At 38.5% G+C, this 288,358-nt stretch overlaps 3 protein-coding genes, 1 long non-coding RNA gene and 1 other non-coding gene across 11 annotated transcripts; 2 read left to right on the top strand and 3 right to left on the bottom strand.

Annotated features, from left to right (window-relative positions):
• The first annotated feature begins 15,031 nt into the window (after positions 1-15,031).
• Positions 15,032-172,274, top strand: adcy2a (adenylate cyclase 2a). Of its 3 annotated transcripts, XM_026284118.1 has the most exons (25): positions 15,032-15,483; positions 44,170-44,367; positions 85,358-85,519; positions 116,644-116,793; positions 131,411-131,559; positions 132,254-132,365; positions 132,683-132,810; positions 134,451-134,609; positions 134,763-134,895; positions 135,103-135,279; positions 135,678-135,721; positions 138,935-139,015; positions 139,115-139,184; positions 139,389-139,486; positions 139,809-139,893; positions 150,870-151,007; positions 156,440-156,559; positions 160,527-160,711; positions 162,740-162,824; positions 164,086-164,244; positions 167,665-167,811; positions 168,062-168,169; positions 168,313-168,427; positions 169,119-169,243; positions 171,340-172,274. In XM_026284118.1, exons 1-25 carry the CDS (start codon positions 15,097-15,099, stop codon positions 171,490-171,492), a joined length of 3,468 nt encoding a protein of 1,155 aa, XP_026139903.1. In that variant the 5' UTR covers positions 15,032-15,096; the 3' UTR covers positions 171,493-172,274. The 3 variants fall into 3 exon arrangements, with proteins under 3 accessions (XP_026139903.1, XP_026139904.1, XP_026139905.1); XM_026284119.1 differs by lacking the exon at positions 150,870-151,007; XM_026284120.1 differs by lacking the exon at positions 116,644-116,793.
• Positions 59,412-59,483, bottom strand: trnae-cuc (transfer RNA glutamic acid (anticodon CUC)). The gene has a single exon. It is a non-coding gene; the product is annotated as a tRNA-Glu (tRNA).
• Positions 172,275-200,707: 28,433 nt separating the features above from the next.
• Positions 200,708-205,019, top strand: LOC113116167 (uncharacterized). Of its 5 annotated transcripts, none has more exons than XM_026284125.1 (12): positions 200,708-200,995; positions 201,967-202,024; positions 202,157-202,241; positions 202,458-202,598; positions 202,685-202,833; positions 202,982-203,094; positions 203,210-203,303; positions 203,420-203,519; positions 203,694-203,941; positions 204,101-204,287; positions 204,476-204,603; positions 204,694-205,019. In XM_026284125.1, exons 3-12 carry the CDS (start codon positions 202,160-202,162, stop codon positions 205,009-205,011), a joined length of 1,560 nt encoding a protein of 519 aa, XP_026139910.1. In that variant the 5' UTR covers positions 200,708-200,995; positions 201,967-202,024; positions 202,157-202,159; the 3' UTR covers positions 205,012-205,019. The 5 variants fall into 5 exon arrangements, with proteins under 5 accessions (XP_026139910.1, XP_026139906.1, XP_026139909.1 ...); XM_026284121.1 differs by having other exon boundaries at positions 200,709-200,995; positions 202,958-203,094; XM_026284123.1 differs by lacking the exon at positions 200,708-200,995 and adding an exon at positions 201,022-201,850 and having other exon boundaries at positions 202,958-203,094.
• A 19,063-nt stretch (positions 205,020-224,082) lies between these two features.
• On the bottom strand, positions 224,083-225,580 carry LOC113116169 (uncharacterized). The gene is made up of 3 exons (XR_003293983.1): positions 225,465-225,580; positions 224,980-225,043; positions 224,083-224,374 (listed from the first exon to the last, which is right to left on the bottom strand). It is a non-coding gene; the product is annotated as an uncharacterized LOC113116169 (long non-coding RNA).
• A 27,495-nt stretch (positions 225,581-253,075) lies between these two features.
• On the bottom strand, positions 253,076-256,026 carry LOC113116774 (uncharacterized). Its single transcript, XM_026285102.1, has 6 exons — positions 255,855-256,026; positions 254,691-254,805; positions 254,199-254,572; positions 253,985-254,051; positions 253,669-253,834; positions 253,076-253,190 (listed from the first exon to the last, which is right to left on the bottom strand). The coding sequence occupies exons 2-6, from the start codon at positions 254,710-254,712 to the stop codon at positions 253,076-253,078; spliced, it is 744 nt and encodes a 247-aa protein (XP_026140887.1). The 5' UTR covers positions 254,713-254,805; positions 255,855-256,026.
• Positions 256,027-288,358: the final 32,332 nt, after the last annotated feature.

Here is a 288,358-nt window from a genome sequence, read left to right on the forward strand (position 1 = left end):
AAGAACTACTCCAAGAAATTTTATGACATCAACATTTTATTTTGGTCAGTCTAATCTAAAGGTCTTTGCAATGTTAAATTGTTAAATAAGACTCCTAGCCTGAACACATCTGGAGGCCAATATTCCATTATAATGATAGCGCCACCTATTGGCAACAGGAAAATTGTCACATATAAATGACTTTGACATATTCCACTTATATTAATGATTTGAAATGCATATTTCTCACCTTCACCTTTTTACTAAAGCCACACGATTGCGGTGAGCCCGGGTGCGAGGGCCCGTTCATCGCTGCTTGCAGCTTTAATTATTAGGGCCCGAGCACCGATGGTGCGAGGACCCTCTTGGAATTGCTCCGTTTATTATTAGGGCCCGAGCACCGATGGTGTGAGGACCCTATTGTATCTGCTCTGTTTATTATTAGGACCCGAGCCAATGGGCGCAGGGCCCTATTGTTCCCCTAAGGATTATTCTTCTTATTATTATTAGGGCCCGAGCCAATGGGCACAGGGCCCTATTGTTCCCCTAAGGATTATTCTTATTATTTTTATTTTTTATGAACCTTCCGGGGGTTTTTGGGGGCCTTAACATAGTCAAATGTTAATCTTGGTTAATCTATAGGAAGAGAAGTTGTTGTAACTCGGGCATAAAATATTCGATCTTCCCCAAACTTCAAATGTTCGATAAGAGTCTTGGCCTGAACACATCTGAAGGAAAATTTTCCATTATAATGATAGCGCCACCTGCTGGCAAAAGGAAGATTGGCACATATAAATGACTATAAATGGCATATTCCGCTTATATTTACGACTTTAAATGCATATTTCTCGCTGTTCACCTTTTTTACTAAAGCCGCTTGCTGGTGGTGAGCCCGGGGGCGAGGGCCAGATCATCGCTGCTTGCAGCTTTAATTATTATTATTTTAATTTTTTATGAACCTTCCGGGGGGTTTTGGGGGCCTTAACATACTCAAAAACTCTTGAAAATTGGCACACACATTGGAACCTGAGGCCATCAGGACGCCACAGAGGCTGGGACCCGGGCGTGGCACAGGGGCTCTACAGCGCCCCCTGGAACACAGTCAGAAACCTTGAACCATAGCTCACACATACTTGCATGTATTTATATGAAACTCAGTACACTTATAGATCTCATTGAGCTGAACAACTTTTGCACTCTATGTCATAGGCTCCGCCCAACAGGAAGTCAGCTATTCAGGGCTGTTTTAAAAAAAAGCATGCTATGGAATTTGATATACTCCTCTGAGGATTTCCACATGTTCACCACAAAACTTGGTGAACATGATCTCAAGACATTGAGGATGAAAAATTGCGAGGGGATTTTTGATATCTCGAACTGTTTGCCCGTGGCGAGGCGTGGAAATTATGGCGAGAAATGAGAAACAGGAAATGTCTAATAACATCCACATACATTTCCTGAATTTGATCAAACTTCATTGGTTTGTTCGTTGTATGATACAGACCATATATATGTGACTGTTAAGAGTCAATATTATAGCGCCACCAACTGGCAGCAGAAAGTGTGTCATTTTCCAAATGCTTTGAATTCAGCATCTTCTTTTTACTCTATTTGCTTCAAACTTCATCAGAATAATGACAAAACACGGCAGATGAAAATCTGTTGTTGGGGATATTGATATCTAATATAGTGTTGCCATGCCAACGTGTCAAACTTGAATATTCTGTTATGGTGATTTTGAGGCAGACAACAAGCTCAGATTTACATGAAACTCAGAACACATATCAGTATTAATGATATCTAGACAATGGCAAAAGCTTTTAAAAGGGTGTGAAGGAGGCACTCTATAGCGCCACCTTTTGTCAAAAATGGGGGGGTTAGTTTTAGCTACAGACACCAAACTTGGTACATAAATTGTTCTTATTAAGACGGACAATTTTCTATTTCACAGTCATAAGCTACGACAAACAGGAAGTCAGCTATTTTGATTTGTATTTTTATTTTTGGGCAAATTCGGCTGTGAATTAATGCATACTCCTCACAGGGGACGTGCACTATACACACCAAACTTTGTCTACATGTTGAAAAAACATTGAGGAACTTAAATTGCAGATGGATTTTGGATAGCTTGAACGGTTTTGCCGTGGGGATTTTTTTAAATAATATTAAAAAGGGAAACATTAATTGTCTTGTATTTTTAAATTGCAGCTTCCAAACATTTCAAAACCATTTTTCATTTAGAGAACATGCGATTCTGAAGAAATATACATAGTTGCACGACTTTACAACACTGTATGATTAAAAGAAAATTATAAAACTGCCAGACATCTGATCTCACTCTGAGGCATTCTCTCTGTGTGAGGGAAAGGAGGGGGAGGGGTGCTTGAGGGCCTGCATAACAGAGAGAGAGAGAGAGAGAGAGAGTTAACAACTCTTTAATCACCAGGAAAAAAAAAACTGTAATTGTGTGTTGTTGATTTTTTTCATCATTACAGCTTAAGAAATCTCTCTATCATTTTCTGTCAGTTTTAGGGATGAAAAAAACCTAGTACAATTTGTAGGGTTCAAACAAAATGATTTTATATAATTAGGTTGAGAATTATGTTATTTGCAAAATAAAAAAAAGATTTTAAAATACATACACGTTGACTTGTATATATTTTTTTATTCTGATAATAATTTTAAACTTATTTGATACTGATCTATGACAGACATTCTGTGACATGACATGACATGACCTGAATTTACACAAAACAGTTAAGCTTTTTAAAACAGTTCAGCTCACAGATAATGACTAAGCTGTAATGCAGGCAAAATATTTTACAAATGCTTATAGATCAATAAAATTGTTAAAAATGGTTTTTCACAAAGTGCATAATAATAAGGCACGTTGATATTCTGATGACATTTTTTTCCAAGCACATTTTACCCATTTCAAATCACATCAATCTTAATAAATACTCTATATTTGGTATTTCATGATTTATGAGTGATATATATAATTGTCCTCGAAGGCTGGAAGTGAAAAGCTCATATTCAGGAGTGCTGAATTTTTAGGCATGTCTTCTTGTCATGCATTGGTCATAGAGCTCATTGTAGCAATGTCTCAGGTGTTGAAATAGATTTGTTATACATTATACAGGTTAACTGTTTGCAGAGTGTATACAGTATGTGTATGTCGTGCAGATGCAGCAGCGAGAGCATGTTATTGTAACGCAAAAACACATTAAAATAATGCGCGAGCATGAATCTCTCCGCTTGCATGCACATTTCCTTTACTTTGTCACAAAACGCGTCCTCTGCTCAAACTGTGTCCTGTGCACTCACAACTCTCTCTATGCTCATGCGATAGATATTCATTCTTTTCACACCTTTCTACTTCTAACCTTTTCTGTTCACATCTTTTACCATGTGCAGTGTGAATGCTCTGAAACATTAACATGGGCTCTGAAAAAAATATGCATTACGGACAGAGCTTGTGAACCTGGCCTTGCATAGGCGTATGCACAGTCTGTCCTGTTCTCGTGCTCCATTTAGGAATGCTTCATTCGGACTGGTTCAGAAAGCAACGGCAAACGTGCAGTGTGTAATACCTATCATGGTCACCACCAGATGGAGCTATAGGATTACTTTTAAATAATTGTTTTAAAAACGTGTATACAGCATTTAAATCATTTATAAGAATCTTTCAAAGTAAAATAATATGTATTTTAAAAATCTAATGAATTTTAATGGTAATATAGTTTAATATAATAATTTCAGAAATGTTTATAGATCAATAAAAGTATTTTTAAAAATGGTTATAGATCATGAAAAGTGTTTTGCAACAATTTATAATAAGCTCTCGTTGGTTTACATTAACTAACAATGAACAATCTATTTTTCAGATCATTTATTAATCTTTTTTTACGTTAGTTATTCCTATCATTAAAAATATTATTGTTTATGTTATTTCACAGTACATAAACTAATCTTAAAATAAAAATGTAATTAAAAACAATATTATTAATAATGTATTAAAATATTTTAACTAAGCTTTAATTAACATTTATATAAACACTTATATTGAAAGAGACTGAAATGGAAGTAATTTTTACTTTTAAAAAACGCTTATAAGACACAGTTAACGAATGCAACTGTGTAGGAAACCCAAAATGCGAAACCCAACAGGAAGTCGGTTATGTCTAATATTATGAGCAAATTTTGTGTCATTTTTGTCATTTCCATGCGTTGTATTTTAACGAACTCTTCCTAGAGATTCATTCAGATCAACACCAAATTTGGTATGCCTAATCTGAAGGCCTTTGCGATTAAATTACGAAGCTTTTGAGTTTTCGTTAATGGGCGTGTCCGTGGCGGCCTGGCGAATTTTGATGATTCGCCATGAAACAGGAAGTTGCTATAACTCAGACATACAATGACCAATCTGCCCCAAACTTCACATGTTTGATGAGACTCCTGACCTGAACAGATTGACATGCCCATATTCAGTTATAGTCATAGCGCCACCTATTGGCAACAGGACGTGACATATTTTACACTGCGATGAACTACTCCTAGAAATTTTATGACATCAATGTATTTTTTTGTGGTCAGTCTAATCTAAAGGCCTGTGCAATGTTAAGTTGTGAAGATCTTGAGTTTTCGTTAAAAGGCGTGTCCATGGCGCCGTCACGAAGTTCGATGTCTCGCCATGGGAATAAAAGATGTTATAACTCAGGCATAAAATGTCCGATCTTCCCCAAACTGCACATGTGTGATAAGAGTCCTGGCCTGAACACATCTGAAGGCCAAAATTCCATCAGGTGTGGCAAAATGGCTCGATAGCGCCACCTATACACTTTCAACAGAGTGCGCCTCGAGCTATGTTTCACGTACATGTACAAAAATCGGTATACACGTGTAACACACCAATACCTACAAAAAAGTCTCTTGATACGAAATCTGAATCCCAACAGGAAGTCGGATATTTACAATTTTCTCTGCAAAATTGGCGTTGTTTTTGCCATTTTCAGGGGTTGTACTTTAACAAACTCCTCCTAGAGATTCATTCAGATCAACACCAAACCTGGTCAGTGTAATCTTAAGCCCTTGGCGATGTTAAATTGCAAAGATCTTTAGATTTCGTTAAAGGGCGTGTCCATGGCGGCCTGACAAATTTCGATGTTTCGCCATGAAAAAGGAAGTTGCTGTAACTCAGACATACAATGTCCAATCTGCCCCAAACTTCACATGTTAGATAAGTCTTTGGCCCTTAACAGATCTACATGCCCACATTCAGTTATAGTCATAGCGCCACCTATTGGCAACAGGAAGTGACATGTTTTACGCTGCGACAAACTACTCCTAGAAATCTTTTGACATTAATGTATTTTTTGTGGTCAGTCTAATCTAAAGGCCTGTGCAATGTTAAATTGTGGAGATCTTGAGTTTATGTTAAAGGGCGTGTCCATAATGCCAAGACAAAATTTGATGTCTCGCCACAGCAAGAGAAGTTGTGGGAACTCAGGCATAAAATGTTCAATCTTCCCCAAACTTCAAATGTTCGATAAGAGTCCTGCCCTGAAGACATATGAAGGCCAATAATCCATTATAATGATAGCGCCACCTGCTGGCAACACAAAGATTGGCACATATATGGAATAAACATTGATATATTCTACATATATTTAAGAGTTTAAACGCATATTTCTCACCATTCACCTATTTACTAAAGCCACTCGTTGCCGGTGAGCCCGGGTGCGAGGGCCCGTTCATCGCTGCTTGCAGCTTTAATTATTATTATCCTTTTTCTTCTGCTTTTCCAAAATGAATAGCATTTTTGAGGGCTTAAACATGCTCAAAAAATCATGAAACTTTGCACACGCGTCAAACCTGGTGAAAATTTTCGTCTGATATAGGAGTCAGAAGAGGGTGTGGCAAAATGGCTCGACAGCGCCACCTATACTAAGAAAATCAATAGCCTTCCGGCTATGTTTCACGTACATGCACGAAAATTGGCACACATATGTAACACACCAATACCTACAAAAAAGACTCTAAAGCAAAATTCTAAACCCAACATGAAGTCGGTCATTTTTAATATTATGAGCAAATTTTGTGTAATTTTGGTCATTTCCATGCGTTGTATTTTAACGAACTCCTCCTAGAGATTTCTTCAAATCAACACCAAATTTGGTATGCCTAATCTAAAGGCCTTTGCGATGTTAAATTGCGAAAATCTTGAGTTTTCGTTTAAGGGCATGTCTATGGCGGCCTGGCGAATTTCGATGGTTCGCCATGAAAAATTAAGTTGCTATAACTCAGACATACAATGTCCAATCTGCCCCAAACTTCACTTGTTTGATGAGACTCCGAACCTGAACAGATTGACATGCCCATATTCAGTTATAGTCATAGCGCCACCTATTGGCAACAGGAAGTGACATATTTTACGCTGCGACAGACCACTCCTTGAAATTTTTTGACATCAATGTCTTTTTTATGGTCAGTCTAATCTAAAGGCCTGTGCAATGTTAAATTATGAAGATCTTGGGTTTTCTTGAAAAGGCGTGTCCATGGCGCCATGACAAAGTTCAAAGTCTCGCCATGGGAATAAAACTTGTTGTAACTCAGGCATTAAATGTCCGATCTTGCCCAAACTTTACATGTTTGATAAGAGTCCTGGCCTAAACGCATCTAAAGGCCAATAGTCCATCGGGTATGGCAAAATGGCTCTATAGCGCCACCTATACAAATTCAACGGAGTGCAAAATTTGGTACACACATGTAACACACCAATACCTACAAAAAAGTCTCTTGGTACGAAATCCGAATCCCAACAGGAAGTCGGTTATTTTGAATTTTCCCTGTAAAATTGGTGTTGTTTTTGTCATTTTCAGGAGTTGTACTTTAACAAACTCCTCCTAGAAATGTATTCAGATCAACACCAAACTTGGTCAGTGTAATCTAAAGCCCTTTGCGATGTTAAATTGTGAAGGAATTGAGGTTTCGTTAAAGGGCGTGTCCATGACGGCCTGATAAATTTTGAAGTTTCACTATGAAAAAGGAAGTTGCTGTAACTCAGACATACAATGTCCAGTCTGCCCCAAACTTCACATGTTAGATAAGACTTTTGTCCTTAACAGATCTACATGCACATATTCAGTTATAGTCATAGTGCCACCCTGCTGGCAACAGGAACTGACATGTTTTATGCTGCGACAAACTAATGTATTATAATGTTGACATTAATATATTTTTTGTGGTCAGTCTAATCTAAAGGCCTGTGCAATGTTAAATTGGGGAGATCTTGAGTTTTTGTTAATGGGCGTGTCCATAAGGCCATGACAAAATTTTATGTCTCACCACAGCAAGAGAAGTTGTTATTACTCAGGCATAAAATGTTGGATCTTCCCCAAACTTCACATGTTCGATAAGAGTCCTGGTCTGAACACATCTGAAGGACAATTTTCCATTATACTGGTAGCGCCACCTGCTAGCAACAGGAAGATTGGCACATATAAGGAATAAACATTTATATATTCTACTTATATTTATGAGTTTAAACGCATATTTCTCACCATTCACCTATTTATTAAAGCCACTCGCTGCCAGTGAGCGAGGGTGCGAGGGCCCGTTCATTGCTGCTTGCAGCTTTAATTTGTATTTTTAATAGATTTAAAAGTGAAACTAAAAGAGAGTCTCCTCCCTTTTTCAGTCCAGGAATTGCACCTGTGGTATTTCTCTCAGACAATGGAAGTCTAAGCACATATAGTCAAACAGAGGGAGATGAGATGTCTGAAAGTTTTTTTTTTTAATTTTCTGTTATCCATACAGTGTTGTACAGTCGTGAAACTATGCATATTTCCTCAGAATGACTTTTCACCTCGCACCATCGGTGCTCGGGCCCTAATAAACATTTACATTTACATTTACATTTATTCATTTAGCAGACGCTTTTATCCAAAGCGACTTACAGATGAAGACAGTGGAAGCAATCAAAAACAACAAAAAGAGCAATGATATATATGAGTGCTATAACAAGTCTCAGTTAGGTTAACACAGTACACGTAGGATGGGTTTTTAACTAATATAATAAATAAAAAGAAAACAGATAGAATAATAAAATAAAAGAATAGAGCAAGCTAGTTAGAGGTCTTTACACATACACACACACATACATATACAATTGCATAATAAATGAAAAGAAAATACAATACAAAAAGATTAGAAAGGTAGTTAGATTTTTTAAAGAATAAAATTAGAATAGTGAGTGTTAAAGTTAGAGGGTCAAATAAAGATGGAAGAGATGTGTTTTAAGCCGATTCTTGAAGATGGCTAAGGACTCAGCTGCTCGGATTGAGTTGGGGAGTTCATTCCACCAGAAGGGAACATTTAATTTAAAAGTCCGTAAAAGTGACTTTGTGCTTCTTTGGGATGGCACAATCAAGCGACATTCACTTGCAAAACGCAAGCTTCTAGAAGTCTGAAGTAACGAATTTAGGTAAATGGGTGCAGAGCCAGTGGTAGTTTTGTAGGCAAACATCAATGCCTTGAATTTTATGCGAGCAGCTATTGGAAGCCAGTGCAAATTGATAAACAGAGGTGTGACGTGTATTCTTTTTGGCTCATTAAAAATTAATCTTGCTGCCGCGTTCTGAATTAATTGTAAAGGTTTGATAGAATTGGCTGGAAGACCTGCCAAGAGGGCATTGCAATAGTCCAGCCTGGACAGAACAAGAGCTTGAACAAGGAGTTGTGCAGCATGTTCCGAAAGAAAGGGCTTGATCTTCTTGATGTTGAATAAAGCAAATCTGCAGGATCGGACAGTTTTATCAATTAGGTCTGAGAAAGTCAGCTGATCATCAATCATAACTCCAAGGCTTCTAGCTGTTTTTGAAGGAGTTATGGTTGATGTGCCTAACTTGATGGTGAAATTGTGATGGAACGATGGGTTTGCTGGAATCACAAGCAGTTCTGTCTTGGCAAGGTTGAGTTGAAGGTGATGGTCCATCATCCAGGAAGAAATTTCAGTTTGACAAGCTGAGATGCGAATAGCTACCGTCGGATCATCAGGATGGAATGAGAGGTAGAGTTGAGTGTCATCAGCATAGCAGTGGTATGAAAAGCCATGTTTTTGAATGACAGAACCTAATGATGCCATGTAGACAGAGAAGAGAAGTGGTCCAAGAACTGAGCCCTGAGGCACCCCAGTAGTTAGATGTTGAGACTTGGACACCTCACCTTTCCAAGGTACTTTGAAGGACCTATCTGATAGGTAAGACTCAAACCATTGAAGTGTTGTTCCTGAGATGCCTTTCGCCAGTAGCGTTGATAGGAGGATCTGGTGGTTAACCGTGTCAAAAGCAGTGCACAGATCAAGCAAGATAAGTACTGAAGATTTGGATTCTGCTTTTGCCAGTCTTACAGCTTCAACAACTGAGAGCATGGCCGTCTCAGTTGAATGTCCACTTCTGAAGCCAGATTGGTTGCTGTCAAGGAGAATGTTGTGTGTGAGAAATGTAGAGACTTGTTTGAACACAGCTCGTTCAAGTGTTTTTGCAATAAAAGGAAGAAGGGAAACTGGTCTGTAGTTCTCTAAAAGAGATGGGTTGAGGTTGGGTTTCTTAAGTAGTGGAGTTATACGTGCCTGTCTAAATGATGAGGGAAAAACACCAGTGTTGAGGGAAGTGTTGATGATGTGAGTGAGTGCAGGTACAACTTCAGGAGAAATGGCTTGAAGGAGATGAGATGGAATTGGATCAAGTGGGCAAGTTGTAGGGTGATTAGAAAGGATGAGTTTTGACACTTCTGCCTCAGAGAGTGAAGAGAAGGATGTAAATGAGTGTAAGTTTGCTGGTGATATGAGCTAGACTAATTGTGGTGTGGAAAATTGTGCACTAATGTGTTTAATTTTATTAATGAAAAACATTTCAAAGTCGTCAGCTATTAGAGATGAAGCAGGAGGAGGAGGAATTAATAAATAATTAATAAATAATTAATTAATAATTAATTAATAATATATAAACTGAGCAATTCCAAGAGGGTCCTCTCACCATCGGTGCTCGGGCCCTAATAAATGGAGCAATTCCAATAGGGTCCTCGCATTGCAGTACTCGGGCCCTAAATATAGACAGTTGTGATTTACAGGTATTATGTGTGCAAATTTGAAATGTAAACAATAATGGTGTTAAATAGGTAATGTATATATTGTATATAGTCTTCTCAGGTCAGATTTGGTAGATGAGCTGAGCTAGAAAGTTATAGAAGTACAGAGGACATATTCAGTGATGGTGGAGTTTCAGCAGCTCCTGTGGCAGATTGTTGGTGGGAGGAGCGTGGCCCAGATCAGTCCAGTGACATGTGGCCCAAATCAGGCTAAGATCTGAAGGCATATTACATGACCCATGATAAACAAGATAAATACAATATTACATGATAATGGTTAAATGATCATATACATTTTGATGAAATGTGACACAAGCATTAAATAAAATGATCATGAAAGTAGCTTATGTTTTATTTAAATCCTCTGTATCGATGTGATGCTTGGTGTGAGAAACAGATCCAAATTCAACCATTCATCGGCGATACTGTATGTGTCTCCTTCCTCTGTAGCTATAGTAACAATGAAAAAGTTTTACCGCAGCGATATCAAACGCTCATTGGCTCTTGTCAGTTCTTCAGTGATAGATTGCGACATGCCGTGTTTCTGGTGATGCCTATTTTTAATAAGAAATGTGCGCCTTGACGGAGTGAATCGGGATTATGCAATTGCATTTGGATTATGCCACAATTTATGCGTCCACATTTTGAAAATGCAAATTAAAATACAATTTGCAATTCCATTTGAAAAAAGACCAGAAAATACTTCCATACGGGATAGTTTTTTCAGCATTCAACAACTTAAATTATTCCCTGCTCCTTGCACTACTATTATATTCTGCTAGAGAGGACTAAAACTGCAATGCTCTTTGACATAATAAATTATAATTAATATTATAATTACATTACATGTGTCTATCTGTTACGTTTCTCTTATAGACTGTATACTTTAAACACTCACTCTTTACTTGTTGATTTTTTCTTTATAAAAATAAATAGAAAAATCAATGCAATAATTTTATTTTATTGCACAGTTACATGATTTCTTTTCAGTTTAATGTACTTTATTGGCATAGTTTGTGTGTACACTAAGACAGCAAGCAGTTTTGGCCCAGAACCGGCCCACATCTGGCTCAAATGGATTTTACGCTGGCCAGATGTGTGCCAGATCTGGGGCAACACTATGTTGCTGTCTGGGTTAAAGCATGTCACAAAGTGAATAATGGTGATTATTGTAATACACAATGCTATTATATTAAATATTAAGATTCTGTTATTGGGTCTGGGCTATATAAGGCTCAGGTGTGGCTCAGATTTGGGGATTCTGGTTTACTTTAGGCTAAAAATTGGCCCCAATAATAACACCTGTTTTGGCCCAGTTCAGGACCAGGTGATTAACTGTCTGAGATTCAGGCCAGTTTAGGGCCCATGTTTGGCCCTTGTCTTCAATCCAGTTCTTGGCCAATACAGGGCTGTCATGTTGTGCGGCACTTGGGCTGAAGGAAAAGTGATTGTTTGGCCTGGATCTGGGCCAGAAGACATTTGCTATGCGGGATGTAATGCAGTCCCATGTTGACTGTCATCCACAGACCTGTTTGCTCTGTAGGCAAACTGCAGGGGGTCCAGTAATGGTCCAGTGATGTCCTTCAGATAAGCCAAAACTAGTCTTTCAAATGACTTCATGACAAGTCCTTCCTGTAAGCATCGTCTTTGGCCTGATGGTGCTTGCTTAGTTTTGCAGTGAACCATGGTTTGTAATTGTTGTCAGTTAAATAAGTCCTGGTATGAAGTCACATATCTTAAAAGAAACTGATATATAATGTTACAGTCTCTGTGAGCTTGTTCAGAACGGTGGCAGCAGCTTCAAAAACACTCCAATCAGTGAGGTCAAAACAGGCTTGTAAATCCTGCTCTGCTTCATTAGTCTATCTTTTTACAGTCCTTAATACAGGTTTAGCTGATTTCAGTTTCTGCACGGTGGGTAAGTATAAGACGGTAAGTATCAGATTTCCCCAAAGCTGCGTGTGGAACAGAGTGATATGAATACTTTATTTTGTTGTAACAGTGATACAATATATTATTGTCTCTGGTGGAACATGTGTTGTGCTGTCTGTATTTTGATAGTTCACAGGAGAGATTGGCTTTATCAAAATTCCCGAAGAATGATTAAAACAGAGTCTGGGTGGTGTTGTTCTGTGTCTGTGATTTGATCAGCTAGTTTTTGTAAAGCTGAGTTTCACATGTGCTTGCGGAGGAATGTAAAAACTCACGGAACGAGCAAAAGTCTCGCAGTGAATAGAATGGTTTCAGCACATTCACACACAGCACATCTTCTTTAATACTGTTACATCTATACACCACCTTTTGTTGATGTAAAAACATGTCCCGTCGCAGTGCAATTTCCATGTTGATTCTGCGTTGCAATCTGCTCTAACCTGCTTGTCATTCAGCCAGGTTTCCGTGAAACACAGAGCAGCAGAGTTTGAAAAATTCTTGTTAGTCCTAGAAAGCAGAATACATTTATCTGTTTCATTGAGTAGAGAGCGAAGATTCACCCGATGGACGCTAGGCAACGGTGTTTGAAATCCGGGCTTCCTGAACTTGATGAGCACGCTGGCTCTTTTCCTGTCTGCACGTGCAGAAGTGCTTGATCAGTGCAGCTGCTCCGCCAACAACAACATTCAGTAAAATGTCTGAAAATCTTGGGAGACTGAAGATTTTGTGGTGTGTTCTGGCGAATGTTCAGCAGTTCGTCCCTGGTAAAACTGATTGTGTTTAATAAACAAAAAACAGGAAAAACTAACAAAACAGTACAAACACTGGAGAGCCAAGCACTGAGGCTGTCGTGTGCATCGCCATTGCAATCATTTTCATATTTTCATGAAAATAATCACTGGGTGTAGAAAAGGGTGGATACATTAAAAAAAGAATCCAGAAACATCAATTCAAAGAGACTATTTACTTGTGCCATCTAACCTTTAAGTTCTCATTAAGACATTGCTGCATTTAAAAAAAAAAAATGGATTTGTTAGTCAGTCAGTATGGTCCGCTGTATTAAAGTGGTAATTAAAATACAGCTTCATGCTTTAAGTCATTTATATAGACTGAAAATCCACAGAACAAGACAGCATTTGAACAATTTAGGAAATATCTATGTTGACTGTAATTTTTCTCCAAATTCATTTTTTCTACAAAAAGCATATTTTCAGCTCATGAAGACATTATATTTACCAGCTCTTAAACTGATTATGGGCTTCAGTACTTCAACAGTGGACATGAAAGCTGATAATTTGAAAAAAATTTTTTTTTTGTCCCCAGCAGAGTTAATTTGTAAGTTCTCAGACTCTTTTTTTTTTAGATTATATTTATATATGACAGGTTGTCTTTGAAGAAGAAAAATGGTTTCTGACTGTGACTTCTGTGTGGTATATTTCTCTTGTAATTGTTGCAAAGCTCACCAGTATCTGCCAGCCACCTTAACAACCAAACAAAGAAGCCGGGTGAGGGAAGAAATCTATCCTGACATTTGGAAGAAAGCTGAATCTAGAAGCTGTCTAGTGAGATGGGGGTGGAGGTAATACAGAGGAAGGAGAAGGGGAAGTACTGCATGGAAAAGACAAGAGCGTTTAATCTAAGCCTGTAATGTAAAAAAGCTCATAGCTGTGGTCAGTTTTATTCTGGTGAACAGAACAAAACACAAAACAGACATGGATCATCCAGGTAACAACACCGTATTAGGAATCAAGCTTACACTATGTAAACTTTTGAATAGGGTACACACTATATATCAATTTTTATTAAGTCACAAGGATTTTCCTACCACTCCCAAGAAAGTCAGACTTTTACTATCTGAACAGACTGTTTATGTAGAAGCTTATATATACTAGATTACAGTATGCTCATTCCTTAATGAATGCTGGAAGAAAATCTCTGCAAATGATCCAGAATGGTGTTGGTAAGTCCTTTAACTAACCCAAGAGTGCTTATTACATCTCTCTTTGTGTTGCTTCACTGGCTGGTGGTACCCCAAGTTCAAGTCTTAGATGCTTGTGTACAGACCATCGACTGGCTCTGTACCCTCATACCTCCTCTCACTTGCAAATCTACATTGTCTCCTGAAATATGCACCCATTGAGTGAGTTGTGCCTCATGGTATCAAAACAACTTGGCACAAAATTACTCTCCCAAATTTTCATATTCAGTGTATTTATTTATTTATTTTTTATTCCAGCTCCTGCAAGTCTACACGTAGCCACAGTTTGCTGTGTCATTGTCCTAATGGACCACTTGCTCTTTGTCTTATTTGATGCACATCTACTGTGTGCATGGCAGTGTGCTTTATAATAATACTGTATACTGTGTGCGTATGTGTGTTGTTTTTAAATGTGTACATGTTTCCTGCCTACAAATCAAAGAAGTACTGCCCATTGCCATTTACATCTCAAAATGAATCCTTCACCATAAGAAATTAATTAGGTCCCATGAGAAAGCATGAAATATAAATCTCATTGTGGTTTTGTTCAATTAAAATCCCCCCAAAATGTATCTTTAGACATAACGTTTCAGGTGTGACATTACCAATTTGTGTGCTACGTGACACAAATTAGATTTGAAATTTACAGCACAAGGGAAGGAAAGATGTTGATGTTTGTGATACTAATGTAGTGTTCTATTGAGAATGGTGATATTAACTACAAAACTGGAAAATGAATGCTTCAACCTTTAACAGAGGAAATAAAATAATGCAAGGCTGAAACATCTTAAGGATCAGTATATGATGGCAATTTTTTTGATGAACCAACAAAACCTGGCACATCATCTTGACAGGAAACGCTTTCCACCCCTACATCCCTTTCTGTCTGGCCTTTCTCTCTGTCTTTCTCACTCACATTTGCTTTCTCCCTCGCTGCTTGCCTCAATCCAGAACCTCCCCCCCCCCTCTCTCTCCCTTGCACATACATACTCACACACATACACTGCTTCCTTTCACTCTCACTCTGACAGTCTGCAGTTCAATATGTTGCCTGAGCAATGCTGCGCACCGCAGTGGAAGCCATCCTGCCGGTGTACCGGCCACACACCACAGCCCGAGCATCAGTGCTCCATTTGAAGGACCTGTGTGAAGAGGAGCGTGACCCTCACAAACCCCAGCCACCGCCCAACAGAGAGGAACACAACGGCAGCTCCATGTGGAGGGAGGCCATGCGTAAGAGGAGATACTTGCTGGAGAGGGGCTCCCGGACAGGAGGAGATGTAACAGGAGGAGGAGGTGTGCGTGGCCGGAGACAGAGGTCCCCAGACTGGCTGTATGATTCATACTATCGTATGAGCCAACAGCATCCACTTATTGTTTTTCTGCTCCTCATTGTGATGGGTGCCTGCCTGGCTCTGTTGACTGTTTTCTTCGCCTCTGGGCTGGTGAGTATTTGGAAACTGGGGGGAAGGTAACTGGGGAAAAAGCAGAAAGGGATGGGAAACAATGTTTGGGTTAGAAGAGGGAGAAGCTCTGTTACTATACTGTGCAAGTGACACAGGAAAATGTAAATGTAACTTATTTCTTAATGATTATTTATTTAAGGGTCTCAAAAACAGTTAACAAGCTATACAAGCCAACACCTGGATTTTTCTTGCACTACAGTATATGTATTAGAAAACAATTTCTGTGTCCAAAACCCTAACACTTTAGAGGAAGTTTCTGCCAGTTGGCACTGTTTGTATTGATTGCAGCAACGATATGTCTTTGTTAACCTTATGCAGTATGTAATCACTCTCTTCAAAGCATCATTTTTGTGATTCATGTTAAAGTGATAAAGAAGCAGCAGAGAATAATCGAGGCACGGAAGGAAAGGGAGTGCATTTGGAAAAACAACAGAAATCGTCATGGGTAATTAAGCATAACGGATTAAAAAGTAGAAACTATTAACCTGCCAGCAGTTACTTTTATTTTTGACTCCTATTAAATTTTGCTCGGCTGGAGCAAAATGAAAATCCTTGTGAATTTAAACTTATTGTTAATAAGATTGTGTATTGTCCATTAGCTGTGGAATTTGTATTATATGAAAAAAAAAAATAGTTCTAATAAACTCTGTACATTTAAGTACAGAGCATAGTTTATGTATGTTTTATTTATTTATATTGCTGACTTCCATTTCAAAATGAACATCCTGGTAATCACATGTTCAGGTTTTGTGCTGATACTTCATAATATGGTACCACAGATTCAAAAGTTTGAAATTCTACAAGATTCTATATGTGCCATTTGTAAATGAAGCTTAAGGAGAGACAGAATCTGTAGCGTTGTCATGATGTCTGAATTAATATATTGCTGGCTCACATGTTGACACATTTTACACTTTGCCAGAAGTTGAGGTATTTTCATCAGCATTTGCGTAAAATGCAGAAGTCACATTGACAGGATACATAAGCAGGTTGCTGCCATGCTATTTGAAATTTGTTTTCTTTTTCCCTTACATTTAAAGCCATGTAAAACATATCTGGAATATACAGGGAAATGTACTGTAAGTGTTTTTCACCTGATTAATTTAGCTCTAATGCATTAGGGAAATCCGGGAGTGAATAAGTAAGTGATATTTCACAGTATGACATCAACCCCATGTGTAGATACACACTCTCAATGCATGCACTACTTTCTTTCTTGTCTTTTGACTGCCTGACCTAAATCTCACATCACAGTGGCTGTTGAGCCTGCCTTGAATTGGTGCAATGCTCTCTGTGACTACCATGGTTGCACACATCACATTGATTGTGAAAAAGCCTTGGAGCAAGATTGCACTCTCAGGGCATATTTTTTTAATCTATTTTATTTTATGATCATACTCTGAATCCCTGACGATTTTCTCCCCCTATGACCTGTTTTCACTCAGCCTCACACATGCGATAAGTGGCTGCAGGACTAACGTTCCCCCTACATGCTTTGTTGAATTTAGTAGAAGATTGTGCTTGTGGGTTTTGCCAGTTGCAGGCTTGCTCTGTGTTCTCTGTGACAAAATAGATAGAAAAGCATTACCATAACATCTTGATGTTGTAATAGTCTTTGGTAGTTTTCCCATGCTATTAGTGGTTTTGTGTGTTCCAGCAATTAATTCTTCAATGTTGAATTTGGCGGCAACAGTGGGGATTACAGAAAAGAGAAGCAAATGTTATGTCTGTGAAATAGCCAGATAAGATGCCATCAAAATATGACACCATGACTTTTAACAAAGCATTTTGTAGCACTTTTTAGAAGAGTGTGGATAGAGAGGTGACAGCAGAGGTTTAGTGTTGCTCTTAAGTGAGAAAATAATTGCACAAAATGTAGCTGATAATCAGGCTGTGTCTTGTTGTCTTACTTTGTGGCTGTAATTATAGTGCTATGGGGTGACAAGGGTTTTCACAGGCATCCTGGGCTCTTTAAACACTGAAACCATAAGAGACACCTTCTTATTGGAGCTTGAATCCATTTAGATGTCCAGTCTTGTGTGTATTGTGGGCTCAGTTTTAGAATGCTGAGTTACTGTTTGTTACACTTATCTATAGCTCTTTTCCAAAACCTGAGCTTTCTAAAGAAAAAATATTGTATGGCATCACACTTGAACTACGTAGTACAAAGTTTGTTACAAAAGGTAGACAAGTTAATTATGTTGCCGCCTAAGATACCTTATTTTAGTTAAATAGAAATATATGAAGATAGATGATAGAATGCAGTAAGCTAGGTTTAAAATAATAACTGTACACTGCATTTGATCATGATCCAGACATTGAACGTCTGTTTATTCACCAAGCCATTTCGTGTGTGTTTTCACAGTCTTGTTTTTGTTTATAGTTTTCATAGTCTTGTTTCAGTGTCTAGTTTTCATAGTCTTATCTTAGTTTATAGTTTTTATAGTTTAGTCTTTTTCTTGCCTTGCCCTGTTACTTGTGTTTTGACCCTTTGCTCTGGATTCTTGATTACCCCTCTTGCTTAGCCTTCTGGATATTGTTCGTTCAATGAAAACCCATGCTTGCCCTAGGAATATTCTTTATCTTACTCTCTATATACCTGTTTGCCAGTGTTTGACCCATGCCTGTTATGACCATATCTCTGTGTAATAAAAGCTTGCACATGGATCTGCCCGTCCCACGACTCGTCAGCCCCGTTACACATTTAATAATGAAAAATCATTAATTCATAATGTAACGTAACTGTATTTTAAATTATAATTGTAAAATAACTGTACAATCCTTCAAGCATTCTTTCAGATTATGGAAAATAAGTGAACAATGCAACCATCACTAATCTATGTAAAAGTCAAAAAGTCAATGGAGCATTGCTGGTCTCACTTTTTTGATTTCGATATCATAATTCTATATCATAATTCAAAAAGATTGATGGACTCCTGGCAAAACAGTTACTGTAGAGGTCATAGGCTATAGGCAATTTACTGAACGCAATAAATGCTTTAACTGTAGTTCTGTTCTATGTGCTTTATAGATAACTATCTAAAACGTTGGTCATCAAATCCAGGGTTGTGAAGTCAATGAAGTCAACTCAATGAATCGAGTGTAAGGATGATAGGTCAGCTACATTAAAAAAATGAATTTATTTTATTTTACTTTACAATGTTTCCTGAGGTGCACTTATGTCAGAATTTTAATACGTAAAAAAAAAAAAAAAGAAAAAAGAAAAATCACTCTATTTAAATGAGCGATTCTCTCTCAATTCTTTGTCATGGCTAGTGTATATGACCATTGCATTGATTGGCTAACATCTTTTTTGTACTATTACAACATTTGTACTATTACAGCTGCCAAAATAAACTAATTTAGAAAATATTGATTACAACACTATATGGGTAGATCTACTTCCTTTGCATAAAACTAATCACAGTCATGCATCTTACATTTCTATTTCTTTAAAGTCACAAATGCTTTCATCGTATAGAGTGCAAACACAATGTAAATAAACGTGGCCTATAAATATTGTGGTGGCACTTTATTTTAAAGTATGTGTTCTTCACTGATACATACATGGCAAATATCTTGTACATGCAAGCAAATGAGTAGTAACACAGGGTACTTACCAGAAGTGTATGTACATGGTAACAAGTAAGAAACATGGCTGTACTGAATATAGTAATACATGCCTGGTAATTAGAGACCTGCGTGGGACTGTTTTTTTAAACCCACACAATTATTAACACACTGAACATATAACCAGGCCCGTCCACTCCTGCAACCTACATGTTCCACTTAGTGATGGGAAGTTTGGATCATTTTACTGACTCAGACTTAAAAAAGTCTTCGGGTTCAAGTCATTCTTTAATCACGTGACAGCCCCGTACACTACCAATGCAGTCCGAGCCGGAAAGAGAATTGATTAGTTCATCTCATGAGTCTTCGGGTCGAGTCGTTCCTTAATTACTGACAGACCCATACGCGATTTCTGACATTTCTGTCAGTGTGTTTTGTTACTGTTTCTTCAGGATCTGTGGTGTGTTATTATTTTATAAATAAATAAAGCCCCGTTATAAATAAAATATTTATGAATTTTTCTTTTTGACTGTCTATCAGTAAATAAACACTAGGCTATATAATAATTGAGTGTCAGCGTCAGTTCTGGCAGGCTGGATCCGGGTGACTGCAGTGACCCTCTGATCTGGATACAGACTGGATCTGGTGGCCACGGTGACCTCGGAACAAGAGAGAAACAGACAAATATTAGCGTAGATCCCATTCTTCTAATGATGTAGAAGGTACATAGGGTGTTATGTGAAGTGTTTCCGGTTCCGGTTTTGGATATTAAAAAGCATATTAGTATGTTATGTGTATGCCAGGTTAAAGAGATGGGTGTTTAATCTAGATTTAAACTGCAAGAGTGTGTCTGCCTCCCAAACAATGTTAGGTAGGTTATTCCAGAGTTTAGGCGCCAAATAGGAAAAGGACCTGCCGCCCGCAGTTGATTTTGATATTCTAGGTATTATCAAATTGCCTGAGTTTTGAGAACGTAGCGGATGTAGAGGAGTATAATGTAAAAGGATCTCATTCAAATACTGAGGTGCTAAACTATTCAGGGCTTTATAAGTAATAAGCAATATTTTAAAATCTATACGATGTTTGATAGGGAGCCAGTGCAGCGATGACAGGACCGCCCTTATGAAAATAATATGGTCATACTTCCTGGTTCTAGGAAGAACTCTTGCTGCTGCATTTTGGACTAGCTGTAGTTTGTTTACTAAGCGTGCAGAACAACCACCCAATAAAGCATTACAATAGTCTAACCTTGAAGTCATAAATGCATGGATTAACATTTCTGCATTTGACATTGAGAGCATAGGTCGTAATTTAGATATATTTTTGAGATGGAAAAATGCAGTTTTACAAATGCTAGAAACGTGGCTTTCTAAGGAAAGATTGCGATCAAAAAGCACACCTAGGTTCCTAACTGATGACGAAGAATTGACAGAGCAACCATCAAGTCTTAGACAGTGTTCTAGGTTATTACAAGCAGAGTTTTTAGGTCCTATAATTAACACCTCTGTTATTTCTGAATTTAGCAGTAAGAAATTACTCGTCATCCAATTTTTTATATCGACTATGCATTCCATTAGTTTATCAAATTGGTGTGTTTCACCGGGCCGTGAAGAAATATAGAACAGTAAAAGCTAACACCATGTTTCCTGATGATATCTCCCAAGGGTAACATATAAAGCATGAAGAGTAGCGGCCTTAGTACTAAGCCTTGAGGTACTCCATACTGCACTTGTGATCAATATGATAAATCTTGATGGCGGTCATATAAGTACGATTTAAACCATGCTAATGCACTTCCACTGATGCCAACAAAGTGTTCAAGTCTTTGCAAAAGAATGCTGTGGTCAATTGTGTCAAACGCAGCACTAATATCCAATAAAACTAATAGAGAGATACACCCACGATCAGATGATAAGAGCAGATCATTTGTAACTCTAAGGAGAGCAGTCTCAGTACTATGATACGGTCTAAATCCTGACTGGAAATCCTCACATATACCATTTTTCTCTAAGAAGGAATATAATTGTGAGGATACCACCTTTTCTAGTATCTTGGACAGAAAAGGGAGATTCAAGATTGGTCTATAATTAACTAGTTCTTTGGGGTCAAGTTGTGTTTTTTTTTTTTTATGAGAGGCTTAATAACAGCCAGTTTGAAGGTTTTGGGGACATATCCTAATGACAATGAGGAATTAATAATAGTCAGAAGAGGACCTATGACTTCTGGAAGCACCTCTTTTAGGAGCTTAGATGGTATAGGGTCTAACATACATGTTGTTGGTTTAGATGATTTAACAAGATTATACAATTCTTCCTCTCCTATAGTAGAGAACTGAATGGAACTGTTCCTCAGGGGGTCTATAGTGCACTGTCTGATGTGATACTGTAGCTGGCGGCTGAATGGTTGCAATTTTATCTCTAATAGAATCGATTTTAGAAGTAAAGTAGTTCATAAAGTCATTAATGCTGTGGTGTTGGGAAATGTCAACACTTGTTGAGGCTTTATTTTTCATTAATTTAGCCACTGTATTGAATAAATACCTGGGGTCATGTTTGTTTCTAAAAGAGAAGAAAAGTAATCAGATCTAGCAGTTTTTAATGCTTTTCTGTAGGATATGTTACTTTCCCGCCAAGCAATATGAAATACTTCTAGTTTTGTTTTCTTCCTGCAGTGCTCCATTTTTCGGGCTGCTCTCTTTAGGGTGCGAGTATGCTCATTATACCATGGTGTCAAACTGTTTGCCTTAACCTTCCTTAAGCGTAAACGAAGCAACTGTATTTAAAGTGCTAGAAAAGAGAGAGTCCATAGTTGCTGTTACATCATCAAGTTGTTCTGAGGTTTTGGATATATGCTAAGGAATTTGGATACATCAGGAAGATAACTCAAAAAGCAGTCTTTTGTGGTAGAAGTGATGGTTCTTCGATACTTGTAACAAGAAGTAGAATTTACAATTTTGGCTTTATTAATATTTATTAATAACACTTTCAGCTGATCTGCTCCAGCTGATCTGCTCCAGCTGGTTAACTCCCCTCACTGCTCAATTGCCAAAGCTCAAACAAGGCGCCCTATTTAAAGCACATTCAGTGCTCATACAGGCTGCTGCTCGCTTCTGCTGCCCACCACCTTCCCAGCTCCTCCTTATGCATAACGTGGCATTTGCTTTATGTTGCCTGCTCTGTTCATGGGGGATATTTTAGCTCTCACAGTCCTAAACTGCTTGAGCGTTCCCTAATGCTGCTGCTGCTGTCCTCTGACTCTCTGCTATTTCATGGTGCTCATGAAAGGTCAGAGGACTCCCTGAACAGAGCCATACCACCAAATTTAAATTCAGGAACATCAACTTGTTTGCAATCTATTCAATAAAAATTCTAAATTATTTTTATTGTCTGTGTTCTCTTGACTTAATGGACCTGACAGAAATATAAGAATACAAGCCTACAATACAAAGCATTTATAGACTAGTTTGTTCACTTTTAATCCAAATGTAAGTTTGCTGGTATAATAATTGCTTTTCCTAGGCAAACTTGACATTTTGGTCTAATATATGTACAGGAAGATTGCTCAAAAAGGACAATGACATAAATTAAAAGCAAATAACATTTTTAATCCTAAACAAGAAACACTACAGTTCTTTAGTCTAATCTGAAGGTCATTTTTGAAGATTAGAATCAACTGTAAAAAAAAAAAAATAATAATCTTCTTCTTTATCAAAGTGATTTCGCCATCGTCATTCAAGAATGACAAATCACTAGTTCACTCCCTTGTGAATGTACACAAATAGGTACTCAGTCTAAATATTCTTTCAAGTTAGCATCCAGGGGTGCGTTTCCCAAAAGCATCGTTAGCCAACTTTGGTTGCAAGTTCCGTCGTATTCAGAGTTATTGACCCTATGCCCTATTCCTTTCGAAGATTTCACCATAAAGGGCCAGACTGTAAAGGGCCTGATGTTAGGAGGACCAGACTGCAGAGGGCCTGATGTTAGAGGACCAGACTGGAGAGGGCCTGATATTGGAGGCTCATGGTGGAAAGGGCCTGATGTTAGAGGCCCAGGCAGGAGGGGGCCTGATGTTGGAAACCTGAACTTTGAAGGCAAAGGCCTGTATCTATACCTCCAAGGATCCTCCTATTGCAACAGGCCCCAGGATGGCCAAAAATGTATCTTCCTCTGTAGGGAGAGGAGGAACTGAATTGATAACCCATCAGTCTTGTTTGCTTCCCTTTTACATGCCGCAGCCCTATGTTTTGTCACACTTGCGAAGTCCCTCCACTTATTCCTTACTTCTACTGGGCTTTGTTCGTATTCATAGCCAGCATCATTTATTTTTTGAGTGATTTCTGCCCAGATTTTATTTTTGTCAGCATTTGTAATGCTATTTTTCAGCTTTGAAAATAGCTGGACTTAATTTTTTCCCACTACCTCCAAAAGAACTGCAATTTCATGCTTTGAAATTTGGGTTTTTCATGTAATTTTCATTAACACATAGCTGAATGGCACGGAGACTTAAATAGGAAATATTTAGCAAAAAAGCAACAGGTGTCCATAACAGTAAATCACAGTTTTTTCAAAACCTATCTTTTTTCTTAGGTGCTTAAGTTGGCTCAGGTCCCACGTGTCTCACTCTCTCCACACAAAGAGGCTTCCCTCTTTCTCTTCACCCAGTCTGACCATTGTCCCTCTGCCAGAATGAGTGATCTGGTCTAGTTCATTGGGAGTGATGAGGAGCTGCTGGATGACAGCCTGTCATTAACAGTCTCAGACGCGGAGGAGCTTTCGGGATGGATGCTGAATTATTTCATGTCCTCTTGAAAGCCATTAAGAAGCTGGGATTGGATTGGTCTTCCCCAGAAGAGCCCTCCCGTAGCCATCTGGACAAGTGGTTCCTGCCGGGGCAAAGTCCCTCGTCAGCAATCCTCTCCTTTTTTGCCCAGAGAACTGGTAATTTTTTTCTGGAACTGAAAGATGCCGACTTTCCTATATAGTTATCACCCCCATCACAGGCCATTCTTGAGATTCACCTTCGAGTGGCTTATCAATATACAGTCCTTCCCTTCTCGCTGTCTTTGGCTCCACACACTTTTCGAAGTGCATGGATGTGGCTCTTTACCCTCTGAAAAAGGCATATCAATGTTCTCCACTACCTCAACAATTGGCTTATTCTGGCCCTATTCTGGTCACTACCTCACAAAGCCCTCCTCCTCAGCCATTTGGAATACCTGTGGCTCAGGGTGAACTTTGCCAAAAACACACTTTCCCAGTTAGTGAGTTTTGTTCCTGGGAACAGTATTCGACTCAGCTCAAATCAAAGCGAAGGACACAACAGAGTGCGCCCTGAACATACGGTGACTTGCTGCCTCCTTCAAGGTTAGTGCCTCTTACCCACTAAAGAGGTTTCAGAAAAAGCTATGCCGTGGGTTTCATCCCACGTTTCGTGTCATGGACGCTTGATTATCAGGGTAAATCAGGCCTGGCCCTGACCCCCTGGATGAACACTCAATGGATGGAACAGGGAGATCCCCTGGGAATGGTCTACCGGAGGTGATTTCAACAGATGCTTCCAACACAGGTTCGGGAGCTCTGTGTGAAGGGAAACCAAAATTGGGCCACTGGTTCACAGCGGAAAGCATCAACTGCCTCAAAATATTGGCAGTATGGCAGGCCTGTCAAACCTTCCTAACAGACCTCAGGGGACTTCATGTCTTGGACATCATGTCATGGACAGAATGTCAGTGGTTTCCTACATAAATTGCCAGTGGGGACTGTCCTCGAAGCGGCTCCTTGTACTAGTAGAGTGCCTCTTGGAATGAGAGCAGCACACGTTTTGGGCATACTGATCTTTAGAGCAGATATTTTGTCATGAAGCAAGTTCCCCTCAGAGGAGTGGATTCTTCATCTGCAGAAAGTTCAGAAAATCTTTGCAGGGCGGAAGTACAAAGCAGATTCCAAAAGTTAGGACACTGTACAAATTGTGAGTAAAAAATGAATGGAATAATTTACAAATTAAAATTTTATTCACAATAGAATAACATAGGGACTTCATTGTTCACTTCATGCTTTTTTTACACGCGAAACATGAACACATGTTATATTGCACACTGTAAACACAATCAAAGCATCAAAAAAGCATGAAAAGTTGGACCTTTAAACATTTTGTGTAATTTTATTTAATTTCATTGGATCCACTTTATATTAAGTGGCCTTAACTACTATGTACTTACATTTTAATTAATAATTTAGTACAATGTACTTATTGTGTACATACATGTTTTTACATTGCACTGTAACAACAATGAGTTGTACATAGTAATTAACTCAAATGATATATAGGGAATTTGAATAATTAATCAGGAATTTGATTAAATTATATCTCAGATGACAGTTACATTAAATTTGATTGATTATGAAAAATAGCTCAATTGCCTATAACAATAAATAATCACAGGGCACTGTAACTTACTCATTAATATGTCAATATTACATTCTTCATATCAATTATTGTGATATCTCTTACTGTAAATTACTGCAAATCAAACCGTGGTATGTCCAGCAAACCACTGTAGACCTATCAATTTTCAATAAAGTTATCACACCTTATAATTCAAGGAAAAGTATTCTCTGGCCATGAAAATATTATCCTATCCTTATGATAAATTTAGTTTCTAAATTTAGAGCTTGTAGCTATAGATCAGACACATCTCAGTGACTCGTAATGTGAGTGGGGTGGAGTCCAAGCCAATCGTCAGTATATGGGTTTTTAATAATTAAACTAGTAATACATCAAACTACAAATCACACAGAGTAAATATGCGTACGACAATACAAACAGTAAGCTTTATACAATACATAACGAATCCAAATAAAAGAGAGAGAGAGAGAGAGAGAGAGAAAATAGAATGAGATCACATAAGGAGCTCAGGTATGAAAATCATAGTCAGTAACTTTTGGAAGCCAACAACAAATCAGATCATAACAACACTTTAAACCAGCATTTAAATCTCCATAGAGAAAGTGATACTTGCAAAAGTGTCCCATGTGCATGGCGTGTGCCGGAGGCCACGTGACGCGCGTGCACGCTTCGCTGGATCTTTGCGTGAGCGTGGAGCACGTGGTCCTTTGTTCTGTCCTCGCGCGGTATTTGAAAGGTTCAACAAACAATGTCCCAGAATTCGTCTTCCTTGCGTGGAGAGGCGAATAGTTGAATAAACTTAGTAAAGAAAAGAAACGAACAAAACGAAAGCTCTCTAAAGGAGCCATTAAAATGGCTTTTTCTCTCAGCCCCTGTGCTGAGGGGGTTTGCGCTATGAGCGCGGCCTATGGCCGCGCGGAAGCAACGTTGGAGAGCAGCGTGTCCGAGAACGGAGAAAGAAGAAGAGCAAGAAGAGAGAGAGGCGGACCTTGTTCGGTCGTTCTTATGGCTTGAAATGGTTCACGCCCCTTTTTCGCGTAAACAGCCAATGAAAGTCCGCGATCTGAAACGGAGGGAAAAGTTCCTTTGTCTCTGAAAAGACAACCCCCCGGTGATCTAGTGCCTGTCCGATTCCATCAGGGATATTTCTAGCAAGTTTGTACTTCAGATTACATACATTTCCTTACTTTGTTCTAGATAAATGGGTCTGTCAGAGCATGACGATTAGAACAAGACTAGACATAATATATATATGATCAAAGATCTAATTTTTAGATCGAATTACACATTTAAAGATTTGCTTAACACATGATAACACTGCAGATGTTGGGAAACATCTAAATGTACCAAAAGGGAATACGTAATACATTTATACAACATAAAAACTAACAGGTAACGAATTCATTCCATAGAATGCATTGGGGAGAAGATTTGGCTTCTCTCCTCTCCAGTTTGGTCGTAAAGTTTTACGACCTGCAAAGATGGGGGTTGCAGAAACGTGGTTCTCTTTGAGGAGGTTAAAGTGAGGAGAGACATTTCCTAAAGTATGAGCTTGCAACTTATACTCTTCACATAACAAGGATTAACCATTTTATGCAATCCATAAACAATTAAAATACACATTAATAATAAAATGAAAGTAAGGAACTTATACGAAAGGTTTCCTTTGCCTCCAGTGTGTTGAAGGAATTTGGGTTGGGGGTTTTCGTTTCTTCTTTGAAGCTCGCATGGGCATCGTAAATAATTTAAGTCCAGCCAGGCACTTGGTGCAAAAAGAGTTTCATTTGGAAAATCTGAATTAAACATGAATCGATGATCTGCATATCTGTTACAGTACTTATATTTAAAAAAAAAAACTACTTGTAATTACATCTGTATTTAATTTCTGTAATTACATTTATAATTACACTGTTGACCCATACTTTACACCTTAACCCACCCTTAAATTTACCCATACCTCCAACCCTCTCCCCAACCTTACCCCTATCCCACCTCAATAGCAGCAAATGTGTTTTAAAATACAATATGAACACAATAAGTACATTGTACTTATTTTTTATGTAAGTACATAGTAGTTAAGGCCACCTAATATAAAGTGGGACCATTTAAATGATTTCTTTTTTTTTATATTAATGTAGCACAGATATACTGCAATGTGAATTTTTTATATATATATATATATATATATATATATATATATATATATATATATATATATATATATATTCATTTAGCAGATGCTTTTATCCAAAGCGAATTAGAATAGTAAGTGTTAAAGTTAGAGGGTCAAATAAAGATGGAAGAGATGGGTTTTAAGCTGATTCTTTAAGATGGCTAAGGACTCAGCTGCTTATTGGGGAGGTCATTCCACCAGGAGGGAACACTTAATTTAAAAGTCTGTAAAAGTAACTTTGTGCTTCTTTGGGTTGGCAAAATCAATTGATGTTCACTTGCAGAACGCAAGCTTCTAGAGGGCACATAAGTCTGAAGTAACAAATTTAGGTAAATGGGTGCAGAGCCAGTGGTAGTTTTGTAGTCAAACATCAATGTTTTGAATTTTATGCGAGCAGCTATTGGAGGCCAGTGGAAATTAATAAACAGAGGTGTGACGTGTATTCTTTTTGGCTCATTACAAATTGAAAAAGAAAGGAAAAAGAAAAAAAAAAAAGGAAGAAAGGGCTTGATCTTCTTGATGTTGTATAAAGCAAATCTGCAGGATCGGACAGTTTTAGCAATGTGGTCTGAGAAAGTCAGCTGATCATCAATCATAACTCCAAGGCTTCTAGCTGTTTTTGAAGGAGTTATAGTTGATGTGCCTAACTTGATGGTGAAATTGTGATGAAACGATGGGTTTGCTGGAATCACAAGCAGTTCTGTCTTGGCAAGGTTGAGTTGAAGGTGATGGTCCATCATCCAACAAGAAATGACTGTTAGACAAGCTGAGATGCGAATAGCTACCGTCGGATCATCAGGATGGAATGAGAGGTAGAGTTGAATTTCAACAGCATAGCAGTGGTATGAAAAGCCATGTTTCTGAATGAAAAAACCTAATGATGCCATGTAGACTGAGAAGAGAAGTGGTCCAAGAAAATAGCCCTGAGGCACCCCAGTAGTTAGATGTTGTGATTTGGACACCTCACCTCTCCAAGATACTTTAAAGGAACTATCTGATAGGTAAGACTAAAACCATTGAAGTGTGGTTCCTGATATGCCTTTTGTCAGTAGGGTTGATGGGAGGATCTGGTGGTTAACTGTGTCAAAAGCAGCGGACAGATCAAGCAGGATAAGTACTGAAGATTTGGATTCCACTCTTACCAGTCTTAGAGCTTCAACAACTGAGAGCAAGGCAGTCTCAGTTGAATGTCCACTTCTGAAGCCAGATTGGTTGCTGTCAAGGAGGTTGTTGGGTGTGAGAAATGTAGAGACTTGGTTGAACACAGCTCGTTCAAGTGTTTTTGCAATGAAAGGAAGAAGGGGAACTGGTCTGTAGTTCTCTAAGAGAGATGGGTTGAGGGTGGGTTTCTTAAGTAGTGTAGTAATACGAACCTGTCTAAATGATGAGGGAAAAACATCAGTGTGGAGGGATGTGTTGATGATGTGAGTGAGTTCAGGTACAACTGCAGGAGAAATGGCTTGAAGGAAATGAGATGTAATAGGATCAAGCGGGCAAGTAGTAGGGTGATTATAAAGGATGAGTTTTGAGACTTCTGCCTCAGAGAGTGAAGAGAAGGATGTAAATGAGTGTATGTTTGATGGTGATATGAGCTTGACTGATTGTAGTGTGAAAAATGTGCACTCATGTGTTTAATTTTATTAATGAAAAATGTGGCAAAGTCATCAGCTATTAGAGATGAAGCAGGAGGGGGAGGAGGATGACAAAGAAGTGAGGAAAATGTTTTTAAAAGCATGCGAGAGTTAGATGAATTGTTAATTTTGTTATGGTAGTATGTCCTTTTAGCAGAGGAGACATTAGCAGATAAGGAAGATAGGAGTGACTGATACACATTAAGCTCAGTGGTATTTTTGGTAGTATGGTTAATTGTGTCAAATATATATATATATATATATATATATATATATATATATATATATATATATATATATAAAAGAGGTGGGCATAGATAAATTTTTTTAATCTAGATTAATCTCACTGTGACCTTGAAATCTAGATTAAAATGGCTCATTCGAATTCTGCCGAAGGCATTCAGAATATGTGTTACCCAAATAAAATTGACAAACAGTAAGTCTTTGAGAAGGGGTTTATCAAGCTAGGTGGTGCATTAGAAAAGGGGCTCATCTCCTGTTTCCAAAATGTATCACAAAGTGCTTGAAAAAGCTGTAAACTAATTCCACATTGCACAAGGTGCAAACAACATTACTCCTGTTTCACACCAATGTTTAAGTTTTTTTGTCAAGTTTGTAGGTGTCAAGCTACAGAAACCAAATAATAGCACTGGATAGTCTTCAATGTAAAAATGTAATATACAATCAAACCTACATTTATTCAGACACATTCAACATTTCTCACATTATTACAGTTTTGCTATATATATCAAAAATTATATCTGGCTTCTGAATAATTTTTGGTTTGACTGTTAAAACTACAAAGAAATTCAGTCAAGAGCAGTGAGTGATTTTCATTTTCATTTTCTTGGATTATCATGATAGTAGCCAGTAGCTAAATTAGGCGAGGTCACTTTAAGAGACGATGAACGCATCCAATATAATACACATCCCATTTTTTTCCTCAACTGTTTACTTTCACTTAAGAAATAACTGACATTTATTTCGAGCATAATTTCCAAGGTGAGTATTTTGACATATTTTGTATGTATTTGTCGGCACAAGAGCAAAAATAAGCAAATTCGATGTTCTAGTGTTTTGAGACGCCTTTCTCTGCGTAAACCCTGAACAGAGATTTGACCTCTCTCTCATGCGCACCTAACACGGCACGCGCTACTCTGTTCAGCTTTTCCGCGTCTTGTGTTTGGACGCTTTAAGCGGTAGCTATGGCTTAACAACACGTGAGAAAGATAAGCTTTCGTGACGATGCGCAGCAGTGGCCCGTCAACTGTCCTGAGCATCTTTTTAGGCTGGCCTCAGCGAGTCAGTTTTATAAAATATCAAGGTGAAAGTCATCATAGCTTGCTCAGTATAGACCCAGCTCCCAACTTTGAGAATAGATTAATGGCGATATTTGACTCGAGGCTTGAGACTTTCTTGGACTTGAATTGACGTTTGACTTTTCCCACCTGTGCAATGTAATACATTAATTATATTCATGTTTATTCAATATTGTGAAGTGCATTATTTTTTCAATGTTAGGCATATGGTCACATAATAATCATTACAATTTAAACCTAATGACAATTTAAACTAATGACAATTTTGCTTGCCAGAAAGGCTGGAGCCAACCTCCATATACAGTAAGTAGGCTTGCAGTTGACATTTTATCAGAATCATACGACTGAAGAGGCAGTCATAGATTAGCGTGCAGCTTTCAGCATGGCCAGTGACACATTGCTTGGTTCCCTTATCCTAGGGAACTGAGGTAACGTCAGTAACTGAAACCCAAGACTTGGAACACTTCAGTTAAGGACCCCTAAAGAACATTAGCCAGCTGAGTCCCAAGACACAGCTGAGGATTATAAATATAACCATTTTCACCCTTTGGAAGAAATGGGCAGGTTAAAAAGATAGGAACTGTGCCTGCAGGGCAGGGACGTCAAAATTATAGAATGTGGCAAATTTGAATGGTGACAACCAGTCAGTGGCTGCACAAATCTCACTAATAGCAGTCCCACTGGACTTTGCCCAGAAGGAGCCCATTCCTCTGGTGGAGTTGGCCATCACACCTATGGGGAACTGTAAGCCTCCTGAGAAATAAGCCAAGGCTATGGTGTCCATTATCTAGCTGCTCCAACTGTCTGAACTGGCTGGAACACTCAAAATACACTCTCAAAGCCCTTATAGGGCAAAGTACATTAGGTCCCTGCTCGCCATATTTAATGGGGAGTGCTAGATGGGTGATATCTTGGCTATGGGCTCTCTAACATTGCCTCTGGACAGCCAGTTTTCCTCATGGTTCAAACTGCCTGGCATGTAAACTGCTCTTATCAAGAGTAGTTAATTCTGTGCTCAAAATAGGAGGTGTCGAGCCATCCTGTAAAGTGAGTGAGACCTCAGACCACCTTGGAAATTGATGTAAGCTACCACTCTCAGTTGATATGCAAGCATCCCCCGCTTCAGTTTGGATGCTGGATTGCCCTTCAACAGAGCTCTCCAATCTGAGTTGGAAACATCTGTTGTATTTACTTTCTTCTTGGAGGTCAGTCCCAACTGCATGCCTGCCTGAGACAGCGAAGAAGCTGTCCAAGACACAGTAGCTTAGACACATTGATGGTTTACCTTGATATAAAACAGGCCCAGGCACCAAGCGTGGGACAGCCAATATTGGAAAGGCCACATGTGAAGCAGGTTTAAGGGGATTGCAGAATGAATGGAGAGATGGTGAGCGAGCACAAGCTTTCTTCAAGGGAGTTCCGGCCTCAGCGTGAACTAATCCCTTCCTTTTTCTCTCCAAAATGCTTTGCTAGACTGAATGTTCTCATAGCAAGAGCAGCTAGCTACACACACCAGCTCTGCTACCCACACACAAATACAAAGCTGTCAGCTTTATCATTCATGACAGCATTCTACTCCGATTAGCCTAGCAGGATTGAGCTGCTTAATGAAAGTGATGTGACATACAGCCAAGTATGGTGACCCATAATCAGAATTCATGCTCTGCATTTAACCCATCTAAAGTGCACACACACACACACAGCATGAACACACACACCCATAGCAGTAGGCAGCCATTCATGCTGCAGTACCCATGGAGCATTTGGGGGTTTGGTGCCTTGCTCAAGGGCACCTCAGTCGTGGTATTGCCAGCCCAAAACTCAAACCCACAACCTTAGGGTTAGGAGTCAAACTCTCTTACCATTATGCCACGACTTCCCCACAACTCGCTGTAACAAGGGGCACTGATCCTCGTGTAAAACACACCAGCGGTTCAAAGTGCTAAATGTACATTAAAAAGCAAAACATAAAAAATAAGCAGTTATGACCAGCAATACTGTTTTGAGCAACTAGAGTTGAGCCAAATAAAATGCTATTGTAAAGCATAGTCAGCACAGTTATCAATGCACAATCAATGTACATTGTGTTAATAATTACTAAAAATTGCTGCAAATATAGTGAAGCGCTCTCTGTCCTGATTATTCCCATTAAAACCATAGATTGATTCAAACATATTGACAGGGCAAGTTGTTTAGTACTATTGATAGCTCCATGAACCAACAAATTTTTTATTGGCAAGTCGCAACGGCTGGTGTTGTTCACTGTCCAGGCATCGACCAATAAAATGTCTTCATGTGCACAAGTGAGTTTTGCAGCAGGAATACAGCAAAATGAGTAGCAAAAGTCAAAGCCCTAGGATTTGAACTTGTATTTCCAGATCTGAGAGTTTGTAAGTGCCGAATTGAATAATAAAATAAGTAATTTCCTGTTGCCAGCAGGTGGCGCTATACTCATAATTGAATATTGGCCTTTAGTTGTCTTCAGGCCAGTTCTCTTATAAAACGTGATGTTTGGGTCAGATTGGGAATTGTATGCATGATTAACAACAACTTCCTGTTTCATACTATTAATATCATCATTTAGCACATAGTAAGTGTTGCTAGAATGTTTGAAAATATTTCTAGCATGATAAGCACACAATGGCATATTTTTATGTGTTGCAAATAGTGCATAAAAGTGTTAAACATGACGCTTCCTGTTGCCAGCAGTTGGCGCTATGACTATAACCGAATATGGGCATATTGATTTATTTAGGACAGGACCCTTGTCAAACGTGTGAAGTTTGGGGCAGATCGGACATTGCTTGCCTGAGTTACAGCAACTTCCCTTTTCACTGATTAGTAGCATGTTTTAGCACTTAGCTAAGTGTTCCTATCATGTTTTAGTATGCTTTTAGAATGTTGCCAGCCTATTTAACACTTGCTGATGCTTTTTATTAGTCCATAACAGTTTTAAAAATGACACTTCCTGTTGCCAGCAGGTGGCACTATCATCGAAAACGGGCATGTTAATGTGTTCAGGACAGGACTCTTATCAATATATAATATTTAGCACTTGTTGATGCTTTTTAATATGTTGCTAGGAATCCATAAAAGTGTTAAACATGACACTTCCTGTTACCAACAGGTGGTGCTATGACTATAACCGAATACGGACATGTTGATGTGTTCAGTATAGGACTCTTGTCAAATGTGTGAAGTTTGGGGCAGATCGGATGTTGCTAGCCTGAGTAACAGCATATTCCTTATTCAATGCAATAGTTGCATGCTTTAACACTTAGCTAAGTGTTGCTAGCATGTTTTAGTATGCTTCTAGAATTTTGCCAGCCTATTTAACACTTGTTGATGCTTTTTATTATTTTGCATATGAATATGGGCATGTTGATGTGTAGCGTGGTTCTAAAGTATCCTGAAATATTTTACAGATTTAGGTAACATAAATCATGTTCACATTAAAGCAAAATTAAGATGATGCCTGAGATGAAAGCCTTTTGACAAACTTGATATTAAGGAGTATAAATTAATTTTTAATATTAACAATACAGTTTAGTATTGATATGCAATAATAGAATGGTTGTGTTTGTTGTTTAGTAAAATAGAAAACATTAGGCCAAATAGCCTGATTGTGACTCAAGGTTAAATCTAGCCTAAAGTTTTTTCACGTTTTTTTTTTTCTTTCTCCAGGTTGCAAGATTTTATATTTTGCCTTCAAATAAGCTTATGCCTGTTGTGGTTGCATGTGTTTGTTGTTAAGTAAAATGAACAAAAGAACAGTGAGGAATTCTGACTGTGCATTTAACTCTTTTATGTACAAAAATATATATAATAACCTAGCCTATGAAAATAGTTGGCTAATGTCTTTGTAATAAATTCATAAAAACTACTCATATTGTATTATTTGTCTGATGATGTTCAATTATTAATCAATCCATCCATAACCAAGAGAATTACTAGACGATTTTCATCATCATTATTATTACTATTATCATTATCATAGACTTTGGCCTTTTCAGAACTTTTACTATTATGATCATTATTATTATCAATATCATTATTATTATTATCATTACTATTACTATCATCATCATAGATTTTGGACTTTTATCATAGACTTTTCAGTGTCCCACATTACACTCAAAAAAATGAAATGTTGGGTTTAATTAAAAATATTATGTCAACAGGTTCCACACAATTTAAGGAATCTCAACAAACAAAAGAAGTTAAAGTAAACTTAAATTAACAAACCTTAGTGTCAACAAACAACAATTGAGTTAATTGTACATGAAAATTGTAATTAAGTCCATAACATAGTGATGTGTCGTTCTTGAACGATTCGTTCATTTTGAACGAATCTTTAATGTGACTCGGGAAGAACGAGTCGTCTCGGGGAGTGATTCGTTCAGTCGCGCATGCGCATTATTCTATGGGTTCTGTTCTAGTAGTAGTAATTCACCTGTCAGTCAATGCAGTCTTGAGCCGGAAAGAGAATTGATTAGTTCATAGTTCGGGTCTATCGGGTTTTTGACTCGTTCCTTAATCACGTGACAACCCCATACGTTTCCCCAATGCAGTCTGAGCCCGAAAGAGAATTGATTAGTTCATAGTTCGGGTCTATCGGGTTTTTGACTCGTTCCTCAATCACGTGACAGCCCAGTACGCTAAACCCAATGCAGCATGAGCCGGAAAGATAATTGATTAGTTCATCTCATGAGTCTTCGGGTCGAGTCATTCCTTAATCATGTGACAGACCCATACGCTAAAACCATAGACAGTAAAAGAATGCAGAGAATTGAATAGTTCATCTTTCGGTTCTTCGGGTTTTTCGTTATTTTGTCCCGTGATGTGACAACATTGGCTAGAGTAATTATTTAATTTACAACTTTCCTTACAAAATGGGTGCGTAGTACTTATTTATTATTAGTATTATTTACTCACGTATTATATACGTGATGCATTTCTGGTTTCAAATTGTTGCTTTTAATTTCTGTCACGGTGGTACTTTTCCATAACACTGAATGTGGAAATAAAGAGTTGGTTATGCTTAAAATGTTGATCTTTTTTTCTGTCTGTTTGTTTGTTTGTTTTTGTTTAGTTGTGCAGTTATTAAATCAGATTGTCTGTGTAAACCATACTTTTGTAACATATGACACTTTACAAACATTAAAAACACTGTACATACTTTTGAATTGTTGTTTATTGTTTATTTTTGTGCCAGAAAATCTTTGTAACAAAGAGGACAACTATTCCAAAATAAATTAAAATAATAAAAAATTTTAATAATTAAAAATGAAATTAAAATTAAAATATAATAAAGCCACAGGGTCTAATAACCTTAACAAATTAACTTTAAAAGTACAATATAAAAAAAGAAAAACTAAATATTGCACAACAAGCTTTGCTTTTTTTTACATAATAATTTTAAATGAATGCGTTTTAAAATAAATAACACTTTTGGCCCAAAATAAAAACTTTATATCAAAGAGGATAACTATTCCCAAAATAATTTTAAACCATTTGAATAAAAAATAAATGAAAATTAAGAGATACTAAAGCTACGGAGCCTTATAGTAACAATAACAAATTACCTTTAAAATCACAACAACAATAATATTGCACAACAAGCTAGTCTTTTTCTAAATAAATAAAAATAAATAAGCTTTAAAATAAATAAAACACTGTGGCTATATTTTTAGGACTTGCTTTAAGGCATGTTTGCATTATATATAAAAAAAAAGAAAAGCTCCCTGACCTTGGATGGGCTGAGTCTGTGAGTTCTTCTATCTGAGATAATCTGCCCAGTTTTAGAAAAAAAAAAATTCAGATGGCACGGATGTGGCCACAATGCAAAGTCTTGTCTTTGTGACTTCAGAAAGGCTTTTGTATACTGGTGAACATCTCCTCCACCAGGCCAGAGGGTCTGATGTGCGGGGTAAGAGTGGCTCTGCAAGGTTGGCCCGCATCTCCATCATAGCATCTGAGGTCTTAGAAGAGGTAGCAGAAGGCCTCAAACTTGCTAACCTCTCGTCAAAGTTTTCCAAAACATGGCCCCTGCACTGGCAGAGCACCAGGATCTGAAACTCCTCACTCTGAGCTGGGTTAAAACTGTTAAAGCTCAAGTTATCATAACCTTAATGTTTTAAACAAACATTAATAATTCAAATTCAAAATGTTATTTGGTTTTAATATAAATTCTTATACATATATTACACCAATATGTCAAGTCTGCCTAGGAAAAGCAATTATTATACCAGCAAACTCAAAATTGGAGTAAAAATGAACAAACTAGTCTATAAATACTTTTTATTGTAAGCTTGGATTATTATATTATTATATAGCCTAGTGTTTATTTACTGATAGACAGTCAAGAAGACAAATTAATCAAAATTTTATTTATAACAGGTTTTTATTTATTAATAAAATAATAACAAACCACAGATCCTCAACAAACAATAACAAAAACACAGTGACAGAAATGTCAGAAATAGCGCATGTGTCTGTCATGTGATTAAGGAACGAGTCAAACTCGACCCGACACCCGAGACGCGAAAGACTCATGAGATGAACTAATCAATTCTCTTTCCGGCTCAAGACTGTGTTAGTTTTGCGTATGGGGCTGTCACATGATTAAGGAACGAGTCAAACTCGACCCGAGACCCGAAAGACTCATGAGATGAACTAATCAATTCTCTTTCCGGCTCAAGACCGCGTTAGTTTTTGCGTATGGGTCTGTCACGTGATTAAGGAATGACTTAAACCCGAAGACTTCTTGTCAGATAAGAGGTGAGGTGAGCTTTCTTTATCTTATAGCATTTTAGTTTTGTATTGTTTGTAGTGTGATCAACGTTTGCATAAGTACTAGATGTGTTGGGGAGGTAGCACTTAATATTTTAATAACATTTTGCTATAATGAATGAAATGAACAAAATGACTCGAAAAAAGATTCGTTCATTTTGCTGAACGAGACTCAAAAGTCTGAGTCGGTAAAATGATCCGAACTTCCCATTACTACCATAACACTGAATCAATAAATAACAGTGCAGCCACTCAGTATAATTCAACATAAGAACCATTTCTTAATTACAGTTCTTCAAACAAATTGTAAACACGTATGAAATGCAATGTAGCATTTCCAACCACTTATTTGTAAGGTTTGTTCTAAAATTTATCAGAACAAGTTCATTAACTCAACCGTGTTAATTTATTACTCAGGTACCTATCTAATGGTGCTACACTTCTGCAAGAGGGTGACAGAACAACAATTACCCATAATACACTGCAAAATCCTCAGCCAATGAGATTCAAGTCTTTAACAATGTTATGTTGGCTGAACAAATAATTTTTAAGTAAAGCTGACAATGCACACTTTTTTGTTGAATGAACTAGACTAAATTAAGTTCACATTGTTAATTTTTTTTTTTTAAGTTAATTGGCAAAAGTAAAAGTACTTTTTTTTGAGTGTAGGAAGCACCAGATTGTTTTTAGACAACTTGCACTAAGAGCACTAATATGCCTATAATTTCTTTTATGAATGTGTTATCTGAATTTTCTCTTTTTATTTTATTAGGAGACATCCTGGGGATTTTAAAATGGTATTGTGTTTGAATTTAATGTTTTGGCTACAAATCGCAGATATTTCAGACTGCTGCCCTGCCTCTCCACCGTGTACTTCGTCCATGTAGACTGGGGGCGCCTGCCTGTTTATATACCCCAGTTGAATATGCATAAGGCACGATTAGCATAATGATATGTCACCGAATACAGAGCTCTGTAATGCAATTGTTACTAGTAAGAATTGCTATTGTAGAGCTCTGTAATTCAATTTGAACTAGTAAGATTGCAATTACAGAGCTCTCTAACTCTAAATGTTGCTAGTAAGAACTGAATTATGGAGCTCTGTAACTTAATTCTTACTAGTAACAATTCAATTAGAGAGCTCTGTAATTGAATTACAGAGCTCTCTAATTGAATTGTTACTAGTAACAATTGAATTAGAGAGCTCTATAATTTAATTATTACTAGTAAGGGCTGCGATTAGAGAGCTCTACAATTGAATTGTTATTAGTAACAATTTGATTATAGAGCTCTATAATTGAATTACAGAGCTCTCTAATTGAATTGTTACTAGTAACAATTATGATTAGAGAGCTCTGTAATTCAAATGTTACTAGTAACAATTGCAATTAGAGAGCTCTCTAATTCAATTGTTACTAGTAACAATTCAATTAGAGAGCTCTGTAATTCAATTATAGAGCTCTGCAATTACACATATCTTTAATGTGTAATTTTAATGGTAATAAATCAATTGAAGAGCTCTGTAATTCAGTTGTTACTAGTAAGAATTCAATTAGAGAACTCTATAATTGTAATTGTTACTAGTAAGAATCCAATTAGAGAGCTCTATAATTGTAATTGTTAGTAAGAATTCAATTAGAGAGCTCTATAATTGTAATTGTTAATAGTAACAATTCAATTACAGAGCTCTATAATCCCAATTTTTACTAGTAACAATTCATTTAGAGAGCTCTATAATCCTAATTGTTACTAGTAACAATTGCATTACAGAGCTCTATAATTAAAAATGAATGGAAGTCAATGGAGACTTATGACTAGTAATAAATGAATTGTAGAGCTCTCTAATTGGAATTGTTACTAGTAACAATTGAATTAGAGAACTCTATAATCATAATTGTTACTAGTAAATATTAAATTATAGAGCTCTGTAATTGTAATTGTTACTAGTACAAATTTAATTGTAGAGCTCTATAATTGTTATTGTTACTAGTAAAAACCGAATTAGAGAGCTCTACAATCATAAATGTTACTAGTAAAAATTGAATTATAGAGCTCTATAATTGTAATTGTTACTAGTACAAATTAAATTATAGAGCTCTTTAATTTAATTGTTACTAGTAAAAATATAATTACGACGAGTAATGCTGGAACGTTTTTATGCTGAAAGGGCCTCCCATACTAAATGTGAATATTAATATGACAAGTTCTTACATTCAGATCAACAAGCTCTCGAGTTTTGCTACTGTTTTACCTTTATACACTTCTACGGTGGTGAGATGCAGGCTGAACTTCTTTCTTTCAGCTTCTTGTTTGGGTGTCAGCAAAGTGATGTTCCTTGTAGCTGAAGGAGAAGATTCTGATGAAATAGCACTGCAAGTCAACTTATATAGGGGTTGGCTCGCCTTTTCTGTCAGACTAAAGTACCATTGTTTTGTTCAGCTACACACATGAAATCAGGCTTCAGTATAGAGTCAAACAAGGGTTTTCCACATACACAATGTGAGAGAACATTTGAAAGGGAACAAATATTTTTAGACAGTACACAATAATAAATACATTTTATTAAACAGTAATTATGACATTGGTTATGTAGGTTATGGTACTAGGTTATGCTCTTTCGGCTAAAGATTGTATGCTTGCCTTCCAGTGGCTTTGATATTGACAAAGACATCCAGCTACTGTATCACTGTATCACTGTAGCTACTGTTTGAGTTTTCCCCGCCCTCCTTGTTTCCCTGTTGTGAACCTTATTGCTCGCCACCTGTTCTCTATGTCATTCGAATTACTGTGGAACGTTACTCATCGGCTTTGATTCATCTGCTTCAACTATACATCCTGTCACTACGAGTAAACCTGTGAACGTGACTCATCTGCTCTGCCTCCTCTGCTTTAAATAAAGCTTTGAGTAAACCCGCATCTGAATCCTGCCCATTTCTCCAGACAGGCTATGGCCTGTGCCCCTGTAATAATAATTTGGGTTAAATTTTGTATTGCTGTTCAGTGTATTTACTAAAACATTCAATCCATTGAAATTTATGAAATAAATTACATGATTTGCGATAAATCAAAATCATAGTTAATTGTATTTAGCTAATTTTGCTGAGAAAAACTACCAAATTAAAATAATTTGAATCATTACATTATTGTGTCAGATGATCAGATCCATTTGCAGCTTTATTGCGAATGTTCAGACAATACAGGGTCAGAAGGCAAGGCTGAACAATGGAGACAAGGCTTAGACAGAACGTTAACCAGGCGAGAGATCAGGGCAGGTCAATAAACTAGAAAACAACCAAGGTTAATAACGCTCAGAAAAGACAGCCGGGCAAATCAAGACTTCTCAGTGACTGAGCATTTGGTGACTGCTAATATGTGTGTGGGCGTGTAAATGAGAAGCAGGTGTAGAGAGTGATGAGGTGTGATTGTAGTGAGGTGTGGTGTGATTGACCAGTCCCAGATATGAGGGATGATGGTAATTGGAATCCAAATCAGAGTTCATTAATATTTAGGGGATGGTTCCCTCTGGTGGTGAGGAGGAGGTGGTACGGGAACTTCCTCTGTAACAGAAAGTTACTTTTTCCGATAATGTACCCGAGGAAAGAACTGCTGGATTGATGGAACTCACATTTCTCAGCCTTGACGTAGAGTTGATACTGGATAAGGCATTTCAGCACTCACCTCACATAGTGGACATGTTCCTCCAGAGAACTTGAATAGATCAAGATGTTGTCTATGTATACGATTACCCATCTGTCGAGCATGTCCCGGAATATGTTATTTATTAAGGATTTTAAAACTGATGGACTGTTTGCTAGGCCGAAGGGCATAACCTAGTACTTGTAGTGCCCACTAGTGGTGGAGAAAGCAGTCTTCCATTAGTTTCCCTCATGGATTCGAATCAGGTTGTAGGCGTTAAGTAAATCCAACTTGGTGTAGTATTTGGCCCGGCGAAGCTGTTCTAGTGCAGCTGGAACTAGGGGCAATGGGTAGAGGAACTTAATGGTGATATCACTGAGGCCCCGGTAATCAATACATGACCATAACCTCCATCATTCTTAACAAAGAAAAAACCCAGCTGAGGCAGGAGAAGTGGAGGGCCAGAAAAATCCCTTGGAGAGTTCTTTCTTAATGTAAAGCTTCATGGCTTCGGATTCAGGTTGAGATAACGTAAATATCCTTTAGGAAGAGTGGTTTTGGGTATCTCACTCTTGACAGGCAACGTTCTTGACACGTGGCACACCGTTGATTGATCTATCCTTCCCTCCAAGAGATGAGTGAATTGTGTGTCCGTAACCATGGCAGTCCAAGGATGATGGTATGATTGGGTGAGAGGATGATGCAGAATCGAATGAGTTCTGAGTGCAGGGTTCCAAAGTGCAGTTTGACCTCCCTGTTGACGCTGATAATTCTTCCCTCTCAGTCTTCTGGTACTGGATGATGGTCGGAATGGGCAAGAGATTCTGCTGATTCTGCAGACGGCATTCTTGTTCTTCACGTGTGAGGTGAGTGTATCCCAATTGCATGGGTTCAGCTCCGCTGATGGCTCCATTGGCAGAACGAGGCATGTTTCAAGCTGAACATTGAGAACGGATCAAACTGTAAATTTTTACTGGCCAGATCGAAGAACTCACTCAGACTCCTTCCTTCAACTCAGCAGGCAAATTCCGACTGAAGCTCTACATTCAATCCTCTCTGAAACAAGACCTTTAATGGGTCCTCAACCCACACAGTCTGGGCTGCAAAAGTACGGCATGAAATAGCGTACTCAGCTGCCGACCTCCTTCCCCGAGTCAGGTTTAATAACCGGTCTCCCTCGCCTCTCCCCTCAGCCGGGTGTTTGAAAACCTTGCGGAAAGTTTGCAGAAAGGCTTCGAAGGTGGAGAAGGATGAACTGTTAGTCTTCCATACAGCGGTAGCCCAATCCAATGCTCTCCCTGTCAGCAGTGAACAAACTAAAGCAATGCAGCTGGAATCTGTGGGGTATAGCAATGGTTGCTGGTTGACGAAGAGCGAACACTGAAGTATGAAGCCCTTGCATTTAGCAGGTTCTCCATCGAATCTCTCAGGGAAAGTGAGTCATGGGCTGACTGGGGGTGTTGGAACTGGGAGTGGGTTGCTTGGAACAGGTGGTGACACTGAGGCTTTGCAATGCTCTGACCAGATCCTCGGTTAATGTGGTGAGCTGGTTTAATTGGTGTTGGTGCAGGGAGAGCTGAGACACCTCCTCTGTAACAGTTATAGACATGACTTCATATTCAGATGTTCATGTATTGTTATTTTATTCCTGTACAATAAATCCTAATAAATAATAAATTTATTCATTAAAGACAGGGATAGGCAAGTTCAGTCCTAAAGAGTTAGCTCCAACCCTGAAAAAAAAAAAAAAAAAAAAAACCTCACCTGCCTTGGACCTTAGCCTGAATTCGAAATCGCCCCCTATACCCTCATTCACTACTCCCCATATTAGACCACTAATACAGTTCACTTAAAGGAGTGAATGAAAAAAAAGTGAGTGAATTCAGGCTTTTGGCACTTCCCTTCTTCACTTTTGCCATGGCACCTTTTGTAAAGGAATGTAACCCCACCCTTACGAAAAATAACCATGGTTTTATTATAGTAAAACTGTAGTAACCCATGGTTTTTTGGCGTATTGACTGCCATTTGTAAAACCACAGATTTACTACAAATACCATGGTTAAACTATGGTTAATATAGCAAAACCATAGTTAATTTGTGGTTACCATGGTTTAACTACAGTAACCATGGTTTTTTGGTTTTATTTGTAGTAAAACCATGGTTAATTTTCTTAAGGGCAGTGTCCTGGCTAAATTGTCGCCACTGACCCCTGTCAATCATGGCTTCCTAATCCCCATCTACTTGATTGGCTCTGTGACACTCTCTCATCTCCACCTGTAGCAGGTGTGTGGTGAGTGCACTGGTGCCATTATACTGTAGCTGCCTTTGCATCATCCAGGTGGATGCTGAACACTGGTGGTGGTTGAGGAAAGACATCCGCCCCCCTGGACACATGATTGTAAAGCACTTTGAAGGATTTAGACTCTGTCATGGAAATCATGTGTAAACACTAAGTAAGTAATTTAACAATCAACTGACAATTAATTCATACCTATTGTAGTATGCTGTATGCCAAGGACGAGGGATTTGTACAATGAATAGATGGATTATTTAGCTCTTGGCACCATCTTCTGACAAATCGTGGCAAAATCAAACCAAAAATCACACCTGTAAAATCAAACCAAAGCCTTTAGGATTATACAATTACTGGCACGTGTGTTTGATTTGAGATGGAACTTAGAAATGTTGAAACCTGATTTAAGCGATCCTTTTATCCAAAAGCAAATTACTTTTGACAATAAAACAAGCTAAAGCAGTTAATTCAGGGGAGACCAATGAATTAGTACTTCTGTACACGCAACATTTTTTTACCAACCAGTGTAGTGCAATGCTGAAGGGTTTGTGTAATGTAAATAATAAATAATAATTATATTCTTAATGTGTAATTATTTTGTGATCCTTCACACATTGCATTTGTTGTTATAACTACCATGCATAATAGTAGTGGGGCAATTTGTAACCTATAGAGAAACAAATTAACCTGCAAAGGTCAATGCTCAGTCCCCCAGTTTGACAAGTGTCTTTGGGTTCATTGGCAGACACTAGTTTATCTGGTAAACTATTATCCAATTATGTGATGCGGGTGCAGTTGGAAGGTGAAATTAAAGTTCTTCTTTGTAACACTGCAATCTCTCTGCAGGATATCGAGGATCACATCGTCTTTGTAATCACTGTCCCCACTGCGCTGGCTATTTTCCTCACTATCTTTGTTCTGGCCTGCATCGAGTCCATCTTCAAGAAGCTGCTCCGAGTTTTCTCCTTGGTGATCTGGGCCTGCCTGGTTGCCATGGGTTACCTCTTTATGTTTTTTGGAGGAATCATCTGTCCCTGGGATCAGGTAAGATTGAGTGCATTATCGGCTATCTAAGGTTGTTTTCAGTCATAGGCCTTTTACCTGATACATTTCAGATGATGTAATCTTGAGAATCAGTAGGAATGAGTAACATGAGAATGACTGGAAGGAGAAATAACACAACACTTTAGTCAAAAAGGAAGGTGTATGCATACTTACGTAAGGGACAGCCTCTGGAGAACAAATGAAATTATGGATCAGCGTCATCTTTACTAGGCAAATTGCCATTTGTCAAGTCAGCTGCTTTCCTGTGATGTACAGAGGTAATTTTATGAGAGCGCTCCATACCAGAATTAAGTGAAAAGACCAGAAAATTCTTATCAAAAATTAAAGAATTACAGAAAGATAAAATATTTATGTGGAGAACATAGAGATAAAAATAATAATAACAATTATTATTTATTTATTTGTTAAATTTCACATTAGGGATACTGTTTTACCCCAATATATGGAATCTCATGGAAGACTCTGAAACTGTGATCAGTAATACTGGCAAGTCAGTAATAAGTGATTTATTTATTTATTTATTTATTATTATTCAACTGAATCTATTCTGCTGTGTTTTATATCAGTTCGAACATAGATTTTACAAACAATTATAACCCATAAGATGTAACCCAACCTGTCCAAATGCATTATACAGTTTAACCCTGTTCAGTGAATTATTATGTCAGGTGTAAAGATTTTACTTGACAAAAGCATTTTATAGTCTTCTACTATAAGATTCAAATTATCCTGCTTTCTTTTCCCTCATGTTGATTATATAAAGTATGTGTGCTATTCCCATGGCAGGTGAGCCACCCCATGTTTGACCTGCAAGTCCAGTGAGGATAATTATGTTCAAAATTAATCAAAATGCTGCAAATGTGTGAATGTGTGACCTGGGAATTCAGATAGTAATCAGAAGTCTGGCCTAGCTATTCTGCACATTCCTATTACAAATTAATAATTTATTCTTCAAGGAAAAAATAAATAAATAATTAAAATAAGAAAATAAATTAATAAATTAACAAACATCTGCCATTATTTGGGTAAAACTGTATGAAAATGTTTAAATGGAAAATATAAGGAGCCAATGATTTGCTGTGTTTACATAAGACTCATTGTGTCTCAATCGCTGACATATTGTATCTCTGGAGTAGATGACATATGGTGAAAGACAAACAAGGCTAATGTCAGACGTGTAAAGAGGGATGACTTCCTGTGTTAGTCAATATCTCTGCTTGGTTCCAGATTAAGGGCAGATATAGAAGTTCTCAATACATAGACCCAATCGTAATCTTCAATAAAACAAAAGCTTCACTTTTTGGTAAAATATTTGAGCAAAATTGTGTCATATACACTAACCACTTTAGCTATCACTGATGTAGTGCTGTGAGTATGGAAAATTCTTTAGGCTTTTGATACCTAAGCAATGTTCACACTAATTTTTCACACACTATATCTATAATGATAACGTATCGTTTTTTTGTTTTGTTTTTTAAGAAAGATTTTGATTCCAGCTGATGAATAATTAAAAACATTGACAGCTGATCAGAAACCACCTGGCAGCGAAGAGCTTGAGTATTTAAAGTGGAAGATGACATAACACACAATAAATAAAATGTTATCCTTCTTTGGTGCGGACACTAATATAGTTATATTATACCAATTAATTATAGTTATGTTTAAATTTATCAGCCTGCCATCCAACAAAAAACTACCATATAGGTCGTTTGTGCAAGCATTTATTACGACCTAAATTTACGTTTTAAAGTTAAGCGCCCTCTAGTGGGAGTAAAAATAATGACAGTATCGAGTTGCGTTTGTCGTCATTAATTGACGTATAACGTCATTACCAATCAAAACGCACGTTTATTTAAATGCAATGTGTGGGCGTTTTACACCGATCTCACAGTATTTCCTACATATTTTACTACTGTAGGTGGCTTATTCGTTCGAATGACCACACCTAACCCCACCCCTAAACCTAACCCTCACAGAAATCATGCTAAATTATGATTTTTGAGCATATACATTTTCGCACACGTCTGTTCCCTGGGATCGAACCCATGATAGCATGATTACATATCAAGGTATAACACAATAATCTACTAACTGAGCTACACGAAAACACAAACCAGAGGGCAAATAAAAGAGTACAAAACATTCATATGAAAATGACCTTTTACCTATAGGGGGCAATTGTATTATACGCTCTGATGGGTCGTATTTCAGGGATTTGGACAAACGACCTATACAAGCTTATTGGTTGAAGGACAGGTTGAAATTTATCCTTCTTTGTGTGAATTGCCCTTTACAGTATCTCCTAGCCAGGGGTTTTTAAATCTGTTCTAGAGGACACCCAACACTGCACATTTTGTATGTCTTTCTCATCTAACACACATGATTCAAACCATTAGTTCTTTAGTAAAGACTGCAACCAAAGGCACTATAAGGCAAGCCTAAGACCTTTAGCAAAAAAAACATAACGGCTAACTATTTTTAGAGTTTACCATAAATAATAATAAAAAAATGGTGTTTTATAAGATAAGTCACTGCTGGGATATAGCTTATGGCACTTCCCATTCATTCCTATGGTATCTGTAAACAGCGATTGAGTGCCGTACAACTCTGACTGAAATTCAGTGATGTCAAAGGCTGTAATGTGATTGGTTATTAAAGGCACACGTGATCCAAGTTAGCCGTTATGCTTTCTCAAATAGTAAGTATACAGACCCTCTCATCTCCCTATAGTAAGACAATCTCTGCTGCAAGACCTGAATTTGGTGTGTCTGATAAGGGAGACATACAAAATGTGCAGGGCTTTGTATGCGTGTCTCCGCTAAACTCTGCATACTTCAGAGAGCAAGCATTTCCAAGCCCATGTGCTTTATGATAGCAGTAACTTACAGTTAGTCTGAGCTTCTGTTTTTATTTATTTTCCTTTTATATTTTAGTGAATTTAACTGTTTAAAAAGCATTACTTTTGCTCATAGATTGTAATGTTGCAATGTTTTAATGTAATGTGATTTTCCCCTTTTTAGCACATAATCTATACCATAGCCTTCATGGTAACATTCACTATATTTGTCTTCATAGATTCTGGCCTTGTTTCAATAGACAACATTAGGCAGGATGCGAAATAAAAATAATAAGAATACCGAAATATAATATAATACCCAAAAGCAGGTAATTAATTAGGTTCTTTTGTATGTAGGTAACAATGAAAAACAATAAATTAAGCAATGATTAAAGAGGTTGCTTCTGAATGTGCATACCACTTAATTTAGATTAAAAAACTCATTAAGATGCTTGGATGCTCTTCTATCTGTATCTGTTTGAAAACATCTAGGTCATTAATGTTAGCATATGGTACTGCTAAAGCTGTGATGCATAGTAATTTCCCAGCCACATTACTTAACAAAGATGTTGCTTTAATGATCAATGAAATGCCTTGATAAGCACAGTTTTCTTTCATGTATTTACATATTTCTAATTGAAACAGGAATTTACTTCAAAAGCTTTTTAAATAGCCAATCATATTAGGCATATGGTATTCTGATGGAGGGCATTTGACATTTAAAATCTAGAGAGCATTTGATTCGACTGAAATTTCCATATCCTTATTTTGAGATGTCATTAATTAGTTTTGGTCCATTTTTGTATGTTTACTTAATTTAAATTGGTCAACTAGAATATCCTACACCACATGGTTGTAAAGATAGCACTAAAGCTAAGAGTCATGACCTAAAAGCTTTATAACAAAGCTGCACACAAAATTTCGATATGATTCTCCTGTTGTTCTGTGTAGCACCTCTAGTATGTGAAACAAGTTCCATTAAAAACAAAACAACAACAACAAGAATAATAATAAAAAAAAATCACTACTTCAGAAACTGATAAGACTGTACACTAACAACAAGTATGTAGCCACACGTTTCTGATTTCCTATGTGGTTTGAGCCATAAAGGAAGTAAGAAACCAAACAACAAAGAGTCTCTAGTATACACCATAGCTCAGCTGCTGCTTTTAATGCAGAGAGGCTTTCACGTCATCCTAATCGTGCTGGTTGCAGGGGAAAGAATAAGAGTTCCAAATTATCCTTCATCACAGTAAGGCTTCATACGCTGCCACAGTCAACGCTTATTATTAAGTGTTTGCAGTAAAAAAAAACACAGGATAATTGACAGGCCGCTGCTGCCCGTCATCATGAAAGATTATCATTTTCACGTGTTTTTAAACCTTGCCAATTTAAACATTCAAAAGAGTTTAAAGCATCCAAATACAAGATGTGGAAAAGCTCAACTGAGTAGCTGGTTACTCATGCGTTGTGTTCTGTGCGCAGGCAGAGAGCCGCGTCTCATAGACAGCAACACTGAAACGAGCTTTCCTTTCTGAAGTTCTCCTCGAAATTCCTCCTGCACCTGAACGAACAAATACAAATTGAAGTTTAAACAAACAAGCTGATGTAATGTTAATTCAAGAAAATGAAAGAAAGAAAATTGCTCACTGCTCTTGACTGGATTACTTTGTAGTTTTAACAAGAATTAATGCAGAGTCAAACCAACATTTATTCAGACACCAGATATACTTTTTGAATATTTGTTTTTTGTTTTACTAGTAGGTGCAGGACACTATAATTTATGAAAGTGGGTAGAGCAAAATAAATCGAACTGTGAAATATTATACCCAAAAATTCTTCATACTACTAGTTTATCTTCTGGTAAGATACCCAACATACAGAGACCAGGGTTTTTGTGTAATGGTAGGCTGAAAATGTTATTAACAAAATGTACAATCTTTTCCCATAGTTCTTTAACCTTATCACATTCATACAACATATGAACCATAGTACAAATATCGGTATTACATCTCCAGCACAGATCATCATTTCTTAGTTTAAGACTAGCCATCCAGTAACACTTGTTAAAAATTTTATAGGTTATCAGTTCACATTGAATTTAACGGACACAAGTATGCTATTTAGATACAACCTGCTTCCACATTTCATCCTTAATTGTTTCCCCCAGATCTCTTTCCCATGCCATTTTAAGTCCACTTAAATTAGATGCACTAACATCTCTAATTAAGGCATAGAAAGCTGAACAACCTCCTTTTTTATTATTAATTGTAACAAAGATGCATTGTATATCTGTTGGTGGGTCAGGGGCATTTTTAATGGTCACCAGGAGACAATGTCTTATTTGCAGGTATTTCCAAAAGTCATTGTTCGGTAGGTTATACTTTTGTTTAAAATGATTAAATGAGACCACATGTTCTCCTTCATAAAGATTGTCGAATGACCATATCCCTTTATTGGCCCACTGTGTCCAGTAGAAAGGCTTCTTATCTATTTGTAATTTAGTATTATACCAGATTGAGGCTTTAGATGTTAGCCATGGGGTTTGTATGAAGTTTTGTTTATACAATTTACAGCTTTCTCTAACAAACCTCAGAACAGGATTCTGGTCAGGTATTGGTCCGGCAAGTTGTGTCAAGAAAACCTCTGTTGGAAAAGGGGCCAACATTTCCATTTCAATATGTACCCACGTAAGGTCTACATTAGGCACCATATTGATTTTAGTCCACTGTGAAAGTGAAAACGACCAATGATACCAATCAACTCTGGGCAGAGAGAGCCCACCCAAACTTTTATCAGAATATAATATGTTACAATTAAAAAAGGGGTTTCTTCCCTTGCCAAATAAAGGATTTGACTTTTTTCAGAAGAGATAGTGTAATGCAAGGGGGGGGGGGGGGCATATATGACAAATTGTTAATTTTGGGAACAATTATAATTTTTATAAGATTTAACAATTAATTTTATATCCAGATATTTGAGAAAAGTCATCAGGTTTGATTGTATATTTAATTTTTACAGTGAAGACTATGCAGTGCTACTTTACATTTAATTATTCGGTTTCTGTACCTGGACCCAAACTTGAATAAACTAAAACATTGAGTAAATAGCACAAATAAATAAATAGAATGAACATACAAATTAAACAATTTCAAACAGGGCCCACTAGTACAACCTGCACCGGGGCCCCTGCAAACACTAGCTACGGCCCTGCATATGTAAAATTATTGTCAAAATTAGGGTTTCATTTAATTATTATTCTATAACATCTCGTCTATCATTTATGAAAATTTCTTGGCAAAATACACTTGTTTAGTGCAGAAAAATTGCGATTTATTACATCAAGAAGAAAAGTTTTTATCTCATTAAGAGTGTGTAGGAGGTGTTGTCTCTTAACACCACAAAGACAGTTAACCTATCAAAATAAATCAAGTAACATATAATAAAGGTATATCAATGAACATTTCCCACCAGTCTTGTGTACATTTCATTTATTTTTTATAACATTTTATTTACCCAATTTTATTTATTAATATAGTGAGATGGCAGAGCGCAATAAAACAATGCAGTCTGAGTTAATCTCGCTTGATCAATCGTGGTGATGTCACTGCCCGAATTTTTTTAAATAATGGACTATTTCATATCCAGAGATGAAGAATCAGATGATGGTGTTACTAAAGGAGGAGTCCGATGACAGTCTGTTATATGCACAGTACACTGCACTCACTTTTCTAACTACAAGTTACACTATTTGTGCTATTCATACATACAAGGGGTGATCAAAATTTCAGAGACTATGCCCATCAGGAGAAATAATGGAAAACTGTCCTCTTCAGGGTAACGCTAGTCTGTTTGTGTAATGATGCAGTATAGCGCTTTTTTTTTGCACAGCCCTAACATCTAGTTAACAAAGCTAAACAGCGTTGCCCTTTGTGTAATAAGTTACAGAAACTGTTAAACACACCAACTTAAATAATAAAATACACTTACTGGGTTGTGGTCCATAAACAACGCCTTCTCCAGACAAAGAGGGAACTGCTCCATCTTTCAAGAATAATCTTTGTGCGAATCCGGCATTAAACTGATTGAGATTGAGGAAGTTTGTCCTAAGCAAGCTGTCCTCAGCAAAATGAGCTGCACATAGTTTTACATGTGGATTATAATTTTCGGGAACCGATTTTAACATAAATTGTAACCATTAATCTCCAAGTACAGCGTCCCTGGGAAGGCCAAACAAAGTTGATTGGACTCAGAGATGAAAATAACAGCGTTTCAATGACATGGCGACAAACAGAAATGCAGCTCTTCCTCCTTGTCCGTCGGAGCACAACAAGACCATGCCCCCCTTTTTGTAAATTCATGTTGGCGGAGGTTAGTCAAAAAAAAAACGTTTTAGTGACGTCATTACTGCAGGAACTAGAGGGATGTAGTCCAATCGGGTCGTTTTTTGTAGGCAAATTCTGTTAAATAAAATATCTCGCTTGGCATTGAACTTTAAGCTTTAGAATTGTACAGATATTATTTTTACTCTAACAACAACATTACACACTAACTAAAGTTTAAAACATGGGATCACAAAGAAGCAGACCTTAAGTAATAAAGACATACAAATTATAAGAATTAAGCTTCTTATTGCATAATAAAAGTGGAAAGTAGGTAAGACTTGAAACCTCACAAAAAATGCATGCCATGGTTCGGACAAAGCTGCTACTATCTTCATTCAAATTTGAGGGGAACAGTCCTCTCATCATAAAGAACATTTCAGTGTGTGTCAATTTTAAGCTCAGGTCCTAATTATGACTACTGGTTAGGTTGCAACCCTCTAGCACAACTTGGCAATTGAATCGCCATTGGCTAGTAAATACTTCAGTTTACTCGCCAGACTGAGTGATATATATATACACTTTTAACATCAGTTAGTCAAGCTTTATAATAATAAATTATTATTTAATATAACTTAAGTAATTAGAAGTACATTTTATAACCATGTTTTAATGCAAATTAGTCATTTTAACTGAACATTTTAACTTGAGAGGTGGTTGTTTTTTATGTCATTCAGTGTTTCTGACAACAACAAAAAAATTGGGGACAAAACTAACAAAAATACTGATAGGATAATAATGAATCAATTCTTTGGATTTGCTGAAGTCAAAACAGGGACAATAATAGGTGAGCACCAGCCAATGGGATTGATGTTCTCGTATTAGCACCACCCACTGCTGGAAAACCCGGCTGTTTTTAAAAGCTGAAGAATTCCATAGGAACGCCATTATTTTGACAGGAAAATACAACAAATAATATTGTTTAAATGTAGCGAGTGAGTTCACTCACTCACTCTCTCTCGGTCTCTGTGTGTGTGTGAGAGAAAGCGACGGTTATTTGTGTGCCTTCACACTAGAGTTTACGGTACATTAAATACAGGAGCGCTGTGTATCCATTGAGATTAACTGAGAACTATCACAGATCGCTTGACGGAGAGTAAAACTCTGAAGCCCTCAGTCAAAGTCAGAGTGTTTGCGAGTGAAAATATATATGTGGTAAACTTATACTTAGCCTCCAACTTACACACTGGCAATTATTCAACACGCCAAAGTGGATAGTTGGAATAACTTTTTTACCCGCCACAAGCAAAATCCACCCACATTTGGCGGGTTGGCGGTGTTAATATCAAGCCCTGGCTATCAGACAACTTCACATAGTCATAACTTTTGTTATGTTCAAGTAGTTTGGGAAGAGCATGAACTCAGCTTTCATATGGTATCAAAACCTAAAAAAAGGTAAAATTTCACCATTTGTTGGGTTTTCCCAGAATGCATCTCATAATTGTTTATATATATTTATAGATTTATTTAAAAGCGTCATATGATGCAATTTCAAGTTTTCCTTTCTCTTTGGAGTCTTAAAAGCTCTTGGTGCATAAAGAAGATCTGTGATGTGCAAAGACTGAAGTCTCAAATCCAAAGAGATATTCTTTATAAAAGTTAAGACTCATCCACGCCCCCCTAAAACGACTCGTTCTAACACGCCCCATATGTCCCACATGTCTATGTCATGATATGAGAAGATTTGCTTTAAACAAAATACATTGCGTCAAAGCACTGAACAACATTCATTTGGAAAACAGTGTCTCAATAATGCAGAATGATAGTTAAAGGCAGTTCATCATTGAATTCAGTTATGTCATCTCTGTTCAGTTTAAATAGTGTCTGTCCATTTATTTGCAATCAAGTCAACGATAGCGCTGTAGATGAAGTGACCCCAACTAAGCAAGCCAGAGGCGACAGCGGCAAGGAAACCGAAACTCCATCGGTGACAGAATGGAGAAAAAAACCTTGGGAGAAACCAGGCTCAGTTGGGGGTCAGTTCTCCTCTGACCAGACGAAACCAGTAGTTCAATTCCAGGCTGCAGCAAATTCAGATTGTGCAGAAGAATCATCTGTTTCCTGTGGTCTTGTCCTGGTGCTCCTCTGAGACAAGGTCTTTACAGGGGATCTGTATCTGGGGCTCTAGTTGTCCTGGTCTCCGCTGTCTTTCAGGGCAGTAGAGGTCCTTTCTAGGTGCTGATCCACCATCTGGTCTGGATACGTACTAGATCCGGGTGACTGCAGTGACCCTCTGATCTGTATACAGACTGGATCTGGTGGCTACGGTGACCTCGGAATAAGACAGAAACAGACAAATATTAGCGTAGATGCCATTCTTCTAATGATGTAGAAAGTACGGTGTTATATGAAGTGTTTCCGTTTCCAGTTTACCTAATTAATGCAGCCTAAATATCCTTTAACGGATTTGGATATTAAAAGCATATTAGTATGTTATGTGTATGCCAGGTTAAATAGATGGGTCTTTAATCTAGATTTAAACTGCAAGAGTGTGTCTGCCTCCCGAACAATGTTAGGTAGGTTATTCCAGAGTTTAGGCGCCAAATAGGAAAAGGATCTGCCGCCCGCAGTTGATTTTGATATTCTAGGTATTATCAAATTGCCTGAGTTTTGAGAACGTAGCGGACGTAGAGGAGTGTAATGTAAAAGGAGCTCATTCAAATACTGAGGTGCTAAACCATTCAGGGCTTTATAAGTAATAAGCAATATTTTAAAATCTATACGATGCTTGATAGGGAGCCAGTGCAGTGTGGACAGGACCGGGCTAATATGGTCATACTTCCTGGTTCTAGTAAGAACTCTTGCTGCTGCATTTTGGACTAGCTGTAGTTTGTTTACCAAGCGTGCAGAACAACCACCCAATAAAGCATTACAATAGTCTAACCTTGAAGTCATAAATGCATGGATTAACATTTCTGCATTTGACATTGAGAGCATAGGCCGTAATTTAGATATATTTTTGAGATGGAAAAATGCAGTTTTACAAATGCTAGAAACGTGGCTTTCTAAGGAAAGATTGCGATCAAGTAGCACACCTAGGTTCCTAACTGATGACGAAGAATTGACAGAGCAACCATCAAGTCTTAGACAGTGTTCCAGGTTATTACAAGCAGAGTTTTTAGGCCCTATGATTAACACCTCTGTTTTTTCTGAATTTAGCAGTAAGAAATTACTCGTCATCCAATTTTTTATGTCGACTATGCATTCCATTAGTTTTTCAAATTGGTGTGTTTCACCGGGCTGTGAGGAAATATAGAGCTGAGTACCATCAGCATAACAGTGAAAGCTAACACCATGTTTCCTGATGATATCTGCCAAGGGTAACATATAAAGCGTGAAGAGTAGCGGCCCTAGTACTGAGCCTTGAGGTACTCCATACTGCACTTGTGATCGATATGATACATCTTCATTCACTGCTACGAACTGATGGCGGTCATATAAGTACGATTTAAACCATGCTAATGCACTTCCACTGATGCCAACAAAGTGTTCAAGTCTATGCAAAAGAATGTTGTGGTCAATTGTGTCAAACACAGCACTAAGATCCAATAAAACTAATAGAGAGATACACCCACGATCAGATGATAAGAGCAGATCATTTGTAACTCTAAGGAGAGCAGTCTCAGTACTATGATACGGTCTAAATCCTGACTGGAAATCCTCACATATACCATTTTTCTCTAAGAAGGAATATAATTGTGAGGATACCACCTTTTCTAGTATCTTGGACAGAAAAGGGAGATTCAAGATTGGTCTATAATTAACAAGTTTTCTGGGGTCAAGTTGTGTTTTTTTTATGAGAGGCTTAATAATAGCCAGTTTGAAGGTTTTGGGGACATATCCTAATGACAATGAGGAATTAATAATAGTCAGAAGAGGACCTATGACTTCTGGAAGCACCTCTTTTAGGAGCTTAGATGGTATAGGGTCTAACATACATGTTGTTGGTTTAGATGATTTAACAAGTTTATACAATTCTTCCTCTCCTATAGTAGAGAATGAGTGGAACTGTTCCTCAGGGGGTCTATAGTGCACTGTCTGATGTGATACTGTAGCTGACGGCTGAATGGTTGCAATTTTATCTCTAATAGTATCGATTTTAGAAGTAAAGTAGTTCATAAAGTCATTACTGTTGTGGTGTTGGGAAATGTCAACACTTGTTGAGGCTTTATTTTTCATTAATTTAGCCACTGTATTGAATAAATACCTGGGGTTATGTTTGTTTTCTTCTAAAAGAATCATCTATCCAACCACCACGAAAGAGAACTACTATAAATAATCATAGCAGCCTAAACCTTCATTCTCTCTAGTCTTTCAGCATCCCTCCACCACCCTACCTCCTTACCATCAACCCATTCCAGGAGGGAGCACTCAGCGTTCCAATGCCGAGCTCAGACCCCTTTCCCTGGGCAGAATGCCAAATACGCATACTTCTTGCTTTATTATCTGCAAGGCAAACTTGTGAAACCAATGTCTGTTTCTATAAAGTGGGTCAGTTTCATATTTGCAAGGACAGTCTGGCGCTTCTGACTCACAGTATGTAAGTATGTTTACATATGTAAAGGATTTGCCACTGATGATTTAAACTTAAGTTTTGAGCAGATCACAAATTCAGACATGGTATTATGTTTACGGAGCGCAATACGCAATGCAATGCATAATAAGACAGTGTCAAGACAAGTCATTATAATCAGTATTGAAAGGTCCATAGAAATGTCACACTTGTCATCTCCGTTTTAATTCCGCCCCCACTGCAAGCGGCTACTCTCTCCAGCTGGAGTCAGGTTAGAGTAGTCACATAACTTATGGAGTCCATGACAATAAGGTAGCAATGCGTGAAGTAATGCTAACTCAGTCACTTCCGAATCAGGCATCTTATAATCAATACAGTGAATTCATGTGTTCAAGTTAATGTACTTGAATGAATCTGATATGAATCCATTGAGAAAACGAACTCAACTTCTCTAAATTCCCAGTTCCTAGGGATGATGGTCATTTGACTGCCAAATTTGCTATTTAATTAGCTACTGAGAAATGCAAAACTGCTGATAACACTGAGGGACCTAATATATGAATACTTAGATAGGTGTCATATTTTCATAGGTAGATGGGGATCAGCTGAGAGTCAATTGATGCGAGCTGGACTAACGTGACCTGCCAGAATTTACAATATGCTAGATTTTGAAGGCACTAGTTTTATTTTATTTTTTAAAGTATGTATAAAAATAACAACTGTATTGTATATTTAGATTAAATAAATGACATGGGATATTCCATCCAGTTGTTACTGTGCTCAAATCCATTTATTCATTACATTTAATATCCATTTATTCATTCAATTAGTTTCCAGTCTTTAATTTTCTGATTCACTTCAGTTTGCTATTCGGTTTGCTAAATTAGGAATAATCCAATCAGAATTTTTTTTTTTTAACCCTAGAACGTTGGTCTCCAAACTAAGTTCTGGAGGGCCAGTGCCCTGTCCACATTATTTGCAGTTTATGAATTGCGTTAATCATTTCAGGATCAAACACATTTCTTCGTATTTTAATTCAAGGTAGCTAAAATAATTTACATGTTACATGTACATGTTCAGTACCTTGACAGTTTTCCGGACAGATCTTATTGAGAGTCTTTTCCTGTTCTACACACAAGAGCCTGAACAATCTATATTTACTATATTTATTTATATGTTACTAAATATATATAGTTATATCACTATAAAATCACAGACAGAAAGACCTATCTATGATAAACTGTAGCATATAACTGAGTGCTCTTGCCTCGACCAAAAGACGTGTCCACACTAATCTCATACAAGTATAACATTTATGGTTTACTCTATCTGTGCAGACAAATAACTACCCTGTTTTAATTTAATCCTTGTGCACTGCTTTTTCCTTCTTTAGTCTGAGAGGAGACTTCACTCTGTTTCTGAGTGTCAAAGTGGTAACTAAGAAACATTCTAAGTAAAGGTCAAGATACTGGTCACGTGTTGCTAAGCCAGAGTGATGTGCTTTTTATCAAACAGGCTCTTGTGTCCATATCCCTTGGGGATTTATTGCTGTTGACATCTGCTGCATTATTTGTTTGATTTTGTAGAAAACAAACCATTTTCTGAACAAGGTTCAATGATAATAAATGAGTAGATTTGAGAGATGACCAAAGCTGCCCTGAAGATTTCAATTAAATCACAGGAACAAATTGCATTTTAGTTTATAACTGTTGTTGGTCATAAAGAGGGAATGTCAGGGGTTTCCATTTTAAGTGCAAGATATTGGTATAGTATGATTATAAAAATCTCAATAAGTCACTTTTATTATAATCAGTCATCCTGAAAGTACTGTTTTCATTTTTCTTCTTTTCTCTGTCTATCACGTTTATAGGGCTATTTGTGTTGATGAGATGAGAGAATTTTCACATCAGTGGGTGTCACAGCATTAATGTCTGGCTGAGGCAACTACTGTTGTCTAGTCTCTTAAAGGTGCTGTAGCGAACTGTTGTAAAAAAATATTTTTTACATATTTGTTAAAACTTTCATTATGTCGTGACAGTAGAATATGAGACAGATAATCTGTGAAAAAAAAATCAAGCTCCTCTGGCTCCTCCCAGAGGTCCTATTGCCATTTGCAGAAACTCCATCGCTCCCAGTAAAAAAAACAACCAATCAGAGCTGCGGTAAGTAACTTTGTTTGTGTTCAAAATGTAGAAAAATGTATATAATAAGCGAGTACACCATGAATCCATTTTCCAAACCGTGTTTTTGGCTTGTCCTGAATCACTAGGGTGCACCTATAATAAGTGTTTATATTCGGACTATTTTAGATTGCTTCGGGGGCACCGCGGCGGAGTAACTCAGTACCTTTTGTGATTCTTCATAGACATAAACAGAGAGAAGTAGTTCCGGCTACGATGTTCTTCCGCAAGACGCAAGCAGTTCTGTTTATTAACCGCTAGAGCGTCAAAAGTTCCCTACCGCAGCTTTAATGGCTGGTCATGATATGTCTGCATGAGTTTCATGAGATGTTTGCTAGAGTAACAGATAACATTTGAAGATATCCTAAAATGAAGAAAAAAAATAAATAAATCAAAATACTTTTTTTATGTATTCCATGGGAATTAAAACCTAGGTGTTGCTACCATCATGCTCTACTGTTTAAATATTAAAGGAATACAGTCCTGGTTTGTAGTGAGATTCAACATTAACAGATATAATAATAATAAATAATAATAATAATCAATAATAATAATAATAATAATTATTTATGTCCAAACTCAGATGTCAGATTAAATCTATACTTTATGGTATCACAGATTAAATTTTCATTAGATAGATAGATTAGATTTTCATTGTTAAAAGTGAAAGTCTGGGACATATGTAAAACAATAACATTGATTCAGTATGTACAATGCATGGTTAATAATAATCAACCTAATGCAACATTAAACTGTCTGTGGTTGAAGAAATCTACAGTATGTATTGCAGCCATAAGTGACATGAAATTCAGCCAAGTATGGTGACCCATACTCAGAATTTGTGCTTTGCATTTAACCCATCCGAAGTGCACACACACTGTGTACACACACCCGGAGAAGTGGGCAGCCATTTATGCTGCGGCGCCCGGGGAGCAGTTGGGGGTTCAGTGCCTTGCTCAAGGGCACCTAAGTCGTGGTATTAAAGGTGGAGAGAGAACTGTACATGCACTCCCCCCACCTACAATTCCTGCCGGGGCCGAGACTCGAACTCACAACCTTTCGATTGCCAGTACGACTCTCTTACCATTAGGCCACAACTTCCCTAAAGAGCTTTCCCTGACCGGGAATCGAACATGGGCCGCGGCAGTGAGAGCGCCGAATCCTAACCACTAGACCACCAGGGAAAGTCATTCCACTGAGATTTGTAAATGAATTGGAATGACTTATTTAGATACTTGAGCATTGTTTTAATAGACAGCAGTTCATTGTTCATTGCAAGGTCATTGTAAACTACCCACATATTCACTTGGAAGTCCACAGGTCAAACACAGGGCAATTCAGATTGGCATTAACTTTCTGTGTGCTATACAACTGCCATTATTTTAATGTGAACATTTTTCAATGAATCTGGCTGTAGACGCAGATTTTTATATCTTTTCAGAAATATTGTAAACACTTATGGGCATCTATATGCATGAATTAGATATAAATGCTTAAAGATTTAAATGCTTAAATCGCTGTGATGATTCCCTAACACAAATTGCTGTGTAGAGCAGATGCTGTGTGAAAAGAATTGTATCCATTTGAGTCTTGGTTGAGCCAGGAGCCCAATCTTTGTGAAGTTTACATGTTCTCCCTATGTTGGTGTGGGCCTCCTCCAGGTGCTCTGGTTTACCCCACAGTGCACTATAAAAACATGCAGGAATAATATATTTGTTACAGAGTAAACAGGTTGAGAGGCATGCAAATCTATTTGTAAAGCTTTATTTTAAGACGTGATCATAACAGGCAAGGGACAGACAATGCCACACAGGTATATCAATGGCAAGACAAAAAAGTAGTCATATAAACAGGCGTGGGTTCTGAGTTCAAGTCCTTGTGGACCTTTACTGGTCCTCTCCCCTCTCTCTCACCCACTTCACTTCTTGTCAACCTACTGTCCTATCTAAATAAAAGAGATAAAATGCCAAAAATACATTTTTAAAATGTCTCTCTCCTTCTCCCTCTCTTTTATATAAATCCCAATATAAAACCTCTCCATTTTCTTCTTCTTCTTCGACTTCTTCTTCTTCTGTGAATCATTTATTTTCCAGTGTAAATCTAAAAAGAGAGGAAAACGGATACATTTTTGCAGTATATCAAGCTTCATTGCTGAACTGATACTGGGGGTGTATTACAGAATATTTCTTATCTTAGGTCTTAATTTAAGATATACGTTAAATTAGGATTTTTTTTCTTTTTTTTTTTGCAAATTCGTATGAAAGAAGCATATCTTAATTTGAATTGGAATTCTTATTATATCTTATAAAATCATATCTTACCTCTTAGTTAGGAAATCTTAAATTGCATTATCAAGTTCAACAATCCACTCTCAGGTTGTTACCAAGCAACTCAACACTGCAAAAACTGCTGATGAGTTAAACAAAATAAATAAACAAACCCAGCAAGCTTTTAATGGAAATTGAAACTTTGATAAGTTATGTAGAAAAGGCAAAGCCAACACAATTTGGTAAGTATTCACCTTCGCTCACTCTCAAAGACAAAGGCAGGCAGTGGGCAAGAGTTGTCTTTCTAGTCAAGTCAAGTCACCTTTATTTATATAGCGCTTTAAACAAAATACATTGCGTCAAAGCAACTGAACAACATTCCTTAGGAAAACAGTGTTTCAATAATGCAAAATGATAGTTAAAGGCAGTTCATCATTGAATTCAGTGATGTCATCTCTGTTCAGTTAAATAGTGCCTGTGCATTTATATTTGCAATCAAGTCAACGATATCACTGTAGATGAAGTGACCCCAACTAAGCAAGACAGAGGCGACAGTGGCAAGGAACCGAAACTCCATCAGTGACAGAATGGAGAAAAAAACCTTGGGAAAAACCAGGCTCAGTTGGGGGACCAGTGCTCCTCCGACCAGACGAAACCAGTAGTTAAATTCCAAGCTGCAGCAAAGTCAGATTTTGCAGAAGAATCATCTGTTTCCTGTGGTCTTGTCCTGGTGGTCCTCTGAGACAAGGTCTTTACAGGGGATCTGTATCTGGGGCTCTAGTTGTCCTGGTCTCTGCTGTCTTTCATGGATGTAGAGGTCCTTTCTAGGTGCTGATCCACCATCTGGTCTGGATACATACTGGATCCGGGTGACTGCAGTGACCCTCTGATCTGGATACAGACTGGATCTGGTGGCTACGGTGACCTCGGAATAAGAGAGAAAGAGACAAATATTAGCGTAGATGCCATTCTTCTAATGATGTAGCAAGTACATAGGGTGTTATGGGAAGTGTTCCCGGTTCCACTTTACCTAATTAATGCAGCCTAAAAATCCTTTAAAATATTTGGATATTAAAAGTATATTAGTATGTTATGTGTAAGCCAAGTGAAAGAGATGGGTCTTTAATCTAGATTTAAACTGCAAGAGTGTGTATGCCTCCCGAACAATATTAGGTAGGTTATTCCAGCGTTTAGGCGCCAAATAGGAAAAGGATCTGCCGCCCGCAGGTGGTTTTGATATTCTAGGTATAATCAAATTGCCTGAGTTTTGAGAACGTAGCGGACGTAGAGGATTATAATGTAAAAGGAGCTCATTCAAATACTGAGGTGCAAATCCATTCAGCGCTTTATAAGTAATAAGCAATATTTTAAAATCTATACGATTTCTGCCAATATAAATCTACATTCTCCATTTTCAATTATTAATTAATGTAATTGTTGGACAGTGCAATTGTAAGTGGTTGTTCCGTTAGTCACTGTTCAAATAATTTAATATAAGTTAAGTTAGTTTAAAATAAATAAGTTAGGACAGCTGTGGGGTTAATTCAGTTTTTATGATTATGATTGTCAAGTTAGAAGGTTTCTGTAATACCCCTTCCTATCTGTAGCTAAGATAATTTACTTAGGAAATGCTATTATGTAATTGCTAACTGTAATTACCATGGTTACCAAACAGATTAAATGATATTTTAAAGGTACAGTGGATATAAAATGTTTACACACCCTTGTTAAATTGGCAGGTTTCTGTGATGTAAAAAAAATAAAATAAGTAAAAGACCAAGATTAATAATTTCAAAACTTTTTCCACCTTTAGTGTAAACTATTACGTCTACAACTCAATAATAAAAAAAAAAAAAAAAAAAAAAAAAAAAAAAACGACTGCTATCTTTTGGGAATTATCTTTGTTCCACTGTATATCTAATGCCTTGGGAGTTCTTTTGTACCCTTCTCCTGACTGATACATTGTAACAGTGAGATGCTCTGATGCTGTCACGGTTGGTAAACCGTGATCTCGGGTTGTTTACACTCTGTGGTGAATTCTGTGTGTTCTGCGTCTGCACTGATCAGTTGTGGGCGTCTCCGTTAATTGTATCAGCAACAGCTGCGACTCATTACTCATCTCCTATATAATGGCTTGTCTCACATCTTGTGTTTGTGAGATCGTTGTTTCATGTCGTTGTGTTACCCCCGTCTGGCTTTTGTGTTAGTTTGCGTTTGGATGTCTGTGTTTTCCCTAGAACCTCATCCACTCTCCGCACGATCACTCAGCCACGGACACTTACCTTCGGCTCTGTTCCCCGCAGTTCCTGTGCCACTCTCTCCTGCTGCCTCACGCCGTCAAGACCCGGACTCCTCACCTACACTCCACTACCGGCTGGATTTCTCACCTTCCACCATCTCCCTGGAGTGTTATCGCCTCATCGTCTTTGTGTGTCTTTGTATTATATCTCATCATATCATTAAATCCTGTTTACTCGCATTTGTTTCCGGACTGTTTTTCACCAGCCGTCACAGATGCCCTCTGATGCTTTAGAAGCCCCTCTGCCGACCATAGCTTTTGTAACTAAGAAAAGGTTATGAAAAGCCAACTAGGCTAATTTATCTGGGTTTAGGCACTTTGAATGAAGGCAGGTGTGTACTGACTCCTATTTAACATGGGTCTGAACGTGATTGCTTAATTCTGAACAAATCGTAAGTTCTATGAGGGTTTGTACTTATGTAACCACATTATTTTAGTTTTTTTACTTTTACTCCTCCTTTCCTAAAAGATTTAACTTTTTTAAATTGAATTTTACAGGTTATACTTTACATTAAACGTGGAAAAAGTTCTGAAATTATTTATTTGGGTCTATTTTTTTTTTTTTTTTTTACATCACAGAAACGTGGCCATTGGCAGTTTCTCCATTAGGGCGATTGGGCGACGCACCACCAAATCGCGAAAGGGAGGGATTTTTTAATTTTACATTCAACCACATTGTTACACTAGTTTTCACTGTTCTAGAATGTTTGTTCTGCCTCTAAATAGTACAATCAGCGTCGAGTCACGTTTTGTGTAGTACCGCCCCTTATTGGGTGATTTCTGTCAAACTGAGAAACAAAGATAATTTTTTTTTAAACTGCAGGCACTGCAAATGCAATCTCAATGAGTTCCAGGAGGGCTAGCCCTAACGTGCTTTCGTCATCATGTGTAAACTTAACATGTGTAACCTTAACCTCAACGACTGGTGGTCACATTAGCGGAGATTAATTATTTTGTGTCATTGAAAGAAATACCATTCATTCATCGTAGCAATAAGGATAAATTGGCAATTAAAGAATTAGGACCACCAAGACCAAATTTAAACATCAAACAAGTATCTACAAAGGGTGGAAAGTCGTATAAACGAGGATTTTCGAGGACTTGGAATGAGCGGAGAAAAAGGGATCTACAGGTGTTACTGAAATGCATCATCTCTCGGAGAAGGTGAATTAACACGAAAGAGCAAAGATGCATATGGACAGTAGTGTGGCGGTGTAAAGAAAATCCACTCCTTCCGTGCCCACATCGTGATGTAAAACAATTAAGTGGAAATTATAAAAAGGAGAAATGGATGGAAAAAATGGGATGGTAAATGCAAACTCCAAGTGGCAAGTGAGCTAACCACACAATGGATGCGATTCTTACCGGAGAAGTTGATCAGCGGGAGTATTGTATACGCTGTATTTTGTCAGGGTGAGTGCGGAAATACAGAGTGTAACGAACTGCTGAAGGAACTCACAAGATCGTCATTCCATTGGGTTTTGCTAATCTGGAGAAAACACTTCCTCCCAAGGAACTTTTCCCTGCCAGACATGGTCAGCGATATTGTACACACACTCACACACTAACGCACCTAATCGCACGCACTTCAAGCACACATTCGCGAGTCGTTTTAAGTGACCGATTTATATTACTGACTTTCATTTAATTTCCCTTTCAGTATATCTATGACTTTGGTTGATCAAGAGAAAAAGTATATACTAATCCAGTTTTTTTTTTTTTTTGGACCGCTGATGAGTGTTTTTATTTGGAAGAGAATGCCTCAGGTCTGCTGATCTTGTTTACTTTGAAGTCTACTCAGTTCATTTAATTATGCTTGTATGGGGTTTTGATTTGTGTCCAGAATTGTGTATAAAGAGGGGAAAATGTATATATATAATAATGACTTCTTTCAAAAGTGGTTGTTTGTCTTCTATCAACTAACGTACAAGCAATCCATCTAGTTTTTGTGTAACTGTGGTTTTAAAAATATCTCCCTGGGTTATCACGGTATTTTGATTTATTTAATAGGTGTGTGTAGACTTTTTTATATCCACTGTAGGATCTTTCTGTAATACGCCACCCCCCCCCCCCGGTACATTTGATAAATTAGTTTCAATTAAATGCACTCTTTACAACTTCTTTTAAGTACTAACAGATGTTTAACTTGGTGAGCCAGCCAGGAGCTTGTAGTGAATATAGTGTAGAGCAAATTTAGACAAAAAAGTATACATTTTGTAGTTAGTAAATGAAAGTGGCGCAAAGTAAATGCATTTTGTCTGTGATAACTACTGCTGTGATAATGCTATGATAGTTATTGATCTCACTCACACTGAACAACTGAAAGGTGTGTCCAAATTAAAGGCCCCAAGAAAGCCGACAGTTTTGTCTACATGTCTACATGTTGACATTCTTTTGTCAAGATATTTGTGTTATTTACCAATGGTGTGAGGACCCTCTTGTATCTGCTCCGTTTCTTCTTCTTCTTCTTTTTCTCCAAAATTAATCGCATTTTTGAGGGCTTAACCCTTATGCGTTGTTGGGGACGTTTTTGTCCACTAGGGGGTAAAGTTGAGTCATATTTTGGACACAACTTTCTCTGTGTTTGAGCTAATGGAATGAGTTTGGGTGACAAATTTTTCAAAAACTCAATGGTACACTGTGGGCAAATTCACTTCCCTTTCAATATGTTTGTGGATTTTATCACAGTCTTGGGCATGTCAAAGATAAGTAACAAGATTGGCTTTGATGAATTGTTACCTTTTTTTTTACCTCTTCCCAAAAGGGAAAACCACAAACACTCAAGAATGCATGATTATATGGTGTCATGGCTTTACAATCAAAAAATGTCATTATAATGGAAGTCAATGGGGCAAAAACAGCCACCAACAACAAATTAGGGACATACACACTTTAAACGCTTTGCTAGTGGATGCCATGATAACAATGATAGATCGCTCTTACCGTTTTGGTCGTTTCTCAGATGCACGCTTCAAACAAAACAGTCAATGAAGATGAAGAAGATAAGTGACGGGTCCTACGGGCGCATATTTATAGTCATGCCGATAGTGACGTCAGAGGCCGTCAGAGGCCAACACGTTGGCGTTTTCCAAAGTATGCTTCAGACACTGGTCACGACGAGGTGTTCCCCATAGTGTCCCCTAAGAGGACGCAGTTCAAAGTTCCCTTGACAGAGAACTAACAATGCATCAAAGCCAATGTTGCTACTAATCTTTGACGTGCCCAAGACTGTTACAAAAAGTAAAAAAAAAAAATGCAGCCACAATTACTTTTATATTGAAAATAAGTAATTTTGTGTGTTTTGTCCCCCAAATCAGTGACATAATTTATGAACTTGAAAATTAAAGAGTTAAAATCTTGGATTTTTAAAAGTTTTGATCAGGACTGAAGTTGATTAACAGATTTATGCAAAAAAAAAAAAAAAAAAAAAAAGATTCTGATACATTTTTACAGCAGTTTAATTGAGTGGATGTTTTCCAGAACATACAGAAAGGGTAGTGAATTTGAACAATCCACAAGAGTTAAACATGCTCAAAAAGTCATGAAACTTTGCACACGCGTCAGACCTGGTGAAAATTTACGTCTGATATAGGATTCAGAAGAGGGTGTGGCAAAATGGCTAGACAGTGTCACCTTTACTAAAAAAAAATCAACAGCCTTCCAGCTATGTTTCACGTACATGCACGGAAATTGGCACACACATGTAACACACCAATGCCTACAAAGAAGACTCTTGGAGCAAAATTCTAAACCCAACAGGAAGTCAGTTATTTTTTATTTTATGAGCAAAAATTTTGTCATTTCCATGTGTTGTATTTTAACAAACTCCTCCTAGAGATTTATTCAGATCAACACAAAATTTGGCATGTCTATTGTAAAGGCCTTTGCGATGTTAAATTGCAAAGATCTTGAGTTTTCGTTGAAGGGCATGCCTGTGGCGGCCTGACAAATTTCGATGATTTGCTATGAAAAATTAAGTTGCTATAACTCAGACATACAATATCCAATCTGCCCTAAACTTAACATGTTTGATAAGACTCCTGACCTGAACATATTTAAATGCATATTCAGTTATAGTCATAGCGCCACCTATAGGCAACATGAAGTGACATATTTTAGGCTGCGACAGACTACTCCTAGAAATGTTTTGAAATCAATGTCATTTTTATGGTAAGTCTAATCCAAAGGCCTGTGCGATGTTAAATTGTGAAGGTCTTGATTTTTCGTTAAAGGGCGTGTCCATGGCACCATGACAAAGTTCAAAGTCTCATTGGGAATAAAAGTTGTTGTAACTCAGTCATAAAATGTCTGATCTTGCGCAAACTTCATATGTTTGATAAGAGTCCTGGCCTGAACACATCTGAAGGCCAATATTCCATTGAGTTTTGCAAAATGGCTCGATAGTGCCACCTATACACTTTCAACAGAGTGCACCTCGAGCTACGTTTCATTTACATGTACAAAAATGTGTACACACATGTAACACACCAATACCTACAAAAAAGTCTCTCGGTACGAAATTCGGATCCTAACAGGAAGTCGAAGTGGCCGAAATGGATCAGATTTCCAAAGATACCGTCTTGCCTCTGGATTGAATAAAATAGTTTAATAATTCCAGGTCAATACTATTATTTACTTACTGGGTGATGAAGCAGAGGATATTTTGAATTATTCCACTTTAAATGCAGATGAAAAGCTCAGCTACACTGCTGTTGAAAACGGTTTTAATAACCATCTTGTGGGAAATCATAACATAATTTCTGAGAGAGCCAAGTTTAACATGCACAAACAAGAACCCGGCAAGTCAGCTTATAGCTTTATAACGGCCACCCATAAGCTTGCAGAATATTGTAATTTTGGACCTTTAAAAGACGAATTAATACGTGATACGTCAAAAAAGAGACATGTCACTTTCGGAAAATCTCCAGCTGGACTCAGACCTTACGTTGAGCAAAGCTGTCAGTCAGTTTCTGTAGTTTGTCATTCTATGCAACAGGTGCAGGAAATGTTCGAACAGCAAGATATACAGGAGGACTCCCTTTATTTAGGTGAAGTACTGTAAAAGACCACAACACAGGATGGTATACAGACATTTAACACTAAATTGGGAAAAAAAAATCTTTCAAAATCGATGGGGTCACAGCCATCTCCACAAACCTATATGACTACAGGAGGGACAGATCTTTGATGGAATCAAATAAAAAAAACTTTACGGGTCCAATAATAAATGGCTACTAGTGGCAGGACAGGTAATGTGCAAATTGGAAAGCAAAAACTTCTCGACCTCTCAAACAATTTTTGTAATTGATTCACTTTCCAGACCCCTATTGGGCCTGCCAGCTATTGAGGCATTACAGCTTGTTGAATGGATTGATGCAGTCGAAGTAACTGAAGAAAGGTTAAAAATATATTTCAAAAGTATTCACTGGACTGGGAAATCTAGAAGGAAACTACTGCATTCACTTAAAAATTGATGCTGTGCCATACACACTCACAACCCCTCACAGAGTGTCTATTCCTTTGGAAAACAAAATTAAGGAGGAGTTACAGCGTATAGAAAGAATGGGGGTGATATCTAGGATAGAGCAACCAACAGAATGGTGTCCTGGCATGGTGCCATTTGTTAAGCCAAATGGAAAAATAAGAATATGCATTGATTTAACCAAGCTAAATGAGGCAATAGGCAGTGAATGGCATATATTTAACTTCTGTAGAGCAGTCACTAGGCCAATTGAATGGTGCAACAATTTTTACCAAGCTAGATGCATGGTCTGGCTTTTGGCAGATACAACTGGTGAAAGAGTGCAGAGAACTCACAAAATTTATTACACCATTTGGTCGATTGTGCTTTAACATCCTACCCATTGGCATCAACTCAGGTCCAGAACACTTCCAGAAATGCATGTCTCAGCTCCTAGATGGAATAACAGGAATAATCTACCATGCTGATGATGTGCTAGTTTATGGTAAGGATAAAGCCCAACATGACGAGCGACTAACTGAAGTTCTGTTTAGATTTCAGAAAGCAGGCTTAACTCTGAACGAGAAGTGCTCCTTCGCACAGTCTGAAGTTTTGTTTGTGGGGCACAAAGTGAGTGCAGAAGGAATAGAACCAGATCCACAAAGGTGAGGGCTATTGTAGAGATGACTAATAATAATAATAATTCCTTACATTTATATAGCACTTTTCTAAGCACTCAAAATGCTTTACAATGTTAGGAGGTATCTCCTCATCCATCACCAGTGTGCAGCATTCACCTTGATGATGCAATGGCAGCCATACTGCGCCAAAACGCCCATCACAAACCAGTTTATTGGTGGAGAGGAGACAGAGTGATGAAGCCAATCAGTGTATTGGGGTTGTTAGAAGGCCATGATGGTCAGAGGCCAGTGGGTGAATTTGGCAAGGATGCCAAGGTTACACCTCTACTCTTTTCGAAACACATCCTGGGATTTTTTTTAATGACCACAGAGAGTCAGGACCTCAGTTTAATGTCTCATCTGAAGGATGGTGCTTGTTGACAGTATAGTGTCCCAATAACTACACTGGGGCGCTTGGACCAACACAGACCGCAGGGTGAGCACCCCCTGCTCGCCTGACTAGCACCTCTTTCAGCAGTGACCTAGTTTTCCCACAGAATTACTGGATATGGGTCAGTGTGCAGCAAGCAGCTTTTGAAAACATCAAATCTGACTAGGCATCAACCTAGGTATTAGCACAGTACAAGCATGATTCAAAAACAAAAGTGTCCACAGATGCATCCTCCAGATGGAAGAGCCGTCCTTAGACAAATGCAGAATGAGAAAGAATGGTGACCAGTGGTTTTATTTCATGATCCCTGTCTGAGACAGAACAGAGATATGCTCAAGTCGAAAAGGAGGCTTTGGCAGTAACACAGGCTTATGAAAGACTTAGCTCATACCTGATTGGCCTTCATTTTACTATAAAGACAGACCACAAACCATGGTTGGCCCTTTTGGGAACGGCATTGGATGACTTGCCCCCAAGATTCAAAGATTCCATCTAAGACTCCTGAGATATACATACAACACAGTGCATGTTCCAGGCAAATCATTAGTTGCTGCAGACGCACTGACAAAAGCCCATATAGTCAGAGAACAGTTAAGTGAAGAAGAGGAACTGGAAAAAGAAGCACAAGTGTTTGTGGATGCAGTACATCACTGCTTGCCAGCGTCACAATCAAAGGTACAACAAATAGCAGATGAGCAGCAACATGACATGATCTGCAAGGAGATGATGGAGTGATGCAAAACAGGAGGAGCTAAAGAAAGACATAAAACCTCACTGGATCCATCAAAGTGAACTGCACATTGCAAACAGCCTCTTAAAGGGTTAGTTCACCCAGATCGCAAATTTATGTAATTAATAACTTACCCTCATGTTGTTTCAAACCCATAAGACCTCTGTTTATCTTTGGAACACAGTTTAAAATATTTAAGATTTAGTCTGAGAGCTCTCAGTCCCTCCATTGAAGCTGTGTGTACGGTATACTGTCCATGTCCAGAAAGGTAAGAAAAACATCAAAGTAGTCCATGTGACATGAGAGGTCGGTTAGAATTTTTTGAAGCATCGAAAATACATTTTGGTCCAAAAATAGCAAAAACTACGACTTTATTCAGCATTGTCTTCTCTTCCGTGTCTGTTGTGAGAGAGTTCAAAACAAAGCAGTCTGGATATACGGTTCACCAAATTGAAATTAATCATTTTAAACGGTTCGCATCTCTAATACGCATTAATCCACAAATGATTTAAACTTTTTTAATGTGGCCGACACTCCCTCTGAGTTCAAACAAACCAAAATCCCGGAGTAATGCATGCACTCAAACAGTACACTGACTGAACTGCTGTGAAGAGAGAACTGAAGATGAACACAGTTCAGGTCCATACCCCATGACCCCATATCCGTCTTGAGTCCAATAATGCATTCAAGCTGGCGATCCATCAGTGTCCATCGTTGGTGGCAGTTCTTGAGTCTCAGACCGCCAGACCACAGGAACACAGGGGGTTGATAAGCAAGGATGCACTGGAAAGGAGTCGGGCCTGTGGACGAGTGAGTCAATGAGTTCTGTGCATATTAAGCCCATGGAAGGAATTCAGACCATCAATGCTGTTCTTGGCTCATTATGATCAGAGATGTCTGCCCAACTCTTGGTTTAATCGTTAAATTTGTCCATTTGTTTGTGGGTTGTATCCTGATGTGAGGCTGACGTTGATGTCCAGGTGTTTTTGCAGAAAGCTCTCCAGACTTGAAATGTGAACTGGGTCCGCTGTCACTGACTATATCCTCTGGAATGCCATAATTCCGGAAGAAATGGTGAAACATTTTTTAAGGGGACCAGTCAACATGATTTTCGAGAAGCGGTCTATGAAGTCTAGAACAGCAGTAAAGCCGTTGGACAAATATAGGTCTGTGATGAAGTCAATGGAGAGATGGGACCATGGACTTTGTGGGATGGGTAGAGCTTGGAGGAGTCCTGGAGGTAACTTCTTGGGGGTCTTGGATTGGGCATATACTTGACATGATTTAACATAGGTAGTGACATCCTTGGATATAGAGGGCCACCAAAATGAATTTTGCAGTAAGTGTATTGTGCGGGAGATCCCAGGATGGCCAGAGCTAACAGAGGTATTACATTGCATTACTCTGTGACATAGGTTTTGTGGGACATATTGTTTATTAGGTGGGCAGTTGATTGGGGCTGGTTCTTGGAGTTGTTCGCGTTTTATTTCATCCATAATGTCCCAGGTGATGGGGCGATGACAACAGACGAGGGGAATATGCTTTCTGGAGTAACGTTGTCTTGAGGAAGATCATACTGTCTGGAGAGGGCATCTGCCTTACTGTTCTTACAGCCAGGGCGATATGTCACTGTGAACTGAAATCAGGTGAAGAAGAGGAATCAACGAGCTTGGCGTGGGTTGAGACGTTTGGCACTTTTGATGTACTCAAGATTTTTATGGTCGGTGATCACTTGGAAGGGGTGGAGTTCTCCCTCTAGCCAGTGCCTCCATTGTTCTATGGGTGTTTTCATGGATAAAAGTTCCTTATTTCCAACATCATAGTTCTGCTCTGCTGCTGTAAACTTTCTTGAAAAGAATACACAGGGATACAGTTTACCAGGCTGACCATGGCATTGTGAGAGCACTGCACTGATTCCACAGGTAGAAGCATCCACCTCCAATATAAATGGAAGATTGGGGTAAGGATGTTTGAGGATGGGGGCTGTAGTAAACCTGTCCTTTATGGTATTGTATGGTTGATCGGCCTCATTACTCCACTTTAGTTTTCATGGCTTGCCCTTTAATCGAGATGTCAGAGGTGCAGCGATCATGAACCGTCTGTAGAAATTAGCAGCCCAGAAATCTTTGAAGCTCCTTGACCGTGGACAGCTGTGGCCATTCCGTGACTGCCTTGACCTTGGATTCATCCATCTTTACACCTTGGTGACTAATGTGATAAGAGAATGGTCTTGACATAGTTGATATGTTCCACTTCAGACTTAAAATAGATCAAGTTGCCATCAATGTTTGCTATTACGTCCTGGTTCAGAAGGTCTCAGAAAATCTCATTGATAAATGACTAGAAGACAGCTGGAGCATTGGCAAGTCCATACGGCATGAACTGATACTCATAGTGCCCCCTAGTGGTGAGGAATACAGTTTTTTATTTGTCTCCATCCTTAATTCAGATCAGGTTATACACTTTCTGTAGATCAAGTTTGGTATATATGGTAGCATCACGGAACTGTTCTAGGGCCGAAGGAACCAGTGGCAGAGGGTATGAGAAGTTTACTGATACATTATTAAGTCCTCTATCAGCAATAAAAGGTGTCAGTCCTCCATCTTTTTTTCTCTATAAAGAAGAACCCTGCTGCAGCTGGTGATGTAGAGGACCGAATGAATCCAGAACTTAAGGCCTCTTCAATATATTCCTCTATGACTTGGGTCTCATTTCTGCAAAAAGGATACATTTTGCTTTTGGGAGGCATTGCACTGGGGAGTAGGTTGATAGTACAGTCCCATGGGTGGTAAGGTGGTAACTGCCTAGCCTTAGTTTTACTAAAGACCTCTGCCAGATCATCATAACAGTAGGGAATCTTAACTGTCTTGTCACTTGTGGGTCTTTCTGCTGGTTGTGTAACATGGTTGGGGAACATGGGTAAAACAATGACTCTGACAGAAAGCGGACCACTTAATAAAGCCACCCTAATGCCAGGAAATGACGGGGTTGTGAACCGATAACCATGGGAATCTGAGGATTACTTCATGCTTGGGGGAGTCAGTGACATACAAGGAGATCAGTTATTTATTAAATAAACCAACTTGGATAGTGACTGGCTTAGTTTGATGACTAATTCCGTTTCCAATCGAGGTGTCATTAACATCTTTAAACTTGATGGGTGGATAGCATGGTTGATTGGGGATTGTTTTTCATGATGAGATCTTTATTTATAAGGTTATAGACGGATAGACCTTCAGTGTTTAACGTCAGGGGAAGTTTGAAGCATTGGTTACTTAGGAGAAATGTTCAACTTTTAATTTATCAAAGAATTATAAAAAAATAAATAATAATATATATATATATATATATATATATATATATATATATATATATATATATATATATATATATATATATATATAATTACATCACAGGTCCTAAAAAATATTAAGTAATACAACTTTTTCTGATTATAAATTACCATATTAGAATGATTTCTGAAGGATTATGTGACACTGAAAAAGCCATAGAATCTTTCAAACGTAGAAGGCGTGGAAACCCCGTAGCATTGCAGATGTCCAGCATGTACGCACCTGCTAGGAAGGCCTTGGAGGCCGCCATACCCCATGTAGAGTGAGCCTTGGCTCCCGACAGCGGGGGACGACCAGAAGACTCAGAGTGGCGTTGATAGTCTCAACTATCCAACGACTAATAGTCTGCTTAGAAGCAGGGAAACCCCTCTTGCGGGACTGCAGAATGCAAGCAATTGGTCCATTTTTCTCCACAGAGCAGCTCTGTGGGCGTATGCATCCAGCGCTCGAGCTGGACACACACAATTTAGCTTCTCTTGGTCAGGCTCCCGAAAGGGAGGAGGACAGAAGGCCTGCAGCACTACAGGTTGTGGTGTGATAGAGGGCACCTTAGGAACATATCCCGCTCGAGGGTATATGAACACTTTGGTCATGCCAGGTGCAAAATCAGGATAGATAGGGGCCACTGAGAGGGCCTGTAAATCTCCTACTCTCCTCAGAGAGGTAATGGCCAACAGAAAGGCGGTTTTAAGAGTCAAATGTCTATCTGAGATATCTTGAATCGGTTGAATGGAGATTTGTAAAGACCCTCTAACACCACACCCAAGTCCCAGGGGGGAACACGGGACCATAATGGAGGTCTCAGCCTCAGCGCACCGTGGAGGAAACGTGTAACTAGGGGGTGTCTTCCAAGAGACTGGCCATCGAGAAGGGCGTGGTAGGCCGCAATAGCCGCCACATAGACCTTCAACGTGGAGTGGGTCAACCCTGCAGAGAGCCTAGCCTATAGAAACCCCAGAACTGTACCAACCGGGCAGTTTGCTGGGTCTAACTGGCGGTCTCTGCACCATGAGGTGAAGAGTTTCCACCTCAGGGCATACAGTTTCCTCGTTGAGGGAGCTCTGGATTGGAGAAGGGTCTCAACAACCTCGGTTGAGAGACCGGCTGCTAACAGTTGTGCCCCCTCAGGGCCCTGCGCCTGCGAGAGTAGGTCCGTCCTGATCGGTATCTCCCAGGGAGAGCCGTCGAGGAGCGAGACAAGATCTGAGAACCATACTAGGCTCGGCCAGAACGGGCAACTAACAACAGACGGACTCCGTCCCAGCGTACTCTCGAAAGAAATCCCAGGAGCAGAGCGATAGGGGGAAATGCGTACAGACGAAGCCTCGGCCAAGTCTGTACCATGGCGTCCAGTCCCAGAGGAGCTGGATGAACTAGAGAGAACCAAAGGGGGCATCTACTTGAGCCCTGCCAAATACTCTCCATATCTGCTTCACTACTTCTGGGTGAAGTCTCCATTCCCCGGGCCTCAGCCCCTGCCTCAACAGTATGTCTGCTCCCATATTTTGTTTCCCAGGAACATATACTGCTCTTAATGAGAGGAGTTTGCTCTGTGACCACACCAGGATCTGGTGCGCCAGCTTGTACAAAGGGCGCGAACGCAGACCTCCCTGGTGGTTGATATAAGAGGCCACCGATGTGTTGTCGGTGCGTACCAACACATGGTGACCCCTTAGGTCTGGGAGGAAGTGCTTCAGTGCACAATAAACTGCTAGCATTTCTAGACAATTGATATGCCATGTTAGATGGCGATCGCTCCACAGACCACGAGCAGGGTGGCAACTCATGACTGCACCCCAGCCGGTGAGGGATGCGTCCGTCGCTAGTGTTACACGGCGACAAGGAGCTCCCAGCACCGGGCCCTGTTTCAAGAACCAAGGTTTCTTCCACATGTCTAAGGCACCGAGGCAGCGCCGCGTGACCTTGATAGTGCAAAGTAGATTGCCCCTCGGGGAAAATCCCTTGGTCTTGAGCCACCACTGTAGGGGTCTCATGTACAGCAGGCCAAGAGGTATCACGTTGGACGCAGCTGCCATCAGACCCAACAATCTCTGAGATTGTTTGACAGTAAGTGACTGGCCTTCTTTGACTCTCTCGACTGAGATGCGGATCGACTCGAGCAGGGGACAATCGTGCCTGCATCGCGGTCGAATCCCATACTACGCCTAGATAGGTGGTTCTCTGAACTGGAGAAAGCACACTCTTCTTGGCGTTCAGTCTCAAACCCAGATCCCCCATATGTGCGAGAACGACACCTCGATGCCGAGCCGCAACCTGCTCTTGACTGAGCTAAAATCAACCAGTCGTCGATGTGGTTGAGAATGCGGATGCCCTGCATGTGCAGGGGGACCAGAGCCGCGTCTACACATCTTGTGAACATGCTGGGTGAGAGTGCAAGGCCGAAGGGAAGTACTCGATATTGGTAGGCTTCGCCTCCGAAAGCGAACCTCAGAAACTTCCTGTGTTGTGGAAGGATGGAAATGTGGAAGTATGCATCTTTGAGATATATTGTGACAGACCAGTCCTCGGACCTGATCTGATCTACAACATGCTTGATCGTGAGCATTTTGAACTTCAATCTCATAACTGAACTATTTAAGACCCTCAAGTCTATAATCGGACGCAACCCCCAATCCTTGAAATGTGAAATACCAGCTGTAGAACCTGGACTCCCTGTCTTGAGAAGGGACCACCTTGATGGCCTCCTTCTCTAATAGGGTTTCACTTCCTGTTCCATAACCCGACCATCGTCGGAATGACCCCGTTGAATATAGGCAGTACAGAGCCGAACTGAATACGGTAGCTTTTTCTACTGTGTGCAGGACCCATTGAGATACATTTGGCAGTAGTTTTCACGCTGCTAAATAATCTACTAAGGGAATCAGTCTTTCGAGACTGACCTCTGGTGTAATAGGCCCCCACAGGGGCAGCGAGCGTCTCAGCCCCGCTACGCACACAGCCATGAAGAGAGGTCTGCCAGATATGGTTAGTGAATACATTAAAATTACGAAACCATACAAATTTGATGTTGTGCCAAAGCATGTATTTATAGAATGTGAATGGGAGAACGTTTAGGAAAACAACATCAATGATAGTCAGATTAAACACAAAGAAATCATTAGAGTTTTGTCGGTGTCTTTGACAAAGTTCCTGTAGTACAACAATACTTGCTGGGAAACCAAAGAGGAAACAAATTACAAATTAGTTCCTAGTGCCATTTAAAAAATCTGAATAATTCTGAAGTGAGGAAGAATGTTTCCTGAGTTTCCTGAGCTGAATAAAGAAGATATCATAGGGAGACTTAATGTTACTATTTATAATTTAGAATATGATTTTAATATATATATATATTTGCAGATTGCAGATTCCTGAATGTGCTGAGCTGCAACAAATATCTGTTAGTATACCTCAATAATAATAATAATAAATAATAAAAATGCTATATAATTCTAAAAACTAGAATATAGTTTTTTTTTCTGTTTTTAATTTTGTTTTTGTATATATTTGCAGATTAGACTCATGAATGTGCTGAACTGCAAAACATTTATGTTAGTATACCTGAATAATATACATGTACTGTATGAAATATCTGACAAAATGTTTTTTTTTTCTTACCTCAATGATGTCCATTGAAGAACAAGAAGAAAAACAAACTTTGGTGTTGTGAGTAACTAAACACAGGTGCTGTACACACCTGTGAGAGTCAAGGTTTTTGAATATTTACACCATTTAAACAGCAATGACACACACTAATCGACACATGAGCACATTCAACAAGGTATCAAGTTAACACTAGGCATCTCTCTTTCTCTCTTTATTTCTACATAATATACCCCAGTGAAACTCCTCAACCCGAAATTGGGGCAACCCAAAATACATGACACTATTTGACAAAACATTCTCACATAAAAGATAGCTGACCTCAAAATTATAATTCTATCAGATATGAGCATAATGTCCAGGCTTTTCAATTAAAGTAATAAATATTATTCCTAATCTATTGCTACTATCTAAATATGCAGCTTATTGTGACAAAAAATATAAAAATTTAAGGTCACGAAAAAGCTATGCTCACTTGAAAAAAAAATGCACCTAATATATATTACATTGCTTTTTGAACGTTTTGCAACATTTTCAAGGTGAAATGTCAAGTGAGTGCTGCTAAAAGTGGTTTGTTTTATCCAGAAACAATATTTCAAGAATCTTTTATCATGACTCTTTTATCATGACTTGTGTTTCACAGGACTTTCTTGCATTTGAAAAAAAGTTAAATATTTTTTTCATAAAATAATATAAATAAAATAATTCACTAAATTACCATAATAAAGCTAAACCTAACCACTTCTAAACAATATAAAAAATAACAGGCAAATAAAAGTACTGTACAGGTATTTAATAATAAACTATTAAAAAATATTATAAATTAATCTGTATTATAAGTCTTCTGTAGCCATAAAATGGGCCATATTTTAACGATCTAAACACAAAGTGTAAAGCGCATGGCACAGATGCACTCAGAGCATTTCCAAATCCACTTTTGCTATTTTAACAAGGTGCATGGTCTAAACGGATTGTCCCCATTTTCTTAATGAGTAATGAGTGTTTTTGTTGTGCTTAACGTGCAATAAACCAATCAGAGTCTCATCTTGCATTCCCTTTAAGAGCCAGTTGCACAAACTTCTTTGGAATGGCACCACAAGGCATCGTTAACTTGCAGAGCGCAAACCTCTGGAGGGCACATAAGATTGAACTAGTGAGTTTAGGTATATTGGTGCCGTGCCAGTGGTCTTCTTGTAGGCAAGCATCAGTTCCTTGAATTTGATGCAAGTGGGTACTGGTAGCCAATGTAACCTGATGAGGTGAGGAGTAATGTGAGCTTTTTGAAGACAACCCTCCATGCTGCATTCTGGATCAGTTGCAGAGGCTTGATAGTAGATGCAGGAAGGCCCGCCAGGAGAGCATTACAGTAGTCCAGTCTGGAGAGATCAAGAGCTTGGACAAGAAGTTGGGTGGCTTGCTCTGACAGGAAGGGTCTAATCTTAATAATGTTGTATAAGGCAAATCTGCAGGACCAGGTATTTGTAGCAATATGGTCTGTGAAGCTTAACTGATGATCCATCACAACTCCTAGGTTTCTGGCTGTCCTGGAAGGGGTATGGTTGACGAACCCAGCTGTATATATATATATATATATATATATATATATATATATATATATATATATATATATATATATATATATATATATATATATATATATACACACACACACACACACCTGAACACATATCTTATTTAGACTAGCACTCCCATGGGCGCAAATACATTTGCTAATTAAACGACGTGGGGCTGGATGGGAAAATGCAAACAGTGCCAGACTGAAACTAGCAAACACACTTGCACTGCGCCTTGCATCACATTGCGCCAAGTGTATTATAGGGCCCTATATCTTTATATGATGAACAAAGTTAATTTGGAGGCATAATTGCTGAAAATGATGAAGGATTCTCACTGAAAGCGATTTAGTGCATAAGTCCTCCTTTGGAAGGCCAAACCAAATAGTTTCGGTTTCTCAATGAAACAGCTCCACACACAGTGGAGTGAGCGGAGGCCGGAGGCTAGACTTTGCTTCATCCACGGTGAAAGCCGAAAAGTATCCCGACTCTTTTGAATGGTAATGTGCGTATATGTATAATGTTACAAATTATTTTTATTTCAGATAAATGCTAATCTTTCTATTGGCTCTTTCTTACTGTCTAAAACATTTGACTGGTAGTGTATTTAACCTATGTGTGACACTATCACATTTTGTTTAGGATAAGAATAAAACGTCAAGTCCAAAAATATTGTGTATTTTTTTTTTAATTAAATCTAGTTTTATTCACATTGGCCCATGGAAACCTATATGAACACAATTTAAAAAAAGTTGCAGGGGACAAATTTAACTTTTATTAAAAAAAAAACATTTTACATTCATGGTGCGTACACACATTAGGATAGGTTAGATGCCTGCCTCCTCTGCAAGTCCCTATCAGTCACTTTCCTGATTCAACTACTCTCTTCTTCTCCTCCTGCCTAGCTCTTTGGTTCACCTCACTCACAGAGGAAGCCTATTCTTGATAAAGCTGCTGTGAAAACATGGAAAAGCCAACAAGGAAGAAGTTGGGTGGGGGGAGCGATCTTTAGAAATTGTCATATATAAATGCTTCATCGCTCTGTCTATAGTGCATTGTGATTGGATATTTACACTGTCAATACAGGAAACAAACCAATGGGCCACTGGCTGCTCGCTGTCCCGTTGTGATGGTCCTTGGCCAAAAAAATAAAAAATAAATAAATAATAATAATAATAATAAAACAACATTCTGTCAGCCCCTAAGTGTGTCAGCCAACTAGGAAAATGCCCAGTATCCCCGATTACCAGTCCAGCCCTATGTATATATGTGTATGTGTGTGTGTGTGTGTACTTCTCACAAACCACTATTGTGAGGAGCGAGGAGTACAGAGCAAGGAGTAAACTTCACGGACCAGACATTCAATAAAAGACACCGAACTAAGAACAGGGAACACTTTAAATACACATGACATGATGAGCGGATGATCAGAAACACCTGGAACTAATGAAACAATTAACATAATTGCACATGAGGGAAAACTAGGTCGTGGAAAGCACGTGGAGGAGGAAAACATGAGACAAACTGAACAAAATCTGACAGTACTCTAAATATAATATGAGTATAATGATTTATGATGAATGAACAAATAACAAACAATTTATTTACATGAATAAAGCTCACAAATTCAGCAAATGCTGATTTTTTATGTACATGATCCTACATATAAACAAGTGTTTCTATATATAGTTTAAAATAATATGCCTAGTATGTCAAATATTTTCACACAATTTCAACAATGGCTAAAACTATAATTGTAAAACCATAAAGAGAGACTAGGCGATTTCCATTACTATTTCAGCTCCCCATTTTAATTTTTTCAATAATATTTTGTATTCTGAGTTGACCTATACTTTCCAGGTAAAGAACTGGCATAATGAAACCTCCTGACACGATGGAACTTATTGCAAGGAAGATTAAAACACAGTAGTACACATCAAAACTCAGTGGTAAATTGTGTCCAAGTGAAAAGATCAGTGCAGGTGGGAGGTAAGCAGTAAAAGTCAAGACAAAACTGTAAATGATGGTATGCAGGGCTCTTTTCTTTTGGGGATGAATATTACTTTTCCCTGAAGGATCAGGTTTTTTCAAAGCTCGAAAAACTGAGATATCACAAAAACCAATCACAGGCAGGGAAATGAACAGAGGTATAGATGTAAAAATAGTTGTAAAAACCCAAGGACATATAACTATAAGACATCCAAAACAAATGATAAACAACCAGATTGTCACAGCAATTACCTTCCTGATTATAGCAGTTCTCCTGTTGGTCATGTAGATAATGGGATGAACCACAGCAAAATAATAATCTCCACAGAGGCAAGCCATGAAGAGAGGTCTACCACATATAGGTAAGGAATATGTGAAATTATTAATCCATTCAAATTCTGTGTTGTGCAAAAGCATGTAGTTAAAGATACCAAAGGGCAAAACGGTTAGGAAAACAAGATCAATGACGGTCAGATTAAACACAAAGAAGTCATTAGTAGAGATGTTTTGCTGATGTCTTTGACAAAGTTCCCGAAGTACAGTAACACTGGCAGGGAGACCCAGAAGAAAACAAAATGCACTTAGACCAGACCAGAACAAAGGAACCACAGGCTGATCTGTGCAAAGTGTAAAATAGTTCCTGGTTCCATTTAAGAAATCTAAAGCACCCTGATGTAACGATAACAACTCTATAGACATTTTTAAGATTGATAATGGTCCGATCTGTATGAAGAAAGAAAACATCCCAATGAAACTTGTTATATAAATGGTTAAAATCTATTACATTCAAATATTTTAATTATCAATATAAGATTCAGTTAGTTTTAAAATAAGAGCGATATGCTCAGGCACTACAAAGACAAATAATTTACAATACATTTATTTATGTTATTTTAATAAAAAAATAAAAAAATTGTGGTTGTTTGTTTATTTTTGTCTTACCTCAGTGATGTCTTTCCAATAACTAAGAGGGAAGAGAGGCAGTGAGTAGAAATTATTCTCAGTTATGAATGAAATCTGAGAGGTCTTACATGGGCACTTAAAGCAATGGGTCATGTTGCTTGACTGTGACGTTTTGAATATGGTATGATGTTACACAACCAGAAAAAAACAAACACTCAAGTCATACTCCATATCACTGAACCAAAAATGCACAGCACAAGAGGGGTAAAGTCCCACATCAGTGCTATCTATTACCAGTTGACAATGGCTTTATTTTCAGTTCAACTTTTTTATTATTTTTAATTTGTTGGTTTAAGAAAATAATCTTCATTTAGTGGTGATTGATGTCGTGATATCATAGAATATGTCATTGGATAGTTACTAAACAATATAGTTGAGCTCATAAGTTTATACCACCTTACAGAATCTACAAGTGGCCTGCTGGTACTGCTACATCATAATCCAGCCCTGATTACAGCAGGCTTACAGCACTGCGCTGTAGCTGAACCATCATGTCTACTGAACACATCAATCATCTCCTTGTTGTGACAAATTTCTGTCATCACAAATACTTTCATCACAACACAGTGAAAACACAATGTACGCAATGATTATGAAATAAAATAACTAATAGACTCACACTGATCTTAAATAAATATTTTTTTATATACACTGGGATCTATATCAAAATACTCATAACACTTAATTTCTGAATAGGAGAAAGTGCAATGCACAACATGGTGAAATAGTTTTTTTTTTTTTTTTTATTATTAAATGAAAATAATTACAAACATACGAGGCATTAACCAGTTAAGCATATTCTCGTATACTACAGTAAAGATTGAGCAGAATCAGCAATAACAATACCATACAAAACATACCTAAGATTATAGATACAGCTACAAAACAAAAGCAGTAAAAAAAAAAAAAAAAAAAAAAAAAAATATATATATATATATATATATATATATATATATATATATATATATATATATATATATATATATAAATAAATAAATAAATAAATAAATAAAAAAACATAACAAATGAACAAAACTTAACGGGGCCATTTCAAATGAACTTAAATGATCTTTTTGTAAATTCAAGTAAAGTAAATAATTTAAGGGCTTTCCTTTCCTCCACAAGTTTAAGAGATTTACTTAGAAGATTCAACTCATTCCTCCAATGAGTCAAAGTAGGTTTGGCTTTATAATACCTGCATTTATGAATGAAAAACTTACCAAAAAACAAAAGAGAATTAAGTACAAAATCCATATTCTTATTTTCATCAAAAACACCAAAAATAATTGTCTTCACAGATAAAGACAATACAATTTCCCTGGACATTAGCCAGCTCTGAATTTCTCTCCAAAAAAATTGGACTGGGTCACAGTAAAAAAAAAGTGTTCTAACGATTCAATGTTTTCTACACAGAAGACACAATTATTTAGATCGAAATTGAATCTCAATCTCAAGAATTTGTTTGTTGGGTATATTTAATTTAAGATTTTGAAGTTGACTTCTTTTACTTTAGGTGGGAGTGGAAATGAAATGTAATTATTCCTTATTTTCTTAATTTTTTCCACTTCAAAGTCCTTAAGTATGTAAAACCTTTTTACTGGGTTGGGATAATATTTTTTAATCAGAAGATTCTTAATAACTTTGTTGTTGCATTTAAAATCACAAAAATCCAAACCTTCAATACAGAACTGACTAAGGACAGGGGAGACGGCAGAGTATTGAGTGTCTTCTCTAACCATTGCTCTCAAAGAACTTGGTATGGCTTTTAGAATTCTGTCATAATACTTAACATTACATTGAAGTTGGTATTTTGTACAGAATTCCTCATCCATAAAATGTGCAACAGCCCAAATGCCCTTGGATCTCCATTCCTCTATATACACAGATTTTCTGCTGAGCTGTATGTACCTGTTATTCCAAACTGGAGTATTATGTGGCGTAAAATTATAGTTATAGATTAATTTCCAATAGAGAAGTACTTGCTGATGGAAAACAGAGAGTTTAATCGGTAATGAGCTACATTCAAAGTCACAGCGCAGGAGAATGTCTATCCACATGGTGAAATAGTCTTGCCTTCTAAATTAAAGAGTCAGTTGCTAATTGGTAAAGTCAACAAATCACTGCTTCTGCCATTAGAAGCTCTAGATGCAATAGAAACTATACTACATCCTTAAAAGTATGTAAAGGACAAACTATAGCGTCATACAATTGCATTTTTAATGGACACTCTGAAGCATAGCTATGCACATCATGTCACTGTAAACAGGCTTGTCAATCATATTGTCACAGTTAACATCTTCCACATTTAATTTATTTAACTTCCTACTATGTCAGAGAGAAAAGAAGTAACACACTGATCTAGCAACCATGGTTCTTTCATGTGAATAACTCAAGTTTAATGCATTTAAATGTAGGCCAAATGGCCAAATAGATGTTTTGAAAATTTCACTTTGTTGTTGCAGATTAAATATATCATGGATGGCATTAAATAAATATTGCTTTACCAGGTTAAATGCTGATAATTAGTAAAAAACCCTTAATCTAAACCTTTTAACTTTTGGCCACACACATCCATGTTGTAGTTTCTTTTAACATTTCGTGTTTGTATTTGTTGTTCTGAACGGAATCGTGCACTTAAACCTGCACAAACGTATTGGCTGGTCTAGGCTGAAATATATATATATATATATATATATATATATATATATATATATATATATAATGCTATTTGATCTTAAGAAACAACATTTATGAGACAGTTGCTGTTAGATTTCAGATTTCAAATATGAAATTTTATTATAATCTTGGTGAACAGCTTTGGTTTCCCAATTCAAAGAGACACATTTAAATGACAAACTTTATGTTGTGGTCTTGCTGACTTAAAATTGCTGCTGTGCGCATGTGTCCATTGAGTTCATGAGAACTTACGGTGTCCCATTTGTTATTTTAGCTTTCAGAAGTTTGCTTGTAAGCTTTAAACTGTGATACGTTATATTATAAATTGAAATATAGCTTCAAAACCAGTAGTTTAATCTATAGGGCATTTAATCACTTCTATATCAATATATATGGTTTTGCACATAGAAGACAATACAATGATAGCATGCAGTATTTTTCATTTTAAGTTGGGAAAATTGTTGTTATTATTATCATTCTTTTCAGAATTTTTACTGTAAACAAAACAATATCAGGTGGACGTCACATGGTTGTCAATTATATGTTTCAGATTTACACTGATTTTCACTTTCACCATTTTCACGTTTGAGAACACACAGTGACTGCCAAATTTCAAATGAAAAAGCAAAGTCCATTTTGCAGCTGTATTTCCCATGTCTCGTTCTCTCTGTTTTGCCTATGTAACCTGCCAAAACTGAAATTCAATCACTATTCCTTTTGGATTTGAATTTCTGATGTCAACATGTAAAGCTGTAAGTCAGTCTCAGGGTGGAACTATAATTTGGGGTGTGTTTATATTGGGAGGTGACTTCAGTCACAGATGACCAGTATAAATAATGTTTTGACAAGAGGTTTTTTTTGTTTTTCACTGTCAAATTTTTTAACAAAATTGGGAAGAAAATACAATATTTTGAACCATTATTTTGGCCAACCAATGTGGTGATTGTCTCATGAATAAAACATGTTACAACCTTCCACAACGACAAAACTGAAAACATAGTTGAACGTTTTTGCTTAGACAACTAAAACCAAAATAATGTCATAATGTTTTCTGTCTCATGTCTCTTGATTCTAGGTGTCTTTCTTCTTGTTCATCATCTTTGTGGTATACACCATGCTCCCCTTCTCCATGAGAGATGCCATCATAGCCAGTGTGCTCACCGCGTCCTCTCACACTGTCGTTCTCAGTGTCTGCCTCTCCTCTACAGTCGACCATGTAGAGCCCCTGTTATGGCAGGTCAGTGCTCTCCCATCTGTCTTGATATGTGCTTGCCAAGAGCTGTGAGCTTTATCCTGTGCGCAACTGTTGAAGTTTGCCTTGTCTGTTGAGAAGGATCCTTGCCAATGGCTTGTGATTATGCATGTGTGTCTATGCAGGTTATGTATGAGTATTAATTCATAGATGATTTTTTGTAATTTATAATTTGAATGCTTGTAGACATATTGATATATTTGAAAGGCTTAGTGTGTTAGCATCCATGGTGAACATTTTCAACCGGAATTATAAAATGAATCATAAAACAAATGACCCAAAATGAAATAAACAGAGAAAATAATTATATAAAAAATAAATCTCACAGCATTTCCGAAAACATCAAAAACAGGAAGTGTCCTTAGAAAATGGGAATGTCTGTTTTCTGACTAAATATAACTGAAAATTGTAGAATATATCTGTAAATATTAGCGTCTCACCTCACCTCACAAATTTGCCTGTATTGATTTAGTTTTAATCTCCTCTAATTTTGCTTGTTGTGAACCATGTTACCCCTGGTGTCAGATTTCATTATCAATTAGATTGCTTGTTTAGAAAATTCAGGAAGCTAAATTGCTCCCATCTTAGTTCAAATGAATGTGTAAACAAGCAAATATGACCTTTCTGTAAAAACCCATATCTGTAAATGGCATACAGTAATGGCATGTATTTTAAATTCTGTGTAAAAAGGTCAAACTTTATAAGAACAGTAACCATTGATATCATTATAAAAAAGTCGGTAGCACTTTATTTTACAATCCTGTTCCTCATGTACATATTATGTACTTATTATAGTAATTACAATAACTATGTAATAACTAGGAACTAACCCTGAACCTACCCCTAAACCTAACCCTACCCCATTGTAGTTACCTTGTGTTACCAGAACTTTCTTAGATAAATACACTGTAAGTACAGTATAAGTACATGTTAGTACACGTACTGTAAAATAAAGTGCAACCAAAAAGTCAATGAATCTTCAGTTTTCAGTGTTCATTTCTTGCATTTAGTGCAAATGTTCCTTACTGCCTTAGATTACTCAAAAAGAACCATACGTGACTCCCTCACAATTACCAAATACTGTTTCTCAACTTTATTTCTCATACTGTCTCTATTTCTTTCACTTCCTTCCATGCTGCTCCTGGGTAGAAAGAGTCTTGAAAGCTGTGTATGTTAACACCTGGAATGCCTCATTTGCACTCATTTTTTGTATTCTCTAACACCTGTATTGCACAAGTCATTTTGGCAAGCTATAGTTTGGCAGTGCAATGAGAAAGACTTTAATATGCTTCCCTAGCAGTTTTGTGCATATTATATTGACTTGTGGAAACCAAGTTAATATATTTCCAATGTGTAAATTATTATTACTGGGTTAAAGTAGTTTGATGTGTTTAATGTTTAACAATGTTTAATAACAACAACAATAACAGTGCTAGATAGATAGATAGATAGATATATAGATAGATAGATAGATAGATAGATAGATAGATAGATAGATAGAGGTCATAATATTCTGAGGTCACTGTAGCCACCAGATCCAGTCTGTATCCAGATCAGAGGGTCACTGCAGTCACCCGGATCCAGTAGGTATCCAGACCAGATGGTTGATCGGCACCTAGAAAGGACCTCTACAGCCCTGAAAGACAGCGGAGACCAGGACAACTAGAGTCCCAGACACAGATCTCCTGTTAAGACCTTGTCTCAGACGACCACCAGGACAAGACCACAGGAAACAGGTGATTCTTCTGCACAATCTGACTTTGCTCCAGCTTGCAATTGAACTGCTGGTTTCGTCTGGTCAGAGGAGAACAGGCCCCCCCCTACTAAGCCTGGTTTCTCCCAAGGTTTTTTTTTTTCCATTCTGTCACTAATGGAGTTTTGGATCCTTGCCGCTGTCACCTCTGGCTTGCTTAGTTGGGGTCACTTCATCTACAGCGATATTGTTTACTTGATTGAAATTGAATGCACAAACACTATTTAAACTGAATAGAGATGGCATCACTGAATTCAATGATGAAGTGCCTTTAACTGTCATTTTGCATTATTGACACACTGTTTTCCTAATGAATGTTGTTCAGTTGCTTTGACACAATGTATTTTGTTCAAAGCGCTATATAATTAAAGGTGACTTGACTTGACTTGACTTTAGATAGATAGATAGATAGATAGATAGATAGATAGATAGATAGATAGATAGATAGATAGATAGATAGATAGATAGATAGATAGATAGATAGATAGATAGATAGATCTCTGTGAGGTGTTAGCATAGTAACTGTGAAAGAGCAGATTTTTGGCCCTTTAGGCTAGAATCTCTGCAGCATGTGTGATCTTTCTGCCAGCTCTTCCAGTCAGCATTTCAACCACTGCACACCAAAGCCATTTTTGGTAGAACTGCTAGTCGCAAGAGCAAAGTGTCACTAATCTTACCTTATGCTGGATGTGTATGGAACAGTTCATAATATACTGATTATATGAAATAATATTTAATTTTCCAGCTCTTAAACATAAATATCGGGCAACTTTCACAAACTTTAGGATGAGCTTTTTGGGCATACAATAAGTTTTTCCTTTTAAAAATGATTTGATTGCAATGTTTCTTTCAAAACTCTAATGGCAGAGTTAATTTTTGGGTTAACACTTCATTATTATTATTATTATTATTATTATTATCATTATTATATATTTTTATATTTTTAAGTTACAGGTTTTACATCCACGCATGTAATAAAAATATTAATGATTATTATTAATTATTTCAATGATTGTTATGTCTAACATGTCATATTACTGGTGAAAGGGAGAATTATCTCTAAAAAAGAGTAAACACTGTGCTAGCTCTACACTATAGAGACTGTGTCTGTTCCCTGAACTAGAAAATACAGAAAAAAACGTCCAAACCAAGTTAAAATTAACAATTTAATTGAGGTTCAACAAATAAAAAACAGATGCAATATGGATAAACAAATGATAAAGCTTGGCTTATTGAATATCTGATCCCTTTCTACGAAAACACTTTTTGTAAATAATATGATCACATATCATAATATAGATGTGCTCTGTTTGACAGAAACCTGGCTAAAACCTGATGATTACATTATTTTAAATGAGTCCACCCCCCCCACCCACCCAAGATTGCTTAAATTTATAACAACGTTTTCAGTATTTCTCAGAGGGCAGGCTTCACGTTTAACTTGTTTGAAGTAATGGTGCTTCATATAACATTATCCAGAGAAACAAATGTTAATGATAAATCCCCTGTTATGTTTGTACTGGCTACTGTATACAGGCCACCAGGGCACCATACAGACTTTATTAAAGAGTTTTGTGAATTTACATTCGAGTTAGTTCTGGCTGCAGATAAAGTTTTAATAGTTGGTGATTTTAATATCCATGTTGATAATGAAAAAGATGCATTGGGATCAGCATTTATAGACATTCTGATCTCTATTGGGGTTAGACAACACGTTTCAGGACCTACTCATTGTTGAAATCATACTCTAGATTTAATACTGTCACATGGAATTGATGTTGATAGTGTTGAAATTATGCAGCCAAGTGATGATATCTCAGATCATTATTTAGTTTTCATAAAGCCAAAATTTACTTTGTTAAAAGTATGGTAGAACCATCACTTCTACCACAAAATACTGCTTTTAAGTTATCTTCCTGATGTATCCAAATTCCTTAGCATATCCAAAACCTCAGAACAACTTGATGATGTAACAAAAACTATGGACTCTCTCTTTTCTAGCACTTTAAATACAGTTGCTCCTTTACGCTTAAGGAAGGTTAAGGAAAACAGTTTGACACCATGTATAATGAGCATACTCGCACCCTAAAGAGAGCAGCCCGAAAAATGGAGCGCAGCTGGAGGAAAGCAAAACTAGAGGTATTTCGTATTGCTTGGCGGGAAAGTAACCTATCCTACAGAAAAGCATTAAAAACTGCTAGATCCGATTACTTCTCTTTTAGAAGAAAACAAACATAACCCCAGGTATTTATTCAATACAGTGGCTAAATTAACGAAAAATAAAGCCTCAACAAGTGTTGACATTTCTCAACACCACAGCATGACTTTAGGAACTACTTTACTTCTAAAATCGATACTATTAGAGATAAAATTGCAACCATTCAGCCGTCAGCTACAGTATCACATCAGACACTGCACTATAGACCCCATGAGGAACAGTTCCACTCATTCTCTACTATAAGAGAGGAAGAATTGTATAAACTTGTTAAATCAACTAAACCAACAACATGTATGTTAGACCCTATACCATCTAAGCTGCTAAAAAAGGTGCTTCCAGAAGTCATAGATCCTCTTCTGACTATTATAAATTCCTCATTGTCATTAGGATATGTCCCCAAAACCTTCAATCTGGCTGTTATTAAGCCTCTCATCAAAAACCACAACTTGACCCCAAATAACTAGTTAATTATAGACCAATCTCGAATCTCACTTTTCTGTCCTAGACACTAGAAAAGGTGGTATCCTCACAATTATATTCCTTCTTAGAGAAAAATGGTATATTTGAGGATTTCCAGTCAGTATTTAGAGCGTATCATAGTATTGAGACTGCTCTCCTTAGAGTTAAAAATTATCTGCTCTTATCATCTGATCGTAGGTGTATCTCTCTATTAATTTTATTGGATCTTAGTGCTGCGTTTGACACAATTGACCACAACATTCTTTTGCATAGACTTGAACACTTTGTTGGCATTAATGGAAGTGCATTAGCATGGTTTAAATCCTACTTATATGACCGCCATCAGTACGTAGCAGTGAATGAAGATGTATCATATCGATCACAAGTGCAGTATGGAGTACCTCAAGGCTCAGTACTAGGGCCGCTACTCTTCACGCTTTATATGTTACCCCCTGGGAGATCTCATCAGGAAATATGGTGTTAGCTTTCACTGTTATGCTGATGATTCTCAGCTCCATATTTTTTTTTCACGGCCCGGTGAAACACACCAATTTGAAAAACTAATGGAATGCATAGTCGATATAAAAAACTGGATGACAAGTAATTTCTTACTGTTAAATTCTGAAAAAAAAAAAAAAAACAGAGGTGTTAATTATAGGACCTAAAAACTCTGCTGGTAATAACCTAGAACACTGTCTAAGACTTGATGGTTGCTCTGTCAATTCTTCCTCATCAGTTTGGAATGTTTGGCATTCTTTCCTTAGAATGCCACATTTCTAGCATTTGTAAAACTGCATTTTCCATCTCAAAAATATATCTAAATTATGGCCTATGCTCTCAATGTCAAATGCAGAAATGTTAATCCATGCATTTATGACCTCAAGGTTAGATTATTGTACTTTATTGGGTGGTTGTTCTGCACGCTTAGTAAACAAACTACAGCTAGTCCAAAATGCAGCAGCAAGAGTTCTTACTAGAATCAGGAAGTATAACCATATTAGCCTGGTCCTGTCAACACTGCACTGGCTCCCTATCAAACATTGTATAGATTTTAAAATATTGCTTATTACTTATAAAGCCCTGAATGGTTTAGCACCTCAGTATTTGAATGAGCTCCTTTTACATTATAATCCTCTACGTCCGCTACATTCTCAAAACTCAGGCAATTTGATAATACCTAGAATACCAAAATCAACTGCGGGCGGCAGATCCTTTTCCTATTTGGCGCCTAAACTCTGGAAAAACCTACCTAACATTGTTCGGGAGGCAGACACACTCTTGCAGTTTAAATCTAGATTAGATTTATCTCTTTAATCTGTCTTACACATAACATACTAATATGCTTTTAATATCCAAATCTGTTAAAGGATTTTTAGGCTGCATTAATTAGGTAAACCGGAACCGGGAACACTTCCCATAACACCCTATGTAATTGCTACATCATTAGAAGAATGGCATCTACGCTAATATTTGTCTGTTTCTCTCTTATTCCGAGGTCACCGTAGCCACCAGATCCAGTCAGTATCCAGATCAGAGGGTCACTGCAGTCACCCGGATCCAGTACATATCCAGACCAGATGGTGGATCAGTACCTAGAAAGGGCCTCTACTGCCCTGAAAGACAGCGGAGACCAGGACAGCTAGAGCCCCAGATACAGATCCCCTGTAAAATCCTTTATATCAGAGGAGCACCAGGACAAGACCACAGGAAACAGATGATTCTTCTGCACAAACTGACTTTGCTACATCCTGGAATTGAACTACTGGTTTCGTATGGTCAGAGGAGAACAGGCCCCCCAACTGAGCCTGGTTTCTTCCCAAGTTTTTTCTCCATTCTGTCACCGATGGAGTTTCGGTTCCTTGCCGCTGTCGCCTCTGGCTTGCTTAGTTGGGGTCACTTCATCTACAGCTATATCATTGACTTGATTGCAATATATGCACAGACACTTTTTAACTGAACAGAGATGACATCACTGAATTCAACGATGAACTGCCTTTAACTATCATTTTGCATTATTGACACACTGTTTTCCTAATGAATGTTGTTCAGTTGCTTTGATGCAATGTATTTTGTTTAAAGCACTACATAAATAAAGGTGACTTGACTTGACTTGACTAGCTAACTAAACATGAGCTGTTATTTTTTGCAACTAGACATGTTATGCATATATTAAACATATGATGATTTTGTGTGAAACAGAATTCAATTCATTATTTTGTTTTTACTTGTTTTTACTTTACTTTTGAAATTTTTTATAAAAATAGATAAGCTGCTATTATTCTGGTTTGATCCCTTTTTATATTATGTATCTGAGTGTTAATTGCAATGTCAAAATTCACATAGCTAAAAGGCCACTAGACTAATGTTTTAATATTGGTAACTTTTAATGCTGGGAGCTTTAAAAGGTCTGAATCAGATACAGACAGAATGCCTGAATAGATGTGACCCCTTAACCCTTTTCAAATCTCTTATGTTTCTAAAACCTTTTATTTTTTAAAATGTTTTTTGGATACCTTCAGGTGCTAAATTAGAATTACAGTTTTGTCTGTATTATGTTAGCTGTGATAGTGTTTTGCCTCAGTGATGTTCAGTTTGAGTTGGATATGATCTTGGTGTCACTGGCAGGTTAAATTTTATTATATTTTAGTGTTTCCCTGTGGGGCACTCAGAAAATAACAATTCATGCTCTTTAGTGTTTAATGATGATGGTAGAGCCACAGGTTCAACTAGGTGTTGACCTAGGTGAGGACAGCAATACAATCCAAAAGATGAATGGGTTGATGCAGTTCTAACTGAATGGATACTATTGATAGCTTTCAGTCACATGACCGGCTCGAAGACCTGGAGGGCAAAACATCCATAGAACTGCGACACAAATTTTCCATCTGTGACAACTCCTCACTCTCAATAGCTAATGGTAACAATCTAGTGCTCAAAAAGTACACTCGATTCAATTGTGGCTTCCAGTGTAAGAGAAGCAATAGACTCTGTACTGACCCCAGCACTCTACATTTGAATATTGAGAGTGAGGAGCTGTCATCATAGTACAGAGCCCCTCCCCTCGATATCATAGTCTCCCCCATGTTGGCAGGATCCTGGCGGCAAAACATGATTGTTTACATGTGTTGTTAACTCGGTAGTAGGGGAGGTTTTTCCGCAATTCTGCATTGTTTTATCATGCCTGGAAGTCACTGCTGCGTTAAAAAAAACTGCTCCAATACTTCACACGATACATATGGGAACATAGTAACAATTGAATACAGTTTTTTTTAGGTTACACCAAGTGCAAAACAGCTGTATTTGGAGAAGCCTCCACGCATACTTTATATATGGACATTATGAATTATCTTGTTTTTGGTCTATGTTACTACACAATGCAGGCGTTTAAAAGCCACAAGTCTTTGGAAAGTTACGAGGCTTTCTGCTGTGACTGGGTCCATCTACAAGCCTCCAGGTGGTGAAAACAGTGTTGTACTGGGCAAAGTAAGTTTCTTCACATGCATTTTACTATAATTACATTTAATAATTACATTGCATTTAGCAGACACTTTTTGACCAAAATGACAAAGTAACTTAAATAACTAGTTTCGTAAACACTAGATTGTAACAAGATGTTCAATGTACACAATATTTTCCAACATGTTTTGATGTAGGCTAAAGCTGTGTATGTTTAGTTATTTAGTTGTAATTAGATTTTAGCTCAATGACACATACTTTACCAAGTTTTTGTGTTGGGTGTTGGGGGCTGCAAAGTGGACAACCCAGTTCTGGTTTGGCTAAGGTAGTTAAATGTGTGATTGCAAGATGTAAATGTCCTGGTTAGATTAAAGCCATTAACAGTGTGAATGCAATGTGACTCACACCGTAAACAAGACAATTCACAATGTCCATATGTGTGCATGGAGGTACTGTAAAAGGTCCAGGTCTCTGTGCCATTCTGCTTCAGGGAGCTCATATGGGTCGATATTTTGGATGCCTGAGAGCTTCTCCAAATACCGCTGTTTTGCGCTTGGTGTGAGATTGTTCCTGTAAGGTCCCCTTTCTTTTGCCTTATCTTTTTGCATTGCATTGTTTTACTTTCTTCCTTTTCTTTCTCCTATTCGTAGATCCATGTCTGTTCCACCGGCATAATAAATGCACAAAAATGAAAGAGCTCTGGAATGTTTAGTCGCGCCTCTGTGAAGTTCTGAAGGCATTGCCCCTGGCAACCGTTAGCGTCTCATACCGTCATGGCCGACCGGCTCAGACCCCGCCCAAATCAACTCAAATCGGCACGTGACTCCTCTCTCTCAATAGCAGCATTCATATCCTTTCTGGGGAGGGTGGAATCTTTCATTTTTTTCTTTATTGTAGACTGTTCAATCTCTCTTTTCCGAACTTCCTAGACTGCTGAGGTACTCATAGTGGGCTAGGCAAAGAGAGGTTGAAAATTTACTGATATGGTATCTTCAGATATATTGCTGTGCTACATCATTTGTATAATAGAATTTTGTTAGGGGGAAAAATATTTCAGGCAATGTCAACCCAGACTCACTGGAATTACGTGATGGCATATATTCTCTGAGTACTTTCACTGCAATTTTCCAATAACATGTCCATAAGAGCCAGATGCGAGTTTATTAAACAGTGTTATTAAAAACATGTGCCTGTTGATACAAAATGGTTGTAAATTAATATTGTGTTGTTTGTAGCACGCTTCACAACACTTTAAAACGCAGCACAAGATAGCATGTTTAATTTTATCCAAAACAGTTTACATGTTATTAGTTTTTCTTTTTTTTTGTTGTTGTACCTATCACGGCAGTCCAGAAACTAAATGTCTCTTGAGTGGCACTAAAATGTTAATGCTCTATCACATAATATTAACATACCACCTGTACCCTAAACTAAACCAACAGTGTTAACAAAAGGAAACTTAAAAAATATAAATGCATTATACTCTACATGAATATAAACATTCAACCATTACTACTCTAGGTCCATAATGCTAATGCACCGCTCACAAACACTAATTCGAATCTTGGCCACCGATGCAACCAACTGCTGATAATCGGTTTACGTGGCAGCAGTTGACAGATGTTCACCCCCCCACACAATAAGGAATAGCCAAGTAAGACTTTTTAATCTAGGATCTGTATTAATTGTTGTATGTAATTATGCATTGTATTGTATACTTTAAATAAAATGATTTGCTTATATCTGTAAATACTTTCACATTGTATAAACAGTGAGTACAGGAAGGTGTACATGCATCTGTCCATTCATTCATACCTATTTTAAATACATTTGCTTCTCCCGCTGTAAAAACCAGCTGGAAAATAAATATGTCCCATCTCTGAGCCCAGTGGGTAATATGCAGATACCATGATTTAATGCTAATGCACTCCTCAGAGTGACACACTCACGCTTGGGAGGTGTACACATACTCTGACCTCCCTGTAGAAGTCATTAAACTTTGCTTCTATGAAATTAAGCTTGTCCAGATTATTCAACACAAGAAATGAAGTTGGCCTGTCCATAGAATGTTGCAGTCTGTGCTTCTCCAGATTACCAAACCAAAATCACAGAGATTTCTGAAATATTTATTCCGAGATTAAATCGAAAGCAAACGCAATGCCTTCTGTCTCAGTTTTGCAAAAGATCTGCAAAAATCTTAATCAAAAGTCAAATGTCTACCTGAAAATTCAAACATATAATCAGATTCTGCTATAGATTCTTAAAGAAAAGATTGTAAAATATTGTTCATTATTTTTGTATAAGGCAGGAAAGCTTTAGGAATAAACACTGTCTTTTACTTGTATGTCTTACGGGTCATCTTGCGGAGCTACTCCTGATTTTAAGTCTAATGTCTAGCTGTAACATCTTGCAAAACCATGTGAAGTGTCATTGAAATACATTATGTGTTTATGGGCATCTAAAGCACTTCACATTCACACGCACATTTACATATACGTAGGAGAAACTACATTGAGCTTTGAAAGTGCAACATCCAAGAATTAAAAATTTCTGTACTGTTTGTCTGCAATACACTGTAAAAAGGATACTGTGAAATTTACAGTAACTTACTGCCAGCAATTAGCTAGTAAGTTGCTGTAGTTCATTTCACAGTATGCTTACTGTAAACTTAATTGCAGTAACTTTAAAAATACTGCTTTTTTACTTTTACAGTAAAAATCACAGTACTGTGTTACATCACCTCACATATTTTACTACTGTAATAAGGATTACAGCTTTAATTTTGTGTACTGTAAAATGAAGACACTGTTTTTGCCACAAAAATGCCATTTATTTATAACTTTTGACACTTTTAATTTCTAAATTCATAAAATAAAAATAGCATAGCAAAAAAAAAAAAAAAAAAATCAATAGGTAAACATTTTTCTGTTAACATTTCATTTCGTTTTGTATACAACAACACTTTCTGAACATACAAATCAATCCTGTTCAAATGTATTAAATTGTTTGGTTTAAAATTAAATTATTTTAATTATATATTAAATTAGAATGTATAAAAGGCAAATTAAATTATTTAAAAACAGCAGGATTTCAAACAGTAGAATTTGGTCCCTGAATGTTGTTTTTCTCCAAGAACCTTTATTTTTTTTAAGAAATGGACCTGAATTAGTCAATTTCCTGGACTGGAGTCTTCTACCCTGCAGTGGAAGAAATGTATTATTAATGGAAAGGTTTATAAGCAAGACAGATGGGTTGATGACAATATATGAAAGTTTGATTGGATCATTTGATTACTTAAAACACACATATTAGTGCCTGGAGAGAAAAATCGATTCACCTAGCTATTTCATAGATTCTAAAATCTTTTTTTTTTCCATTATTTTTTATTTCATAATCTAAATGTCCTTGCTTGTAGATGAGGTTGACAGAAGTTAGCCACTTTCGTTACAAGAGTGGATGAAATGTGTCGTTATCTATGAGTATTAAAGTGTCGTAACATCCAGAGTGGACATGTAGAAGAGACACGAGACTGAACACACTGAAAAGCCTTTGCCCTGCTTAGATGCTGAGAGAGAGATTATACAAGAGCACTGCACGATTCATCAAAGACTGTGATCTCGGTCATTGGGACCTTTCAATTTGTCTGTTTATTAAACTTTGACAAAATCATATAACAACATTCATAGACGTTAGTCAAGAAACAGCTTCACAAATGGTCTTTTAAATAAATATTTTAAGTTTTGATATTTTATATGCTCATTACAGTGAGCACAATAATGGAAGTGTGAAGAGTAGGGATGGTAATTTTGAGTAATTTAGAAGTCAAGTACTCTAATAACCAAGTACTTTAGTATTAAAGTGAAGAAAAGAAAATGTGATGTGCATGAAATTTTGACTTTGGAGTGGCTGTGCTTACTTTTCTACCATTTGCATGGTGAGTAAAAATAAAAGTTTGATGTTTAAAAATTACACAACAGTCCATATAAACCCAAATAAACACTTTGAGAAGTATTTTACTAATCAGGTATGTGGTTAAAGAATGAGTACTCAAATATTTGTTCTCATTCCTAGTCAAAAATATATCAACAACAGTGTTAATTTCGTTGACTAAATATTTTCGTCATTATTTTCGTCACAAATATATTTTTGCAGACGAAAACGAAACGAAAACTAAAAAAGAAGGCACTGATGGAGACTAAAACTATGACTAAATTGATTGACATTATCGTCAACGAATAAATGACGAGACGAAAATAGACTGTGACGAAAATCAAATCAGCAGACGGGAGAGATGCGAGGAATCAACAAAAGAACCGGCAAAACGGAACAGGCGAGACTGTGATTGTGACTTATTGAGACGTGAAGCGAAGGTTTTCAGTTTTTAAATGAGCTCCCGGGAAGACGGCATTCGAAGAGGTGATGTCTAAAAGAGCGACAAAATGTCCACAGCTCACTTCACGTTTGACGACGAACAAAGCAAAACAAAGTGTAAAGCACGCGGAGCGCTCATTCGTGGCAACACAACCAATTTGAAAAGACATTTACAGACGAGCCACCCGGACATTTTCTCAAATGTAATTTCACAACGATGTTCTTTTGTTTATTGAGCTAAGCAAAATTGGAAGACTGCAGTGCGTGGATGTTGTAGCATTAAATATTACGAACTGAAAAGTACTTTAAAATAGCCCATATCAAGTTAGATGGGAGCACACTACTAATACGTAATATTATGATACATACATTTGATTAATACCAATGTTTAGTATATTTTATAATGTTCTACTTGTTGACAATATCACAAATATTTCTATATTGTGAAACATAAGTGTTCACATCCTATCATTATACAACTAATCTAGCAATATTTAAAACATACAATATTGCTAGATAAATGAATACCTTATAAAATCTTGTTACTTTTTTTATCCACCCAACTTATTAAATATTTACTTTAAATGTATGCACTTATTGTTCAGCTCAGCTGTAAGCTTTAAGGTCCTGGACCTAACTTTATTTTTCTTTTATTGATGGTCAATTGGCAGCTAGTTATTGTTTACATTATCATGACAGTGTTTGTTGCTGCATAAAAGCTTTTGAATCGAAATAAAGACACAGTTGTGTTGAAATAAAGTTGAATTTGTGTTTTATATATTTTGGTTAAGTTTGTTTCCTATACCAGCTGTAAAAAATTGTCTAGTAAATCTGTTATTGATTTTAGTCTTATTTTAGTCGACTAAAATACCAAGCAATTTTGGTCGACTAAAATAAGACTAAAATTAAAACAAATCAGATGACTAAAACTTGACTAAAACTAAAAAGAAATATAGCTGCAAGCAGCAATCACGGGGCCAAGCATTCCAGCGGCAACATCAGGAGCTAAGCAGACCAAATGCAACAATGAATAATGAAATTAATAATTGCATGATTGTAATTGAAATGGCTGAAAATCGTTAATAAAAGTTCCACAGCGAGGAGCTAAGCATGGCATGGAGCATCAGACCAAATGCAACGAGTAAGAAAAGCAATTATTGGAAGAGTGTAATTGAAACAGCCAGTAAAACTCCAGTAAAATGATGCATTATCATTTTTGGAAAATAGTTGGCGCTGTAATCAAATCGCTTTGTTGTGTTCTGTGGGAGGTGACAATGTTGTGGGCAATTTCTTTCAAAATACTTACAGACCTTTAGGGCAATGAGTCGAACATGCCCACCAAGTTTCGTTCCGATCGACTTCCATTAACCTTGTCAAATAGATGCTTAAAGTTGTTTGGCCAATGGCGGCCATGTTTTTTAAGATAAGTGAAATTCCTCATAGAGCACTTATGCCACATTGGGCCATACCAATTTTCAAGTTGATTGGATCAGCGGTTGCTTAGTTATAGCCATTTTAGTTTTTTTTCATCCTGTAGCGCCACCAAGTGGCAGATATGGAAAAAATAATAATTTGACTAAAGTTTTTGTTCATGCATATGAGTTCTGAGTTTGGTGAAGATATCTCATTTTGTTCCCGAGTTATAGCCTTTTCCATAAAATTGGTCCGCGAATTTGAATGTTTTGGGTCACCTGGTTTTTTGTTCAGTCTTGATCAAACCACTGCAGTAATATTCTCAGGACTCTCTAGATCAATAACTTTGAAAAAATATGTTGTATTTTGTCCTTTGGTTAGATAACATTTAAACAGGCCTAAAAAACAAAAGATTTCTGTTGTGAATGGCATTAAACTGCAAAAAAAAAAGGGGGTAATATAATCACACATGCATTAGATCTGTATTTTTTCTAAACAATCATGCAAAATTTAACAGAGATTAGGTAAAAAAGAACACTGTAATATTTATACAGCTTCAAAACCCAGTGTTGAATAAAAAATTGCAATTATAACCACTAGATGTCACCGGAAGACCACTAATGAGCTCACTAAAGACTAAAACATTACAGTTTATGGGCTTGTTGAGGGATTCATCTAGAAAAAATGTATATTACTATTATTTAATATTACTGTTCAAGCATTTCAGATCACATTGAGTCAAAGTTTACCAATTTATTCATACAGATATATCTAATGTTTATAATTATGCCAGATTATGATTGCAATGAAACCTGAAAAATGACATAGAAGCCCATAAAAACAGAAGACTTGCAATAGGTTTTATCACCCATCATTTATTTTAATTATCTATATATATAACAAAATGTGTGCATCTGTGTGTGGGTTTAAGCATGCTTATTGAGTATTAATATAGTAGTTTAAACATTTCATGTTTGTGTGTGTCTGTAATTCTGTTCTATTCTTTTACTGTCAGCCATATCTAGGTTATTTAAAAATCAGTGCAGTACTATTATCTAGACTGTGAAATTATACATAAATTGCGTATGCTTCTTTGGAATGAAATTAAGACAACATATAACAGTTATAAAGGTTAAAGTGACAGTGTTGTATGATAAATTGCATTTACGACCACTAGATGTCACTGGAAGACCACTAATGGGCTTTGCAGAGATATAGCCTCAGACTCATTTTGTGAAGATGCCTGACATCTGAAGCAGCGCTGTACAAAAACGGTTTCGTCTATTGACACGAAATCCATAACTTTTTGTCAGCACGGTCTGAAGATGATCTGATTCAATTTTGGTGAAAATCAGACAAACTGTTGAGGATGAGTTTAAAAAAAAAGGTTTTCAACATGAATCAAAATGGCGGACAGGAAGTTTTGCTTAATATGACATAATTGGTATGTATGTTGTCGGCATGTCCCAATGAACATTTTGAGACATGTTTCATGATAATAGGCTAATGCAATCAAAAGTTATTAGCATTATTGGAAATGTAAAAATTAGCGGTTATTGATTGGTTTATTACTCTTGACCAATAGGTGGCGCTGTGACCAAAATGATGTGGCGTGGTCAATGTGATGTGACAATGTCACATATTAAGTTTTGTGTAAATATCTCCAACCTTTGCAGAGATACAGCCTCAGATGCAGTTTGGCATCTTTCCAGCAAATTCGTTGGTACGCTAATTGAAAACGGTTACGTGTATCGACACAAATTCCATAACTTTTTGCCAGCATGGTCTGAAGATGATCCAAATCAAATTTGGTGAAAATCTGAGCAACGGTCTAGGAGGAGTTCGAAAAAGTAGGTTTTCAACATGAATCAAAATGGCGGACAGGAAATTTTGCCAAAATTGACAAATGGGGTATCGGTGTTCTCGGCATGACCCAAGGAATCTATCAACATCAGCTTTGTTACAATAGGCTAATGTATGCAAAAGTTATTAGCATTTTTCGAAAAAATCGTTATAACTATTGACCACAAGGTGGCGCTGCCCCCAATTTTTTTGTGTACATTCAGGGCATGGAGCCGGACATTTTTGTAATTATTTGCGAAACGATACGGAACTTCATTCTTAAGATACAGCAATTTACAACTAAATCCAAAATGGCCGACGCCCAAAATGGCCGAATTGGGAAAATTCGGTATCATTCGACTCGGAATGATGCACTGAATCTAAAGACACCACTTTTGTGATTTTTGGCAAAACCGTTCAGAAGTTATGAGCAAAAACATGCATTTTTCATATCTCCTGACCACTAGGGGGCACAGCGCCGAAACACTGCAGGTAGTCCCAGGGAATGGTTATTATAAGACCCACCAAGATTGGTCTCAATAGGCCAAACCGTTGCGGAGATATAGCCTCACGTTCACGTTTGCGTGCTTTTCGAAGAATTCGTTCATGAGCTATTCGGAAACGGTTTGAGAAATCAACTTGAATTCCATAACTTTTTGCCAGCATGGTCTGAAGATTATCTGATTCAATTTTCCTGACAATCGGTGCAACGGCCTAGGACGAGTTCGAAAAAGTAGGTTTTACGAACAATTGACGATAGCGAAAAAACTAAGCCTTGCGATTTTTGAATTTCGGTGTCCATTCGACTCGGCATGAGCCAAGGAATCACAGGAAAAAAGAATTTTCATTTTGTGGCTTACGGTTCAAGAGTTATTAGCATCAAGTTTTTGAAAGTTTAGACAATTGGTGGCGCTAGAGAGTTTGAGTTAGAGACTTCAAATTTGCTACGGTTAATGTTCAGACAGTCCTCTATTAGTGTGCCAAATTATACAACTTTCCCGCAATCGGTTCTATGGGCTACCATAGACTTGGGGTGGAAGAAGAAGAATAATAATAATAAATATAGCTGCAAGCAGCAATTACGGGGCCAAGCACTCCAACGGCAAATGTAGGAGCTAAGCATGGCATGAAGCATCACACCAAATGCATTAATGAGCAATAACAGTAATTTTGGAATTATTGTAATTGAAATGGCAAAAAAAAAAAATCATAATACCACCTCTAGTAGCATGATTACTTGGCTTATAAAGTTTGACCAATAGGTGGCACTGTTATGAAATCAATTTGGTGTACTCTGTTTGACTTTTCAATGACACACACAAAGTTTGGTGTTAATATGCCACAGCATTCCAGAGATGCAGCCTCAAGTGTCATTTTGTCATTGTGTTTCAACTTCGTCGCTTTGGTATGCGAAAACGGTTTTGTCTATCGACACAAAATCCATAACTTTGTGTCAACATAGTCTGAAGATCATCTGATTCGAATTTGGTGAAAATTGGACATACGGTTCATGAGGAGTTCGAAAAAGTAGGTTTTCAACATAAATCAAAATGGTGGACCGGAACTTCAGTAAACACTGGCATATTTGGTATCTATGTTATCGGCATAAGCCAGGGAATATTTTGAGCCCAGTTTCGTTGCAATAGGCTAATGGACTAAAAAGTTATTAGCATTTTAAAAAGTGTAATTACTCATGGTTAATGAATGGTTTATTACTCTTGACCAATAGGTGGCGCTGTTACCAAATTTATGTGGCATGGTCAGTGTGAGGTGGCGATGACACATACAAAGTTTGGTGCAAATATGTCAAAGTGTTGCAGAGATACAGCCTCAAATGCATTTTGGCACCCTTCCAGCAAATTCGTTGATGCGCTAAATGAGAACCGTTACGTATATCGACACAAAATCCATAACTTTTTGCCAGCATGGTCTGAAGATGATTCACGTCAAATTTGGTGAAAATTGGGCTAACGGTCTAGGAGGAGTTCGAAAAAGTAGGTTTTCAACATTAAGCAAAATGGCGGACAGGAAGTAAGGCCAATTTTCACATTATTGGTATCAATACTCTCGGCATGACCCACAGAATATAGCAAGACCATTTTAATTTTAATAGACTAATTTATTCAAAAGTTATTAGCGTTTATGTGATATTTCATTATAACTATTGGCCACAAGGTGGCGCTGCCACCAAACTTTTTGAGTACCTTCAGGGCATGGAGCCGAATATTTTTGTAATTATTTGCGAAACGATACGATGCTGCGTTCAAAAAATACAGCATTTTGAAACATAATTCAAAATGGCCGACGCCTAAAATGGCCGACACAGGAAAATTGGATATCATTCGACTCGACATGACTCACTGAATCTAAAGAGACCAGTTGTGTGATTTTTGGCCAAACCATTCAGTAGTTATAAGCCAAAATATGCATTTTTCATATCTCCTGACCACTAGGTGGCGCTGTGTCGAAACACAGCAGGTAGTCTCAGTTCATGCTTGTTATAACACACGCCAAGTTTGGTCTCAATATGACAAACCGTTGCCGGGATATAGCCTCACGTGCATGTTTGCGTGCTTTTTGTCAAATTTGTTTACGTGTCATTCGACAACAGTTGGACGAATCAACTTGAATTCCATAACTTTTTGCCAGCATGGTCTGAAGATGATCTGAGCCAATTTTCGTGGCAATCGGACTAACCGTCTAGGACGAGTTCGAAAAAGTAGGTTTTTCGAATAATTGAAAATAGCGAAAAAACTAAACCTTGCGATTTTTGAATTTTAGGGTTCATTCGACTTGGCCTGAGCCAAGGATTCAGAGGAAAAAAGAATTTCCATTTTCTGGCTTACGGTTCAAAAGTTATTAGCATACAAACATTGAAAGTTTGGACAAGTGGTGGCGCTAGAGAGTAGGAGTTAGAGGCTTCAAATTTGCTATAGTTAATGTTGGGACTGTCCTCTATCAGTGTGCCAAATTATACAACTTTCCCGCAAACGGTTCTATGGGCTGCCATAGACTTGCGGCGGAAGAAGAAGAAGAATAATAATAATAACGCCAACGAAAACAATAGGTGCCTACGCACCTTCGGTGCTTGGCCCCTAATAATAACGCCAACGAACACAATAGGTGCCTTCGCACCTTCGGTGCTTGGCCCCTAATTATAGTCAAAAGACTAAGACTAAAACTAAATTCAAATTTCGTGTCAAAATTAACACTGATCAACAACAAATAGCTTACCTCTGGATAAATTCTAATGTAGTGGCTGCGTCCGCAGGATATTCCATGTTAAATATATAGTATGATGCAAAAAGGACAGCCAGAGCAGAAGAGAATTCGGAACGGTCACTCAGTTGGATTTGGTTGGAGAAATCTGCCCTCGATGGAAAGCATCCACCTATTTGCCCTCAGAATGGACTCTCCTAAAAGAATTAAGTTGAGATTGCACAGCATTCAATCTGATATGGTTTACTGTTTGGCAAAAAAACTTTGCTACACAGTTCACTTTCATAACATCCTCTGATGCACAGCCAGGTAGTGAGCCTGCACATGTATGCACATGTATGCACAGTGCAGAATTTGTGCACTTCATTTAGTAAAAATCTGGGTGTCTGTAAAGTCCTGATCATATAACAGAATACTGGAGACATGGATTACACATGATGAGTGAATGTGACCTTTTAAAATGAAGTTTTGAAAGCATTTTGCCATTATACATGCATTGACCTCATTTTTTCTATTGGATCAGTGACAACTAGAGGTTTTTGGAATCTAAGTGCAAAATGATGTAAAACCTTGTTCACACACAGTGAATCGATACAAATATACTTAACACTTAATATACATATATACTTAAAATTGGGATCTATTGTGTATGTCTAGTGCTGGGATCTTACCGAGCATAATGAGTCTTAGAGTGCTTGGCAGGGAAATCTGTGCCTCAACGTCTGCTTGGGTGGAAGTTTCCTGTAACATAAAAAAAAAAAAAAACTGAAAAAAACACTTTTAGAAATCACAAGTACAATATTCATAAGAGAAAGTGTGTGGCAATACACACTTTTGTGATCTAACGTTAGCTGATTTAGGTTTTGATTAATATGCATAATGCATTTGAAAAACATTGTATACATGCTAGTTTATGTAATTTATGTACCTGGATTGATTGTTAATGCCTCTTTGCTGCAAGAAATTAACCAAATGGTAAATAATAATACGAGTAAGATCTCAAAAAATCTTAATACAGTGCGAGTTTACTATTATGCTTCCACGTATCATGAATAAAACTCTCGAATGAATAAAACATTCGAATCGGCCCGCTTAAATGTCTGATTCTTCAGGCGCCAACGTTAGAAAGCAAAAAAAAAAAGCAAAAAAAAAGAATGAGATTATGCAAATGGCTACCGTGTCAGCACATACACCAAATACACAATTTCAAATTAATGTTATTCAACAATGCTAAACGTTACTATTCAATCAAACTGAAGACGTTATAAATGTACGTTAATGTTGCCAGAGAAGACAAATCTTTACAGTATATGCTCCCACATGTGTCGGGAATGGCACTTCAAATTAGACTATCAACAATCTCGTTTCTGCGGTGGGACTTGCGATGAAGTTCAGAAAAATCATGAACCTATGAAAAATGTGTTAAGTCTTACCTCTAACTGCGTTTTCTGTCGAGTGGACTCTGGAGTCGGCTGGCTAGAGAAAAGTCTGGCTAGTGCACCAACAGACACATCACATACACAACTCCAATTTAATTTTTATTCAACAATGCTATCCTTCTCTAAACTGATGACATTATCGAAAGTTGCCAGATTAGAAAATCGATCGAAATTATGCACAATTGTTTTTTTTTTTGGTAATAAAATGCACACAAGACACAAGTTAACTAGGAAGTGTCCAGCTGTTTTACCTCTCTCTCTCTCAGTGCACTCTTGAACAAATAATAATAAATAATGAATCAGTTGAACAAATAGTTAACTTGACTAGAGTAAACTATGGAAATAAATCAGCAAAGTTACCTTTCTGAAGTTAAAATTCCAATGAAAGTGTGGAATCTAGCTTTTCAGCTTTCCATGGCTGGGGGAAAAAAAAAACCCTCTAAATTGCTGTATTGTGATTCACAGAAAAAAATATTTTTACTGTAGAGTTTTCCCGCCATTGAAAATTGACCATGATGCTTTGCAGATCTACAGTAATATGCTGTATACAGGTTTTACAGTTAGCATTTGCCTGTTTTACAGTAATTCTGTGAAAACTACAGAAATTTGTTACAATGTAGGCTACAGGATAAAACAAGAGCAACCATTTATGAATGCTTGCTTCTTTCATCTCGAGGCATGCAGCATGTCTGTGACCATTTTAATTCTCTTTTCCCTTCTGTAAGTTTGTCGTCTTTCAGATTTTAACATTTCTTGAAATTCTATGTGTCTGTTTAAACATCTATGGAGAGGCAGCAAGCACAGGTGCTTGATGAGCCTCAGGCAGAAATCCATGTGCTTTATTAAGTTTGTCGTCTTTCAGGATTGTGAGCCACAACTTTAGTTTGCTGTGAAAATTGAGGTATCACCACATAAATGTTCACTTATTTCTTTAAAAAGGATTTGGAAAGCTTTAGAAAGCAACAATCCATTTACCTGCTTGTGTCAGGGGTCAGATATATATTCTTGAAAGACATATATTCTTGCAAAATGAATACTATATCTGTTTGTATACATCTAAAGCACTATTCACATACAGTATAATATTACAACAGTACAACTTTATATCCAAGCTGTGAGGTCTTAAAAATTAAATAGTCAGGACCTTTAGTAGCAGCAGCTTCTAAATTAGTATTTTTAATGAGTTTCAAAATCCACTCTAAGCATATTCCCACATGCTGGCTAGGATAATCTGATTACAGCATTGCATTGACTAACAGGTAAATGCATAAACTCATGGATGAATAGATTTATTAGATTTATATTTATATAATTCATGTAATATGTTTTAAATCTAGTCTTATAAAAGTGAATATTTTACATTTTTACGTTTTTGTTTGTTTGTTCCTTTGTTTTGCTTTTGTTTTGTTGTTTAGCAAAAGTTGTACATCTTTTACAAATTAATTATAACAGTGTATGTTTACTATAGCTAACAGATACCATTTTTCTCTAAGAAGAATATTTATTTATTTTGATGAGAGGCAAAATAACAACAACAATAACAACCATTTTGAAGGTTTGGGGAACATATCCTAATGATAATGATAATGATTAATTAATAATAGTCAGAAGAGGATCTATGACTTCTGGAAGCATCTCTTTTAGGAGCTTAGATGGAATAGGGTCTAACATACATATTGTTGGTTTAGATGATTTATCAAGTTTATATAATTCTTCCTCTCCTATAGTAGAGAATGAGTGGAACGAGTTCCTCAGGCATTCTATAGCACGCCATCTGATGTGATACTATAGCTGACGGCTGCATGTTTATAATTTTATCTCTAATAGTATCGATCTTAGAAGTCAAGTAGTTCATAAAATCATTACTGCTGTGCTGCTGGGAAATGTCAACACTTGTTGATGCATTATTTTTCGTTAATATAGCCACTGTTTTGAATAAATACCTTGGGTTATGTTTGTTTTATTCTAAAAGAGACAAAAAGTAATCAGATTGAACAGTTTAGAATACTTTTCTGAAGGATAGGTTTCTTTCTTGCCAAGCAGATATAGCTATATGAAGTTTCCACAAAACTAAATAATGATCTGAGATATCATCACTTGGGTGCATAATTTCAACACCATCAACATCAATTCCATGTGACAGTATTAAATCTAGAGTATGATTTTGACAATGAGTAGGTAGTGAAACGTGCTGTCTGACCCCAATAGTGTTCAGAATGTCTGTGAATGCTGATGCCAATGCATCTTTTTCATTATCAACATGGATATTAAAATCACCAAAAATTTAAACTTTATCTGCAGCCAGCACTAAGTCGGATATCAAATCAGCACATTCTTTAATAAAGTCTGTATGGTGCCCTGGTGGCCTGTATACAATAGCCAGTACAAACATGCAGAGGATTTACACTTGTTTCTTTGGACAATGTTACACGAAGCACCATTACTTCAAATTAGTTATACTTGAAGCCCTTCATCTGAGAAATACTGAAAAAAAATATTGTTATAAATTGAAGCAACACCTCCCCCTTTACCTTTGGGATGTGGCTCAAGTTTATAACAGTAATCTTGGGGGGTATACTCATTTAAAAAAATATAATCATCAGGTTTTAGCCAGGTTTCTGTCAAACAGAGCACATCTCACAAAAGTCACAAAATGTTCTGTTTATGAGTCAACTGTGTGAGAAAACATACTGTTTTGCTTTCTATCACTGTGAATGACTTTTCACTTTCATCCCATCCATGTCAGTGACCAATGTCTTTTGAAGTTTTAATGGTTCAAAGTGTGACAAGCCAAGATGAGTTTGAGACTTTTTACACAGTGACCCAAATTAAATGAATGTTCAAGAGCAAAACAAAATATCTCATGCAGCCAAGCTTTTGATGAACTGTTCTCATCTGAATGTTGAATAGTATGTTGAATAGTGAGTTTTCAAATGATGGGGGGCTGAACTATTTCACTGAAAGGCAGGAAGTAATCGGGGACACAGCTTTTCAACACTGGGCTGGTAATTGAATAAGGGTATATGAAAGAGAAGTGAGTAAAAAAGAGGTGAAAGCTAACATTACGAAAGGACTTCAGAACGTCTTCTGCTGCTAATACTGACTACAGTAACCAAGTTCTCCTCCCTGCTTGAACATTTACAATTTTCAGAACTCTACTACTAAAGGACACTTTTTCAAATATTTCAGCATATTTTCAATTGTCTTGCTACAATACGCACAATCACAAAGTATCCTTTCCACTACACAAAATACTTGTTTCAACTATATCAATCAATCAATCAATCAGTCACCTTTATTTATATAGTGCTTTAAACAAAATACATTGCGTCAAAGCACTGAACAACATTCATTTGGAAAACAGTGTCTCAATAATGCAAAATGATAGTTAAAGGCAGTTCATCATTGAATTCAGCTATGTCATCTCTGTTCAGTTGAAATAGTGTCTGTTTTTATTTGCAATCAAGTCAATGATATCGCTGTAGATGAAGTGACCCCAACTAAGCAAGCCAGAGGCGACAGCGGCAAGGAACCGAAACTCCATCGGTGACAGAATGGAGAAAAAAACCTTGGGAGAAACCAGGCTCAGTTGGGGGGTCAGTTCTCCTCTGACCAGACGAAAACCAGTAGTTCAATTCCAGGCTGCAGCAAAGTCAGATTGTGCAGAAGAATCATCTGTTTCCTGTGGTCTTGTCCTGGTGCTCCTCTGAGACAAGGTCTTTACAGGGGATCTGTATCTGGGGCTCTAGTTGTCCTGGTCTCCGCTGTCTTTCAGGGCAGTAGAGGTCCTTTCTAGGTGCTGATCCACCATCTGGTCTGGATACGTACTGGATCCGGGTGACTGCAGTGACCCTCTGATCTGGACACAGACTGGATCTCGTGGCCACGGTGACCTCGGAACAAGAGAGAAACAGACAAATATTAGCGTAGATGCCATTCTTCTAATGATGTAGAAAGTACGATGTTATGTGAAGTGTTTCCGGTTCCGGTTTACCTAATTAATGCAGCCTAAAAATCCTTTAACGAATTTGGATATTAAAAGCATATTAGTATGTTATGTGTATGCCAGGTTAAAGAGATGGGTCTTTAATCTAGATTTAAACTGCAAGAGTGTGTCTGCCTCCCGAACAATGTTAGGTATTATTGTTATGTTAGGTTAGGTTATTCCAGAGTTTAGGCGCCAAATAGGAAAAGGATCTGCCGCCCGCAGTTGATTTTGATATTCTAGGTATTATCAAATTGCCTGAGTTTTGAGAACGTAGCGGACGTAGAGGAGTATAATGTAAAAGGAGCTCATTCAAATACTGAGGTGCTAAACCATTCAGGGCTTTATAAGTAATAAGCAATATTTTAAAATCTATACGATGTTTGATAGGGAGCCAGTGCAGTGTGGACAGGACCGGGCTAATATGGTCATACTTCCTGGTTCTAGTAAGAACTCTTGCTGCTGCATTTTGGACTAGCTGTAGTTTGTTTACCAAGCGTGCAGAACAACCACCCAATAAAGCATTACAATAGTCTAACCTTGAAGTCATAAATGCATGGATTAACATTTCTGCATTTGACATTGAGAGCATAGGCCGTAATTTAGATATATTTTTAAGATGGAAAAATGCAGTTTTACAAATGCTAGAAACGTGGCTTTCTAAGGAAAGATTGCGATCAAGTAGCACACCTAGGTTCCTAACTGATGACGAAGAATGGACAGAGCAACCATCAAGTCTTAGACAGTGTTCTAGGTTAATACAAGCAGAGTTTTTAGGCCCTATGATTAACACCTCTGTTTTTTCTGAATTTAGCAGTAAGAAATTATTTGTCATCCAATTTTTTATATCGACTATGCATTCCATTAGTTTTTCAAATTGGTGTGTTTCACCAGGCTGCGAGGAAATATAGAGCTGCGTATCATCAGCATAACAGTGAAAGCTAACACCATGTTTCCTGATGATATCTCCCAAGGGTAACATATAAAGCGTGAAGAGTAGCGGCCCTAGTACTGAGCCTTGAGGTACTCCATACTGCACTTGTGATGATATGATACATCTTCATTCACTGCTACGAACTGATGGCGGTCATATAAGTACGATTTAAACCATGCTAATGCACTTCCACTGATGCCAACAAAGTGTTCAAGTCTATGCAAAAGAATGTTGTGGTCAATTGTGTCAAACGCAGCACTAAGATCCAATAAAACTAATAGAGAGATACACCCACGATCAGATGATAAGAGCAGATCATTTGTAACTCTAAGGAGAGCAGTCTCAGTACTATGATACGGTCTAAATCCTGACTGGAAATCCTCACATATACCATTATTCTCTAAGAAGGAATATAATTGTGAGGATACCACCTTTTCTAGTATCTTGGACAGAAAAGGGAGATTCGAGATTGGTCTATAATTAACAAGTTCTCTGGGGTCAAGTTGTGGCTTTTTTATGAGAGGCTTAATAACAGCCAGTTTGAAGGTTTTGGGGACATATCCTAATGACAATGAGGAATTAATAATAGTCAGAAGAGGACCTATGACTTCTGGAAGCACCTCTTTTAAGCGCTTAGATGGTATAGGGTCTAACATACATGTTGTTGGTTTAGATGATTTAACAAGTTTATACAATTCTTCCTCTCCTATAGTAGAGAATGAGTGGAACTGTTCCTCAGGGGGTCTATAGTGCACTGTCTGATGTGATACGGTAGCTGACGGCTGAATGGTTGCAATTTTATCTGTAATAGTATCGATTTTAGAAGTAAAGTAGTTCATAAAGTCATTACTGTTGTGGTGTTGGGAAATGTCAACACTTGTTGAGGCTTTATTTTTCGTTAATTTAGCCACTGTATTGAATAAATACCTGGGGTTATGTTTGTTTTCTTCTAAAAGAGAAGAAAAGTAATCAGATCTAGCAGTTTTTAATGCTTTTCTATAGGATATGCTACTTTCCCGCCAAGCAATACGAAATACCTCTAGTTTTGTTTTCCTCCAGCTGCGCTCCATTTTTCGGGCTGCTCTCTTTAGGGTGCGAGTATGCTCATTATACCATGGTGTCAAACTGTTTTCCTTAACCTTCCTTAAGCGTAAAGGAGCAACTGTATTTAAAGTGCTAGAAAAGAGAGAGTCCATAGTTTCTGTTACATCATCAAGTTGTTCTGAGGTTTTGGATATGCTAAGGAATTTGGATACATCAGGAAGATAACTTAAAAAGCAGTCTTTTGTGGTAGAAGTGATGGTTCTTCGATACTTGTAACAAGAAGTAGAATTTACAATTTTGGCTATATGAAGTTTACACAGAACTAAATAATGATCTGAGATATCATCACTTGGCTGAATAATTTCAACACTATCAACATCAATTCCATGTGACAGTATTAAATCTAGAGTATGATTTCGACAATGAGTAGGTCCTGAAACATGTTGTCTAACACCAATAGAGTTCAGAATGTCTATAAATGCTGATCCCAATGCGTCGTTTTCATTATCGACATGGATATTAAAATCACCAACTATTAAGACTTTATCTGCAGCCAGAACTAACTCGGATGTAAAATCACCAAACTCTTTAATAAAGTCTGTATGGTGCCCTGGTGGCCTGTATACAGTAGCCAGTACAAACATAACAGGGGATTTATCATTAACATTGGTTTCTCTGGATAATGTTATATGAAGCACCATTACTTCAAACGAGTTATACTTGAAGCCTGCCCTCTGAGAAATCCTGAAAACGTTGTTATAAATTGAAGCAACTCCTCCCCCTTTGCCTTTTAAACGCGGCTCATGTTTATAACAGTAATCTTGGGGGGTGGACTCATTTAAAATAATGTAATCATCAGGTTTTAGCCAAGTTTCTGTCAAACAGAGCACATCTATATTATGATCAGTTATCATATTATTTACAAAAAGTGTTTTCGTAGAAATGGATCTGATATTCAATAAGCCAATCTTTATCATTTGTTTATCCATATTGCATTTGTTTTTTATTTGTTGAACCTCAATTAAATTGTTAACCTTAACTTGGTTTGGACATTTTTTGTATTTTCTAGTTCGGGGAACAGATACAGTCTCTATAGTGTGATAAATGTTTCATTCAAAGGAACTGCTTTTCATAAGGCTTTTACTATCATACTTTTCATTTTCATGTCTTCTTGTTCCATTTCATACATTTGTCTATTATTTAATCTAAATCATCTTAATGGTTAATCAATGAATAATTTGGTGCAGCTATACCATAGATATCTACAAATATGGATTCAGCAGATATATTTTCAAGAAAACTTGGTTGCAATTTAGGGCCAATCAATGTAATTAATTATTTTTATTTCACTGTAAGTGATTTATAGAGAACCACTATTTTGTATGTGTGAGTGTGTGTGTGGTTCAGGTTATGGGGATGGCAATATCTGAGATCTTTGTCCTTGTGGGGGACTTTTTTTCTATATGAAAAATCGTCTCGGGTATTATGGTAACGTTTCGGTTACGTATGGTAACCCTTGTTCCCTGAAGGAGATAATGGAGACGACATGTTCGGTGACCGACGAAAATGGGATATCGGTTCGATAGACCAATCTACTTCGAGTGTAAACTAAATGAGCCAATGCACATTGGCATGCAATTATTGCATCCAGCTGCCGCTGATCACAGTGTGAGTATAAGAAGGCAGCAGGTGCAGTGCATACCAGGTTTTCGCTGGGGAGCCGAGCCGGAGACCTGGCAGCTCAGCGGCGGTACAGCAATGGCTACGTGACGTTACCATATGTTACCATATGTAACCGAGACGTTTCCTTTCAGTCAGTCACTCTTGATGCCACGTCGGTGACTGACGAAAATGGGATCCCTACAAAAGCGCCATGGGTGCTGCCCCTTCTAGTGCCCTGTGCGAGCCGCCTGCGACCCTATTAGGTCTAGCCCCGGCCCGGAACAAGTAGTTCCACTCACCATTGTCAAAGCACTACCTCTACTGGGAAAACGTACCCGTTCTGCTTGGATCCAAGATCAGTCATAACCCACCACCTTTCTTGGGTACAATGGAGTAAGGGCTGTAAAACCCTGTCCTCATATTGGCTGGAGGGACAAGCTCTATCACGTCCTTCGCCAGTAAGACTGTGATCTCTGCCCACAGAACAGGGGTATCAGCTGCTTTCACTGTAGTGAAGCGGGTAGCGCTATAGTGCCTGAGCCTGGTGCACCTGCATTAACGCCCGTGGCAGAAGTTGCTTCCCCGCAAGCCGCATAGGCACCGCCGGTTAGACCCGACAAATGCCTACAGGCCTGGGAAGGTAGTATTAAGTCTCCACACCAGGAGGAGGTGGACTTAGGACATGATTGCATCGCTACCACGCACTCCACTGGCGGGATTGCCAAATACCCCTTCGCTGCACCATCATCGAGGGTGGTGAGGGAGGACGAGCTCATCAGCCAGTTCCTTCCACAACTTGGTGAGCTTATCATGCACTTCCAGGAAGAAAGGCACTGGCGCGGGGCACTGAGAACCAGCACGGGCCGCTAAGAGAAACCAATCATCCAGCCTGGATGGCTCAGGACATGGTGGAAGGATTTCACTCAAGCCCTACCATCTCGCCGGCCCGGGAAAGCATAGCTACCATCTCTGCAACTCACTCAACACAGCAACGATGACTGCTGAAGCACCGTCTCACCAACACATGAAGCTACCGAGAGCGTCCTGAACTCGTAGTTCACAGCAGAGAGTTTGCTGTTTTCCCAGTTGACCCAAAGGTCCAACAGTCTGAGGTGTGAGAGCACCAAGTCCCTGTGTTCGCAAAAATTATTCTGAGACTGAGCAAGTCGTTGAGGTAGTTGAGAATGCGAAAGCCCTGTTCTCTCAGAGGAACCGGGGCTGACCTCCACAACTTTCAAGAAGACACAGGGCGACAGGGACAGCCCAAAGGCCAGGACCTTTCTTGGGTACAATGAAGTAGGGGGCTGTAAAACCTCATCCTCATATCGGCTGGAGGATCTGGCTCATTTGCATCCTTCGATATCTGCACACAAGACTTTCACTGAAGTGGATGACCTTGAACTTGGGAGGGAGCCGCTGCTCACTGACAAGAAAGGAGGGTGAGTGTGATGAAATCTTCCTCCACAGAAAAGTCTGGCTCACCCTCTGATGCAGCACATCTTTTTTAGTGTTAGAAGCACACAGGGGTGATGGCTACCTGCAACACACATAGGAGACACATAGGAGACACATAGGAGTGCAACTTGCTGTGTGCAACCCACTTGACACAGGAAAACCACCAACACTGAAGTGCCATGCCATCAACATGAGAGCCCTCGAAGAGCATGCTTGACTCGTCTTGCAGACTCAAAGCAGGAGATCAGAATGAACAGAATGATAGAACTGCTCCTCAGTGAAAAGCTTAATATGTGGTGCACTTGCTGCCAAATTATACTCATGCTCTAATCAGCGGCAGCTGGATGCAGTGGTCGCATGCCAATGTGCATTGGCTTGTTTACTTTACACTTGAAGTAGATTGGTCTATCTCAGGGGTAGGAAAGTTCGGTCCTAGAGAGCTGCAGACCTGCAGAGTTCAGCTTCAACCCTAATAAAACACACCTGAACAAGCCCATCAATCCATTCAGGATTACTAAAATACAGGCAGGTGAGATTTTTTTTTTCAGGGTTGGAGCTGAACTGTGCAGGACTGCGGCTCTCTAGGACCAAACTTGCCTACCCCTGGTCTATCTAATCCGACGTGACGTCGAGAGTGACTGACTGAAAGGTAAACATCATTTTTGTAAGGGTAGATTTAGTAGTAGGGTTAGTGTAGGGGCACAGAATATACAGTTTGCACAGTATAAAACCCATTACTCCTATGGATTGTCACCAGAGGCGTCATGCCCATTCAAAGTAAGCTTCCAAGAGACAAAAAATTGCCTAATAACATTTTCTATATTTCATACAATCTCACCATTGTGATTAAATCGTTCAGTGCGTCAAATCATCAATTATTACGTTCAAATCTGCTTTTGTTGGCTGGTGCTGAGCCAGACACAGATGCATTTGTACAGCATTGCACATTATAACCAATCGCACACAATGCTAATGGGTTTATGAATGCAGTGACCAATCAGAGGTGTTCCAATGAGTCATCTCTAAAAATTTCAGTGCTTTTATCACTACTAATGAATACTTCTTTCTGGTGAATTCTATAGTTAGTAACAACAAACTGCAGATTTGTGTATGAATCTATAAGTAAGATATTAATTTCACAGTGTAAACCGCTTCAGTGATATTAATTGGAGTTTTAGAGAGTGCTTGAAGTCTAGACTGTCAATAAAAAAAAAAAATTCTTTGATAATGTAATGTTCTTTGCTCTCTTTCTGTACAATGTACAGTGTTATGATAAGTAGCCTAACTTTCACTTTAACTTTCAGTGTTAAATTCACATTAAATATAAGGTCAGTCGTATTAAAACTAAGTTATGGCATGACACCCATATCTGTATTTACGTAAAGAGACAGTTTTTGTGCATGTTAATAGGTTACATTATTAGGCTAACTTACTTTGACCATCGCCTACTATAGATCAACTAACACAATCTATAAAGGTGAGAATAGAAATATTTCATGATATATAGTTTATGCATTTGGGAATGTTTTGAATAAAAAAGAAAAAAAAAAGAACATAAGTGTTATTATGTCCCAATGATAGAGTGGATGAAATTATATGTAATTGTAATGAAATTATGGATTTTGAAAGTATGACTAGCAATGTTACAGTGTGATCAGTTTTGATTTTTTGTACTAAGAGTTTTGAAAAAATACACTGTACTTGTGAAAATATTACCAAAGCGAAAAAAAAAAAAAAAGAGGTGTAATTCCCCTTGGTAGATGTCAGAACTTTGCCACAAAATTGGTGCAGATTTGTAAATTATTTAGGTATTATCCTATATCATAGGCTTTATTGTTCACTTTTGTTTATTTCTCTAGATCCTGGCAAATATCATAATTTTCATTTGCGGGAACCTGGCAGGAGCATACCATAAGCATCTGATGGAACTGGCGCTAAAACAGACATATCAAGACACCTGCAACTGTATAAAATCACCCATCAAACTGGAGTTTGAGAAGCGACAACAGGTTTTGTATCAGTCTTACTTTACTATCTATTAATTCTGAAGTCATGAACTTTCAGCTGGTCTGTGGCTAAAGTTGAAAGACCTGCCAAAAAGAAGATATTCCATGTTTTCTTTGGCAAAGCACTTAATGCTCAAGGTGACTCAAAATTGGTGAATTCAGGAGTGAACTGGGTCTAGTCCTGGAACACTGGAAAGCATTTGTGGTGTGTGCCAGTTTGCTGAAAGAATGACAGAACTAGATTAGATTAGTGTAAAAATAATAATTCCTCATCCTCCTAAAATGTATGTAGAGAAACTTTATTTAATCTTCAATGCATGTTTTTGTAAATGTGCTCAGGAATTTGAAAGTACAGTATATTTGATTGTACATAAGCTTAATATGGCTTATTTGGTAATGTGAATCAGAAGTGTAATAGTAGAATTATCTCTCTTTTTGACAGTTCATAGTTGGTCATATTAAGACGTTTTCAAAGGTCAGTTTTCTCATGTCTTCGCCACAAATGTAGTGTAGTATTATGGCCACAAATGTTAGATTTGAGATTGAACTGCAGACACTGATAGTGATTTGCAGTAACAAATCATTTATTTTCAATCACTGGTTTCATTTCAGCTAATTATTTTGTATCTTCAAAAAAAAAAAAAAAAAAAAAAAAAAAAAAAAAAAAATAATAATAATAATAATAATATATTTACTGAATGCTTATAATATATCTAAATGTACTTTGAATTAGTTTATTAAACATTTACGTACACTTTCTTAATGATCTTTTAAACCACGCATACATAACTTCTTTGTTAATAGTGTTGTTCTTAAGTTAGAAATGGTAAATTGATCATTAATAAATTATGAAAATGATAATTATTAAACACATTATGGATATGCTCATAAATCAAGAACAAATAATTTATAGCTGTATTTATAAACTGTTCATTACTGTCTATTAATGGTAGGGACAATGCTTTAAAAATGACGAAATTATGAATTGACTATTTACTAATGTTTAACAAATGGTTCATAGCATGCAGTTATTATAAAGTGTTACCTGCTCTGCTTTTTGTCAATTGTAATAGATGCTTCTGGTTAGAACAAAAAACTCATATGTACACAACTTTTCTACGTTTTCATTTTAACATATCATGCCTATTAATGACACAATGTTATTTATATTGTTATTGTACAAACCCGATTCCAAAAAAGTTGGGACACTGTACAAATTTTGAATAAAAACAGAATGCAATGATGTGGAAGTTTCAATTCCAATATTCTATTCAGAATATAACATAGATGACATATCAAATGTTTAAACTGAGAAAATGTATCATTTTAAGGGAAAAATTATTTGGGTTTTATATTTCATGGCATCAACACATCTCAAAAAAGTTGGGAAAAGGCCATGTTTACTATTGTGTGGCATCCCCTCTTCTTTTTTTATAACAGTCTGCAAACGTCCAGGGACTGAGGAGACAATTTGCTCAAGTTTAGGAATAGGAATGTTGTCCCATTCTTGTCTACCACAGGCTTCTAGTTGCTCAATTAACTTAGGTCTTTGTCGCATCTTCCTCTTTATGATGTGCAAAGTGTTTTCTATGGGTGAAAGATCTGGACTGCAGGCTAGCCATTTCAGTACCTGGATCCTTCTTCTACCCAGCCATGATGTTGTAATTGATGCAGTATGTCAATTGTCAGGTTGGAAAAATGCAAGGTCTAGATGTGCAAGCTGCCTATCCCAGACGCACTCATGCAACCCCATATCAGAGATGCAGGCTTCTGAACTGAGCGCTGATAACAACTTGGGTTGTCCTTGTCCTCTGAGCCCATGTTGTGATTTCCATTACAGTAGCATTCCTGTATGTGATGCAGTGGCATCTAAGGGCCTGAAGATCCTTAAGGACTTGACCCTTATGCATAGAGATTGGATGATATTATGCACTGTAGATGACGATAACTTCAAACTTTTGCTCCACAATTTTTTCACCGCCACATTGGGGGAATTGGTGATCCTCTGCCCATCTTGCTTTCTGAGAGACACTGCCACACTGAGAGGCTCTTTTTATACCCAATCATGTTGCCAATTGACATAATAAGTTGCAAATTGGTCCTCCAGCTGTTCCTTATATATACATTTAACTTTTCTGGCTCTACGGCACCCCCTGGAACACAGTCATAAATGTTGATGTATAGCTCACACATACTTGCACGTATTAATATGAAACTCAGTACACATATAGATCTCATTGTGCCGAACAACTTGCGTATTGCATGTCATAGGCTCCGCCCAACAGGAAGTCAGCTATTTAGAGTTATGTAAAAAGCGCATGCTCTGGAATTTGATATACTTGTCATAGGTTTTTTACTCGATTGCCACCAAACTCGGTCAACATGATCTCAAGACATTGGGGATGAAAAATTGCCAGGGGATTTTTGATATCTAGAACGGTTTGCTCGTAGCGTGGCGTTGAATTTATGGCGAGAATTGAGAAACAGGAAGTGTCTGATACCATCCACATACATTTCCTAATTTTAATCAAACTTCATCAGATTATTCATTGTATGGTGTCGATCGCATATATGTGACTATTAACAGTCAAAGTTATAGCATCACCAACTGGCAGCAGGAAGTGTGTCATTTTCAAAATGCTTTGAATTCAGCATCTTATTTTTACTCGATTTGTTTCAAACTTCATCAGAATAATGTTAAAACACAGTCGATATAAATCTGCTGGGGGGATATCGATATGTAAAAATATTGTTGCCGTGGCAACATGTCAAACTGGAATACTTCTCTGGTGATTTTGAGGCATATAACATGCTTAGAATTTCATCAAACTCAGAACACATATCAGTATTTATGACAGCTAGACACTGGCAAAAGTTCATAAGAGGGCGTTGAAGAGGCACTCTATGGCGCCACCTTTTGTCAAAAGTGGGGGGGTTAGTTTTAGCTACAGACACCAAACTCAGTACAAAAATTGATCTTATCAAGACGGACAACTTTCTAATTCACAGTCATCAGCTACTTCAACAGGAAGTCGGCTATTTTGATTTGAATTTGGATTTTTTTTACATTTAGCTGTGAATTAATGCATACTGCTCAGAGGAGAGGAACTTAAATTGTGAATGGGTTTTGGATAGCTTGGATGGTTTTGTCGTGGTGATTTTCTTTAAATGACAGTAAAAATAGAATTATGAATTTTCCTGCATTTTTAAATTCCAAACACTTCAAAACTTTTTTTCATACAGAAAAAAGTCATTCTGAGGAAATATGCATAGTTTCATGACTTTACAACACTGTATGGATAACAGAAAATTAAAAAACTGGCAGACATTTCATCTCACTCTGTCCCTCTGTTTGAGTGTGTGTGCTTAGACTTCCATTGTCTGAGAGAAATAGCGCCCCTAGGTGCAATTCCCAGACTAAAAAAGGGAGGAGACTCTCTGTTGGTTTCACTTTTAAATCGGTTAAGATCAGAAGTGTCAAGTAACGAAGTACAAATACTTCGTTACTGTACTTAAGTAGAAATTTGGGGTATCTATACTTTACTTGAGTGATTATTTTTCAGCAGACTTTTTACTTCTACTCCTTACATTTTCAGGCAAGTATCTGTACTTTCTACTCCTTACATTTTAAAAATAGCTTCGTTACTGCTATTTCATTTCGGCTTGTTTTCATTCCGGCTTGTCATCATAAAAAAAAAAAAAAAAACCTATCCAGATAAATCGCGCCATCCGGATGGAGTGAATTTGATTGTGGTTGGATGAGAAGTATAAACATATACCATTCCGACACCCTATTGGTCTGTACGCGATCCATTGCACCTGCACGTGACACAAATCACATCACAGTCCAGCCAGGACATAGACAGTTTTGGGTTTGTTTATCAAAATATATATTTCTTAAAAGTAGGGTTGGGTATGGAACCGGTATCCGATCGCCTCAGAGTCAGTCCGCTTAAATTTCACATGAAACCAGCTTCAGACCGGTCTCCTCCCGTCTTTGAGCGCGCACTTCAATCCGCAGAGGCGCAGACCGCGAACGGAGCAGCGCATGCACACTTAAACAAACAGAGGACACAAGGTATGTGTTTATCGATAGATTGTTAGAATATCCATATCTGTGCAGTTCTTTGTCATAAATACAGTTTACAAAAAGTCACGAGGTAGCAGTCGGTTTCTCATCTGTAAAGTTTTCGCTCATCACACCACAGCCGTTTCCTCCAGCGAAAATCTAGCCCTTAACACATATGAACGAACACATACTTTAATTACACTTACTAAAATATACTTAATTTAATCATACGTACTTTATACATACACTACTGTGCAAAAGTATTAGACACTTTAGTATTTTCACTTAAAAGAATGGTGTTCGGACAGTTATTTATATATTTTGCTGTAGTATGTCAGTATAAAATATCAGTTTACATTTCCAAACATTAATTTTCCCGTTGTCAGACTGCTTGTGCATTCAGAATCGCACTAGATTATTACTAAAATTAATGACCAACTGATATTTCCTACTGACACACTACAGCAAAAGATATAAATAACTGGCTTAAAACCCTTTTTGGGGAGAAAATACAAATTTTTCCATAAGACTTTTGCACAGTACTGTATTTTAAAAACGACATTGTTGCTACTTTATAAAGAATGACCATACAGTAATTCACAGAACTGATTTAAAACAGTGACAGACAGCACTCATGTTAACTTTTATATCAGAGTGAGTGACAGAGATACAGTAGAAACATTATGTGTGCTTTTGTATTAAATAATGACCCAGATTGTGAAATACATTTATTAGCCTTAGATTAAGGGAAGCAAAACTTGCACAACAAGCTATGGATTTATTTTAAATATTTGTAATGTTCTTTAAAGTTATCCATAGTTTTATTGTGTTTCTTTTTTTTAAAGTATCGGTTCAGGCACCGTTTAGGAGCCGGTACCATTTTAAAAGTATTGAAAAGGCACTGGACCCTATTTAAAAGTTATTATTTCTCACTGGCTCATTTACCAAATGAGTGCTTTTTCTTCGTCCTCCACAAATTAAGCTACTGTAGGTAGTTCGGTAGCGAGATGTTTTAATAAATTAGCGTTTTCGATTGACGATGCGATTGACAATGTTGTGATAAGTAGGCTATACCAACTTTGTAACTCGTTACCCCCCGAACACTGGACATAGCAGACGTATGTACCAAATACAAGAAGCTATCAATCAAGAAAGTATCAGGATTATGATTTCTTTTTCAGTTTTAGTTTTTGATCAATCACTTGGATTAATCATTCATTTTGACAGCACTATAATGTTTACTGTAAATAGACCACCATACAAGTGTAATTGTTACTAAGCCTGCACCAATGTTCTTGTCCATTGCCCTCGCAGATTCCTGCAGCTAATCATGTATGTACATAAACATTCCATTAAAAGTTATTGATGACAAGCCTCTGAAGTTTGACTTTTTTGCACTATAACAATACTTATTGGCAACTAGTCATCATATCTCTAGTCCTTTAATGTATTTGCATTGTACTAAAGTGCGTTCATTTTAAATGGGCATATATGCGGCTGAGGAAGACCTGAAGGTCGAAACGTTGCTTAATTAAATTCCTCTGGAGCAGTAGTTTTCAGTGTTCAGACTTCACTTCTTTATTTGTCTATATCATTTAGTTGTCTTGCACCTGTGTCCTAATTGGATGTTTGGGATGTGCACACCATTTTTGTATTTTTATATATGCGGCTGAAACAGGAAGCCTAGTGCATCCCAAATTTTTCAACATGAACATTATAGTCATTATGGCCTATGGCCTTTAGAAAAATGTTTTTTGAGGCGGTGGGGTAGTACACAATAGGCCCCTGTGGTGCGGCCTAAGCTTTTGTTCTTAATGGCATTTTTTTCCCCTTACATTACTTTTACTTTTATACTTTAAGTAGTTTTTTAAACCAGTACTTTTACACTTTTACTTGAGTAAAAAGCTTGAGTTGATACTTCAACTTCTACAAAAGTCTTTTTAAACCCTAGTATCTATACTTCTACTTGAGTAATGAATGCCAGTACTTTTGACACCACTGGTTAAGATACATATAAATACTTAGATTTAATTCACACTGACAAGCTAAACCAACATATATGATTATTACCAGGTCAGGGCTCATTAATAATTGATGTGTGGTGATAAGTGAGAAACACGAGAGATGAATACCGCTCTGAGCAGGAGCGTGTGGAATGATGAGCTCAGAAAAAAATGAGTTTATTCTTGTTTTATAGCTATTAAAAATAAAGTATTGCAGCAATATCACACAATTCACCAATTAGAACACACCAAGAGCCAAATTAAGATGTTTTTGAACTGTTTGTGTGAAAATGAAATATTTGCGGCTGCCTATCTGAAATCACTGCCTCCGATCAGTGCGCACAGTGTCACAAGTTCAAAACAAACAAATTTATTCTTGTTTAAGAGCTTTTAAAATAAATTATTGCCATAAATGCACACAATACACTCATTATAACACAACAAGAGCTAAATGCAGGTGTTTGTGACCCGTTTAAGTGTGCAAGACCATTTGAAAGCGCGACTGGCAGAATAACATATACCTCTCAAGCTGCAGGATTCTGCCTTTCGTCGTAAGAACGAACACATCACGGACAAGATTATTTCAAAATACATAATAGCGAATATAAACGAAAACAGCCACGTGAACATAAACTGTTGAGAAATAAATCTGAAGTGGATCTACTGGATTTTAATATTAAGTGACCTTATATACCAGCTGCTTCTGTCTTCAATTTTAATCTATATAAAAAATGAAACTCATTCATCTTGGCTGCTTTTTTAATGTGTGTACGTATTTATTTATTATTTTGCTCTAACAAGACTTAATCTATATTCAATTAAATCAATTTCATTTTTTTTTACATTTGATTTGTCCATTTCTGCATCTAAACGCCTAAAAACCTAAAACATGTTCTATTATACTATTGTTAGCAATTTCTTTATCGTCCAATTTATCTGGTGTACAAACTTTTATTTTCATAATAAACTTGTTTGTTAGATTATACACAGTTACAGTGGTCTATAATAAATATTAACAGGTTTTATTCAAGCTGTTTAGAATGATTGCAGTAGGCTAATTTTACTTTTCTATGCATTTTGTATAATTTCATAGTTTATGCATTATAGTTATAAAAACAAATAAATTTAGCCACTCACATAGAAATCTTAGGCCTTATCCTTTTCTGCCAGTTTTAGGGATTTTTAAAAATCCTAAAAAACCGTATTTGTGCTGCAAATAATAATTTCAAATTAATTTGATACTGACCTCTGACATCCTGTGACATGATATTTATTTGAATTTACATAATCTCATGGATGTAACAGTAAATCTGTTCAGCTCACAGATCAAGACTAAGCTGTAATGCAAGCAGAAATTTCACAAATGCTTGTAGGTCAATAAAATCATTACAAAACACTTACAAATCATTTAAGGGGTTTGATAACACTGCAAAATAATGTCTAATTTGTTAACATTAGCAAATGCATTGATAACACTTTATAATAACTGCACTCATTAGTAAATAGTCAGTTCATGCTTTATAAAGCCTTGTCCCAATATTAATAGTCAGTAGTAAGCAGTTTATAAATACAACTATAAATAGCTTGTTCTTGGTTTATAAGCACATTTATTAAAAAGGAGAGTAAAGGGTCACTTATCTTCCTATGAAAAAAAATAAAAATAAAAATAAACAAACAACAACACAGATTGATAAAGAACTCAGAAATGTTATTGTGGATTTATGATAAAATCTGCTTGTAAATGAATTCATACTCCTCCAAGACAAAAGTAGTTCACACCAAGCCAATATACTGAAGATGTTAAATTGCGAATGGGTTTAGGATACCTTAAATGGTGTAGCCTTAGCGATTTATTAAAGTAACATAAAAAAAAAAAATAGTTATTTTACTATATCTTTAACATTTTTCATTCCAACTCTTCATAATTTTTTATATACGTAGAAGTCATCATTTGAAGGAAGCACAGTATGTTTCATAGCTTTATCATTTTCAAGAGCCAGCATAAAATTAAAACTATCATAACTTATAAATCAAGCTTGCAATTCTTAGTACCAATAATGCCCACCAGATGGAGCTATAGGATTACTTTTAAATAATTATTGTAGAAACAAGTATAATTTAAATCATTTATAGAAATCTTTCAAAGAAAAATAATATGAATTTTATGTATTTTAATGATAAAATGACCCTTACTTAATTAGAATAACAAGCAGAAGTATTGTGAACTGTATATTAAGAATTATTCTTAATAGGCTTTATGGACAGATAAGTTTTGAGTGACTCTTGAAGGTTCAGCACCACATCCTCTTTTAACACTGTTTAAAGAATGTATCTTACAGAACAGGTGCGAATGAATATTGGATAGCTTGAATGGTTTTGTCGTGTTGATTTTTTGAAATAACAGTAAAAAAGTAACCAGTAAATGTCTTTTATTTTTTAAAAGTGCAGCTTCTAAACACTTAAAAAAAAATGTACACATAGAAGACAAGTCATTCTGAGGAAATATGCATAGTTTCATGACTATACAACACTATATGGATGATAGAAAATTAAAAAACTATCATACATCTGATGTCACTCTGTCACTGTGGGTAATGTGTGTCTGTGTGTGTGTGTGTTTGTGTGTGTGTTAAGTGAATTAGGTGTGAAACTATCAGGGAGCATTTAGTCTCCAGCGCCAACATTTTACAGAACTGCCACTTTCCTGGAGTCTCAGAATTACAATGTGTCAGGTTCTGAGAGATCTAAGATTCCAAAAAATTATTTAATTAGAATACCATGAAGTATTGTAAAATACTATATATTAGGACTTTATATATAGGCTTTATGAACCGATTAGAGTGACCTGTGAAGGACCAGCACCACCTCCTCTTGTCCGATGGTTTGAGGAATATATCTTCCAGAATCTGGGATTAAGATTTAGGAGCTCATTTTTATTTCACCTCCTTTCCTGAAAGTCTGTCTTGCAGAATTTACTAAAAATTAATCTTCACATTAATTCCTAATTATTTTGCAATTCTTCTTGACCTGTTTTTTTCTTCTTCTTTTCTGACCTCATGACCCAGTCAGCATTTTTTGTACAATGGTCAAGTCTTAACTTATCCATTTCTGTATTGCATTTGTGTTTGATATTTCTCATGGGCTTTACAGTTTGAGTTAAAACTCTTTTTTAGCGCATTTCATCTGTAAAAGAAAACATGCCTAATAATTCTGCACACGTGAATATAAGGAGTTTTTCACTTCCAGCTTTCATGGACTATTGTATAGAACTCATAAATGATTAAATAAAAAATAATGGTAGTTATTAAGATTGATATGGTTTGGAATTGGTAAAATGTGCTTGGAAAAAAATCACAATAAAACTATGTTTTAATGTTTAAGTTTGGAATATTAACTGACATGAATGAATGCTATATACATTTTGTTCATGTTAACATAATGTTTATAAATGAAATCTTATTGTAAAATGTTACTCAAGTTATATATATATATTGTTCTGTGAATGTGATTTTAAAGTCTAGATGATTCGGATTAACCCTTTAACTGCCATATCATTTAAAACCTCACTGCCAGAGGGATAGTGTGAATGAATGTGCCCGCTGGGCACAGTTTACCTGATGCCACCGGGGTGGCGATGGCATTGGTGGCTTGAGCCCGCCATCGCTGCTTGCAGCTATATTTATTATTATTTATTATTTTTATTATTAGGCTCTACAGCGCCCCCTGAAATATGGAGGGCCATATATCATACATACTTGCACGTAGACGTACGAAACTTGGTACAAATATAGAACTCATCAATACAAACAACTTTCGTATTGCATATCATAGGCTCCGCCCAACAGGAAGTTGGCTATTTGGGGTTTATTATTCATATTTGTCGTCAAAGTTGTGGGGGCTTTTGGGGTCCTTAACATACTCAAAAACTCTTGAAAATTTGCACACACTTTGGAATCTGTGGCCTTAAGGAGCCTGCAGAGGCTGGGACCCGGGCGTGGCACAGGGGCTCTACGACGCCCCCTGGAACACAGTCAGAATAGTTGATGTATGGCTCACATATACTTACACGTATTAATATGAAACTCAGTACACATATAGATCTCATCGTGCCGAACAACTTGCGTATTGCATGTCATAGGCTCCGCCCAACAGGAAGTCAGCTATTTAGAGTTATGTAAAAAGCGCATGCTCTGGAATTTGATATACTTGTCATAGGTTTTTTACTCGATTGCCACCAAACTCGGTCAATATGATCTCAAGACATTGAGGATGAAAAATTGGCAGGGGATTTTTGATATCTCAAACGGTTTGCTCGTGGCGAGGCATTCAAATTATGGCGAGAATTGAGAAACAGGAAGTGTCTAATACCATCCACATACATGTCTTGATTTTAATCAAACTTCATCAGATTATTCAATGTATGATGCCGATCGCATATATGTGACTATTAGAAGTCAAAGCTATAGTGCCACCAACTGGCAGCAGGAAGTGAGTCATTTTTAAAATGCTTTGAATTCAGCATCTTATTTTTACTCGATTTGCTTCAAACTTCATCAGAACAATGACAACACACAGCCGATGTATACCTGTTGTGGGGATATTGATATCTAATATAGTGTTGCCATGGTAACGTGTCAAACTTGAATATTCTGTTATGGTGATTTTGAGGCAGATAACAACCTCAGATTTACAGGAAACTCATAACACATACAATGGAAAAAGCTGTTAAAAGGGCGTGGAAAAGGCACTCTATAGCGCAATCTTTTGTCAAAAGTGGGGGGGGGGGGGGTTAGTTTTAGCTACAGACACCAAACTCCGTACATAAATTGTTCTTATCAAGATGGACAACTTTCTAATTCACAGTCATAAGCTACAACCAACAGGAAGTCCGCTATTTTAATTTGAATATGTTTTTTTGGGAAAATTATTTTGTGAATTAATGAATAGGCTACTTCTCACAGGGGAAGTACACTATACACACCAAACTTTGTCTACATGAAGAAAAAACATTGAGGAACATAAATTGTGAACGGAATTTGGTTAGCTTGAACGGTTTTGTTGTGGTGATTTTTTGAAATGACAGTAAAAGGGAAACATTAATTGTCTTGTATGTTTAAATTGCAGCTTCCAAACACTTCAAAGCATTTTTTCATACAGAGATCAAATCATTCTGAGGAAACATGCATAGTTTCATGACTTTACAACACTGTATGGATAACAGAAAATTAAAAAAAAACTGTCAGACTTCTCAACTGACATGATCTCACTCTGGCCACTCTGTCTGTGTGAGGGAAGGGAGGGGGAGAGGGAGGGGGAGTGTGAGGGGGTTGGTGACTGTGAATTTTTGGTGACTGACAGTGTGTGTGGATTGTTGGGACGGGCTGTCTGGGAGAGAGAGAGAGAGAGAGAGAGAGAGAGAGACCTAATCATCCCTTTAATAATCAGGAAAAAAATCTGTATTTTAAATTGTTATTGTTTTTGTTGTTGCTAATGGTGGTGTTTTTGCCCTTTCATTACAGGTTAAGAAATCTTTTAGGCCTTATCCTTTTCTGACAGTTTTATGGATTTAAAAACATCCTAAGAATCCTTATTTGTGCTGCAAATAATAATTTCAAACTCATGTGACGTGACATGACATGTATTAATCTCATGGATGTAACAGTAAAACTCTTCAACTGACAGATTAAGCTGCAATCCAAGCAAAACTATTTCACAAATGCTTATAGGTCATTCAAATCATTACAAAACACTAATAAATTATTAAAGGATTTGGTAACACTGTAAAATAATGTCTAATTTGTTAACATTAGTAAATGCATTTGTAACACTTTATAATAACTGCACTCATTAGCTAAGCATTAGTAAATAGTTCATGATTATAAAGCCTTTTCCCTTAATAATAGTCATTATTAAGCAGTAATACATCTATAAATACGTTGTTCTTGGTTTAAAATCACATATATTACAAAGGAGATTAAAGTCTCAGTTGTCTTATAAAATAAATAAATAAACACAACCCAGTTTGATTCAGAATTCAGAAATACTTATTTCAAGATGCAATAAAAGGAAACTGTACACTTGAATAGGTTTTGAGCGATTCTTGAAGGACTAGCATCACCTCTTCTTGTACGATGGTTTGAGGAATATATCTTCCAGATAGTACCGCCGCTCCCTATATGCAGAGTATGCAGTCTTCGTAGGGCACCAACTCCCAGAGGAGGCACCATCCCAGTTGCTCAAAAAAAAACAAAAAAAACAAAAACAAACATGCGCCATTCTCCCATCCGCGCTCGCGACCGCTCACACCTCATGTTTGCGGCTGAATGTTCGTAATTGATGGATGGACATCTATGCCCGAGTAAAGGACATCAGCAATCCGGCAAAGAGAAAAAGAAAACTTTAGAAATTTATGGACCGTCTCTAAAGTTACATGTGATATTGTTATACACTTTTCTAACGTCAGTAGCATTTAAAGAGAATGACTAACAGTCATAAAAACAACTGTAATTGTTCATCTAGGTGACAGCTATAATGCACAATTAATTTGAATGTTTGATATTTATTACAACAAACTGTAAGTCATATGTAAATTATGCTACTTTTTCACATGGGCTCAAATGCAAATTTGAAGCTCAATAGCATTTGAGAAAAAAGACTTGCAGTCACAAAACAATTGTAATGTGTTCATATAGGTGTCAGCTACAGTGCACACCTAATACATTTCTTTATAAATATTAAAATAAAGTGTTACTAAAGTTATATATATTGTTCTGTGTATGTGATTTCAAAGTCTAGATTGGTCAGATTAACCCTTTAACTGCCGTATCCCTTAAAACTTGATTGTCAGAGGGTTACAGTTTTCGCGATGCCACCGGGTTGGCGTTGCACTGATGGCTTGAGCCCGACATCGCTGCTTGCAGCTATATTTTTATTTGTTGCCGTCTCTAGGCCATTATTACTTTTCCATAGGTTTGACATGAAGTTGTCCCTTTTGAGATAATGCAAAACACTGTCCTATTCTCTGCCCAGTTGCTAATGAGTTGAAATCAGGACATTTCTGTGATGCTGGTTCTTAGCTCCCAGTTTGGATAGGGCAACAAAGGCAGATGGTGGGACTGAAGCCCACTGCTGTCTCTGTGAAGTCTGACGGCTGCTGCTGGCATATTGGCTGTCTTCCATCAGACTATATGCTCTGCGAGAGGTCAAACATTGCCTCTCTGGTCTCTTCTGGATTAACCTCTTAAGAATATCCTCTCAGGCTATGGGTAATGAATTGTGTATTCTACAGCTCAGTGGTCTCAGCAACCACTGCAACATTACACAGTTTTCTGCTGTTGTTATTATTGAAGTAGATACTACATTCATCTAATAGCAAATGTATTAGTCAAAAAAAGGATGATGCATTTGTTACAGCTTAAATAAATGCTAATAAAATTATCATTATTGTAAAATGATTTTTATAAGTTCATTATGGTTGAATAGAGGAAATGTACCAGACCTACTGGACATTTAACCTTCTCTTGCATGTAGTACAGAGTTCAAGCTTTCATAAGCTTTAATAATGAGCCTCCAGACTATCCCTGTTAGATCTAATTAAATTCATTCACACTTTATGCCTTGTAAGGAAATCTTATAAAGTTTAAATTAATGCAGTAATCTCAGTTTTACCTTTTCACAAAAGTCCACTTTAACCCAATCTCATCAATCACAGAAGAATATCACATTACAGAAGCCTTAGACTCACGGATTTTCACATCTCCTGTGAAAAATGTGAGCTAAGGTATAATTTGCTGAAAGAGCTCCAGTAAAGAAAGGTTAATATAGCAGAACTAATGTGCAGCAGGATTTTCTGTGATGTTTAAATGCAGATTGACCACCTGCAGTAATGGTCTTGCTTAATATAAATTTTTAATGTGGGGTTTTAAAAGTTATAGTGTTTCCCATTTATTATAGATATGTTGTATTCACCAGACAAACATCCAAGTTCCAAAAGTCATAAAACCAATGAAAACTATAACCTAAAAATGGCTAATCTAAATTGTAACTGGTTGTATTCAAATCCAATAATACTATTTAGTATCCCTGAATCAAACTAATGTAATGATACCAACAAAACTTATTTTTATGGGTAAAATCAAGTAAAAATTGCTCTTTAAGGTGACAATTGAGGGTTATAATGTTGTACAGTGTAGGTAGCTGACCCTATGGCAAAATCATAATTGGTTAATATATTTATTTATTTACAAAACCTATTAACTAAAACATTCTTAGGGGTCATAATAAAGTAACATACCCTTTAGAATAGCCTTCATATTGGAAACACGTCTATATGGTGCCTTTGGATGCTCTCCAGAGCGTTTCTTCACTTATTTCTTTGCATTTTTTTTTGTTCAGAAGACTGTGTGTGCTGTTCTTTTAGGTAACAGAAACTTTTGTATCAGACTCAAATCTCTAATGCACATAAGAGACAAGCCAGACAAGTGTGCATGTGAGATATAATTATCTCACATTATCTCTCATTCCTTGTTGTGGTGTGTTTTTGCTACAGGAACGTCTGTTGCTGTCTCTGCTTCCTGCTCACATTGCCCGAGTGATGAAAGCTGAAATCATACAGAGACTACAGGGGCCAAAGTTTGGTCAGGTGGAAAACACCAACAACTTCCATAATTTATATGTACAGCGTCACACCAATGTCAGGTGTGTTGATTATATAAATAGAAAATAAGAATTTTCACCACATGGGTGGCAGGGGGAGATTGGGGCTTTGGGGGGTGGGGTAATAAAAAATATATGTACTTCTGAGCTCTTTTGAGACAATGTGTTGTATTTCTCTCAATTGGACTGTTTGTTACTAAACCAATTTAGCCGCCTAAGATATTATTATTATTATTATTATTATTATTATTATTATTTCCAATAAAGTAACCGTGTCCGTCAAGTTCCACTGTCTCACAGTTTTTAAAGTACTTTCTCATTTAACTTAATATTTTGTAGTGCTAAAATTATTGCTTGTTACTTATGCTTTAATTCCCTGTGAGACAGCAGCATTAGCAGGAAATTTTATCTATGCCTGTAATGCACAGAAATGAAAAGGTCAGGGATTTAAAAGAATACAAAATAATTATGTCACATGAAGTGTCACACGTTCAGACATGCAGAGATCTTGAGAAACACAATATTCTGAGGGTGCTTTTCTTGTGGTGGTTCATTTTGTTATGGTCTGAGGGGAACATTGCAATTAGCATTATTGTATTGTTCTACTGTATGATAAATATAATAAGTCCGAAGCAATTAAGCAGTGTCAGATGCATTAAATAGTTAATCTAAATAAATACGGATGTCTTTTTTTTCCAATCCTTAGTCACCCATACAAATGTATGTTCTCTTACAGTATTTTGTATGCTGACATCGTTGGATTTACCCGCTTGGCCAGCGATTGCTCACCTGGAGAGCTGGTCCATATGTTAAATGAGCTATTTGGCAAATTTGACCAAATTGCCAAGGTAAGCTGGATCTCCTAGTCCAGTGACAAGTACTTTATTGATACAAACCTTCTGGTTTGGAAAATATAGCACATATAAAAAAACTCAACTCAAATGTTGCAGATAATTTAAAACATATTATATATATATATATATATATATATATATATATATATATATATATATATATATATATATATATATATATATTATTATTATTATTATTATTATTATTATATAATATATAATATATATATTTTTTATAATTTTTTATACTTTTTTTTTCTTTTCTTTTTTTTCTGGTTGATGACATACATGTTTGTTTCTGTGTGTTTCAGGAAAATGAATGTATGAGAATAAAAATTTTAGGGGACTGTTATTACTGTGTATCTGGCCTCCCAGAGTCCTTGCCAAATCATGCCAAAAACTGTGTGAAGATGGGTCTTGACATGTGCGAAGCTATTAAGTAAGTTCAGCCACACATGTCTGCTATCAGTGGTTCTCAGCTGGTGTTTTAAATTTTAATTTGACCTACTACTACTAAATACTCCAATAAACTAGTCTGGTACTTAAGGTCTACAATATGGGTTCTGCTGCAAAATCAAATGAGACCCACCAGTCAAAACATCTGTCAAACTGTACATTTACAAAGAGCTTGTATATCTGTTGTTTCCTTTATATCTTAGCTGAAACATTCTTTGCCTGTGATTAGCTTGAACACCTCTGGACCTGTTCACACTTTGTCTCTAAAGAACAGCATTGTGAACATCTGGCTTTATTTCAAATTAAAACAGGATATTAGAACATAAATAATTGAAATCATCATTCTGTTTATATTTACATGTAACTTCAATTTGAATCAAATTAAAAGCATTTTATTATACAATAAACAGACCAGGATTTAAGCAAACTGTGTAATTTCTATGATAGAATTTAGGCAGTGTCAGTCCAGCAGCAAAGCTTCTATTCCAGTCCTATAATCCTCCATGCAGAGGGGCTGATTGGTCTCAGCCCAGCGCTGCTGTGAAGGACATGATACCTGACCATCCTGATAATGAGTTAGTGGCCTCAGAGGTCAGACTGTGGAAAATGACTGGTGCTGAGTCTAGACGAGAGAGCTGTCTTTTTCTTATCTCTATCTGTTCTGCAGAAACCTGGAAGAATGAAATCTCTCTATTAGTAGTTGCTGGCAAATTGTGGTGTTGGAAAATATGCTGTGATTTCCCGTTTAAAGATTGCAGGAAAACTTGTTGGAAACACAGATTTAGAATAACTTATTATCAACCATAAAAAGTACATTTTATGATTATTCTATAAAAATGCTATATTGTAGTTTTTAAGTACTTATTTCCAGAGTGTAGAAATACTTGAGTTTTCATTTTTAAACCAAGTGCAAATCAATGTTTTACAGATCAGCACCTTTAATAAAATTAATAATTCACACCAAAATTTTATTTGTTGTTAATTTTTCATTTCTCATGTTTTTCTAAACCCTTTTATTTTCTTCTGTGGAAACCAAAAGGACATTTTAAATAATGTTATAACGGCTGAGAACATTTCTGAATAAATAACAAAATCATATTGATCATGGTCTGCAAAATTACAGTTTAGAATGTGCTAAAGAAATATTTAAGAGCTATAAGTTAATGCAAATTTTTATATTCTCCACATGATGCAATTGTATGGCTTCAGAAGACATGTAATATAACATTAGAAACACAAGGCTCAATTTTGTTGATCTATGTTGATTATTTATAACTTGAAATCCTAAGGTCCTACTCAGATAGCTGTATGGAAAAAAGCAGCTAGGACATGTTGTTAAGCATCTTATTTTATGCTCTAAAGAAGAAAGAAATTCACAGGTTTGGTACACTGGATGAGTAAATGATTAATTTACAACAGAGTCATGCTGACCACTTTTGGTGCATCTCTTTCAAATTGTGAATTGGAGTCACAAAATCAACTTTCAAAAGGTCATGCCTTTTAAAAGGCCAAAGCCATGTCTCTTGTCTCAATGTGTTTCTAATTGTGTTATGGTATAAGGTTAAATCAATGCTCTGGTGTCTGATGGCGTGTGTTGTTTTTCCTTCTTCATTTTCTGTATAGGAAAGTGCGAGACGCCACAGGAGTGGACATTAATATGCGAGTTGGTGTTCACTCTGGAAATGTTCTCTGTGGTGTGATTGGCCTCCAGAAATGGCAATATGATGTCTGGTCACATGATGTGACTTTAGCCAATCACATGGAAGCAGGTGGTGTACCTGGGTAAGCCATTGTGGTGGTTTTATTTTATTGTTTGTTTAATTTTTAATTAAAGCTATTCATAATTATAACATGCATTTTCAGTTTGTAGAAGATGTGAAACTGTTGAAAATCTGGTCAGAAAAACAATAGTAATTGCAAGTTCTTGATGAATAGACGAGTCCACATCACCTCAGTGACTCTTGAGCACTTGAATGAGGCATATAAGGTTGAAGATGGAGATGGACAGGAGCGTGATCCTTATCTTAAAGAGCATGAAGTTGTAACCTACTTAGTGATCAACCCAAAGGTATGAAGAACAAATTAATAGTCACTTTTATTTCCTTCAAGTCTAAAGCTTTCTTTCAAAACCTAGCCATTGTCACTGCTGATGATGCTGTCATTACAAAAATCCTGTGGCAATATGTTTCATGTTGTAAAGCTATCCAAGGCACTTACTAAATGTAGCTCAGTGTGTTTAGTGAAGTTTGTCTATACTGTGGTCTGTTTTTTTCAGGCAGAGAGAAAAAGTCCTCAGCACCACTACAGACCCAGACCCACCATGTATGGGACTAAAATGAGAGCTTCAGTGAGGATGACCAGATACCTGGAGTCATGGGGTGCAGCCAAGCCTTTCGCCAATCTTCACCACAGAGACAGCATGACCAATGAGAATGGAAAAATCAACACTTCTGTGAGCTTGCCTATGAGACACTATAAACTCTACAATAAACAATAGCAGTTCTCAACAGTCCTCCTTTTCTTCTTCTTCTTCTTCTTCTTCTTCTTCTTCTTCTTTCCCTTCAGGGCCTAGATTTTAGAATGGAGATTTTATAGTTAAACTGCTTAATGCCCGAAAATAAATAAAAACATGTCTATATATATATATATATATATATATATATATATATATATATATGTCATGTACATGTGTTTCCATTCTATAGCTGTCAATACATGTATGTATGTATTTTTTTTTTTTTTTTACAAAAACATATGTAAACAACTTTCGTTCTTGTGGCTTTTATTTGTTTAAGATGTCCCTACTGCTAAAAATTACTCACCACATACTCTTTTTTTATTTATTTACAGGATGTCCCCATGGGCCAGTACCACTTTCAGAGGCGTTCAGAAAGGTGGATTAAACTTCTGTATATTTATACACACATATATATATGCGACTTATAGTCAGGTGCGACTTATTTTTCAAAATTAATTTGACATGAACAGTAGCGGACTGGGACAGTAAATCAGGCCGGGAATTTGACTCATCCCAGGCCACCTCTGTTGTTGCAGTCACTATCATCCAATTCATGTGTCCACCAGACTGCTAAACTTTTTGCCTCTTTCAGTTGTTTGAATTGGGTTATACTTAAAAAAAAAAAAAAAAAAAATCAAAATTCTTAGACTGTGGACGGGCAAAATAATCAAATGAAGTATCAAAAAGTATCAAGGCATTCATTGTCTCTATCATCTTTCCCTTAATCTCCCTCTCTCTCACTCATTGAGTTTCTCTGCAATATGAAATAAGCACTTTCAATAATTTATATTAATTATGCAGCCATCAATTGTATGTCCCAATGATCATAGTCCTAGAATATATATATATATATATATATATATATATATATATATATATATATATATTTTTTTTTTATTATTTTTTTTTTTTTTTATAGATTTTATCTATTGTAAGTCGCTTTGAATGAAAGCGTCCATCTGCCAAATGATTATGTAAATATTAGGGTGGAACAGTTCAACTTTTTCACAGTTCGGTTTGTTTCACGGTTTTAGAGTCAGGGTTTCGGTACTGTTGTATGTTCTATGTTTATAGAAAAACGATATACTTTCAAAAATATATCATATTATTAAGAGTATATATTTATTTTTTAGGTAGGTCTTGCATTAGAGATAAGGTACAGAAATTAAAGTAATCAAATGTAAAACAGCATTGCATTTTGGACTATAAATTAAAGATTATTCTTTATTAACGTAAAAAAAAAAGCTTTTTAATCAAGAGCAATGAGTGTTTTTTTGTTGTTGTTGCTGTTCGATTAATATAAAGACTGTCACTTTAAGAGAATGCACTGATACAGTGTTCGTATTAGTATTGAACAAGAGTGAATGATTAGTAGAGGCATTTTTCATCGCTGTTGTTGTAATATCTGGGAATCCAGAATGCGCATGAATCAACAGAAACATATATTATTTTAACCCTGTTTGTTTTACGTGTTATTCATAGTAAACCATATTACAGATGCTTTGTCAGATTTAAGTTGAACAGTGGTCCCAGCACGTGCCGAACCGTGTGTGGTGAACTTAACGGTTCGGTTTTTTCAGAGAACCGTCCCATCTAGTAAATATAAATGTAATTATGACCGACCTGCTCCCTTACTGGCGAACATGGCTGGGATTTTGCAGCAACTTGCTGCGTCTGTGGCCAGGGCTTTTCTCCTCTTTATTCGTTCCGTCTCTGCTCCTCCTTTGCTTTCACGCTCCTGGATTCATTTTTTTGGGCGATTTTCTAAGATAAAGCCTGCCTCTGGATACAGCCAATTAGGTAGTGCTTCGCTGATGTTTGGTCATGTGGTGGTGTCATTTTCACTCTGCGATCGCCTGATTCGTAGATTCATAAGACCGTCAATTAATTCGCAGTTGCATAACAGCCTATTGCACGTCAGCCTGATCGACTGCACAGCAGCAGCCAGCAGGCCAGAATGACCGTCAGGCCACCGGGAAATGTCCCGGTGCTCCCGATGGCCAGTCTGCCCCTGGACATGAACCAAGAGAAATGAACTAACAGAAAACATTACCGTCTACAGCCGCGAGAGGGTGCTCTATGCTGCCAAAGATGCTCCTCAGTGCTCCTGTAGTCTACACTGAGCAACATATAGCGCCCTCTCGCGGCTGTAGACGGTAATGTTTTATCTTGGTTCTTGGTTCTAAATAAATGCGAGTTATAGTCTGGTGCGTACGGAAGTTCTAAGCGGCCATGCATTATAATTTTTTTTCCTTTTTGTTTTCTCGTTATAACGACTTAATTTTCTCGTTATCTCGACATAACGAAAGTTCGTTTTCTCGTTATAACGACTTATTTTTCTCGTTATCTTGACATAACGAAAGTTTGTTTTCTTGTTATAACGACATGACAGTTTTACTGTTGCTATAGTAACAAACTCAACTTTGACAGGCATCTGATGGACAACCATGCAGGCGCTCTTACTGTAGCCTATATTTCAGCAAATTTTGCTTCGCCTATGTAATAATGTCTACAGTACTGTACATAAATAAAGGCTGATCAATCACTGTTGATTTTTCCAGAGACAGTACAACGAACGTTTTGTTTTTGTAATTAACATGTTTAAATGGCAACACTGCGCCATTAGAGCTGCTTGTATTAAACTCTCTTTTAATTTTCCCTTTATTTTAGATAAAATTATATATAATTTGTCATTTGTAGTAGTCATTATATGATGTGGCAGATATCATGTGTGTTACAAGCTTCTGTTTGAAAAGAGCGTTCATGTGTAGCCTACGTGTAGTGTATGTGTGTGTGTAGAAAAAAAATGATTACAACATTATAGGACAAAACTGAATTAAATTAGCCTATGGATTTTACATATACATCACATTTCTCATCAATATGGTTAACAATAAAGATTAGTAATAAGGAAAAGAAGCACATCAGCTACATCGTTAAATCCCGTCCTACTGTAGATAAATAGAATACAGTGATGTCAACATTGGTTTTGATAAGCAGTTATTTTATGACACAGAACGCGTTGGTGAAACTCATGCATCTAGCAGGACCTTAATACACAAAATATTCATATTGATTCAAGCATTTAACATTTATGAATTAATTAGATGTCAGTAATGAACAAGACTGCACAAACTGTAGTGATCACGAGGAAGGTCCGCGTACAGTAAAGTGGATAGTATACAACACCCCATCAGTTATATTCAGTTCTATAGTGCCACCTGCTGGCGCAGTTTTGTAACTTCTTAGAGAAAACTAAGTCGTTATAACGAGAAAACGAACTTCGTTATGTCGAGATAACGAGAAAATTAAGTCGTTATAACGAGAAAACAAAAAGAAAAAATATTATAATGCATGGCCGCTTAGAACTTCCGTAGGTGCGACTTATATATGTTTTTTTCCTCGTCATGACGTATTTTTGGACTGATGCGACTTATATTCAAGTGCGACTTATAGTCCGAAAAATACGGTATTTAAATGCATACAGTACAATTATAGATTTATATAATTAATTTAAATGGTAAATATATTTTATGCTTATTAATGCATGACAAAGACAAAGTAATTAATATGTCAATGTCCTCCTCAGAACAAAATCTCAGAAGAAGCGTTTTGAGGAGGAACTCAATGAGAGGATGATTCGAACTTTTGATGGCATCAATTCTCAAAAGTAGGTCATCTCATATCTCTGCTTCATTTGCCCATGATGTTTAGTGTTCCAGTTCTTTGTTGGTTGGTTTTATCTATACGTGTATTTTTATTTCCATAGACAATGGCTCAAATCGGAGGACATTCAGAGAATATCGTTGTTTTTTCACAATAAAACACTGGAAAAAGAGGTAAGCACTGATACTTTGTAAGCTTATGTTAATTTGATCTAGAGTCATTTATAGTTTTTTAATAATACATCACCATATCAGTAACTGAAACATACCTATTTGTTGTCATCCACGATAATATAGAATGAAACAAATCAGTCAACTAGACTAAAAAATACCAAATTGTTAGATTCTGTATGAGAAAAGTGTATCCTTTCACTGCAGTATAGAGCAACGACCCTGCCAGCCTTCAAATATTATGTCACCTGTGCCTGCTTGATATTCTTCTGCATTTTCATTGTTCAGATCCTGGTTCTGCCAAAGTAAGTTTGTTCATATTCTGCACCTGTTTCACAATGCATGACAACACACGAAATTTCATAGAAGGGTTTAAAGAATGCAATCTGTATCCAAATGCATATAAATATTTTGTTTACCATATAATTCTTAATTTCTACTGACTTAAGTTTTTCTCTGTTACAAAAGGTCTTTATTTATAATCTTCACTTTAATGAACTGGAGCTGTCACAATGAATATGTTAAATAAGAGTTGGAGATGCCAGGATAAATTTTTGATCAAGAACACCTTTTATCACTTTCTTCCCTTTGTGATTTAAGACACCATGTCCTTTCTGTCTATTTCAGAACTGCAATATTGGGAATTTCATTTGGAATGTCTTTCTTAATTCTGTCTGTGATTCTGTTCATTTGCTTCATTGGCCATTTCTTGGTAAGTACCAATGGAATCTAGTGATAATTAGCAATATAATTTTAACACTGTTTTAGCAAAACCCAATCATTAATTTAACACAATGTACATTACATTACATTGCTATTTGTTCTTTTTGGAAGAATATTTATATAATATGTGCACATAGACGAGTGCTCAATCATATGAAGTACTTCGCTATAAGTCAACAAGAATTGGCACACTGCATCTGCTGTTCCCAAATATTAATTTATTAAAACATAAACACAGCATTTTGAGCCTAAGGTCTTTGTCAGGCAAAATTGACACTTCAGATAACTAGATTCTTGTTTACTTATATTGACATCTTTTTGGAAGAAACACATATGTCTGCTATTGTTTGGGGAATTCGGTATACTTGTGAAAAAGAAGTACACTTCAGTATACTTACTATAAAATAAAAATAAATTGAAGTGATACATTTAATTGCATGTTTATATTTAAATTAAACTGTATTATAGTTCAATTTTATATTAAATGCAATCTGAACTTAAGAGGTGCAAGAGGTAAAATTGCAATTAAGTACTTAAGTACCAACACAGTCTCACTCCCAATTCGTCATATATTGACGCTTAGTCAGGACACCCTGGTGTCACTTTTTGACAATCAAGGTACCCCTTTAGTTTCATTTTTTTTTTTTTTCAGTTGTTTGTCTTAATTTAATGGTCTTCATGCAAATAAATTATAAATCAAAAAGAAGATACAAAAGATTTAACAATGTCCAAAATAGCACTGCAGGTTTTCAAGGTTTTTGTCTTTGGTCCATGAATACGAGCTGTAGATAGTTCCATAGAAACAATGTCAAGCAAAGATAAGCCCCATACACGTCTGGTCATTGAATGGGAAGGAACCCAGCAAATAACTAACATTTTTTTGCAGCAGTAAGAGCAGATAAAAGTATGTTACCCTTTCAGTCGGTCACTCTCGACGCCACGTCGGTGACCGACGAATATGGGATATCGATTCGATAGACCAATCTACTTCGAGTGTAAACTAAACGAGCCAATGCACATTGGCATGCAATTATTGCATCCAGCTGCCGCTGATCACTGCGTGAGTATAAGAGGGCAGCAGGTGGAATGCATACCAGCTTTTCGCTAAAAGAGCTTCACGGGTGCGTCTTTGTAAAGATGATGGATCGTCCTTATAAGGATGTCGTTTCACCCGTGCGTTTCTGGGTGCGGTCGTTACCTGGCAATGGGTGATGGTCACGATCGCTGCCTCACGTTTCTGGGCGTCAAGCACGCTGAGGTGGCTTTCGTGGATGAGTCATGTTCTCACTGCGGGAATATGACTATCTCGGATCTGCAAACCAGCCTCTGCTGGTCAGCGCTACCCAGCCCGTCTCGCTGGCTTCTGCAAGCCATCAGCCTCGGCTATGCGATTCAGATCGCTCGGCTTCCCCCCAAGCTCTGCGGTGTCCGTGTCACTACAGTGAAAGCGTCCGATGCCCTTGTCTTGTGGGAAGAGATCGCAGTCCAACTGGCGAAGGACGCGATAGAGTCGGTCCCTCCAGCCAATATGAGGACGGAGTCTTACAGCCCGTACTTCATTGTACCCAAGAAAGGCGGTGGTTTACGACCGATCTTGGATCTGCGAGTTTTGAATCGGGCCCTCCATCGGCTACCGTTCAAAATGTTGACACAGAAACGCATTTTCAGGTGCAGCCGTCCCCAAGATTGGTTTGCAGTGATCGACCTGAAGGACGTGTATTTTCATGTGTCCATACTTCCGCGCCACAGACCTTTTCTGCGGTTTGCGTTCGAAGGACTAGCATATCAGTACAAGGTCCTGCCCTTCCGGCTGTCCCGGTCTCCCCGTGTCTTCACGAAAGTCATGGAGGCAGCTCTTGTTCCTCTCAGAGAGCAGAGTTTTTGCATTCTCAACTACTTAGACGATTGGCTGGTACTAGCACAGTCTCGAGATCAGTTGTGCGAGCTGAGAAAAGAGCAAACTCTCGCCGTTGCAGAGGATCTCTTTTCTCGGTATGGAGTTGGATTCGGTCGAACAGACAGCACGCCTCACAGAGGAACGTGTGCGGTCGGTGCTAACCTGCTTGAATACGTTCAAGATCAGGACATCGGTCCCACTGAAACTCTTTCAGAGGCTCCTGGGGCATATGGTGGCCATGGCGGCACTTACACCGACTATTACATATGAGACCACTCCAGCATTGGCTTTATGGCCAAGTCCCGAGGTGGGCGTGGAAGCGCGGCACTCACCGGGTCCAAGTTATACCGGCCTGTTGCCAAACCCTCACTCCGTGGTCAGATCTTGCATCATGCTGTGGTTTACACGGATGCCTCCACCACCCGCTGGGGGGCCACGTACAACGGGCATGCAGCCTCAGGGGTTTGGACGGGCCCGCAGCTGCAGTGGCACATCAATTGCCTAGAGTTGTTAGCAACACACCTTGCCTTGAACCGTCTCAAAGGTCTCTTACGAGGCAAGCATGTGCTGGTCCGAGTGGACAACACTGCGACTGTTGCGTACATCAACCGACAAGGTGGTCTGTGCTCTCGTCGCATCTTGCAACTCGCCCGCCACCTCCTCCTCCTTTGGAGTCAGAAGGTTCTGAGGTCACTTCGTGCCGTTCACATTCCAGGCATGCTCAGTTGTACAGCCGACGAGCTGTCTCGAGCAATGCTCCTGGGAGAATGGCGACTCCATCCCCTGACGGTCCAGCTGATTTGGAGGCAGTTCAGAGCCGCTCAGGTAGACCTGTTTGCTGCTCCAGAGACCTCTCACTGCCAGGTTTTCTACTCCCTGACCAAGGGAACTCTCGGCACGGACGCACTGGCACACAGCTGGCCGCGGGTCCTACGCAAGTATGCGTTTCCCCCAGTGAGCCTTCTCGCACAGACATTGTGCAAAGACTGGGAGGAGCAAGTCTTGCTAGTAGCGCCATATTGGCCTACTCGGACCTGGTTCCCCGAACTAGTGCTCCTCTCGACAGCCCCTCCTTGGCCGGTTCCTCTGAGGAGGGATTTACTGACTCAGAGACGGGGCACCATTTGCCACCCACGTCCAAACCTTTGGAAACTCCATATTTGGTCCCTGGACGGGACGCGGAGGTTCTAGGTGACCTACCCCAAGAGGTAGTGAACACCATCACTTCGGCAAGAGCACCGTCTACGAGACACGCCTATGCCTTGAAGTGGAACCTGTTCGTTGAGTGGTGTTCTTCTCACCGAGAAGACCCCCGAAGATGCCCGATTGTGGTCATGCTACCCTTTCTATAGCAAGGGTTGGAGCAAAGGCTGTCTCCCTCCACCCTCAAAGTCTAGGTTGCCGCTATTGCTGCGTACCATGACCCCGTGAATGGGAAGTCTTTGAGTAAGCATGACCTCAGAATAATTGCATGCCAATGTGCATTGGCTCGTTTAGTTTACACTCGAAGTAGATTGGTCTATCGAAGCGATATCCCATATTCGTTGGTCACCGACGTGGCGTCTCCGTTCCCTCCTTCAGGGAACGAGGGATACCATACGTAACCGAGACGTTCTCTGTTGCGGAGACAGAGACAATATTGAAAGATTATTTAAAAAAGAAAAGAAAAGAAAAATAAGAAAAAGATGTGGAGTCAAAACCACATTATTTTTCTAATAGGAATGATATATCATGAGCAAACTGAGACCAGAAAGAAGAAAGTGCAAAGCATTCCCCCCAAAAATTTAAATATGTATAGAGTGCCCCTGTGGACATATATTGCAATTTGGGGAAATCTGGTTGGAACTTGCCGTCCACATTTGCTAGATTTTATAATATAGACGTTCATGCTAGGGTACTTTCTGTGTAAAAGTCACCTTTTTTTCCTCTATCGCATGCTCTAGGCCATTCTTTGCCCAAGACTCAAACTCTGCTCGTATGTGCTTGGTCCCCTTGGTACTGAGGCGATACAGATACGAGATGATCAAGCTAGGCCAGACTTAACCTCATTGAGCTTATTCTGCTCCTAGCTGCTATTGTCATATCTTGGTATCACAAGTCAAGTATGATTGCGTTGGTCATCCACCCTTCTTAGCATGGCATGAATGAACTGGGTTCCCATAGCGTCTTCGACGCAGTACGAGTGAAGTATTGAAAGGGAATGTACTCGGTTACTAACATAACCATGGTTCCCTGAAATACGGGAATCCTTAATTTTGTCTATAGGCTTTCAAAAACAGACACACATTTATTGTCACATAAAATTACAGCCTACAAGAATACAGTCTTTACTTTATTTACATTTACATTTATTCAATTAGGAGACAATTTTATCCAAAGTGACTTACAAATGAGGACAGTGGTAGCAATCAAAAACAATATATATATATATATTATTTGTTTATTTATTTATTTATTTTTAAAGAATAGAATTAGAATAGTGAGTGCTAAAGTTAGAGAGTCAAATAAAGATGGAAGAGATGGGTTTTAAGCCGATTCTTGAAGATGGCTAAGGACTCAGCTGCTCGGATTGAGTCGGGGAGGACATTCCACCAGGAGAGAACATTTTATTTAAAAGTCAGTAAAAGTGACTTTGTGCTTCTTTGGGATGGCTTAATCAAGCGACATTCACTTGCAGAATGCAAGCTTCTAGAGGGCACATGAGTCTGAAGTAATACATTTTAGGTAAATGGGTGCAGAGCCAGTGGTAGTTTTGTAGGAAAATTTGCAAGTGCAAATTGATAAACAGAGGTGTGACGTGTATTCTTTTTGGCTCATTAAAAATTGATCTTGCTGCTGCATTCTGGATTAATTGTAAAGGTTTGATAGAACTGGCTGGAAGACCTGCCAAGAGAGCATTGCATTAGTCCAGCCTAGACAGAACAAGAGCTTGAACAAGGAGTTGTGCAGCATGTTCCGAAAGAAAGGGTCTGATCTTCTTGATGTTGAATAAAGCAAATCTGCAGAATTGGACAGTTTTAGCAATGTGGTCTGAGAAAATCAGCTGATCATCAATCATAACTCCAAGGTTTCTGGATGTGTTTAAAGGAGTTATGGATGATGTGCCTAACTTGATCCGTGAAATTGTGATGAAACGATGGGTTTGCTGGAACCACAAGCAGTTCTGTCTTGGCAAGGTTTAGTTGAAGTTGATGGTAATTCCAGCAAGAAATGTCTGTTAGACAAGGTGAGATGTGAGTAGCTTCCGTCGGATAATCAGGATGGAATGAGAGGTAGAGTTGAGTGTCATCAGCATAGCAGTGGTATGAACAGCCATGTTTCTGAATGACAGAACCTAATGATGCCATGTAGACAGAGAAGAGAAGTGGTCCAAGAACTGAGGCTTGAGGCATCCCAGTAGTTAGATGTTGTGACTTGGACACCTCACCTCTCCAAGATACTTTGAAGGACCTGTCTGGTAGGTAAGACTCAAACCACTGAAGTGTGGTTCCTGAGATTCCCTTTGCCAGTAGGGTTGATAGGAGGATCTGGTGGTTAACTGTGTCAAAAGCAGCGGACAGATCAAGCAGGATAAGTACTGAAGATTTGGATTCCGCTCTTGCCAGTCTTAGGGCTTCAACAACTGAGAGCAAGGCAGTCTAAGCTGAATGTCCACTTCTGAAACCAGATTGGTTGCTGTCAAGGAGGTTGTTCTGTGTGAGAACTGCAGAGACTTGGTTGAACACAGCTAGTTCAGTACAGGAAGGAGATGAGATGGAATAGGATCAAGCGGGCAATTTGTAGGATGATTAGAAAGGATGAGTTTGGAGACTTCTGCCTCAGAGAGTGAAGAGAAGGATGAAAATGATTGTATGTTTGTTGGTGATATGAGCTTGACTCATTGTGGTTTAAAAAATTGTGCACTGATGTTTTTTTATTTTATTAATGAAAAACGTGTCAACTGGGAGGGTGAGAGTGAGCGTAGGTTACGTCGAAAGATGACATGTGGAGGGGTAAATGATGTGTCAGGGACCTTGTTGAGGTTAAGTGTGAGGAGGAAGTGATCCAACATGTGCAGTGAAGTAACCAGTACATGATCAGTAGAGCAGTGTCATGTATAAATAAGGTCCAGTTGGTTGCCTGATTTGTGAGTAGCAGTAGTTGACACTCGACTGAGATCAAAAGAGGCAAGCAGAATGTGGAAATCAGCATACAGAGGTGGATGTTGAAATCTCCAAGCATAACTAGGGGAGTATCATCCTCAGGAAAGGTTGAGAGCAACACATCTAATTCATCCAGAAAGTTACCTAGTGGTCCTGGGGGTCGATAGACAACTACAAAATGTAAGAGATTAGGTAACAGTGACTGAATGAGATTCAAAGGAGCTGTTGATACCAAAAGATGGTAAAGGTTTAATTTTTTCCAATCATTAGAGATGAGCAGACCAGTATTTCCACCTCTTCCAGTCAAACTTTATAAGCATGATTGATGTGCATTAACAGTATTTACAAAAAATGTAGTAGCAATTTTAAGTAACCTAATAATACTGTACATTATTTAAAGAAATAAATGTTAAATGAAGGTGACATAATAATTAATATAATAATCATAATAATAATAATAATAATAATAATAATAATAATAATAATAATAATAATTATTATTATTATTATTATTATTATTATTATTGATTTAGTAAGTAGGGTGAGATGGAAGAAAATGTTTTCTTATAAGCCCATATTATGTACATATTCTTTTGATATTTATTATCAATAAACTTAATTTTATTTTCATTTGAATCCTGTCTATATATTGCGTGGGCATTACATAAGCCATTGCCATTACCTCGACAAAATTATCTTGTAGCCACTAGTTAATGATATATATGTCATAATCTCGACTTGCTATGATGTTCCCACTATTTTATATCTTGTGGCCACAATGTATTTTCATGACAAATAAACCATGAACCAAACATGAAGATTCAACACAATTTACTAAACTTCTTGTGCACGAAGTGAAGAGCAGAAGTTCTCAATTATTTTCGCACCTATTTTACTTTGCACATAAATTTTATTTTCTTTTACGCACAAAATCCAAGAAAACAAAGTGCCCGCCCATTTCTAAGTCACAACCCAAATATAAATACACATTTAGATGTTATTGCTAAATCTGTTGGTAGTGCAAGTACTAAATGGAAGAATATAGACACAGTGCAATATATATTAGACATAATCACTGACAATCTTACATTAAAATTGAATTGATCTTTATTTTTAATTTTTTTTACAGTATAAAAAAGTAACAGATTATAAAGTTTTAAGGGTTGATGTTGTACAGGTTGTTGCTGATGTCAATTTAATTGTGTAAATTTTGGAAGGTCTTATGCTTGTTTAACACTGTGATAGTTGTTCTGACTCAGCTCTTAGTAGCTTTATTTATTATATTACAAAAGCATCAACAGCAGTAATATTTCCCAAATGTACAAGAAAAGAAAACCGGTGCATGAAATGAAGTGAATCATGTGTTTATACTCCACCATGACCTTGTGATAACAGTCTGATGAGAATGTGTTGTACAGATTTCCCAAGGCATATCACAATAATACAATTCATCCAATCAACCAACCAACCAGCCATGCTTTTTTATGTATAAATGTATTTTAGTGCTGCCAAATGATTGAAGTGAAATGTGTTATGTTTATATGCTAAATACATTTATATGAATATAAATATATACATGTAAATACAGGTAAATATTTTCAAATTATTCCATATTCTGTCTGAATACTGGATCCTGATTGGCTGCATTTAAACTGTTTAATGCTCAGGTAGTTTAATCCAAGTCAGTTTAATCACAGTTCCATATTAACGCGCTTCTTTAATTGATGCACACACACACACACAGAAATGAAGAGAGAGGTTGGAGATCGTGTGCCCTATGCACACACATAAACTTGTTGCCAATGCTTCCTCATTCTTTTTATTAATAAAATAGCCTAGATACTAGATAGCAACATTATATCCCTCAACAGCGAGGTGGTAAAATCACTGTTTTTATGAATTGATTGTTTGTAGAGAGATGTGCAGACGCAGGTAAAGCACACACAACTCTCTCTCTCTCTCTCTCTCTCTCTCTCTCTCTGTCTCTCTCTCTCTTTCTCAAGTTCAAGTTCAAGTTGAACTTTATTTGCTTGACATTTGTGTTACAGTATTGTCAAAGCATTTTAGATGTGTAAAATACTGAGTATAATTACACCATCAAAGTAAAAAATAGACAGAGTAATAAATGTGATAAAATGAATAAATACAAAAAAAATAATTATCATGACAGCAGACAGTATTTCTAATATTAATGATAACAATTACATTCAATGAAGAATGTCAAATAAAGCAAATGGATAGAATGAATTAACCATTTTGTATTGTGTTTAAGGTGTATACACAGTTTGAGCTACTTTGACTGCTGTCTCATCCTGTCCGAGTATACAGCAGAGTTTCACTGAGTCATTCAGAGAGAGAGAGAAAAAAGAATTCAATGCTTCAAATTGTGGAAAGAATATTTTCCTTGTAGTGGTGTATATAGGACAGACAAGAAGAAAGTGTTTATTGTCCTCTATTTGATTTAAGTCACAGTGTTGGCATAGTTGCCATTCTCTCTGTATCCAGGATTTTCTTTATGTCTTCATTTCTATATTTCTAATAATAATACTTTAGAAATGTAATCTTACCACACTCATCATCTCTGTGATTTGAAGCAGGCAGAATGCTAGAGCTAACGAACCATAACTGACTAAAATAACTATAATTTTTACCCTTCTGGTCAAATATTGCACTGCAAAGAGCAATACTAATTTTAACTTGTCAAATTACAAATGATCTGCTCTTATCATCTGATCGTGGGTGTATCTCTCTATTAGTTTTATTGGATCTTAGTGCTGCGTTTGACACAATTGACCACAACATTCTTTTGCATAGACTTGAACACTTTGTTGGCATCAGTGGAAGTGCATTAGCATGGTTTAAATCGTACTTATATGACCGCCATCAGTTCGTAGCAGTGAATGAAGATGTATCATATCGATCACAGGTGCAGTATGGAGTACCTCAAGGCTCAGTACTAGGGCCGCTACTCTTCACGCTTTATATGTTACCCTTGGGAGATATCATCAGGAAACATGGTGTTAGCTTTCACTGTTATGCTGATGATACTCGGCTCTATATTTCCTCGCAGCCCGGTGAAACACACCAATTTGAAAAACTAATGGAATGCATAGTTGATATAAAAAATTGGATGACGAGTAATTTCTTACTGCTAAATTCAGAAAAAACAGAGGTGTTAATCATAGGACCTAAAAACTCTGCTTGTAATAATCTAGAACACTGTCTAAGACTTGATGGTTGCTCTGTCAATTCTTCGTCATCAGTTAGGAACCTAGGTGTGCTACTTGATCGGAATCTTTCCTTAGAAAGCCACGTTTCTAGCATTTGTAAAACTGCATTTTTCCATCTCAAAAATATATCTAAATTACGGCCTAAGCTCTCAATGTCAAATGCAGAAATGTTAATCCATGCATTTATGACTTCAAGGTTATACTATTGTAATGCTTTATTGGGTGGTTGTTCTGCACGCTTGGTAAACAAACTACAGCTAGTCCAAAATGCAGCAGCAAGAGTTCTTACTAGAACCAGGAAGTATGACCATATTAGCCCGGTCCTGTCCACACTGCACTGGCTCCCTATCAAACATCGTATAGATTTTAAAATATTGCTTATTACTTATAAAGTCCTGAATGGTTTAGCACCTCAGTATTTGAATGAGCTCCTTTTACATTATACTCCTCTACGTCCGCTACATTCTCAAAACTCAGGCAATTTGATAATACCTAGAATATCAAAATCAACTGCGGGCGGCAGATCCTTTTCCTATTTGGCGCCTAAACTCTGGAATAACCTACCTAACATTGTTCGGGAGGCAGACACACTCTTGCAGTTTAAATCTAGATTAAAGACCCATCTCTTTAACCTGGCATACACATAACATACTAATATGCTTTTAATATCCAAATCCGTTAAAGGATTTTTAGGCTGCATTAATTAGGTAAACTGGAACCGGAAACACTTCACATAACACTGTACTTTCTACATCATTAGAAGAATGGCATCTACGCTAATATTTGTCTGTTTGTCTGTCTTATTCCGAGATCACCGTAGCCACCAGATCCAGTCCGTATCCAGATCAGAGGGTCACTGCAGTCGCCCGGATCCAGTACGTATCCAGACCAGATGGTGGATCAGCACCTAGAAAGGACCTCTAAGACAGCGGAGACCAGGACAACTAGAGCCCCAGATACAGATCCCCTGTAAAGACCTTGTGTCAGAGGACCACCAGGACAAGACCACAGGAAACAGATGATTCTTCTGCACAATCTGACTTTGCTGCAGCCTGGAATTGAACTACTGGTTTCGTCTGGTCAGAGGAGAACTGGCCCCCCAACTGAGCCTGGTTTCTCCCAAGGTTTTTTTCTCCATTCTGTCACCGATGGAGTTTCGGTTCCTTGCCGCTGTCGCCTCTGGCTTGCTTAGTTGGGGTCACTTCATCTACAGCGATATCGTTGACTTGATTGCAAATAAATTCACAGACACTATTTAAACTGAACAGAGATGACATAACTGAATTCAATGATGAACTGCCTTTAACTATCATTTTGCATTATTGAGACACTGTTTTCCAAATGAATGTTGTTCAGTGCTTTGACGCAATGTATTTTGTTTAAAGCACTATATAAATAAAGGTGATTGATTGATTGAAATGACAATAGAATTAGCGAGATAATCGATGGCTTGCCATGCATTAAAAGATGTTATATTTGAGGCAACCACCCTACACTTGCCGTGGTTCTTGGCCTCCACATTGTTTACTTAAAATCCTTTAATTCATGGCAAACCATTGATTATCCCTTACATATATACTCTATGTGTGTGTATTTTTTTAAATTTTTTTGGATGTGATTAATCGTGATTAATCATTTGACAGCACTAATTTATTTTATTTTTATTTTTTTTTTAATTCGTTTTGACCAACAATAGCATTGCGATAAGACAGCTTCTGCATCTTGGCTCTGGATCCTTAAATCCTCCGGAATCATAGCCAACAAGCCCTGGCCACGCATCACCCTCACCATGGCAACCACAGCCCTCATCCTGATCATGGCTGTCTTCAATATGGTATGTCAACCACACTGATCCAGGAAATTTCATATGAATCCTTTTGTGCTTATGGTTTTACAAATAAGACACTGAGATGCTCCCTAATTGGATCACACACATTACATTAAGAGCCTTAACCATAGTAGTCTGACATGCGTTATTGCAGAGTTTCTTGGCAGAGATTAGTGTCCATCTGTGCCCTGGCTTCAGAGGACTGTTTGGCCTCCAGATTTGGCCAATGCACTTGTGGCATATGTCACTGTTTGTAAACAAACGTGAAAACAAATTTGTCGATTTTAATCTTGTATTGTACATGTATATATAATTTAAAGAACACAACATGATGCTGTGATTTAACTTACTTTATGTTACTCTCACTGTGCGGTAAGTAAGGAATAATTGACAATGGGCCATTTGATTGTTAGATAAATAATCTACACCCGAGGTGGTGATGCGTTACACCTTGGGTGTGCATTATTTTTCTAAAATTCAATTATTTCACTTATAGTACAGTTACCATACCCCAAAACCAGATGTGTATGGGGCACCCCTGCAGCCCCCGCCTTTTGGGTGGCCCGTCGCAAGACATTTTAAAAGGCAGTGCTTCGAGACCCTGCAAAAGACTCGAGATGTGAGCACAAAGTAGTGTTGTGTAGCAGGCTTAATGTTCTAAAACAACTGGGGATTTTTTTTTCTCACATTTTACTTGTCCTAAACATACTTTAAAGACAACCCGCACCATAATCGAAGAATACATACAATTATGCCTCCATTGCTTATTCCAAAATATCATTTTAAACCTAGTAACGGAGAACTGAGCCATTGATAGAAGACTAATGCATAAGTTGTGTAAGTAAGTTATGAGAGAGAGAGAGAGAGAGAGAGAGAGAGAGAGAGAGAGAGAATTTCATTTTGACAACCCTTTTATAAAAAATTTTCAAACCTCATTCCAAAATTATAAACATAAAACTCTATCAAAATCACAGTAGGCCTACATATTTTCCAATGCAATATAATAAGGGTGGTGGTTGGTGGGGGTAAATAAATAAATAACAACATTATTTCCGAAATAACAAGTTTTAGCTAATGAGCACAGCACATCAAAATATTCAATGTAAACATTAATTTATAAAAATTTAACTCAATTAAAAGTCGTGATTTTACAATTTGTTTTAAAAACTCGTATAACTTCTTGATCTCCTTTCTGTTCGATTTTATTTCTCCAAGTTACATAAGTAGCTCATTTTGCAATACCAACAATACAATTGAGCAACAATTAAATAATAAATAAAATCCTGTTTTATAAAATATATTCCAAAAGAGTCAAAAAGACTCTAAAAGACTAAACAATAAAGAAAGTCTGATACAAAACATAAAACAATGAAACACAGTCTCCATTTCATTTGAGTTCAACATTTCCATAAAATAATTAATTGCTACAGCTCCATTACTGGACGTTAAATGCTGTGCGTTACTATGCAATAATTTAATAAACTATGCAATCTGAACGCAACCCTGGCTCACACAGCGAGTGAGGAGGTGGGCTAATAATGAGATAAGCGATTATGATTGGCTAAGGCAGAGACATGAGTTTCATGGTAGCCAATCAGAGCCAGTGTTTTTACACACATGCCGGCTCCAAACACGCACACACACACACACACACACACGCAACAGCTACACAAAGATTCGCAGCAGCAGCAGAAATGGCGAGTCAGGAGCAATCCGATGAAAAGTTGGCATTTTCAAGGTGGAGATATAAGCACTACTTCAAATTCATTGTGGTCAAAGTCAAGAACGTGCATGTAATGTGTACATGTAATGTGTGACACACGCATCTACAAAGCAAGTGGCCAAAAACACTTTTCTTACAAATATAATACTTGAAGTGCAGGATAAAACTCTTGCTATCTGTTGACGTGCAATACATATCGAAAGTTATGTACGAACACCTGTCTGTTCTACTCAATTTAACTGACTTGTGAAAACCGTAAAAAAGAAAAAAAAAAATCTTTGACATATAGCAACTTTTTTTTTTTTTTTACAGTAACCAAATAATTACTTTCCCTGGTAACGAGTTACTTTTATTATAGAGTAATTCAGTTACTAACTCAGTTACTTTTAGGAACAAGTAGTGAGTAACTATAACTAATCACTTTTTTAAAGTAACGTTCCCAACAGTGCTGAATACATATCCATATAGAGCATCACAGTCCCGCCCACAGCCCGAGAGAGCTCTGGTGCTGGAAGTAAATTTCCCATTCATTTCTCCCATTGACTTTCGGGAAAATCCGTATCTAAAGAGTTTTAGAGCATGTGTGAGGATAACCAGCTACGGCTGAACTCATAAGCATATAACATATCATTTCGAGTGAAAAAATTAAGAGAAAATCCAAAAAAAAGTCAAAGGTACAAGACTGTGTACATATTTTCATTTTGAACGCAGGAACTACTCATCCCACAAACCACCGCGCCTCATTGAATTCGACTGAAGCCACAACCACGAACAAGCCGTTTGAGCGACTTCCAAAGTTCCAAATCTGATGACGGCCGCTCGCGCAAACTATTTCCTCCAGTGAATTTTATTTTATATAGTGTACGTAGTGAATTTACAATTGTGTAAATAAATAGTGTTTTATATAGGTATCGTGTATTGATTTTTATATTTATCATTGTGTATTTTATATATGTGCGTGTGTGAAAGTGGTTAACAATAACATCAGCAACATGGTGCAGTGCTTTGTACCTGACTGCAATCACTGCTCAGTCATCAACACATGTCATTGCCATTACACTAATGTTCAGTAAATGCACAAAAAGGTATGCCTAGGCTAAATATTGTTTTGACAGTGGCATTATAAAATGCTTGATATGATTCATACCATATGAAGGCTACAGTAGCCTAGCTAAGTTACCAACCTCCCTGCAAAACTCTCATGGCAGCCAAGGAAATCATGATTGTACTGATCAGTCTACCGTGCAAAAATGCAACACAGGTTTTTATTTTATTTAATTTTTTTATTAATGATCTTCAGTCTTCACGGACCTTCGCGCGGTTTAACCAGACGGTTACACGAGATCCACCTACTGTCTATGGCTCCACCAATCAGATGCAACACTGTGGGATTGTTCAGGATTGTGGGTAATGGAATACTTAGCCAAGACATCGCGAATAAAAGGCATTTATATCAAAACAAGGTCCATGATCCTTTTGCGTTTATATGAGCATATACCAAAGCTTAGTACAAGCCGTAGCTGGTTTTAAGTCTACCATGTATGGTTACGTTTTTATGGCTTATACTTCAAATGTCAATGCAGAAATTGCATTGAAATTTTACTTCCGGCACCAGCTGTGGGCGGGACTGTGATGCTCTATAGGGCTTGGGCGTCGTGATGTCATTACTTGGCGTGGCCACCACGTTGACAGCCTCCATTACTGCTACTCGGGCTACTGCACAGTGTTTAGACATACTTCCTCTCATCCGTGTGTCTTAATTTGATTAATTAAACAAGCTTCATAGCTCGCAGAATCTGATAAGTGTGTGTGTATGTGTCACCACTGATGCTTGGTTAATGTTAACATTTCCTTAGTGAGAAAGATTGTTTTCTCCACGTTTAATTTGCAGATCCATTTATGATCTGCAGGTGAGCCTCCAGTGACTTTTTAAAAAGTGAAAGTGACATTTTTAAATTGATCGGAGGTGTAAGCGCTCACTCCACAGACCCGGTAGGAGAAATTATCAGGGAAACTGAGGCTTGGTAAACTTTCATGTGTTCATAGGGATCGATTCCGCCTACAACCTCTTTTTTTAAGTAGCGTTGTTTGGCTTCATTATTAAGTTTGTCCGTATAGGTATAGGCAACTTTTTTTGTCACGTTCTATAACTTTTTCTGGAGACTGGCTATTATCTTATTACAAACCTGCTTTGCGATGCCTCTAAAATGGCCGCCGTTACCCACAATGCACCATTCCATGACGTCTACGCCCGAGCTCTATTTGTTGGGAATTTCATATGGATCCAAACCGTTAATAGTGCCGATTTTGTCCACATACCGGTCCCTGGCATCCATATTTAGCGTATCCCTATAAATCCCACAACCTTTTCACGATTTTACCATCTTTTCTCTTTCTCGGAACTCTGCTTCTTCTCGTTCGACTTCATGTATGTTTACATTCGCGAGGCTGCCAAGTCCCAGAATGCAACGCGGCGCCCAAGCCCTATTAATAAGATTCTCATAACTGTCCCTAGAGCGCTGCTCACCCTCAGATATGGGTGCAGTGGGCAGAGCTTCCCTCCGCGCTCTCTCGGTCCATGACACTCTCCACTGTGGCAAGCTCTGTTGCGGGCTCTCATACCTGATCTGACGTTGCGGTTTCTGGCTCCGTGGCGATCCCCAGCTCTGTCGCTGTCCAATGCGATTGCTCATCGGTCGCGTCAGGGAGATGGTGGGCTGGGCTTTGGATCCGGAGTGGGGCTGGTGTCGTCCGCGATGTCCACAGTCCACAGGAGATCCACAGGACATCTGCACCCACTCCACGAAGGCAGCAAAATTAGTAAAGCATAGTATGTTGAAAAGAGTATGCCAAAAGTCCCCTACTATAGTAGGTCGATTTTTGAAGTTTGGATCTGTGCACACTCTAATGGCTAACATTACCCACAATCCATGATACATGAATAAAAAGCATTAAAAAACTACAAATAACAACCAATGGTTATGTAGAGAGGTTTAGATTAAGGGATTTGAGCTACTAATAAATAAGCATTTAACCTGGTAAAAAAAAATAAAAAATAAAAATAAATAAATATATATATATATATATATATATATATATATATATATATATATATATATATATATATATATATATATATATTAATAATAATAATATATAATGCAATCTGTGTTATATTTCATATTCAACAGGAATGTAAACTTTTATAAACATCCATTTCCTTTTTAACTTTAAATGCATTATTATGCAGACAATATGAGCAGAGATCTCTGCATGAAGACCCAGGGCTCTCAGATCATTGTGCTGCTACTTTTCTCTCTGATATGGTAGAAAGTTAAATTAATGAAATGTGCCAGTTTACAGTGTAACTATTCGACAGAGTAGTCCATTAAAGATGCATTTATATGATGTGATTGTATGTCCCAAAGCTTGCCTACTCTACTACACACTCAAAAGTGTGTACTTTTTATTCACCAAAGAGTACATACTATAAGGGCGTGGTATAAGTAGGCACATTGGGATGCAGCATATGTTCACTGTGTGTTTCCCTGAAAATAATTGCACACCTTAGAATGTTCAGCAGTCAATCAGATTCAAGCAATTAATGGCCCTGTAGTATAACTATCAATAACTATTTCTGTATTTTTAATTGTGCATTTCTGAAAAAAAAAGAAAAAAAGAAAAAAATTCACTATATTTTTAATTTCTCTTGCAGTTCTTTGTAGAAGACAACCTAACATCCACAGATACAGTTTATAATGCATCAAATGAGACACTTCTTCAGCCTGATGGACATCCCATTTCTTACCTGGACAATAACACATTCTACCTTCCTGTGAGTTAACTATATTAACTTATGACATCCATATGACTTTCAGGACCTTCAGACTGTTAATGTGAAAAGTAAATGAGGAAACTGGTATGTGTCCTTTTTTGGACTTTTGAGCAGCATTATATTTAACGTGAAATAATATTCATTATGAACTCATTGAAAACAGAAACGTCCTCTCACTCTCAACTGCTTTTATTTCTAAAAAAATTATTGAAGTGTAAAATTATGTAAAATATTTTTACAAAATTATATTTAAAATACAGTAGCCTGAAAATGGGATGTTTCTTTTTCTGGTGAAATTATAATAGCTGGTAAAGAACTACAAGGCATTCATTTGTGATTTTATACAGTGAGGTAGTTCATATTTTAATTAACCACATTATCTTATTTAGTTTTCTCCTTTAATTTAGTTTCATACACTTCAGAAAGATGTTTTTACTGGTCATGCAGTTCAGCCTGAAGAACTGTCTCAGGTTACGTATGTGACCATAGTTCCCTGAGTAGGGAACGAGACACTGCGTCCTCTTAGGGATCACTTTGGGGAACACCTTGTCGTGACCCGTGTCTGAAGCATACTTTGAAAAAACATTAAAACTCGTTGGCCGGCGACAGCCTCTGACATCACTACCGGTGTGACTATAAATAAGCGACCGAAGAGCAAATAATTTATCTTCTTCGTCTGAAGCTTGCGTCCGAAGCATGGCAGGGAGCTAGAGGACACAGTGTCTCGTTCCCTACTCAGGGAACTATGGTTACATACGTAACCTGAGACAGTTCCCTTTCGAGGGAGCTTCGAACTGCGTCCTCTTAGGGGTTGCTTTGGGGAACAGTATACCCACGCTGCCATGCTGAGGGGAGTGCAGGCCAGAATCATGGCAAACACTAAGTACTAACTCTACCATTTCCATGGGAAGTTGCCCCTTGGACGTTTAGATGGCTGTCTGTGACATTATCCCTTACAGCCAAAGGCCTAAGCTGCATAGCCAGTTTATTTGTTAGGGCCTCGGCCCGGGGTAGAGCTTAAAGGCTTGGAATCAGGAAGGATTCTTTTAAAGGGATACGGCTAAGAAACCATTATTTATACAAGGTCTTGCCTGTCACACAAGGGGCTACCACTTGCTCTCGCACAAGTTTGCTGAAGGAGCTGTCTCAACAGATCCCTGGTAGCAATACCCTGCTTAGATAGGTATTCAAAGATACATAAATGGAGTGGCGCCCAAGATGAATGGGGCTTTTCACCTACTCAAGAAAGGGCACGAAGCAACAGTGCGAAGCCCTTACCATAAAGGATTTTTAGAAAGAACGCAGAGCACTAGCGTGCGAACTTACCACTATGTGAATTTCAGAAAGTGCGCAAAGACTTCACGCGTACACTTACCATAATATGGATTTTTGAAATACTGTTCTGGGGAGGGGTTCTCGTGGCACTCTGAACAAGCAGCTCACAGATGGAATGATGTATCTCAAAAATATGTTTTGAGAATATCAACTCGATCTGTGGAACTAATGGTGGAGCGCTCTGGGAGGGGGAGCATCACCTGAGGCAGTATATACAGGAAGAATTCTATAAATACCACCTCCACCTTCCCACTGGATGTGACAGCGCATATAAGCGGCCAGAAAGGCCCCCCAGGGTGACCTGGCCAGATATTCATGAAATCTCCTGCAGTGCCATGCCAGTTCTGATGATCAGCGAGGCTCCCGCAGAAGCCTGTGATCTCGGCCACCTAATACCAGAGCACAAGGCGGGAAGGTCGGTGCTGACGGGTGTTTAGTAGATGCCACAACTGAGCACTGTAAAACAGACTCACAGAATGTTGGTAGACACATAACCACCAGCAATTTAACCCATAAGTATATACAGAAATGGTTACATACTCACCCACCCTCCTGTACTGGATCCCCGCTCACGGGGCGCCTCCTTATAGTCCGGACCATCAGTAAGGTGGTTATTATGAATGTAGAACCAACCAAAAACATCAAAGGTCCAGCATATGAGACTGTTATGAGATACATTTTTCCACCTAACCTCGATCAGGTGGAGAGCTGGTGGTTACAGGGGAATTAGGCAAGGGAGGATAAGAGCAGAAGTTAAAACCATCCAAAGGGAATGAGTAGCTACCTAGGTATCGTTCCGATTCGGACGAGAATGCTGCTTCGTCTGAATCACATCCCTCAGGTCCTGCTTACCTCCTTGTGACCCACGATTCTCTTGCCCCTGCCTACAGGCGGGGGAGAAGCGCAAGCCGCGACACTAGCCATCTTTTAGCCTTCACTAGCCTTTTTGTCCGTCTTTGATCCACAGAACGAGACGGGCCATGACCCCTATGTTGTTCGGATTCGGACCTGGACCTTCATGGAATGAAGGATTTAAAGGCAGCTAAGCGGCGCCCTTGCCTCCCTGAACTTTTCGACCATCGTCTCGACGGAGGTACCGAAAAGCTCAGAAGGTGAGACCGGAACATCGAGAAGAAAGTCCCTTTCTTTCCTCCCGATGTCTGCCAGGTTCACCCACAGATGTCTCTCCGTTACTACCATGGCAGCCATAGACTTACACATGGCAGAGGAAGAGAGAGGAGAGAGAGGTCTGTGGTGCAGGGGGGCTTAGATGGCAAAGAGAGAGATTTAAGAGAGGATGTTTCCCCCATAGAGAGATAGCTAGCCAGCGTCTCTTCTAGAGGGGGCATCTTCTCATAGCCTTTTTGTGTAACTTAGTTGTGTAGCCTTTTTCGATTTTCAATGTTAGCATAACTCGTATGCTGAAACCGATGGATGCGAGAAGAAAATGGCCTCTTCCATTCTTTTTCGACTTCTGCATGTAAATCAGGCAAGAATGGAAGGCTCACCTGGGCTGGAGGGCTGTGGTCAGAAAAATAACGCTCATCAAGGCGACCTTGCAGCGTTATTTTGCTGGTACGTTTCCATGGCAAGTCTAACTTTGCTGTGGCACGATCCATAACCTCTAACAGCTCCCCATACGCAGGGCAGGAGGATTGAGGAGACTCAGCCTCAGCTTTTTCGCCATACTCAGACATCTCCTGCTCTTCCTGGGTAGAACCCAGCAGAGCATTAACTTCAGTATCAGAAAGGGTTAATGACAACACATCTTCCTCCCGAAGTTCACTCTCGTCTGCCGCCGAAGAGGGTGAAAGGGAAAGTCCCTCTCTAAGGGGAAGTCGTGGCCTAATGGTTAGAGGGTTGGACTCCCAATCGAAGGGTTGTGAGTTCTGGTCTCGGGCCGGACGGAATTGTGGGTGGGGGTAGTGCATGAACAGTTCTCTCTCTGCCCTCAATACCACGGCTTAGGTGCCCTTGAGCAAGGCATCGAACCCCCAACTGCTCCCCGGGCGCCGCAGCATAAATGGCTGCCCACTGCTCCGGGTGTGTGCTCACAGTGTGTGTGTGTGTGTGTGTTCACTGCTCTGTGTGTTATGGGTTAAATGCAGAGCACAAATTCTGAGTATGGGTCACCATACTTGGCTGAATGTCACTTCACTCTCTCTCACTCTCTCACTCTCTAAACTCCTCAACGAGATCCACCTGTGATCCCCACGAGCTCATACTCCTCCGTGCATCATACAAACAAAACAGTCAATGAAGACGAAGAAGATGAATGACGTGCTCTCCGGGCACTCATTTATAGTCGCGCGGGTAGTGACGTCAGAGGCTGTCGCCGGCCAACCCGTTGGTGTTTTTTCATAGTATGCTTCAGACACGGGTCATGACGAGGTGTTCCCCAAAGCGACTCCTAAGAGTGCGCAGTTCGAAGTTCCCTCGAAAGGGGAACAGTCCTTAAACACATGGACAAGTTGCTTAGCTTTTAGCCGATTTTTAGTCGATAGCTGACTGATTTTGTTTTTGATCTACGTCTTATCAACATTGATTCAAATATAGTTTATTTAGTAAGAACATAAGTGGGCTTTGTGCAGTCACAACACAATATTTATGACTTCTGTTTTCCTGCCGTTAGTATTTTATCTACAGTTGCATTCTGGGCCTGATTTCCTGCTCAGTGTTTTTGAGGATCAACTATGAACTGAAGATGCTAATCATGCTAACAGCTGTGGTGCTATACAGCATCATCATACTTCAAACACACGCATCCCTTCTGGACGAGTACAGTAAATTCCTCTACAAAACAGAGATCCTGGATAGGTGAGAACTTGTTATATACACTATATTGTCAGAATTATGTAGGGACCAGTACACTAATATGTGGTTGGGCATTGTCATTAATAGAAAGTCGGTCCTGCATTTCTCTGGGAAGGTAACTGGAACAAGGCTGCATAGATTGTCAGACAAAATAATTTAGCAGTCAGCATTTGAATGCTCAGTGGGTTCCAGGTTTATGATTTTAGAAAAATTCCACACCAGACTTGGTTAAACATTTAGATCTCACTTTGTGCACACGGGTCACGCTGGAATGAAAAACAGCTCTCCACAAACTGTTGCCACAATGTGCCAAGTACACAATTATGCAGATGTCATTATATGTTGCAGCATTGTGATTGTTTTCACTGGATTTAAGGGGCCCTATTAAGCAGAAGGCAGTGTCCACAAACTTTTGGCTAAGTATTGTAGTAGTATGTATGTTGCAGACAATAATGATTGTTTCAGCCTTTCAACTTTAATAATATAAAAACATTCATAGAAACGAGAAGAAGGAGGTGGGAACCAGCATCATTCAAAAAAAAAAACTTTAATAATAAAATAAACACAAAACAGTGCGACTGCACCTCGTGGACGTCTGCCACGCACAAACAAAACCAAAAGACAAAACCAAACACCTTGGGGTATGGACAGACAGACGAGGTGAGAGAAAAGGAGACGGAAGGATGAGGAGCGACAGAGACAAGAGAGGGGAGAGAGAAAAAAAAAATCTTGTTCCGATTCCCAGACACAACGTCACTCAGCCCTCCACCAGCTGGGTAAAGTCTTCTGCGGTGCCTGGCGGTGGCAATGGATAGCCCTTGGTGGATGGCACGACACTCCTCCACCACCCGGTGGATGGCGACAGCTCCTCTGGGTTCGGGCAGCCGGCATGAGTCTCCCGTTCCCTGCTCCACCCCATCATGGTGGATGGCAGCAGGCTCTGGCCCCAGGCAAACAGTGGTGACTCCTCCACTCCCTCACGGACAGCAGCCATTGCTCTACATCTCAGGAGGCCAGCAGCGAGCTCATCCTACCCCAGCAACTCACTCCAGCCCACCGCCTCGAGTGTCCATGGTGGCAGCATGGATTCACCACAGCGGCGAGGGATCTTCGGCAGTGTGTCCCTCCTTCCTCCCATGTTTCGGCAACAATGTAACAATATAAAAACATTCACAGGAAGAAGGAGTTGGGAACCAACAACATTCAAATTAAACTTTAATAATAAAATAAACACAAAACAGCGCAAACAAAACCAAAACACAAAATAAAACCCAGGCCTTGTCCTCTCTTGTCCTTCACTGTCGTACCTCCTCTTTTTATTCTTCTGGAGCTCCTAAGTGGGACTCGAGACCGGTGACTGGTGCAGGTGTAGCTCATTTCCAATTACTCCACCGGCTTCAACCATTTCCTATGGCTCTTGACCCCACCCCACTCGTCACAACCATTAAATATCTTTATTTATCAATAAGCTTTTGGTGTACAGCAGGTACTCAAATATATTTAATATGGTAAGGTAACCATGTGTATACATTAAACCATCAGATTTATAAATGATGACAGGATTTTTACACTCTCGGAAAATAAAAAGTTTCAAAAGCTGTTACTGGGGTGGTACCCTTTTGTACCTGTTAGGTACTAATATGTACACTTCAGGTACAAAGGTATGCCTTTTGAAAAGGTACTGCCCCAGTGACAACTTTTTAACCTTTTTTTTTCTGAGAGTGTAAAATCTGGCTATATTTGGCTAATTTATGAACACAACTAGCACGACAAAAGAACATTTGGATTCGCTTCATGCACAGTAGTTTCACAAGGATTACAGATTTTGTTCTAGAAATCAGAGCTGGATGTTGAAAATAAATCACTGAACCAGCTGACACTTCCTGCTAATTGACAGCTGGGATGGACATGGTCTACTAGCTATCCTGGGCTACAGATGACATGATTTGTTAAAAAAATAAAATATATTGATGCTGACAAGTCATCTCTCTCTCTCTCTCTCTCTCTCTCTCTCTCTCTCATCAAAACAAGGCCAGGAGTTCTGAAAGACTTGAAAACTATGGGCTCTGTATCTCTATTTATATTCTTCGTCACTCTGCTTGTTCTAGCTAGACAGGTGAGTGTTCTTTTTTTAAATCTGAGTTACACTTGCTCATTTATAGATTAAAACAGCTGATGGTTATTATTGTTATTTGCATATTATATGTGTGTATGTTCACAGAAGGAATAAATGCTACTTCTGCCATGAAAGCAGAAAGAACTACTGTAATAAAATTGTTATAGATATCCATTAAATACATTTAACGAAGAAACTTTTTCTATTAATTGGAAATATAAAAGCTTTTTTTATTTGAATTTTATTTTAAATCTAAATATATGTATATATGGAAGTTCTAATTGGCCATGCATTATAATATTTTTCCTTCTTGTTTTCTCGTTATAACGACTGGAATAAACTGCTGGCGCAGTTGTGTAACTTAAAGAAAATTAAGTCATTATAGTGAAAAAACTACTTTTGTTATGTCGAGATAACAAGAAAATAAAGTTATAACAATAAAACAACTTTCGTTATGTTTAGATAATGAGAAAATGAAGTCGTCATAATGAGAAAACAAGAAGAAGAAAAAAAATATAATGCATGGCCGCTTACAACTTCCGTAAGTTCGTTACAATAGCAACAGTAAAAACTGTCATGTCATGATAATGAGAAAACAACTTTCGTTATGTCAAGATAATGGGAAAATTAAGTCTTTATAACGAGAAAACAACTTTCATTATGTAGAAATAACGAAAAAAAATAAGTCTTTATAACGAGAAAACAACTTTCATTATGCCATGCTAAGGAGAAAATTAAGTCTTTATAATGAGAAAACAACTTTCATTATGTCGAGATAACGAGAAAATTAAGTTGTTATAACGAGAAAACATAAACAAAAAATAATAATGCATGGCCTCTTAGAACTTCCGTATGTATATGATTTTAAAGTGAAATATATTTGTGTGTGTGGATGTGTGTGGGTATATACATTAATATACAAATAAAATATAGAAATGTATTTTTATTAACCAGTGACATTAAATTGTTTAAAAAATGACAATAAAGACACTTATACTGTTACAAATGATTTCTGTTTTCAGTAAATACAAACAAAAAAAGTTTTTACTTTTATTTTTTAAACAAGCTATCTTGTAACTGTTTCTAACTGAAACTGCAAAAAAAACAAAAAAAAAAACATTGTGTATTTGTATTGTGTATGTATATATGTTGTGTGACAAGAATCGGACTTTATTTTATCATGTGGATTTGCTTTTCGTGTTTGTAACTGAAATAGCACAGTAACATCCAGTTTCTTTACCTCTGTGTCCTCTTGTAACAGAATGAATATTACTGTAGGTTGGATTTCTTGTGGAAGAACAAGTTTAAGAAAGAATGTGAGGAGATAGAAACCATGGAAAACCTTAATCGTGTTCTGTTGGAAAACGTTCTGCCAGCCCATGTAGCAGAGCACTTTCTGGCAAGGAACTGGAAGAACGAGGTAAGAATGGAGATGGAAAGATCTAGCCTGTACTGCAGCTTTATAAACTGTTTGTTAGAATGAGCTTCTTACTTTAAAACTACCACAATACTATGTTATATATTCAGAAAAAAAAGTCTCTTGAACTCGAAAATTGTAATATGTCTTAATATGTTTCAAAAATACTGGCTTACTTCATACCTAAAAATGTATACTTATCTAGTACAAACTATTTTTTTTTTTTTGAATGACTATAGGTAATGAAATTGAATGCACATCTAACAATAACTTGAATTTAGATGCTTGAAAGTGCTTGACAACTGACAGTTGTTGTTTTCTTCCGTAGGCGGGTGCATACTGTGTATGAAAAAAAACACCTAACCCTAAAACAATTCTAACAAAAGGTTTCTCAGCTGTTTTTTGTAGCATTAGGTGTCCTTAATAACATACCAAAAGTTTACCAAAGTTTAACCACTAGAAAGGTGTAATTTTCAAGATGGTGTCCAAGATGTGCAGGGAGCCCTTTGTCATGGTTCTTCCCCTCGTGTCCTTGATTTTTCTCTAGTCTTGAGGCAGGATCATGACAGGCCCGTGTTTTTGTGTGCAAGCACATGGCCTTGTCTTTGGGCCATGTGCTTGTGTTGTCTCGTTTCCTTGCCCCGCCCCCTTGTTATCCTTGTTCTGTCATTATTGCTTTACCTGTGTCACCTGTTATGTTATCATTAGTCTCCTTATTTCAATCCTCTTGTGTTTGCTGTCTAGGGTGGTTCATTGTTACACTTTGACTAAATGTTGTGAGACCTGTGGATTGTTTTCCTGTAGTGTGAGTACCAGAGTGAAGAGTCTTTTGTTTTATTGTTTGTTTCTAGTCTTAGTCTTGTTAAGTTATTTGACTACACCCTAGTCGTTGTTTTTCCTCTCGTGGGCTTTGTTTTCCCCTATTTGTCATTAATAAACCCTGTGTATAGTGCATTCTGTCTGCGCCTGAGTTCATCCCTGCACCCCCATGTGACCCCCTTAAAATATCTTAATTCCTTCAATATTTGACTTCGTTAAGTAATCTTGTCTAACCCAATGTTTTCAGGTTCTGTGAATCCATTGGACTTTTCTAAATTGCACTGACATGATTACATACTTATGGAATACATAATTTTGTGAAAATACTGTAAGGTTTTATCATTGTTTGGGGTGAACCAGAGATGTAAACAATTTAGCCTATGTCATGTAACTTCTCAGTACATGTTTTTTTTTTTTTTAACCAAAACCCAGACTTCAATGTAAAGGTTATTGCACCCAAAAGTAACTTAAATTGGAGTTGTATAACTTTGGTCATAACTTTGATCAGAAACAACCGTGAATTAGCCAGAACAGAGGCCTGTGTGTGTGTGTGTGTGTGTGTGTGTGTGTGAAGCCTCTAAAATGGTCACTCATTTCAATTTGAATAAGGTAATACATATATAATGCATCCTCTATAGATGTTTTTGAGTATAAAGGTGGCATTTTACTAAACCTAACAAACTAAATTCACAATTTTCAGTAATTCAGAAGATTGTGGAAGAGAATATTGATATTTGATATCACTTGACTCATTGTAACAGCACAGCACATTGTTGGCAGCACAGTGTATACCATTTTGCTCAAACATCACACAATTTGCACAAATTCATCCTTGACTACTTAAGTTATATATGTTTTTGTAATTTAATAAAAGTACACTTTTGTATATTCTAGATACAATGCACACAGAAATATTTGAAGAGTTTTTTTGTAAAAAATCAGTATTTCAAAAAAATTGAATATTCCATTTTGAGCTTGATTAGTCTAATTAATTATGAGTATGAATGCTGGGTACCTCCTGGGATAGTTCATAACATGCAACCACAATTATGGGAAAGACTACTGACTTGACAGTTGTCCAAAAGACACAGAAGGTCATTGCTGAAAGGGATGCTGTTCACAGAGTGCTGTATCAAAATATATTTATAGAAAGTTGACAGGAAAGAGAAAGTGTGGTAGGAAAAGGTGCACAAGCAACAGAGATGACTTCAGCCTTGAGAAGATTGTCAGGAAAAGTCGATTCAAGAACTCAGGAGACCTTCACAAGGAGTGGACTGAAGCCGGAGTCAGCGCATCTAGAGTCATCACGCTCAGACATATTAAAAAAAAAGGGCCACAGCGGTCACATTCCTAAAACCAAGCCACTTCTGAACCAGAAAAAAAACATCAGAAGCATTTCACCTTGGGTAAGAAGGAAAAAAACTGGACTGTTGCTCAGTGGTCCACAGTCCTCTTTTCAGGTGAAAGTAAATTTTGCATTTAATTGGGAAACCAAGGTGAGGAGTCAAGTCAAGTTACCTTTATTTATATAGCGCTTTAAACAAAATACATTGTGTCAAAGCAACTGAACAACATTCATTAGGAAAACAGTGTGTCAATAATGCAAAATGACAGTTAAAGGCAGTTCATCATTGAATTCAGTGATGTCATCTCTGTTCAGTTTAAATAGTGTCTGTGCATTTATTTGCAATCAAGTCAATGATATCGCTGTAGATGAAGTGACCCCAACTAAGCAAGCCAGAGGCGACGGCGGCAAGGAACCGAAACTCCATCGGTGACAGAATGGAGAAAAAAACCTTGGGAGAAATCAGGCTCAGTTGGGGGGCCAGTTCTCCTCTGACCAGATGAAACCAGGAGTTTAATTCCAGGCTGGAGTCTGGAGGAAGACTGGAGAGGCACAGAATCCAAAGTCCATTGTGAAGTGTCCGAAATCAGTGATGATTTTAGTGCCATGACGTCTACTGGTGTTGGTTCATTGTGTTTTACAAGTCCAAAATCAATGCAGCCATCCACCAGGAGATTTTGGAGCACTTTATGCTTCCATCTGCTGACAAGCTTAATGGAGATGCCGATTTAATTTTGCAGCAGGAATTTAGCACCTACCCAGAGTGCCAAAACCACTTCCAAGTGGTTTGCTGACCATGATATAACTGTGCTTGATTGGCCAGCCAACATGCCTGACCTGAATCTTACAGAGAATCTATGGGGAATTGTGAAAAGGAAGATAACTAACATCTAACAAACAATACAGAGGAGCTGAAGTCCCCTATCAAAGCAACCTGCAGTGCCACAGATAGTAATTGCAAAAGGAGCCCCAACCAAGTATTGAGTGCATAATTGAACCTACTTTGGAGATCTTGAACATTTCTGTTTTGTAAATCTTTTTTTTTTTTTTTTTTTTGATTGATCTTTGAGAAAATATTCTAATTTTTTTGAGATACTGAAGCTATAAGTCGTAACCATCAGAACTGAAACAAAAAACTCTTTAAATATTTTTTTAAATAAGTTTTTGTGCAATGAATCTACAATATAAAAAAGTTTCCTGTTTGAAAGTCAGTTCTTGGAAATTTATGGCTGAGCTGCCTTTTCTTCTGTGAATGACAGGATTTGTATCACCAATCATATGACCTGGTGTGTGTGATGTTTGCTTCTATCCCGGACTTCAAAGAGTTCTACACAGAATCAGATGTAAACAAGGAAGGTCTTGAGTGCCTCAGACTACTGAACGAAATCATTGCAGACTTTGATGAGGTAATATTGCTTCTTCAGGTACTTTTAGAAAAAAAAAAAAGTTTTAACTTTTATCCCACTGAAGTGTACTTTGAACTTACTGTAGTGTGCAAAATCTGCTTTCTTACTATGGAATTGCATTCGCCTATGAAATTCATCATATTATGTCAAAAATAAATGTTATTACCATGATGCAATCATTTTCACAAAGCAGTTTTGATGATTTGTTTGATGTTAACTCTGCTATGGTTATGTTGTCTTTCCTGTTTAGTTGCTCTCTAAGCCAAAGTTTAGTGGAGTGGAGAAGATAAAGACCATTGGTAGCACATATATGGCAGCCACTGGACTTAATGCCACACCAGGACCAGAATATACACAGGTATCAGGAATGTATGCTATCAGTCATCTTTGAAATTATGCAAATCATTAATGGGAATAAAATGCAGTTTTTATTTACTGGATTAATTTAATCATTTATTTTTAATTCTTTTAACAATTTGGTGGTCCAACTCTACCCTTTAGGAGCATGACAGGCAGTACATGCACATTGGTACCATGGTGGAGTTTGCCTTTGCACTGGTGGGGAAGCTTGATGTCATCAATAAACATTCCTTCAATGATTTCAAACTTAGAGTAGGTGAGTAAAAATGTAAATGATAATATATATATATATATATATATATATATATATATATATATATATATCCGCAAGTGATGATTATCATGGTGCAAGCATAAACAGTTCATGTAGATGATACGAAGATGCAGTGGTCCTGTCTGAAAAAAAAAAAAGTGCGTAAGTATATTTTGAGCTGTCTTTTTTTTACACGTTATATGTACTTACTATTATAATAATTAATTAAACATGATTACATGCAAGCAACCCTCAACCAAACACTAATCATAATCCTAACCCTAACCCTAACCCTAACCATAGAGTAAGTACATGTAGTTAAGTTAAATAATACATACTAAATTATGAGTATTATAAGTTATATTATAAATAATATAAGTACTCAGCACTTTATCTATATTTTACATTTGCTTCACCTGAATCATAGGAGAAAAAAAGTAAGAAGTTTGAATCCATGCTCCTGTCTCAACATCTCCAAAGCCCTCTTCCTTTGTGGCTGGTGGTGTTGTCATGAACCACCATGTCAACAATGCAGATCCATTCAAAATCATCTTGATTTTCCACTTTAATGATCTCAAACTTAAATTCTGTACATTTTTTGACATTTACAGTCAATAACAGAATTTGTCCATGTAAGCAAACAGCATTAATGACATTTGGCATATTACAATAACATGTATATCACTATCTGCAGGTATTAATCATGGACCTGTGATAGCTGGGGTGATTGGAGCTCAGAAGCCCCAGTATGACATCTGGGGCAACACAGTGAATGTAGCAAGCAGAATGGACAGCACAGGAGTGCTGGGAAAAATACAGGTATGAAGGTTTATAATAAGAATTTTATTATTATTATTATTATCATTATTATTAAATGTACAGAACCATTGTTTGCTTCTTTATTGGTTGTTAATCGCCTCAAATCCTATTATTAGATGTTTGATTACAGTTAAAGTAACGTCTTGGTTACGTATGTAACCCTCGTTCCCTGAGGGAGGGAACAGAGATGTTATGTCAGTGACTGACGAAATTGGGAATCTCGCTAGAGAGACAAATCGCCTTTGAGTGTTAACAAAACAAGCCAATGAATATTTGAGTGCAAGATTTGCATAGATGGTGCGGGAGGAACTTCAACAGGTTCGCCAAGAGGGAAACTGGACTGAGAAGCACTTAGGCACACGTATCCGGTCCGAAGAGGGGAATGGTGCAGCAAGTGTGATTGACACCGAGCCGGTCCAGCATTACAGGCCATCTGAGGCGAGTATGTGAGAGGACACAGGCTATACACTGAGATTATAGAATCTTGCAAACGTTTTAGGTGAATCTCGTAAACGTGAGCCGGTAGCTCTACAGATGTCTGTTATTGACGTGCCCCGTGTCAAAGCCCATGAGGAAGCCACAGCTCTTGTAGAGTGTGCTGTCACTCCAAGGGGGCATGGTAAGTGACGGGCCTGATACGCTAAGACTATAGCCTCCACTATCCAGTGGGCAAGTCTCTGTTCGGAGACAGCCTTTCCCTTCTGCTGTCCCCCGAAACAGAAAAAGAGCTTGTCTGAGGTCCTGAAGCTCTGCGTGCGGTCCACATAAATGTGCAGGGCTTGAACAGGGCATAGCAAAGCGAAGGCTGGGTCTGCCTCCTCCCGGGGCAGTGCTTGCAAGTTCACCACCTGATCCCTGAAGGGTGTGGTGGGAACTTTGGGCACATATCCGGGAATTCGAAACACGTATCGTTGACCGAAAATGCCTGTAGGTCCCTTAACCTTGACCGAAGCCAATGCAGTGAGGAGCACTGTATTCAGTGACAGAAACTTAAACTCTACTGACTGCAGAGTCTCGAAGGGCTCCTGCTTCAAGGCCCTAGCAGCAACATACACTTTGAGAGTGGAGTCAGACAACCTTCGCTCGTGCTCATCTTGCAGAAAGGAGAGCACAACCACGATCGTGCATCTACGGTGATCTTCCCGGCGGGAAGGACACCAATCGCCGAACAGGTTCCACTTCAGCGCCTAGGCTTGCCTAGTAGAGGGCACTCTAGCTGAAGTTATGGTGTTTACTACCGCTGGTAGTAAACACCATAGAACCAGCTAGAACCTCCGCATCCCGTCCAGACCACCAATGGAGATACCACAGGTCTAGGCGCGGGTGCCAGAGGGTTCCCCCATCTCTGAGAAAGGAGATCCTTCCTCAGGGGAATACGCCAAGGAGGGGCTGTCACGAGGAGCATAAGTTCTGGGAACCAAGTCCGACTGGGCCAGTATGGCGCTACTAAGAGGACCTGCTCCTCGTCCTCTCTGACCTTGCACAGTGTCTGTTTGAGAAGGCTCACTGGGGGAAACGCATACTTGCCTAAACCCAGAGGCCAGCTGTGTGCCAGTGCATCCATGTAGAGGGTCCCCTCGGACAGGGAGTAGAACAGCTGGCAGTGGGATGTGTCCGGGGAGGCGAACAGGTCTACCTGAGCATCCCTGAAGTGTCTCTAGATCAGCTGGACAGTCTGGACATTCTCCCGGACTTGCTCTTTTAGATTTAAAAGAGCAATGATAGCTGAGGCACGATGTGAAAAATGCTGCAGCACTGGCAACCCCTGGTGACGCGCTGTAACACTCCGAAGCGAAAAGCTGTTTGTGCAACCGTATGCGCTCTCCTTTTATACCCACGCTGCGGGGCAGGGCGTGCGATGCAAATCTTGCATGCCAATATTCATTGACTCGTTTTGTTAACACTCGAAGGCGATTCGTCTCTCTAGCGAGATCCCTGATTTCATCAGTCACTGACGTTACGTTGAATGTGACTGACTAAAAGGGAACTCTCTGTGTAAAACCAGCGAGATTAGGAGAATGCTCATGCTTTGAAGAACGTGTAGTGTGGTGACTCATTAACACATTTAATTCCTTTGTGTGCATGTGTGTTTGCAGGTTACAGAAGAGACAAGTTGTATCTTGCAGACATTAGGATACATGTGCACATGCAGAGGAATTATAAATGTGAAAGGGAAAGGAGAGCTCAAAACATACTTTGTTCACACTGAGATGAGCCGGTCTTTATCCCAGGGGAATGTAATGACATGAAGCATACCAACAAACATGCAATGAACTGCAGACATCCACAAATGGGAATAAAAGGGATATTTGTAAATAATTGTGCCTAGTCTTTAGATGCACAAAGTATTGGATGTATTAAAAGTGATACCATTTCTACTGTATCTCATAGGCAGGGTTTGTGCACAGGGTACTACTGTAAGTATGGTAGAAATTATTTTGTAAGAAAATCAAATATAACAAAAAGTGTTTTGATGTTTTAATGCCATTTCTTTCTTTCTTTTTCTTTTTTAAAAACTTCATTAAAGTTTATATGTACTTGTCTTTCTGAGGGCATCTTTATTTTTGATTTCAGTTTTTGATACACTGTAGTTACAAATTACGGAAATAAGCTAGTACTTAAATGTTTCTGTGTCGTGTCACTAACATGCTGTGCATGATATGTCACATGTTTACACCAAGGGTATATAGATGTAGCTTTGGACAGTAGGGAAATATCCATGTGAGTTGTGAGTGCAATATAGTATTGTATGTTTGTATGTCTGTTTCATGTTTTTATTCATACTTTTTTTTCCCCCTTTACACGTTTCATGAACATAAGCAGTCGAGTTGTTCTTTGCAACCTCTGTGCACCTTCTTTGAGAAACTGGACCACAGTCATCAATTCCCAAGAGGTGTTTGTATATTTTCTGTTTCATTATTGTCACAAGTGGACAAATAATGGGCTAAAACAGCATACAAAGTAGTTTTTCTGAACTTTATATTTATGCCTTAATGTATTAATTGTTCAGTTGTAGTTCGCCAAATGAAACTCTATATTTAACCCTGTAAAGTCTGACAGATTATTTTTTTGTAAGAATTATTATTATTATTATTATTATTTATTTTTATTTTATTTTACTTATATTTTTTACCTTCATTTGACAGTATATATTGACAGGAAACATGTGAGAGAGAAATGGGACAGGATTGGGAAAGGACCGCGAGCCAGGACTCTAACTCGTGTCACCCAAAGCGCAACAGCACTATATGTTGGTGCACTGCCCATGAAGCTATCGGCACCAACTACATATTAATTATTATTATTATTATTGATAATAATAATTATTATTATTCTAAAGCTTTAGACAAAACCGTAGTATTAATATTAATGTTTATTATTATTATTTTTTTCATTAATAATAAACCTTTAGAAAAAATCTTAGTTATATGATCAAATCTGTAGTTTTTAATTTAATTAATTAATTAATTTTTATTTTGGGGGCAAAACATATAACACAATGTAATACAATGACGATTGAGAGATGTTCAAACAAATGTTCCTCAATAGTGTGATGTATCATATTTTATATATTTTAACAATATATATATATATATATATATATATATATATATGACAAGATTTTTTTTTTTTAATTATGTGCAGATATTTAATTTAATTAATTAAGTTGCTTCAGTGCAGTGTTCATCTTAAAAAAATATTACTAACATTATATCTGGTTCTAAACTGTGCACAATTACTTTTTTCAGTTCTCAACATTTATCCATGTTCCATCATGAGCACCAACTGAAACTCATGACAACACAAAACATGCAAACCCAACTCAGTGCTGGCCTATATCCATGAAGACATTTTAATTTTAATCATCTGAGGAAAGTGACATCTCTGATGGAGCCACAATTTAAAAATGTATTGCTTTGTTTTTAACTTTTAATTATATTTTGTACTTAGCATTTATATGCTGTTGTGTCTTGGCATTAGTGTGACATCTATAATAATAATTTGATGAAACTGTTTTGGCAATGTGAAATCAATCCGTTAACCAAAAACCTGAATTTGTTTCTCTTTGTGGCACAGTCCTGTGTTCTCAGACTTGCTTGATGTTTTCTTTTCAGTGCAAGGATGATATGTCAAAAATAATTTTGGGTGACCCACATATGTCCATGTCTGTTTGGGTCAGATGGAAAATAACTGAATCTGAAAATCATATTCTGAAATTAATTTTACATGTTAGACTGCATCTCAGAATAATTGTTCTAAAATAAATGAAAAATCTCATGTAAATCTACAGAAATATAATATATTATAATATTTTAAAATACGTAAGATAAAATGAATATTAAAATATATAATCAGTGATTCCATATACTTTGCACAAAACTTCTGATTGTTTTAATGACCTTCAATTAAAGGAATAAACTGATCCGTGTTGAAAAAAAAAAAAAAAAGCATTTTTAGCTGACTGATATGAAGCATCTGGGTTCTTTTCCTAAATTTATTCTCAAAGCTGCAGGTGTTGGCAAAGAAACACAGCAGAGAACAGAAAACAGGATGGGTGCCCATTTTTAATTAAAAGAATCCTGTTTTGCGCAAGCTGTTTACCCCCAAGGCATTAGCTAGAACGTGTCCCACTGAGCAGGTCCCTCACAGCCCAAAAGACCTCTAAACTCACTATTACTGATTCCTTATCATGCATATAGAGACTAATCTGCCACTCAGAAAATATGTTTAGGAAAGATTTATCCCAGATGTTTGGCAAATTACATCATATCTGTCATCAAATGTAAATCATGTAAAAAAAATAAAAATAAAACAGGATGCCTAAATATTAATTTTAACCCTGGAAAGCCTTACATATCATAGAACTAATATACATAGAGTTATTTATATAACCAGAAAGTAAGATGCAATTCTAATAACTTAAACCATTTTTTTTTTCTTTACAGTATAACGGACTACTTTTATTAAATGCATATTAAAATCATCTGTCTTTATATCTCCAAATGACATGTCTATCTAAATCTAAATCTAAATGTTATTCTTACATGAACTTTATAAAAAGTCATAAAAGATTTTACAGCAAAAACACAAGTGTCCCATTATGTAATGTTTATAGAATTATTCTAGAATGTCTTTTACTTGAAAATAAATAAATAAATAAAAGTATAAACTATCAATCAGAGGGCTTAAGATCATAACAACTATGTAGAGGCTTTAGAAATTTTTCTAATAAATGCGATACAGCAAGCTTTACAGGGTTAAAAATCTATCTCAAACAGGACAAAATTAACATGTATTTAGTGGTAAAGGAAACATATCTGATCAGCTCAAGACTTCAGGAGGGGAACAAGTGATTGTGTGATAGTTATCCACCTGTCTCATAGCTGTCAGTTACCCCTGTGGGTTAAAGAAGCCTGTCATCCAAAAGCAGTTGGGTCATCCCTCAAAAATCCAAGAGTGGAACTGCCGGTTCTGCTACAGCAACTCTGTAAACCAAAACCCCATGCAATGTGGTGGGAGCCCAGGAGGCCTGCATACAGACACATGCACACACATATAGAAAGTCATTGAAGCGGAACCACAGTTAACACATACAAAGATAAGATAGAGAAATACACAGAAGACAGGGTTTTCTTTCTGCTTTGGGCTACCAAGCATAAAAATTAGCAAAAAACGCCATTCAAATTAGTTTTAGGGCCGGAACTTTAACGCGTTAATTGAGATTAATTAATTACACCAAAAATAACGTGTTAACTAAGATTAATTGATTACAGAAAAAAAATCCCGCATTTTTAATAACTTATTTTTGCACCGCGGAACGTTTCTCACTGGATGAGTTTCGGCGGACCTATTATACAGGAGCACCAACTAGCGTTCGCATATCACTGCAGCACATCGAGTCTCAAGTATCACCTCAACGCAAAACAGCTAGCAGTTAGCGTGGACTTTATACTTTATGTTGAACTATGTATTATTTTGTTGGTGCAACAGTTTATGTTGAACTCTTTATTGTTTTGGCCAAGGTTATTGAGAGTTGGACTTAGTATGTTATGGCCTCTGAAGCAACAGAGAGATGTTTTCTAATAGTCAGTGTTTCCAATGTTCTGAATGTAATACTTGACAGTATTGTGTTTTACTTAAACACTTTACAGAAGGTTCCAGCACCTATAAGCTTCCTGAATTTCTGAAATGTACTAAATTTCTAAATTGTTTCTAAATATGCTATTGCTACACTTCATGGCAAAAATTGCACTGGTCTGCTAGACTTGGTTGAACAAAAATAAACAATATTTTGTTGCTTAAGCTTATGTATTCAGTCATTATTCAATGGTATACTATAAATCCATGTGAAAAAAAAAAATTACTTCTCACTTTTCTCAGGTCAAATATTTATATGCGATTAAAATGCAATTAATTTCGATTAATTAATTACAAAGCCTCTAATTAATTAGATTATTTTTTTAATCGAGTCCCGGCCCTATATAAAACAGCTCTTTGTATGAGCAACAGGTAAAAATTCAAAAATACATTCATTGATGAGATATACAAAAAGCAATGGCATTTTCAAGTTTTGACACAGATTGGTTGGTTATATTTAGGAGATTTACTAACAGCCAGTGCAAACGCTCTTCTGGCTTAAAAACAAAAACACAAAACAGACAAACAAACAAAAACCTACTGTCAGGATTTACTAAATACAGGCAGTGAAAAATCAGTGAGGAAAATTCATTGCATATGCATTTGTAAGAGGTTTCTCTTTCAGACACAGAATTAATGGGAGAAAAGTATTTAAATTAACCATGTGAGGTGATTTACTACGTTTAAGGTAGTCAGTTTAATAGTATTTTCACCATTAACGCCACAAAGAAGCATGTCTTAACCAATTTTGCACCTGTGTTATTAGTAGATTTCCTGAACCTAGTTATCTTTATCCACACTAATTTGTGCTGCTCTTGGTAGATTGTAATGGCCATTAATGAAATGAGCTGGCGCGTCTGTGTTCTTTTATTTGTACATTGCCAGCATATCCCCCACAGAACTTTCTATTCCCATTGACACTTTTATGGGCAGTGTTGGCCAAGTTACTCTGAAAATGTAATCAAATTACTGATTACCGATAACTCCTTTTAAGTAATCATGTTACTGTTCTGATTACTTTATTTTAAAAGTAATTAGTAATTAGTTACATTATAGTTACGTTACTTTTTTATCCATGAAATTTATGAAATCCCAGCATACATGCTTCCGATAAATATTTGTTATAAAAGCAACAACATTCACAGAAGACTGTTATTTTTAACTAAAGTAAGCTGCTGCTGTGTGGATGGTTTGACATGGCAGAATGCCAGCACAGAGCGTTGCATTTATAATCTCATTTATACATCTCAGTTCATTCCAATCACACAAATCTGTGTTAAAACACAATAAATATATGCATAATGAATCTTTCATGAGATTGTCTACAGTTCGTGTGTTATAATGAGAGGATTAATGAGCACGCAAATTTCAGCACTACATTGCTCAACACAGTGAACACGTGTTATAGCCTAATATCTCTGCATAAGCTTGCTAATTGTTTATGTTTTATATTACTTCAAGATACTTTTGTGTAATAGATGCAAAAAGTAACAATTTATTTGTTTTAGATATTTTATGTTTAGATATTTCTATATTGCTGGAGTCCTATGAATCATTTTATTCTCCCTTTTTCCGCATACACAAGTCTCTGCACTCGCCTATCAAGTCTTGCCTCACGCTGCACTCTGTTGCGTCAGGTCTCGCGGGACCAGGTCCACTGGCACTTGACTCAAAAGTATATATATATCCTCCACTGTGTACCAATTCTTCGAGGCTGGATAAGTGGTTTCTCTGTGTCTCCCCTCACGGACCTGTAGGTATTCATCATGTCTAACGGGGCAGTGCTTACAGATCTTGTGGGGAGGCGGCTTCTGCCCTTCACGCCATGGCATCTGGCCGACATGAAGTAGCATGATAATACAATCAATACAACGATATCGCTGTAGATGAAGACCACAACTAAGCAAGCCATAGGCGACAGCGGCAAGGAACCGAAACTCCATCGGTGACAGAATGGAGAAAAAGACCTTGGGAGAAACCAGGAAACCGGGGGACTGCAGTGACCTTCTGATCTGGATACAGACTTGATCTGGTGGCTACGGTGAGCTCAGAATAAGAGAGAAGCAGACAAATATTAGCGTAGCTGCCATTCTTCTAATGATGTAGCAAGTACATATGGTGTAATGGGAAGTGTTTCCGGTTCCGGTTTACCTAATTAAAGCAGCCTAAAAATCCTTTAATGGATTTGGATATTAAAAGCATATTACTATGTTATGTGTAAGCCAGGTTAAAGAGATGGGTATTTAATCTAGATTTAAACTGCAAGAGTGTGTCTGCCTTCCGAACAAGGTTAGGTAGGTTATTCCAGAGTTTAGGCGCCAAATAGGAATCTGCCGCCCGCAGTTGATTTTGATATTCTAGGTATTATCAAATTATGAACGTAGCGGACGTAGAGGATTATAATGTTAAAAGAGCTCACTCAAATACTGAGGTGCTAAATCGTTCAGGGCTTTATAAGTAATAAGCAATGTTTTAAAATCTATACAATGTTTGATAGGGAGCCAGTGCAGCGTTGACAGGACTGGGCTAATGGTGCTGTGGTGTTGGGAAATGTCAACACTCACTGTGGTCATTAAAAATCCCAGGATGTCTTTCGAAAAGAGTAGAGGTGTGACCTCGGCATCCTGGCTAAATTCGCCCACTGGCCTCTGACCATCATGGCCTCCTAACAATCCCCATATCTGCTTATTGGCTACATCACTCCGTCTCCTCTCCACCAGTAAGCTGGTGTGTGGTGGGCGTTCTGGCGCACTATGGCTGCCGTCGCATCATCCAGGTGGATGCTGCACACTGGTGGTGGATGAGGAGATACCCCCTGACTATGTAAGCGCTTTGAGTGTCTAGAAAAGCACTATATAAATGTAAGGAATTATTATTATTATTATTAACACTTGATGAGGCTTTATTTTTCATTAATTTAGCCACTGTATTGAATAAATACCTGTGGTTATGTTTGTTTTCTTCTAAAAGCAAAGTAATCGGATCTAGCAGTTTTAAATGCTTTTCTGTAGGATAGGTTACTTTCCCGCCAAGCAATACGAAATACCTCTAGTTTTGTTTTTCTCCAGCTGCGCTCCGTTTTTCGGGCTGCTCTCTTCAGGGTGCGAGTATGCTCATTATACTAGGTGTCAAACTGTTTTCCTTAACCTTCCTTAAGCGTAAAGGAGCAACTTTATTTGTGCTAAGTGCTAGAAAAGAGAGAGTCCATAGTTTCTGTTACATTATCAAGTTGTTCTGAGGTTTTCGATATGCTAAGGAATTTGGTTACATCAGGAAGATAACTTAAAAAGCAATTTTTTGTGGTAGAAGTGATGGTTCTTCCATACTTGTAACAAGAAGTAGAATTTAAAACTGTGGCTGTATGAAGTTTGCACAGAACTAAATAATGATCTGAGATATCATCACTTGGCTCAATAATTTTAACACTATCAACATCAATTTCCATGTGACAGTATTAAATCTAGAGTATGATTTCGACAATGAGTAGGTCCTGAAACGTGTTGTCTAACACCAATAGAGTTCAGAATGTCTATAAATGCTGATCCCAATGCATCTTTTTCATTATCAACATGGATTTTAAAATCACCAACTATTAAAACTTTATCTGCAGCCAGAACTAACTCGGATGTAAAATCACCAAACTCTTTAATAAAGTCTGTATGGTGCCCTAGTGGCCTGTATACAGTAGCCAGTACAAACATAACAGGTGATTTATCATTAAAATTTGTTTTTCTGGATAATGTTAAATGAAGCACCATTACTTCAAACGAGTTATACTTGAAGCCTGTCCTCTGAGAAATCCTGAAAACGTTGTTATAAATTGAAGCAACAACTCCACCTTTGCCTTTTAGACGCGGCTCATGTTTATAACAGTAATCTTGGGGGGTGGACTATTTAAAATTATGTAATCATCAGGTTTTAGCCAGGTTTCTGTCAAACAGAGTACATCTATATTATGGTCAGTGATCATATTATTTACAAAAAGTGTTTTCGCAGAAAGGGATCTGATATTCAATAAGCCAAACTTTATCATTTGTTTATCCATATTGCTTCTGTTTTTTATTTGTTGAGCCTCAATTAAATTGTTAATCTTAACTTGGTTTGGACGTTTTTTGTATTTTCTAGTTCGGGGAACAGACACAGTCTCTATAGTGTGATATCTAGGTGAAAAAGTCTCTATGTGCTGAGAATTAACTGACCTCTGTGATGGGAGGCAGCTAGCAGACGGTCGGTTTAGCCAGTCTGTCTGCTTCCTGACCTGGGCCCCAGTTAGTCAAGTATAAACACTAAGACTATTTGCCATATTTCTAGAGAGAAGAGAGGCGCCACCCCAGGAGGGAAGAAGACCATCTCTTTTCAACAGGTCAGGTCTGCCCCAAAAGCTCGTCCAATTGTCTATGAAACCTATGTTATTCTGTGAGCACCACTTAGACATCCAGCCATTGAGTGATGACAATCTGCTATGCATCTCGTCACCACGGTAAGCAGGGAGGGGACCAGAGCATATTACAGTGTCTGACATCGTGCTTGCAAGTTCACACACTTCTTTAAAGTTATTTTTAGTGATCTCCGACTGGCGAAGTCGAACATCATTTGCGCCGGTATGAATAACAATCTTACTGTATTTACGTTTAACATTAGCCAGCACTTTTAAATTTGCCAAGATGTCAGGTGCTCTGGCTCCCGGTAAACATTTGACTATGGTGGCTGGTGTCTCTATATTAACTTTCCGTACAATAGAATCACCAATAACTAGAACACTTTCATCAGGTTTCTCAGTGGTTACATCACTGTTTAATGTTTTGATCGGGAAACAAAAGAGCGGTGTTTTGACCCACGACTACGAATCCCTGAGCTAGACGCATCCAAAGCCGTATCTAGAGCCCTAACATTCTTACCGTCCTCAATTAAAGTTTGGATGCGTGTCTCTTAATCTGAAATCTTCTCTGTCAGCCCTGCTATTTCCCTGCATTTATCACATGTGAATCCCTCATCAGCGACAAAGATAGGTAAACTGTACATGTGGCAAGAGGTGCAAATAATAATACCAGGAGAAGCCATTACTCATCTTGCTTGATGAAATATTCTTACTGCGGTTGTTTGATGAACTTGTGAAAAACTGGAGCGAGAGAGAGGAGAGGAGAAAAGACAACGCTAATGACAAGCTAACGAGTGCTAATGCTTTGCAGGTGCACTGCACTCACGGATATAAAATAAAAGTGAACGATCAAAGTTAATCTGATAAGATTGATCGATAATATCAGAAATATGGTGTGAATTAAGTTATATTTTACCACTTAAAAAAAAAAAACAGATTGCAGTCCAAAAGAGCTTATTCAGTCTGATTAAAGTGACAAAAAGTTCAGAGACCAGTTCCTCACCAACTCATGTGGTGTTTGGGTCTTTTTTGACGCAAGAAGATTTTTTATTGTTATTATTTTTTTTTTAATGTTATCGCATTGGACTGAAATTTAGTGACTTTGTTCACAAAGGGTATAACTTTTTTTTTTTTTGCACTAAAAATCTTTTATCTGCACTGTTGTTCACTTCATTGATTTTCACTCTATCTGCCATTTGCCTTGCGCTGCTTTATTTAACTTTATTTTTAACTTTATTATATGTCTTTTTTGTTTACATTCTCTTATTGTATAGTTGTACAATCGTCAGAGAAACCCCAAACTACAATTTTACTCAATCCCAAAGGAGTTAGATCGGAAGAATAAATGGTTGGCGTTAATCAGAAGGGACCACTGGTAGCAAACATCTAACTCCAGATTGTGCAGTCAGCACTTTGTCTCCGATAAACCCAATTATAACTTTTATCTTTTAGTTCCCCTTTTTAAGAAAAATGCTTAAAACACTTAAACATAGTTAATGTCAGTTGCCATATAATTAATATTAGCAATGACATCATTTAAACATACCACAAGCTTATTTGCATTATGCTAATATTAACTAAATTAACATTAAATTCAGATTTTTTAGCAAGCCAGCTAATATTTCTATCATAGACTCAAATGTGTTTTGAGCTAATGTCGGTTTTAAGTTTACAACTAACCTTACATTATTGCATTATAACTCTAACACTTGCTGTACTTATGTTAGGGTCTTAAATTACAATCAAGTTCAATGATTGCTGAAGTAAATGGTAGTAAAACCCAAATTACTTTTGTAACCATTGTCAGGTCTGGCATGGAATAATATTATTGTTTTATAAGTTCTCAGGAAATATATTGATACTATGTGCTGCTGTACTTATTGCTGCAAAAGGTGGACATACTAAATATTAAAGTCAGAAGTGGATTCAATTCAATTTAAGTTGATCAAGTTGAAGCTTTTTATGATACAAATCATTGCAAAGTAACTTTAAATAAAATTAAGTTTATACTATATTTAGTAGTCGCTTATCAGTGGTGACTGTCAGTTTGTGGACATGGCAGAAATTTCGGATAAATTAATACAAGACGTAGTCCACCAGGCAAAGAACACTATTGATAGCAATTTTATAAGATGCAATCACACTTGTAGCAATATTTGTTAGTTCTGTATGTTGTTTCAAGGTTGGCATCATCTGAGGTCCACTGAGGGGATGATATAATCTCTTCTCAGGTGGATCCAGACTGGAGCTTGTGTAAATCCTAGTTACCACGGGATGTAAATCCCATGGCAAAACAGATAAACAAATAGAGACATAATTAGCGTAGATGCTGGTCCAAGTAAAATTAATTAATTTCACCCAAGCTAAAGAATAATAATGCACATTTGATCAGATACAACTGCAATCACAAATTATGTGATGCATTATTTGAATGCTTGGTGAAAGAGATGTGTTTTTAATCAAGATTTAAACCGAGAGAGTGTGTCTAAACCCTGAAAGTGTGTCTGAAAGTGGATCAGTGGATCAGCACAGAATGACTCCCTTCATCTGATATTTATTGTGCTCAGAGCACAGATGAATGTGTACACAAACACATGACCATAATGATCAAATAAAAAACATTTTGTTTTTGAATTTTATTAATATCAATAATGTAATACTGAGAAAAGATCAAGCTTAATTTTTAATATTTATGCATATGAGACATTTTAAATCTCTCAGTAAAATGGTTCACAAAGTTTTTTGAAAACAAAAGTTGATGACCTACAAGTCTTTGGTACTCTGCTCAGCTTCAGAAAAGACTTGTGGAAGTGTTTTCATTTGCATTGCTCAGATGTGCAAGAGAGGATGTTGTCTGCATTATCAACAGGCTTACAACAGTAACATCCCACAGGTGTTTTCTCATAGGTTGCAGTGGCGGAGAGGCATGGTACAGTAAAGTATTTACCCAACAGCTCTGGTAGAACAGAGTTGTAATGAAATTCACCACCTTCAAATATGCTTCTTCAAAAAAAGATAATCAAATGGTATGCGCGGTATTAAAAGTTCTTGAGGTTTCACACCACAAAATCGCTGTATATTACCTCTGCTACAAGCATTTGGATCTGCACTTAATCCATGTAACTGTGATCTAGCTTTAGGCTCATTACACCTTCCTCAGTGACAGTCGAGCAGAACTGTGAGACTTTGACACATTCATTTAGAGTGCAGTCTATTTGTGCTTAAAGGACACTTGATCTCTACACACCAGGCTCATGGCAAGCACAGGTCACCACACCATCAGGTGATGCACCAATTAGTGATGGGCATTTCTGCTCTTTTCGTGAGCCGGCTCGTTTGACTCAGCTCACTGAAAAGAGGCGGCTCTTTTGACTCACAAACGGCTCTTTAAAATACAAGAATGTTTTGAATATGATAGGTGTGAAAACAATTAAATTATTAAATGAAATCATACTCACAAATTCTCACGATTTCTTTAAAAATGCATTGATTTGTTATGAAAAAAGAAATACTATTACACATTACAACTTTTGAATGTATAGAAACAACAACATTACAAAACAAATACAATCTGAATCTGAACAACATTATAGAACCCATATTAAACTGGTCCCTCTTTTTTTTGGCGTGTTATATAGTCAGCATGAACTAGCTCACTAGTTATGTTTTTTATAACTAGCATGAACACACACAATGCTGATCATATTTTTATTTTATGAGAGATTTGCATTCAGAAATGCAAGCTGCCCTACTTTCGAGGGGCTAATGATCATTAAAATGATTCCAAATGCTGCTGTGCTTCCGACTAATTTTCCTGCTTTTGTTTTGTTTTCAAAAGCTGTTTTTCCTCTCCTCTCCTCTCCTCCAAGTTTGTAACTGTGTGTGTGTGTGTGTGTGTGTGTGTGTGATGGCTTGGCCGCTCCCTCATGCCGTATAATTGGTTGACACCTCGTGTATGATTGACAGGAACAGAATGTGAGGCTGATCAGAGAGTCGAAATATAATATTTTTTTGTTTTTGTTTTTTGAATTAGTCAATTATTCTAAATAAAATAAAATGCATACATTATTTCATTATTACATAATGACTTAATTTCTATGGCTATATTTTTTTTAAATAGAGTCGGCTCTTCAGATATGCGAGCCAGCTCCCGTCGTTCACCTAAAAGAGCCGGCTCTTAGAGTCGGCTCATTCGCGAAAGACCCATCACTATCTGCGGAGATATGGATATATTTACTGATGTTTACTTCATATTTCTTCAGACAGAATCGTCATTTCTATTCATTTTCCACGGATTTACGCGATCTGATGATAAACAGCCTCTCCCAGCGATCTGTGTGTTTGTGCGCAGGGGTGTCAGCTCGTGCGGTGTGTCACTCAGACTCCGATTGGGCCTTCCCAATGTCAATCTGAGAGTGTCATATCTGGACACCGCCACATCGTGTCACATGCTTCCTGCACACTTCCTGGTAGTTATCTGGCCAAAACAACACTGAAACACCTCTGTACACACGAAATATCCAAATAATAAACCCACGATTATGATAGTAAAGCTTGGTATGAGATTTTCTTGAGATCTGGGGCGTTTTTATATAAAAAAAATCGAAAATGTACATGGGAAATGCTAACTTGTGCAGCGATGAAAAAGGCTACAAATAATATATTTTTACAACAGTAAACAACTAAATTCCACCCCTGATCGCTAAAGGAAGTTATTATAAACACTCGATAGGGGTTTAAAGTGAGTTTTGAGTAAAAGTGTACTAATAATTTCATAAATTGTCTGATGTAGCTTGATGCTAACGTTAGCTACAATGCTACTAATAGCAGGTGCTTTTCTTCTTCATAATGCATTTTTGTCTCAATAATTCACGTAAGGTCGTAAGAAAATGTTTTGTTGTATTTTTATAGTAAGACTTTAAATAAATAAGGGCTAAACAGATTGCATCTTAGGGCTAAATGCAAAGAGAGACTGAAGAAAGATCGCTGCTTTGTTGCTTTGTAAAGCCTGAAAAACCACAATCAATGCTAATAAAGGTGGAATAAAAACAAAAGAATAATGATAAAAGAATAATGCGGATAATGTGTCACACCTGGCGGAGGTGTGAAAGACTCGTTTCGTGAGAACAATAGAATCATGAATGGGGAGTTTTGCAAAGCCAACACACACACAAAATACACAGAAGAGTTTACATGTGAGATTTTACAGGGATGACAAGGGCCATAAATCAATCTGATTAGCCTTCTCTAAAAACACACATGACATGGCCTTAGAAAATATTTAATAAAATTCAGTTTTACAGACTCGATTATGACATTTTTTATGAAGTTTTGGAAGACTTGTGGCCTTATCTACACTGTGTTTTCAAACTCATTTCCTACATCAACAATTTTTAAAATACATTTAAAACATATGTTTTTAATATTTTTGTTTTTGTTTTTATGTTTGAGCTTATATATCTCTATTATCATAACAGTCTGAGTGATTCTGATTCCTGAACAGTAAACTTTAAAGTGTCAGCTTTGTGAACAAAGGTTGATTATGTATCAAGTCAGAAAGAATCATGAGCAGAAACCTTTTTATTTTGGGTATGTAATTTCGGTCTCCATGCCAAAAAAGGGGGGTTACTAGTAAGGGGTTAAATGAATTAACTGAATCAACATTGTACTAAATTAAGTAGATTAATATTTTGTAAACCTGCTTTACAACTATAAAATTTACTCTGTGAAAGTTAAATCTTGCAACACCGTTGTTCCATTTGATTCAACGTTGAAACAACGTCAGGTACCATGGTTGAATCATTGTTGAATAACCTTTCGATTTTGCAAATTGGATCAACGTTGAAATCACGACGTTGATTCACCGTTGAAATCATGACGTTGATGTACGGTTGAAATCACGACGCTGATTCACCGTTGAAATCCCGACGTTGAATCAACGTTGAATTACCTTTCGATTTTGCAAATTGGATCAACGTTGAAATCACGACGTGGATTCACCCTTGAAATCGCGACGCTGTTTCACCGTCTTACCTGCATTACGGATGAATTAGGGTCATGCTGCAGACCTGGGATGAAAGCTGAATGAGGTGTTGATTTTGAAATGTTAATCAACGTTGTTTCCCCGTCGTACCTTGCACCGTGTATAAATACACCTATATCCTAGTGGGCATTTAGATCAACATGGTACATGCAAGGCTTCAGTTTTCAACTGAACCATCTAGGTATATATTGATATGCTAGGGGTTCATGCCTACACATCATGTTCTACGGAAATTAAGAAAATATCTTTGCTTGGTACACATCCTTATAAAAACACCATTTCTGTTTTTAATTAAAATGAGAATTATGTAAATATGATATCCTTACAGTATCGCAAATCAGAGCTTTGTAGCATATCAATATATACCTAGATGGTTCAGCTGAAAACTGACAGGAGTGAGGATAACAAACTCTCTTAATTAAAGATGATTATTTTTTCTGTCCTGGCTGCCTTATGGAACAAAAATCCTCAACAAACAAACACTCAAAAAAAAAAATTTAACTATCAAAAAAGCTGTAATTATCACAAAGTAATTAAGCTATTCTTAATGGAATAGGTGATGTTTATATATTGGGAATCTGACATTCTTATAATAATAATAGTGTAACGATATTAAAACTCCATATACATCGGGAAGAAGGAGGCGGGAACCGGCGCACAATCAATAACACTTTAATAATTCAAAAATAAATACAAAACGGCGCACCAGCCCCTCACGGACGACTGGTGCACATAAATAAAAAAGCAAACACATAAAATAATGTCCCAGGCCTGGTCCTCTCTCGTCCTTCACGGTCGTCGCTCCAGTTTTATATCCTTCCATCTCCTACGTGGGACTCGATACCGGCGGTGGGGCGCAGGTGCAGCTCATCTTCAATCACTACACCTGGCCTCACTCCTCGTTCCCACGCCTCTCGGCCCCGCCCCACTCGCCACAAACAGCTCTATTTGTATAGAATTTTTAATAAAGGCAACAAAGTGCTTTACTACAATCAATGCGCAACATTTTATTTACACTTGATGCTTGTTTTAACAACACACTTGTTTTAATGACAGCCATCCTAATTTCTTACCTGCTCCGGTGTGAGATGCAGCTCATCAAAAGTCTTGGCACCCTCCTCCAGCAGTGCTGGCAAATGCATTTCAAGACTGGTGCTTGAGTAGAGAATGGTCAGAGGTGATGCCAGATCCATTAGTACAGTCTTGGGCATGTATCTGAGGGAGTGGCATTTGATGACAGAGAGGATTGCACTTTTCTTGGAATTTGCCTCTTGGCCTTCACTTTGGTGGAGCTGTGCACAGAACAACTTGAACTCATCAGCAGATGGTCCCATGTGTGACGAATGGTCTTGAATTTCAATTTTTTCCTCTTTAGCGAAGATGTTAGACAACTCATCTTACTTCACTTTTTTCATACTTGGCTTTGTCCATGTGCATGTCTTCTCAGTGCATGCCTGTCCTTCTCTCTTGTCAACAGCAGCCAAAAGTGTGTACATCAGAGCCCCAGCATGGGAACAAACCTCTCCCAACCCCGCCATGCATGTACAATTGTCCAACACCACTGTCCTTTCCTCCTGCACCACTATCCATGGACATGTTGCTTTTGTGTTCAGAGCCTGGGAATGACTGACGTGTTGAGAAAAAATGTAGCTTTAATATAATAATAATAATAAATAATAAATAATTACTATGCCTTATAAAAGAAAATGTCGTCTGAGCTTGTTCAAATTTCTAACGATATGACAATTAAACTTGTGTAGTAGTCTATTGTTTTGTTTATTAGAAAAGGCATGTGGCCATGATTTGCATTTTGTTTAGCCGTATTTTCATGAATGCGCTTAAAATATGCAAATGAGTTGGATGGAAAACCTATCTACATGATTGGTCGTACCTAATTTTAAAACAAAACAAGAACATCTATGACTAATATTAACTCTAATTAGGGGTGTAACGGTACACAAAAATCACAGTTCGGTACGTACCTCGGTTATAAAGTCACGGTTCGGTTCATTTTCGGTACAGTAAGGAAAGAAATGCAAACATTAAACTGCACATTGTTAATTACTATAAACTTTTTTTTTTTTACAATTTGTCTACACTTTTCTAAACACTTTTTAATAAAATATAATCATATATATATATAATTAAAAGAGATAATAATTTGAAATAAAATACTGCTGCAAAGTTCTCCACTAAATAAAATACTCTCAGTCTCAAACCAATATCACATAATAAAATACAATGAAAATATAAATAAATAACTATGACAGGAGACCTTAATGATATGGGTGACTCTTCAAGCTCCGGTTTGTCCATACTGTCTATGGGCTTGTCTGCATTGGCCATGACCCAGTTTTGCTTTTGAAGCCTACTGACCACACGCACCTGTCTGCGTGGTCGTCTGTTCAGAGCCTCGGCACACACTCTCCGAGGATGATTTTTTACGTCACGCCTACCTAGCAGTCCATAGCGGACTCGCGGCCACAGAAAGTATAAGAGGCTTTAAGATGCAATCTGTTAGACGCGCACGGGAGCATGACTTGACGCACGACATTGTAGAAAATGTGCGTTCACAAATGTAGCCTATGATCCAAAATATGGAAAGCACTTTCAAATGTAATAATATGAGGTTCTCTCCAGAGAGTTTTGCCACATTTCTTCAGTTAAGGATGATTGCTATGTAGTATATGGTGTTTCAATTTGCCTGAACTTCTTCAAGTGAGTTGCAGGGCAAAACCGAAAATCCTCTTTCACTACTGATACTGCAACTATTCTTGTTTGTATGTTCATTTGCTGGAATTGTCCACATTTCTTTTTTTCTCCCTTAAAAACAAATTTATCATGTCTGATGCTCAATTTTACCTAACCCAATTACCCAATTTTACCTTAACTAATGGCTGTTGATGACTATTTGAATTGAATTCTGCCAAAGTGCGCGCATGTATGTGTTCATTAAATGCGTAATGTTTGCTCATGTCTGAAAATAATATATGAAAAACAAAATAATTTCACATAAAAACATTAGACTATAGCTTATATTTATTTAGTAGTTTTTTTTATTAATGTAAAAAATAAAATTAATTGTAAAACTGAAAGTTTTTTTTAATTATTATTGTGTTCAGCATTTGATGTTCCACACACAAAATATTGCATTCGGTCATTCCGTGCACCATACCAAAAGTGTCAGAGCTGGGACTAGAACTCGGGTCTCCGGCTTGAGAGTCAGACTCACAGTCCTTGAGCCACTGGAGAATGGTGAACCCAACAGTAAGACGCACTTTGGAGAAGTTGAGATGCAGAGAAAAATCTTTAATAAAAGTGAGGACCCCTAGAGGCCAAAACATAACAAGCAAAACACTGACAGGACCCCCGCCCGCCCCCCCCCCTCTAGGAACGGCTCCTGATGTTCCTCCCAGGACGATCAGGTTTATGAGCATGAAAGTCCTGAATCAACTTGGGGTCCAAGATGTCTCTGGCAGGAACCCATGAGGGCTCCTCCGGGCCATAACCTTCCCAGTCCACAAGATACTGAAGTGATCTTCGCACCCAACGGGAATCCAGTATACGGTGGACTGTGTAAGCTGGTTGGCCTCCAATGATGCGGGGAGGAGGGGGAGGTTTACCTGCCGGAGCAAAAGGTGAAGACAAAACAGGTTTTAGAAGGGAAACATGAAATGTGGGATTAATCTTTAAGGACTTAGGCAAGTATAATCGGTAGGTAACAGGGTTAACTTTCCTTGCAATCTTGAAAAGTCCAATGAATCGATGCGAGAGTTTGCGGGACTCTACCTGTAAGGGAAGGTTCTTTGTGGAGAGCCACACTCTTTGTCCAGGACGCAGAGTGGGGGCAGGTATGCGCCTACGGTTAGCCTGTCGCTGGTACTGCAGAGAGACTCTAAGAAGCTTGTGCCGAGCCTTCTTCCAGGTCAAACGACAATGTCGGATGAACTGTTGAGCGGAGGGAACTCCAACTTCAACTTCTTGGTCCGGGAACAGTGGAGGGCATAACCAAACTGACATTCAAAGGAAGACATGCCTGTGGCCGAGGAGCGTAGAGTGTTGTGGGCGTACTCCGCCCACATAATGAAGGATGACCAAGAAGATGGGTTGTTGGTAGCCATGCACCTCAGAGTAGTTTCCAGATCCTGGTTCAACCTCTCAGTTTGGCCATTGGACTCAGGATGGAATCCAGAAGATAAGCTCACACTTGCCCCCAAAAGTTGACAGAATGCCCGCCAGAACCGAGAGCAGAACTGAGGGCCTCGATCAGAAACAATGTCCTGTGGAATGCCATAAACTCGGAAAACATGGTTAATGATCAACTCTGCAGTCTCTTTAGCAGTGGGCAATTTGGGCAAAGGAATGAATCTGCCAGCCTTAGAAAATCTATCAACAACAACCATAATGATGGTGTTACCTTGGGACGTCGGGAGTCCGGTAATGAAATCCATGGAGAGGTGAGACCAAGGTCTTTGAGGTATAGAGAGAGGATGGAGCAACCCTTGAGGTGAACGATGGGAGACCTTCCCCTGATTACATACGGGACAGGCGTTAACAAAGGTCTTGGTATCCTCATTAATGGTTGGCCACCAAAAATGTCTATGGAGGAATTCAAGGGTGCGAGTGGTACCTGGATGGCAGGTCAGGCGAGAGGAGTGACCCCACTGAAGAACCTGTGAGCGAACAGCTTTAGGGACAAACAAGCGGTTGTCTGGCCCTCCTCCTGGGTCTGGTTCCCGGGCCTGGGCTTGTCTTACTGTATTTTCAAGTTCCCATCTTACAGGGGCCACTATCTTGGAGCTTGGGATAATGGATGTGATAGGATCTTCTTGGTTACTGCTTGCGTATACTCGAGACAGGGCATCAGGTTTAAGATTTTCCGAACCGGGGCGGTAGGACAGGATGAACTGAAACCGGTTGAAAAATAGAGACCAGCGTGCCTGACGAGGGTTGAGTCGCTTGGCCTGCTGAATGTACTCTAGATTTTTGTGGTCGGTGAGTACTTGAAATGGGTGTTTGGCCCCCTCAAGCCAGTGTCGCCACTCTTCAAGTGCCAGTTTAACAGCCAGTAACTCACGGTCTCCCACATGGTAATTCCTTTCTGTAGGTGTAAGTCGGTGTGAAAGGAATGCACAGGGATGAAGTCGGTTATCCTCTCCCCTCTGGGAAAGCACTGCTCCAACACCCACATCCAAAGCATCCACCTCTACCACAAAGTGTTTGTCTGGGTCCGGGAGATTAAGAATGGGTGCTGACGTAAAGCGGAGTTTGAGTTCATTGAAGGCTGACTCTGCTTCAGAGCTCCAACAAAACCCAGCATTATTCCATTTAGTGAGAGCTGATAGGGGAGCCACCACAGAGCTGAAGTTCAAAATGAATTTGCTGTAAAAGGGAATAGTTGCACCTCTTTCACTGACAATGATGATGAATCCCAGGAACTGTACTTGGGTCACATGGAATTCACACTTTTCAGGTTTCACAAAAAGGTGATTATCAAGGAGGCGTTGGAGAACTTTCCTGACATGTCCCATATGTTCATTGAGGGAACTTGAAAAAATTAGAATATCATCCAAGTAGACGAATACAAACTGATTGAGCATGTCTCGAAGGACATCATTAATCAAAGACTGGAAAACTGCAGGAGCATTGGTGAGGCCAAAGGGCATAACTAGGTACTCATAGTGCCCAGTGGGCGTGTTAAATGCGGTCTTCCACTCATCCCCTTGTCTAATGCGTACAAGATGGTAAGCGTTGCGCAAGTCAAGTTTGGTAAATATGGAAGCTCCCTGCAGTAACTCAAAGGCTGTAGCCATAAGAGGCAATGGATAACGATTATGTATGGTGATTTTGTTGAGGCCTCTGTAATCTATGCAGGGCCGAAGACCCCCATCCTTTTTTTCCCACAAAGAAAAAACCAGCTCCAGCCGGAGATGTGGATCGACGAATAATCCCTGCTGTGAGGGCATCCTCAATGTAGTTGTCCATGGCAGCACGCACGGGAGAAGACAAGGAAAAGATGCGGCCTCTGGGGGGACAGGTACCTGGAAGCAGGTCAAAAGCGCAGTCATAGGGACGGTGTGGTGGTAAAGAGGTGGCTTTCTTTTTATTGAAGACTGCCTTGAGGTCATGGTACTGGGAGGGGACTTGAGAAAGGTCTAGGGGATCTTGAGACTCAAGAATAGGGTCAGGGGAACTCTGGACAAAACAGGTAACATGACAAGTGGGACCCCAACTGAGGACAGTGCCAGTGGACCAGTCAAGATGAGGGTTATGGTGAAGAAGCCAGGGGTGACCAAGGATAACCGGGAATTCTGGAGACTGTATCAGAAGAAAACACAACTCCTCCTGGTGTTGGCTAACAGAGAGGCGAAGGAGAGAGGTAAGAAGTGTTACTTTGCCTGGACCCAGAGGCCTTCCATCCAGAGCAGTAACTGTCAGAGGGGTAGCGAGTGATTCAGAGGGGATCTGGAGACTCCTAGCAAGAGAGAGGTCCATAAAGTTCCCGGCTGCACCTGAGTCCACCAAGGCTTTGAGTTGATGCTTATGATTTCCCCAAGTGAGTGTGATGGGGAGAAACAATCCTGAATTGGAAGGTGGGGCAATGTGAGTAATTTCCGTTACAGTCCTTCCTTGCCTGTACAGAACGGAAATGTCCAGGCATTCCACAGTATAGGCAACACCGCTCCCTTATGCGGCGATCACGTTCTGATGGGGAGATCCGAGTACCCACCAACTGCATAGGTTCGGGAAATCCTTGGAATGGAGGTAACTTCTCTGTGGGAAGGGAAGTGACAGGGGGTGTAAGAACAGACCGTCGACTCAAATTCCTCTCCCTCAGACGATTATCCAGCCGCACTGCCAGGTCAATGAGGCTCTCAAGATTATGGGTAGGCTCTCATGTAGCAAGTTCATCTTGAAGTGTCTCAGAAAGACCGTTCTGGAAGCATACCATGAGGGATTCATTGTTCCAGCCACCTCCTGCTGCAATGGTACGAAAGTGGATGGCATATTCTGCAGCACTGCGGGTACCCTGTTGGAGAGACAACAAACGTTTAGATGCTCCTCGGCCACTGATGGGATGATCAAAAACTCATTTGAATTCCTCTTCAAATTCAGAATAACTTGAACAGAAAGGGCTCTGGGCATTCCAAACAGCTGTTGCCCAGGAGAGGGCCTTGCCAGAAAGGAGTGTGATGACATATGCAATCTTGGCCCTATCTGAAGGAAAGGATGAGGGCTGTAGCTCAAATGTGAGGGAACACTGAGTGAGGAATCCACAGCAGGCACTGGGATCTCCAGAGAACCGTTGTGGTGGAGGTAGGCGGGGTTCTACAAGGGGAGCTGATGTTTGGGGACCCGGAAGTGGAACATAATCTGCAGTTGAGGCCATGGCTCGAGTAGGGGGCAGACAATCAAAGATCTGACGGACTGAGGTCATGACATCAGACAATAATTGTGAAGTGAAAGTGAAAGTGACATTCAGCCAAGTATGGTGACCCATACTCAGAATTTGTGCTCTGCATTTAACCCATCCGAAATGCACACACACAGAGCAGTGAACACACACACACACACACACTGTGAGCACACATCCGGAGCAGTGGGCAGCCATTTATGCTGCGGCGCCCGGGGAGCAGTTGGGGGTTCAATGCCTTGCTCAAGGGCACCTAAGTCATGGTATTGAAGGTGGAGAGAGAGCTGTTCATGCACTACCCCCACCCACAATTCCGTCCGGCTCAAGACTAGAACCCACAACCCTTCGATTGGGAGTCCGATGCTCTAACCATTAGGCCACGACTTCCCTAAAAAACATGTGAATGCTTAACCATCAAGGCCTCCTGCTGGACTAGCACTGCTTCATGATGTTGGACTGAGGCCTCATGCTGAGCCACAGTAGTGAGTAGCTCTTGTGTGCTGGGCGTCTCTGGGTTCATGTTGGCTTTGGTGTTTCTGTCAGAGCCGGGACTAGAACTCGGGACTCCGGCGTGAGAGTCAGACTCACAGTCCTTGAGCCACTGGAGAATGGTGAACCCAACAGTAAGACGCACTTTGGAAAAGTTGAGATGCAGAGAAAAATCTTTAATAAAAGTTCAAGCAACAAAATATCCACAGTTGGAGCAAAAAACAGCAAATGAATTTATCAAAAACAAAAACTGTCCAAAAGGGAATTCCACAAGAAATAATTCAAAAATTCAAAGAGATCTTGAAGCAAAAACTCCACAAGAGAAGCTCCACAAAAATACTAGAGAAGGAATAATCCACAGGAAAGAGAAAAACTAAAAAACATCCCAGATACAGAGAACACTTACTCAGGCAACTGGCTTCAGAACAACTAAACACCAAACAAAGAAGCTATGAAACAAAGTTACTTAAATACACACAGCTGAACGAGACACAGGTGACTCTAATAACACTTATTACAAGCAGAGTAAGCTGGTCATGAGAGCATCATGAGGACCCCTAGAGACCAAAACAGAACATAACAAGCAAAACACTGACACGAAAGCCCTGTACTGAAATGGTCCGGTACGAATACACATACTGTTACACCCCTAACTCTAATGTTACTTATCTGTGAGCTAGAGTGCTGATGTTAGCTAACCAGCTGTTAGCCCTTTAGCTGACAATTCACTACCTAACATGACTACTATAGACTTTACCATTACCAAAGAAACACAGTTGATAATTGTAGACTCTCATGTCCTGTGATCACATTTAGATTTTTTTTTTGTCTCCAGGTATCATATCCTGGTATCGTTAACCCATCCTGCAGCAGCGTATTGATAAGCATCTGTACTGTTGAAGGCCTTCAGGTTTTCTGTATCATTTTTTTTTCAAACTCATTAAGATGTGCTGTTTTTGATGCCATGTCAGACACAAATATGGCAGCGGGCAAAGCGGAAGTGAAACGTCTTTGGAACCCATGGATATTATCACCTAATACTGGATTCAAACTTTTTGTCAAATTGTTTTCTTTCATTTAGTACTGGTTTTGTATTTATATTTGCAAATGATTAATTGTAGGCCTCATTTATCTGAGAGTAGACATCTAATTTTCTGAGTGAAATAAGCATTATTTATGAATAGTTTTCACAATATTACATAGAAATTTATGAAAATTTGCACTGTTTATCACACTAGTGTACTTTTAATGTTTAATCAGGGAGTTTGGTTTAAATGCTTTTATTTTGTACAAAATGGCACAAAGTCACACTTTTGGTGTTCCCGGTCAAAAATGTCCAGCCATTCAAAGTGAATTGGAAAGAATCAAATTAATACTAACACACATAGCTACTAAACAATTTCTTGTTATTTTAAATCTGTATTTAGTCTCAGAATCATCTAAAAGTAAGAAGAGGTGCTGGTGGCTGTACATTAAATTCAATGATTATAATCTTAATTCCAATGATGAAGGATTTTGAAAGTCTGACATTAATCAGTGTTGAGTACTACTGTAAGGTTAACATGGATTTAAATGTTTCAAAATAATTAACGTTGAAAACATTTGTTATAAAGTTAGAAAAGTAATCAAAAGGTAATCAAATGTGACCAGTTGCATTACTTTAATAAAATAATTAAAATAGTTACACTACTTATTAAATTCTAAATAGGGTAACTTGTAATCTGTAATCTTCCCAACACTGTGTGTGTGTCTGTGTGCTCTTGTTTTTGTGACATAGCAGGACACAACTCTGTATAATGACATGGGTATGACATAGGTATTACAAGGAGAGGGTGACTTATGAAGACAAACCCATGTCCCCAATTTTCAAAATGCTTATAAACCATAAAGAATACGTTTTTTTTTTTTTTTTTTTTTTTTTTTGAGAAAGTAAAAATGCACAAAGTTTCCTGTGAGGGTTAGGGTTAGGTGTAGGGTTGGTGTAGCGTCATAGAATATACAGTTTGTACAGTATAAAAACCATTAGGTCTATGGGATGTCTCCACTTTTGACAAAAACAATCATGTGTGTGTGTGTGTGTGCGTGTGTTTGTGTGTATACACACACACACACACACACACACACACACATTTAAAGTTGTGCTGCTTAGCTGTAGTTCAAGTGAGGAAATATGTAAACCTATTTGCTAAGCTTAATAAGCCCAGAACCTCAGGGTTTGATAAACAGATCATTTATAAAACATATATAAATGGTTCAAAAATGTTAAGTTCAAAGATAAATAGTCCGAACAGGTATATATACACACATGACTGCACATGAAATATGCCAATACATTTTTTTTTTAAATATATGTATTATTATGGGCAAGTTATTTTATTGAAATTTTCTCTCATTTTATGGGCCTTATGAAATCCATTAAAATTTTTACAAAATTCAGTTTTCTGCGTTTCTTTTTGTTCTGTGTTCTAATGATTTAATTAAATTTTAATAATGAAAACAGATGTCTAATCAACTGACTATTTATAAAACAATGTAATTTGTAACTTTAATGTGCAGGAAGTAACAAGTGAAGCGTTCATGTGTTTTCACACATCCCAAAACAAAAAAAACAACAACCTTGTACATGGAGTCCAGCACATCTCACAGACTCTCACTCATAATGATGGTTCTTATTTGCATTATTTTCAACTTATCAGATATCAGATCCCTTTCTACGAAACACTTTTATTTTGTAAATAATATGATGACTGATCATAATCTAGATGTGCTCTGTTTGGCAGAAACCTGGCTAAAACCTGATGATTACATTATTTTAAATGAGTCCACCCCCCAAAATTACTGTTATGAACATGAGCCGCGTCCAAAAGTCAAAGGGGGAGGTGTTGCTTCAAATTATAACAATGTTTTTAGGATTTCTCAGAGGGCAGGCTTCAAGTATAACTCGTTTGAAGTAATGGTGATTCATATAACATTATCCAGAGAAACAAATGTTAATGATAAATCCCCTGTTATGTTTGTACTGGCTACTGTATACAGGCCGCCAGGGCACCATACAGACTTTATTAAAGAGTTTGCTGATTTTACATCCGAGTTAGTTCTGGCTGCAGATAAAGTTTTACTAGTTGGAAATTTTCATATCCATGTTGATAATGAAAATGATGCATTGGGATCAGCATTTATAGACATTCCGAACTCTATTGGGGTTAGACAACACGTTTCAGGACCTACTCGTTGTCGAAATCATACTCTAGATTTAATACTGTCACATGAAATTGATGTTGATGGTGTTGAAATTATGCAGCCAAGTGATGATATCTCAGATCATTATTTAGTTTTGTGCAAACATCATTAGCCAAAATTGTAAATTCTACTTCTTGTTATAAGTATGGTAGAGCTATCACTTCTACCACAAAAGACTGCTTTGTAAGTTATCTTCTTGATGTATCCGAATTCCTTAGCATATCCAAAACCTCAGAACAACTTGATGATGTAACAAAAACTATGGACCCTCTCTTTTCTAGCATTTTAAATACAGTTGCTCCTTCATGCTTAAGAGAGATTAAGGAAAACAGTCTGACACCATGGTATAATGAGCATACTCTCACCCTAAAGAGAGCAGCCTGAAAAATGGAGCGCAGCTGGAGGAAAACAAAACTAGAGTTAATTTTTATTGCTTGGTGGGAAAGTAACCTATCCTACAGAAAAACATTAAAAACTGCTAGGTCCAATTACTTTTCTTGTCTTTTAGGTGAAAACAAACCCCAGGTATTTATTTAATACAGTGGCTAAATTAACAAAAAATAAAGCCTCAAAAAGTGTTGACATTGTCACAATGATCGAGTCTCGAGATCCAAGTGCCAGGGCAAAAAAAAATTATTTTGCATCTGAGTATAGCAAGCAATGAGAAACGTAGGAAGATGATGGCATAACTCCAGATGAATATCGTTCAGGCCGCTCAAGCTGCATTGACTCTAACCCATCGCACGAAACCCTGGTGGGCGAGGAATAAGGTCCAGACCGCTCAAACTGCAGCAACTCTAACCCAGCGCAGGAATCCCAGGTGGGTGAGGAATAAGATCCAAAAAATGTCAACTTGAGGAACAGGAACACCAACTAGACAGGAGAGACAGACAAGAATTAACGAACCAACAACACAAACAGGATTGCCAGCCAACTTGGCAGCTGGCCCTCATAGACTTCTGAATATTATTAAATTCTCACTGTCAATAGGATATGTCCCCAAAACCTTCAAACTGGCTGTTATTAAGCCTCTCATTAAAAAAACACAACCCCCCCCCAAAGAACTAGTTAATTATACAGCGATCTCGAATCTCCCTTTTATGTCCAAGATACTAGAAAAGGTAGTACCCTCACAATTATATTCCTTCTTAGAGAAAAATGGTATCTGTGAGGATTTTCAGTCAGGATTTAGACCATATCTGTCACGGTGTCTAGTCTCTGTTTCCCTGTGTGTCCACTAGTGGTCTCACTTCCCCATAGGCACCTCACCGCAGGCACTACAATTCCCACAAAGCCTTGTCCCTTCATCACAGTAATTGCACTCATGTTAATTGCACTCTGGTGTCTTCACTTGATAGATTACCCTGCCTATATTATCCGGTCCGTTTCCATTTGTTTACATTGAGTCCTTACTTTCCGTCACCAAGTTTCCTCGAGTTCCTTGTGTTTCTTGTTCCCTGTTTGTTTGTTTTGGACTGATGTTTGTTTATGACCCCTGCTTGTTTTAGTTCTGATTTTGGATTACCCTATTAAAGCTCACACTGCACTTGGATCTTCCGTCTCCTGTGTTCCCGTACGTGACAATATCATAGTACTGAGACTGCTCTCCTTAGAGTTACAAATGACCTGCTCTTATCATCTGATCGTGGTTTGTTTGTTTGTTTGTTTATTAAGTTTTTTAAGCCATGTTAGCATCATGGCTATTTACATGGCAAACAGGTTCAGTATCATCCATAAGATTTACATTATATAAAACATTTCAACTTAAATCTGATCGTGGTTGTATCTCTCTATTGGTGTTGTAGTTGTATTAGTAAGCATAGTCGATATAAAAAAAAACTGGATGACAAGTAATTTCATATTGTTAAATTCGGAAAAAACAGAAGTGTTAATCATAGGATCTAAAAACTCTGCATGTAATAACCTAGAACACTGTCTAAAGCACTATTCGGACGGGACTAGTTTTCTAAACTACGTTTGAGTTTCGATTCTTACCACCTGACGTCTGTGATTTTCATGTACCAATTCGGACGGGACTAGTATCTCCGTGTTTATTACAGAGGTGGGAGGGTCCGATTTGTGCATCTGGGCGTCACAGAGATCACGCACATGTATGCGTGCATTGCATTCATTCAGAATGATTGCCTTAGTATTATTACCCAATAAATACTAAATGGATAGTATAGAAAAACCATGTTAATGTGTGGTTCCTTTAGTTTAACTTGCTTTTCTTTTCTTTTCTTTTTTAATTAAATGTAATTAAAACATTATGTAACTGAGTACATAAATGAACGTGAGTAATCTTACCTGATGCTGATATTACAATAGCCGGTATTAACAGTTTACGCGATCTTGCTCTTGATTTTATTATTTGTATTATTTTTTTATTATTATTTATTTGCCGCTAAGCAAATATATGAAACATGCGCGCGGTAAGAGCATCTACGGTAATTCACGTTGGCCAAAACACACAAGGAAACGCGTTGTGAAATAAAATATCACCGGCAATCACAGACATTCGCATTCGGACGGGATTAGTTTTCTCAGAGGATCACTGAGTTTGCTGAAAAACAGTAGGTAATTTGCTCTGGAATTATCACAGAGGTTGTGTGAGAAAAACACAGACGTGGCAGATTCGGACGGGATTAAAATCGCCAAGTACGTCTGTGAAACACAGATTTCTCTAACGACCCCCTGTAAAACTAGTCCCGTCCGAATAGGGCTTAAGTCTTGATGGCTGCTCTGTCAATTCTTCATCATCAGTTAGGAACCTAGGTGTGCTATTTGACAGCAATCTTTCCTTAGAAAGCCACATTTCTAGCATTTGTAACTGCATTTTTCCATCTGAAAAATATATCTAAATTATGGCCTATGCTCTCAATGTCAAATGCAGAAATGTTAATCCATGCGTTTATGGCCTCAAGGTTAGATTATTGCTTTATTGGGTGGTTGTTCTGCACGCTTAGTAAACAAACTACAGCTAGTCCAAAATGCAGCAGCAAGAGTTCTTACTAGAACCAGGAAGTATGACCATATTAGCCCAGCCCTGTCAACACTGCACTGGCTCCCTATCAAACATCACATAGATTTTAAAATCTTGCTTATTACTTATAAAGCCCTGAATGGTTTAGCACCTCATTATTTGAATTAGCTCTTGTTACATTATAATCCTCCACGTCCGCTGCATTCTCAAAACTCAGGCAATTTGATAATACCTAGAAAATCTAAATCAATTGCGGGCAGCAGATCCTTTTCCTATTTGGCGCCTAAACTCTGGAATAACCTACCTAACATTGTTCGGGAGGCAGACACACTCTTGCAGTTTAAATCTAGATTAAAGACCCATCTCTTTAACCTGGCTTACATATAACACACTAATATGCTTCTAATATCCAAATCCGTAAAAGGATTTTTTAGGCTGCATTAATTAGGTAAACCGGAAACCGGGAACTCTTCCCATAACAACCGATGTACTTGCTACATCATTAGAAAAATGGCATCTAAATTAGTCTGTTTCCCTCTTATTCCGAGGTCACCGTAGCTGCCAGATCCAGTCTTTATCCAGATCAGAGGCTCACTGCAGTCACCCGGTTCCAGTATGTATCCAGACCAGATGGTGGATCAGCACCTAGAAAGGACCTCTACAGCCCTGAAAGACAGTGGAGACCAGGACAACTAGAGCCCCAGATACAGATCCCCTGTAAAGATGATCAACAGGACAAGACCACAGGACACAGATGACTCTTCTGCACAATCTGACTTTGCTGCAGCCTGGAATTGAACTGCTTGTTTCATCTGGTCAGAGGAGAACTGCACAGTAAAATCAGCAGTGTTAATCGAGCAGTGTTATTCTATCTTTACTCTTAAAGAGTAAACTCAACAACAATTGGTGAAAGATACCCCCTAGTGTTGGTGAAAATGATCAGAGTTAAATTCTGCGTCGTTAACTTTACTATGTTAAGCTCCGCCCCTCAATCTACCCCCTGCGAAGATCTGAACAGGACTGGAGTAGTTTTCTAATCGCCATTTTCTTTTTGCTCCAACAGACAGGTAAGCTCTTTTAAGTAACATACTAAAACGTAGTTTTGATGTTTTATGTGAATAAATATGCTTACATTACTGCATAGGATATATTTTGATGCAATTTGTGTAGTTTTGTTATTTTGATTTCGGGAATACCGATTAGGTACCTTTGTGGCAAGTTGATACGTTGGAGAGTTGTTTTCGTCACACTGTAGCGCTAATGGAAAAGCTTAAATTATGCCAATAATCTAACTTAATTTTTTTCTTCCCGTCAGTTGCATTTGGCACTGTTATATGCCATTAATATGATTTAGTTATTTTAACGTTGAATTATCCAACAGTCACAACGAGGCATCAACATTTTTATGTGTTGGATGGTTGAAATTGAGATGTTCCAGCTTAGGTTGTGGATGTTTGTATCATATATGACAATGTTTAACGTGTAATTCATGTAAAATTGTTGATGATGTGACGTAGGTCATTTTTGAACATATATTACGACGTTTGATAAAGTCAATAAATATGATAACATAATATATAAACTGTTTTAATTTTATATAAACTATTTTTGCAAAAGTTCAGTTCGCAAATTAAATGTGTCCAACGAAATTTTAAACTTTTTGTGAGGACATTTATTTGATCACCACCATCGCATTTATAAGTCACGTTAGATGGCGCTATGGGCGTAGAGATGGTGCTGATGCAACGCTGTTCAACGAAGGAAAAAAACACCCGCTAAATTGTTTCTGGAACCTTCCTTAATTTTTTCGGTATTAAAGTTTGTTATTGCTGTTAGACACAATTAGCTGACCTGAGCGGTAACATGTTAGGTGTTTAAAGTGATCCTCAACCTATTTTAAGGATTGACGGTGTTCAAACGCTGTATGTTTCGTTAGAAAATAATGAAAATGCGCTTTAATTTTTAAACTGCGTCTAAGTTAGTTGGTATAGTTGGCGTGTCATTGATGTATTGTCGATGTTTTAATTCTCTATTTTAGGCAACTTGGATCAGTAAATGTATGCCAATACTTAGTGAAAACTAAAACACTAACCAATGTAAGTATTTACTAAAGTATTTGTGAAATATTTTTGCTACCTTGTATGACTTATTCTAAATCTAATCATATAAACTGATACTGAGGTAACCATTTTACACCGTAATCTGTACAGTACTCTCACTTCTTACAGATCATGCTGGTTAAGGTGAAACTTGGGGATGCCCAAAAATTTGTCAAGATAACAGAGCTGAGCCTGGAGGAATTTCTATCTGCTGGTAAATAAATATATACTTTCATTGTATTATTTTATGATTTTTTTTTTTTTTTTGTATTATTTAAATGTTACTTGATGGATGGCTATAATTTTATATAAGAATAGTCAAATGTTGCATGTGCCCTGATGTTCAAAGTTCATCTTCGCTATGTAAAACCTTTTAAGTCATATATCCTTTCTCATAAAATTGCATATATATATTTTTTTCTTTTAACAGCATTTTTAAAGTTTGGTGTCCCAGCTGTACCAGAGAATGTGAAGGTTTTTGATGAGTCAGGGACTGAGGTGGATGGTGATGTTTTTGAGGATATAGTCAGAGATCCCTCATTTGGAGTTCTTACCATAAAACATGGTGCAGGTTTGTATTTATTTCATTACATGTTTGGAATGTATTTAATACTTCTAATTTACAATAATTCCCCATAAAAATGTATCTGCAACCAGACTTGGATTCTGCTTCTCCACAAGCCTCTCATGAGCAGTCAAATCGGTCCCGCACTCCATCCGTGGACTCCAGTGACTCACAGGACACAGTCATTATTGAAGAAACTTCTTCAAGTAAACGAATGAGGCTAGACGAAGAAGCTAAAAAGGTGGGTATCAATTTTTTTTTTACTTTTATATTTTTGGGGATATTTATTATTGATTTAAGTTGATCAATGAGACTTACAATTTTGAAAACTAATTTATATATATGTTTTTATTATAATCTTTAAGTTGGTGGAAACCATTCTTGTCCAGAAATCTGGTGGGGAGTGTATAATAACGGAGTACAACCGAACTAAGTCTTTGGGGGATGAAACAAGGAGGAAAATGGTTAATATCTTGGCAGCTCACATGACAGAAAAGAATGGGTAATGTTCATAATCATCACCTGGTGTATTAATGGTCTCTAGTTTTAAAATGTCTTGATGTTGTTTAAAGTCAGGCAAAAGACACAAATTTTATTTATTTTATTTTTTACTGCAGTACGTCACCAACAAGGCAGGTGAAAGAAAAATATGCCAGAGGAATTGTGGCTTTGTTCCCGTACCTCAGTGACCCCTTTTCCAAAAATGGCTACGTTAGTGTCCGCTTTGAATTCTAATTCTGTGTTGAAATTTTTTCATACTTCGGGACAGGTGGTGTATTTTGCTGTTGAATTTATATACTTTTTATCTTGATTTTTCTCTTTCTAAGGAACATTACTATGATGGCGAAAGCGGTACTGGGTACTTGGCATGGAGAATCAAAACTATACAGAGAGGCTTAGCTAAAGAACGACGTGCATCATTTGAAGGTACAGGTTGAAAATCTCCTACCTTTTTTTTTTATTTTTTTTTTATAAATATATTTTTTTGTCATCTTTCATGGAAGTTCTGTTGCTACGAAGTTTCCTTTGTAAGATTAAACTTCGTTTATCATTCTTTAAGCAGTGTTGAAGCTTTTAAAATGTTTTGTTGTTCGTCAAAAGGAACGTCTACTGAAGGGGGGTCTGGTGGACCAACTGTAAGACGGCAGTCAGAGTTTAATTCAGAGACCATCTTGAGTGAGGATGAATGCAAGAAAGCAATTGCATTCATGAGCCATTCCTCTGATGAGGACGCCATCAAGAAGAAAATGAAATTGACATTCGACTATCGCCGCAACATGGTTCTTGACCCCATGCAGTCAAGTGATATATTGACGGTCTTTCCACGATTCAAAGACATTAAAGGCTTGGTAAAGTGTTTATAATCATACGTTTTTATCAATTTAACATTACAACAAAATTTACTGATGTCTAAATATGTTTATTCAATGCATACGTGGGTTTATATAATTATTTGTCTATTACTTAGAACAAAATATTTTGGGTCATCCTTTTCTGCCTCTTCTTAGATTGAGCAAGACTTTGTTCTGATGTTTGGAGAAGGAGTGTCAGGAAAGCTACTGGAGAACTGGACCACTGCATTCAAGAAAAAAGTGATTCAGCAGTGCAAAAAGCTTCCCAGCACCAGTGATTTGGAAGAACTTCTACTAGCAGCTGAATCTCCTACTGGTGACTCAGAAGAGGGTGCTAATTTTGGTAAGATGTTTAAGATACATTTTTCACTTGAAATATTAATTTGAAATAGTATTGAACAAATTTTCCAAGGAACTTGAAAGTGAACGATTTAGTCCCCATACTTTTTTTTTTCCTTTTTTTTTTATGTTCTCAAACTTCCAGTTTGTATTAGTGTACAAATTTTTCTTACATAATGTGTGTTTAAACAGTTTGGGACAGTGAACTCGCTTCAATTATACTTCTGTTGCATCTGATCCCACCTTCTGCCCAAGGCCGGAAAAGACCAGGAAAGGTATCTGCCTCTCAAGCAGAGAAACACCTTGTTGTCTTTAAGAAGGTTTGTTTTTGTTTTCTTCTTTACTTTGTTCTTCGGTTTAATTTTTAACACATTGGTGATAGTTCTCTTGCATTTGCTTGGTTTTCTCAGAGTGGAACAAACATTGAGGAGCATCTTCGAGAAATTGCAGCTATTGCTCAGCCCTACCTCCTGGCCGTGGGACCTCAGAAGAGTTCAATTCACCAGTACTTCATCGTTCTTGATCAGCATGCCATTCCATGCAAGTCAGCCTCTTCTCTTGGTGCTTTTGACGAGCTGTTTAAGGCACACTTTGTTTTTGGCACCTCTTACAACATTATGCTACACAACATGTACACTTTCATTCAGACCACTGTGTACAACATAGATGTTGGCAAAGTGAAAGAGAGTCCTCGTGTTGCTGAGGTTAGAGCAAGGTTACTTAGTTAGGCCTAAAGTTTTTCTGCCCTCATGAAGTGTTTTGTTTGTCAGGCTGAGTTATCTGGTTCAAAAATACTTCTCAGGCATCTAAGATTAGTTCATGGTTTTGTTCCTGGAAAGAATCTTCGCCTTAAATGTGTAGAGACAGGATGTAGTTCTGTGTTTGGTACTTTTTCAGGTTTTAGGAAACATTTGCATATAAAACATACTGAGCAAAGTGACCTGAATTCTGATACCATTGACAACAGTGAGACTGCTGAGGCAGAAGGACAAATTAGTTCTCAAACATTTGATCAGATTGGCAGTGTTGGAGAGGTAGCCACAACATCTGTATTGTTAATGTCAAATAAGAGCACTTTGGATATGTGTGCTTCGGCTGTTGCGCAACTAAAAGTTGCTGGGTTAAGTCAGTCTGCTGTAAGTGGTTTTGTTTCATCTATGGAGGAAATTGTTTTTGAGATTCACAGTCAGGCCAAGGATGCAGCTTTGCTCTGTCTGCCTCCACATGACATTGCTACTAAAAGGAAAATAGAAAATTCAATTGAACATTTGGAAAATCCATTCACTTTCTTGAATTCGGAAGCCAAACGAAAGAGACTCTTTACAGAGAAATGGGGAAATGTTGAACCAACTGAAATAGTGCTTGGCACAAGATTTGACAGCAGAAGAAACAAAACCACAGGAACATTTGATCAAGTTGTTGTAACAGATAAATTTGCTTATATTCCCATTTTAGAAACCCTAAAGGCCATTTTACAAAATCGGCATCTTACTGATTTGTTTAAACCCAGGCATGTTCCAAAGGAAGGCGTTTATTTTGACTTGAGTGATGCAGCACATTTCAAAAGTAATCCTTTATTTTACACAGACAACGATGCCTTACAAATTCAGTTATTTTATGATGATTTTGAGACCGCTAACCCTTTGGGTTCCAAAAAAGGTATACACAAATTGGGTGCTATCTATTTTACATTAAGGAATTTCCCCCCCATTTTTAACTCATCATTAGATAATATTCATTTATGTGCTCTCTTTCATGCACAGGATATAAGACGGTATGGTTTTAATTCTATAATCGAGCCTTTAGTAAATGATCTAAAAGTGCTTGAGATTGAGGGAGTTAAGAATCCATTATGTGGAAGTTGTATTAGGGGTACAATTGTTCAAGTCACAGGGGATAACCTTGGCTTACACAGCTTATTAGGGTTTCTGGAGTCATTTGGGGCTCAATATTGCTGTCGTTTCTGTGTTCTTGAAAAAGATCGCTTTCAGTTTGTGTTTTCTGAAGATAACCCTGAGGTTGTACTAAGAACAACTGAGATGCATGCTCTGCACTGTAAAAGATTACAGGACGACTCTACACTCCCTCATGTTTATGGCGTCAAACGGGTCTGTTTGTTAAATTCACTGAAGTATTTCAACACAGCCAACAATTTTGCTGTGGATATAATGCATGACATTCTCGAAGGTGTCGCTCAGCTAGAGGTAAAACTTGTTTTGCAGTACATTCAGCATAATTTTCTGAGTGCTGATGATCTTGCTGGTAGAATACATGCTTTTGATTATGGTTACAATCAGCAGAAGAACCGTCCTCCGTCAGTCAAATTGTTTGGTGGAAGCAATGATTTGGGTTTAAATGCCATACAATCTTGGTGCTTGTTGCGCAACATGCCACTGTTATTTGGTGATTTAGTGCAGAGAGATGATAAACACTGGTGTCTTTTGCTTTTACTTCTGCAGATTGTTAACATTGTATTCTCACCAGTCCTAACAGAAGGCATGACCATTTATCTTAAACATTTAATAATAGGACATCACCAGTTATTCAAAAAATTATTTCCCGAAAAAAATATTTTACCAAAGCATCACATAATGATACATTACCCACAGTGTATAAGAAAAATTGGACCAATTCTGCACATGTGGTGCATGCGTTATGAAGCTAAACACAAATTTTTTAAAACTCAATTAAAAAGCTTCAAAAACATCACCAAAACATTGGCCAACAAGCACCAGAGTTGTATGGCAATGCACTGGGAGTCTTTTAGCCAGTACAGATTGACTCTTGGTCCAGGGAAGATGGTGGAACTCGATGAACTTAAAGGTGGCATGGAGATGGCTTCCAAACTAGGAGTGGATATATCAGAACGTGTCTATTCTGTAAAATGGATCAAACATCATGGCACAGAGTATCGCCCTGATTTTATTATCTGTACTGAAGTAGCATGTGAGATGCCAGTGTTTTATAAGATCAAGGCTATTGCTGTGAAAGATGAAAATGTACTTTTATGTGGAACATTGATGGAAACACTCTGTTTTGATGACCATTACCATGCATTTACAGTCAGAATGCATCCAGACAGAATTCTAAAGTCAGTGAATGTTAACGAGCTGTGTTATTTCAAACCATTTGATCTCCAAATGAAGTATGGTACAACAGATTCTGCGCTGCATATAGTGCCCTATTGCCATTTTATGCAGATGTGATGTTTTTTTGTGAATGTATTTTAAACCTGACCATGTTTTAATAAATGTTTTAAATGGTACGTTGAAGTTGTTTTCTGTTCTGTTCTCTGGAGTTATTTGATCAGCATTTTAACCTATAGCGACACCAAATGGGTTTTAAAAGTGTACTCACTAAGTGGGATTAGTTTTTCACTAAGAAAATTTAAATAAACTCTACAAAAGTGAAATAATAACACTAATTGGTGTTAATTTCCCCTAAGTGTTAAATTGTGGTAACACTATTCAGAGTTAAATTAGTTTAGTGTTAAATTGTGGTGACACTATTCAGAGTTAGTTTCCTTCAGTGTTAAATTGTAACAACACTATTCAGAGTTAAATTACTTCAGTGTTAAATTGTAACAACACTATTCAGTGTTAAGCAGTGTTAATTTTTAACTCCAAAAAGAGTTAATTTTACTCTGAAAATTGAACACTGTGACGAGAGTCATTTTATCACTAATTCTGAGTGGGACCAAATACACTCGGGTCCAGTGTTAAATTTAACTCTTAAAGAGTTAATTTAACACTGCAAAATTTACTGTGTGGCCCCCTAACTGAGCCTGGTTTCTCCCAAGGTTTTTTTCTTCCATTCTGTCACCGATGGAGTTTTGTTTCCTTGCCGCTGTTACTTCTGTCTTGCTTAGTTGGGGTCACTTCAATTACAGCGATATCGTTGAATTGATTGCAAATGAATGCACAGAGACTATTTAAACTAAACAAAGATGGCATCACTGAATTTAATGATGAACTGCCTTTAACTGTCATTTTGCATTATTGACACACTGTTTTCCTAATGAATGTTCTTCAGTTGCTTTGATGCAATGTATTTTGTTTAAAGCGCTATATAAATAAAGGTGACTTGACTTGACTTGACTTGACTGCATGCAATGACTCTCCTGCCGCAGGAAAATGCTCATGGGCTGAAGACCCATGCTTATCAGTCTCTCTGACATTGATAAATGATACAATTTGAATAAATAACGAAGTATGTTGTGCTCAGTGCTCAGCCCTAAGAACATTTGTTAATACTTTATTGTATTTGTTTCAGTGAAGGTATTATTTGTTATTAATCTGCTGATGTAGACAATTACAAATATAAGTACTGATGTAATTTGCATGGGTGCACTTCCTCAGTTAGTTTTATGGCTTTTTGAGGATAAAATAGACTTAAAATCTGGCATGCTTTTTTATTATTATACTTTATTATTCACCACCACGGTCTAGCACCTGAATCAGCTCTTTTAAATATTAAAATTGTCTGTTTATACAGTATGTCTGAAGTTGTTTTTCTGCTACCATGGTCAATAGAAAATGTACACAAACACTTCATAATTCAGTTGACTGTCAGGTTTCAGTGGTCACTGCAGAGAACACACTGTTTTATTTTCATGTAGTTTTCTCTGTTGTTTTCAGGAAAGCAGGGCATGGTGATTTTTTTCCATCACTTGAGTTTTAAATATTTTAGGAAGGCTTATGACTGAGAGAAATCTACTTCTCGTCATTGTGAGAGATAATGAAAGCAAAAAACCCTTGTGCCCCCCGAAGGCACATTTTTTTCCTGCTTCTTTGTTAATTTGCAGATAATCAGAAGGAAGTAGCTGCCAATTCACTATATGCACGGAGCGTTCTTTGGAACTTCCGCATAAAGATAATTCAGCCCGTGAACTTCTGGTAGAACGTCATTTGATGTTGTGGTACTTTTAGGTTAGTGGGCGGCACCTTCAAATTCAACTCCTTGAGACTCTAGTGGTTTATAGATAAAGTTTTAACTAGAGCTTATTTATTTAATTGATTATTTATTCAATATCTACATGAAAATAAAGTAATAACTTAGGTTAACGGAAATGAAAAAGGCATTTAAATTTCAGCACTGTGAGGGAACGTCAGCTGAGCACTGTTGTGTCCCTTCAGTGTTCGTGCTCAGTGAAATTCAATTCAGTCATAAGTTTTCATACTTTCCCTTCAGACGTACAATAACAAAAGAAATGGATAATAAATATAAGAAGAGACAATTTTATTATATCTCACCGTGTGTAGTAGGCACTATGTGCCATAAGAGTTCAAGGAGCCTGCTGAAGTCGGAGGGAGGCGAAGGCTGAAGTCTGGTGCTGTACCTGTACTGTTCCCTTGGAATAATTACTCTCTTGGAGAGAGAAGGCTTGGGGCTTGGGGCTTGGGAAAAGAGAACGAGACTAGAGAGTATGGAAACTGGGGAATATTATGAACGTATATCTACCAACGACCACGATTACAGCACAGCACCGGAGCCCGCGTTTGTTGACTCGGTTCTGGAAGAAAACGAAAGGCTTCACGAAAAAAATCGACCATGTGAGGCAGCAGATGGAACACATGTCACTCAAACAGCTTTTTGGGCTGCAGCGATTTACAGGTTCTGACAGCGACATCCGTTTCTACACCAGGTATGTAGACATATTTAATTTAATAAAAACGCATTATACTTTAAGAACACTTTAAATATCTTGCATTTAAAGACTGATATTATACAGTGATCATACTGTCTTCACTAATTATATTTCAAATAAAATATTATTTAATATTAAAACACTTTTTAGGCTTAAAGTGCATCGTGCATTAAAGAAGTACTCCAAATAAAGTTTAATTGTAATATTTATATCCTAAGCTTCAAGCATTATGTCAGTAAATATTGATTTGTAGTATACTTAGTATGAAATAAATTATTTAAAGAACATTTTGGTTTAGGTTTATTTTGCACTAGGGTGTCCAAACCACAAACATTGAAGATTAAATATAAATAGACCAGTGCAAGTCACTTCCTACTTCAGGTTCACCTCTGACCTGGTGTGTATAAATGTAATAATATGTATGGTGCTAAATGCAAGAAATGTCAATGCTTTGACATTTTCATAATTTACAGGTTTTCATCTTATGATCATCGGATGCAGTATTGGCAGGTTATTGAACCATCACTGAGATTCATGGTTCGGGTAACCAGAACAGGAACTGCAAACGTTGAATCTGAAAAGCAAAGTGCCTCCATGGTAAGTCTGTTGTCTGGGCTATTATGACCAAACTCTCCAGCTACAGAATTTATGCATCCTATCATATACTTGTTCAATACATGGTTGGACTTTTACTTTCTGAAGCCAGGATGTTCACATTATGACCCACATTAGTACTTTTAGAATTGAATGTAGAATGAATGGAAAAAAATTCCACACCATCAGATGTCTGTTGTTGTAACTGTACTGTACACCTACTAGTTTTAACAATTACATATACAGACATGATCTGTAAGCCCTTACAGGCAATAGATGAACTGTTCCTCTTCCTGAACTACCTTGCCCTTGGTCTGAAGCAGAGGGACCTAGCTGAGCGGTATGGGGTGCATCAGTCTACTGTAAGCAGAATCATTCTAACCTGGAGCAATTTTCTGTTCTCTGTTCTTGGTTCACAATGTATTTGGATGACTCAAGACAAAATTAAGGAACACTTGCCATCAGATTTTGAAGACTACCCAGACACCACCACAATTCTGGACTGCACAGAGCTCCGGTGTCAAACACCCTCCTCCCCTTTACTTCAGAGTGAGGTATACTCAAACTATAAGTCCCACTGTACCCTGAAGGGAATGACTGAAGGGAAGGGCATGGCCCCCCATGGCGCTGTAACCTTTGTTTCCTCCCTTTTTTGCCGACTCAGTAAGTGCCAAACAGAACTTTGTAGTGTCAGGTATTCTTACTCTGCTTAGGCCAGATATGGCAATTATGGTCGACAGAGGCTTCCATGTGGATGACTGTGTGCCCTGTAAGGTGTACAGGCCTGCATTCCTCGCTGGGAGACCTCAGATGCCAAAGCACGAGGTCAGGGAGACCCAATCTATTGCACATCTCAGAGTGCACATTGAGCGCCTAATTCGTTGACTGAAGGAATTTAAATTCTTTGATATGGTCATCCCCTTAAACATGTTTGGTAGCATAAATCAGCTTTATGCAGTTGCATGCCTACTGTTAAATTATCAGAGTGGGTCACTTGTAAAAGCTTGGGCTAAGTAAAAGTGCCTCTTGTTTTTATCCTCTCTTACTCCTTGTAAATATATCTTAAACATGCCTATAGATTTACTCTCTGTATATATCATTCATCTCATAGTTTAAACTTAAAATCTATTCACTAAAAATCTGATTAACTGTATTATAATTACTGTTGTTGTTTTTACATTATTTCTATGTTATGTACTCTTTGTTAATTGTATTTAACTTTTCATTATTTGTTAACTAATGAAGTATACATTCAGAATACACAAACAAATAACATGTTTATGAAAATACGTAATTTAATCAGTTAACAACAGATCCTGTACATTTGTGGAAACAGTTCAAAATAAAGCATGGTCCAAAAAATATGTACAAAATGATGGAAACTGATTGAATGGATTGAAACTTTTCAAGCCAAAAGTATTGGAAGATAAAAGTAAAAGTAAAAGTAATCAACCTTTTGCTTCATTGTTTTAATGACTCCCTCATTTCTGTATATTCTATGTAAGAACATGTCGTCTTCAGTAAACACAACAAAATCACACCACTTCATCCCGGAAATGAATAGTTGGCCCTGCACCTGCCAGTAGTAAGTGTGAGACTGTTTGAGTTGTAGCACTCCACCAGAGACCCTAAGGTAGGCACAGTCCACATAGCTTCTCAAATTTGGGCACTTCACTTCTACCAGTCCAAACACAGGATCAGCTTTTGGGTCATACACCAACCCATCTGGTGATGAGCCAAGCCAAGGTGCATCGGGGTGGATGATAAAACCACAAGGGTAGTGATTTACCTCCTGAATGCAGCAGTATTCCTCAATAGCTTTGGGCTCCATCTGAAGGCCCCTCTTCATTTCTGCAGACTGATAGCCTGACCTCAAAATTCTCACCGCTAGACTCGCCGCTGGGGACTGCCCTCTCACATGGCAAACTTCTCTAGAAATAAATTGATACACATAAAAATAACTTTAGTATTTGTATTAGATGACAATAAATGAGTATTTAAATGAGAAAACAAAATGTGCTGAATGTCACAGTATAGTTTACAGTTTCCTGAATCTGGAGGAGGTAAGACGTGGCGCTCTGAATAAATGCCGTTCCCCCATTGTGCTTTTTGTCTTGTGCCCATCTCAATTTCGTGTGCCATAACTTCTGTTGGTGAGTCAACACAAAACAGCACTCTGAGGGACCTAGACAGTAGCCATCCAGGGGTAAGGATGGTCGTGGATGTGCAGTGCTATGTGGACAGGTCTTTGGTGGGCTCCATGCTGGAAGTTGATAGAACAGTAAACTCCCTTCTTGGACTTTTCCAAAAGTGCTTTCAACTAAAGGCACATCCCCTGAAATCCCCATGGTGGCTATTAAAGGAGCAGTTTCTTTCGACATGCCTTCGTAAATATCCTTCGCCCGTAGAACTGACATATCTGGAAGGCAACAGGTCAGGTTACAGGCAGCTTTATACAGGTTGCTCCTGAAAACATACATAAAAGAGATTCACACAGTGTTAATTAAAGGTTCATGTAATGTGTCGATTACAGTGATCATAAACCAGTCTGAAAAAAAAGTATTTTACATTTTAATACATATTTTCAACACATGCATGTAGTAAAACAACTTCCCATTTCTACACCTTACCTGATGCCTTCTGACAATCTTCTCTCCTTGGGCCTAGCTGACATTTAATATTATGGACCAGGCTTAAAGCCCTGTAAATGAATGTTTTATAAGAACTTATTTGTGCTGTATTTAGTTTACTTTAGCTCAATGATTAACCTATTTTCACAAGAAAATATTCTGCACTACCTGTGTTATTGGAAGTTGATGTGAGAACAAGAACACAACTTAACAAAGAAGATGTAGGATTATATTATAATGTGTAAATTAACAATTCATTGTGATAGTGCAGCATTACCTGGGTCCTGGGTTTGTGCCATTGCTGCTCAGACCCTGTGCAGCTGTGAGTTGGGGGACAGCTGCCGCTCCCTGTTGGCTGTAATGTGCTGTTTGGAAGAGCAATGCTACAATGTGATTACATAGAGCAAGCCCTGCCACATGAGCACTGACAGGCCATAAGCTCAACAGGTTTAGTGTGTTTGAGGACAACCTGTAAGCGAAAAAGATATCAATTGTATATTTTCTGTGTTTTAGGATTCAGGCAATCATAGTTACTAATTGCTGGAATAAATAATCATTAGTTGAATTATGTTGGTTTGCACTGTAGCTAGTGTTTGAATCTTCCTTGGGCTACAGTGTCAAATGTTGGCAAGCTAACTAACTCTACTCTCTGGGAATCTTAAAAGGCTGTATTTGTAATAAATTACTGTGTAAATACTTGTTAGAATACACAGTGTGCAGTTGATATAGTGGTACAGTGAACTATTGTCCTGACAGACCACTGTTTGGGGTTTACAAAGGCTTACAGCATAACTGTTGCTATTACAATCATCATCTGCATCATTTTTATATATTTATTTATTTTTCATTTAATTCCTAGAGAGCAGACACTGTAAACCTTATTACATTGAATCTGATCTCATTCCCCTACACTCAAGTTGTGTGGTCTCTCATTTTGCCTCATAGACCTGAAGCATCTTGCCCTCACAGAAACCTCTCCTGCCTCGTTCTTGTCAGAAACTGAGAAACAAAACAATTACAACATTAGGAATATCAATACATATGCACTTTGACTTTTCCTCAGCAGTGGAAACATCTTATACTACCTGCTGTTATTTATGGTCATACAGCCTACAGAACATCATTCAAAAGGGAAAATCTGTAACCTTTGGCACTTCAAGCGGTTATTAAACATGCATGCGTCTTGCGGAAGAACATTGTAGCCGGAGCTACTTCTCTATGTTTATGTCATGGCGAGTCACGCTGGGATGTGGTTACTTACTCCAATCACGGGAGAGTACCTAGACACGTAATTGTACATTTAAATGCTGACAACTAACGTTAAAAAATCTGTTAACGCGTTAACTGTTTGGAAGTTTGCTAGTGATCCTATTTCGTAAACAAAATCATAACAGCAGTCTTAATAATCGATAACTTACCTTCACAGTCATGAATATAACTGGATATGTAAAGCTTAAATCCTTTTTCCCGTTTACTGGACGAAGCCTTGGAGTTTTCCTGAATAAGGTGGTGTACATCATTGATGTTGACTTGAGGTAAATCCTGAAGGCAGCGAGTGTAGAAAGACATCATCACGGCAGCTTGATTTTGGCCAGTTGACTGGAAATGACTGAGCTGACTTATCTAAACCAGGAAGTGGCCGTGCATATAGTCCATTACTGCCTATATGTTTCATAAGCACCTGTAGTTCCCTTTCAAGTGAACTTCGAACTGCATCCTCTATGGGTCGCTACATCATCATTGAAGGCTCCATCATTCCAAGCCACTGCAACTACATCAGTGCTGGTTGGCAAGTGGTACACAGCAACAGGTCAGTCTGGTTCATGTCTGCATATGACGTCTGTGTCTGTGGCATACCAGGCTGATCTGCTAAAAAAACTAGATGAAGGTGAGGAAGTTAAAGAGGAAAATATTTCTGAATTGAGGAAAACTGCTGATTTAGACCTCCGTGCCAGAAAGACATCTGTGGTTGACCCTGTCTGATTTAAAAGAGAAATACATGGTCTTCCTTATGGATGCCCTGCCTTATGGTCTGTTTGGTGACGCCATCAATTCCGTCGTCGACAGAGACAAGGAGGCTTGTAAACAGTTGGCGGCATTCCAGCGGTTCCTCCCTCGCCGTTCTCTAGCTCAGGGGGCTGCTGGGCGGGAGCAGCCACGCCTGTTTACCAGCTCTTCATACAGATAGGTGCAAAAAGTGAGCGTCGCCTCTCGCGCTCCCCCGCAACTGGACCGTGGTTGGTGGCACTCTAAGCAGGAGGCTTCTCGTGCTTCAGTCCAGGAAGCCCTCGACAAAGCGGTCCTGTTCAGTTGTTTCCTGCTGGTCCTCCGCTTCAGGGCACCGAGTTAGCAGCTCAAAGTACATCAGAGACCAGCCTCGAGAGACTGGTTCCCTTAGTAGACTATTTAAAAGAGAGGAAACTTTTAACTTCTTGGTTGCAGAGATCACCAATTTGACCCAGTTAACTGCCCAGTTGGTACAGTACTGGAATTCCTGCAGTTACGTTTCTCCACAGCATTGACTCACTCCACCCTGAAGGTCTATGAGGTGGCCATTGCGGCCTACCACGCACCTCTTGGTGGCTAGTCAGTGGGCAGACACCCCCTAGTTATACGTTTCCTCCGCAGTGCACTGAGGCTGAGGCCTCCGGTACGATTTCGTGTCCCCACGTGGGACCTGGCTTTGAAGCTCTTTGCAAGCCTCCTTTTGAGCCTATTGAAGAAATCTCTGATCAATATCTCACTGTTAAGACTGCCTTTCTTCTAGCTATCACTTCTCTAAAGAGAGTTGGGGATCTTTAGGCCCTCTCAGTGGCACCTTCCAATTTAGACTTTGCCCCCAGCATGGCCAAAGTGTTTCTCTACTAGACTTGTGCGGGTATTCGGTAATGCGATATATTGCTGTGATTAATATGCATGATATTGTTATCGTGGGCACTTCTAAATACCGTGAATAAATATACATTACAAATTATTCAGAATTTGGAATGCATTTTAAGAATATTATTCCCATCAGCTGCTTAAAATGCACAACATCGCTGTATGCCGCATGCGCTCTGATGTAAACAAGCATTCATGAGAAGCACATGGAGGAACACGTGAGAGACGTGCTGAATGAAAGCACATTCACTCTCTGACAACAGATTCCGCTAAATGCAGCCCTTACCCTGTAAACATAAAAATAATCTTAAATAACCATTCAGATTTGTGTATTCCCTATGGTGTTTATTACAGTGCCAACTACTGAAATATTTAGACTTAATAGGCTATTTATCTTCAAACATTCATTTAAAAAAAAAAAAAATCTGGACTACAAATGTCCTAGATATTGTTTGAAAGTGTTTTGATCTTTTATTGTTCATTCACACATTACATTATGGCTTCATTAGTTAACATAAACTGCCAATGAATTAATTAATCTTTAATTGATTAATTTAATTAATTAGTCATTAATCCTAGGTATTCCAATATTTAAAAACACATTGTTAAAATTGAAAGTTGCAACTGTGTTATTTAATGAGCTGACATGTCCTAAAACCTTTAAGATTTTTTAACAAAGATTAATAACATCTATATCAAATGTAGCTATTGTTCATTGTTTAGCTGTGCATTTATTGAATGAGCACTATGTGATGTCCGAACTGATTGCACTGTATTTTATTTAAAATCATTTTCTATTTTTAAACTGTCTTAAATTCATGTTAAGTCAATTTTTTTAATCATTTTCATTTTCAAGTTCTTAAATTTCTGGTTTTATTCATTTTTGTGACTATTTTTCTACATTACTTTTTTTTATTATTACCATTGTGTACGAAATGTGCTATAAATAATCTTGCCTTGCATGTTAATGCATTAACTAAGGTTAACTAATGAGGTCTTACTGTAAAGTGATACCAATTGGTTTTTAGAGTTTTTTTGCACTTTAATGTGTAAAAAAAATAACTTTTCTGTATTGCTTTATTGTTTTAAATGTTTAGTTATTTTGGTTATAAAATAAGTTATTTAACTTGTTATATAACTTAACCCTCAGTTACCCCACAGCTTATCGTACTGCAGGCCTTCAGTCCCCCTCCCTTTAGGGAGCAAGACCAGTAGAAGCTAAACTGTATGTGTCCAGTGCGAGCACTAGACGCATACGCCCACAGAACTGCCATGTGGAGAAAGGTGGACCAACTTCTAGTATGCTATGGTCCCCCTAAGAGCGGTCTTCCAACCACAAAACAGACCCTCAGTCGGTGGAAAGTGGATGCAATTACTCTTGCTTATGAGTCCTCTGATCTCCTCTCACCATTGGGAGTCAAGGCTCACTCTACCCGCAGTATGGCGGCCTCTAAGGCCTTCCTGTCAGGTGTGTCCATGCAGGACATCTGCAACGCAGCCGGTTGGTCCACGTCCCTCACATTTGTCAGATTTTATGGTCTAGATCTGCGAGCCACTCCCAGCTCTTCTATTCTCTTGCCTTAGGTGTGCTTCTTATATACACACTAGGCAAGGGAGTTGCAAGTCTGGCAGCATGTGCATTCTCGTTCCCAAAAGCGTTCTCGGACACAGCTCGAGTTCCTGAAGGGGAACATCCCAGGTTACATGTGTAACCATGGTTCCCTGAAGGGAACAAGACGCTGCATCTCAAGGCCATACTTCCGGCATCCCTGCCAGAGTTCGCTTCATTCCTAGTAGCTGATGATTGTTCCACCACACATGCTTTTATATCTTCCTGGTTGCTATGTCACCCACCTATGACTAGGGATGTAACAATATTGACGATATCGCGCTATCGCGGTGCATTAATGGTGAAAGCATACACTCTTCAAGTCAAGTCACCTATATTTATATAGCGCTTTAAACAAAATATAGGTCCTTCTAAAAAAATTGCATATTGTGATAAAGTTCATTATTTTCCATAATGTAATGATAAAAATTAAACTTTCATATATTTTTGATTCATTGCACACCAACTGAAATATTTCAGGTCTTTTATTATTTAATACTGATGATTTTGGCATACAGCTCATGAAAAACCCAAATTCCTATCTCAAAAAATTAGTATATTTCATCCGACCAATAAAAGAAAAGTGTTTTTAGTACAAAAAAAGTCAACCTTCAGATAATTATGTTCAGTCTTGCACTCAATACTTGGTCGGGAATCCTTTTGCAGAAATGACTGCTTCAATGCGGCGTGGCATGGAGGCAATCAGCCTGTGGCACTGCTGAGGTGTTATGGAGGCCCAGGATGCTTCGATAGCAGCCTTAAGCTCATCCAGAGTGTTGGGTCTTGCGTCTCTCAACTTTCTCTTCACAATATCCCACAGATTCTCTATGGGGTTCAGATCAGGAGAGTTGGCAGGCCAATTGAGCACAGTACTACCATGGTCAGTAAACCATTTACCAGTGGTTTTGGCATTGTGAGCAGGTGCCAGGTCATGGTGAAAAACGAATTCTTCATCTCCATAAAGCTTTTCAGCAGATGGAAGCATGAAGTGCTCCAAAATCAGTCCAGTGCTGCTTCTCTCTAACCCATTTCCTGCACACGCCTGTGCAAGGTGGCTCTGGATGTTTGTACACCAGACTCAGTCCACTGCTTCCGCAGGTCCCCCAATGTCTGGAATCGGTCCTTCTCCACAATCTTCCTCAGGGTCCGGTCACCTCTTCTCGTTGTGCAGTTGCCACACTTTTTCATTCCCACAGACTTCCCACTGAGGTGCCTTGATACAGCACTCTGGGAACAGCCTATTCGTTCAGACATTTCTTTCTGTGTCTTACCCTCTCGCTTGAGGGTGTCAATGATGGCCTTCTGGACAGCAGTCAGGTCGGCAGTCTTACCCATGATTGCGGTTTTGAGTAATGAACCAGGCTGGGAGTTTTTAAAAGCCTCAGGAATCTCTTGCAGGTGTTAAGAGTTAATTAGTTGATTCAGATGATTAGGTTAATAGCTCGTTTAGAGAACCTTTTCATGATATGCAAATTTTTTGAGATAGGAATTTTGGGTTTTCATGAGCTGTATGCCAAAATCATCAGTATTAAAACAATAAAAAACCTGAAATATTTCAGTTGGTGTGCAATGAATCTAAAATATATGAAAATGTAATTTTTATCATTACATTATGGAAAATAATTAACTTTATCACAATATGCTAATCTTTTTAGGAGGACCTGTACATTGCGTCAAAGCAACTGAACAACATTCATTAGGAAAACAGTGTGTCAATAATGCAAAGTGACAGTTAAAGGCAGTTCATCATTGAATTCAGTGATGTCATCTCTGTTCAGTTGAATAGTGTCTGTGCATTTATTTGCAATCAAGTCAACGATATCGCTGTAGATGAAGTGACCCAAACTAAGCAAGCCAGAGGCGACAGCGGTAAGGAACCGAAACTCCATCGGTGACAGAATGGAGACAAAAACCTTGGGAGAAACCAGGCTCAGTTGGGGGGCCAGTTCTCCTCTGACCAGACGAAACCAGTAGTTCAATTCCAGGCTGCAGCAAAGTCAGATTGTGCAGAAGAATCATCTGTTTCCTGTGGTCTTGTCCTGGTGCTCCTCTGAGACAAGGTCATTACAGGGGATCTGTATCTGGGGCTCTAGTTGTCCTGGTCTCTGCTGTCTTTCAGGGCAGTAGAGGTCCTTTCTAGGTGCTGATCCACCCTCTGGTCTGGATACGTACTGGATCCGGGTGACTGCAGTGACCCTCTGAACTGGATACAGACTGGATCTGGTAGCTATGGTGACCTCGGAATAAGAGAGAAACAGACTAATATTAGCATAGATGCCATTCTTCTAATGATGTAGCAAGTACATAGGGTGTTATGGGAAGTGTTCCCAGTTCCGGTTTACCTAATTAATGCAGCCTAAAAATCCTTTAACGGATTTGGATATTAAAAGCATATTAGTATGTTATGTGTAAGCCAGGTTAAAGAAATGGGTCTTTAATCTAGATTTAACCCGCAAGAGTGTGTCTGCCTCCGGAACAATGTTAGGTAGGTTACTCCAGAGTTTAATCGCCAAATAGGAAAAGGATCTCCTGCTCGCAGTTGATTTTTATATTCTAGGTATTATCAAATTGCCTGAATTTTGAGAATGTAGTGGACATAGAGGATTATAATGTAAAAGGAGGTCATTCAAATACTGAGGTTCTAAACCATTCAGGGATTTATAAGTAATAAGCAATATTTTAAAATCTATACATTGTTTGATAGGTGTAGTTTGATAGTGCAGTGTTGACTGGACCGGGCTAAAATGGTCATACTTCCTGGTTCTAGTAAGAACTCTTGCTGTTGCATTTTGGACTAGGTGTAGTTTGTTTACCAAGCGTGCAGAACAACTACCCAATAAAGCATTACAATAATCTAACCTTGAGGTCATAAATGCATGGATTATCATTTCTGTATTTGACATTGAGAGCATAGGCCGTAATTTAGATATATTTTTGAGATGGAAAAATGCAGTTTTACAAATGCTAGAAACGTGGCTTTTTCTAAGGAAAGATTGCGATCAAATAGCACACCTAGTTTCCTAACTGATGACGAAGAATTGACAGAGCAACCATCAAGTCTTAAGGCTGGTTCACACAGCAGGATAATTAGGCCGGTTTTAGCCCCGATTCACCCCTTCCGACAATCTTAGGATGCTCCGATTATCGTAAAATAATCTGATCAAATATTCCTGCCGTGTGTGGTGTGTTAAGACTGCTCTCCTCTGCTAGGAAGGACATCGGGACCGCTCCGATCTCAAATCAGGGATATCCAACATGATGGATTTATTTGGCCGGATTTCTTCTCGTGTGTGGTGCCCCCAAACGAGGACAAACGATCATGCAGCCTGTGGACTGTGGCGTGTAGCCAATCAGAAAGCGAGGTGACGAGGCGGTGAGGAAGTACCGGGAAACAAAATCTAAACAGCCGGCGGCATGGCGATGGGCATAACTACATCCACAACTGCAGTCCACCAGAGTACATGGAAATGAATATATGAACGTTTATTTCAACGGTTATTAATCTGTGTAGTACGTAACAACATTTCTATGAGATAAAACAACAACTTGCCTCCATATCATGATGTAGCAAGTAAAGTCCATGCTCGCGTTGTCTCCACCTATTTGACCATCACCTTTTCTTGTTTTTCTTATATATTTTTTCCGTTAAAAACAAAGCACAAACTGTTAGACCCGTGATTTTTTATCGCCGTGTGTGGGGTCTCTCAGGTTTGGAAAATCGTCCGACAATTTTAAAATCGTCCCGTGTGAACCAGGCCTTAGACAGTGTTCTAGGTTATTACAAGCAGAGTTTTTAGGTCCTATAATTAACTCTTATTATTTTTTTCAGAATTTAGCAGTAAGAAATTACTCGTCATCCAGTTTTTTATATCGACTATGCATTCCATTAGTTTTTCAAATTGGTGTGTTTCACCGGGCCGTGAAGAAATATAGAGCTGAGCATCATCAGCATAACAGTGAAAGCTAACACCATGTTTCCTGATGAGATCTCCCAAGGGTAACATATAAAGCATGAGGAGTGAAGCAAGGGAAGACCTTGCATTTTCCAAAATGACTGTAACGCATGAAAACTCCATGATCACGGGAAGAAGGAGGCGGGAACCGGCGGACAATCAAATATAAACTTTAATTACAAAATAAAGACAAAACAGCACGTCAGCCCATCACGGACGACTGATGCCCACAAATAAAAAACAAACACAAACTAAAACCCAGGCCTGGTCCTCTCTCGTCCTTTACTGTCATCGCTCCTGTTTAATATCGTTCCATCTCCTCCGTGGGACTCGAGACCTCGCTCCTGTTCCCACGTGTCTCAGCCCTGCCCCACTCATCACACACCCCATCGCCCCTCACAGGCCGGGTGGTACTACCGAGACAGCGCTCTACCCCCCGCCCCGGGGGGGACTGCTCACGGTGACCTGCGGGAACCTGAGTAGGACATACAAGGCAAGAGAAAAGGAGATGGAAGGAGGAGCGACAGAGAGAGAAGGAGAGGGGTGAGAGGGGGAGAGAGAGACTGAGCGATGGCGATGCTGCTCTGGGGTCCGGCCGACCAGCTAAATGATGGCCCTCTTCAGGTCGTCGAAGACCAGGAGGTTCGCCACTGGTAGGTGTTGTGCGGCCACCTGGGACTTGCCCGAGAGCAGGGGGATCAGCCCATACTGGCCATTGGTTGCGGGGTCAACCCCATGCTTCCACTAACTTTTGGAAAAGCTCTATGAACACTTACATGTTGTCCTGCGGTTCCATTTTGTGGAGGGGTAGGTGAATGCACGAACGCCTCGGCACGAACCTCCCGGTCGATCCAGCTCCAGAACCTCTCGCGGCCCTCCTGCTGGGCTTGTAGGATGGTGTGGAACCGCCACTCCTGATCAGTTCTCAAGTCCAGCAGGGCCTGATGTTGCTCTTGGTGCAGGGCCGCGAGGGATGAGATGACATTTGCAAATGGCGTGGAGGACGGGCTCTGCATGGCAGCGGCACTCCTTCCTTTCCCAGGTTTTGGCACCACTGTAACAAATTAAAACTCCATGATCACGGGAAGAAGGAGGCAGGAACCGGCAATCAAATATAAACTTTAATTACAAAATAAAGACAAAACTGCGTGTCAGCCCCTCATGGACGACTGACGTGCACAAATAAAAATAAAAAAACACACGCTAAAACCCAGGCCTGGTCCTCTCTCGTCCTTCACTGTCGTCGTTCCTGTTTTATATCCTTCCATCTCCTCCGTGGGACTCGAGACCGGTGGGTCGAGCAGGTGTCGCTCATTTCCAATCACTCCACCGGCCTTGCTCCTGTTCCCACGTCTCTCGGCCCCGCCCCACTCGTCACAATGACAATGCCAGACCACATGCTGCATCAGTTACAACATCATGGCTGCGTAGAAGAAATATCCGGGTACTGAAATGGCCAGCCTGCAGTCCAGATCTTTCACCCATAGAAAGCATTTGGCGCATCATAAAGAGGAAGATGTGACAAAGAAGACCTAAGACAGTTGAGCAACTAGAAGCCTGTATTAGACAAGAAAGGGACAACATTCCAATTCCTAAACTTGAGCAACTTGTCTCCTCAGTCCCCAGATGTTTGCAGACTGTTATAAAAAGAAGAGGGGATGCCACACAGTGGTAAACATTGCCTTGTCCCAACTTTTTTGAGATGTGTTGATGACATGAAATTTAAAATCAACTAATTTTACCCTTAAAATTATAAATTTTCTCAGTTTAAACATTTGATATGTCATCTATGTTGTATTCTGAATAAAATATTGAAATTTGAAACTTCCACATCATTGCATTCTGTTTTTATTCACAATTTGTACAGTGTCCCAACTTTTTTGGAATCTGGTTTGTATTTAACAAATTATATCTAAAACCCCCTCGCCTAACCAAAGGGCCAAATATGATGGTCTATGGATCCTTCCCCTGAAATGCAACTAAAACCACAAAAGGACAGAACGGACCTCTGGTTCCATGGCAACCAAAGACAAACCATCAAATAACACTTTATATTTATATATGTTTTATTGCATCAATGAATACGGTTAGAGCAGCTCCTACACAAGTCTCTTTAAAACAAACACATAATGCCCATAAAAATGTACTCTTCTTTAATTAGTTCATAGGAAAACCTTTCTTCAAATGAACACACATATCCTTCAGATCCTTGTGTATATTATTTCTGTTCTTTTATATTGTCTTTTGTATTGTATACTGTTTTATGCATGCTTATGATATAACCATTCATTCATTTAACCTTATGTAACCCACTTCTGAGGATGTACACCCTAGGTTCGTAGGAGCTGAGAAGTACAGTAATAACCAAGCAACACCAGTTTAACGTTTTGATATGTGTAACACTTTAGTTTAACAAATATAGCAAACACTTCACAACAATTGTGTACACAACACCTATGGGCCCAAAATAATTTTTTAATAAAATAAAATGTCCTTCTTGAAAATGTTCCTTGGAAGTCGTCCTTAGGAATTCCAGAGTTCAAGTCAGTAAAAAAAAAGAATAGTCAAAGTCAAGGGTAAATACTTCAAAAAAAGGAAAACCTTGTTGATGCCGGTTCGGTGAACTGACACAATCCTACCACAGCTTCCGGAATCCTGTGGTAAAAGTTCACGGCTCATTGGGAAGGCTCGCCATCTATGGATCAATGGTTCACTTGATGTGATTCAAGGACTGGAGCTTCTGGATCTTCTGCTCCCCTCATAAAAAAAAGACCTGACCTGTATATAGAACAGGTTCAGTCCAGAATCAATGATATCAACTGGTTCTTGAAGTGTTGTACAACATTATATCACTGTTCAGAAAATATCATAGCATAGTTCACATGAAGAAACAATAGCTATTTTAACTATCAAAGTCAGAATATACCATTTTAACCTTATGTCATTACAATGAAATGTAATTATAGGAATACATTGCACTAATGAACTTTTTCTCTCTGCTTTTAATCCTTTTTCACATAGAATTTTTTAGATGTTGGATCAAAATAAATGAATTACAGTTTTAAATTCAAAAACATTTATATGAATTGCAGCATTTGCTGATTTAACCACTTTGAATAACTTAAAATGATATTTTACATTATCCTGTATGCAACTTTAACCTTTTGTCACATATATACCACAATGTAAAAATATTACAAAAGCATATTTCGTAATACATGCCAATTTAGTTTACATCTCTCCTTAAACCATGAAATAAATGTCTTTTATCATGTTACATTCCTTCAAAACAACAGAAAATATTGAATAATCACTAATTGGAGCTAGCATGACCACCTCGTGGTTTTTTTCCACTCACACAATCATTGAACACTTTAGCTTACCAAGAGAGGATTTCCAATAGAAGCCAGGACAGATAAAAACGATTTCTGGATGGCTCTCGAACTTCTAAAACAAATATACAGGCGTTTAAATAACGAACTAAATCGGTAACACTTTAGAATAAGGTTCCATTAGTTAATGTTAGTTAATGTATTAATTAACATGAACTAAGCAAGAACAATCCTTCTACAGCATTTATAAGTCTTAGTTCATGTTAATTTCAACATTTACTAATGCATTATTTAAATCAAAAGTTGTGCTTGTTAACATTAGTTAATGCACTGTGAATTACCATGAACTAACAATGAATAACTGTATTTTCATTAACTAACATTAACGAAGATGAATAAATACAGTAATAAATGTATTATTCATTGTTTGTTCATGTTAATTAACACATTAACTAACATTAACTAATGGAACCTTATTCTAAAGTGTTACCACTAAATCATATTTAACTGTCAGGAAAACAGACAGGTTTTTATACCTTTTCTTCACTTTTTTCTTAACTCGTGGAAGAAACCATATCAGAGCTCCATCTGATTTTGGCGGTGTTATGCGAACGGAACTATTTTAGTTCGCTACTTCCGGGTTCCCACAAAGTAAAAAGTATTTTAAAAATAAAAGCCCCATTACTCATAACGTAAAGTATGAGTAAATAATGATAATAATTAAATACAATTAACTGGTTAACCCGTTTTTTAGGTGGGTTACACCTACATATACAATGTTTGTTCTGTATGAATTTGACTTTGGATGATCTAATTAAGAGTCTATATTATATGTTTATACCTATGCAACATATTAGTGTTCTAAGAACCTTCAATAATTTAGCATCAACACCAAATTAATTCCATATTCAAATTACCCCATGGTCTCACACAAAGGGCCATAAAACTCCCCAGTATTTCCAACCTCCCACTTGGAATTTTAGCCTTTCTGATTGGAAAAGCCCATCCTGAGAGGCATGAATCTTCTCAGATCTTAAAAGGCTCATGCACATTTCCACTAATTTGTTCTTCTGCTAAGTCTTCTGCGAAATCTTCTGATTGCGACCCGGGTGGTGAGCAAGTGCAGACGTCCCCAGTGTGCTCCAATACATAGCCCCTCAGTCGGTGGTTCTGTCAGATTCTGAGATGATGGGGATGCTGAGCTAATCTTCTAAGTTCCTGCCAGGCCTCTACTTAGACTTTCCATTCATAAAAGATCTCAGGATCTCAGCTGATGTCTCTCTTAGTTCTTTTTTACTTTCCACTGGAAAAAAACTCCCAATCACCATCGAGTAAGAACTTCTTTGGAATTTCCAACCCTTGAAGAACGTGATCGCAATTCTAAAACCTCAAAACCATCAAGACTTTAATCCAAAACTGTATCCTGATGCTTGTTCCAGGCCAAGGCAATACAAGTATTGTACACTTAACTAAACGAAACAGAGGTTTAGTATAAGCTATAGACCCCATTATAAATGGGGCTGATGGTTTTACTCAGGTGGTTAACTGACTCTATCCATAACTGCATTTTCTGGTTTCTCTAATGGCTTCATTCATCCACTTTTGTATGCACATGTGAGTGTATGTTTGTTTGTTTGTTAGTCTAGTTTGTGTTAGTATATATCTTATAAAACTTGTGTGCACAAATTACATGCATCTATCTGCCTAACAAATGAATTGTCCATTTTTGTGGCCATGAAAATATTCTTTCTTTGTTTTTTTATATGAAATTATGTGAAATGTTCACTCTTCGAGCAGATTAGTCTCCTGTACAGGAACCATGTTGGGGGAGTATGATTCAATTTGAATATACAAAACGTGCTGGTGGTTGTGTGAATCTATCTGCTAGCCTTATTTGCAGTGTTTCCGGGACCTGTGTGTTTCTGTCCTTTTCTAGGGTAGGTGCTTTGTAAGCATCCCCTCTGCTGGTCTCAGAACTGCAAACATCAGGAGATCTCCCTGCGCTGATGCACTTTTATTTTTTTGCTAAGCTTGGTGTACACTTACCCTTCAGGATTTCTAATGACCAGGCTGTAGGTCGAGCCTCTCTCTCAGCTGAGAGCTGGGTGTAATGCTTTCTCAGCTAGGTAACTTACAGTTAGCCATTCCAGCATTATACCATATGCCGTGTTTCCACCGAAATTACCTGGAACAAATGTACCAGGAACAAATTTACCCAGGAACCAAAACCTCACACATTTCTCAATACAAAGTATGCTAAATTTGGACTTGCATCCTCAGTAGTTCAGACTTGCGCATTCGACTCGAGAGTGTGATGTCCTCGATGACTCAAATCAGGTAATTCTGCAAAAAGCAGTGTACTTGATAACATCAGTCAGCTCACCTTGACTATGGCAATTTTCCAATTTTTCCATTTACAAAATAGAACATCAAATACCACTGCTGCCTTTCATTTTCATTTAACACTAGAAGTCCCAGAGATTTGTAACCCTCCTTTAGCCAAGTGGATGCTAACTGGCTAGTCTTTTGGCTATCATTAGCATCAATTCATGTGTAAATATGGTCATTACCTGAGCAATCTGCAGGGGGGTTGGGGGTGTGTGTGTGAATGGTTGCTGGTGGCTTGTTTGTATGTGTGGGGGAGGTAGGGCTGCTAAAAGCAGAGAACTTGATTGACCATGTCTCACATTGGCATGCCCAGGTATAAACAGGTATGAATTAGCACATCTAATTGCATGCAGCTTGCTCTCAAATGAGAGGTAATTCCTTTTGTGCTGAAGTGGATAATCTCACTGCACATAGCCTACTACTTCAGTGCCCTCAAGAATTCTGTGGTGTACGAACCTCCTCTCCAAGAAAAGAAAATGCAGAGAAGACTCACGACTCGGCAGGCCTTGGAAATGATCCTGAGTGAAGTAAACCCTTGTGAATCAGATGGAGAAGACATAGAACTTCAGCTGGATTCGGACTCAGGGCTGTCTGATCTGTCTTCAGGTTAAGTTTCATTTCATATTATTTACTATTTCATTTCAAACCAGTAAGTGGAAAACACCAAAAAAGCAGAGTGGAGTGACATAAATATTTACTCTGCCTTTTTTGTATTGTCCACTTTTTTGTTTGTACTACTTAGCAGACATTCACTGCCATCTGAATTGCAAAACATTATTAGTTGTTTCTTTGCTTTAGTTGTATCTTTTTATTTAGGAAGATATTTCAGACATTATTCCAATTAAGAGAAGGAGATACTGGAATTATTATTAGTATCTATGCATGCATTTGTGATATCATTTGACTTTTCCATTGCTCACAATTTGAATTTGTTCACACTGCAGATGAGGAGACTGCTCCTCAACCAAAAAAGAGAGCACGTTTGGGGACTGACCTGACAGAGACAGCGAAAGACGGCACAGTGTGGCGTGAAGAACAGGTGGGGACGCGTCTCCCCATCGGCTGTCTTGCGGGTTTTATAGGTAGAAAAGCCAAATGGCTGCTCTCTGGGACTTCTAGTGTTAAACATAATAATAGTCGCAGAAAATACTTAGTTCAGGAAAATGTGTATATGTACAGCCATTACAATAAAACAAAATATCACATAAATTGCCTCTTTTTATTTTAATTTTAACAGATAGTTAAATTTAATACAGACCAAAGATTACCTGTTAGATTTAACTAAAGTTAATTATTTTTTATGTTTAACTACTAAAGAGACATCAGAGCCAGTGGCAAATGTCAGAAGGACTAGTCGAGCCCAATGCTCCCACTGATCGCGTGGAGCTGACCATCTCTGAAATCGGCGAAACACATTTTTAAAAAGGCGCTGTCTTTATAAATACACAGCAGATTTGAGTTTTAAATAACTACATTCTCGCCTGAAATACTTTAAAGATAACATTTCATGACACAATAACAGTAATGTTTTGAAAATGTTCAGAGTAAATGATGGTTGCAATCAGCATGTTTAGTGTCCAAGTTCCGCCCCTAAAAGCTACAGAACTTTGAAAAAGTACTACCTCGCCAGCAAGAACTTTCTGAGGGGCATTTTTTTACCCAGAACTTTATTTAGATCCTGGTTGATGCGGTGGAAGCACACAGAGTACCAGCCCAAAGTCCCTAGTTCCCTTTTGAAAGATTCAGCCGATGCTGCGCTGCTCAGGGCATTGGGAAACGTCTTATTCGTGACCAGTTGTGAATAATGTGTGTAACTCGTCAATAGAATTGACTCGGTGGTAATATAGCCTCGGTTAATGACGTCATCGGGGCGCGCCCCCGCAACACTGGGCTATAAATAGATACGCCACAGGTGCATCAACAGGTCTTTTGTCTTCAGATCATTCTGTGCATGTGTATGTCAGGAAGAATCTTCTCGTTGGCAACAAATCTTCGTAGGATGAGTCAACGAAATGGTAAGTGTTGTGTTCCTCCATGCTCTCATCCTATGTATGAGCTGGATATACATGTTTACTGTTTTATTTGTTTGGGGGAAGAGCACGTGGTTCTGGCTTTAGAGACGGGCGAGTTCCGTGTTTGTGTACTGCTCTCAGTGAAGATGCTTCGTTCTCATCTGAACAATTTTCAGACTGCACCCACCTTTTCATCGGAGGGCTCTCATCTGCAGTGTCAACGGATCTGCGCATCCTCTCTCATGATCTCGAAGCGTGCTCCGGTGCTTCTTCGGTTCACGAGGAGGATGATATATCTCTTGGGGCTTCGGACCATGAGCAGACCACCTCTGAGCGTTCCTCTCGCGAGAGGAAATCGGTTGAGGAACTGCTGGAGGTGGTTACTCACTCGGTGGACAGGTTGGCTTGACTGGCCATGCGAACAAGAGACCCCCAAACGCAGTAAGCTGGAGGATAGGTTTCTGTCGGGTGGTAGGAGAGAGAGACCACAACATCAGTCTCTCACCTTTTTCGAGGACCTCCATGATGAGCTTTCAAAGTCATGGAGCAAACGTATACTTCCCATGTCTTTGTGCCCTTGACGTTGACATTTTCAAATATCGTGGATGCGAAGTCGTGGGGGTATTTGGAGATGCCGCGGGTTGAAGAGACGCTTGCGAGCTATCTCTCGCCCGAGTCTGCATCCTACTCTCCCAACTAAGCCTTGTGAAATAACATCATCGCTAGTGGGTAAAGCTTACCAAGCTGCAGGTCAGGCTGGTGCTGCACTGCACACTATGTCAGTGTTACAGGCGTACCAGGGCTGACCTGTTGAAGGAATTGAGTGTGGGTGGCCTATTTCTCCACTGGGCCTGTTTGGCGATTTGGTTGTCAACAGGTTTAGGGAGGTAAAGAAACATGAAGAAGCTTTTGTTCAGTTCCTTCCTCTCTGCACTCAAAGGGAGGGGCCGTCAGCCACCCAGCCTCGCCCCAGTCCTTCAAAAGCCAAGGAGGTTAAGAAGCAGAGCATGGCGAACCGTGCTCCCCTTCGTAGGGATTGGGGACATGTTCACCATGCTCAGCAACCTCCCAGGCCAGACATCAGGACTGTCCTTAATAAGAAGAGGAAGTCCTGACACTCTGGCATCCTTGCTGGTGGGGGTAGTCCCTCACGGGATGGTGTGTGCTCGAGAGCTTTTAGCCCCACCCTGTTACCCTCACAAAACTCCTCCATCCCCACCACTTTGTGTGATTCAGGGAGAGGTGGTTTCCAGCAAGGTATTAGATAAAACACCAGGAGATCGTTCTGCCAACCCTGTCGGTGTTTCAGGGCACAGCAAACTCCGGCAAATGATTTTCTCAGTTACTGCCTGGAAACTAGCGGTGCTAAGAGGCTTGCTACCTCTACGGAGTTCTCTAGAGCAGCTAGCACAGTCATCACAGTCATCCCCCTGCTAGTGGCTCTGGGCACACGAGGAAGCGGTTTGCTGAGCTTCGCCGAGACATGAATTTGTCTCATGGGGAGGGGCCATTGGCACCATATTACACGTTGCCCATCTCTCCTCAGTGCCCCCAGCGAGCGCTTCTCTTAGTTACCACCTGGAAACTAGCGGCGCTAAGAGGCTCTCTACCTCCCCTGCTGGTCCGCCACTTCAGGGCACCGAGCTAGTGGCTCTAGGTACACTGAGCTTCGTCGAACCACAGATTTGTCTCCCTGTGCGACAAGGAAAATGGCCCGTGCCTTCGGCCATTCTATGTCAGCTTTATTCAGCACAGGGAGGCATCTGTGGCTTAATTTGATGGGCATTGAAGGGGCATTCATCATTTCCTCCCTCGCCGCACTCAAGAGGAGGGGCCATTGGCACCACATTACACGTTGCCTGTCTCTTCTCAGTGCCTTCAGGAGATCGTTCTGCCAACCCTGTCGGTGTTTCAGGGCGCAGCAATCTCGGGAAATTCCCTCAGTTACTGCCTGGAAACTGGCGGTGCTAAGAAGCTTGCTACCTCTACGGAGGTCTGTAGAGCAGCTAGTATGGTCTTCCCCTCCCAGTCCGCCGATTCAGGGCACCGAGCTAGTGGCTCTAGGCAAACGTCATAGGCACACGTTCTCCCCTTCCTGTTACCCTAACAAATCCCCTCCATCCCTGCCACTTTTTGTGCTTCGGGGGGTGGTGGTTTTCCAGCAAGATGTTAGATGTTCCCTTGGTTCCTGCTGTCGTTCAGGACATGGAAAATCTAAAATCCCGATCATCCCGAGCATCAGCTCGATTGTCACATCAATTGCCTCGAGCTGATGGCCGTGTTCCTGGCTCTGAAATAGTTCCTCGATCATTTGAGGGGCTGTCATGTCCTAGTACGGGTTTACAACACCAGGTACATTCCAGGGCATTTGAACAGACACTACCGATGGGGGAATGGAAACCCCATCCAGAGGTAGTTAAACAGATTTGGAAAATTTAAGAAGCAGAGGAGGACCTCTTCACCTCCCATCAGACAGCACAATGTCCCCTCTACTTCTCTGTAAATCACATGTTACTTATGTAACCATGGTTTCCTGAGAAGGAACAAGACACCGTGTCATCTAGCTTCCTGCCATGCTTCAGACGCAAGTTTCAGGTGAAGAAGCAAATGACATATTCTCCCGGCACTTATTTATACTAAAGTCGCACTGGTAGTAACATCATCGGTTGTCGCTGGCCAACATGTTGTTGGTGTTTTTTGTGTGTATGCTTCAGACACGGGTAACGAAGAGGAATTTCCCATAGCGATCCCTAGATGACGCAGTGTGATTACATACATAAACTGAGCATTTGGTGTGAGAACATTTGTCAGCCTCAAAAAAAAATACAAAATCTGTCAACCCTGAGACCGTCCCCTTAGGACTCGATTTTGCTGCATCACTGTTGCCCAGTGTGAAGCCTTTTCACAGATGGTACAAAATCTAGAGGCAGTTTCTCCAGCATGTCACATGCAAGCCGACCCACAATCGTCTCCCTGGTCTCTCCGCCTCCACTGGAGCTGTCCTTTGTTTGGATGCTCAGGATATTGTCTAGTATGTCCTTGGTGGGTTTGTTTTGGTAAGTGATGTGTACAATAGGGTGGAGGCCGAACATTTAGAAGGCTAAAAAATATAATAAAATGTAATTACATTAATTCCTCTAATTCCCCATTCAATCCACTGTCTAATGTCTGTTGCAGCTGTTGTTTGTCATTAATCTCCAAACCCTTCAAACATTTTGAATGTTTCTTTAATAGTACTAATAAAGCAAATGTGCTAAATAAACTATAACTCAAATAATCAGGATTTGAATTTATCACCAGTAAACCCAATTTATTTTAATCACATACATTAACTTAATACTTATTTTTTGTTCCACAGCTAACCATATTTAAACAATGTTCAAATTTGTAAACAATTTAAATTAAAATAGATCCAAATAATTAATAAACTATGCTTGCATGATTCAATTTTTGAGTGAATAAAGGTCTATGATTGGATTCTAAATTTAAAATATTCAAATTATAAATTGTAAACTGTCTTGCAAACAATTTTCACATTATATTAACAATCATTATAAGAACTTAGTATCATTTGCTACGAAAGCTAAAGAATCTTGCATCATTTTGATAAATGGATTTATGTTTTCCCACATCTCTGTTCCTTTATGAAGAGCAATCCTGATTGAAGTTGCTTATTAGTTGATTAATTTATGCATTCAGCATTGTTTACAAGCTATACAAGTTGTTTCACATTACACATTCATTCATTATAATTTCCATTCAACACAAAGCTTCCAGTAGACAACATGTGCTTAGAGAGATTCATAGCCGAATAACAACTAGCGTAATGTCCCAGCCCCCTCCCCTTTTTATTTTTTCCTTTTTCCCTTTTTTTTTCTTCTTCTTTTTGTTAGCAAAATGTCTTGCATGTGTCTCAAGGAGATTGTGTATGTGGTTTCAGTCACTAATGGGGATAACAGCATTGTGTTACACTAAACAATGATATAGCATGTATGCTGTGAATGCACAGACTGGCTCCTGGAACTGTGTTTGTCATTGAGTCTGAGAGAATCATCCTGCTGTTAGTTGGGTCTAAAAACATCCATCACAATCAGCTCAGACAGAATAAAGATCAGCTGTACTTTGCTGGCAGCGGTGTTATTCTCTCATAAGGACACCACTGCTTTACATGACTCACTGCTTTTAATGTACTGGAATAAAGCTAGTGGACTGACTGGGCTGAGGCTGGTAATGTTCCTCTTGGCACCTAAATAAATTGGCTTATGATGTAGTATATGTATATATATATATATATATATATATATATATATATATATATATATATATATATATATATATATATATATATATATATATATATATATATATACACACATACAGTACAGACCAAAAGTTTGGACACACCTTCTCATTCAAAGAGTTTTCTTTATTTTCATGACTATGAAAATTGTAGAGTCACATTGAAGGCATCAAAACAATGAATTAACACATGTGGAATTATATATGGAATTACATACATAACAAAAAAGTGTGAAACCAATGAAAATATATAATATTCTAGATTCTTGAAAAAAGCCACCTTTTGCTTGGATTACTGATTTGCACACTCTTGGCATTCTCTTGATGAGCTTCAAGAGGTAGTGACCTGAAATGGTTTCTCAACAGTCTTGAAGGAATTCCCCAAGAGATACTTAGCACTTGTTGGCCCTTAAACCATCTCGATTGGGTTCAGGTCCAGTGACTGTGGAGGCCAGGTCATCTGGCGCAGCACCCCATCACTCTCCTTCTTGGTCAAATAGCCCTTGATGCCTTCAGTGTGACTCTACAATTTCATGAAGTCATGAAAATAAAGAAGATTGAATGAGAAGGTGCGTCCAAACTTTTGGTCTGTACTGTATATTTATATATATATATATATATATATATATATATATATATATATATATATATATATATATATATATATATATATATATATATATATTATTAATTGCTGATGAAAAAGCTTTATTCACACATATACGCACATACTGATTACATTACAGTTGACAAAACACATGCCTTTTATATACTGGAAGTATAAAGGCAAACATTTTTGTCAGACTTCTCTTTTGGTCTTCAGTTTCTGTTAGCATATACAAACTGTGCCCAGTGACTGTGACTTGGAACATGAATATTAATTACTTTATGTTTGCCCCAACTCGTTTGCTAAAAGAGGGCTGTTGGTAGACCTGTACAGTGGTATTACCATTTACTGTCTGCTCTTGTCAAGCTCTGACAATGCCTTCTGAGTGAGGACAAAAAATAACTTAGACTTAAGTTGAAATGAACACTTGATTTAGATTTAGATGTAGATAAAGACACTTAAATTTACAGTTTATAATTGCAAAAGAAAATACAGTACAGCTTATACACTTCTATGGCAAAGTACTTTGCATTATGCAAAGCAGTTGCCTAATTTATGTCTAGAGGATGTAGAGGGAATTTGTTTCTACTTGGAGCAGTTTATTTGTTTATATATTTATTTTTAAGCATTGGAAATCAGTATCTGCTTATTTTATTGCAAATGTTTACTGGTGCCAATCTGTTGTGAATCCAACTAGCCAACAGTCCACAATGTTGTAATACACCACCACTGTCTATCTGCCAACATACCATCACATCTCAATCTCTCACCTCTATCTAGTGACTAAACTTGTATAACAAATAGTACTGACTCCAAAGGAACAAAATGATCAGTTTCATTGGAACCTTGTATCTCACCTGCACATATTGGGAGTACTGGTCCACACTATTGCATTTGGGAATAATGTAGCCTTTGTAAAAGTTGAAATCAGGGCTGAACATGTTTACATTGAACCACACCTTTCCAAAGGTGTTCAAGAGACGCTTGTCATAGTCATCAGTCACCCTACCACCATATTGGATTTCGCCGATCATAAGGTGTATCATAAGGTGTTCCAGGACACACCCTATAAAATACTCATTCAAATTAAAATGGCAGGTGTTAAGTCTATTTGTACATTTTTTGCATAGTCCCTTGACAAAACTGACAGATTAAATAATATACTTTTCTTTCATACAATTTATGTAAAATGACTTTCACACAGGAGTGGAAAAGGCTGATATGTTCATATCATACAATGATAAAGCAAAAGGAGAACATTTGACTAGAAGCTACATAATTCATAATGAACTCCAAGTTCCCTTTCAGTTGGTCACTCTCAACATCACATCGGTAATAACTGATAATTGGGATCTCTCTTAGAGAGACCAATACACTTTCAGTCTAAACTTAATGAGCGGATGCACATTGGCATGCGATGATTGTATTCAGTTGCCACTAATCACAGCGTGAGTATAACTAGGCAGCAGGTGCTCCGCTTTTCATTTTGGAGCCGACCAGTCATTTCATTCTGCTCCTGATTTTTTCTGCTTCTTGAAGACAGAACAAGTTCAGCGTGCTCTTTGAAGAGCTCTGGTATTGGCGGTACAGCACTCCAGCAGTGGTGGTTTCCTTTGTCGAGTAGATTACACACATCAGGCTGCACTACCCCCTGTTTGTGTTGCAACATGCCATCTCCCCTGTGCACTTCAGCACATTAAAATATCAACTTCTAAAAGAGCATTCACAGGTGGATGTCTTGTTAAAGACGATATTGCATCTTTCCCACTCGATGCTGCATCTTTGTAAAGATGATGTTGGGTCTGTACTGTCATGTTTCATTCCATCTGCACCACAGACCATTTCTGAGGTTTGTGTCCGAAGGACAGGCATATCAGTAAAAGGTGCCCTTCATGCTGTCCCTGTCGCTCCCTGAATGCATTTGCGTTCTCAACTATCTTGACGACTGACTCATATTAGCTCAATCTTGGGATCATTTGTGCGAACACAGGGACCTGGTGCTCTCACACTTTAGCCGGTTGGGCCTTCGGGTCAACTGGGAAAAAAAACTCTTGCCAACACAAAGGATCTCTTTTCTTGGTATGGAGTTGGATTCAGTCGAACAAACAGCATGCCACATGCAGGAACATGCACAGTCTGTTTTGATTTTTAAGAGCAGAATGGCGGTCCCACTGAAACAGTTTTGGAGGCTCCCTGGGGCATATGGCAGCTGCAGTGGCAGTCACGCCGCTGGGGCTACTTCATATGAGACTGTTTCAACACTTTCTCCATGGCCAAGTCCAGAGGTGGGCGTGACAACACGGAACTTAACCAGGTACATGTCACAGTGGCTTGCCACCAAACCTTCACCCCGTGGCCAGACCTAGCATTTCTCCAGGCAGGAGTGACGCTAGAGCAGGTTTTCAGGCATGCTGTGGTTCACAAGGATGCCTCTGCAACCAGCTGTGGGGCCATGTACAACAGGCTTGCAGTGACAGGGGTATGGGCAGGCTCCCAACTGCACTGGCACATCAATAGTTATTTGTAAGCAGTATGCCTGGCCTTAAACAGTCTCAAAGAGTGCTTATGAGGGAAGTACATGCTGGTCCAACAAACTCTGTCAGTTTAAATCTAGAATAAAGACCCATACCTTTAACCTGGCTGACACATAACACGCTAACACATTTCTAATATTCAAATCCATTAGAGCATTTTTTGGCTGCATTAATTAGGACAGCCGGAACTGGAAACACTTCCCAGTCACCAGTTCCAGTCTGTATCCATATCACATGGTCACTGCAATCACCTAGATCCAGCCCAGGTGGTGTATCAGCATCTAGAGATGACCTTGACAGCCCTGAATGTCAGCGGACAAATAGATGACCCCCAGAGAAAGATCCACAGTGCAGACCTTGTCTCCTAAACGGCCACCGGAATAAGACCACAGAAACCAGATAATTCCTTTGCACAATTTGACTTTGCTGCAGCCTGGAATTGAACTGCTGGTTTCATCTGGCCAGAGGAGAACTGGCCTCCCGACTGAGCCTGAGGCTTTTGCTCCATTCTTTCACCAATGGAGTTTTGGTTCCTTGCTGCTGTTGCCTATGGCTTGCTTAGTTGGGGACACTTAAAATCCAGCGATGTCGTTGACTTGATTGCAGACACTATTTAAACTGAACTGAGCTGAATTATGTGCACAAAGTTTTGTTTGTTATTATGTCTGTATACAAAAAAAGTAGACCCTTTACAGATTCAAATTATGTAATGCCCTTATATGTACGATTAAAACTGAAAGTGTAATTTAAATACTTTTCTTGGTTATCAGGAGAAAGCGACTCATAACGCGTATACGCGTTAATCAACTCCAAAGGGTTAACTGACAATTGAGTGTTTAGTATTGTCCTTTTGCATTATTGACACTATTTTCCTATTTAATATGAAAAGTGCTTTGACACAATCTGTATTGTTAAAAGCACTAAACAAATAAAGGTGACTTGACTTGACTTGTTTGCCTCTCCAGAGACTTCTCACTGCCAGTTTTTTACTCCCTGACCAAGGGGACTCTCAGCATGGATGCACTGGTGCACAGCTGGCCGCGGGGCCTGTGCAAATATGCATTTGTCCTAGTGAGCCTTCTCGCACAGACACTACTGACCTACTGACAGGACCTACTTGCCCACTTTGACCTTGTTCCTGGACCTGATCCTTGTGACAGCCCCTCCCTGACAGATTCCTCTGAGGAAGGATTTACTGACTCAGACACAGGGCATCCTTTGGCACCCACATCCAGACCTCTGAAAACTTCACTTCTGGTCCCTGGATCGGAGGCGGAGGTTCTAAGTGACCTAACCCAAGAGGTAGTAGACACCATAACTTCAGCAAGAGCACCATCTACAAGACACACTTATGCCTTGTAGTGTAACCTGTTCATCAAGTGGGGTTCTCACTGAGAGAACCCCAAAGATGCCCAATCAAAGTCATGCTGTCCTTTTAGCAGCAAGGGTTGGAGTGAAGGCTGTCTCTCTCCCCTTAAAGTCTTTGTGGCTTTCATTGCTGTGTACCATGACCCAGTGGAAGGGAAGTCGGTAGGGAGACATGACTTGGTCGTCAAGCACCTTAGGCGAGTGAGTAGGTTAAATCATTCCTGGCCCCCCTCTATAACATCTTCGGACCTGACTCTAGTGCTCATAGCACTACAGCAGGGCCCATTTGAGGCTTGGCAGTCAGTTGAGCAGTTGAGTCAGTTGAACTCTAATCCTGATTGCATTGGCCTCAATCAAGAGGGTAGGAAACCTGTATTAATTTTTGGTCGACAAATCATGCCTAGAGTTTGGGCTGGCTGACTCCCAGGTAATCCTGAGGCCCCAGTCCGGCTATGTGCCCGGGTAGGGTAGTGAACCTGCAAGTGCTGCCCCCAAAGGAGGCAGACCCAGCCCCAGCTTTGCTTTGTCCCGTCCGAGCCTTGAGATGGTATGTAGACTGGACACAAAGCTTCACAACCTCAGATCTGCTGTTTGTCTGTTGCAGATGCTGGCAGAAGGGGAATGTCATCTCTAAGCAGAGGATGGCTCACTGGATAGTGGATGCCATTAACCTGTCTTATCAGGCACAGGGTGTGTCCTGCCCACTCAGGTTGTGAGCTCACTCTACTAGAAGTGTTGCATCCTCCTGGTAGATGGCTTGTGGCACCTCACTGGCAGATATTTGTAGAGCTGCAGGCTGGGCAACACCCAACACATTAGCTAGATTCTTTAGCCTTAATTTGGGGCTATTATCTGCCTGTGTTCTCACCTCAAATGGGTAGAGGCACTGAGAGCCCCGGTTTAGTGTCAGCTTGTTAAAACTAGAGTGTCTCTACTGTAAACCCTGTCAAGCTTCTCATTCCCATTGGCAGCCAGACGTGGCAGTTACAATCTAATCTTCCATATGCACCTAAATGGTTGTTCATATGTATAAGTGCTTCCGAAACCTCCTTCTGGAAGGATGGGGCTTCTGCAACACCAGACTCTTTTCCCAGTGTTATCCAATCTCACTGACTGGGTAGTGCTACAATAACAGTGATTGGCCTTCTAGTTACAGCCTACACCGAAAAGGAGGTGCAGGAGGCTTGCACAGGACACTGGAAGAGGCAGCATCCATGGCGTTTTGGTAGGGATCCCAATTTGTTGGTCATTAACAATGTGACGTCGAGAGGGACTGATTGAAATGGAACATCTCAGTTAGGTATGTAAACCCTCGTTACCTGAAGAAGGTATACCACCACTGAGCAGCCTGGTCACAGGCTTGGCTCCTCAGTGAAACCTGAGTAAATATTGCAACTGCTGCCTAGTTATACTTGCACTGCAATCAGTGGCAGCTGGATGCAATCATTGCATACCAATGCGCTTTAGCTCGTTTAGATCCCAATTTCTCAGTCATTACCGAAGTTTAAGGGAACGAGGTTTACAAGTGTAACAAATACTTTTTTTTTTAGTTCATGTGACAAGATTAAAGGTGCACAATTACAGAAATGATCTGTAAATCTTAGCTCAGATTAAGCAAGAAACTTTTTTGGAATCTGTTTATGACATATTTGAGTGATTGCATTTTTATGTTATATTTGTGATGCCAGTAACACAGTTGCTCCATACTGCAACTCTTACCTTATTGGTGTCCATATAATCCAGGTGATTCAGGACAAACTATATCATTGCATTGAAGTCAGCCTGGTTAAACTAATATGTATGTTCCCTCCTAAATGTCCATATTCTCTCCACTCTTGGACAGTGGAATGGAGGAATGCCACACCTTTACAACATGGCCCTCAACTGGACCATGTTACTCATATCAAAAAGATCCTACCTGGAAGATATTATTAGGCAACACCAATTATTATTAACACAACCCAAAATATTTTCGGCAATTTCATCTCTGAAGAGTTCGCTCAGAGGTGTAACATACAACTCATTCCATGCTCTACCTCTCTCTCAGTGGAGACAATAGATGGTTGACTACTGGGTTGAGGATCCATCACTCACCTCACCCGCAAGGTCGTAATGGTGGCTGGATTATAACATAAGGAGAGGATCCAATTCTACATCCTCCCCACATCTCACACACCCGTGATTCTTGGATTACCCTGGCTACATCTGCATAACCCCCAGATCTCATGGAGGGAAGGTCAAGTGGTGAGATGGAGCAATTACTGTCAACAGAACTGTCTTTCCCTGGTCAAACCTATTCCTGTCTGTTCCATGTCAATTTCCTCCGTTCAAGAGTCCATTCCCGATCTGCCAGAGGAATATGCAGATCTTCTGGAGGCCTTCAGTAAAAAACAAGCCAACACCTTACCTCCTCACCGCAATTATGACTGTGCCATCGACCTCCTGCCTGGGCATTCTCTTCCAAAGGGTCGCATCTTCCCGCTATCTCAACCTGAGTCTGATGCCATGAAGGATTACATCAAGGAGGAGCTCCAGAAAGGGTTCATCAGACCATCCATATCCCCTGCTGCATCCGGGTTCTTTTTCGTCTCCGCCCCTGCATTGACTATTGCGGACTAAATGAAATGACAGTGAAGTTCAGATACCCACTCCCGTTGGTTTCTTCAGCCCTCGAGCAACTTCGTACCACCCAATACTACACTAAACTGGACCTGAGGTGAGCCTACAATCTCATCCGCATTAGGGAGGGAGACGAGTGGAAGACCGCTTTCTCCACCACCACTGGACACTACGAATATCTTGTGATGCCGTTTCGACTAGCCAACAGTCCGTCTGTGTTTCAATCATTTATCAACGAGGTTTTCAGAGACATGCTGAACATATCTTTGATCGTATACATCGATGACATCCTGATCTACTAACACCCTTCCTGAACACATCCAACATGTTCAAGCAGTTCTCCAACGCCTCATCCAGTACCAGTTATATGCCAAAGCTGAGAAGTGCGAGTTCCACACAACTTCTACCACTGTCCTAGGATACATAATCAGTCCCGGTGGGGTGGCCATGGACGAGAAGAAGGTTAACGCCGTGCTCAACTGGCCTGAACCTTCAATCCTTAAGGAATTGCAATGATTTCTGGGATTCGCAAACTTTTATAGACGATTCATTAGGAACTTCAGCACTGTTGTCACCCCGCTCACCTCACTGGTCAAAAAGGGAACTCATCAACTCCAATGCTCAGATTCCACTCACAAAGCTTTCAAAACCCTGAAACAGTGATTTAGCAACGCGCCCATCCTCTGTTACCCTGACCCCACATTACCTTTCATAGTTGAGGTAGACGCATCCAACACAGGCATTGGTGCCATCCTGTCACAACGCCCAGATCCTGCCACTAAACTTCATCCCTGTGCCTTCTATTCCAGGAAACTCAACTCGGCGGAACGCAACTACAGTGTAGGGGATCGGGAACTTCTGGCCATGAAGGCAGCTTTTGAGGAGTGGAGGCACTGTCTAGAAGGAGCCACACATCCATTCACGGTACTAACAGATCACAAGAACCTGGAGTACTTACGCACCGCCAAATGCCTTAATCCCTGTCAGTCCAGATGGTCCTTGTTCTTCACACGTTTCGATTTCTCGGTAACCTACCGACCCGGCTCCAAAAACACTAAAGCTGATGCCCTGTCACGTCAATTCGAGGAGGAGAACGTTCCATCTGTCTCAGAACCCATACTACCGTTCCATGTGGTGGTTGCTCCCATTAAATGGGATATCATGACTTTACTCCAACCAGTGTTAATTTTGACACAAAATTTTAATTTAGTTTTAGTCTTAGTCTTTTGATATAATTCTTTTTAGTTTTAGTCAAGTTTTAGTCATCTGATTTGTTTTAATTTTAGTCTTATTTTAGTAGACTAAAATTGCTTGGTATTTTAGTCGACTAAAATAAGACTAAAATCAATAACAGATTTACTACACAATTTTAACCAAAATATATAAAACACAAATTCAACTTTATTTCAACACAACTGTGTCTTTATTTCGATTCAAAAGCTTTTATGCAGCAACAAACACTGTCATGATAATGTAAACAATAACTAGCTGCCAACTTACCATCAATAAAAGAAAAATAAAGTTAGGTCCAGGACCTTAAAGCTTACAGCTGAGCTGAACAATAAGTGCATACATTTAAAGTAAATATTTAATAAGTTGGGTGGATAAAAAAAGTAACAAGATTTTATAAGGTACTCATTTGTCTAGCAATATTGTATGTTTTAAATACTACAATATTACTAGATTAGTATGTGTAATGATAGGATGTGAACATTCACGTTTCAAATGACTAATATAGAAATATTTGTGATATTGTCAACAAGTAGAACATTATAAAATATACTAAACATTAGTATTAATCAAATGTATGTATCATAATAATACGTATTAGTATTGTGCTCCCATCTAACTTGAAGAAGGGGCTATATTACAGTACTTTTCAGTTCGTAATATTTAATGCTACAACATCTACGCACTGCAGTCTTCCAATTTTGCTTAGCTCAATAAACAAAAGAACATCGTTGTGAAATTACATTTGAGAAAATGTCCAGGTGGCTCGTCTGTAAATGTCTTTTAAAATTGGTTGTGTTCGTGCCACGAATGAGCGCTCCGTGTGCTTTACACTTTGTTTTGTTTTGTTCGTCGTCAAACGTGAAGTGAGCTGTGGACATTTTGTCGCTCTTTTAGACATCACCTCTTCGAACGCCGACTTCCCGGGAGCTCATTTAAAAACTGAAAACCTTCGCTTCACGTCTCAATAAGTCAGGCTCGGATTGGTTCTCTTCTCTCATGCAGTCTCGCCTGTTCCGTTTTGCCGGTTCTTTTGTTAATTCCTCGCATCTCTCCCGTCTGCTGATTTGATTTTCGTCACAGTCTATTTTCGTCTCGTCCTTTATTCGTTGACGATAATGTCAATCAATTTAGTCATAGTTTTAGTCTCCATCTGTGCCTTCTTTTTTAGTTTTCGTTTCGTTTTCGTCCGCAAAAATATATTCGTGACGAAAATAATGACGAAAATATTTAGTCAACGAAATTATCACTGACTCCAACAACACAGGGAGCAAAATGAAAACCCAGTAGCCTGTCCAGCCGATAAAACCTTCGTCCCTGAGAGTCTGCGTTATCAGGTTATCAGTCAAGTCCACTGCCATCCATCAACCAGTTGGAGAACCGCTTCTGGTGGGAAACTCTTCACAAGGACACAACAACGTACATCCAACAATGTGTAACATATGCTTCTGCGAGAATTAATGCAGGGAAGAGGGCTTAGTTTGCGACAACCATCTGACAGTCGCTTGTTCACTAAGGAGCTCGTTGTGAATGAAACAAGAAATAAACCACCAATGACCAAAATTAGAATGCGTATAAAACATATATTTGCAAATTATAACTGATGCACAACACATAAAACAATATAACAGACACTAGACAACAACAACGACCAATAACAACAATGGCCACACTCATTGGCCTCTTAGCAATAAAAGGGAAAAACAAGAGGGGAACACAAAAAGGGAAAAAAAGAGTCCTTTTGCGAACTCTTTGTTCAGAGAGCAAGATTCAGTTCATATGATCCTTTATTTGGTACATGTTCAAAACTCATGATTCAGTTCGATTTATACAGTTCTTGTCCAAAAACTCATGATGCAGTCAGTGGTTCAAAATAACCCAAAAATTCTTTATGTTGGGAGTTCTCAACTCTTAAAATCAAGGCTCAAACAGCGGTCCTCCTCGGGAGAATTAACATTGAAACTATAGGACATTGCGAAACCGAAAGTAGCCATTCCAACAAACAACCTCACTTAAACACAAATGATGCCGCTCACATTAAAGGATGCAAACGGTAATAAGTGTTAGAAACTCACCGTCGAGTCTGAGGAGTTTCCGTTTAATTTCCACAAAGTTGTTATTAGGTTTCTGAGGGTCTTGTAATCACCCGAAAAACACAGTCCACAGCTGGGTGCATCGGAGGTGAAACAGGAAGTGCCGTAAAGGTGCCATGACTTTATTAGAGCACCACTAGTGGCAGGGCGAATCACTACACAGTGGGACAGGAAAAAGGGGAAGGTACTGGGAAAAACAGACAGGAAAAGGCCTGGCTACAGGGTCCCCCCTTAATCTCATGTTCATGGACTGGCTGGCAATCACGGTGACTAACCAGAGGAGTTTAAACAGTCCCCTCCATCATCCATGGTGGCGAGGGAGAAAACTTTTCCCAGTCCATCAAAGAGTGACTGCATACTTTTCAACAGCGGATGACCCAGATCGCTGTACTGGAATCGTTGGGGTGGTCGTCTGGCTCGAGTTGAGCATCGTAGAGGCTGATCACCTTCGAAGGCAAAGTCAGAAGGCGAGTTTTCCTCAGGAACAGGTGAGTCAGCTGAAATGTTGATCTCTGAAACAGGTGAACTAGAGGATAACTCATCAAGAGAGTCTGCTCTCGAGGTTGACTCAATATGGGAAATGGGTTCTGGAGCTTCCAGAGCTACAGGCTGTGTCAGGGGCTCCAATTCCGTTCTTTCTGACTCCGATGCAGCAGCAAATGCTGCTAGTTCCCTCCCAGGTGCCGTGGATAATAGCACCTGAGATGGGTCCGATGGTGGCACTTGGACAGGTCTGGTCGTAGGACAAGGTCTTGAAATGTCCATGGTGGTAGTGAAGTGGACAGGATCATATGGACGTGGCTCATACCAATGAATTGGCAAGATTTTGTCATCGGATGACAATTCAACCTCAGGATCTAAGTCAGGTAAGACTTGTTGAACTGGCTTTTTGACAGGTACTGGCCGAACTTGAGACGCAGTACAGTAGGTAGGTACCCACAGGGAAGGAGTAAATCTCGGTGTAGAGTTCTTAATGGTTTGCCCGCGTTCTCAGGTCTTAGAGTGTAAACTGTCAGGTTTAGGGACTTCCTAACTACCACATAGATGGTCGATTCCCATTTGTCGGCAATCTTATGTTTTCCTCTGAGCCTGATGTTGCGAACCAACACACGATCTCCAACTTCCAGTTCAGATGCAATGATGTTTCGATCAAACCGGGCTTTGTTCCTCCGCATTATCTTCTCTGCATTTTCAGATGCTAGATGATAGCTCTTTTCAAGGTTCTCCCTCAGCTGTTGAACATACTCCGAGTGGTTCAGGCAAGGTTTGGAGACAGGGAGGCCAAAAGCGAGGTCAACGGGGAGTCGGGGTTGGCGACCGAACATAAGTTCGTATGGTGTGAATCCGGTAGTATCATGTCTTGTGCAATTGTATGCATGTACGATAGGTTTAACGAAATCCTTCCAATGGGCTTTTTCCTGGTTAGACAGTGTACCGAGCATATCCAACAGGGTCCTGTTGAATCTTTCTACTGGATTACTTTTTGGGTGATATGGAATTGTTCTTATCTTCTGAATTCCTGTGATCACACAAAGTTCCTTTATTGTTTGAGATTCAAACTCTGGACCTTGATCATTGTGGATTTTCTGGGGAATAATATAGTGAACAAAGAAATTTTCCCAGAGACATCGCACCACAGTTTTTGCTTTTTGATTTGGGGTTGGTATAGCAACTGCATACTTGGTGAAATGATTGGTAATAACCAGGATATCTTTTGTTTTGCTTTTATTGGTTTCTAGTGATAGAAAATCCATACATACAAGTTCGAGTGGATGTGAAACTCGGATGTTGACAAATGGTGCGGCCTTTTCTGGTGGTGCTTTGCGTTTTATACACCTCTCACATGTCTTCACTTTGGTCTGTACATCATTAGCTCATCGTGCAAGCAAGACAGGACATCAGCATGACATTCTTGCGGTAGCACCAGCTGGTATTGGACCTGGGACACGAACTGCCTTCTTCGTGCAAGGATGTTATTTTGGAGCTCCAATCTAATAAACTCTCGTAAGAGAAGTGGCAGGCCTGGCAGATCCTCCCGCAAGGAGGGTGGTGGTGACTTGCCAGTCTCCATCTGTGCGATGACATGTGTGAGCACAGGGTTGAGCGAAGAATTTCCATGGGGTCTACGTGAAAGACCGTCTTCATCCGCATTCAGCTTGCCAGCTCGGTAGATGATCTTAAAGGAGTATGTAGAGAGCGCTGACAACCAGCGATAACTGGTGGCATCCAGTTTGGCAGAAGTGAGGAGGTAAGTCAACGGATTACTGTCGGTCATGATGGTAAAGTCTGTTCCGTACAGGTAATGGTTGAATTTTTCTGTAACGCCCCACTTCAAGACAAGAAACTCCTTTTATGTGCTGGATATCTTGACTCACTCCGTGACAAACCCCTGCTGGCGTAAGCGATTGCCCTCTTCAGTCCTTCCTGCTCTTGGTACAAAACAGCACCCAGCCCAACAGAACTGGCGTCGGTGTGCAACAAGTAAGGCTTCTGCTGGTTGGCAAAAGCAAACACTGGAGCAGAAGTGAGTCTATCTTTAATGGTGTCAAATGCTCCTTGGCAGGCAGGTGTCCAACGTCCCGCAAATGGTTCTTTTGGGTTAAGGTATTGTTCTGGCAAATCCAAGAAAGGAACGAAACTCTTTCAGATAAACAAGATCTCAGAGCTTCAATTTTAGCAGGGTCTGTTTCCACACCGTTCTTGGATACAACGTGCCCCAGGTAGGGGACTGAAGTCTGAAAGAAGATACACTTTTCAATCGAGAGCTTCAGACCAAAATCTCGTAGCCGATGAAGAGCCTTCATCAGTCTTGTCTCATGCTCTTCTAATGTTGGTGCAAAAACAATCAGGTTATCAATAAATACATGGTGGATGGTGCATTAGTGACCCCTTGTGGCATTCGGTTGAACTCCCAAAAACCTAGTGGCCAACGAAGGCTGTTTTGCATTTGTCACTCTCTTCCATTTCTATTTGATAATAACCTGATTTTAGGTCAAGAACTGAAAACAATTGTGAACCTGTAAGTGCTGTAAATGTCTCTTCAAGCTTTGGAAGTGCGTATGCATCTTTAATTGTCTGTAGATTGAGTTTTCTGTAATCAATACAGAGTCTGACGCTGCCGTTCTTTTTTCTCACAACCACGATAGGCGAGGCGAAAGGTGAGTCAGACTCACAAATCACTCCTGTCTCAAGCAACTCTTGCAGATGGATCCTAACTACATCCAGGTCTTGAGAATGAATGGGTCGAGGTCTTTGTTTGAATGGTGTGGGGTCCAAGAGTTTAATTTGATGTTTCACCATGTCCGTTCTGCCAAAGTCCAAATAGTGTTTTGCAAAAACTTCAGGGATGCTGTTTAACTTGGCAATAATTTGGTTCTTCCACTCAGACGTGAGAGGGGAATTGTCAAATTTGTAATTGTACAGTGCCGTGGGCGAAGTGGATGGTACGGACTCAGGTGTGGTATATGCAGCACAGGAAACAGACAGAAAGGCACTGATCTCAGCAATCATGGCTAAAGGAGGGAGGATGACATCATGACATCATATTAGAGTCTTACACACATGCTATACAGATAATAGAGTCGTGCATTATTTTGAGTGATGTCTGCTATTATAAGAGTGGCTTGATGGAGTGCAGGAGATGCAGATAACATATTGACCCATAAGAAACTTTCATTAATGCTGTCACGTAAAAAATCAGTCCAAATATAAAATGAAATTAATAGATAATTTCTACATTGAAATAAAAATGTAAAGACTGCACAGCTATTATAAATTGTGACTCTAAATAATTGGGAATCATGAAAAAATTATAATAAAATAAAAACATGTATATATTATCTGTTTCATGTCTCTATTATAACATTTATGTAGTTTTGTTTGATTGGCTGTTCCCTTATAAAAGTCCAGATTAATTTGTCAACTTTTTTGTCGGGTGTCATTTTAAATTATATGACGTCATTACATTGCCGTCTTGCCACCAGCCAATCGCTGCACTGCTGATCATGGTTTCGAGTATCGATACATATCCCCTTTTAAGCCAACACATGAACGCGCAATTATCTCAGATAACTCAATCCAGTGATACTAATCATACACAACAGGTGTGTTCGAAGAACCCAATTAGCCGGATCATGATTAGCACGATGATATCATCTTGGATGTGTCATTTGATCTTGGATCGAATAAGCGACGTATGAAGAACAGGCCCCAGGTCAAGTTGAGGAAATTTTCTCTGGAGGAACCAGCAAACAATACACATCACAGGATCATAGGTGGATTAAATCTCCCCCTAACATCTTCTTTGCTGTATTTAAGCCCAGTCAAACAACAATAGATTGCCCCCTACAGGTCAACCAACCCTAGCTCAGTATATAACATCAACTTCCCCCCAAGTGTACACTATTTCTCCATAAATTACAATACAACAATCATGTTACAATATAATTAAAAAAAATATATATACATTTTTTCAACTTTTTTTTCACTTTTTTTTTTCAGTTCAGTTCATAATCTTTTAAATGACCAGGCACTTTCCTGGTTCTCTTTATAAGAAAGTGGTCCAGTCACCGTCTCAATGGAATACATTTCGGTCCATAAGTAAAATTCCGAACAAGTACTGGATCTCCAACACCCAAGCTACATTCATGGGCCTTTTTGTCATGATGGACTTTTTGCTTTTGTTGTTGTTCCTGAATCTTCACAGTTAAATTGGGATGTATAAAGTCCAAAGAACAACACAATTTCCGTCCATGCAACAGTTCAGAGCAGAACAGCTTGAGAAAGTCCTGTGATAGTCTGAGGAGTAATCCTGTAACCGAATAACACTCGAGCTAATTTAGTTGCCATTGATCCTTCAACAATTTTTTTTAACATGCCTTTAACAATTTGTACAGCCCGTTCTACTAACCCATTACTGGAAGCATGATAGGGTGCAGAAGTAACATGTCGTACTCCATTTTTTTTTCAGGAACTCTTTGAATTCAGCACACACAAAGCAAGTAGCATTATCTGATACAATTAGTTCAGGTAGTCCATGGTTACTGAAGCTAGTATGCAAACATTCATTGGTTGCAGCAGATGTAGCGGAGTTCACAGGATACCCATCTATCCATTTTGAATGTGCATCAATCAAGATCAAGAACATTTTACCCATGAAGGGTCCTGCATAATCCACATGCAATCTTTGCCATGGTTTTTCTGGCCAATTCAAAGCATGAAGTGGAGCTACAGCAGGAACGTTTCTATGCTCTTGACAGATACGACAGGTTTTAACTAACTTTTCCACATCCTGGTCCATCTTTGGCCACCACACATAACTTCGGGCTAATGCTTTCATCCTAGACACTCCGGGGTGACACTGATGCAGCTGGTTCAGAACTTCTGATCTACCCACACTGGGAATGATTACGCGAGCCCCCGAAAGCACACAACCGTCCTGTACACTTAATTCATCTTTTCTTGATGTGAATGGGTCAAACTCTGCTCCTATTACTTCCTGCAGCAATCATTGTTGCACCATTTCTCTCACTCTGGAGAATACCGGATCTTTTTGTGTCCAACTTCTCACCTGTTCTGCTGTCATCAAGGTTATGTCTGCATTCTACAGCATTAATACTCTTTCCTCCTGTTCAGGCATCGATTCAGTTAGCAAGGTTAACCGACTTAGAGCATCTGCATTTGCATGATCCTTGCCAGGTTTGTAGATGATGTTGTATTCATATGCTCTTGATGTTACAGCCCATCGCTGGATCCTAGGAGATGACATTTGGGGAACAGATTTTAACTAGTTAAACAAAGACAACAAGGGTTTATGATCTGTAACGATGGTAAACTTCCATATACCTAACTACAAATACTTATGGAAGCGTTGTAAGCCAAACATTACAGCCAATCCTTCCTTGTCCAAGTGCGAATAATTCTGCTCAGCTTGATTCAATGTCCGTGGCATAAGTTCAATGGGTCTTTCTCTACCATCTGGCATCTAATGAGAAATAACTGCACCTAAGCTATAAGGAGAAGCATCACATGATAAAATCACATCCTTCTGGGGGTCATCATTGAACTACTGGTTTCGTCTGGTCAGAGGAGAACTGACCCCCAACTGAGCCTGGTTTCTCCCAAGGTTTTTTTCTCCATTCTGTCACCGATGGAGTTTCGGTTCCTTGCCGCTGTCGCCTCTGGCTTGCTTAGTTGGGGTCACTTCATCTACAGCGATATCATTGACTTGATTGCAAATAAATGCACAGACACTATTTAGCTGAACAGAGATGACATCACTGAATTCAATGATGAACTGCCTTAACTATCATTTTGGATTATTGAGACACTGTTTTCCAAATGAATGTTGTTCAGTGCTTTGACGCAATGTATTTTGTTTAAAGCACTATATAAGTAAATGTGATTGATTGATTGATTGATTGATAATGGACCAGAAATTTTACTGATTGGAAATTTTTTTTAGACTGAACAAAGGCAGCTTCTTGTTCTCCACCCCAGTGCCATTTTGCAAATTTGGGTCACACTTTATTTTAGGGTCCAATTCTCGCTATTAACTAACCATTAACTATGAATTTTGCCTCAATTAACTCCTTATTTGCTGCTTATTAATAGTTTATAAGGAAGTTGTTAAGTTTAGGGTATTGGGTAGGATTATGGATATCATGCATTATATGTACTTTATAAGCACTAATAAACAGCCAATATGTTAATAATAGACATGCTAATACGCAACTAGTTATTAGTGTGAATTGGACCCTATACTAAAGTGTTACCAAAATGTGTTATAGAGGTTTAACAGTCCCAAATAGGCCTTCAACTCAGTCACAGTCTTTGGCGAGGGAGCACTTTGAATAGCAGTCACTTTTTTGGGTACTGGGTGTAGGCCAGCCTCATCGACTTTATGACCAAAGAACATTACCTCTTTTTTTCCATGAAAGTACATTTACTCCATTTCAAATGCAGTCCTGCTTCCTGCAACCAATGAATGCAGACATAACCTTGATTACAGCAGGACAGGTGAGAAGTTGGACACAAAAAGATCCGGTATTATCCAGAGTGAGAGAAATGGTGCAACAAGGATTGCTGCAGGAAGTAATAGGAGCAGAGTTTGACCCATTCATTACAGTCACACCACAGCCTGTATCCACTTCAAAAGGTATGTTTGAATCATTTACAGCCAATGTGATAGTTAGAGGAGCCACCTTAGGAATCTCTGTCTCCTTCAAACTGTACACTGTAAAAATAATCAGATTCACTTTTTTCATCTCTGCTGACATAATGTGATCTCTGTCCGCCTCTGGCCGCAACTTGCTTGCGTCTTTCTCCCCCTTGAAAGGTTGTTTCTCTGATGGAACTTTTTGATCTACATACTTTCATTATATGTATGTCCTTGTTTCCCACATTTGTGACATTTCTCTGAAATAAATCCACACTCATTGGCTAAATGTTGCTATGCACATAAACTTATGTTAGACCCTCAATGCTCCGGTTTGTCAGTTAGAGAATGTTGCTTCATTCCATGTTAAATACAAACCTTGCCAAAATGAAAGATTCCTCTGTCTTGTGAATAGAAATGCTTTTTGCAAGACAGAAAGACAGTTTTTAATGTGTTAGAATTCCTATGCACATGAACTTACGTTAGAGCCTCAAAGCTCAGGTTTGTCAGTTCACAGCATTCTGAGATCACTAAAGCTGAAATAGTGTTTCTGTTGAAATGAAGTGGAAACAAGCCCAAATATGCTAAAAACCATCTTTCTCAGTTAGAGAATGTTGCTTCATTCCATGTTAAATACAAATCTTGCCAAAATGAAAGATTCCTCTTTCTTGTGAACAGAAATGCTTTTTGCAAGACGGAAAGACAGTTTTTAATGTGTTAGAATTCCTATGCACATAAACTTATGTTTGAGCCCTAATGCTCAGGTTTGTCATTTCACAGCATTCTGAGATCACTAATGCTGAAACAGTGTTTATGTTGAAATGAAGTGGAAACAAGTCAAAATATGCTAAAAACCATCTTTCTCAGTTAGAGAATGTTGCTTCATTCCATGTAAAATACAAACCTTGCCAAAATGAAAGATTCCTCTGTCTTGTGAATAGAAATGCTTTTTGCAAGACAGAAAGACAGTTTTTAATGTGTTAGGATTTCTATGCACATAAACTTATGTTAGAGCCTCAAAGCTCAGGTTTGTCAGTTCATGGAATTCTAACACATTAAAAACTGTCTTTCTGTCTTGTAAAAAGCATTTCTATTCACAAGACAGAGGAATCTTTCATTTTGGCAAGATTTGTATTTAACATGGAATGAAGCAACATTCTTTAACTTACACTGCAAAAATTTTCGTTGTAAATTTACAATAAATAATTGGATAAATTTTGCATGACTTTCACAGTAAGGATTACAGCAATATACTGTGAAATATAGTCACAGCAATTTACTGTAATTTTATATCTGTGATATTACAATGCATTGTTGTAAAAGCACAACCTTATACTGTAACTTCACAGCTTCAATGACACAGCAATTACTGTGATATTACAGTACATTACTGGGGAATTACAATCTTTTGCTGTACATCATTACAATAAGGCCCTGTACTTTTACAGTGTGTAGTGTGAAAATAATGTACAAATTGACAATACTTCACTGTGAATTTACAATGTATACTGTGGAAGTCATTCTAAAATTGTCCAATAACTTACTGTAAAAGTAATGCAGATGAAGCTTCCATTTACTGTGAATTTACAATCATTGTACAATTAACCCCCTCCCCCCAACAAACAACTCTGAGGTAAAGTCAACGTTAGCCCAATGGCATATTTATTAAGAAAAAAATATTTTTCATTTGTTTAGCAGATGCCAAGTACTTCAAGAGTCACATGCAGCAGCATTGTAGTGCAAAGTTGTCTGGAAAAATTACAAAAAGAACAAGGCTACTCAAAACTGAGCCTGACAACTACCGCTGAAAAAAAAAAAAAAAAAAAAAAAAAAAAAAAAACCTATGATGCCCACTCAAAGTCAATAAGTTTCCTCAAAAGGGTGCTCACATGAGGGTTCATTGTTGTCCGCTTCTTGGTCTTTGAGCCTCTTTCAGGATTGATGCCCAGGAAGCACCTGTTAATAAGCAAAGATAGTTTCAGTTTTAAATAGACTTACAGTATGTATTGCAGACAGCATTTATCAAGGTGTGCTTTTTGCTGTGCTTTTTCCCCACATAGAACCCTAATAGATTTATAATTAAAAACCTGTTAGATCTTACTCTCACCATAATTTTTTTTTTTGTGCCATTTTTAGCCAAGGTGCCTCAGGTTAGGTTAGCGTTAGGCAAAGTGGTAGATTTTTTACTATGAGAGGTAGCAAAACTAAATAAATAGCTGTGATTGGACCGGCAGGTATTTGTCAGCATAACATGTGTAGAAACCCAGATTGATCTGCAGAGCGAAATTGAATGAGTTCGTGAGATCAGGATGGTCTCACCAGGCTAGCCTCATGTACCTCGTTTGTCAGCATTTTTGACCTCAAGACAATCATTGACTTGTAAGCCTGTACTATAATGTGAATTACAAGATTAAATGTGATCTTTATAAAATACCTTTGAATGAACTCCAGTGTCGAAGATCCAGCGGTAGGATACTCAAGGTTGAATACGTAATAGCTGCTGAAGAAAGCAGCTACTCCATGTAAAAATAAAGGGTGTGGGCCCATCACGACATGTCCTTCGATGGATATAAGCCATCCAGAGGGCTTCATCATGTCACCTGAAATGAACAGATACAACTTAAGATCTGCTTAAGATACAAAGGGCTATACAAATGTAATTATTATTATTTATTGTGGTCATATAGATTTCTAGAATGAAAACAAAATAATGAGTTAGAAATATCGGTACTAGATCAAAGTAACATTACCTTGAATGATCAAGCACGGGGTTCCGGGGAGTTCTGCAGTATTGACGTCCACAGCAGTGGCACATGGCTGTAACATAGTTAACACACAATAGCATGGATTTAGGATAAAGGATAAATATTGTTCACTGGTCAGAGGTAGTAAATCATGCAAGGTAAATCTTGATAATGTAATCACTCATTTTGCATTTTAAATATTTGAATAATAAAATCTTACATGAACTTCAAGCATCAAACTCTCTTTCGGCTCTTTGAAGTACAACATTAGGAGCAGCAGGATGCAGGCAGCCTTGTCAGAGTCTGGATCATAGCAGGCCAGAACATCACGGATCTTTGGGTTGTCCAGTGTTGCACAGTAATCCAGGATGGTCTGTCCTCTTCGACTAATTTCCTCCTGTAGCTTCTGAAGGACATCAACGTCCATCAGGAGGTTAAAGTGCGAGAATAGGCATTTCTGAGAGAAGAAAAATGGCCATTCCTGTTTGATCTCAGACATCGCTGCAGCAGGCACTTTGTTAAGGTATTTCCGCAGGATGATGCATGTCTTTTCCATCATTGGTTCTGCTCTCTCTGCCCCACTCATTCCTTCCCCTGTGTACACAGACATACAAATCCATTGTTAGTACCCAAGTAACAATTTGGTCTTGTAGCCGCCCAACACACACAGTGTTCAGATCTTGACAAATTACTAAATTCTAAACAAAATAACCCAAAAAGAGAGTAGATGGCATGCCTGAGTAGATGTTCAGCAGATCCCTCTTTATATTCTCCAATGTTGCCTCGGTCTCCCCCTCGGCAAATCTGCTGGGCCCCACCTGACATACCTAGGAGTGGGCATCACAGAGTAACAATACTATTGGGGATGGTTATAACTCAGAAGTTGGAGCAAGTCATCTCATGACTGAATGGTCAGCAGTTTGATTCCCTGTTGTGACTGTTTAAATAGACTCATCCCACAGAAGTTATGTTACAGTGTAATAGTGTTGTAAACACAGGTGTATTTTATCAAACTAATTAAAGTAATATTCTACCATTTGGGGAATTAAGCTCATTTTCCACCTAACCTCATTTTTCCATCAAACAATTGATTTTTACCTTTCTCCTGTTCATCCAGCAGTTCCCTTAGTCTGGCGATACCATGTATAGCTCCAGCCTATAGCATAGATCATTGGATAGGATTAGACCATTAGCATCTCGCCTGCAAATTGACTAAGATTTCCGGAATTTGTCCTATTTAAAATTTGTCTCTTGCTGCGTGATATCACTGCGCCCATGGTAAGTTAGCAACGTTCCTTGATTATTACACCAGAATGAGAGTATAGTTCCATGTCAGATCAGCCTAGAAAATCACCACATTTCATTTTCCCTTACTTTTATTGCATGTTCTAACTTGGGAAGAAACTACTTTTAAATAGGAAAAATTCTTGAAATCTTAGTCACTTTGAGGGCGAGATGCTAATGGTCTAATCCAATCCGATGATCTATGCTAGGCTGGAGCTATATGTGGTATCGCCAAACTCAGGGAATTACTGGATGAACAGGAGAAAGGTAAAAATCAATTGTTTTACTCAAGGGGAGGTGGAATATCCCTTTAAGGTCAATGTATTTAGTGTATCACAACCATGCATGCCAGAGAGCCACTATGCACAATATCAGCGCCCTGGCTCAGATAAATCCTAAATGGAACAAGTCCATAATCACAGGTAATTACATCGCAACATGATTGCTGTGAAAAGGGCCCATGTCAAAGTGTCAATAAACTAGTCAAGAGAAAAGTATGTTTTGTCCTGTTTCAGTGTTATTCATGGTCATTTACAATGCAAAATATTGACAGACTTTACATGTATATTGCCACATACATATTGCCACATACCCGTATTGGTCAACAGGACCTCTTGCCTCTGGCCTCTCCTGCCATTCCAGTGCGCTGCCTTCTTTCTCTGCAGCATTGAGCAAGAGCTTTATTCCTATTTTTTTTCTCCACTCTAATTTTTACATGTTGCAGAAGAGAGTGACATCCGTCTCCAGCAGTATCACTGTGCTTGCCAGTGTCACCAAATGATTTTGGATGGCTCCTGAAAATGTGGGTGGGATAATTAGAAAACATGTCACCATTGTGGCACTTATGATAGAAGCGTACAGCAAATGTAAGGATTACTTAAAGGAAAGAACTAAGAAAAGGAAAGAAAAGGAAATAAAAGGAGAAATTACACAAAGGCAACCAACAATAAGAATTTCAGTTTGAATACAGAATATGATCATTTATTATTGTAATTTAATTCTAGCTGGATGTCAAAAATGAAAGGTGTATTTATAAATAGTGTTTTAATAGTGTAAATAGTTTTTTTTTTTTTTTTCTGTATTACTTTGAGATTGCTAACTCAATGTAAATTGCATTTACAACTTTTACAATTATTATTCATTCATATCAGGACAAGTGGGAACCCTAGTGTTAAAACCCTCCAGTTGTCCAACACATCGTGAGAATAACTTACTCCAGTTAGCTCAGTCATGTTGTAACTAGGATACCTGCTGAAAATATAAATAAAAAAATAAATTCATGGACCGTTTGAATCAATAAGTTATTAAAGTTAAACAGCTAACAGTAAGCCCTGCTAATCTACGATAACCTTGACTAATAACAGAAATGTGCACACATTAATAGTAAAGTTTGTCCCATTACTGGTTTTATAAACTTTACAAATACCAAATTTGTCTTAACGGTGATATTGACATGCAAAATTATAGCGAAACATTACTATTATTACTCATTACTAACATTACTACTATTAGCAAATGCTGTGAGAGAATTAAAAAAAAAAAAAGAAACCGGGCACTTGCTAACAAAATGTGAACGGTTGTAACTAACTTATATCCGCTGGAAAAAAAATCATGGACCGTTTGAATCACTAAGTCATTAAAGACAGTTAAACAGCTAACGGTTAGCCCTGCAAATCTATGATAACCTTGACTAATTACAGAAATGTGCACATATAGCAATGTTTGTCCCATCAATGGTTTTATAAACTAGTATAAAATAGTGACATGAAAAATTATAGCCTAACTCTAACTAACATTAAGTTACTTCTATTAGCAAATGCTGTGAGAGAACTTTCAACAATTCCCGGCACTTGCTAACAAAATGTGAACTGTGTCATGCAATAAACGTTTATTTTAAAGTATATATTATAATTATATTAAAATAACATGGGTGTAAGTGCTGCAAACATGCATGCTGCTCACCTTCTCCATTCAGCCCGGAATAGAAGAGGGACACGACGACAGCGCTTTCAATTCAAAACAGATCGGTTATGTCATGTGACTTCCCATGGCACATTTCAATACAATATTTCACTGTAATAATACTGTTTACTGCTGTGAAATACTTATTTTTTACACTGTGTTGCTGTGATATTACAGACCTTGTTGTGATATAACAGTAGGTTTTAGATAGCAAGATTTTACTGTAAAATAAGAGTTAAATGCTGTAAAATCCAAGGATACTGTAGTTTTTACAGGTATTCATTGGGATATTACAGGGAAACTTAATTACAACAAGTTACTGTAAAATAATACTGTTAATTATTGTGAAATGCAGGTAATTTTTAACAGTGTAGAAAGATGGTTTTTAGCATATTTGGGCTTGTTTCCACTTAATTTCAGCAGAAACACTGTTTTAGCATTAGTGATCTCAAAATGCTGTGAACTGACAAACCTGAGCTTTGAGGCTCTAACGTAAGTTTATGTGCATAGGAATTCTAACACATTAAAAACTGTCTTTCTGTCTTGCAAAAAGCATTTCTATTCACAAGACAGAGGAATCTTTCATTTTGGCAAGGTTTGTATTTAACATGGAATGAAGCAACATTCTCTAACTGAGAAAGATGCTTTTTAGCATATTTGGGCTTGTTTCCACTTCATTTCAACATAAACACTGTTTCAGCATTAGTGATCTCAGAATGCTGTGAACTGACAAACCTGAGCATTGAGGCTCAAACATAAGCTTATGTGCATAGGAATTCTAACACATTAAAAACTGTCTTTCCGTCTTGCAAAAAGCATTTCTGTTCACAAGACAGAGGAATCTTTCATTTTGGCAAGATTTGCATTTAACATGGAATGAAGCAACATTCTCTAACTGAGAAAGATGGTTTTTAGCATATTTGGGCTTGTTTCCACTTCTTTTCAACAGAAACACTGTTTCAGGATTAGTGATCTCAGAATGCTGTGAACTGACAAACCGGAGCTTTGAGGCTCTAACGTAAGTTTATGTGCATAGGAATTCTAACACATTAAAAACTGTCTTTCTGTCTTGCAAAAAGCATTTCTATTCACAAGACAGAGGAATCTTTCATTTTGGCAAGGTTTGTATTTAACATGGAATAAAGCAACATTCTCTAACTGAGAAAGATGGTTTTTAGCATATTTGGGCTTGTTTCCACTTCATTTCAACATAAACTCTGTTTCAGCATTCGTGATCTCAGAATGCTGTGAACTGACAAACCTGAGCATTGAGGCTCAAACATAAGTTTATGTGCATAGGAATTCTAACACATTAAAAACTGTCTTTCCATTTTGCAAAAAGCATTTCTGTTCACAAGACAGAGGAATCTTTCATTTTGGCAAGATTTGTATTTAACATGGAATGAAGCAACATTCTCTAACTGAGAAAGATGGTTTTTAGCATATTTGGGCTTGTTTCCACTTCATTTCAACAGAAACACTATTTCAGCATTAGTGATCTCAGAATGCTGTGAACTGACAAACCTGAGCTTTGAGGCTCTAACGTAAGTTCATGTGCATAGGAATTCTAACACATTAAAAACTGTCTTTCTGTCTTGCAAAAAGCATTTCTATTCAGAGGAATCTTTCATTTTGGCAAGGTTTGTATTTAACATGGAATGAAGCAACATTCTCTAACTGAGAAAGATGGTTTTTAGCATATTTGGGCTTGTTTCCACTTCATTTCAACAGAAACACTATTTCAGCATTACTAGGGAGGAACCAGCAGTGTAAACAATACACATGTCACAGATCACAGGTGGATGAAAGCTGTGTCCAAATTCAGGGTCTGCATCCTCCTTAGGATTCTTCTTAGGATTATTCTCTTGAAGGAGGATGGGTCCTCCGAAGACTGCAAAAACCGGAAGTCGGTGTTTGTGAATTTGGACAGCCTACCCTTCTTTCAGTTCCCTCCCTTACCCGTTGCTCATATCCTGTCGCCTAGCAACCGTGACAGCGCTAAGCGAGACATGGGTGAAGAGCTCATCGTTCTCTCCCCAGAGCTTTATAAACACTTCTGTCTGCTCTTTCATCCTAAGAAGCGTTAAAAACAGCTTCAATCACTAACAAATAAGCTGTATGTAAGGGGATATTCACACAGGCAGTAAGGAAGAAGCTAGTTTACGAAAGTAAACTTTTTTTTTTTTTATACATATACACGTACAAATGTAAAAAAAATGCTTAACGCTAAAACAAAACTAGAACCTAACTAGAAAACCACTGAAAAAATTTATTTTTGAAAAGCCAGTTTTTTATAAAACATCAAAAATAATACTCCTCCCCCACTCCGCTAACGCTCGCTTCGTCCTGCCGAAAAGAATTATGGGATAGGTAGGGCGCGAAAGGATCCACCACACCGATCCTTCCAATTCTGGGAAAAGGAGGATGCATTTGTGGGCCGTATTTGAAGGATCCTACGAATTTGGACAGCCTTCGTCGCAGCGCTGTGACGTAACATCCTTCAAATGAGTCCTCCGAAGGATGTAGACCCTGAATTTGGACACAGCAGAAATCTCCCCCTAACATCTTTTATGTTAGGTATTTAAGCAGTCAAACGGCAATAGATTGCCCCCTACAGGTCAATCAACCCTAGCTCAGTATATAACAATATTAGAATTATTTTATTTTTTTCAAATAAAACAAAGTAAAAATTGGTCCAATGAGGAGAGCGAACAGTTAGTCCCGTCCTATGATCGGAGCTGTGCGAGAGAGAACGTGCGATGCGAAAGAGAGTAACAGCAGCTGTGACACGGTCCTGAAAAAGGAGAAAACACAATTAGAACACATAAATCAGCAGTTGTGTTGAGAAAAATAACAGATTTTGAGAGAAGAAATTTGAATTGAACATCATCAGTCGTTTATCACAATTGATGCTGGCGCAAACTGTTATCGAGTAGAGAGAAACTTATTGGAGTGTTGCCTGTCTGAAACCTTCATAATTAGAAAATTTGAATTCTCTTGGTGAGTAAAGTGATTAAATCCTCAATTATAGAGGTTGCTTAAATGTTCTGTAAATGTTTTTTAACCATCAAATGCTGTTGTATTATGTGCAGTAGTTTACATAAGATGTATATAAGCTAATCCTCTGTTTAAAACGGGAGGAATATAGTGTGAATGTGTTAAATAACTAATGTTCAGGTTTAAAAGTTACTTTAAACAGTTTACAAGCGTTATTTTGATGGGTTTTTGTTGTGTATTAGGCTATGAAAGATGGCTGATTGTGACACACATGTGATACGGGCAGATGAGGCCTAATCACGTTATTTGAAAAATGCTCTTAGCATGTCTATGCAAATTTCAGTGTGTTAACGTTAAATGAGCATGGAGTTAAATATGTTGAAATGTTGTTTATTCACAGATTAACTGCTGTGATGATGTATATCTTGAACAGAATGTCTAATTGTATTTTTGTCCTTGTCTTTTGCAAGGTTGTTTTTTTTTTTTTTTTTTTTTTTTTTTGTCCTTCTCTCTATCTCCCTGCTATCTTCTATTTTCCATCATCTTTTGAGTCAGGTGCAGCACATTTTCTGGAACCAGACGATCGTCAAAGAAGCCTTTGAACCTGAACTGTTCCTGCATTGCACTAAAAACACGCTTTCTTTCGTTTTTATTTTTTATTTTTATTTTTTTTCTGACTTAACTGTGTTGCTCAGAACTCAATTGCGGAAGATGGATCTCGTGTAAGCAGCACTGAACTGGAGCTAAAGTTTGGTTAAACCCTAATCCACATTGGGACTGTTAATGAGAGCATTAAGGTTGATACATTGTTATTTTTATTTTTTTTTCTTCTCTGTATTTTTACTCAAATTCCACTGTCAAATTATTTGGTTTTATTTTTATTTTTGTTGTAGTGTTTTTCTGAAGAACAAGAGTGAAAAGGGTATTTCAAAGAGTCATTTGGAAGAATTGTATTCACAGTCAAATTCAAGTTATTATCTATATTAAATAAGCCAATTAGAACACAAATTAAATAAATAGGTGAAATACATATTCTATATTAAGTGAAAGTGAAGTAAGTGAAAGTGAAAGTGAAGTGACATTCAGCCAAGTATGGTGACCAATACTCAGAATTTGTGCTCTGCATTTAACCCATCCGAAATGCACACACACACACTGTGAGCACACACCCGGAGCAGTGGGCAGCCATTTATGCTGCGGCGCCCGGGGAGCAGTTGGGGGTTCGATGCCTTGCTCAAGGGCACCTAAGTCGTGGTATTGAAGGTGGAGAGAGAACTGTTCATGCACTACCCCCACCCACAATTCCGTCCGGCCCAAGACTAGAACTCACAACCCTTCGATTGGGAGTCCAACCCTCTAACCATTAGGCCACGACTTCCCATATTATTTTATATATCTATATTCTATATTAGCAGAGTAAGAGTCATTTAACTTTATTAGGTTGAGTCTAAATAGGTCAAAAAATAAATAGACAAACAATTAGTAAAATAGAAGAATAAATAAATAGAAAAATAGAAATTTAAATATATAAGGGTTATAAGAAGCATACATTTACTTATTTCATTCTTTTAATTTATTTTATTCTCTATTACCCCTTTTTGGGTTACTATATTCTCTGTTATTTTTTGTTTATTTATTTTGTTTCTTTGTTGGATTTGATGATGTTGAAACTCTGACTTTTATTATTATTATATATTTTTTCCTTTTATTATTGCATTCCCTTTAATACACCTTACCTGTTTCTAATGCAGCCAGTGTTGCTGTCATTTCCTTCTACCCTTGTTGCTGACACAGTCTCTTGAGTGAATCTGATCTTCTGGTCGCTGGTCCAAATTTAGAAACGGTGTATTCCTTTTCCGCTCATTTCCGTTATTTACTAATTGAGAGGGAGGGTTACACTTGCGCCACAACACGCATTACACACACATTTGTTTAGTTAAGTTCACTAAACATTATAGACTCGCTTAAAGAGTTCTGCATATTGAAAATGTGTGCATTGTATGGATTCAGTCATGTTAAAATCTCTCTTCTTGCATGATAAATATTATTTTAGAAATTAATAATTATTTAAGTTTAACACGATACTTGTTCAGTGATAACTACTGTACGAAAATAAAAATGGTCTTATCAGGTAACTGTACGACGTTATATACGAATGCAGATACACAATTTTTTTGTGTTACAGATACAGATACTGGCTGGTACATGAAAATTTAAATATGTATAATATTTACATATGTAATTGTTGCACAAGGCTATACATTAATAAGCATTTATTGATAAATAAAAACTATTTGATGTGTTTACAATAGCATGAACCACGAGTCGACTAACTCAAGTATTTTTTTTTTTTTATAAAAAAAATTGACTAGTAGAAATCAACAAACCTGATCCACTCTATGCAATGGACATGTGTTGATTGCAAATGTTGGTCACACCAGATACTGACTGGTTTTTGGCTCCCCCTATACAGTAAAACTGAACATTTTAGAGCAGCCTTTTATTGTGGCCATCCTAAAGCACACCTGTGCTAAAATCATGCTGTTTAATCAGCATCTTGATGTGTCACACCTGTGAGGTAGATTATCTCAGCAAAGGAAAAGTGCTCACTAATACAGATTTAGACAGATTTGTGAACAATATTTGAGAGAAATAGGCCTTTTTTGTACATGGCCATGGTGGTTTGCTTTATATAGTTATATAGTGCTTTATATAATACAGATAATAACTGGCTGTTATTAAGCCTCTCATAAAAAAAAAAAAAAAACACAACTTGACCCCAAAGAACTAGTTATTATAATTAGGTAATTATAGACCAATCTCGAATCTCCCTTTTCTGTCCAAGATACTAGAAAAGGTGGTATCCTCACAATTATATTCCTTCTTAGAGAAAAAATGGTATATGTGAGGATTTCCAGTCAGGATTTAGACCGTATCATAGTACTGAGACTGCTCTCCTTAGAGTTACAAATGATCTGCTCTTATCTTCTGATCGTGGGTGTATCTCTCTATTAGTTTTATTGGATCTTAGTGCTGCGTTTGACACAATTGACCACAGCATTCTTTTGCATAGACTTGAACACTTTGTTGGCATCAGTGGAAGTGCATTAGCATGGTTTAAATCGTACTTATATGACTGCCATCAGTTTGTAGCAGTGAATGAAGATGTATCATATCGATCACAAGTGCAGTATGGAGTACCTCTAGGCTCAGTACTAGGGCCGCTACTCTTTACGCTTTATATGTTACCCTTGGGAGATATCATCAGGAAACATGGTGTTAGCTTTCACTGTTATGCTGATGATACTCAGCTCTATATTTCTTTGTGGCCCGGTGAAACACACCAATTTGAAAAACTAATGGAATGCATAGTCGATATAAAAAATTGGATGACCAGTAATTTCTTACTGCTAAATTCAGAAAAAACAGAGGTGTTAATTATAGGACCTAAAAACTCAGCTTGTAATAACCTAGAACACTGTCTAAGACTTGATGGTTGCTCTGTCAATTCTTCGTCATCAGTTAGGAACCTAGGTGTGCTATTTGATCACAATCTTTCCTTAGAAAGCCACGTTTCTAGCATCTGTAAAACTGCATTTTTCCATCTCAAAAATATATCTAAATTACAGCCTATGATCTCAATGTCAAATGCAGAAATGTTAATCCATGCATTTATGACTTCAAAGTTAGATTATTGTAATGCTTTATTGGGTGGTTGTTCTGCACGCTTAGTAAACAAACTACAGCTAGTCCAAAATGCAGCAGCTAGAGTTCTTACTAGAACCAGGAAGTATGACCATATTAGCCCGGTCCTGTCATCGCTGCACTGGCTCCCTATCAAACATCATTTAGATTTTAAAATATTGCTTATTACTTATTAAGCCCTGAATGGTTTAGCACCTCAGTATTTGAATGAGCTCCTTTTACATTATACTCCTCTACATCCGCTACGTTCTCAAAACTCAAGCAATTTGATAATACCTAGAATATCAAAATCAACTGCGGGCGGCAGGTCCTTTTCCTATTTGGCGCCTAAACTCTGGAATAACCTATTTAACATTGTTCGGAAGGCAGACACACTCTTGCAGTTTAAATCTACATTAAAGACCCATCTCTTTAACCTGGCATTCACATAACACACTAATATGCTTTTAATATCCAAATCCGTTAAAGGATTTTTAGGCTGCATTAATAACGTAAACCGGAACTGGAAACACTTCACATAACACCCTATGTACCTTCTACATCATTAGAAGAATGGCATCTACGCTAATATTTGTCTGTTTTTCTCTTGTTCCGAGGTCACCGTGGCCACCAGATCCAGTCTGTATCCAGATCAGAGGGTCACTGCAGTCACCCGGATCCAGTACGTATCCAGACATGATGTTGGATCAGCACCTAGAAAGCGCCTCTACTGCCCTGAAAGACAGCGGAGACCAGGACAACTAGAGCCCCAGATACAGATCCCCTGTAAGACCTTGTCTCAGACGACCACCAGGACAAGACCACAGGAAACAGATGATTCTTCTGCACAATCTGACTTTGCTGCAGCCTGGAATTGAACTACTGGTTTTGTCTGGTCAGAGGAGAACTGGCCCCGCAACTGAGCCTGGTTTCTCCCAAGGTTTTTTTCTCCATTCTGTCACCGATGGAGTTTTGGTTCCTTGCCTCTGGCTAGCTTAGTTGGGGTCACTTCATCTACAGCGATAGCATTGACTTGATTGCAAATAAATGCACAGACACTATTTAGATGACAGAGATGACATAACTGAATTCAATGATAAACTGCCTTTAACTATCATTTTGCATTATTGACACACTGTTTTCCAAATGAATGTTGTTCAGTGCTTTGACGCAATGTATTTTGTTTAAAGCACTATATGAATAAATACAAATAAAGGCCCCAGGCATTCCAGATGGCTGAGGAGCACAGTTCTGTAACCCAACGCCTCCCCCTCTGACTGAGCTAGAACTAGCCAGTCATCGAGGTAATTGAGAATGCGGATGCCCTTCTGCCTGAGAGGGGAGAGAGCCGCATCCATGCACTTTGTGAACGTGCGAGGCGCCAGAGACAGCCCAAAGGGGAGGACCTTGTATTGGTAAGCCACGCCCTCGAAGGCAAATCTCAAGAACGGCCTGTGACAGGGGGCTATCTGGATGTGAAAGTAAGCGTCTTTCAGATCCAGCGAAAAGAACCAATCCCTTGAGCGTATTTGCGAGAGGATTTGTTTCAATGTGGTCATTCTGAAGCGCCGTCTCATGAGGGCACGGTTCAGATGTCTTAAATCGAGGATGGGGCGCAGCCCGCCATTCTTCTTGGGAACTAGGAAGTAACGGCTGTAAAACCCTGAGTCGCGGTGTGCTGGGGAAACAATTTCTATAGCTCCCTTCACCAGCAGATTTTTCACTTAGGCACGAAGAACGTGAGCGTTCTCGTTGTGCACCGAAGTGGTGACCGCCCCGCGAAAGCGTGGCGGCCGTCGTGCGAACTGAAGGAAATAGCCGTGTTTTATTACTCCCATGACCCAATCTGATACCCCGGGAATGGCTTGCCATTGTGAGGCCCGGATGGACAGAGGTTGTATTAACTTGAGTGATTGACCGCCGTGGGGGGACATAGCACTCGTGAGTGTTGTGTGAGGAAAACTGCTCTTTTTGTGAAGGAGTGTGTTTTTTATTTTTTGCACTATAACAGCGCTTTGCTGTCTGGGCGCTAACAAGGGCCCATTGTTTGCAGCAGGAACAACTTCGTCGATATCTGGAGATGGACGGTAGAACACACGGGGCAGTTTGGGGGGTGGTCCGGCTGTGGCGAGACTTAGCCCCCTCCTCTTTCTTTCCTGTCGATCAGGATGACAGCGGCGGCGCAGGGTCCACCACTATCTTGGGCCGGGGTCCCATGCGCTTAGGATACTGATACCGTCTGGTGGCCGAGCGAGAACGGTGTCGAGGCTCGGGTTTCACCGGCTGGGCTGCGGTGGTAGCAGCTGGCGCTTGCTTAGGAGGCTGACGAATCGGCACCTGTCTGGGGCGACTGGCAGCAGATGATGCGCGCTTCGGCAGGAAGTGTCGCATTGCCTGGGACGACTTCTGCACCTCTGTGAAACGCTCGGCGAATCCCTCTATCGCCGGGCCAAAGAGGCCGCTGGGGGAGATCGGTGCGTCTAGGAACTGGGCTCTGTCAGCATCCTTGATCTCCGTAAGGTTGAGCCATAAGTGGCGCTCCAAGACGACCAGGTTAGCTATCGAGCGCCCAATGGCCTGGGCGGTGCTCTTGGTAGCACGCAGCGCCAAGTCTGTTGCACTTCTCAGCTCCCTGAGCGTGGCGACATCTGGGCCAGACTCGTCGGTGGCGGCGAGAAGTTTGGCCTGGAAGACTTGAAGCACCGCCATAGGGTGGAGCGCCGCGGCTGCTTGCCCTGCCGATGAGTAGGCACGCTCGGCGAGCGCCGACGTCGTACGGCAGGGTTTGGATGGATGGTTGGCCTTGGCTTTCCATCCAATAGCTGCTGGCAGGCAGAGATGCACGGCCACAGACTCGTCCAGCGGCGGCAGCCATTCGTATCCTCTTTCATCAGCGCCGTCAATTGAGGTGAGGGCGGATGAAGATGAAGTACGCAGGCGCGCTGAGTAGGGGGCGCGCCACGATTTAGTGAGCTCGTCGTGGACCTCCGGGAAGAAAGGAGCAGTTCGCTGACGAGGGGCTTGCTGGCGCCCCGGCAGAAAACAATCATCCAGACGGCTACGGGCTGGTTCCTCTGGAGGAGACCAATCCAGACCCAGCTCATCCACTGCCCTGGAGAGATCGCGGATAAGATCGGCGTCCATCCCGAGTTTCGATCGGTTTGGTTCAGATGACATTGAGGGGGCGGGGTCCGGCGAGCCCGACAGCTCCTCAGCATCTGAAGCGGCTAGAGACATGCTGTCCTCTAGCAGTTCCTCCTCAGTCCCTCCAAACAAAACCAGATCACTCGCGGCAGCAGAGGGACACTGGTCTGGCTGTATAAAGAGGACTGGGGAATCCCCTCTGGGCGGAGAAAACGAGGCACGCGGGGGCTGAGCCGGCGTGAGCTCGCTTTCATCCTGCTGCTTTAATCCTCTGCCCCGCCTTTTCTTCCTCGCCAGCTCGCGGGAGGAAGAAAAAGGGAGGGCGCGAGGAGCGAGATCGCTCTCTGAAAAGAAAGCGATTCGAGAGCGCAGAGAGGCGATATTCATGTTCTCATGAATTCCCCGCGAGTGCTGTGTCAGCGTGGGGTTTCCCCAAGCACGCGACACACTCGCTGTGCCCGTCATCAGCGTGCAGAGGGGCTCTGCACGAGCTGCAATGACGAGACGGCATTTGCAACAACGCCGTAGAAAAAGGCTCTTTTAGAGAAATTTGCTCTTTCAATATATCTCACCGGATGGCCGCAGGGAAGCGATGTATCTGCGGTGGGGACTGGCAGTCGCGTTCCAGTGCGAGGCGTGTCAACGGCGAGCAGTTCAGCGGAGATCAGCGAAGCGATGTGACGTCGTTGCTGAAGGAGAAATAATCTGAATTCCTGTGGCGAAGCGGCCAATATATAGCCAGATTCCCCGCCCATATTGGCGGGCTTTGGCAGGCTTCGCTGCCATAGGTTCGTGCAGCACCGCTGCCAAGCCATTGGTTTGTTTTAATAGCACTGCACGATCCAATGGCTGTGCAGTTTCACTGCGTGATTGAATAAGGCTTCAGTTCAGGAGAAAAAAGGGGTTTTTCCCATATGCGTCTTCGACGCAGTACGAGTGAAGTATTGAAAGGGAACTGTGAATTTTATTAAATATTTTCTAAGGCCATGTCATGTGTGTTTTTAGAGAAGGCTAATCAGATTGATTTATGGCACTTGTCATCTCTGTAAGATCTCGCATGTAAACTCTCCTGTCCTGTGTATTTTGTATGTGTTGTTGGCTTTGCAAAACTCCCTGATTCATTGTTGTATTGTTCTCACCAAACGAGTCTTTCACACCTTCGCCAGGTATGACACATTATCCGTATTATTCTTTTATCATTATTCTTTTGTTTTTATTCCACCTTTATTAGCCTTTATTGTGTTTTTTCAGGCTTTACAAAGTAGTGATCTCACTAAATGCAGTCTCTCTTTGCATTTAGCCCTTATTCATCAAAAGTCTTACTATAAAAATACAACAAAACATTTTCTTACGACCTTACATAAATTATTGAGACAAAAATGCATTATGAAGAAGAAAAGCACCTGCTATTAGTAGCATTGGAGCTAACGTTATCATCAAGCTACATCAGACAATTTATGAAATTATTTGTACACTTTGACTCAAAACTCACTTTAAACCCCTATCGAGTGTTTATAATAACTTCCTTTAGCGATCAGGGGTGGAATTTGGTCGTTTACTGTTGTAAAAATATGTTATTTGTAGCCTTTTTCATCGCTGCACAAGTTAGCATTTCCGATGTACATTTTGGATTTTTTATAAAAACGGCCCAGATCTCAAGAAATTCTCATACCAAGCTTTACTATCATAATCGCGGGTTTATTATTCTGATATTTTGTGTGTACAGAGGGGTTTCAGTGTTGTTTTGGCCAGATAACTACCAGGAAGTGTGCAGGAAGCATGTGACACGATGTGGTGGTGTCCGGTTATGACACTCTAAGATTGACATTGGGAAGGCCAAATCGGAGTCTGAGTGACACACAGCACAAGCTCACACCACTGCACACACACACAGATCACTGGGAGAGGCTGTTTATCATCAGATCGCGTAAATCCGTGGAAAATGAATAGAAATGACGATTCTGTCTGAAGAAATATGAAGTAAACATCAGAAAATATATCCATATATCTCCGCAGATATGCATCTTTGGTCTATAAATCCTTATTGGCGCTGTTCAGTGAGTCTATGTGAACACAAATAAACCGCTGCTGACGTGACTGAATATGAGTGAGTGGTGAATTTCTATTCAAAATGTGGCATAATACGGATTTATTATTTTGCACTCCTGACATAAATCACTAAATAACTGTCACTGCAACAACGTTTTATCAAAATATTGGTCAAATATCGAAGCTAGAATCTTTAAACTTTCAATTGATGCACAGTTTGTCCAGATGAAGTAAGACTGATGTTTAATGTGCTGTGAAAGTGAAACAATAATAAACTGGGGCCGTCGGCGATGTTTGCACGTAAAGGGGTTAATCAAAAAAGAGGCTCTAATGAAAACATTAGTTAATTTTTTTCAGCTAGGTTTAGTTCAAATTTAATCCAGTTCAGTTTAGTAGCAGTGCTATTGTTGTTCATTAGTTGTGAAAGTAGTTCAAAGGCAGCTCTACTGAAGACAAAGTTTTGCTGTCGTCCGATAGTGTAGTCACATAAGTAGTGATAATTGTCTTTTAAGCCCTAACTGAGCTGAAACTCCATTGGGTGATAGCAGAGATGAAAAGGCAAAAACCACCATTAACTGTCATTAAAGAAAAAAAAATGTATATACATATATAAATATATATAAATGTAGCAGTTGTCTACCTGGTCATATACATTTGGGATTGATTCCTCTTCTGGTGCTTCTCAATCAAACTAGCTCTTCCACTGTTTCTTATGACACAAAATCTGTTAATGCACACACATACATGTACACAAAGTAAATGATTCTGATACTTATTTGGAAAGCTGACATTAAACTATTATGAGACATTGTCATGTTCTGTGGAGTGCTGTACAACTCTAAAACCTAATCACAATTTAAACAGCAGTGTTGTTTATTTTACACTTTTGTTTTGTTTTACACTATTTATTATTATTATTATTATTATTATTATTTTTAAAGAGTCAAAAATATGACCCCATATTATTTACTGAACCATAAATGGATAGTTGATAAAAATGTTTTTGGTATCTTTGACACCTGCATGAAGGTGTTGGTAGCCACTCAGTTTTGGTTACAATGTATTTCCGCTGTTTGGACAAAAAGCACGTTTCTTATGAGTCATTTCTCAGATAATATTATTTTATGGCCTATAAAAATGTTTAGTACAACATGACAATAAGTAAATGATGACAGAATTTTATAATGTATTTTTTACATTTAAATAAAATGTTTATTTTATATTTATTTATACTTGAATATATTAAATAACATTGACAAAAAATGGTTTGGACTGTCAACAGTTCAATAAACTATACATAAAAGAAAAATATTCTGAATGTTTAGTCTAATCAAATCTCATTCAAAGGCAAAGACTGAACATAATGACACTTGAATAGCATGGATTTCTGGTATGTCATGACATATATTGAATAATGCAGTCTTGTGTGTGGATTAACAGTTTCCCCTATAGTTGCAGTGCTCCAGAAATGGTTAATTAAACAAAAGGCTTTTAATCTGATTTCTTTCAAATGCAAGTAATGGATTTAGAGTTTGCCAAAGTGAGCTCATTTCACACTGCATTGAGCATGAAGTTCCCTTGCGCAAGTCATGGCCTGCCAATCAGCTGTCGGTGTGAGTGGCTGTGAATGCATTTGTGCCTCTGTGTGTGTGTGCGTGGGTGTGGGTTTAGACAAGATGAATCAAATATTGACTTCAACAACTTGTGAAAGAGAGGAGACGGCTAAGAAAGTTATGGAGAAAGGAAATGGTAGAAGAAAGGGAAGGCATCAACTTCCTTCAGGAGGACCTAAAGCACAGGCTCTCAAAGCTGTGCAGAGCAGAAAGACTACGGTTGCGTCGGAAGAAGAAAGAAAAAGCCAGAACTGATTTCTACAAAGACCCTTTTAAGTTTGTGAAAGGCATATTCACAAAGGAGAAGAGTTGGTCCCTGAAAACATCAAAAGATCAGGTTGAAGAGCATTTAAGGACCATCTATACTGATGAAAAAAAAAGATGAACCGATCGTTGTCCCCACTGACATCCCTCCAATATCACCACCACAGTATCAGTTTGAGGTGAAACAGGCAGTGAAAAAGGCAAGGTCGGCATCTGCACCAGGCCCTAACGGCGTACCTTATAGTGTCTATAAGAACACTCCAGATGTTTTGAAAATTCTGTGGAAAAACATGAAAGTGGCATGGGACAAGCAAATCATCCCGAAAGCCTGGCGAAGAGCGGGAGGGGTGTTCATCCCAAAGGAAAAGAACTCAACCACTATTGAACAGTTTCACCAAATAAACCTGCTGAACATTGAAGGCAAGATATTTTTAAGTGTGTTGGCACAACGACTAACACAGTATTTAAAACAAAACCATTTCATTGACACATCAATCCAAAAGGCTGGTATTGCAGGCTTCTCGGGATGCCTTGAACATAATAGCATCATATGGCATCAAATCCAGACTGCAAAGAAAGAAGGAAAAAATCTTCATGTCTTGTTCCTCGATCTGGCCAATGCCTATGGGTCAGTCCCTCATTCGGTTTTGTGGGCTGCTTTTGATTTCTTCCAGGTGCCGACTATAATCACAAATCTAGTGAAACACTACTTCCAGGATATACAGTTTTGCCTTACAACATCAGGCTTCACCACCAGTTGGCAACCGCTGGAGGTAGGCATCATGGCGGGGTGCACCATCTCCCCATTAGCCTTCACGATGGCAATGGAGATCATTATTAGAGCCTCAAAATGGGTTGTAAGAGGAGAATGACTACAATATAATCAGAAGTTACCACCAATTCGAGCCTATATGGATGATCTAACAACACTCACAACAACTGTCCCCTGCACCAAGAGACTGCTGGAGAAACTTCATCAAAATATAACATGGGCGAGGATGAAGTTAAAGCCCAGTAAGTGCAGAAGCATCACCATCGTGAAAGGACAAGTCACAGACCAAAGATTTCATGTCGGCGGAACACCTGTACCAACAGTCTTGGAAATGCCAGTAAAGAGCTTGGTGAGATGGTATGATACAAAACTCAGAGACACCGAGCAGTTTGGACATCTAAAAAATGATATCAACATGTATATGGAGTGCATTATCAAGACATTGTTACCAGGAAAACTTGAGGTGTGGTGCTATCAGTTTGGCATACTCCCAAGACTCTTGTGAATGTTAACTGTGTATGAGATCCCCATCACAAAAGTTGATAAGTTGGAACGGCTGATAAGAGACAGATGGTATGCGGTCAGGTTTAGGCCCGACTCAGGGAGAAGAACGCCCCTGCCATGCAGAGCCCATCAGGGACATAGAGGGTTAACTAATTAACTCTAAACACCTGCAAAAGATTCCAGAGGCTTTTAAAAACTCCCAGCCTGGTTCATTAGGAAAAAGTGTGGCAAAAAACGCTGCACAACGAGAAGAGGTGACCGGACCCTGAGGAAGATTATGGTGAAGGACCGATTCCAGACCTTGGGGGACTAGCGTAAGCAGTGTACTGAGTCTGGAGTAGAAACATCCAGAGCCACCGTGCACAGGCGTGTGCAGGAAATGGGCTACAGAGAAGCAGCACTGGACTGTTGCTCAGTGGTCCAAAGTACCTAAATTTTGTATGTAATTCGGAAATCCCAAAATGCCTGAAGTCCAGTGTCAAGTACCCACAGTCAGTGATGGTCTGGGGTGCCATGTCAGCTGCTGGTGTTGGTCCACTGTGTTTTATCAAGGGCAGGGTCAATGCAGCTAGCTATCAGGAGATTTTGGAGCACTTCATGCTTCCATCCGCTGAAAAGCTTTATGGAGATGAAGATTTTGTTTTTCAGCACGACCTGGCACCTGCTCACAGTGCCAAAACCACTGGTAAATGGTTTACTGACCATGGTATTACTGTGCTCAATTGGCCTGCCAACTCTCCTGACCTGAACCTCATAGAGAATCTGTGGGATATTGTGAAGAGAAAGTTGAGAGACGCAAGACCTAACACTCTGGATGAGCTTAACCCTTTGAAGTCGATTAACGCATATATGCGTTTTGAGTCATTTTCTCCGGATAACCCCGAAAAGAACTTAAATTACACTCTCAGTTTTAATCGTACAGATAAGAGCCATACATCAATCGAATCTGTAAAGGGTCTACTTTTTTTGGATACAGACATAATAACAAAACACCTTTGTGCACTTATAAAATAAAGATAACAAACAAGGCGCGCTGTCGGCAGCCTTTGTGTGCGATGATCATCATTTACAAACACGTCATTAAAATGAACTGTAACTCCGTGAATACTCAACGAAGAGACATGAGAGATATCTATAGAAATACAAACAAGTGCTGCTTTATCTGAGATGAAGTAATCCATATGAAAACAAGGCGATGTCTATTTTTCATGTCTCCCTTCCTTATATCTAATGTGACCATGCCCCCGCGCTTAACGCGCTATTCAGATTCAAACTGAAGCGCGTAAATTGAATACGCCCACACAGAAGAAAAAGCAGCCAGACTGTTCTTCAAGTTTTTTATTTTATTTTACTGTTTGCTTCGCGATGAGAGGAATAAGACATAAATCACTCCAAAAAAGATGTGATGTGGTTGAGGATTTGAGAAATGGATTTCCTCAGAAAAAAGAATGAAGCACTTTATTCAGCAGAGATCATAAACATGAGTAAGTCTTTTTTTATTTATTTGTACTAGTTTTCACATAACGTGTAAACATTTTACTAGTTAGACTTTTTCAAAAATACTTTTTCCAAACTATAATTCCTGACTAAATGTATAATCAAGTGAAACATTATGAAGTTTCAATAACAATATACAATACTATACCATTCAAAAGCTTGATGTAAATAATATAAATGTGACAAATAGAGATAACTCTAACAAATGTAAAAACAATGCAGTTCTTTCAATTTATCCCCCCCCCCCCCCCCAAAAAAAAAACCTGAAAAATATTCTCAGCTCTTTTCAACATTAATAATAATAATAATGATGATTATGATAATAAATGGTTTTTTTTTGTTGTTTTTTTTTTGGTAGAAAATAAGATTGTTAAAAGGATTTCTGAAGGATTGTGTGACTGGAGTAAGGATGCCAAAACATTTGTTTGAAAGTAAGCTTTGATTGTCCCTAATAAACTGATTAACTGCTCCCCCAAGTTGATATTAAATTATGTTGAGGGATAATTAAATATATTCTTAATAAACTACAAACATAAAATGATATAGATTTATTTTATTCTCACATTCTTTCTTGTAAGTCCTCACTCAGTGGCACAGCTGAATGAGAGGCTCATTATGCAGCTCATTATGCAGGGCTTTGTCTTCTCAGGTGTAAATCACAATGATATTCATGAAAGTTGACGCCTACTCGCATATGACTTTTACCAACAAATTTTTTTTTAAATCAATATATTGTTTTCTGTGAATGAGTAAACAAGATGATTTTCACATAATTTAGAAATAAAAATTCTAGGCTACAAGCTCCAGTTCTCAACAATCCCGGGAACCGGGATTAACATGTAGAGCTATGCTCTCCGGCACGCAGTAAGAGCCGCCAAACACAGACACAGGGAACGCATAGAGTCACATTTCCAGCTAAATGACTCCCGACGCATGTGGCAAGGACTAAGGACCATCTGTGACTTTGGAAATAAATCCTCTGCAGAGGTGAGAGCAGATCCGTCGCTGGCTGACGAGCTAAACACTTTCTACGGCCGCTTTGAAAGCAATTGAAGCAGTGCGAGTCTGCCGATCAGTGTGTCAGGAAGCAGCAGTCAGATCAGCGATCATCATGTGATCACCGTGTCGGAGGACGAGGTTCGAAGGGCACTAAAGCGAGTGAATGTAAGGAAAGCAGCTGGACCTGATGGGATTTCTGGCCGTGTTCTGCGGTCCTGTGCTGATCAGCTCGCTGGTTTGTTTACATCCATTTTTAACGAGTCTCTTGCTACATCGGTGGTTCCCACCTCATTCAAAAAATCAGTCATCATCCCTGTGCCTAAAAACAATAAACCCTCTTGTCTGAATGACTATCGTTCAGTTGCCCTCACATCAATAGTCATGAAGGTCTTTGAGGGACTGGTTAAAAACGTCATCTGCTCCTCCATCCCGGATACTTTGGACCCTCTTCAGTTTGCTTATCGCCCAAACAGATCCACAGATGATGCCATCTCTCACATCCTGCACTCTTCTCTCACACACATCGACAGCAATAACAGGAACTATGTAAGGCTGCTATTTATTGACTATAGCGCAGCTTTTAATACTATAGTCCCCATAAAGCTAGCTTCCAAACTCATAGACCTCGGTCTGAATTTCTTCACTCTGCAACTGGATCCTTGATTTCCTCACCGGCAGACCTCAAGTGGTGAAACTAGGCCAGTACACCTCCAGCTCCATCACCCTGAACGTAGGAGCCCCACAGGGCTGTGTCCTGAGTCCCCTGCTCTACTCTCTTTACACACATGACTGCGTGTCTTCGCACAGCTCCACATCTATAATCAAATTTGCTGATGATACTGTGGTTCTGGGCCTCATTCACAACAATAATGAGACCGCATACTTGGATGAGATAGAGAAATTGACATCATGGTGCCAGGACAACTGTCTCTCTCTGAATGTGAGCAAAACTAAAGAACTGATTGTGGACTTCAGGAAGAGACAGCAGCGGCCCTATACTCCTCTTACGATCAGCGGGACCCCTGTGGAGAGGGTGAGCAGCTTCAAGTACCTTGGTGTAAACATCTCGGAGGACCTCACTTGGACTACTCACATTCAAACACAGGTCAATAAAGCCAGGCAAAGACTGTACCATCTGCGACAGCTGAGGAAATTCAGGGTCTCACCAGCAATCCTGAAAACTTTCTATTCTGGGGCTATAGAAAGTGTATTGACTCAGTGTATCTCAGTGTGGTATGGGAACAGCTCCAGTCAAGACTGCAAAGCCCTGCAGAGAGTTGTGCGCTTAGCTGAGCGCATTTCAGGGTCTGCTCTCCCCTCTCTGCAGGACATCTACCTCAAACGCTGCAGAAGTAGATCTGCAAAAATCATCAAAGACTACACCCACCCCAGTAATGATATTTTCACTTTGCTGCCATCTGGTAAGCGCTTCCGTTGCCTGATGGCAAAAACTGAGAGACTCAGGAGGAGTTTCTTCCCCCAGGCCATCAGGCTCTTAAACTCTAAACCAGCTTCTTAACATCCTCATGCCTCCACTTAATGTTCACTTTATCTTTTTACTATATTCACTACCTCACATAGACACACTGACAGTGTCGCCCTGTTTTGCACATCTGCTTCTTGTACATTCCTGGGTATCTTAATATTTAAGACTACAGTAAAATGCATATATGCACATTGTACATCCCTGTACATCTTAATATTTAAGACTACAGTTTACACTCATGCACATTATTTTGCGTTCTATATTTAATTCTACAATATACATTTTTTATATTTTATTCTTATATTTTTATTGTTTACTTTTATTTCATTCTTACATAGCTTTATTTATGTATATTTTAATCTGTGTTGTTTTCTTTAATAATTGCACTGTCCATGGAGCGGACCTGACTCACATTTCACTGCTGGTTATATATGCTATATATCATTTTGTATGTGACGAATAAAAATCTTGAATCTTGAATCTTGAACCAATGTTATGTATGTGTTTTATGGCCTTATTCAAGTGATTTAACATTTTTAGTTTTTCACTAACCATGCATAACATTTTTTTTCTCAAAAATACAATCATGTACATGCATGTATTTCACATATTATTATAGCCCAGTTTGTGCTGATTACAGTGATATTAGACTTTACCCATTTAGATATTTATAAGAAACTGAAAAAGCACAAATATCAGGACATGACAAAACTTCTCCAGGCCCCAAAAATACCCTTAGACTCCAGAGGGTTAAGGCCGCTATCGAAGCATCCTGGGCCTCCATAACGCCTCAGCCACAATGCCACGCCGCATTGAAGCAGTCATTTCTGCAAAAGGATTCCCGACCAAGTATCGAGTGCATAACTGAACATAATTATTTGAAGGTTGACTTTTTTTGTATTAGAAACAATTTTATTTTATTTGTCGGATGAAATATGAGAAAATCATCAGTATTAAAACAATAAAAGACCTGAAATATTTCAGTTGGTTGGTGTACAATGAATCTAAAATATATGAAAGTTTAATTTTTTATCATTACATTATGGAAAATAATGAACTTTTTCACAATATGCTAATTTTTTAAGAAGGACCTGTATTCAAAGCAGTTCTGATATTCAGTCTCTCTAAAACCCTCCTTTTTGTGAGCCTACTGTGGTCTGATTGGTCAGATGGCCCAGTCTGTTGTGATTTATTATACTTGTGATTTAGTGGAGCAAGCTGGTCCAAATAAACAGGGTACTGAGCCATCTTTCAAGAGCAAGCATTTAGTGAATCCCGCGCTGAACCCCCCGAGATTTTAGAGAAGCAGCCGTCAGTTAAATTATGTGTTTGTGAGCAGGGTCAAGTTGTTCACTCCCAGTCAGAGTATGTGAGCGGAGTGGAGAGCCAACAATTTCCCCTCCGCGCTCCAAGCATTCAATAATCACTCCACTCCGGGTTCACCATTTCCCACTCCTTGCTCCACTCCTCGTCCAATGATCAGAAACACCGCTCCGCGGCTATAATATGTCACTATTCTTGGAAAATCAAAGTTCTGTACAGAAAGTATATTAAACGAAAAATAAATGCATAATACTAAAAGAATAGTTTTAACATGGTTTATTAAAACACTACAATTAGCCCAAGTCCAGATTAAATGACTGCTTAACTCGCTTAGCTTACTAGTCTGTGCAACGTCACTCTCTACTATGGCAAAGCTGAGGGTAGTAACTTCAGAAACAGAACGAATATGCTGTAACTTCAGTTTTTCTTAATTCCTGAATGTACAGTATCTACGCAATCTGTATGTTATGTGTGAGCTTGTGTGCTCTGTCTGTGTGCAGCAATGTAGCAGCACATTAGTTTTTAGTGAAATTTAACAAACTGTACAACTTACAACATGCTTTAACCTCCTGCACTCATCAGTTGCCATTTAAACCTTTGTATGTGATTCACATATCTGTCAAGCTAACTAATTATGTTTAATGCGTGAGTTGACATAATTTGTGCTTGTGACGGAGCGGAGCGTTCTCGGAGCGTTCTCGGAGCGAATGAAAACCTCAATGTTGCGACTTTCAAAAAATCCACTCCTAGCTCCAGGCAAAATCACAACGCTCCACTCCTTGCTCCGCACCCACTGCTCACATACTCTGCTGCCGGCCAGCATAGAGCAGGGATTCTTAACCTTTTTGATGTCGGGGCCCAAATTTTACAGAACAAAGTTGCCCAGGGCCCATTCAAATATTAGCACTGTATTGGTTTATTGATCTCACCCTTGGTTTGATTTGTATTCAATAACTAAATTAAATAAACTTGCAGTTTAACAGTTTATTATTCATGTAGACCTGCACATACAACAATATGCCAAACACACAACAATTCATGGAACAAATCAATCTGCATCAATAACAAATTTAAAGGCTCAAGTCAGGCATATTGACACAAAAATCAGTTAGATTTGACCAATTTACTAACAAAAAAATAGAAAATGTATATAAATAAAAATAAATAAAAACAATAAAATGTTAAATTCAAATCAAAATGACATTTTTCAAATTAAATTAGTTGTAAATGAAAATTTAAATAAAGGGCAAATGAATAAATATAGCTTTATAATTTGCTAAATAATTTTATAATTGTTTCAGAAGTCTAGTTTTTTGCATCGCAGAACCTGAAGTTGCTCTTCATATCTGTTATAAATTAACAATAACAGTCACAACAGTGCAATTTGAACAAGCTGCAACTCCCCTGCTTTCTTAGTCTGTGACACTCGTCTGGCTACAAGGTAGCTGGCTTTCAAAGCGCATTTGGAATTTCCAGTCAGTGACACAACAGATCTCTTCTGCATCTGAAGCACATTTTCCTTTCTCTTGAAAAATTCCACCGACTTTCCCACAAGCGATGGATGTTTGGTTTGTAGATGCCGCTTTAATTTTGAAGGCTTTAGTACTTCGTTGGATAGCATCAGCCCACATTCCTGGGCTCTCAGCTTTGCCTCGTCACCTCTATTCACAAATCCGTACTTGATGAAGTCAGGATTGTATTTGCGGCAAAATTTTGACTTTTGGGACGGGCTGGCACAACTTTGGTCTCCCCATTTCCGCTTTAAAAATTTCTCCATCATTTTTGTTACTGGCTACCGTCTTCTTCTGCTTATTAGCGCTTGTTAAACAACTAACTGAGGCATTACTGCCACTAGTGGTGGGATGGTGTATTGTAACTGTCTCATTGAAAATAGTGGTCATTCTAGTGTCTTCAATTCAATCAATCAATCAATCACCTTTATTTATATAGTGCTTTAAACAAAATACATTGCGCCAAAGCACTGAACAACATTCATTTGGAAAACAGTGTCTCAATAATGCAAAATGATAGTTAAAGGCAGTTCATCATTGAATTCAGTTATGTCATCTCTGTTCAGTTGAAATAGTGTCTGTTTTAATTTGCAATCAAGTCAATGATATCGCTGTAGATGAAGTGACCCCAACTAAGCAAGCCAGAGGCGACAGCGGCAAGGAACCGAAACTCCATCGGTGACAGAATGGAGAAAAAAACCTTGGGAGAAACCAGGCTCAGTTGGGGGGCCAGGTCTCCTCTGACCAGACGAAACCAGTAGTTCAATTCCAGGCTGCAGCAAAGTCAGATTGTGCTGAAGAATCATCTGTTTCCTGTGGTCTTGTCCTGGTGCTCCTCTGAGACAAGGTCTTTACAGGGCATCTGTATCTGGGGCTCTAGTTGTCCTGGTCTCCGCTGTCTTTCAGGGCAGTAGAGGTCCTTTCTAGGTGCTGATCCACCATCTGGTCTGGATACGTACTGGATCCGGGCGACTGCAGTGACCATCTGATCTGGATACAGACTGGATCTGGTGGCCACGGTGACCTCGGAACAAGAGAGAAACAGACAAATATTAGCGTAGATGCCATTCTTCTAATGATGTAGAAAGTACAAGTGTTCCGGTTCCAGTTTACCTAATTAATGCAGCCTAAAAATCCATTAACGGATTTGGATATTAAAAGCATATTAGTATGTTATGTGTATGCCAGGTTAAAGAGATGGGTCTTTAATCTAGATTTAAACTGCAAGAGTGTGTCTGCCTCCCGAACAATGTTAGGTAGGTTATTCCAGAGTTTAGGCGCCAAATAGGAAAAGGATCTGCCGCCCGCAGTTGATTTTGATATTCTAGGTATTATCAAAATGCAGTTTTACAAATGCTAGAAACGTGGCTTTCTAAGGAAAGATTGCGATCAAGTAGCACACCTAGGTTCCTAACTGATGACGAAGAATTGACAGAGCAACCATCAAGTCTTAGACAGTGTTCTAGGTTATTACAAGTAGAGTTTTTAGGCCCTATGATTAACACCTCTGTTTTTTCTGAATTTAGCAGTAAGAAATTACTCGTCATCCAATTTTTTATATCGACTATGCATTCCATTCGTTTTTCAAATTGGTGTGTTTCACCGGGCTGCGAGGAAATATAGAGCTGCGTATCATCAACATAACAGTGAAAGCTAACACCATGTTTCCTGATGATATCTCCCAAGGGTAACATATAAAGCGTGAAGAGTAGCAGCCCTAGAACTGAGCCTTGAGGTACTCCATACTGCACTTGTGATCGATATGATACATCTTCATTCACTGCTACGAACTGATGGCGATCATATAAGTACGATTTAAACCATGCTAATGCACTTCCACTGATGCCAACAAAGTGTTCAAGTCTATGCAAAAGAATGTTGTGGTCAATTGTGTCAAACGCAGCACTAAGATCCAATAAAACTAATAGAGAGATACACCCACGATCAGATCATAAGAGCAGATCATTTGTAACTCTAAGGAGAGCAGTTTCAGTACTATGATACGGTCTAAATCCTGACTGGAAATCCTAACATATACCATTTTTCTCTAAGAAGGAATATAATTGTGAGGATACCACCTTTTCTAGTATCTTGGACAGAAAAGGGAGATTCGAGATTGGTCTATAATTAACTAGTTCTCTGGGGTCAAGTTGTGGCTTTTTATGAGAGGCTTAATAACAGCCAGTTTGAAGGTTTTGGGGACATATCCTAATGACAATGAGGAATTAATAATAGTCAGAAAAGGACCTATGACTTCTGGAAGCACCTCTTTTAAGAGCTTAGATGGTATGGGGTCTAACATACATGTTGTATGTTTAGATGATTTAACAAGTTTATACAATTCTTCCTCTCCTATAGTAGAGAATGAGTGGAACTGTTCCTCAGGGGGTCTATAGTGGACTGTCTGATGTGATACTGTAGCTGACGGCTGAATGGTTGCAATTTTATCTCTAATAGTATCGATTTTAGAAGTAAAGTAGTTCATAAAGTCATTACTGCTGTGGTGTTGGGAAATGTCAACACTTGTTGAGGCTTTATTTTTCGTTAATTTAGCCACTGTATTGAATAAATACCTGGGGTTATGTTTGTTTTCTTCTAAAAGAGAAGAAAAGTAATCAGATCTAGCAGTTTTTAATGCTTTTCTGTAGGATATGCTACTTTCCCGCCAAGCAATACGAAATACCTCTAGTTTTGTTTTCCTCCAGCTGCGCTCCATTTTTCGGGCTGCTCTCTTTAGGGTGCGAGTATGCTCATTATACCATGGTGTCAAACTGTTTTCCTTAACCTTTCTTAAGCGTAAAGGAGCAACTGTATTTAAAGTGCTAGAAAAGAGAGAGTCCATAGTTTCTGTTACATCATCAAGTTGTTCTGAGGTTTTGGATATGCTAAGGAATTCGGATACATCAGGAAGATAACTTAAAAAGCAGTCTTTTGTGGTAGAAGTGATGGTTCTTCGATACTTGTAACAAGAAGTAGAATTTACAATTTTGGCTATATGAAGTTTACACAGAACTAAATAATGATCTGAGATATCATCACTTGGCTGAATAATTTCAACACTATCAACATCAATTCCATGTGACAGTATTAAATCTAGAGTATGATTTCGACAATGAGTAGGTCCTGAAACGTGTTGTCTAACACCAATAGAGTTCAGAATGTCTATAAATGCTGATCCCAATGCATCTTTTTCATTATCGACATGGATATTAAAATCACCAACTATTAAGACTTTATCTGCAGCCAGAACTAACTCGGATGTAAAATCACCAAACTCTTTAATAAAGTCTGTATGGTGCCCTGGTGGCCTGTATACAGTAGCCAGTACAAACATAACAGGGGATTTATCATTAACATTGGTTTCTCTGGATAATGTTATATGAAGCACCATTACTTCAAACGAGTTATACTTGAAGCCTGCCCTCTGAGAAATCCTGAAAACGTTGTTATAAATTGAAGCAACTCCTCCCCCTTTGCCTTTTAGACGCGGCTCGTGTTTATAACAATAATCTTGGGGGGTGGACTCATTTAAAATAATGTAATCATCAGGTTTTAGCCAGGTTTCTGTCAAGCAGAGCACATCTACAGTATTGTTCAAAATAATAGCAGTACAATGTGACTAACCAGAATAATCAAGGTTTTTCGTATATTTTTTTATTGCTACGTGGCAAACAAGTTACCAGTAGGTTCAGTAGATTCTCAGAAAACAAATGAGACCCAGCATTCATGATATGCACGCTCTTAAGGCTGTGCAATTGGGCAATTAGTTGAATTAGTTGAAAGGGGTGTGTTCAAAAAAATAGCAGTGTGGCATTCAATCACTGAGGTCATCAATTTTGTGAAGAAACAGGTGTGAATCAGGTGGCCCCTATTTAAGGATGAAGCCAACACTTGTTGAACATGCATTTGAAAGCTGAGGAAAATGGGTCGTTCAAGACATTGTTCAGAAGAACAGCGTACTTTGATTAAAAAGTTGATTAGAGAGGGGAAAACCTATAAAGAGGTGCAAAAAATGATAGGCTGTTCAGCTAAAATGATCTCCAATGCCTTAAAATGGAGAGCAAAACCAGAGACGTGGAAGAAAACGGAAGACAACCATCAAAATGGATAGAAGAATAAGCAGAATGGCAAAGGCTCAGCCAATGATCACCTCCAGGATGATCAAAGACAGTCTGGAGTTACCTGTAAGTACTGTGACCGTTAGAAGACGTCTGTGTGAAGCTAATCTATTTTCAAGAATCCCCCGCAAAGTCCCTCTGTTAAAAAAAGGCATGTGCAGAAGAGGTTACAATTTGCCAAAGAACACATCAACTGGCCTAAAGAGAAATGGAGGAACATTTTGTGGACTGATGAGAGTAAAATTGTTCTTTTTGGGTCCAAGGGCCACAGGCAGTTTGTGAGACGACCCCCAAACTCTGAATTCAAGCCACAGTACACAGTGAAGACAGTGAAGCATGGAGGTGCAAGCATCATGATATGGGCATGTTTCTCATACTATGGTGTTGGGCCTATTTATCGCATACCAGGGATCATGGATCAGTTTGCATATGTTAAAATACTTGAAGAGGTCATGTTGCCCTATGCTGAAGAGGACATGCCCTTGAAATGGTTGTTTCAACAAGTCAATGACCCAAAACACACTAGTAAACGGGCAAAGTCTTGGTTCCAAACCAACAAAATTAATGTTATGGAGTGGCCAGCCCAATCTCCAGACCTTAATCCAATTGAGAACTTGTGGGGTGATATCAAAAATGCTGTTTCTGAAGCAAAACCAAGAAATGTGAATGAATTGTGGAATGTTGTTAAAGAATCATGGAGTGGAATAACAGCTGAGAGGTGCCACAAGTTGGTTGACTCCATGCCATCCAGATGTCAAGCAGTTTAAAAAACTGTGGTCATACAACTAAATATTAGTTTAGTGATTCACAGGATTGCTAAATCCCAGGAAAAAAAAAAAATGTTTGTACAAAATAGTTTTGAGTTTGTACAGTCAAAGGTAGACACTGCTATTTTTTTGAACACACCCCTTTCAACTAATTGCCCAATTGCACAGCCTTAAGAGCGTGCATATCATGAATGCTGGGTCTTGTTTGTTTTCTGACAATCTACTGAACCTACTGGTAACTTGTTTGCCACGTAGCAATAAAAAATATACTAAAAACCTTGATTATTCTGGTTAGTCACATTGTACTGCTATTATTTTGAACAATACTGTATATTATGATCAGTTACCATGTTATTTACAAAAAGTGTTTTGTTAGAAATGGATCTGATATTGAATAAGCCAATCTTTATCATTTGTTTATCCATATTGCATTTGTTTTTTATTTGTTGAACCTCAATTAAATTGTTAACCTTAACTTGGTTTGGACGTTTTTGTATTTTCTAGTTCGTGGAACAGACACAGTCTCTATAGTGTGATATCTAGGTGAAAGAGTCTCTATGTGCTGAGAATTAACTGACCTCTGTGACGGGAGGCAGCTAGCAGACGGTCGGTTTAGCCAGTCTGTCTGCTTCCTGACCTGGGCCCCAGTTAGTCAAGTATAAACACTAAGACTATTTGCCATATTTCTAGACAGAAGAGTGGCACCACCCCAGGAGGGATGAAGACCATCTCTTTTAAACAGGTCAGGTCTGCCCCAAAAGCTCGTCCAATTGTCTATATAACCTATGTTATTCTGTGGGCACCACTTAGACATCCAGCCATTGAGTGATGACAATCTGCTATGCATCTCGTCACCACGGTAAGCAGGGAGGGGACCAGAGCATATTACAGTGTCTGACATCGTGCTTGCAAGTTCACACACCTCTTTAAAGTTATTTTTAGTGATCTCCGACTGGCGAAGTCGAACATCATTAGCGCCGGCATGAATAACAATCTTACTGTATTTACGTTTAGCATTAGCCAGTACTTTTAAATTTGCCAAGATGTCAGGCGCTCTGGCTCCCGGTAAACATTTGACTATGGTGGCTGGTGTCTCTATATTCACGTTCCGTACAATAGAATCGCCAATAACTAGAGCACTTTCATCAGGTTTCTCAGTGGGTGCATCACTGAGTGGGGAGAACCTGTTTAATGTTTGGATCGGAACAGAAGAGCGGTGTTTTGACCCACGACTACGCTGTCTCACCGTCACCCAGTTGCCCTGCTGCAGGGGCTCTGCTGGAACCGGACAATGTACAGGAATCCCTGAGCTAGACGCATCCAAAGCCATATCTAAAGCCCTAACATTCTTACTGTCCTCAATTAAAGTTTGGATGCGTGTCTCTAATTCTGAAATCTTCTCTGTCAGCCTAACTGTTTCCCTGCATTTATCACATGTGAATCCCTCATCAGGCGACAGAGATAGATAAACTGTACATGTGGCAAGAGGTGCAAATAACAATTGTAGGAGAAGCCATTACTCACCGTGCTTGATGAAATATTCTTACTGCGGTTGTTTGATGAACTTGTGGAAAACTGCAGCGTGAGAGAGGCCAATTGATAACTTGTTTGGTCCAGTGGCCCTCGTGGCCCACAGGTGAAAAACGTAAAGTTTTTTTGCAGCCCTCCAGGTGGCACTCTTGGGCCGCGGCCCGTTGGTTAAGAATAGGTGGCATAGAGCATAGAATTATGCAAATGTGTTACTCCATGACATGTAGCCATCACGTAAGTGGGATTTAGATTACTAATGACTCGTTTAGGACGCAGAAAGTAGATTCTTTATTTTGGGAGACAATCATTTTATTTATTGTGCACATCTGGCTTTACAACTTTGCTGATTGTTTATATTAACATACTGCTACATTACACACTGCATGAAAGGCAATATTGGAAATAGCATAATAGGGACACTTTAATGAGGAAAGGGAGCTCTAAGAAAAAGATGCTCTCTCTCTCTGTGTGGGTGCTTGTGTGTGTGTGTGTGTGTGTGTGTGTGTGTGTGTCTTCCATGTGTTGATGTGTTCGATCCTTTAAGAAACCATGTGTGTATAAGTGTGACCACACACCTGTTGTAGAATGTCAGAGAACTGTCAGAGCTTGCTCAGCTCAACTCACTTTGTATCTTTTGGTGGACAGGCCTTCAGGTACAACGAAGCACCTCCTGGGCGACCTCAAGAAATATTTTTTATATTATTATGTGAAACAATAAGGGCGTGTAGAGTGATATGAACAAACATAAACAATGCTTATTATTTACTAAAGTTATATTCTTATTAGCTCAATTTGTAAGAATTAACAAATTGAAAATTCAGCAAGGGAATAAAATTCTTATCAAATAATAGCCAAACAAAAATTATAATTTGATTCACAGGTTACTGCGTGTTAAATCACAGGGAAAAAATTATATATATATATATATATATATATATATATATATATATATATATATATATATATATATATATAATTTTTTATTTTTTTATTTTTTTTTATGAGTTACAGTTTGGGATCAGATACATTTTGAAAAGTTACAGATGTCAAAACAAACTGTGTTATAGCCATTCCCAATCTCCTATTCTGGTGTCTGTGGAATTTATACTCCTGTATTCACATCTTGTCTGTTGTTTGTTGTTATACTAGTTATTTATTGAGTTTTCGGTTTAGTCTTGCCTTGTTTTGGGTATAACTAACTTAATCTTTCTTACTATCACTCTCTGTTTTTTAAAGTGAGAAAATATAACTTAATTCACACCATATTTCTGATATTATTGATCAATCTTATCAGATTTATTTTGATCTTTCACTTTTATTTTATATCCGTGAGTGCAGTACACCTGCATTGCATTAGCACTCGTTAGCTTGTCATTAGCGTTTTCATTCAAACCTATCACTGTTTTCTTCACCTCTCTCTCGCTCCAGTTTTTCACAAGTTCATCAAACAACTGTGGTAAGAATATTTCATCAAGCACGGAGAGTAATGGATTCTCCTGCTATTGTTATTTGCACCTTTTGTCACATGTACAGTTTATTTATCTCTGTGTTGGGGCTCTGGATACGGCTTTGGATGCGTCTAGCTCAGGGATTCCTGTACATTGTTCGGTTCCGGCAACAGAGCCCTGCAGCAGGGCAACTGGGTGACAGTGAGGCAGCGTAGTTGTGGGTCAAAACACCACTCTTCTGTTCCGATCAAACATTATACAGGTTCTCCCCACTCAATGATGCACCCACTGAGAAACCTGATGAAAGTGCTATAGTTATTGGTAATTCTATTGTACTGAACGTGAATATAGAGACACCAGCGACCATAGTCAAATGTTTACCAGGAGCCAGAGCACCTGACATCTTGGCAATTTTAAAAGTGCTGGCTAATGCTAAATGTAAATACTGTAAGGTTATTATTCAAACCGGTGCTAATGATGTTCGACTTCGCCAGTCGGAGATCGCTAAAAATAACATTAAAGAGGTGTGTGAACTTGCAAGCACAATGTCAAACACTGCAATATGCTCTGGTCCCCTCCCTGCTTACCATGGTGACGAGATGCATAGCAGATTTTCATCACTCAATGGCTGGATGTCTAAGTGGTGCCCACAGAATAGCATAAGTTTCATAGACAATTGGAAGAGATTTTGGGGCAGAGGGAGGGGACCAGAGCATATTACAGTGTCTGACATCGTGCTTGCAAGTTCACACACCTCTTTAAAGTTATTTTTAGTGATCTCCGACTGGTCGAACATCATTAGCACCTGCATGAATAAAAATCTTACTGTATTTACGTTTAGCATTTGCCAGCACTTTTAAATTTGCCAAGATGTCAGGCGCTCTGGCTCCCGGTAAACATTTGACTATGGTGGCTGGTGTCTCTAGATTCAGAAAGTTTGGATGCATGTCTCTTATTCTGAAATCTTCTCTGTCAGCCTAACTATTTCCCTGCATTTATCACATGTGAATCCCTCATCAGCGACAGAGATCGATAAACTGTACATGTGGCAAGAGGTGCAAATAACGATAACAGGCAAAGCCATTACTCACCGTGCTTGATGAAATATTCTTACTGCGGTTGTTTGATGAACTTGTGAAAAACTGGAGCGAGAGAGATGAGAGGAGAAAAGAAAACGCTAATGACAAGCTAACGAGTGCTAACGCTTTGCAGGTGTACTGCACTCATGGAAAAGTGAACGATCAAAGTTAATCTGATAAGATTGATCGATAATATCAGAAATATGGTGTGAATTAAGTTATATTTTACCACTTAAAAAACAACAACAAACAAACAGACAGTGATAGTAAGATAAAGATTCTAGAGAAAAAAATAAAATAAAAACAGCTACACAGAGCTACGATTAGCTACAGAAGGCCAACAGGAAGT

The sequence above is a fragment of the Carassius auratus genome, chromosome 16 (assembly GCF_003368295.1).
Source record: "Carassius auratus strain Wakin chromosome 16, ASM336829v1, whole genome shotgun sequence".
Lineage (NCBI taxonomy): Eukaryota > Metazoa > Chordata > Actinopteri > Cypriniformes > Cyprinidae > Carassius > Carassius auratus.

Coding starts and splice junctions, on each gene's coding strand:
- LOC113116774 (XM_026285102.1), bottom strand. CDS start 254,712: ATGCCATCTACTCTCTTTTTGG. Junction 253,835..253,984: donor CCCGTGCTTGATCATTCAAG/GTAATGTTACTT, acceptor TGTTCATTTCAG/GTGACATGATGAAGCCCTCT. Junction 253,191..253,668: donor ACACTGGAGTTCATTCAAAG/GTATTTTATAAA, acceptor GCTTATTAACAG/GTGCTTCCTGGGCATCAATC.
- LOC113116167 (XM_026284121.1), top strand. CDS start 202,160: ATGCTGGTTAAGGTGAAACTTGGGGATGCCCAAAAATTTGTCAAGATA. Junction 202,242..202,457: donor GGAGGAATTTCTATCTGCTG/GTAAATAAATAT, acceptor TTCTTTTAACAG/CATTTTTAAAGTTTGGTGTC. Junction 202,599..202,684: donor TACCATAAAACATGGTGCAG/GTTTGTATTTAT, acceptor ATCTGCAACCAG/ACTTGGATTCTGCTTCTCCA.
- adcy2a (XM_026284118.1), top strand. CDS start 15,097: ATGCTGCGCACCGCAGTGGAAGCCATCCTGCCGGTGTACCGGCCACAC. Junction 131,560..132,253: donor CAGCGTCACACCAATGTCAG/GTGTGTTGATTA, acceptor GTTCTCTTACAG/TATTTTGTATGCTGACATCG. Junction 168,170..168,312: donor CAGGACCAGAATATACACAG/GTATCAGGAATG, acceptor TCTACCCTTTAG/GAGCATGACAGGCAGTACAT.